General features: G+C 38.9%; 5 protein-coding genes and 2 long non-coding RNA genes across 18 annotated transcripts in view; 4 read left to right on the forward strand and 3 right to left on the reverse strand.

Annotated features, from left to right (window-relative positions):
* Positions 1-7,561: 7,561 nt before the first annotated feature.
* CPEB3 (cytoplasmic polyadenylation element binding protein 3) lies at positions 7,562-99,911 on the reverse strand. 5 transcript variants are annotated; one of them, XM_056351178.1, is made up of 11 exons: positions 99,841-99,911; positions 91,163-92,076; positions 66,884-67,043; positions 55,016-55,072; positions 44,247-44,270; positions 39,316-39,483; positions 37,423-37,512; positions 20,160-20,278; positions 18,744-18,858; positions 16,269-16,450; positions 7,562-13,323 (listed from the first exon to the last, which is right to left on the reverse strand). In XM_056351178.1, exons 2-11 carry the CDS (start codon positions 92,063-92,065, stop codon positions 13,096-13,098), a joined length of 2,046 nt encoding a protein of 681 aa, XP_056207153.1. In that variant the 5' UTR covers positions 92,066-92,076; positions 99,841-99,911; the 3' UTR covers positions 7,562-13,095. The 5 variants fall into 5 exon arrangements, with proteins under 5 accessions (XP_056207153.1, XP_056207155.1, XP_056207152.1 ...); XM_056351180.1 differs by lacking the exon at positions 99,841-99,911 and adding an exon at positions 92,304-92,446 and having other exon boundaries at positions 66,953-67,043; XM_056351177.1 differs by lacking the exon at positions 99,841-99,911 and adding an exon at positions 92,304-92,446.
* A 59-nt stretch (positions 99,912-99,970) lies between these two features.
* Positions 99,971-130,101, forward strand: MARCHF5 (membrane associated ring-CH-type finger 5). The gene is made up of 6 exons (XM_056351182.1): positions 99,971-100,295; positions 119,099-119,301; positions 124,198-124,328; positions 125,815-125,998; positions 126,431-126,597; positions 127,802-130,101. Exons 1-6 carry the CDS (start codon positions 100,252-100,254, stop codon positions 127,916-127,918), a joined length of 846 nt encoding a protein of 281 aa, XP_056207157.1. The 5' UTR covers positions 99,971-100,251; the 3' UTR covers positions 127,919-130,101.
* Positions 129,289-137,216, reverse strand: LOC130154760 (uncharacterized). The gene is made up of 2 exons (XR_008823854.1): positions 132,542-137,216; positions 129,289-130,943 (listed from the first exon to the last, which is right to left on the reverse strand). It is a non-coding gene; the product is annotated as an uncharacterized LOC130154760 (long non-coding RNA).
* An 8,342-nt stretch (positions 137,217-145,558) lies between these two features.
* Positions 145,559-216,008, reverse strand: IDE (insulin degrading enzyme). 5 transcript variants are annotated; one of them, XM_056351174.1, is made up of 25 exons: positions 215,878-216,008; positions 206,542-206,726; positions 204,917-205,124; positions 204,006-204,175; positions 200,653-200,775; positions 199,343-199,455; positions 198,760-198,922; positions 198,044-198,136; positions 197,406-197,497; positions 195,734-195,814; positions 192,666-192,769; positions 181,233-181,335; positions 180,122-180,244; positions 177,632-177,714; positions 173,014-173,158; positions 170,194-170,304; positions 168,003-168,123; positions 165,643-165,734; positions 163,147-163,258; positions 161,924-162,091; positions 158,813-159,085; positions 156,515-156,576; positions 155,071-155,143; positions 153,050-153,117; positions 145,559-151,847 (listed from the first exon to the last, which is right to left on the reverse strand). In XM_056351174.1, exons 2-25 carry the CDS (start codon positions 206,699-206,701, stop codon positions 151,752-151,754), a joined length of 2,937 nt encoding a protein of 978 aa, XP_056207149.1. In that variant the 5' UTR covers positions 206,702-206,726; positions 215,878-216,008; the 3' UTR covers positions 145,559-151,751. The 5 variants fall into 5 exon arrangements, with proteins under 5 accessions (XP_056207149.1, XP_056207151.1, XP_056207146.1 ...); XM_056351176.1 differs by lacking the exons at positions 173,014-173,158; positions 215,878-216,008 and adding exons at positions 172,332-172,476; positions 215,549-215,764; XM_056351171.1 differs by lacking the exon at positions 215,878-216,008 and adding an exon at positions 215,549-215,763.
* A 5,908-nt stretch (positions 216,009-221,916) lies between these two features.
* KIF11 (kinesin family member 11) lies at positions 221,917-240,841 on the forward strand. Of its 2 annotated transcripts, none has more exons than XM_056351169.1 (22): positions 221,917-221,948; positions 226,298-226,430; positions 226,563-226,660; positions 226,743-226,821; positions 227,149-227,334; positions 227,422-227,546; positions 229,406-229,496; positions 229,803-230,045; positions 230,158-230,253; positions 230,915-231,003; positions 231,607-231,694; positions 232,434-232,622; positions 233,790-233,997; positions 234,270-234,442; positions 234,734-234,856; positions 235,792-235,950; positions 236,347-236,486; positions 237,140-237,419; positions 238,487-238,709; positions 238,956-239,110; positions 239,425-239,541; positions 240,243-240,841. In XM_056351169.1, the coding sequence occupies exons 1-22, from the start codon at positions 221,932-221,934 to the stop codon at positions 240,366-240,368; spliced, it is 3,138 nt and encodes a 1,045-aa protein (XP_056207144.1). In that variant the 5' UTR covers positions 221,917-221,931; the 3' UTR covers positions 240,369-240,841. The 2 variants fall into 2 exon arrangements, with proteins under 2 accessions (XP_056207144.1, XP_056207145.1); XM_056351170.1 differs by lacking the exon at positions 221,917-221,948 and adding an exon at positions 223,024-223,253.
* A 20,948-nt stretch (positions 240,842-261,789) lies between these two features.
* Positions 261,790-267,155, forward strand: HHEX (hematopoietically expressed homeobox). The gene is made up of 4 exons (XM_056352476.1): positions 261,790-262,275; positions 263,843-264,021; positions 264,231-264,281; positions 265,917-267,155. Exons 1-4 carry the CDS (start codon positions 261,897-261,899, stop codon positions 266,148-266,150), a joined length of 843 nt encoding a protein of 280 aa, XP_056208451.1. The 5' UTR covers positions 261,790-261,896; the 3' UTR covers positions 266,151-267,155.
* A 19,929-nt stretch (positions 267,156-287,084) lies between these two features.
* Positions 287,085-288,358, forward strand: part of LOC130155620 (uncharacterized) — a 4,973-nt gene continuing 3,699 nt past the window's right edge. Inside the window, exons 1-2 of one of the 3 annotated variants that reach the window (XR_008824127.1) lie at positions 287,085-287,332; positions 287,806-288,358. The exon at positions 287,806-288,358 is cut by the window's right edge and continues 3,699 nt beyond it. This is a non-coding gene — a long non-coding RNA (uncharacterized LOC130155620). The remainder of the gene's footprint in view (positions 287,333-287,805) is intronic. The other 2 variants (XR_008824128.1, XR_008824126.1) reach the window with 2 other exon arrangements.

Here is a 288,358-nt window from a genome sequence, read left to right on the forward strand (position 1 = left end):
GTGAGGCGGCACTTTTGCTGTTTATCAGTCAAGCCTATCAGGTAAACTTCCTTGCTATTCCATTAAATATGTGTTTAAGTCTTCCCTGTTTTCAAAACTGGTACTGCCTATACCGTTGAGGTTTTGGGACATAAACCTTTTTTACGAGAGCCTTGCTCAGTGCTAGGTTTTCCAGACCACAGATCATGCATTCCACTGCTGTACACATCCATCAAACCCTTTCTCATCTCCTGGGACTTCTGAGATATTTCAGCAAAATTCTCCTATGGAGCAAGTTGTCTCATAGTTGCCAAAATAAGATTTCTTTTGCCTACTGCTTAAGCATTTGGGACTGGCAACTCTCTGAGTTGGAATGTGGAATTCCAAGTGTTGTTGGCCGATCAGGACAGGTAGTTCCTAAGCTCCTGCAGTACTGCCTGGGCCTTTCAGTTACCTGCAACTATAGAAGGCAACTTCACATCAGAGGTGGTCTGGCTAGATGAGCACGTTGTAGCCTTGGGCACTAGCCTCCCCACTACATCCTAGTTGACTTGCACATTTTCAGCTCTTCCTTCAGGCAGTGGGAAATGCCACAAGTAGCTGGAGAGTTCTGTAGGCTGTAGCTAGTGTCTTCTCTGTCAGAAAATCTACAGCTGTCCCCAGGTGCAGCCCAAATATCTCCAAGCAAAGCAGCAAGAAATAGGGTGCAGTTAAGGATTTCATGGCTTCTATAGAATGAATGGTAGCTCTGTGGGTTGCATCAGACAGCACAGCCTGATATCGTTCTTTCCTCAGCTGTGCAGTCCTGCAGTTAAGGCTTCTGTTCATACTTCAGTGTGAAGATGATTTGAGGAGAGGTGTGTGTAATTATGGCTGGGACTGTGCTTGTGGGGAGAGATGGGACTGGCAGAGAGGTGATACCAGTCCCCTTCTGATGCTTCAGAAGGGATATCGTGTTCTTCGGATCCAGAGAGAAGCAGCGTCTTCACCAATTGCCTTGTCCCACTGCCAGGATGAGGCTTTAACAAGTCAGTGGCTTGGTAATAGGAGTGGCAGAAGGACCCCAGGAGTCCAAGCAGGTGGTGCAGCTGGTGATGACAGGCTCAGTCTGTTGGAACAGTATGTGTGCCGGAGATAGCCAGGGACAACTCATTTTAGCAGGAGCTGGGCAGATGCGCCGTCACATGGGCCCTGGCTCAGCTGTACAGCCCGAGCTTTAGGAAGCTGAGAGGGCAAAGTTTTCAGAACTTGCATATTGCAGCTGAGTGACTACAGCACAGTGACTCCCTTTCCTGGGGCTGGCAGGTTGTGCTCACAGTCCTGTTTCTGCAAGGATCACAAAATGGAGGACAACCCCCCCACCCCCAAATTTCTAATCTGACAGCGTATTTGGAATTGCCTCAGGAATTGGGCAAATATTCAGTGTGAGTATTTGATACGAAGTGTTCACTTCTGGCTAATGCTATTTGTTACATCCCTCCTTCAGAGCACGAATTAAGAGGACTGATGGAAAGGCGCTGCCATTTGCTGACTCTGCATTAGCTCCTGCAGCATTTTGAATGCAGCTTAATTCCCCCGTGAAAAGAACTGACACAACCGATCTCCATGAACTCTTCACACTTGACAGAAACACAAGTGAAGACGTTGACCCATAATAATTAGGAAATTGGGATCAAAAGCAGGCAGGATTAGCCCAAACTGTTTTATTCAGAGGCAATACTGCAGCTTATAATATACAACTTAATTATTAGAGAACAGAATTTCTGCAAGTGAAGGCAGTTTCCGTGGTGGAAAAGCTGCTATAAATATAGTTGTACATTCTGCTCGAATTAGGTTAGGAGAGCATGAGCTTGAATAGTGTTTAAAAGAGCAAAAGGAGAATCTCATGTAGTGTTGTCCTATTTCTGGTGTCACTCTTGAGTGGAAAGGCTATTACCACCCATCTGGCCTCATACACCATTCAGAAACAAGAAATCAAGAACAAGACAGAAATTATGTTCCTTAAAATCCTTTTTCAAAAGAAATTGTTGTCTACTTCAGAGCAGTGGCAGGCATCTGCAGTTCAGGGCCACTGTTGCTCTGCCAAAGGCATACTGAAATGTTTTCTATGAACAGTCCTTTTTTATGTCTCAGATACTGTGTGAACAAAAGGCTAAACTGCAGGAGAGATTCATCCTCCCTGCCACTTTGCTGCTTTTCCTCTTAATTTATACACTTACTCTACACACGTACACTCTGTACAGTGGAGCCCAGACTTGCAGGATGGATGTGAATTTAAGATTTAGAGGGTTCCATCTGTTAGTCTGATAAATGCAGAGGATTCCACATATCCTGGCATTTGTTTTCCTTTTTCTTTGTCTCATAACACCTAGCTTCACTGAGGATTAGCTATCAACAGCCGTTGCACAGCAGTGAGTTTGATACAAGAGTTACTGAGTTATATAATAGTGTAAAAGATTTGCAGACTCAGCAAGTCATACCACCTCATGACTAGGGGGTTTTTTTTGGCCTTCTGGCTCTATAGTCTATATTAAACCTTTTTCAGGGCAGTGATTGAAGTAGTATTACTGATGGAGTTTTAGCACTGAGATTTCCTGGTACCTTAGGGATTTCTCCAGAACAAAACATTACCAAATTGCTGGCTGATCATTGGGAAAATGTGTCCCAGCATCACAACTGTGGACTTCTACTTTGTTTTAATCAGAGAGAGAGAGAGAGACCATTACAGATTGTTATATTTATATCCTATGTGCTGTGGGGGTAGTGCTTTCATTATGTAGCTGTAAGGTAATGGTAATTCTCTGCCTCCCAACTCTCTTGACAGAAAAGTGCTAGAACATTCTAGCTCCAGATTTGGGTGGGTTTTTTTCCTTTTTAGGGCTCTGTGTGTGTTGCATTATCACTTGTTTTCTGTTTTACCTCGTAGGATGCAGGTTTTTCAGAACTTTGAGGCTTTACTCTCATTTTCCTCTGTGTGGCAAGTCTGTCTTTTTTCAGTGCTTGTTGGAGTATATATTTTCTGCTGTGGTCAAGCATCAATATTTAGCATCTTTGAATAGAACAACATAAGCACCTAGTGTAAACATTTCAGCAGATAAAAAAATTTCAACTCAGAAGAGGGGAAAAAAGGGTCAAGGTCACAAAGCCAAATCCACAAAGTCATGTAGATGGTGTGAATTTGAGTATCGCTGTGTCTATTTGTTTAACTCATGGTGGCCAGAGCATAATCCATGTCTTAAGTTAGGCACCTGTACAGTAAATGTGATCTAGAGACACCCAAGGTGCTTTTCATGCTCATGACAGTAGAGTTAGCTTGTGTTACACTGCCTGACGCTGGAGGAAGCCTTCTGCTTTCTGTTGTTCCACTTTACATTAAACAAATCAAGACTCCCTGGGTTAAGAGGGTGAGAGCAAAGGAATCACTAACTGAAAGGTTTGGGCACCCACTGGGAAGGGAGGAGCTTTTGGTTCTGGTTTCTGCCCTCCTTCTGAGTTTTATGTTTTAATGGGTATCAAATGCTTCTGCTGATTTCTGCCAAAACGACTGAAATTTTTCTAGATAAAACATTAATTAAAATGGAGATAAAATGGACTGCTTAACCTTTCCCCATTCCTCCTCGCCTCACCTCACCTTTGCTAGTGTGCACTTGCAGGTCATTAGGTTCAATTAAGTAAGTTCATCAGTGGTTAGAAAATAATGACTAGTCATTTCCTAAGCTAGAACATGTTTAGATAGACTGTAATGTAAAAAAGTAACCAGACTAACAATGTTTTGTCTAAAGCTGGAGCCAGTGAGAACTAGGTGAAAGTTGAAACATTTTCTGGTGAAGTAGTATCCCACTGAAGTCTGTAAGACAGAATTCTGTCTTCAAATTAGCGGGAACAATATTCTATCCCTTATCTTTTATGTGGCGTTCTTCTGGCCTGTGATATTGCATAGCATTTTGATTAGCAAGTGATTTCCCATCAATGTGTTCAGCATAAGGAGCTTGTTATATAGATGTAACTTTTTGGTTGTTTGTTGCCTAAAGGTATTTATGTTTTGTAACATATGTAGCAAGTTCTTAAGTGGGGATGAAATGTTTTTGTTTGTGTTCACTCATGGTTGATATTTTCCTTTTGTCATTGCAAGCAGCAGGTGAAGTGATGAAATGTACATGCTCAGTAGCAAAACTGCAGTTCTGAGCTCTGCCAAATTATACAACGGGTAGTGATCAGGGGGGGAAAGCAAACAAACAACCCACAACCTAGAATGTGTGTTGTGTTAACGTTGTCTTTTAAGTGAGAATCCAGTTAGTTGCCTTCTGGAGTAAATTGTAACTACTCTGAATTGTACCCCTCCCAAATGAGTGCTTTGGACAGAATCCTCCCCAATGTGCAGCATCGTCTCACTAACGTTCCCCTGTTACTTTGGTGCTCTGTGACAGGTTAAACCTTGTGGAAATGAAACAAAGAAATGTTACCGTTGCTTTTCATCCTTTCATAAACTGGTGACAATTTATGAAATTGGAGGAAAGCCTGAACAATAGCATGCAAGTCTAGTCAGGAGTAAGGAAAGCAGAGGCAGAATGCATAGCAGGAAACCTGTGGTGCGTGTGTATGCTGGGCTTCTGTGATGTGGGCTCTGACCACAGTATGCACAAGGCACAGCTGGAGGGATCAGTTACATGATGAACAAGATTTTGCTCATCTCTTAGAACTTTGTGAGTTTTTTATCTGACTCGGACCATGCTCTGTAGTCTGACAATGAGATTAGAGGCCTTTTTGTAACTTTGAAAGGCAACGATCTTGGAGGAAGGCTGAGATTTTTATCTCTGCCATGAGTTTTGGCAATGTTTTGCAGAATCATCTTGCATATGAATTTTACCAGCTCTCTCACTCTTTCAAACTTTTATTTCAATGGGTCTGTAGTACATGTTGAAGCTGGCAAGGAAGTCAAGAAGGCCTATTGGAGAGCACTGTGTTGTTACATGTAATTTTATGGACAACCATTTTAATTATTTACCTTAGTGATGACGCTCATGCTGTTGCAGAGACCATTTTTCTTCACTTGGTAGAGACCAAAGTATATATCACTAAATGAGTATTTGCAACAACCATGAGCAAAAAGGCTTAGTCCTTGCTCTACAGTGCAGGAATGTTGGAAGAAGAAAATAATCAAAATTTTTAAAAACCCCAGTGTTTTAACCACTCGGGCTGTTGGATAGAGAAATACACTTCTGTTCTCTTTTATGTAAAACTTGGTCTGATAAATATGTTTGCAAGTGTATTCTGTGTTTAGGCCTGCAGGTGAAAAAATCAAACAGGGAAGTACCCTGAGAATCTAAGTAGAGCTTGGGTTGCTGAACAATTCAGAAGTATTAAGACACAAGCAGTTTTACATATTCCTGTTCACAAAAGCACAGGCCCAACAATGCTAGGCAGACAGCTCAGAGGGCTTTTTAGGAAGTTGTTAGTAGCAAATAAATACCACTCAAGCACCTAGAAGTAGCAAATGGATGAATGCCTAGTTTTACTGGTTCGACCCCAAGGCCCCACCGTGCTAGCCAAGTGGTGGTTGACATGGCCACACCGGGAAGCTGCTGTGCTGAGTGAGGCAGCGTGAGCTCTGTCCTGCTGCCAAGGGGCTGCCATATGACTTTATACTTGCTGATATTTTATTTCTCCTTCCAAAACAGGAAAAGGGGGAGATTTCTGGGCTTTTATCATGTTTCCTTCTCAAATTGCTCCAGGTACAGTTTGTCATCCTAAGATAAACTTTGCAAAATGTTGCTTGCCGCCAGGGAGAGAGAAAATTCATTTGAACAGGCGTAGTTTGTGTGTGCATCTGGTGTACGCAGCTTGATCCTGTGTTCATAACAGATTTGTGTGGTGTAAGGGCTTTGCAAGTAGCTAGTACTGTTTTCTATGAAAACAGGTTAAACGTGTTGCTTGTTTTAAAACCTGTTCTTGGTTGATGGCTAGGAGAGAATGCAGCAGTTCTCCGCGTGTGCTCACGCTGTTTAGTTTTTGCTAGATGTGAGGAAAGTAGATCATGACTTTAAAGAGCTAAACTGTGGCTGTTCTGCAGGTCTGTGTGAGGGGGTGACGTGAGGTTCCTTGAGTACAAAAATGTTAAGCTTAGAAGTGTGCCTAAACAGGTTTAACACACAAGTTTCAATAGTCACTGAGGTAGCTATTTTAGTTGAATTTAAGCCTAGCAAAAATAACATATACAAACCAGAAGCAAAAGAGGCCATGAAGCCTTTTTTACTTAAGCGCATTGGTTTAAGTTAGCGCAACCTTTGTCAGTATCAGTACCTTACAAGTGGCACGGTTTACTTTATCAGTAATGCAATGGAAGGATTGAGGATTAGAAGTTCCAGAGAGGCTGTGCTTCCTCCCACAGTTGGTCCCTGTAATAGAGGATGGGGGTAAACCCAGACTGATTTTGTCCAGTGTACAGTGAGAAGCTACAACAAGTAGTTTAACATTCATTAATTGGAAGGTGTTTCCAAGAGCTCCCTTCTCAATTTAATTCTGAAGCAACCACAAGCCTACAAGTTCTCATACATTTATTTACTACTAGAGTTCCTATTACAGATCAGTCTTGTAAAACCATTTCTCCTGGAAGACCAGTCAGTAGACTGTTCTCCTGAGAGTTTATTCACTACCAGTTGGGAAACAAGTCCATGCCTGAGCATTCTCTTTCTTTTCTAGCATCCAGGGTTTCTTCTTCCATGTATTTGAGCTATTGCGCACGGTCATGTTGGGATAAACCAGCGTAACACAAACCACAGGGCACTGCACACTAAGGGAGCAGTACTTGGTCAGCACACATAACCTCATCGTAGTTCCCAAAGGGCGTTTAATTTCTAGCGCGATCCTAGGCAGTTCCTGTGTAAGTGGAACACATACATTGAAGTCAGCATGTAATTTCTAGTGCTGATAGTTCCAGCAGGGTTGTTGAGCTGCATTTATGTAGACACTGAAAGCAAGCAGTGACACAGAACATGCACTGTTCTTGTGGTCTTCACTTGCCCCGACACAGGAGTATTCACATTTTTTCAAGGAAGTATTCTGTAGTTCCAAACAGCTATATTGCTGATCTTTAATTGTCTCCTATTCTTGAAATAGAACCCATTAGAAACTAGCGTTGTAGTGCTTTTTTCTTTTTTAATTCATCAGTCAGATCTCTAGCCTGCAGTTAGTGTTAAACTGCTCATAAAAAAAGTGCAACGTAAGTTAGCCAGCAATTTTTTTCAATTCAGAGAAAATAATTCAAGTTCCTTTTTTCGAGATACTTGATACTGCATTTCTATAGTATATGTTTTTTGTATTTGCCTTCAGCTTATCATAGTAAACACCTTCTCAAGGGTGGCTTTTCCATTTTAAAGAGAAACCGTAAGTGGACTATATACTTGTATTTTAAAATAACTAGAAAAGATAGTTTGTGTGCATGTGAGTAAGGTATTTGCTTAGCTGTATCTAGTATAGAGAGTTTTCCAGTACAAGATTTGGGGATTTTGTACCTAGTTTACATTCCCATAATGCATGTCCCAAGATTTCCTTAGTATGTGCAAAGGATGACAAATATCAGTACTTCATACAACTATATTTAATAAGTTATTACAGAAAAAAATAAAGTCCAAACTACAAAGTTTAAGCAATTGTAAGCAATAGCAGCATTGAGCTCCATGTTTAGTCACAGTACTGCAGTTCCATACAAGCATTAGTCCAAGCCAAAAAGGAAGAAGCCTTGTTAGAATTACTAGCAAAAACAATCTAAGAGAACATGTAATAAAAGATACAGTACATTTAAAATTAGTTGAAAAACAAGTACAGAGATCTTAGCTGTGAATACTCTAAAAGTTATGTCCATTATTCTGACAGTAAAATTACAAATATCTAATACTTTATACCCCAACAGAACTACATCCAGGAAAAAGAAAAAAAAAGAAAAGAAAAAAGAAGAGAGCCAAAATTATCTCTTATTAGCACCCTGGTTTTCTACTTACTCCTAAACTTTTTCTTACGTAAATTTGAGTGTGTCAGAATTATGTGGCCAATGTGATTTCTGACCAGCTACCCATTTGGGGTATAGAGTAGTCACTAACATGAATATAAAATACTCTGTGGTATGATAGAACACTATAGCAGCAGAGATTAAGAAGTTTGTCTGGTTTTAAAAAAAAAAGGAAGAAAGGAAGGAAAAGAAGAAGGGTTTAGCTGACATCATACAAACTAGCATAAAAGCAACTACATACAAGCCAGATTAAACAAAAGAGACATTTCTACAAATCTGTGACTAATCTTTCACTCATACCTTGCAAGTAGAGATGTCACAATACTGAAATAGTAACATGGGAGCTTTTCCCAGTTAAGCGCCTTTTTTTTTTTCTTTTTTTTTTTTTCTTTTTTTTACTACTCTAACAGATAGTGAAATCAGCAAAGTTATTTGCTAACTGCATATTTGCAATACAATTTGTTTTAGCCCATGCCTTGCTAGCAGGCTATAAAATACAAGCATGTAGGCAGAAATATAAGCATAAACTTTGTACCACTTAGCAGGAATTTTTTTTTCCCTCTTCATTCCTTAATCTCCTTTGTTTGCAATTTGCATACATTCCAACCAGTAGTACCTAATTTGAGTCTAAATTTTACTTCACTATTTGATCTAGTCTATACATTACTTACAGAACTGAACACACAGAGGATACACAATCAACAGACTCTGGACACATTTCTTTCTGCAAGTTACAGATGAGCCACTCTAACACTCTAGCGTAAGTTAGTCTAAAAGGTCATCGGTAACTTGTTGAAGTAATTGCTTTGTCTAGAGAAAGTCATTGTATGCCCTGTTTACGCAACACCAGTTTTAGTCTGGATTGTTTCAGGTGCCAGAACAGAGTCACTGGCTTCAGGAAGGGGTTTCTTCTGGCTGCATAGGGAAACAAAGGTGATGTACATGGAGGCGAAGTGAAAGGTGGTTTGATACTGGCACTTGGTACTGCCAATACAAAAGAAAAAAAGGACAAAGACACAAGAGAGGCAGAGAAGAACGGAGAAAGACAAAGAAGCTGAACAGATGTTCAGACGTGGTGGCAATATGGGTTACTGCATTGCTACCAGGAAATGGACATACATTATTTTGCATTAACTAGGCAGCTACCAACGCCGTGTGGTAACTTCATTAGAAAATGATGTGGGTACCTACAAGTCTGCTCCATGCTGCCACTGATAAACATATGCAGGAAGGAAGTTGTGCAGGAAGGGGTCAATTTGATCAAATAAATAACACGGTGGCAAAATAGAATGAAGAATATATATTTTAGGAGGTTCAATCTAAGACTACTGAAAAGAGCTTATCGAGTTCATGATGAGAAAAGTAACGGAGCATTATGCTGAATGGGCAGGGTCAAAAACCCATTGTTTCGATAGATTTAGTTCCTTATAACGGCAATAGTATTTTATCAACACTGGTGGTGTATAAATCTAGACAGCGAACTGGTACTGTGACATCCCTATTATCTCCCTAAATCATTTTGATAAAGGAAAAGGCTTTTCAAAGTATCACATTTTTTCTGCTTCATTCTGTCATTTTATTGCCCAATTCTTTGTTACAATTTTCCAATCACTTTACATAACCAACCATTTTCATCATTGCCACACTATTGTAAACCACATCAGCAAGTTAATACATAAAGCTTTGCATTTCAAAAAACTAGACACTTTAGTAACAATATTACAAAGATTTTAGCTTCAAAAATAACTGAAAATGAAAAAAATAAACTTTTAAAGAATTAGCATCATAAAATTAATTTATTCCAAGTAAAAATACAAAATAATATTAATGACATTGACCAGATATGAAAGTCTCTCCCAGAAACAACTATATTAATGGTTGAGAAAGCACTCCTTAAAGAAAATACGAAATAAAAATGAAAAATATGTAAATATGTTTAATTTTTTTCTTAGCAAAAAATCTTTCTAAAAATAACAATGAAAATTTGTCTCAGTACAAAGGCTACATTACTATTGAAAAAATACCAGCATGAAGAAAAGGTACATATTTGACAGTAGAAAAATGATTTTAGTGAATCACAATGTCTAAAGTTTGCAATGAAAATAAATCTGCAATAAAGATTTATGCCTTTTTTCTTTTCATTTTTCTTTTTTTTTATACAAACAGTACAAACAGTATTGCACATAACAACAAATAGTCGAGGTTAGGTTAGCCTTCAAAAAAATCGACTAGTTCAAGTCTCACATCAGAAAAGGCCACAATAGGACCTGTTGTACCCAGGGGCTTCTTAGTCAAGTTGCAGTTCAGAACTCCATATTTTAAAAAATAACTTTTTTTTTTTTTGAAGGACCCTCTTTTAATATAACATATTAACAACTCAGGGGCACATTCATTTACAAAACAAAAGGGAGCATGTCATAATTTAATAAACTAAAAAAAGTTCTCTTTAAAAAAATACAAACAGAAGAACTCTCACAATTCTGGTCAGTCGTGCATAATCACACTTGATTATAAATATACAAATTAAGGGAAAATATTTTTTCACCTTCTATTCACAACTTTCAGCACCAAATGGAGTTTGTGTTTACACCTGTTCTTTATGATGATTTTGTTTTAGATTTAATCCATCATTATGCGATATTGTACATTTTCCAGCTTCTCTTTCTCTCTCTCTTTCTCTCTGGGGGTATTTTTCTACATGAAAGAGGGGTATTTCTTCAAAAAGGTTTACTTCTTTCACATAATTAGGTAGATTTCTGTAGGTTAGCTATGATCTTTAATATTACAGTTATAAAGCTCTAACTTCTTCATTTTCAAAAAAACTCAAATAAGCATGAAAAAAATAAAGTTACCCATCTGTTAAATCATTTTTCTTGCAGAATTAAATTAATATATATTTTTCTGAATAAACTTACTTAGAAAATATCATTTTCTTTCCTATATTTCAAAATTGAGGTATTGCAAAAGATCATGTCAGTCAGAAAGCATGCCTTTTTCTTTAAAAAAAATCATCAGCCGACTGTTGAAAACTGTCTAGATACAAAAAGTAGTGCATAACAAAATGTCTTGTACAGATGAAAAAAAAAACAGAAAAGACACCTGGGCTGGGAAAAGCAATATCACAAAAATGCCCAGAAGTAACTTCAAAAGGGATAATTATAATAAGCATTTTAAACCAGTAAAAAACTATTTTTTCTTTTTTTTTTTTTTTCCAAAAACAGAAAAAAAAAATCCTTTCAAAGCCAATACTCGCAACTAAACATTGGGAAAAACAACTTACTAAATTAGACACAAACAAGGACATCACGACAAACAAAACCCAGAACATTTAAATCTACTATGCGGTGTCATATCCAGTCAGATTGTCCCCAGAACTGCAAAACCAAAGGAGGAAAAAGAAAAAAAAAAAAAAATAGTGTACATATTCTCACAATCATTAGTATACCAAGTGTGTTTATATTTATATGCTATCTGCAGCCCCATAGCTCATGCTAAAAAAATGTCCACTGTGTTAGCAGGTCTTAATTGTATTCAAGCTTCACAGGATACTTCCAGGGATTAGAGAGATAACGCCACATCCACAGAGCAGACATCTCATGTTACTTTTATATGCAGACATTTCTTTAGCACCACTTTTTCTCCTAACTTTCTTAAATGTGCCTAGTTTATTAGTTTGACAGACTATCTAATCGGTAGTGTGTGTGTACGCTAGCATGAGCTCTTTGGTTTTCCGGACAAGGTCTGCAGCTACCTAAATGATGCAAGCATTAGGAGAGAGATTGTAACTAAGAGCTCATTTCTGTTTATGTACCTGTTATGAACTGCCAAAAATGTGTTAATGTTGGATACAGAGGCTTTAACAGTTAAGTTTGATCACAGTACTAGACATAATCACTTTACTATATAAAATAAATTGCACGATATATAACAGAGCACCGCAAAGTACTTCATCTACCATCCACAAATTTGTTTTAAGAATATCCTACAGCTAGTTTTTATATTTGTTGTAATATAGGTCATTCTGTAATGGGCTGATCCTAATTTCAGAAGCATTACATTTACTGAGGCATGCCTTCCTCCAGTCAGTAATCAATTTTTTTTGTTACTGAGTATTTTGTAGCCTACGTAGATTCATGATTTGTGCATTGTGGGCAGGTTTTATATTAGACATATAAAATTTATTGCATGCAGCAACCTGATTAAGTAAACATGCAGTCAAAAAATATTGACCTTCCTTGGAAGCTTTTCTGTATGCTATACTGATCTCCTTTCAGCAGCCATCACTATTTTAATCACATATTCATTTTTTAATTGATACCCTAGCCTGAATAGAGTATTATGGTATTAGTAATACCATTTTAATAGCAGCAAAAGCTATTGCAGCATACATTTACATAACACTAAAAGACCTAAAAAAAAAACAAAACTGAAAAAAACCCCAACAACCACAAAAAAAAACCAAAACAAACAAACAAACAAAACCCCTCAGCAAAACAAAAGAAAAAAGTCTGATCCAGCTTATGAGGTATCATCCTTACAAGTCAAAATGGAGAGCAACTAAAGGCTTATTTTCTTTAAGGGTTATTACTACTCTAAATGACCCAAACTAATGATTGCTGAATATCTGTTTAAGTTTTTGCTACATCTGCCACCTACTTGTGAATATTACCTTTGGTAAGTCATCTGCTAGGGGCAAGTCTAAATTTCTGAAAATAAGTGCATGCTCCAGTTTAAAAATAAAAATAATTATAATTATAATAAAAAAATCTTCATCACATACACATCAACCCAGTGAAGGCTGATGAGAATGGCAGTCTACATAATGTCACTAGTGACAAGTCTTGTGTAGGAAATTAAGGTACCAAGCAGATGTTTGTGTGAATCAAAGTGCAAAATCAGTACAGTTACACTCTGCCGGTTTGTATTATACTGGACACTGAGTTCAGTAATGTGACTGTAAATAATAATAATAATAGTAATAAAAAGACCCATATCTTCATTAAAGTCGAGGACGAATGCACAGATTTCCAGAACACTAAGCCCTGAGGCAGCACTCTCTTTTCACATGATTTAATCTACTCCAGGACTTGTTGCTGGGTGAGGCCTGGGGTTCAGCTCCAGCGGAACGGGACGTGGCGGGGCCGGTCACCTCCCTCCTTTACCAGTGGTTTGTGGAACTCCCGACCAGCACGAGAGTGTATGCTCGCCCAGCAGTATTCACAGTAATACTGCAAACAGGTAACATTGGCACAAAAGAATGGAGCAAATTTTCCACCACAGCGAGTGCCCTGGCATTCATCACACATCTGATCATCCAGCACATATGGCTTCACTTCCACCTGCACCAGGAACAAGAAAGAAGATTACATAGTTTTGTTAAGTATGAAGAGAAGGGACAATATTTTATTTTTTTTTTACTCTACTGAAGATCTTCAACTAATGCTGGATTAACCCAAGGACATTGGTAGCTAAATTTTCATACCAACCACTTTACTTGTCAGAAAATCTCAAGAAAGAAGAGTGTGCTTCGATAACTCTTCAACATTTCTTGGAAAAGTTAGGTATGTGAAAGTACTAAGATGGAAGTACAGTAAAAATAGCATCTCCAAGGATTTTGCTGCTGTCTAAGAAACCTCCAGGAATGTAAATACAGTTGTAACAGGGGTGCGAGAGAGCAGCATTTAGGAAGAGAAATGATAAAGAACAAAATTGTATTTCTAAACCTCAGAGGTCCAGTGAATTTCCAAGGTGGTTTTTTTCCAGAGAGTTTTTTTGTTTCTTGATTTGTTTTTTGTGAATTGCAAAACGCAGGACCAGACGAATAAATGAAGAGAGGATTCAACTTAAGATTAAATGCACTTGTATTCAATAGCCTGCCTTACGCTGGCAAAAAATCACTGTTTAGCAACGTAGTAAGATTTCCTAGTTGTTCCAGCTATGGCCATGCCATCAAACACAAACAGGCTGGAGAGCTGCTGACTTTTGTCCTGCACTCAGCTGTAAACATCTTGGGACTGGAATTATTTTCGTTTTTAAAGCACTTGTGCCAAACAGCGCTATTTTGATGCATGACTAGGCACTTGCGATAATACTATTACGAAAGTTGACACCCTGTGAGTTCTCTCCTGTGTGCCTGTTCCTACGAATCAGGCCCACACATTTAAATTGAGTGTTTATTCATTCTGGGGAAATCATTAGTTTATGCATGTGTAATTCTTACGGTTCTATGATGCCATTTATAAAGTGGCTTACATACAGTCAGCTACACTAAAAGAGAGAAAAAATTGAAATATACATACTTTTATTATAAATAATTTTGCTGTAACTGCACAAGTGCTCGTCTGGCAAGATTTGTATATTGCAAGGAAAATCTGACTCCAGTAACTATGCTTACATACATGCAGTATTAGAGAAACACAGAATGAGATATTAAGTTGAAAAGCAAGAAGTGTATTATACAAAAAAGCTTTATGCTGAGTTTTACTTCAGTTTATCCTGATCACATTTCAACAAATGTTATTCATATGAATTACAGCTTGCATATTGAATTATATTTCTTGCCTATGGAACAGCTAGAACTGCGAAGTTCTAAATTTTTTTTTTTTTAATTACACTGTACTGATAGCGTTGCATGGAGCAAGTCTGAATTAACTGCTGGTTTGCATATCAGGTGCCATACCACTAAAATTAAAAGCATCATGTAAAATAAAATAGCAGTGTCTCAAATGAAATTGGAAGAAAGTAGGTCCAATGGCCACCACATCTCTAGATCCCCACCTACTCATATTTCCAAAGCATGAATTGTGAAGGTCTGAAATAGATTCTTTCTCTCATTCCTTTTCCAGTTTTGGTTACTAGTGAAATAATTTTAAGATTGTATGCTGTACAGTTCAGGGATTTCAGTCTATTAGATTTAAAAACTTAACATTTAAGGACTGAATAAGAGACTTCATACTTCTTCAAACTCACAGATAGACCTATTTTAAAAACACATAAAAAATAATTAAGTAAGCTTAAATTACCAATCTACCAACTGGGAAAAGTGCTGATTAATAGAAAAAGCTACCAGCTAGCATAATTTGTGACTCTATCCTATAGCTCAGAAAAAAACCCCAAGTTTTTAAGCATGGCTTATATATAAATCTCAAAGGGTTCAACTCTGTGATTAAGACTCCAAAATTAATCTTCTTAGTCTCTCTGTAAAATTTTTCAGAATTCAGTGGACAAGAAATATTTAGTAACAGCCTTGTCTTAGTTGAAGTCATGAGGTATAGTATCACCAAAGAAAAGTAGTTGGAGGACTTATAACTCCATGACCTCATCTAATCTGACAGAAAGTTCAGTTCAGATTTTAAAGAGAAAGTAAAAATAGCTTGGACTTTGCAGCTGTGTGCTTTTTTATGTATAGTGCCCATAACAGACACACTCAATACCTGTCAGGCTGAAGACATGTATTCTTAAGAAACAATTTATATTAAAGTAGAAACCAAGCCATCCCTATTGTAAAAATATGTATCAGCAGTGCATGCTGTATGTTCTTTTGAAGAATTCCAAACGTCGACTCCTCAAAACCATAGGTGTTATCTGTACGTTATAACCAAGATATGAAGACAGAAGGTCTAAAGGAAAAAAAAAAAATCCTGGAAATTAAGTAATGCTTTCTTTTAATGTCTTCAACTCAGATTTCAGTAAATACCTTAACTTCACTCTACACTTGAAAAGCGCTCTAGAAACCAGGATTTCATATGGACTGAACAAAAGCATCTCATTTCCACCCCTTTTGCCTATCAAGCATCCATTGGCATTTGGTTTTGGATAAATAATTTTCAAGATTTTTGAGGTCAGCATTACCTATCACGATAAGCCTGTGTTTTAGAAACCTCAAGTCTAGACGTACATTGCTGAGAAAAAATGTTGCCTAATAATAGCAAAAGTGCCAGAAGCTACATAAATAGCCAGTAACTAAAAGCCTTCTTCTAAAGGAGAAGAACGAAGCTGGGAAATTCTACAGTGTTTGACCTTCAGAATTCAAAACAAAACCAAGAATAAACAAGCTTACAACCAAGTATTTTCTGGGTTTAGTGCTATACCGTTATTTAAGATGTTTAAGATACATTTTCCCACTCTGCTTTAGCTGCTTAAATAAGCTTTTAAATAATTAACAAATGTAATCTGAAGAACAAAGGTTAAAGTGTTCTACAACACAATATTAATATAAGGAGGTTCTTCATTTCTGTATAGTTTTGTGAGTAGCCACCATTCCTGTTCCTACTGTTTTACTTACCCGTTTATCAATGTCATTATGTTGGAGCTGGACAAAGCGAGCACTGATAGCAGCAATATAGCTCTGCTGGTTGGAGAAAGCAACTCTGCCGGCACCTTTTGGGTACTTCAACTCTGGGTCTGTATCAATGCCAGCATAGCAGACACCTCCATATAAACGGTCCATAATCATTGCCAGTTCAACTGCAAGAAGTCGATATTAAATAGTATAGACTTAATATAAATAATAGTGCTGCATTTGGTTTGTTGCATTAAAAAAAAAAAACCAAAATGTGATTTGCCTTACTGTACTTGTCTTCCAAAGTCTAAAATAGCAAACCCCAGTGCTGGTTTTAACAGACTGAATCAACTCTACATGAATTATAACAAAATATGAAAGAAAAACCCAGAATCTGTAAAAAGAAACTTGATGTGACTGAAGTGTGAAAAAAAAAATGCAGAGTTACATTGTTAAAGTAGGTATCAGGTCAACTGGTTTAGAATTTATCATCTTGTAAATTACAACTGTGGTATTTGGGGCAGTATTCAGGATCTCCCCAAGCTCCAGCCAGGCTCATTAATGCCAGTTTGCCATAAGATCCCTTAAAAGATATTCCTGTGTTTAGAATCTGGTATTTTGCCCTGAGTACTAAGGTTGAAAAGACATTAAGGGGTTTACATTTGAAACAAAATTTTGTGAAACAGAAGTTACTGCACTTAAAGCAAGCCTACATTTTGGACGCAACTTAATATTTTTGTAGAACAATAACTTGATGGTTCTTGCCTTTTCTGACACTAAGAATAACTCTGACGAAGTTATAAATATCATTCATAAAATATGACAGGCTGAGTGTATGGCTGAGGAAATACACAGGAGGAAAATCAAGAGAAAGAACTGAAGAAAGTGGAGAAGGGGCATGTGAACTGTGTAAAGATGTTATGGTCACCAAGCCAAGTTCTCTGTAAAAGTTGATAGGCAAAAAAATTTGTCAGATGGATGAGGGAAAGACCTGCGTAAAGCAAGATTACTAGGACCTGCACAGGCCCTGCCAAGCCAGCCATTTTTCTATGCTAATGTGTGAAAACACTATCAGTAGCAAGTTAAAATTCAGCTATCTAGGAGAAAATGAAAAAGATAAACTAAATATTTAAATCCTTTTTCTTCTCGCAAAATTCTTACTGGTTAATTACATACAGAATAGAGACAATTTTCAAATTGAGTATGTATGTGTGTTTGTATAAATTGTGTGTGACATTAACGGAAGACCATATGCTAATTTGTCCATTTGCAAAAAGCAAACCAATGTCTGACTCATTCTACCAAACCAGGTAATACTCTTGCTCCAAACAGTAAGGGAAAACTATCAGCATAACGTAGTGACTAGTAGATTCTTCTGCTTCCTAATGATTTGGAATCATCATTTGGGTAGTGACCCCAGAAAGTGACAGTACAGAATAAACATCAGGAACACTTAAACATTTACAACAGTATTTCCAGTAAGTTACTCTTGCCAATAAACAGAGAATATATAGGATTCCAGGGCAAGGAAACCATGCAGTGCTCAAACATCTTAGTAAAAACTTCTGTATCAGATCTTTAAAGCTGCAAACAAGAAAAACTGGAAATTATTTGTCTGCTTTGGAGTAGTTAACTATTTCAAGGCATCTGTTTTCAAATGCAAATGTAATCTAGGACATGCCAAATTACGCAGTTTTATAAAGGCTATAATTAGAAATGAGGTAATTTTTAATTGTTACTATTTACATAATTACTGTCTTACAATTATGCCTTATTTTAAGATGGTGAGGAAAGTGAAAGTTGCCAAGAAAACTGGACGGGGAGAAATATTAACTGTCAGCAATAGCTGGGGAACCTTGTGTACAGCTTCCCAAAAGAATTAGGATTACCAAAAGATAAAGCAAGGAGGTGAAGTTCTAGTGGACTGGAAAGTGGCTGCCAAAGGAAAGTGAGGGCTACCAGGAAACCTGACCCAGAAGTCCTTCTTCCAGACAATGATGGAGGGACCTTGTCTATAACTCCACGGGAAAATTAGGGTTAGGGTTGAGAAAAAGGGAAAGAGAAATCATAAAGCTACAGTTGGAATTGGTTTGGAAAGGGTCTGGCAGAAGTTTGTATTCTAGTCAAAGGAAAAGGGAACTTGTCTGCATCTCAGCCAAACAAATCAGGGTTAGGATTAAGGTGGTACAAAAACAAAAAGAAAAGAAAAGAAAAGAAAAGAAAATTCACCCAAAGTCTTGGATATTATGCAAACTTGGAGAAAATTGTTTCTACGTAAAATCCTAATTAGTACCCGATTTAAAAGATAAAAACGTTCAGTTTGTATTTTTAGATAGGAAGGCACTCACTGATTTAGAAAGTGAGCTATATCTTTGGAAAAGACAGGGTGTATTTTCTGTTCTTTTACATACGTTATATAATCTCTTCAGCTTATTCTGGAACCCCCTGCTACATACCCTACATTTTCCTTCTACTCACCAGCTCGGAGGGGCCGTGGAACTCCTCCAACAAAGATAGTTTTTCTTGGATCCAAAGGCTGAGACCCATCCATCACAAAGTCACTGTCACTTAGGTTCCAAGGTCGAATTTGTACCTGTTTTAAGAATTGTTTTTAGTAGAGGAAATTGACAACTCAAAAATAAGAAACAACTTCCAAATCCTTCTATAATTAAAAAATACAATTTTAACTTAACAAAAGCAGTAAATCAGTCATATAAGCACCAAAACAATTTGAGAACATAGCTTATCTGTTTGAAAGAGGGTGAACAGATCATTTATCACCTCTAGAGGCCAGGCTTGAGTCAAATTTCATCATAGCAAACTCCTACCTCATTCATTCCCTGCCCCCAATCGCCATTATAACAAGAAATCCGTGAAAGGACTTTCAGAACATTTTACCATTAATGTGCAATTACAGTTGCAGTTCGGGCTTCTGGCCTTCCTGAAGTCACGTACAGTGATCCACAAATTTCAAAGCAGTCATAGGAGCGGAGATAAAATTAATTTCTGTGCTTGGATACAAAAGGTGTTTTCATGTGCGAATGCTTGCTTCTGTTAAGCAGCAAGCAACACAGTCAATAAGAAATCTTCAGATTACACAGAAGAAAAGCCGCTCACAAGTTATGTGGATAAACCTGTTCATCCATCCATTTTTTTGATCCTAGAATTCACATAAGCACATTCTCTGTGCTGTAATATTGGGTTTTAATTCATCTGTGCAAGCTTTTTAATAGTGTTTTTAAAAGGCAGCACTTTTTTATCTGATCATGTTCTTCTGTAGTTTTCATCTAACCTGTATGTATCCACAGCTACAAAAAAGACTAGCATTAAAGAATATTAAAGATGTGAACAATAGAAACAGGTCACCGTATGTCTTCTATTCTGCTACAGCTTTCTGCATTACTTGTTTTTACTCTACAGTTTATAGTGGGTAAATAAGACCAAAATCGTAAATTGATTAGCAATAGCATGCAGAAAAAATACTAATTAAGAAACCTAATGAAGTACAGAGGATATTTGAAGCTATCTAGATTTTAAGGGGGGGAGTGTGTGTTAAAATAAAGCCTTATGCAATGAAATGAAACATTTCATAATATAAAGGGAAAGATTATAATCTGATTGTTTTACAGCTAATATTGTAAAAGGATGCATACTCCTGTGAGATACTAGAAGTACCAAATATAAAAGTTAATTGAACATAGCATTTATCAAAAAGAAGGAAATGTTTAAAACCATGTTGTGCTGATACAGAAAGACAATTCAATGTAACAGCAAGGCCAGCAACAGGAAATGGACAAGTCAATTAACTGTATTTATTTATTTATTTATTAACTGAAAAGAGTAACAGCAAGTGGGTCAGCAACCAGCACAAGTGTCATGGCATAAGCTACTTACTGGTTTATCCTTGATTGTGGGACTCGACACACACAGGTAAAGTTTCCCATCTTCTTCCAGACAGGCATCTATCAGAGCTTGTACAGAGCTTTCTTCCTGGAACAGCAGAAAGGCATAACCTTGGAAAGGACAAAGGCACAAGAAAGAAAAAAACAGGTTAATTTATAAAGCATTTTTTTGATAAAGAAAACAAACCCAAGTGAGTAAGATATACAAATTACAAATAACTGTTAAGGCTGGTAGGTTTTTTCATAAATTAAATTCACCAAATAGATCATACTCTCATACAGTATTGATTTCAGAATGGAAGCAAGTGTGTTTGCTGCATATGAGTATGTTTATTTGATTAATTAATGATTTTTAATGAGCAGTAAGAATATAGGCTGGTGAATAAGGGATTCTTATTATCAAATAGCTGTATCTAAGCTATTTATTAGTGGTATCTGCTGATATCTGTGTTCATCGTCTTACAAAGCAGGCACCAAGTTTCTGGTTACTATGTACAATGAATAAATATTAGTAGGGTCAAAAAATTGGACAGGTAAACAGATAAACAGACTTCTATGCTTACATACTGAACTCTGAAAAAACTGCTCACCTAAAGCCAGTAAGCATGAGCAAAAAAGAATGGCATGCATTGTCTTTTATTATGAGTCAAAGACCTGCTGTTGTTATTTCTATATAAATAAAGCAGTTCAAAAGAAAGAAAGAAGAAAGTCCAATAAAAATTGCTCCAAGTGATTCAGAATTGCAGGACTTTAAATTAGCCACTAAAACTAAGAGTGTGGCATTCAGTGCTCTTCTGAATGCAGCTGGCAAGAAAGCTTTCTTCAGTTTTTCTTAATGTTGTTAAATTTGAATGAAGACTGGACCCAAGCAGTCCATGCTTTTGCTACTTCAGAAATGAAACTAATACAGCACACTGTACACCAAGAAAGCCACCTAAAGGCTGGCTGCTAGGCTTGAAAACAGCTGCCCAGTGTAGAGGACTTTTTCAAGCATGCATTGCTCTTTTGCACCACAATCAGTACAACTCAGTTTTCTCACTGAACGCGAACATGTTTGCTTTGACCTTTACAATTTGGCACTTGTGAGTCTTACAGGCAACGTCTTTTCAGAAAATCTGCAGCAATTGGAGGCAGCTGGAGTTTAGGCAGGGACTACTAGACTCTCTCTGCCTAAGACCCTTGACACAAACTAAGCATCTGCATGACGAAACAACATATTTAAATTATGACAACCTTTGACATAGCTTCACACAGTCTATTTGCTATTAATATTGTACCGACTTACCCTAATTTTGCATTATTGAGTGAATACCATTTGGCACGTCCTTTTTAGATAAATTCTACACAACTCTGATTTACAAAAAAATTTAAAATAGACACTGAAAAAGTGTTTTCCTCTGTAGAGTTATTATCTACCAAATTACATCTTACCCTACTATCTCCAGTCCTGTGTGACTTCTCAAAGAACATTAAATTCTATGTAGCTGTTTGTTTTCAGATGTGACAAAAAGTTTGCTCTAACAACATAGTTATAGCCTAGAACACATCTAGAAAGACTCATTCACCCAAGAAAACAAAATAGTTTGATCGTCGCTCTTCCTAGCAAACAATGAACTTGCATACCTAGAGCTGGAGTAAAGATACCAGTCCCAATAAACAGTTGAATACTTAATGAGTAAAAACATTGGTTTCCTCTCTAGCAAATGTAATTCTCTTAAAACAGTCCCCTAAAGATATAAACACACTTTAACATTTTAGTTTTAGCCTTTACAAAACTAATTATATTGAGTTTGAAAATAATTAGCTTGCGGTCACCGTCACTTTTAGCTTCATTTTACTTTCCATCCATGCACTTCTTGTATCTTCCTCACTCCGTGCCATCCCTTCTGATTATATACAATAATCAGAGCAAAAACTTTTTACAATTCACTGGAAAAAGGCAACAGTGTATTTTGTTGTAAGAAAAGTCAGTACAACTTTTAAAGGGGTACTAGCAGAGGGAAGATGAGGAAAAAGATTAGTTTCCCTAAATTCTGAAGCACACAGCCTAGGAGCTCCTCAACCTTGAACTCAAGGATTCATTACTTTATGGAAAGCAGTACAAGAGCTAAGCTCCTTTGTACATGTCCCATTCTGACATCTAAACAGTGACACAATTTCCATATGAAAGGATAATTTAGTTCAGTTCGTCTAATTTCACTTAACCTCGCTGGGAACAAACTGGAAAATCTGGCATGTATGCTGTGTCCCACAAGCTTGAAACAAGGTTGTCACCTGAAATGCAAGATACACTTGAAACTACCATATAATGTTGCTATAGTCTGGAAAATGCATTTTTGCTAGCCTAGACAATCTGGAAAATCTCTATTTCAATTAAAATCAACGTAGACATACCTTCTCTAATGATGGGAACCTTTCTGTAGTACTGAAAACACATTTTGTAATAAGGCTTCAGTGATCCCTTCAAAACAATATGCTAGATGGAAAGGTTAAGGTGCTTATTCTGCCTTTCTTTTAATAGCAGAATCTTGATATTCATACTTCTATGTTAAACACTGGCATGTTGATACAAATTACAGGCCATCCTATTGGAGTTTTAGCTAGAGGTGTATCATGTATGTGTTCTGCCCATCCTTCCTCAATGCAGTTACCAAAAGTAATTCATAAGTTCTTTCAATTCTTGCATTTGAGAACAGCAGTGTATAAATTGCTGTTCAAATACATCAACCATAAGCTGCATCTTCTGGTACAAAGCCAGCATTTTGGCATTCAATTGTTACATAATCAACAGGGAAAGATTAACCTATTCCTGGCTCTTAGAATTGGGGCTACTTCTCAAATAAAGAAAAAAAAAATCATATATAAGATCGAAGAGTATTTGTATATCCATGTCAGAGGTCTGCATATCATTTATCGATTTACTATATAACTGACCTCAAATCTGTAAGTCCTAAAATTCAGCCCACTTACAAAATTAGGTGTAGAAATCATATTCTAAGGGTCATGTGTTTTCAGTTTTATAACACTGAGGTTCAGTGGCAGAACTAAGAGAATGAAGAGAAGAACTTTCTTCTCTTTACATAATGCATAGCAAGTGAGAATTGTCTCTGGGTAGTCACATATATCCATTTCATATGCAAAACAGAACTCCTTAACACTTGAAAAAAGTTAACTACCTTTGAAGCACACTTTATCTTTTTAAAGTTTAGACTGTGCCCTTTCTGATGTTTTTATAGGCTCCAAGATTACAATAGCATCTATCATCCACCTAAGATCTTATATGTCAACATATATCTACCTTATATTATTATGTAAAAAAATAAGATGGCATTAAACTGGTAAAGAAAATTTATGGTCTAGTCTCATGTCTTTGGGTTTATTTTTGGATGGTGGAGATGGCCAACTCAAAAAGCACATTTAAATAGACATTTTTTTCATTAAATATAAGTAGCACTTTTATTTTTTCTGGATTTTAAAAAATAGCTTTTAATTGAATAATGGTTGTATTTACTAGAACTTTTAGAATAAGTCTGTTTTAAAAGCCCACAGCAAAGGAACATTTAGAAACAGTGTGAACCAAATTTCTAAATCAGTTAGTGTGATGACAAAGGGTCATTGCTCAAAGTCAGCCTTAGTAATCTTATTAGAAGATGCTTTGAACATGAATAAAACACATTTCTAAATCCAAAGATGAAATGACTATTAAAAATGAAACTCATTTTTTAAAAATAAAAATCCGAGGTGTTAAAAAAAAAGCAGACTTTCTTTTAAACATTGCAGTGACACGACTGGATTTTCAAAAAACATCAAAGACTTTAAATACTTAAAAACCCTCAAAATAGAAAGGGCTGTAATCTCACTTAGCTACTGCAGAAGAGTGAAATTATGTATTAGTCAGAGCTGCAAAGATGAATTTCTTTTAGTCAGTCTAATTTTAAATGGCACTGTATGACCCTGTCAGCTGATTCCTTTCTCTGAAAAACAAAAGGTGCGCAAGAAATGTGAACAGTTCAGCATCTTACACTGAGATTCCTGTTCATTTTTATGCGTTTTTCAGGAGTACCAGACTAAGTCTGAAATGCAAGAAATCCTCCATACGCCACATTAAAGGCAGGTTTTGGGGTAGGTTTTGTTTGTTTTTAATTAAAGGTATTTGCTCCATATCCTGAGTTCCATTGAAAAATAATTGGGTCCTGAATCTAAATAGCAATTAAATGAAATTTGCATAGTTAAATGGAAGCCAGGATACATAAGGAAAAGTCAGCAAGCAAGCAGATCACATGGAAGAGCTGACTGGAACCAGAGGCTCAGTATCAGTAGCTTCTGTGAAATAAACTGCATGTCTTCATATTTTCAATTTTACCATTAAATAGGCTGCATCACTGAAATTACCAAAAGAATGGAAACTAGCATTTAAGCCTTACTACTAATGATCTTACCATATCAGAAGAAACAGAGAAATTAGAAACCTCCTATGTTGTCATAAATTTTAAGAACAGTTTTTCTCCACATCTTTCAATGTAAATGGCAAAGAAAAAAGAAAAAAACCACAAACTCAAAAACCCACCCAAAGAACATCAGCTTGCTCCATGAGGACATGAGGCATTGTTTTGAGGACACGAGAGAAGTGCCCCAACGTTTCCTCTGCACTTCACTGCTGAATAGAAAGGACAACATTTTGATAGTGCTGTAGCGAGTATATGCAGCTAAGGATTTATAAAGTTCTTTCAATTCCAAAACATGTCAAGCAGCAGAAAGGATTTGCTAGTCATCACTACTTCAAGACTTTCACCACTTATGGGGAAAAGTCCCAGTATATATATACACCATCTCAGTTTGTCCTGTAGTAAATACTGCTACCCCACCTGTAACTAACGAACTCCTACCCACCTGTAACTAAAAGGATATTCTACAAGCGTACTGTACTAAAACCTTTCTTTTTATCTGGCACTTTGCTTCAATGCTAGTGTAAAACATTGCAACAACAAATGTATAGGGTTGTCTCTGCTTTCAAAGGTCACAGCCATTTTAAAACTTCAGACTTTGGACTGCAACATGATCTACAGCAGTTATAAATCAGATTTAAAGTGTATGAAAACATAAAAGGCTGTAACATACAATTTGGCTTGTTGTAGTTGTAAGAGTAGTCACATGAACTAATCATATGACAAAGACTAAATTTTTGATGAGGCAAGAGTTATCTTTGTGAAGTTTACTGGGTCAGCAGCATGAAAAAGCATGCATTTACATTCCTAAATATCCAAAAAGCAACTAAATTCAGAATAGAACTTTCCAATTTTGGTTTTCAAGGGAAATATGAATGGGGGCCACTCTGGGGGCCACAGCTCATTGTCATTATCTGGAGGGGGTCAGGTCTGCTGCTGCTGCTTTTATTCTGAACAGATGGCTGAAAAGAGATCAGTTTCCAAATTTGAACAAAACTTGTTACTCTTCTTTGCAAATAAGTCAATTTCCAATTCTACTCCAAGCATCATTAATGTAGGAAAATTCTAGATAAATATCAATAATCTGCTTGATTTCAGCTTCTATTTCATGCATAGTGTTAGCATGAGGTAAAATTAACTTCACAAAAACTTTCCGGGGAAGAGAGCACAGGTCCCCAAATCCAGGTTATTTTTTAGCTGAAGTCAGTTATTTTTAAATAATAAAATGTGATATTTGGATTTACAACATAAATTAATTCTAAATGATATGTTTTTCTTAAAAATTATTTTTAAAGAAGAAAGGAAACAGCACTTACTAGAGCTATGATACACAAAATACTTGGGACTATTGTCAAGAGCTTCATTCAAAGTAAAGAACTTCTAAAAGAGAAGATGCCCAATGTCATTTACATAGACCAAGCCAGCAACATATTTCCTGATTTTGTATGATTCTAACTCTCCCATGAGCAGATAGATATAATCTGTGCCTCACAGTGAGCGAACTGTGCCTAGAGAGGAACATAAGTTGTAAGACATTTCTTAAGACAGCAGGCAGAGCTTCAGTAACTAGACTTTGACTTTCCTTCTTTCAATCAAGTAGTCAATTTGTCAGTTGCTGCTGTGGTGTGTTGCTGGTTAATAATGGGTTTGCATGTTCACTCACATGTGGATTGTTTTCAGGTTCTAGTTGCTCAAGCTTCTTGTCTTTGTTGACCATATGGAAAAGAGGCAGCTTGAAAGACCTTCCTTAATAACGGAAGGTTTTTCCAAAACTTGATTACTCATAGCTACAGAACAAATTTATCTCTCTCAAAAAAACCAACAAAGTTTCTGGTTAGTGAGAGTATGCATTCCCCTGGGAGATCAGAATGGTACATTTTACCAAAAAAAATTACTGGACTTACCAAATCGTCTAAAACATTATGTTTTTCACTTTACCTGTACAGCTTCCATTGGTATACAAGAGACTACTGATTATACCATCTTGGTACAATTAGTAGTTACATACTAGTCCTACATATCTAGTCCCAAAACTAGTTAGAATTTGCATGGTATAAAGTAGATTAAAACTGCCAAACACAGCACTGAGACATCTGAGAAAGACCAGTTCTCAGCTGCTCCTAGCTTTTGAAATTAGAGCGCCGCATATATATGGCTTGGGCAGAGGCATCCGTGGTGTCTTCCACTCCAGCACCTGATGCATTTCCATTGTCTGTCCTAACCTCTGATTTGAGAGAACAGAGGTATAATTTGGGATATTACCTTCAGCAAATCGCTGATATACATATATATATATTCAGATTATATTGCACTAATTTTATATTACTGCATCATTATCTTAGGAATAGAATCATGTGGATCACCGCAGTGATTCTAGGAATGGAATATGGAATATTATAAGTATAATGTTTATAGGAATTTATAAAGAGAGCACAAGCTTCTAATGCATGAAGTGATTACAACTGATCACAGGAGTGGGAGCAGGGAATGACTTATTTTTAAATGACCCTCTGAAACCACAAATATGCTGCAGTGCTAGAACAGAATCTCTCTTTCATCACCACCCCCAATCATCCCCTTGAACTTACTCCAATGATTTGAAAGAAGAATGGTGCTTCATAAATTAGTAAAACAAGACATAACACAAGCTATTAGCAAAACAAAATATTATCAGGTCCTTGATACCACTATTCATAAGATTGCTTTTATCCTGGAGCCCATAATACTAACAGATCAATTAATGTATTTCCATTTACAAGACAGAAGAAAAGGCAACATTTAATGAAAATATTATTTAGATTGGGGGGTGGGCGTGGGATGACACAAACCACAGTAAAATATACTTGGCTTTAGAAGTGGTTAATGAGAATCAGACAAACATTTAACTGCTTCCATTTGACAAAAGCGGTCTGGTTACTTCCTACAGGTAAGTGATGGAAAGCTTTTTCTGTACTTAGATATGTTCAAATTTCAGGTAATGCTTTTACTTCTCCACTCTCTTTTTGCTGCCTAAAACCTTTTTTTAGGGTCTTAGGCGTTAGTGGGTTTTGGAAGAAAATTTAGCTAGATATTGTGAACTGACAGTCATTCAAATCAGAACTAGCAGCATTTTCTTTCATATGTGTACTATGAAGTGACAAGACTGAAGGAGAAACATATTTTCTGTCTGCTTGGGAGTCTTTTAGCCATGAAGTATGCAAAATTTCAGTATAAACAGCTACATAGAATTATTTAATATACTTTAGCTTAAATATACGTTCGCTATTTAAATATATCATTGATAAGAGACTTCTCAATCAGAATTCATATTTTGTTCTCCATACAGACATTTCATAGTAGCTACAAATCCAGTGGGAATCTATGCCAGACTATTTTTACCTCCCGAGTAGGCCATGTGATGTGTACTCAATGATTCAGTTTGATATAAGCAGTATAATATACATGTATGCTCAATTAGTATACCATATATCACCGTCTAACATATTTATTTATCATCCACAAAAATGACAAAGAGATACACACCCCTAAAAATTCAGTGCTCTTATTTAGGAAATGTCATCAAGCTTTATATGCTTCTGTTTCACTAAATACAAGCCTTTCTTTAAAAGAGGATCAGCATCTCCTGAAATAAGAGCTAAAACAGTTAAAATTTTGAACTTAACCCTGTCCCAGATTTGGATAGCTGGTAACTTGTAAGATTTATTTTTGATTATTAGAAGATAAAATCATAGGATTCCTCCTTTCTCTTTGAGATCATCTTTAAGAACATTAAGATTTAAAACCTGTGATCACAACCAAGTCAAGCTTTAGTAAAATTAATTGCCCAATAAATTGAAAAAATATTTAATTTGCATATAAGTTGGTGTTAGTTACCTATATACTACAGAATACTGAATACCCAAGACATGCTCCTGAAAAATCTCATAGTACATATAATATTCAGAAAACTCATAAAAGACTGCATTCTTTAGTAAGGACTATCTTTAAGATTTCCTGTCTGTCCATCAGTAATCTTGTCTGCAATTTTATTTTTTGGCCACTGTCAGTTCTTTAGATTACTGCATCATTTAACCAAGCACATGTCTATTTTCCATTTAAGTCAGGGGTATAATTAGTCTAAGTCAGTCAGAATTTCAAGAAGTTTTACTGCAGATAAACAATGCACAACATGAAGAAAAAAATACAGGCACTAAGTCTTGTTGAAAAATCCCAGTCAATTATTTTAGCATCTGGCCAAATAAATTTACCACAACAGTTAGTCCAGAAAGTGGATGCTTGGAATTGCTATTTAAACAGAACTTACTGAATTGGGCATTTGATTGAAAGCTTGTGATCATGAGTAGTGATTAGTAGATGCATGAACCAGACTCCAATCAGCTGCTCTTTAGATTTTGGAAGCAGCAATCCCCTTGATACAAGCCTTAAATATCATCTGTGACTTAACTCAATGCACTCTAATAAAATAGATAGTTTGTGTAAAGCATAAGAAATCCCATTGCAATCTTAACCCCTCCAGGCAGTAAGTGAGAGAAAACAGCCTGCCTGTTTGGCATATGACTAACAAAAAAGTATATCGATGATTTCCGGGAAGACAATATTATGCAGCTCTCAACTTGACCTTTAGTTTTCCCTAAAGAGTCAAGAGGCTGATGGAGAAAACCTATCAGTAGGTGTGCAGAGCAATGCATATGAACTTCAAAACTGGCTTTGCTGGAAGCAATCGATACGGCCTAAGTATCTCTTCTCATGTAACATACTACCTAGCCCATCAGTCAAAGCAAAATTGAGAGGCAGTAGATACTAATTAATAGAAAAGTGATACATAGACTTCAGACCATGATACGAACTTTCCAAGTATGCCTCCTTTAATTGCTAGCAACAAATCAATTAGGTCTTTTAGAAACCTGAATTTTCTCTGCGGGAAATTCAAAGCCTTTTGATGAGACTGCTGACCGAGTTATGAGACATTCTGTCATGCGATAATCACACAGTCCAACAGAAGAAGTCTAGAATTTAATGCAGTTTTGCATACAGCAAAACAACCCTCTGTTTTGACTTGTGTTGTAAAGAAGGTATTTTGCTTCTACCAAAAATGTCTGAACAGCCTCTGAACAGTTACGACTACAAAACTCTCCTAGCAATCTATTACTAATGCTGTAAAATGAAGTTACATGGTAAATTGCCATCAGTCCCCCAGTCAGATATAAAACACTTTGCTATAGATTCAGATATGAAAGAGGCTGGTTGACAGATGCACATCCAGGCTGAGATTGAAAACATCACAGAGGATTGTCATTACAGTCTTTTTTTGGAAACTCTGGGGACTAGCACATTAGCGAGGAAAAGTGAAAAAACAAGTGGCTTCTCTAGCAAATGAGAAGTGTAGCCATGAGAAACTGTAGACTTGTATTCACCTTCAGATACCAAATACTAAAATACTTATTATCCATGTGAAAATGAAGAAGTCTGACAGTAAAATTTATCATATTAACAGCGTGCACTGGAAAAGCTGCTCTGGGACTATTGCAGCCCTTGAACTCTCACTTTTGAGGCAAAAGAACTTTTTCTGCTTAAATAATCTGCTTGAGCAATTAAGAGAAACCTAGGTGATGGAGACCTACTGAATTTATTTCCTGTATGACCTATCAGCCCCGAACGCATATTACTTCTTCAGAAACTGGAAAAGTTAGTCTTTTATTTGTCTGTTGTACACATACAGCATATTACTGTACACAGACATTGTATTATCCAATGTAGTTTGATGCTGATCCTAAAAATGTTATTCATCTGAACAAAAGAACTACCAAAAATGCCAGGACACTGGTAGGTAACAAAGAATCAGTTAAGGATGTGCTCCAGCCTTTCAGAGATATCTTAAGAACTTTGCAGTCTTTGGAGGAAGGGGGGTGGGAGGAGAAGGAAAAAAGTCTACACAGACAAGTGTCCTCTAGACTAAAAGTCAACCACAATTTCTTGAGGATAAAAGAACCTTAAAAAAAAAAAAAAAGCAACACAAAAAAATAATGAAAAAACAAACATAAATGAGGGATACATTTCTTGATAGGACAGATCTAAATTTGGACAACATCCATCTTTTGTGTTACAGGCAGTAAATAATTTTATTTGGTCCAATTACATAAAATCTCACAAGAGACTACTCCACTTAGGAGAATGTTTTACAGACTGTTGTCAAGCATGTGGTGTTGCAAGATCAATTCTAACAGAAAAATAATTGAGAGCCACGATCTGTAGTTGCAGCCCAACATCTGCCCCTCGCAATGCCACCCCCGCACCTTAAAAACAGTCCTAAAAGGAGCCAATCCAGTAATTGTGGGGCATTACATCAAATTTGTCATGGCTCGATTGGAAAAAGCTTAGACACCACATAAGGAAAACAAAGGAGAGAGGGATGTAGACAGTGACAGAAAATTGTTTCTCTCATAGGAACATTTAGTGAGGAAGACAGAAGCTACTGGGGTTGGATTTACTCTGCTTTACAACTTTGCACTAGAACCCCAAATTTTGTTCTTGAATTCTATGCCACCCATCCTTTCTAAACTCACATAGTCCTGGCTCTGAAAATAAGGTTTTCAGTACTAACCTAGATTACCTTAGGAATATTTGGCTACAATCATGATATTCTTCTCATAATAAATAGCCTTTATTTACTTATTTGGTTACTGTAGTCATAAGCAACTAATAAGAATGATAGAAACACCTTTACTACCAAATCCTGCAGAGACTATGGATGCTGACTCCCTTCTGAAGAGACCTGGTCATCCCTTAGCTGCTGACTGAAGAAGAGTCAACAAATGCTTGCTAAAAAATTGTGGTCTCTTCAGGGGTAAAAAAAAATTCTATAGCAATCTAGCAGTTCAAAAAGAAAATAGCATTTGTTGAAAGCAACATGAAAACTGGGACAGAAAAATCCTGCAGCGCTACTTCAGAATCAGATTTGTTCTGCCTAGGCTTGATTGCTCAGAAATATTTTCATATTTTGCCTCATCAGATTCTTGTTTGCTCATAGAAAAAAAATCACAAATGGCATAGTTTTAGGGACAGAGATTCTCTTATATGAGGCCAGCTCGCTGTATGCTCTTTGAGTCTGTCTTTAACTGGCACAGCAGACATTTTAAAATCATCACCATTGGTACATCACCAAGAATTCTCATTTAGGACAAGACAGGAAATAGTGTGAAGAGCTTTACAAAGGGAGGCTTGAACAAGTATCATGGAAAACCTAAAAGAAAATTCTATACAAGAACAACCCTGAGTTATAATCTGCTCTTCTGTACTGCATTTTGCTGCCACACATTTTGTGAACTGCATTGATTTGGGATGTTGCTGCCTTGCTGTGGGAAGACACGGGGATTACAGATAACACACACAGCTTCAGATGTCAGTGTCTGATATTGCGCACATGTCTGTGGGAACATACATAAATAAAATTTAAAAAAAGCTCTCGCCATACAATGTATTGCTGGATAAGGAACATCCGTTTCCATTCAAACAAATATTATGATCTCTGACTTCAATTTTAAAAATACAAACATTGGCTAGGGATTTCATTCTGGACTTTGGTGCTATGGTATTAGATCAGTTAAGCCAAAGGAATTAGTTTCAGTACAACGGACTGCTGTATTTGGACAAACCAGATACCTTCTTGTGAATACAACTGATGAAATTAGAATTACAATTCCATACTTCCTCCTTGCAACCATTCGGTCTTGCTCCTCTGGCAGAAGCTACCATTCTTCAAGCATACCATAGAATTAACTGTGCAAATAAATGGTCCTCATCCATGAAATCAAGATCAGTCAGAAGACTACCAACAACAGTGTTCCTACCTAACATTACCTTAGAGACCATCAGGAAGGCTCATACAATCTTTCCCACCAGTTGTTTTAAATTAAAGCATGAAATTCACTTCATAATGTTACTTTGTGCGACTTTGCATACACTATTTTCTTCTTCATGAGATCTTGTTCACCCTTAGTGTCCCCTGTGAATCATTGGGGACAAGTGTGCTTATTTTTATCAAACAACAAAATAACTGAAGAACGGGGAAAACGCAAGAGGATGAGACTGCTGCACCACACATCTAAATCAACTGTAAAGCCAAAGCATTCCTGCTGTTCCAAACCCATCCTGTCTCCAAGCTCTGCCATGCTTTGCCGTCTCACTCTAAATCTCATCTTTATCCAAACATCAGTCCTGAATGGAAAGAAACAGAGGAAGACTTATGCATAATTTTGTCATTTTAAAACATTGAGCAGTTTTTAGTGACTGCTAGAAAAGTCATCATTATCACAAAGAAAAAACAGTAAAGACTTTTTAAAAAGTTGTTCTAAAGCTAGCAATCTGTTAAAAAAAACAAAACAAAACACCCCAACCTAGAATGTTTTTGAAACAGTTGGTACCATCTGCTTAATAAAAAAACCAGGGGGGAAAAAAAGGCTGTAGTTAGCATAAGCATTGCTTAACTCAGCAGACCAGCAAATAAGTAAAAAACCCATCAATTTTTATTTCAATAAAATATTAATTATCTGGATTTGGCAAGAGCATAATACTGTGTCATTGTGATATGTAACTGCATTTGATAACATTCTTCAGTGTGTATTTCATTATTTCTTAACATCTCACAGGTACTCAAAAACCACTTAGCTACAAATCACATTTAATTCCCAAAACTCTGTCGTGAAAGCCAAGTAAACACATTATGAACTGGGCATCTGCTTCCCCAAAACCAACACATGGCATTTATAATTTTGCCAGTTCCGTTACTAACATACCTAAACAGGTGCCAAAGGAAGTAATCCAAAGACTTTTCAGGCAATAGGAATGAATTGGCCTTATTCAGAAACAAAGCATTTAAATCACCTCAGGGTGACACCAACATAAAAACATGGTGCTAAGCTTTACAATGCATAGGAGGGGTAAAAAGAAACCTTAAGGCAATAATACAGATGCTCAGAACTAGAAATAGGAACTTCTTATACACATTGTCAGCTGTTATCAGCTTCTCCTGCCCAAGTGCATAATATACACTGTCAGTGACAAAACAGCTGGGTGCCACCAGTCCCTCTTCTCTCAGCAGCCTAAATATTGAATTCACTGGCAAGCAACGCATCCTGCAAGGGCTGTTTGATCTATCAGATGATTTTGGGTTTGTTATTATAATAACCAAAACTCAACCATTGACCAAGCCAGGCTGCTTTCCCAAACACATGCTCACAGTGTATTCTGTGATGTCAGGCGAGATTCAGAGTAAGGGTAACAAAAATGCAGAATATCTGGGAAAACAGGAAAACCTCAATAATATATAGGTAGTATAGATGTGCTTGAGGAATATGGTACAGGCATGTCCATGTTGATCTGTGGTCCCCCAAGGTCCAAAATCATAATGTTGGCACTGCACTATAATGAGCCTTGTGTAACTCACCATGCTGGAGATTGTAGTTCAGCATTTTTCACACACAACCGTCCACGTCCACCAGGTCCAGCACTAAATCTGAGGTAACGTGCCTAAGTGGACCTGTGGTGACACCATCCTGCCCAGGATGCCAAATCCAGGAAAACCTTCTTTGTTCAAGCTCAATGCTGCAGGAACGTTTCTAGACTCCAGCTAAGGCCACTGCACCTACGCTAATCAACCGTACCAACCAATAAATTATCTAGTAAGGCTTGGTAGAACTGACTACACATCTATGGCCTGACTTGCTCATTAAACTAACCAGATAAAGCTCTTGGTGGGGGTGGGGGTGGAGGTCACTAGAGCATAAGGAACATTTTATTTTAATCTTTCATATTTCATGCTTGATCAGATTAGCCACAGCTAATAGTTCCCGCAGCCTTTTGTTCCTAGCCCTAAGAGTATCAACAAAGCATTCTGAATACAGTGTAGGGAATTCGCATATTGCACCAACATTGTAAACATTCCACAAACTCAATAAATTATACTAGAGAGTACATACTGGAAGTCTGTATTAATACACTCAGAACTGTGAGGGATGTCATCCATCACCCGGATGTAAATATGAAGACAGAAAACCACAATATAAAACAGCACCAGTGTAAAACTTAGCTGACTATGCTGACCCTTGGCATCAACTAGTGATGTCGGCTCCAAACCTCTTCATTCAACGTTTATCAAAGCAAACCAAAAATATTGAACTTTGTTGTAAGTCCAGACACTGCCCACTGCTCTGACCCGACATGAAGGAGTAATGAGAAAGGTTATCCATCAAAAGAACACTAAGGTCTGTCTGGAGGTGATGGCATATTTTCAGAAAGAGCAGGGGTTGATTTTCCTGCCAGTGCGGCACATTTGAGTAGGTGGGAGAAGCCTTGGAGGTCAGGCTTTATTAACATGTGAACAAAAGATTAACCTCCACATCATCCTCACTGCATTCCAGCAATCCATTTTTCTTGTTTTCCTTTGAGTTTGTTAGCACACAAAAACCAACTCATTCTCTCCTCCAGAATTTAATATTATATTTTTGGACATGTTTTCCATTTGAAAGAACCATATTCAAAACGACAGAAAATTTACAGACTAGCAATGCAACATGGAAAAGAAGATATCTAGAAAAAGGGAAAAGACATTTGAATTCATGAGTATTTGACAGCTGAATAAGTCATGTCGCTGAATTTTGCGTCAAGCATAATTTCAAATATCTTTCATTTAACTGTATTTTTTAAAAGAAATGTCTGCTAATGCATCAAGGCAGTTTAAAATAAAAAGTAAAAAATAAAAATAAAAGATTTAATTTTAGTTCTAAAGGAACTTCTAATGAAAAACAGCAGTGGAAACATTTTATTTTGGTACGTCTGCAATGATTCCTTAGTAACTTTGGAAAAGACATACTCTATAAATACAAAATAGACAAAAAAGGCTGTAAAAAAAAAAATACACATTCACACTTCACCCTTTGACTCCTGGTAATAACATTCTGTCTTCTATGCAGATGCTGCCTATATAGGATCACAGTAAATGAAGTACATTTGACCTACCAAGCTTAACATGCCTGTAAGTGAACCTCAAAGACAGGAATGCAGGACGTATGATGCTGCAGCCCTGATTGATAACTAAGAAGTCAGTTATAAATAAATCTGGAACAGTTGGGATTGACTGTTGTTTAGCACTTTCAGACAGACGTTCAGGGCAACTGGCAGGGACTTTGGAAGCTGTTTCCTATATTAGAATCATGACAAAAATAGAAGTGAGGCTGCATTCCCTTGTCTTCTGCTAAAATAGATCTCACTCAAAACCATTTTTACAAGTTTGGCAAGGCATAACTAGTCTGCTGTCAGATACAGAACTAAATCATAAATGGAAGTCCCATGCTGATCTACCATGAATAGTTACTTATTGAATTAATAAGAAAGCGGGGGGAAGGGGGGGCAAGAAAAAACAGTGGAGAGTAGTAGGAGATATTAGGGTCAAGGAGAAGGTGATTTTACTGCAATTTTTTTTTTTAACTTTAAGTGAAGGTACAATCAGAATTCACTAGCCAGAAAGACCCTAAAGACCTTTAAAAATAAAATAAAAAGGGAAAATCATACATTTTGCCAACTGTCCTTCAGAATATATGGGGGGTTTTGAGGTTTGGGGTGTTTTGTTGTTGGTTTGGGGTTTTTATTTATTTTGGTTTTAAATTCAAGAACAGATATTGCAAAATAACTACTGACAGCAAGGCTGAGTTGTGAGAATGGAACAGGAAAGAGGGAGCACGTATGGGTTTTGTTCTGGTTTTAAGTTCCCCCAATACTGTTTGCACGGCAAGCATTTGTCAGAGTTCTCTCACCTCCAACACTTAAGCTTCCAGACACATTAAGTTCACTTCTATTTATGTGGTTTTTACAGTAAAAAATATATCTCTCAAAATATTGTAGGGCTAGCTAGTCCACTGACTGAACAGGCCATTGTTCTGCCAAAATCATCAGTGGCCTTAATGCACACTCAAGAGCTTACAGGGTCAGGAAGAACAGAAAATCTTAAATATAAACTCAAAATAATGTGTGTAACTTCATGCTACTGTTGCAGATCATGAGTGAACTCCCAAACCATATGCAAGAGGCATGCATGACTGAGAACAGAATGTATATAAAATAATACAAAATCACAGAAGAGACTAGGATACAGTAAGAGCCAAGTAACTGCCAAACAGGTTTCCCCTAAACTGTTCTTTCTCAACCAAAACAGGTCTGGTGTTTTGCTGACAGATATGAACTTGTCCCACCTGCACGCACCCAAAACCACCCTGAACCAAATCAGCTCCAACCTAGAAACAATGTGAGGGTGGTGCACCATGCCCACCTGCCCTCTCTTAGCTGAGCTCATTGCTGCGGTTCAGCACCTGGTGAGCCTGGATGCAGACCTTGTGGGTCTAAGCAGGATCACAGCTTCTTGGGTCAGAACACACAAAAAGTGGGCTCGTGCTTCTCTGTAGAATACTGTGTACCAAATCCACTGGTGACTTCCAGCTATTATTCCTCTAGTTTCTACAACATGCAAACTGCAACAGAATCAGCACCAGGGAATTTCTGCAACTTGCTTTCTAAAGGAAGCCTCATATAAACTAAGGCATGATTCAAAGACTCCAGGCTTGCTGAAGAAGCACACACAGGACCATATTTCAGTCACTGAATTGTGTTTTTTCCATCATGACAACTGCTGAAAATATGCTTGTTGAAAGAGACTAAATTCATCAGAGAGTCAAACCTTTTCTTTGTAATGGATTGCCACATTGCAGATGTAGTTTCCTTTTACCAGAACAGCCTGCATAAATGTATTTTAAACTAAATTACCTTTAGGTGGAAAATATGACTTGCTTTCAGCTTTGTGAGGCCAGTCCACCACAAGAGGTCCAAACCTACGAAAGCTGGCAGTGATTTCATCTACAAAAAACAAAGGAGGCACTTTAGAGAGAATCTGAAGACTGACAGTGACAAGGTAAAAAAACCACAAGAGTATTTTCTACACCTATTAAGAACAATGAAAACTGCAATAATGTACAATGAGGATGCCTAAATACTCTTTCACCTCTATGCTACACATGGCTGCTTAAAAATAAGTAATTTTACATTCCACTAATGCAAGTTTACAGCAAGATTAAATGCAAACATGATCTATCAGAAGTGAATATGCTTCAGCTGTGGTCTATTTCTAATTATAGCCACAAAGCAGGGTCAGACACAGCCACATGGGACTGACGGAGGAGCTACATGTCAGCATGGCCACTCCTTGTAGCATGCCCTAGAAAGCAGGCTGCATTAGGTCATGCAACTGTGGGGATTTCACCTTCCTCAGTCCCCTCTGGAAATCTGCCTTGAATTACCAAGTTACTACTTTGCTTTTTTCAAGCATCAATTTAGAAACAGTGTGGAACACACATCTCAAACTATACTAAAGGACAATTCTGTTTTACATGCAAATGCTTCAGAAAAAAGTATTTTAAGTTACTCTTTTAAAATGTTTTTTGTTAATGCATTTATATATGTATTTTGAAGAAAGAATTAGTTTAAAAATTATCTAATGCAATGATAGATAGATCAGAGCAACAATCCATCAGGAGAAAAGCCTGAAGACAAAGGCAGTGCTTTTCCAATTTTTTGATTGCTGTTTGAGATGTGTCCAGTTTGTCTGACTCCATGAGTTGCACATCAGATTCTTCAAGCAACTAGAGTCACAAAACACTTACCGTACAACTTGAGAGCTGAAGGACAAATGTGTTACTTGAGTAGACCTCTTATGGAAGAGGATAACAGCTCCTAAGTGGCTATGTTACTTCCTTACAGGATAGGCTGGGCATATATTTTTATTCTGAGTGACCCAGCAATGTTCACATCAGTTATACCTGTTGGCCTGCTGCTTCTTGAAGTCGGGGATTCAGATTACTCAGCAGTCCCTGTTGACACAGTCCTACAACTCTTGATGTGACATGGGAACTGCATTTAAGCTGTTTGTAAACCATAGATTGGCAACATACTATTTTCTTTAATGCACGTAGTTTAGGCTTCAATTTAGTAGATCAGATTCTGAGATCCCTATGTATGTTGATTGAAGATACACAGTGGAGGATTCCAGCTATAGTATGAAAAATACACCAAAAACTGTCATGATTTTGGTGTAGGAGTTGGGGTGTGTGGGGGCACACACAAGTAGAGAAGATACTGAGACTGAGAAAAAACCTGACCATCTCTACTAAGCTGGTTATTATTTTGTAACCACATTGGTTGCCCTACATTTGTTAACTCAACAGTACATATATGCTGGATATAAGAGCTGATTAATTAAAGCCCAATTTATTTTGGTAAGGACTGTATTAACAACGTCCTTAAAGTCAACCACATCTCTTAAAAAAAAACAGGGAAAGACTACAGAGGAGTGGCAGTGGAAACCCACGAAGTTCACTTTTCAGTTTTCCCACTTTACATATGTGGGAACATACGCTGCTATTGCAGATTAGACCTGCTACACAGGCATTTCTGTCTCCATCTCTTCTGATCTACAGCACAAAAGAATGCCAGGTGAGTTCTCAGGTGTTGCAAGGGGTGCTAGGGTTTGTTTTAAATAATGCCACAAGCACAAGAGACATACCTGGAAAAATACATTTGTTTTTATAAATATCTGACCTTTTTAAAGTAATTATATGAAAGCACCAATTCCCACATCTCACCAATGTAACTTATTCACAGTACCTTCATCAATGTCAGGAGGAAGACCTCCAACAAACACCTTTCTAGAATAGCGTTCCACTCTTTCACCATTCTGACAGCGTGTTGGAGAGCTGAGACCCGATGATAAAGACTGATCACCATGGCTGTCATCTAGGAAGCCATCTTCAAAAGGAAAAAGCGAAGACCGACCTGTAACAGATTTTGTAATATCTACAGTTAACGCTATAACCTGGAGAATTAAATATTTCAGTAAAAAACATTATATTTTCCTTTTACTGTTTTGCTTTAACAGAATTTGCATTAAAGAGCCCAGCTAAGTGGTCCAGTTATCCAAATTATGTTCATTAGTATAGCTTCTATTTTTCCAAGACCATATTATCCTTACAAGACAAAAACCCTAAACTAGCTTTAAAACAAACCCTTGCAACTGGCTAGCAATGAAAACGAACAAGAAATCTGATGAAATTGTGTGTCATAGCTATAGAAAGAACCTTTGTAAGATTTACATTTCAAACCGATTCTTAGGGATTTTAACCTTCCATAATAGATCTTGAAGGAACGATCTTAAAGAGGAGATCCTTCAAGCCACTGCACTGCTGAACAGGACAGACTCCTTCAGAATGCTTTACAGGGTCCTAACCCCAAGGCTGCATCACTTCCTCCTTGAATGAGCAGAGGCCCAGTCTGAGTAGGGGGGCAAACAGCAAATTAAACATAGAAAAGCTTTGTATTGTAGATATTAAACACGCAGGTGAAGCAAGAAGCTTAGCTAACAAGAAAAAAAATTCTTTAAAATCTTACTAAATAAACACAAAAAACCTCCACTTGAAGAAAAAAGTTGGTAGCTAGGACAGCCTGTCAAGCTCAGTGTTAAAACACCCTTTCAGTAACAAATTAGCAAAAAGCAGTACAAATGGCTGCTACTCAGTTTGTTAATGAAAAGTAAGGAACTTATCTGTGATCACCTGATGCTATTACTACCAAAGTACACACACATTATCTTAAGAATAGATTTATTAACCCATAAAGTAAAAAAATATTCAAAGTCTGTATGTAAGTAACACTGTAGAACACAACTTTAGAATTTAATAATTCCCTACACCCGAGTTGAAAAATAAATCCTGCGATGTCGAGAGATGTATAAATGAGAACCCTGTCTTAACTCTGAAGAGACTAACTATCCCCTCATACCATGGAGGATTGCTCCCAGGGATAGAATTATAATTGATTGATACAAACAATTGATAGGGGGTTAATTACAAATATAAATAGCAGGGCACAATTAAATTCAAAAGTAATGCATCACATGAAACTAACTAAGGAAGAATTAATACCATACTAGTATTAAACTGCACAGGGAAGTACAGGAAATAAAAACATGGAGAAAGAGAAAAATCAAAGACATGCAAAGGGACACTAGTCAGAAAAATGTATAAAATTAAAACATCACTAATAGAGTCTCCAGTAATAAAGGACAGATTACAAAAAAAGAAGCAACAATCCTATTTATGGAAAACAAGCTAACACACAAAAACCAGGAAAGATGTTCTGACTGACACAGAACACCAGCCTGATTTTTTTACTGAACACCAGGCACTAGAAACATCTTGATTAGAAAGAATATATTGATTGCACAACATTGACAGAGATCACAGATACAAAAATCCACTGAAGCAAAAATCCCACTGTGCTTTTAAGTACCAACATAAGAAACAGGTTAAACGCCACAATCAGAGAAGGATTTAGAGATGCTAGTCCTCAAAGTCTAGTATAACTGGTTGTCAGAAATGGTGGGTTTAGAGCAGGGGTCCTCAAACTTTTTAACCAGGGGGCCGGCGCGCGGATGAAGTGGCAGGCTGTCATCTGCAGCTGCTTGGTTTCCCCCCCAACCCCGGGCAGGGGGGTTCTGTAAATACGGGGGGACGGATTGAGGACCCTGGGGGACCCTGGGGGGCCATAGTTTGAGGACCGCTGTTTTAGAGCATAAAACAGGAAAGACTATTGATGAATATTTTGTTAATGGACAAATAGGTCATGCACATATATAAACATATGCATTTCAGTAAAAAAGAGAACACATGCATGAGAGAAATCATAACTAGGAAGGCTAAATTTGTGTAAAAATATCAAATCAGAAAACTCCTTGAACAGTAGGACATTTGAAAATATCCATAAGAGATTGACATTACTAAGAAGCTCAATAATCTTTTAATTCCCCCACCTCCAACCTACCTTCTTGTAAAAAATAAAACAAGCAGACATGAGCCATTAGTGGAAGTTGACATATCAAATTAATAGACACTACAACAAGGTATCCAACTGAAATACAGATCTACAGAGGAGGCTGAATAAGTGCTGAATTCTGAAGGAAATAAAAATGCACAGCAGCTTAAAAAGCAAGGTATCACCTCTTGACAGTCTGCAAGCATTCTACTCATCTAAAGTAAATGAAAAGACGATCTAAAACTTATAGTTAAGTCAAATATGGAGTTAAATGTATGAACTATACATTTAAAATAATGCAAAGCATACAGACAAGGGAATAGGGAATGTTTGTTCACATTCTCTTCCAATAATGGGGAAACTAATTTGCATTGAACACAATCAGTACACAGTGAGGCTGAAAGCAAGTCAAAACTGTGGAACCCCTTGCCACAGGCTTTTCAGAATGCTGACAAGTTTAGGTAGGTTCAGAAAAGAGAATAAGCAAGAAGAGGAGAAAAAACCATTCTGAAGCAATAAATATTGAGACATCACCTAAAGAGACTCCCAGAGGGAAATCCTATTTTTATACACCTGCGCCCCTCCCCTGGCATCTCTGAGTTCTCAGTGTAGCAGAATAGATTTTAGGCTGATTTCCCATAGCTATGCTTACATCTGTACCTGAAAAACTGGTTGTAAAAGTTAAAAACAAGGTACCTAGAAAGAACATGACTCAGCAGATCTAAGCACGATAACCTACAAAGAAACGCTTGCTTCTTTACTCACAGAAAACAGAGGATCAAGTAGAGAACTGATAGGTTATGGTAAGCCCCAAGAACTTTCTGACAAAATCTCTTCTCACTGAAGATGCTTAGTCACAGTGACAGAATCAAACACTAATTAAACTACTTCAGTTTAACAAACATCAAACGAGTCCTTCCACAGATTCACCTCTGAGTGCTCTGCATATTACCACAATGCAAATGGTAAAAATAATGAGGGGGATATATGAGAACATTTGATAAACACCACACCACTTTTAAACAGGCTATTGTAGAATGTCATGTTTCTTAAGATTAAGAAAGCTCAAAACACCATTATAAAATTCAAGATAACAAAAAGCATGATTATCACAGACTTTAATATTGTATAAATAAGACAAGTTACAAAATCCCTAACAATGATCACACACACACACACACAAATCTACTTGTAACTATGGAAAAGCCTGAAATTCACATAGGAAACAGTTATTATGGAGTGAAACATGCTTTTTGCTAGAGTAAAAAAAGCACCTGAAGGTCCAGCACATTCGGATTTGCCCTGTTTTGTCACCACTGCATTTGTATAAAACAGCCTACACTGTATCCATCACAATTACTGCCACATTACTATATTTTGCTTCCACAAGTAAACATGAGTTGCACAAAATTAATAGTGTCCAACCGAATCCCACCACCTTCCCTGTTTTGGTGCCATTTGATCAACCTGGAAACACTTGCCACAACAAACAGTTTTCACATGCAAAGAGAGTATACAATATTCTATACTCTGCACACTTTCCAATTCATTTCAGTACCATGACAGCACTGAAAAAGTGTAAGTATTAGGATGCTTTCAACATCTGTTAACAATAGCCTGTTCTCTGGTCGCAGGGAAGAATAGGAAGGTAAGTTCACGGGGAATATTTAAATCTTTCTTTTTGTTTTAGCTATGACAAACACTAAAACCAGTCAGCTTTGAACAAAATCAGCTGAAATTCTACATTATAAACTTAGTACAGCTTGTACAGCCTATTACCTCAATCCATACATATGTACAAACTACAAGTTACTTATATATTTGTCGGTTTGCTTATATGGCTAGATTTGTTTCCAAGTTTCTTCACAAACATGATGAAATTCTACATTTTGTAAAGTGATGTCACATGCACAACTGTCACACAATAGATGAAAAAGAAGATAGAATGAAGTTTAATGCTGGAGTACACCAAGCAGATGGCACTACCCAACTTTTAACAGCTGCAATCTTCACTGTTATTTTCTCAATAAAAAAAGTCTGTGTAAGCTACAGCACATAAACCTAAGCTACATTAGTAGCTTTCTTGATTGTCAGCAAGCTTGCTATTATCCATTAATCTCTCAGAATAAACTTATATGCAGCACTGTACATTTGTAAAATGTTTTCAGTCTGCTTTTATTTTTTAACGGTTGCCTATGGTTAAATAAAGTTAAAATGTGCTCAAATGTGGTTTCTTTTTTTATTATCAATATTCACTGTTGAGGGCAGTTATTAGTATTGGTATTCACAACGTTCTACCTAAGGCAATCCAATGTAATACTCAAGTGTAATATTCAATGAAAGGTGTTTCAACTAAGCAAAAACTATTTTTGAAACGTTCAATGCACTAGTTATACACTGCACTTTTATCAAACCCCTCCAAACCTGAAAATCATTTTTTTTAACACTGTGCATTTAAAGTCATAAATATGCGTCATGAAAGTCTTTACATTTAGTCATCCTCCAGTTCACTAGTAATAGCAACACATTTGAAGTTACCATCTCAAGATCATCATTGCTTTAAGCTGCTATTAAGAAAGCGTTGTTCTGCAAATGAAGATGACTGATTTATATGAAGCAATTGATCAACCAAATAATGTTAAAATTGGTAACATCATCTTATCATAAGAAAACTAAATATTTATTTCTCCCACTATTCAGCAAACAAAACATTTAGTAAATACTTTTACCTCTTCTCCGCCCATAGCTCCTGGCTGCATGTAAACACAGAAGAAAATTGTCGGTATAGCTGTCATTAGATTTAGCTCCAAAAGCAAAAGAAAATGTAGCTTCCACCTCTTCTCTTTTTCCCCTCCCCCCATAAAGAAGGAAAAGACATTACAAAAGTGCAAGATGAAATTCAGAAAACCCAAGACAAGAGAAAAAGTTTGAAGACGACACAACTGGGGAGGGAGGGGAAAAAGAAGAAGAAAAAAAAAAAAAAAAAAAGGAACATACCTGCTGTGCAAGTTTTCTACATAGCAAAGGTATTAAAAAAAAAAATCAGGCACATCAGAATTACAGTACTATAAAATAATAATTTAGGATTATGGTTTTAAGAGGCAATAAACAATCAACAGTAATCCTAATTAAAATAATTCATTTTGCATTTTATTTAGTTGTGAACATATTTTCCAGTTATGTTTCAATTTAAATAATTAACCATTTGTAAATACTAACATCCTACCAAAACAGTATAAACTCAATAGCCAGTATGTTCAGACAAATAAAAACAGATTGACAAAACGTATTTATAACTACCAAAATTTATACAGCATTTCAATGAGACATACATCTATGGCAAAATCCACAATGCACAAGTGCAGAAGCATATTTCTTCATATAATGGGAAATGCAAAAAGCAGCATTTTTTGATCTGAAATTTTAGAATACCAGAAAACAATCTGGAAAACAGTGTCTGCTGCACAAAGACTTCAATCTGTCACAAAAGGTATCTGCGGTCTTCCAAGGTAATCAAATGTGGAAGGCTAGGGGTCAGGTTGTTTTTCAACAGAAAGTGAGCTTAGGCAATAGGTAATAGAGCCTTGTTTTGTTCCTTTCTCTCTTCACTGCAATACTGTTTATGTTCCTCCTCCTTCCCAAACCCATCTCTTACTTCCAAAACACAATGCCTTCCAGCCCTGCCCCACACAGCCAGGTTTTAGGCATGATTCCTTCAGCTCTCCCTACAATCCCCTTTAGCCCACTTAATCTAGTTTCCACTCCCTTCTCCTATATCCCCAGTGTCCTCTACCATAAAACCTTCCATTCTTCCCATTTTTCTATTTCCATCTTCAAACGCACATCCCGAGGTGTCCCACCATACCCCTCAGTTTTCCCTACCTACTTTCCTTTGGCCAGAAATTCCAGGACAGGTCAGTTGCAGCTAGCTGTGAACTACTCATCCACTGATGGGTCCCCTGGCTGTCACCTCTGAGTGACTCCAGGGACTAACCAGAGCAAGGCTGAAGCTCCTTCAGCACAGGCACTAGTAACCTCTCTTCTACCCAAGTAGCTGCTTCTTCAAGCCCTGAAGAAACACTGTCGTGGACACCATACACCTATGTCTTTTTTCTCCCACCATCAATGAGGTCACAAAAGAGCAACTATAAGAGTTCTTCATTAGGGAAATTAAAAAATTTCAAGGGCTATGATGAAGAACTGCTTCACAACTTATGTTTAGCATAAAGACAACAGAAGCTGTTTGTGTGAACAACTATTAAGCTACAGTAAGGTAGCTGGTAAGCCCTGAAACAGACTCTGCTCTTTGCACAGCGTGCGATAGAGAGAGTTAATACAAGAGGCTGGCTTTGCAGCAAGAATAAAATCAATCCTCCTTTCAAGTCACTGCTAAAACCATACTTCATTACTTATTATAATGGCAAAGAATCATTGTCAGACCTCATGTAGCAAGTCCTTGTCTTGATGACTGCCCACACACCAAAAAAAAAACCCAAAAAAAACCCCAACTTATCAACGTTTTGAGAGTAATTTAGCTGAAAGAGGTTTCTCAAACAGAAGTCTACCAATCTAAAAATTAAATTTAAAAAAGTGTTACTTCAGTATGACATGAAAAAGACTTCTGTGCTTCTTTTTAAGAAAAGAAAGCTTTATATGCTTAAGGTAAACATTTAGGCTCTGAACAAGGTAACAGTACATGATGGTAGAAATCTACCACAGGCTTCTGTAAATTTTAGAATAACCTATTGCATTCATGTATTATAACACATCTATGTTATACTGCACTGCATAATATTACTTTTATCTTAGATAAGCCCTCACAAACATAGCCTTTATGTCCATAAATGAGTTTTACTGAAGGTATATTTACAACTGCCTGTAAATTCTAGCGGGAAAATAGTACAATACACTTGAACAGAAAGACAGTCTAGACAGCTTTCGCTGATTTAAAAACCTTACATCACATTTAAAAACTCAAAGAAGGTGAAGTTTCACCATTGTTGATTATATTATATATATACAAAGAATTTGAAAATGAACTCTGTTTTATGCAGTGTTTACATTAAAATGTTACTTTTTCCAACAAGCTGGCAATTATTCAGCAGGGCAACTTAAGAATGTCAACACACACTTTATTATGTTGTTTACGCAGAAAGAATGTGTCATTTGACACAAGTCAATAAAAAAATACCCGTCTTGTTAATAAGTCAAAGTTCAGAGCACAACAGAATTACTAGAAGGAATGGTTCATCACATAAATTTCGTAAGACCTCCGGTTTAAGTATTTTGGAAAATAAAACATTTAGAAGTTCTTCTTGAATGGAGACATTTAGGAACCAACAATAAAATTATTGCGCTATTAGAAACTATGAAGTTACCAGTGTTTTTCTGAAGTTACTTTCTCTCCTAGGCAATTCCAACAGAGGACAAAAGAAAGGAGACTGGGAGCTCCCAAAATTGTACCCACCATCAGTGAAGCTACTCCTATATACTGGTTTTGTTGCCAAATACGAATGTCATTTCATATAGAAAACCATCTCCTGAATTTCAAAATTCAGCACAAAAGTGATTCTACCCTAGGTACCTCATAGAACATGACAGTATTAATGAAAACCTAGCTGTTTTGAGAAGTGATGAGTGTGTTTTCCCATATAAAATATGAAATTGTTGCAAACAAGCACCGATTTGTTGTGTAACTCCCAAATCCATCACTACTGTGTCAGTGTTACTGCACCCCTTTGCAACTTTCTTTAACTGACAGGTAGAAAGTTACATAACCACTATGTCCCAGATTGCAGGTACTCAAATACAAGGGAACAACACATTCTTTTTTACCCAATAACTCCCCTGAAACTATTAACTCACCTCATCCCAGAAGCTAAGTGTACTTTTACAAACATTACACTGTACGTTGAAGAACAGAACTCAAGCTTTTAACAAACAAGCAAACCAAACTCCCCAAACCCTAAATCTTGCAGTGAAATTAAGTAAATTTAGTGCTAATGCAATTGGAATTCTCAAAAGCCTGCAGTTAAGGATTACCCATTGTTGCAATAAATCAAAACACACTCAACAGAAATGCTCAAATTTTAGATGCATCTCAAAAAAAAGTTATATGAAACTGATGAAAAAGAACTTATTTTCTGATTTTTTTCCCCCACTGCTTTATTATAACATGGGACTGGTTCTGCATCCTGGATACAGATCAAATAGCATTTCAAGGAAATAATAAATTTGTGAATCCAAAACTAAATCAAACAAACTAGATCTACATTCTTTCCGTATCATAGCTAAAAGTGAATCTAAGCAGTTAATTTCAAATACAGAAATAACACCATTTATTTGTATTATCACATTTTATAGAGACTTAATATGAAGTATTTTGAGATTTTTAAAAACATTCTTTCTTCACTGTTGGTACTTATCTTATTACTGCAATAAAGTGTCCACAATATCAAAGATAGATATTTCAAGGTAATCTTAAATGCATTTCTTCAATTGACTTAAAATAGCATTATCTCTAGGGAAAAAAAAGTCAACATGTCCAGATCTGAAATTTTGGAGCTAGAAGGGCTAAAGGAAGATTTATTTGACAAGACTGGGAACCTCCCTGATTTATAAAGGTACTAGGAATCTTATTCCTAACTTGAAAAACTCATCTGTAATCTTGAAGCAGCCACCAGTTCAAAACAATACTTGCTGTAAGACACTGAGTTCTCCAGTAAGTGCCTTTGGGAGACATTCTTGTCTTTGTTAATTTTAGCCAACTCATTTGCTATAATACAAATAAATTTTATTTATGTACATCTTTATGATTTTAAAAGTATCTACCATTCACCAACCTGTCTCAAATTACCCACGTGTAAAAATCATAGTTGCAATTCCGGCAAGACAAATCAAAAGTTTTGTCTTTGATCACTCTGTCAGTCCATGCTACTCTGTCTGAATGGTCAAGGTTATATAAAAACTGTCAAAATGGAGGGGGGGTATGATTTAAAAGAAGAAAAAAATTAAAAATAATCACTAAAAAAGAGCTAGGTAAGGAACATTTTATTCTAAAAGTGGATTTTCATACAGTTGGAAGTATATGAAAAACAGCTACAGCAGAAGCAGTTTTAGTAACTTAATTTGTAGCAATCAATGTAAAAAATATATGCACATAAACATAGTTTACAATAAATACAACAATTTTACTAACTAAAAGAGGGGTCAAGGTTAACAAGAATAGTTTGCATACAAAGATGAGGCTAGTGCTTGAACCAGCTTGAGTTTACTGCATATAAAAAACTATTTCTTCAATAACAATTTCTGGATTTTATCTAGTAAGAAGAAAGCTGATAAATGAAGATGACAAGATAAAACTCCACTAAGCCATATGCCTAAAAGTTTGGGGGAAAATAAGAATTACATTTAGGAGAACAAAGAATTAAACTTGATCATTATCATTTTTGTGTTCCTTGCCATAGTATGGTTATACTGACTTTTATATGCACATAAATCTATTTGCTTCCAAACAAAGCTTTCTATATATTAATCTGTTATTTGCTGAACACTCATCCCACTTTTTCAGGGATAGCATTTGCAATTATTTATACTTCATCATGTTTCACCATTTGAGATTTGAGGGATAATTTTTCATGATGAGCAATGCAACAGAACAGCTTGTTTATGAAAATAATACTCTTTCTTCCCCTTTTCCTATAGCTACAGTCTTTTTAGAGAGGTCTTCGAAAGACAACATATAATCCAAATAATTCGCTTTTTGGGATTGAGTTAAATTATTGCTCATCTAAGAGTGCTTCAAAAGGTGGTTCTCAATTTCCACTGATAGATGGACTGGATGTTCAGATGGGCACTGCACTAATTTGGTGATATTAGCCTCAACAGTCCCTTCTGGCTCACTTTTTTTCCAATAATAGCAATGCAAGTGTTACAACAATCTCCCTGATAACATATGCTGACATACAACTGAATCCCATCATCGGGAAAATACAATCTACATGCAAGTTGTATGCAGTTAAGGCCCACATATGAGATCTCAAAACACTTGGTCAAACACACAAATTGCATTTGATATTCAAGACTATTGTTTAAACATCTTAGATCTTCCTTCCTCAGGCATACTGAGCAGCCAAGCATCTGTGCAGGAGGGAAGGCTTATGTATTTTACTTTCTTATAGTTTGGGGTTTTTTTAAAAAAAAGATTAATAAACCTCACATTTCTAACAGCCAGGCTGATAGGAACTTCCTTCATATTGCTTCCAATCTACCAAACCTAATTCTGGATTGCTGTCTTATCTCTTCTAGCATCATATATAATGCTTGTGGAACAGCCTGGCAAACCTTGTTCTTAAAATTCTGCAGAAACAGATGGCACTCACCCACAATAGAGAGGATCACACAGATGAAAGAAAAGCACATTGGTGAGGTTATGAGGCAGGAAAAGTGGTAGGAAAAAAAAACCAAACAAGATAGTAAAGAGCTATAATGTTGGATTAAAAGGAAGACGATTTAGAGAAATCTTCCTCTGCTAAAAAAAGACTTTAGCAGCCACTGACAAGAGGTACTACCTTCAGTAACAGCCAAATCAGATCTCAGAAAAAACAGATGCTAATATAGAAAATTGAAAGGAAGAAAGAAGAAAAAGCATGTTTTATTGCTCCCCTGCTTCCCCCCCCCCCCCCCCCCCTTTTTTTTAAAAAAAAATTGTACAGGTATAGAAGGGACTTTGAGGTATCAGCTTAGCCTGCCTCACAGCCCCCAAGGCAGCATCAATACGAACCGTTTGTACAGCTGGGTCTGAAAAACTTAACAAGGTTATGTGTAAAGTGACAGTTTGCACACTCTGAGACTCTCATGAACCCTGCTGCCTTTGCTATGTCACACTTCACAAGATCCCTTTTTTTCCCTCCAGTTAAATAAACGGATCTCTTCATGATCAAATTAGGTTTAGTTTGCAAAGCTTATTAGCTCTCTCAGTGTCTTTTATTCCTTTCTATTATTCTTTGTATGCTAATATGCTAGTAACCCATTAGAACCTGACCGGGCAATTGGGTTAAGGAGCTCAGCAAATTCCTATAGGCAGGTATAATATTATTATTGGAAGAGACTGATGGCCCTTGAAATTTTGCCACACGTTTTACCAGACTATTATCACTAACCCCCCCAAGATTTTATTAGCTATTAAACTGCCAACACAAGATTTTGCAAGACAAAAATTATTCAATAAATCTATTTGTAACGGTTCATTTCAAGGTATACCAACAGCACTGGCAAAAGATTTAAATATAAAATGCTATTTCAGCAACTCTGATATATCGAAACACTGTATGTGTTTGAAGACAATACATCAGAATGTAGGAAGAGCCAAGTACAATGGCTTTTAAGGAGACAAGGCAATTTGAAAAGCAATAGAAACATGAATATAAAAAACGAAATTGTTTTCCTGCCATTACATTTTCTGTCATTGCACGATGACTTGCCCTCATAATTATTATCTGTTAATAAAACATAGCCAAAAGCTCTACACAAACATCTAAAAAGGTGCCCCGAACTCTTGTCTTAATGTATTTTTCTGATTATTTTACTCAGAACAAACAGAATTAAATGACACTAATGAAAAGAAGAAAAGACAGTCAGATGGAGAGCAAATAGTACCAGACCTCACAGATGACACATTTTTGTATGCGACAAGAATGAACATTGGAAGCAGATGGAACATTTGAAGCCGAACAGCAGCGCAAAGTCACTGTACAGAGGAGCTTTAGGAAAAATAAAATTCCAGTATTTCACAAAGGGTTTATTCTCATTTGTTGGTTTAACTACCTTTAGACTAAACTAATTTTACTGAAGTAAGTTTGTTTGGGATCCCAGCAATACAGTTCAGTCCTTCATTAGAAAGATCACACACCCTCGTTTACTCCCCATCTCCCTTCTCCACCTGCTATACTTCTTTCTCACTGAAGTTTGTTCTTGGCTTTCTGGAGTTCACAAGCAGCATAAAAGATAGCTCACTACCTAGCACACAGGTGACTGTATTCATGCTGACCATTTAGTCCTATTTCTATAGCTGATTAAAAAGGAAAACTTAACTCAAGGGAACTCCCAGTGTCCCCCCAAACAGAAGCAATGGCTACAGAAATGAATGACTGCAAAGGGGAGTGATCCCTAGCATGAGAAGGGGAGGGAGGATACCTTTCAGTTAATTTTGGCAAAGCACATTGTTTTCAGACTTTGCTTAGTACTTAAACATAACTTCTAATAGGTACTGCAAACATCTACTAAAAATATCATCAACAGATGGTTTCCCTTTAAGTTCATACATGAATTTATGTAAATAAAATCAATAGTTCAATTTATGCCACATTTCCCCTAGAAATTACAGTATCAATTTAATAAGGTGCTGTAGATGAAAGTTTGTAAGAATTCTTCTACTAGAGAAATTTCAATTATAGATAGTATAGACAAAAGCTATGACTTTTTCCCTTTGCACAATATTTCAGATATAAATATTTGCATTTTCCTTTTGTTTAAGTGCTCTTTTGGATTATGCTCAGATCTCACCGAATATAAGAACATTGCATTCCTCAATAGAAGCCTAATTCTGATAGAAAACTTCAACTGCTTCTATAAGTGTTTATACACATGTGCAACAGTTTGTGTATATATGCAAGCATAACACCATTAACAACAAGAAGAGATTAATAATAATTATGCTTTTGAAAGTAATCTCTTCTGTCTCACTAGTTTTATTATTTCATAACTCAGTGCTTTGAGATGATTATTTACACTTTTCCCTGAGCAAGTAGCACCTTCCCTCAAACCAAACAATCCCCTTGAACAACTGTCTGTAAATGTTGAAGACTGTTGGGAAAACCCCTAGTTTCAAAAGGCTGTAATCAGTAAATAAGAATACCAGCTGAAGTACAGTTGACAGTGTTGCCATAAAGAATAAGAAGGAGCTAAAGAGACAAACACCCTCCAGAAAACTTTACTTCACATGTTGTAGGCAGAAGGGAAGTTTTACATTGCTGTTGGCCTGAGCCTATGTTGTCTTCCAGCTTCAAAAGACTGCGTATACTGCTAGTAAGAAATTGAGCTTTGAGTAATAAATCTTAAAGATTATTACTGTGTCTTCACAGGAAAGGAGAGAAATGCTTATGTAGCAATGAGTATAAATAGAACATGATGTTGGGATTTGCAGATTCAGCAGACAGTGTTTGGTTTTAACAAAAATTATATATAGGTATTATAAGTATCATGATTTCTAAAAGTTACGTTAAGTTCTCCAAATAGTTCAAAAAATTCCTGGGATGAAATATCCTTTGGGGATTTTTGATTTTATTTTACTTATTTTATTTTTTTAAACCCAAGCCACAATTATGGCAGCACAGGAAAGCATATTTCTTCTTGGACTAACTTTCCTTAGTCTATTTCCCTGTGACAAGGGGAATGAACCACGTGGGAATTACATAGTCCTAAATTTCTCAATTTTAGCTGCATACAGAAGAGCATTTAAATCACAGAATGTAATTTTTAATGTACTTGAATACTTGCTTTTATTCTCAATCCTTCAAAGATTTAACAGCAAAACCCAACAGGTTTCACAGTACAATAATTCTAGCTTCTGGGCTCTTAGTAATAGCCAAAAATGGTGCGGCCTTGAAGAGAAGAGATGCAGGAGACTGGAAATATATGGGAACTTACCCAGACTTTTGATTTGCACTGAATTCCATTCAAAAGAACAATCACTACTATTTTGCATAAATTGTGTATTTATGATTCCAGGCTTATGCAAGTCTGTAAATAGTTAATACTTCAATAAACCCATAATATTTTAAATACTGGAAATACATAAATATATTTTCTTTAGGTCTCTCAGTCAGCTACATTAATATTTTAGCCATACAGCAGGACTATAGCTGCAAAGGATTTTTTTTTTTTAATAAACAATTAGATTAAATAGCTGCTGTAAAAATTGCAAAGTAATTAGGAAGAAATATTTTCTGAAATATTACTTCCATTAAAAAGGCAAGGGCTTTTTTAAGTTTATCTGGCAATGACAGGATAAAAGCGAGTTGTCCCAAAATGAAACAACCCTGATTTGCTATAGTACAGAATATAGTGTAGTTTTTTGTATTTCATTCCTGTCTTTCAAAAAATCTCTGTAAGACTTTGTAAGAAATACTGCTATATATTCCATAGTAACTGTCAATTTTTAAAAGTAACTCAAATTCAACCATAATCTCCCTTCCGCATGATTATATTACTATTACAATCAGCTTATTGAAATGCCCACATTAGAACAACAAATACATTCTGAGATCAGAATTCATGTCAAATAGCAGCAGGCTGTATTGTGTAGAACTTATTCACACACACGCACACCCACATGAACAGCTTCCTCTTTTAACAAAGTCTTTAATTAAATGGAGCACTTCCAGTTAATTACTTTATTTCCTGTAATTTCACATGTCCATAGGAAAATGAGGTATATATGCTAACTATGACAACAGAAACTCTGCAAAATATCACCCCATTATTAACAGTGTAAAACTTAGAAAAAGAGCGCAAGCAAAGTCTTACAAGATCCAAAAGCTGGCATTTAAAGCCAAATGTCAAACTCTTGCATCTTTTTACAGATTTTCAGTTCTTCACATTTATAAATTATTTTTTAATTCTGTTTGGTACTACACAAAAACCTGCGGTTTTCAACTACACACAGTATAACAAACTGTGCAAAGGCAAAACAATTTGAGAGGGGAGTCAGTAAATTAATCCTAACACCTCTAATAATACATTGTAAGCAAAACAAGGCATTTCAAAATAGTTCTTCAGATTAGATGGACAAAAACTATACTTTGATTTGCATAGTTCAGTTTTACATTATTCTGGTGGTGCCTAACACCCCATTCTCCACCACCACACACCCCCAACACAAGGCTCTCTCTAGAGCATCCAGATCCATTTTCTGAATAGAAATGTTCATGACTGGATCTTTTTTTAATTTTTATTTTTCAACACAAACAAAAGCAATAATCTTTCAGTGAAGTGCAGCCCCACACTTTTTCTTCATTATTTAGATGTCCAAACATTCTCTCCAGTCCTGTCTACGTTATGTTTTCGGGAAACCAACAAACTCTATCAGTCAATGTAATTGTATGCAAAACTTCTAACAACTTATCCCAACAAGAAGAAATATGTCTGGAAAGATATTAGAAATTACAGATTTAACACACATACACACCTACAAAAGAGGGAACAACAAGGCATCATGAAGCTTTCAGTGGAACACACAAAGCTATTCTAAAGCTAATATAAAGAATCACCAATTCTACCAATAAAATTAGAGATGAACGATTTATGAAAAGAGGGTGCAACAACTTCTATGCAAATATTATTATTATCACACATTTATGTCTAACTGTACAGTTATGTACACAACAAATGTAAGAAATAATAACATGACAATATTAGTCACTAGATATTAACTACTTACTGTTAAGAGCCATAATATTGTCTGTTCCTGGATGATGGAAGTTTATTCCCATACGCCCTGCAATGTAAATAAAAGCTATTTTCAATGTTTTTATTTCAAAACTGAATTAAATTCATTAATATGAAAAATTGCTAAAGTGAATGAACATTTAGGGTAGCCAAATCTTCAACCTACTGAAGACAACTTCCCAAGAATACATATTTACAATATTTAACTCCATAGTACCTCAGTGTTATGTATTTAAAATACTGAAAATCACAAACCAAACAATTAAATAATTATCTTTGAATACATCCCTTCCCTTCGTAGTAGGAAAATAATTACGTTTACCCTTTCAAAATAAGGCCTCAAAGTTCAACCTTGCAGTTATGCCACTTATAGTTAGCTTCAAGTAACAGGTACAGCATTATAAAAACTCCACTGAACTGGTAAAAATAAATCACTGTTTTCCATACCACCTGTGACACCAGAAGCTCTCGAGTTAATTGCTGGAGAGAAGAGTGCTTAGCCCAGTTTTGTATTCTTCCCTAAAAAACCTGCTATGGCTTACTACTTGAGACAGGACACTAGGTTGGAGGGAGAGTTATTCTCATGGAGTACTTTCATATATACTTTGGGAAATATTTATTCTTGACCCATAATACAGAGCCATCATATACAGAAGGTTCACCATGAAATTCAAATGAACTCTGCTAGTGCCAGTTTCCAGGAAGCTAGAGAAATACAAAATAGTACCAGTTTTCTCAGGTGAGATTTAACACTTGAAAGCTTGGCTTAAGATCTTTGATGACTACAGGAACTGGAAGTGGGAGCCAATTTAGATGGTTACTTTGTTTCAAAGGAGACTCAGTCCACTTTTACCATCCAAACAAGAAATGAGCCAACTCTGCTACTGTTAAGATTCGTTTTAGATAGTATTTAACCAAGCTGAAGTATTAAAAACTTACTCTGAAGAAACTGTGTAACAGGACTTTCTTAATTAAAACCCTGAAACAGTTTAAAAGCTGTAATTGGTATTAGTCCTCATTTAGAAAAATATATAAAAGGATCATTATAGCCACATAAAACTTTTATTTAATTTAAGTAACAACTTAAGTTACTTATAAGTGTTGTAATCCACTTCATATGCTCTCCGTTTCTCCAGATTTGTGGTTAAATTCAGGAGCAAAGGAAGCAAGCAGTTTACATTTCTTCACTACATAGGCACTCAAATATGGGAGCTCAAGACCTACTTACTATACTGAAGAGCCAATATAACCATTAAGTTGCTGTACTTCTGCAAAACCAAGTTTTAACAACTATGCTTTGACAAAGCAGAACTAAAGCCAATCTTTTCCAACATTTTTAGCTCCTAGCGATAAGTTAAAGCCTTCTATTTCTAGTCACAGAAACTGCAGTGCTGTAATTAATATTCTTTCTGAACAGATGCAACATGAACCTTCAGTACCCTTCTGAAACGAAGTCACAAGCAGTTTAAGAAAAGCAAATATTTATTTTCTTCACATCATAATTTTCTGATTCTTTCAGAAAGAAGTGCCACCACAATAAGACTATGAAGCAAACAGCACCTCCAGAAAGAAGTGAGGGCAGAAAGAAGGTAAATAAACTTTCCATTTTCACTTTCCAACTCCTTGCACAAAGCTTCTTAAAGAGATCTTCATTAATTACTGTCATAATTCTCTTATACATATTTTCATATTGATCTGGCACTACAGAGACATTAAAGCTGCTATTATTTGTTAGCATAAGCTTGTGCTAAAATATTTCAGAAATCTTGCGAGACTGACATTAATTCCGTTTTCTTTAACAGCATATTAATGAGTGTGCGGTTACAGGTATTACTTGTAAAGAGAAAAGGTGTATATAATAATCTATACTTGTAAACTAATACTTGTAATAGACAAAAGGGAACAGCTATGAAAAAACAAGAGTAAAATTTGAATGCATAATGCTTGGATGGGCCCTTCTCTTTTCCTTTGCTGGAGCTGAAATTCTGCTGTTTGACCAGCTTCAGAAATAGAATCGTATCTGTGACATCTGGGTTTGGTTTTTTCCTCCCTCCAGGCTGTCACTGGACCAGGTGCTGCTTGTATGACATTTTGTCACCTGCCCTTGGCCTGCTATTTTTAAACAGTTCTTGTCAGCTATCTTTTAAGAGGAGCAGAAAATACAGAGCAGCACAAGCAGAAGAACATGTTCTCACACTGAGCTAAGCAACAGTGCAGAATAATTCTGTACATCTTCAGAAGTCCCCTAGTGCAATTCTATAGAAACAAATTAAAGGAATACTTTCAAAACACACCTGTATTAAAAGCATTCAAAACAGATTGGTAATGGTACAATTATAAGACAATTAGTTAATAATTATATAGCCTTTCATGTTAGCTACAACATTTGAGTATCATCTTGTTTTGAGCAAATTATTCAATTGAAAACAAAGGCCACATGCAGATTACAAAACTGTGTAATTATCTAAGGAAAAAGAAGAGAGCACAAGAAGGAAATTATAAATATATTCATTTAAAGGTGCAACGTAAGACTAAAATGTAATTAAGAATATGCACTTTCAAGGACCTATTTGGGTTAAACGCAGGAATTACTATCAGTAAACAATTTTAAGAAAAGCACATGTATGCTACCTGGACCTTTATGAAGTCTATATAAGCACATATTTCTAATTATAGTTTTAAGACAAAATCTCTGGATAAAATTTCTACTTTCAAGAATCTTAAGCACAATAATCAAAAACACAGAGAAGTTAGAGCACAGACGTTATGGACTCCAGCAGTTCACTGAAGTCATAAATAGGAACCCTTCCAGTAACAACATCCCTAGTACTTGTATTAGGTGTACATCTGCCATTTTCAGTTTGCCTGTCTTGGTTTCATAATTGAAAATATACTCAGTAGATAGTTATGTGCTTTTATAACACACACATATTACTGCAGTTAAGGCTGCAACAATAATCACTCTTTTACATAAGTCTTTTCAATTCCTAATTTAAAAAAAAATAATCCAGTTTTATACCTCTTGGTCTTTAAGCATTTCAGAGTATAAGGGTTGAATGATTCTTGTATAGCCCAGGCTCCTCTCTTGCACATTTTAACATTGTTAAATTCCTTAAATTCTCTCTCCTAACAGCATTTGGAGACGCTTTTCTGGTTGGACTGCCTAATTGTTCTGCTGCATGTCCAATATCATGCTTGTCATGGCACAGTGCCAAATTCCTTCTTAGAGCACATCTCAAGTATGCACATCTTCTCTTCTGTATTATATTGGAAATATGACATTAAATGGAAATTAACTTCACCTCATTCTTAGTAGAAAAGAGTCATGATTTTGAAACAATTCTGAAATCTTTCCAATAACTTAAGTATACCCTTCCCACATAGAATCCCTTTATTAAATCTTTCACAAATATTTAATCTGATCTTTTTTTTTTTCAATTGTCTAGATAATTTCAAGTTACACAAACAGTTTTGAGAAAGACTGGTGTTCCAGAAATAACAAATCTGGATATCAGGCACAGCTTTACCACTGTTGCAGTTTTTTGACAGTGTTTACTGCCAGGCTTTCCTGTGGTTGTCCCCTTAATCTTAACTTTAAAATCCACTATTTTTAGGAGATATTCAAGCTTATAAGCACAATCTGTTTACAAGTGTAAAACCAATCTATAACCTCATCTTTGTATAGATATGCTGATATTACCATTATTTTTCTGCATCTGAAACAAACACCAGTGATTAATCAGTTCCAGATCTGTAACTATTGTTTTTACCTTAAGGGATTTCTGAATTTATTTTCTCTTTTTATTCATTTTCTTTTCCCGAGTGTCTATGGTTTTTTTGGACTGAAAGCCTGATCAGATCCTGCCACGAACACTCACTCAGTGAAGGAGTTTTAAGATTACAGTTACCTGTTCTCATCATTTTCACGTTACAAGAACCAATGTTCATTGGTTATGTCTTGAGTAAAACTCACACTAATTCAGCAATTGGTATTTTGCATAAGGTTTACTAGAAAATAGCAAAGTTGACCTGCTTTTTACCTTTCCTGAACTTACAGGGAATGAGAGCTTCCTGTCATGCAGTTCTTAAAATCATTATTGATATCATTATTGATATCAGTTCAAAGTTATGAGTAGTGACTCCAATGGCAAGGTCAAATGAAACTGGCAACAGGATTAGGTCTGCTATACTTCCTTAGTAATAATACCTCCTTTATCATTCTTATCTTTTCTATCAAATTATTTCAGAGTTGGTGCCAACAACAGGCATTACAAAACAGCAATGGTTATTGGGATGGATAGATAGCAAATGGGGTAGAGCAAAGGTTAGACACAGACACATGCAAAAATCAAAGCCAGACCAGTATTCCCTCAAACATCTGAAATAAGATTATTTTGACCCATATGTATTTGGGGGTCTACTTTAAGCACAGCCTAACAACACACATACACCCCCCCATACCCCAGCTCAACCACGAGTCTTCGCTCCATGATTCACAAATGGCCAACAAGCATGAAGTACATGTGTGTATATACAAGAATTTTAAGCATTTTTACCTGAGTAGACCTCAAACCGCTCTCTCCCCTCTTCCCCCAAAACTACAGGCACCTGAAACTGGTGCTACACTAACTCAGCGTACATGCACAAAACAGTTTCAAAAGCAAGAACTGCGTAAGCAAGGGTCTGCACAGAGAATCATAAAAATAAAAGGTAACTCCCTGAAGAAGTTTGATGGCTTTTTTTTTTCTTCCCTTCTTCCCCCCTCCCCTCTTTTTTTTTTTTTTTTTTTTGAGGTCTATCTGCCATTTGTTCACACATAATTTAAACACCTACTTGCAACTTGCATATCTTTTATACATCAACATACTCAGCAGAACAAAAATACTAGTATTTGCCAGAAGGGAAATACTAAGAACGATTACTGGTGTTACACATCTGTATTTTTACTGTGCAAATACATTGTGGCAATGTGAACAGAACTGTATAATTATCATCTGTATCAGTAACAAAGCTTGCTGATACTAACTTCTTCCTACCACTGACTAAACAAATATATGCCATCAGTAGAGAAAGCAACCTATAAAATATAACAGCATCTACATTACAAGAGAATGCACTTTTCCTAAGTAAATAGCTCCAATTAAACACAAAGTCTTGCATATATTTTAGTACAAAGATTTTTAGCTTGAAAACAGTTAAATTTTCAAAACAGTAGTACTTTAAAAGCAAGACCTGATGAGCATAAAAAGAAGTTTAGCTTTACTTCTAAAATACACCAATATGAAAGCAGATTTTTCCATTAGCAGTCTATGCCAATATATACAAAACGCTCATAACAGTAGAGAAGTAAGAAAGACAAAAAGGGCTTTAGGTCTCTGGGGCCAGTCTTCAATAGTACAATGAAAAGATGGAAATAATGGGTATCTGCATCAGCACTCCTTAAACTAAACAAAACAAACAAAAAAGCACCATCAGTCCTGCCCAAAACAGATTCAGCAGGTCAAAGACAAGGACATGCTGGATGCCAGCAGCAAATTAGACAGTATGATCACACTACAGGATCATTGATGAAAACACTTAATTTAAGAAATATGAACCATTTAATGGTCATATTCTGTACTGAAGAGAAAAATATTACAGAGAATTTTCTTAAATACACAGAGTTTCAAATGGAAAGGAAATAAGAGTATGTTTCCTTTAAAAGGATTAACTTGAGTGGCCTAGTTTTACACACAAATAGATGTGCAAACACACCTGTCTGCTCACTCTGGTTTTTACATGCATTTACAGAAAGGTGTCTGACGAGCATCAGGATTTCGAGAAACACTGTTACAGTGCACTTTTTTCTAATGAAGTGTTGCAAAAAGCTGTAAATGGGTGGCACCATTTCCAGGACTGAGATGACAACATTTGTTCTGTTTGCACAACCTTTGTGTTCAGTTGCTGACTGCAAACACAAATACGATCTATTCACCTTCACTCTTCTCAGGTCATGTGGCAAACTTACTGCTTTGCTTACAAAAAGCCTATGAAGAATTAGAGCTGAACAAAATCTGATGGCATGCACTGAATTAACTAAAGATCAAGGTGGAAACGTAAAGGTCCATTCTATATGTATTAAAATATCATCCAAGCTTTATACAATCTTTAAACACTCCTGTCAAACCTCAAACAACAGTTAAATGTAAACAGGAAATCTTGAAATCTTACTTAGTTTTCATGTGACCTGATACAGTCTTCACAATAGTTAAAAAGTAGTAACGCCAGTAACTCCAGTTTTCTGTTGTCCAAATATATGGTGTCATTCATTTTAAATACTGAAAATCAAGATAAAAAGTTTCCCCACAGACACTGTTTCTACCTCTGAATGAATACATTTGTATTCAAAGTCTCAAACAATCTCAGAACAGCAAATGCTAAGAGATAGTCAGGGAGCATGTACATTCTACTGAAATATTATGACATAATCAACACATTTGATGTAACCTTCTGCAGTATGATATTCATTACAATTAGTTTTAATAAAGCCTACTCTTTAAATTCTCCTTGTACATATGTTATCTTCAAGTATGAGTACTTGGAGACGTCACATTCATACTTTTTTAAAACCTCAGAATTTTTGTTAGTTAGGGGTTTGCACATTACAAAGTGTGTTTCCATTCTGATTTAAAATAAAACCCAAATATTAGTTAGCTACTGTAAGAGTAAATTTAAAAAATTTCAAAAGGGACATGATTTCTCTCCTCAGTTTTATTTTTTATTCAGTTTCATGACCTATCAGTAGCACATGTGCATAGCATACGATCTAACACAGCTGAAATGTTTTATTTAATTATTTAAAAATAGAACAAAGGCAGCTGCTAGTTACTACTGATCAAAATATTTTTTATAGATCAGAATGCCTCTGTTTGTGTTGTAATGCAATAGTTTGACACGGATAAACTTATTGCAACAGTGACATATTACACCATAGACAGAAGACACTTTGATGTAGAAAAAAATGTTTTTGTAGTAAGTAGCATCTACCCACAGCTATTCTGACAATTCAGTTTTGCCCCACAGCATTAGGTAGAAGCAGTATGTAAATACCAACAGGTTACAAAATGCTGCAAATATACCCTTTCCTTGTTAAAGCAAAACTCTCTCCCATAAAATACATTATAAGCAACTAAGAAAACAGACAGTTCAGGAAAAAACATCTTAGAAGATATTGCACACTTCCATCACATAGGCCTGGTTATGACTGACACAGGAAACAACTAGGCACCCTTGGCCATATACAGTAACTAGTCTTTAACTAGAAGAAGCTTAACAATTCCTTTACTGTACTTTGTTTCTCCTTTTTGAAAGGAGAACAGGATTTATGACTATTGACTGAAAGAGAAGTGTTGAACCTGGTCTTGATTGCACAGAAAGCAGGTAAGGAAGCCTGCCTAACTGCCTCAAGAGAAAACAAGACTTGCTTTTTAATGAGTTTGCATTCTTTAGCTCTCAAAAGCATGAAAATGGCAAACAATTTGTAAAGTTACACAGTTCCCAGACTACAAGGACAGAAAGACAGGAACATACAGCAGGGTACCCCTATCTGGCAGAAAATGCTGAGAAAAAAAAAATCAGTTTTAGAAAGAAACAGAGTAAGAGCTGCCACCAAACACCTCCTCCCAAGACCTGGCTCAAGATAAAATGTGATGTAGATGGGTAAGCTGGTAATTTACCCTAGTCCAGAAACCTCAAAGCTAGGTATCAAATCTCTGTTACAGCAAGAAACACCCAAAAAGAACTAAGTGACTCTAGCTCTCCTAGCTGGAGAGCACCAAGCCAGCCTGTCACACTGTCTTAGCACTCACTAAACACAAGTAATTCAGTATTGCAGGACTGAGCATCAGTTAGCTTCTGCTGCACTAACAATACTTCAGCCTTTCCCTTGTTCCACACTTGAAAGCAAACACCACCACCCCGGAAAAGCCACTTAATCACATGTACTCTCAAGGCCCAGTGGATCACGCCTAAAAGAAGTGGCCTGCTGTGTTGACCTTGAAATAAACTCAATTTCCATTGCCTGCAGGACAAAGTCTGATCATACCTCAGATTCAGAGAAACTATAAAGCTTCAGCTATTACAAACAAGTGGACAGGCTTTTCCTTTCCCATCCCTGAGCTTCTCCACCACCTCCACTGAACAACGTAGAGCATGAGGAACTTACACCCAAGAATGAGAAGAAAATATTCCAGAACCATTTCAATTTGGTCTTCACATCAGAATCTTTTATGGTTTCCCATCCACATTCTAACCTACAGCCTTTGTTCTATATCTGAGATAATTATGTTTTGTTTCAAGTATCTGCTGGGATGCAAGGGGGCACATATGCCAAGAGGGGCTATGTTCCAAGCAATGTTTCAAACTTCCAATAAACCACCTGCAATATTTTACTAATGAATACATATGCAGACAATACTTCTAAAAATACGCATTTCCTCAAGACTTTGTTGCTAGCAGCAGGCTGAAATGATCCTGAAATAGCTGCACTGGCTTTGTAACATGCATTGGAGGCTCCAAGATATGCATATTTTTTCTAGAATTAAATCCTTCTGTGTTTTCAAAATCAGAGGCTTTTGGTACTTCGCCTTTTTACCTCTTCTGTTTAAAAATTTGGGTAGTAAATATAAGGGCAACTGACATGCAAGCACTGTTAGCTAAAATTTTTTGAGAAAACAAGGCTTGTTTACCAAAAGGCAAACCAAAAGTCATTTGAAAGCCATATCACTGTTTTTCTTTGTTTTTTAAACAAGGATTTGTGGCTGGTTTACTTTCTTATCTATACAAGAAAAAGCTACACAGAACCTAAGAGCAGACAGTCACAGATGCCAGAGGAAGGGAAGATTTAAAAGGGAAACACACACCTAGTTTACTCCTGAAAGACAGAGGAAATAAAATGAAGAGGAAGTAGCTATGAGATTTGATTAAATTAATAAGATTGAAGAAAAAGCAGTTGAAATTTTGCACAAGAGGCATTCACACAGTAATGTCTATGAGAAACTGAAAAATCAAACCGAATGACATAACCAGTACATTCAAAAAGCTTCAAGGTAAAAATAAATAAAAACTTGAACATTACTTAAGAAACAAGCAAAAGCAAGCAGAGTCAGTAGCGTACTTTCTCAAGGTGATTACAGACTAAAACATGCTGCTACTTTAAGGGGGAGAGCCAGAGGAGAGCAGGATAAATAAGAAGAAAAGCAAATTAGTTTAGAAGACAAGATTAAGTGAAATTTGAGGAAGGTGCAGAGAAGGACAGCAGTTGAAAACCTTCTGCATCTTTGGTGGAGGAAAAGCAGAAATGTGAAGGTACAGGGGAAGAGTCAAGACAAAACAGGAAAGCGATTTGAGGAGTAGATCAATGTTTGCAGAAAACTAGTTAGGCTTTCATGAAAAGGTTTCAGTTAAAATAGTAACACAGATCTGTTTAACAAAGAGGAAGACACTTCTTGGAAGGGAGAACAAACATGTCCTGAAACAGCCACTCCATGAATATTGCCAGTCATGTTGCATAGGGTGAAAACAGAAGTAGAGGAAAGTGCATGCTAGGTCAAGCCAAGGCTGGAGGTTAGCAAAGTAAGCCCTGTAGTTAGAGGGAAAAGAAAGCAAGGCAGGGAATTAACCATATTCATGGGGGAAAAAACAGCTGGGCAGAGACAGAGATAACTAATACTAAACAAGACTTCTCCCAGCAATTACTGGACTGGAAGCTGCTAGACAGCTAAGTAACAAGGCAGAAAGGCCAAAACAGGTGAGCAGCACTAAATGAGGAAATGAGACAGACAGAAAGAGCCTGTCCAGTAAGTGACAGAAATGTTTGTTTAAGTAAAGCCAATGGTCGCACTAGTGAATAGAAAAGATCAACTCAAACTTTACAATTAATATTCAACTCTTCAGTTTTACATTTTGAGCAGAGGAAAACAGCTCCTACTGCTTTCAGATGTCCATTTAAATTAGTCAGTCTTCTACATAAATTGAGAACCTAGGGGAGATGAAAATATTAAGTTTGATTTGGAAAGAATACTTTTCTTTAAAAGCATAAAGATGCTTAATGAAACCAAGAACTTCATTTCTACCTCACGCAAAATACCAACATTACATAGCATTATGACACTCTGTTACAGCTGTGGAAACCACTTGCAACACTTATAGAGACTACATCAGCTGAGTATTGGAAGCTATTCTTGATAGAATGACCCAACAACACAAAGGAATTAAAGATTTGTACACATTATTATTTTATGTGCTAATATTCTGACTAAAATACATTTCAAAATGGTTATAAAGAGACAATAATGCAAGTATAAGTAAAATTGCACTTACATGATGTTAAAGTCTTTTTCTAGAGTAATACAATTTCTAATCCAATCTTTCATTTTTTCCATGCTCAGGTTCAAACAGAAATTCAGTCTTTAAAAAATTAGTCTCAAGTTGTATACTTAAATAAATACCAATTTTAAAAACCATGACGTTTTAGCTAGATTATAATACATTTAATAAGATACAATAAATACTTAAAATCTACCTACCAGCAATTTGTTGGTTTTTTGTTTTGTTTTTTTTTAATAACAGCCATATGAAACGTATATCCAGCAGAAATCTCAATTTTCGTGAGCTTGTTTGTTATAAGTTTCAGGTTTACACTTATTTTGGAGGACTATGATCAGAATAGACATGAGACAGTATTTCTTTCCATTTTAGGTAGCTGAATAATGGCTAAAGACACATGAAGGCTATATAGCACAGAGAATTTCAAGATAATAGTGGAAAGAACGGGTTACATGAGCAGAGAGCACAGAACTCAGTCTGTTATGGTTATAAAAAAAAAACAAACAACTTTGTACCCAGAAAGATGGTGAAAAAGGCACAAGACCTTAGACCAAGAAAAAAATATTTTTCCACATGTAACATATAAATGGGGAGAGGAGCAAACGAGGCAATCGTGTATATAAGCATTAGCATAGGAAATGCTATACACAGCTACATTTCTTCTCTATCAGTTCCAGTGTCCTGACTTCTTGAGAGTTTGGGAATCATTTCTAGTTCAATACTTTCTTTGTATATGACTTATTACTGGCTTCAGTCTTCAAAGTCAGCCAGAATGCATGTGAGCAAGAACGTGTACCTATCTTTAAACTTAACCAATGGAAGATTAAGACAGAGGAGTGTGCAGCTGCATCAGGAATATTTATTCATTGAAATGCTGCCACAACCTTTCACTATTCAGTATCAGCTAAGTATTAGAAATGCTTTTATCTCCAATGCTACACCTGGTAGAACAAACATTGTTTAGTAGCATAAATAATCAAAACTTTCCCAGCACTTAACATCTAATAGCTTTTCACTCTCCCTGACAATTTCAAATCCAGATTAAGATTATTTTTTTTTTTTAAAGAAACCTGAAAGAACTGTAACGAGTAACTTGACAGAGTGGTTGTTTCAGAACCCTGTACACTAGCTGATGATCCAAAACTAAGAGTAGTATTAACTTTGAATAAGATGTTGAACATAGAAACTGGACTCCAGTTGTACTACACATTTTCTGAACTGAGTGACTGCAGCAGGAAACCCAACTGTGCGATTTGCTGAGACACAAGCCTAAGTTTCAGAAATGCCAGTTAGATAATATTAAGATTGTGCACTTACGATAAATGTATACACATTTCACCTTATCCTCCTATAGTAGAGATGATTATCTTAAGATGGGAAAACAGATGCTTTACGTAACTGACAACTCATTCATTAGCAAAAAGTTTATAGCAATACTGAAAAGCTGATTTTTGTTTAAGCACCAAGCAAGCATGGACATATGAATATTCCTAACCTGTAAAATGATTCCTCCACATTATATCAGCGAAACTCATTGGTGGGCCACTGGGAGGGTAGTGTTTACCTTTCAGAGGCTCATGATCAGTCCTTATCATATCCATTAAGGAATTTTCCAAAGAGTGCAAGTTAAAAGTGTCATAGGGCCTATTCCGGTCCTAAAAGACAAAAACAAAAAAACAAACAACAAAACAAAAACAAACAAACAAAAAAACAAAAACAAATGAACAACAAACAAAAAAAGGAAAGAAAGATTATTACAGAAAAAATAATTTTCTAACATAGGCTCATTTCTTATTTTAGAAAACTCCAGCATCCAATTTTACATTTCTTCTTAATAGAACTTTTTATATTACAAAAAAATAGATAAATAGAAGCCTACAGTTATTAAAATGACACCCTTCATTTTGCAACTGCTGCTTTCACCAGTACAGCTATGGAGACAGGCTTTTTAATACTTCCAAAATTATACATCTAAACAACAGTTAATTCTAAACATTATAATTTAAATAAGAGCTTAGAAATAAAGCAATATTAATGTTTACACTGGAGAAGTGGTTCCAGAGTTCAGAGATTTTTGTTTTACAGCTTCATCATCTGCCTTCTGTCACACAGCAAAAGCAAGCAATGCTCAAGACACCAGCAGACACATTTGTTGCAGAAAGTATCAAGTAATTCTTCAAATGTCTAACATGAATCTCACAGGTTTAAGGAAAGTACACTAGATGCAAGACAAAACAAAAAGCAAATAGGGTATGCAACACTTTCACACTGGGGCACTCAAAAATCTGAGCAAGGGTTGCTTTGTATTGCTTGAATCTCTCATTTTTAATTTGCTGTAGTTCAGCCTCTGTTTTTTAAGTAGAAGAGAATAAGGAAAAAAAAAAAACCCAAACCCAAACCAAACCACAAACAACCTTTAGCAGGCCTGTTAAAATAACCAGTTTCAAAGTTCAGGAACAATCTTATGGAGGGAACAATCTACCCATATCCATTAACAGAACGGCCCCTTGTAGTCAGACAATTTCTAAAAAAACATTAATTTTCTTATTATCATCACTATCATTAAAAAGAAGTAAAGCACAAGATCGCGGTTTTCCTTTGCACACTATATTATGCTACAATTAATAAAAAATGCTATAACACTCTACTATGCAAACTGAAACCTTTGTTGTAATATGCCCCCAAAACTCATGGAACAATGTTTTCCACATGCTGGTCACTACATGATAATCTTCTTACTTGAAATAATAAAATTTAAAATCCTTAGACAAGAAGCAGCAGTATCCATAGAAAATGAAAAAAAAAAAATTTGTCTTAAGTATTATTTTTCTTGAACCCTCTTTTTCTTAGGCTGTCTTTAAATAAAAGTAAAGGGAAGAATGAGTTCACCAGTGTAACTAAGATATGTTTTAATATTCTTGTTCTAGAATTCAAATAAATATATGTTATTAAAAGTTTGCTGTTACAGAAAGCTCTGAAATGCAGTTCTTACTGTCAAAACATTGTGTTCCTGCAATCCACCTACCCTAAACTGTAGATCCAACACCGCTTCTCCAACATGATAATGTATTTTCTGTAAGTGGACTACCATTCTTTTCTTCACACATTTATTTCACCTATTGAGCATTTTTGGCAGTCAAACGTGGTGTCCAAAGAATACTACTTTATTCCTGTTAGAAGCTATACTAAGCACTAAAGTTCAAATGAGCTCACTGATTTTCAGTTTTCGTTGTTGATTATTTTTGTCTTCTACAGCTGCTTAAAAAGCAAACATTTGTATACCATATTTAAGAAAGTACTTGCTCACCTATTCAAGTGGTTCAATACATATGGAATATAAAATAAAATTTATGCCAAGGAAATCTAAAATAGATCTTGGGGCAGGTAGGAACACCACCCCCACACCCCGCACAAAACCCTGAGGTAATTTTTTTCCCCAACAGAAAACTTCATTTTGGTTAAAACAACCCACTGCTTGGTATTATGTAGTAGGAGAGAAGAGCTTGTTTTATTTCATATTCATTTCCTTAAAAGAAATGCTAGGCTAGATGGAAAAGAAATGCTAGGCTAGATGGAAAAGAAAACGTTTAACTTGGATGTAAAAAAAAAATCCATTCTTGTGATATATGAGAAAACTTGATTAAACAGGGTCTACATTATTCCCTTCAAGCAAGAATTTTAATTGTCTTTTTCTATTTGCTTCTTTTAAATACCTATACTGTGGATACTTAAGGAGGTCAGATGTCACAGTACTGAACTATGGCATATTTTTTTAAGAGAAAATATGAAAACAAACATACAGCTTATATCCTAAATAGGGGTGGGGAAGTATTTTTTCAGTCAGATCAGTCCCCTGATCTGGTTTACTATATAGCTGTAGCAGAGCTGAGCTGGCAAAACCAACACTGGCAGGAAAGCAAAAGGGCAGGACTGCTGCTTTTGGCACAATGATATTCCAGCTTTAAGCATTCCTTAGATTACAGTCTTAGAGGTCAGGAGGAGCGAGTTCAGAAGAGGACACAGCCTACAGATTAAATTTAATTGTCCTTCATTAACATATGTATATTTTAAGTATGCTACTATAGCAGTAAATCCCTGGGAGGTCCTACTTTGTTCTAAAACTTCCCAAGGAGCTGGGCACATGGACGCATGTGAAAAAAAGGGTGGGGAAAAAAAATATCGTAGCATCAAAGGCAGGGCTATACAGGACAGGTTTGCTAGAATGTAGGATCTTTCTAATCTTTTAAGGAGCACACAAACCTGCAATATATTTTCAAGATTAAATTAGACCTACATTAGACACAGGAAGATCAATTTAACCAAAATCCTTAACCTAGACAATTATCTTCCCACTATAGTACTTGAGCAAGCTAAATCAAGTAAAGGAAATGTGGACACAACAGATTTTTACAAGTATATTGCAGTACATGCATAAGTATAACGCAAGCTGACTATAGATTTTGTAGTGCGGATGATAAAACCAGTAAGTCAGAGCTAACATCCTCACTCATAAGTAAAACTGCTACTACCATTTTTCTTAGTAGCTTTCATTTCAGTAGTAACTAATTTGTACTCAGCAGATTTGAAGATTTTTTCCTAAATTCAGCAATTTCTTCCAAGAAGCCTGCTGCTTCCACACACACATGCACAGGATGATGTTTCCTTATTTCTCAGCATGAACAGGTTCTCCTGGTTTTGTGAACTGATGCTGTTCCATCTCCTGGATTTACCTTTTGCATTGTTTCCGTAGGCTACCGATCTACTACCAACCAATCCCAACAATGGAAACAATTCATAAAGGTCCTTAGTAGAATGTGAGAACTTTGACAGGAAGTTCTGGGTCTAGGACCATGAATAGAGATCAAAATACAAAATAAATAATTATAAAGCAGAACAAAAAACTTGGAAAAGAAGCTTGAAAATCCAGCAAATCTTGGAAAGTCTGCTGGGATCTTGTAGAGAAGACAAAGATCCTGAGACCTACTTAGATAAACTACATTATGGATAAAAGAGAAATCTCCAGCTACAAGGCACTGCCTTTGGCTGCACTGCAATCACTAAGTTAGCAAAAGATTAAGTCCAGTCTGCCCACGTTGGATTGTACTTCTGCTGTGTACAGATAGCAACTCCCTCCTTGTCAGCTGCTACTATATGTGGCAGCATATTTCAGGTCTTACAATACTCTACTCTTGAAAGAAAGAAAAACAGCTTAGTAATAACTCTTAGAGAAAATACAGGTCCCATAAATTTAAATCCCAGCCCTTAGTTTATCCACAACACAGACTGCCTCGAAGTGTATATGTAAAGCATACTGGAAAATTACAAACCCACATGCACAATCGGATTTTTGAAGTATCACAAAGTTAAATGGACTTTCAGTTGAAGCTGGGTCTCATTTTTCTACCTTTAAATATCTTACTTGTAGGGCTGATTAAAAATGTTACAAAATACAGTATCTATAATCTGTCTGTTAATTAAAAGAACCAAACAAACAACTAAAAACCCAAAAAGAGTAACAGACAAAAAATAACTTCAGAGTAAAGACACTAAAATAAAATGAGAAGATACAGTAATTTGCATTTTATACTTCTGTGCATATATATTATGCTAGTCTTTAATTACAGAACCATAATAATTTCTCAGAGGTCTCCAGTCTCCATCCAATACACATAACGAACCAGCTCCAGGAATGAATCAAAACAGTGCTTTGAAGAGGTCTGCTTATCTGTAGGACAGATGCCTGTGTTGCTTATTCCAGGAGACGGCTGAGGTGTAATCAGTGTGTCAGCAAATCCCAGGAGGGGAAAAGACATTCTTAAGTTATCTTAATTATGAAACAAAGATTACTTAGCAGTACCTTAAGTATATAACTGACATGTATGTGTAACATTTAAATCAAAAGAACTTTTCCTCTTGGTCATGCCCTGTAATGTGGTGCGCTTTGTCCTGCCCCCTTCAGACAGCGCGGGCACATAAGGGCAAGGCATACCTAGCACTGCTTTAGTTCCCTCCCAATAGACAAACCATGTCTTTAGTAGAAAGGGAAGCTAAAGAATGAGAAAAGACTGCGACTTATATTATGGATGACAAAGCCAAGACCAGATCTATAGCTAGGGCCATAACAGGTGTTAAGTGGACCTTAACACAGCCTGGCTTCCTCAATACCTCTTTCAGCTCGAACAAGTAACCCAAAGTAATTGTAACTAATGAACTAAAAAGGACGTGGCCAACATATCCCATGGGAGAGACACAGAGCACCTTGCTCCAAAAACTGAAGCTGTATTATTTTCTTCTGCCTCTGCAGAGGATTATGGCAGCAGAGGCATTTGACCACTAATTGATTAAACTACAGTCACAAATGAACTTTACTTTGAGGGTGACAGAGCCCTGGGACGGGCTGCGCAGCGAGGCTGTGCAGTCTCCTTCCCTGGAGATATTCATAACCCACCTGGCCACGATTCTGTACAACCTGCTCTAGGAGAACCTGCTTTAGCAGAGGGTTGGACTAGATGATCTCCAGAGGTCCCTTCCAACCCTGACCACTCTGTGATTCTATGGAAAGTTTTACCCTGTCAGGAATCCAACACGCATTGCCCAAGCCTAGCTATCATCCATACTCAAAGTCCTTAATCATGTATTTTTCCATGTGGTGAATCCTTGTTGGCATGGTCATCTGCATCTGCAGCATAAAATACACATTGAACTGTGAGGCACACCAGATCTGCCTATTTTTTAGTGTGCAAGAAGCAAAACCTCTGATACCTTGACCCTTCCAAAGATACATTTCCTTGTGTCTACATATTTCAGTCCATCTGCTAACTGACTTCCTATTAAGTTTCCAAGCTTCACATATTCTGAACAATATCACAGTTTCAGTAGTTTATTTCAGTGTTCTACATTTTCATGCTGCCCTCTATTTTCAAGCTTTTTCCGCACCAGTATGTGGCACAACACAGCCCAACTCTGCCAAGAAACAAGATGGCCTCCAGTCACTGAACTATTAACTGTTTCCAGGAGAATACCAAACCTCCAGTTAGGCTCACTGAAATCTCAGCTTTTTTTACTTACTATATTCTGGGACATTACATGTAGTATTTCGATCAGAAGGAAGAGATGACATCCTGGGAATAGCTAAAATTCTTATGGCTTAAACAACTTTCCTATCAATGCAAACTTCACTGTGGTCACTGCTGTGTTCCATTCTTCTGTGCCTGACATCAGCCTGGATTTGGCTGCATTAGCAGAATTGCTAAGCATTCCCAACTAAAGCTGAAGTCAATGGAAGCACAGCTTTGAAAAAACACAGGCTATAATGCCAGCGCGGTTTTAAACTCGGCTTGCTCATTCTGTTCTAGCACCTGCAGCAGCAGTTATTACTAAGCACATAAGGAAAACAAGTTTGTCTTGCTTCAGTATCCCAATCCAAAGCAGCAAAAAAAAGCAACTGCAAAAAAAGTATTATAGAAGTCCAGCTCGGACATGCTCAACCTGCCATGATGGTGCACATGAATGATCATCTACAGCAAACTAAATACCCACTGAGCAAGCAGTCTTTAGCTCCCAGCAGCTTCAGCTGCGATGCAATCCTACTCACACAACCTTAATAAAGTTAAAAAAAAACCTAAACATTTCAAAAGATAGGAAATCTGAGGAATATGGTCACATGATAAAATAAAATTGTCACTTTGCAAAAGAATAAAAAAACTAAGTAGCAAGTATTATTTCCTTTGCAGCCCGGTGCTGGAATGCTGCCAATAACAACATGACTGACAAGACAGATGCAAGCAGAACTAGAATAACTACAAATTTCAGTATTTTTTTCCCTATATTGGATTTCATAAAAATATAAAATAAAACAGAAAAAATATGAAGGCATAAAATGTAGGTAAGAGGGAAAAATAGGGTAATTTGTCTATACCTATGGCAAAGACCATTACAGCAGAGCTACTAGTACTAAGTCTTAATGGAATTTTGTTTTAATATCACTTTCTTTTTTGATCTTTCCAGTTAATTTCAGATAGTATTAAACTAAGCCAGATTTATTATGTTCTTATTACTGGAACAAAAAGGGGAGTGTTTTCTTCTGTTATTATTGCTCTTGGAATGCCCACAGAAGAAACACACGGACTTTTCATACATTTGTCTTTTCTCACTACTGACTGTAGCACATTTTACTTTCATAGGTGTTCAGAAGTTCACTGGGCAAAAGGTGAATTTTTTTAAACTTGTTCAAAAAGCTTCTAAGAAAACTAATGAAGTTTAATACAGATATAAACCAATATCTAATTCTATACAGATTATGGAAACATTTCCATATAATTTCAAAAAATAACATATCAGAACTCTAGTTAATGATATTTAATCATCTTGTCTGTTACATAAACTTTTATAGCTAGAACATGCAAGAACTAAGATTGAATCCAAAAGCCTTGAAAACCTGACCTACTCAAGCAATTTTTCCACAATGGTAAAGATTGTATGCAAACTTTACCATCTTAAAAAATCTGAATTCTAAAATATTACAAAAACCTAAAATCTTTCAGTGAAATGTTTGCAGTCTTCATTTCCAACTGAGCTAAAAAAGCACAGAAATAGGAATAGATAAAACAGACATTATACAGAATTACAAAAACTAATGTAAATTATGTTGTTCAGTATAAAGGTAATTTTACTTTGCAGTAAAGATGAGATTCCCTTTTTATACACACTTAATACACGCTCAATATATATATAAAAATGTTCAGGTGTCATAGCCATAAGACTTGGCATCATAACCACTTAAACAGAATAACCCAGCCAGTTACTAAATATTAAGTATTTGCTTGCAAACTGCAGGGAAGAAAGCATTAGAATTTACCCTGCCTTTTCCTACATAGAGGTGGCAGCTACAGGGCAGAAGGAATACATTTAACCATTTCCCTGATTTAGGCAAATCCGTGTTTTGGAGTTGCAGGGAACAAACCACAATATAGCCCTACTGGATACTATATATATATATATATATATAAAAATCTTGTTCTGTGTTATATTGTTCGTTTCTTTCATCAGAGCCTTACTAAAGCAATAGCCTACTTACTGTCTTCTTGAAAGCACCCTTAGCTATTCTTCCAATACAGACTTTTATAATATGTCAAGTGTATTACTTAAATGATCACTAGTGTTATTTCTCCACTTCAGATTCAGAGACAGTACAGCACCTAGTCAAATGCTTAAATCACCTAACCCAATGCTTCAATAGGGAACACTGTTTACTACCAGCAAACAGCATAATACACTTAATACTTCAAACATCTTCCTTTTGCCATCAAAAGAATTAAGAGAATGTGTTAAAAAAACCCGAACAAACAAAACACCCATAACAACAACAAAAAAAAAAAAAAAAAAGAATCTACAAAACAGCTATTATTTTTATACCCATTACACTACTGTAGGGAATGATCTGCAGACATTACAACTGACTGAGCACTCACTGACAGGATTTATGTTTAGTCATATTTTGTTCAACATGATGCTTTAGATAAAAATCTGCTCATCAGTCCTGCTGCTGAATGAATCTCAAAAAGCTGATGTATCCATTTTCTATTATAGTTACCGATTCCAGTAACAAACAGTTCTAACACTTCTAAAATATAGGATTAAAGTAGTTACACCCAAGGTGATCATCAATTCACAAAAACAAGCAAGTGGAAAAAAAAAGTTGTCAGCAATAGAATTTACAAGGCCATTCATTATAGCCTTGAGCTATTAAAATGACAGAATTTAACTGGTTCATTGGCCTGCTGTGCAAGAGTTCAACACTGATAAGTTACTTTTGGGCTTCTACCACTCTGTTCAGCAGAATGATGCCTGTGTCCCATAGCAAGGAGAAAAATAACATTGACCTAAGAACACCTTGCCAGCTAAATCAGCACAAGTGCAAACCTCAAATCACAAGACGGAAGCATGACAAAGATGCAAAGACTGCAAACAGAGAAGGGAGTATTGGGGATACTACAGCATGAAAGATCTGAATGATCACACTTTGCAGTCTGGACCACACAATGTAAAAGACAGTAGAGACATATTGTGCAAGGAAGCTATTGTCACAGAAAGATTTACAATAGGAGCAGTCTGTCTCATGACATTATAGGATAATGAGACAAAATGGGAGAAAGAAAAGAATGCAAGTAATAACTGTCAAACAGATCTCTGAGCACCACTGCCCAGTAGCTTCATGTACTATGGCCACCATAGTAAAGGAATCTCAAAGATTTCTCCGAAACAGGAACAGTGGTTTTGTGTATGGTTACTGATCATTAGTGACATGGGATATATGGGTAAAGTTAAAAAAAAAAAAGTGTCACTGAAATATTTATGCCTTATGACAAACAAAATACTGTGTCCCATCCAAACTCATTGTGCTTTTAAGAACAACGTGACCAAAATAATATCTACCTAGTATATTTCAAGTCAGGCTCCTGTTCCACTTCTTTTGTGCTCAGGAAATAGTGCCTCCTGAGCAAAAAAAAAAAAAAGACTTGTAGGTGCCAGAATTCCAGATAGATATTAAAAAAAAACCCCAAAAAACAGTAAGATATTTCATCTGTTCACACAGCACAAGATCTTCACCTACTGGTTTGGAGAACCACCCTTAAGAGACAACAGTAATTTTGCCATTTCAATGCCAATATAGATTGCCCTTTACTTCTAAAGGGAAACCAAGAAAATGCTAAGTATAGTGGGAATAGTTGTTCAGTAAGGGGAGTGTGGGTGTGGGTCATTTACCAATATTTATGCACAGGCCTAAACCAGGCCACAAACACTCTCAATGAAAAACAGCTCCCAGAGAAGACATGGAGGTGACCTTTTCAGTGTGATGTCACTTTGAATCACATTTGCAAGAATTTAAAACTTTCTTTGAAGAGGTACACACAAAAATCCACTCTGCTACGCTCTTCCTAATGGAGATTGAGAATAGTTAGGCAGCAAATGTTCTCCATTGTGGGACCTGATTGAGGACATAATCCATGACAGAATCTCGGGCTGTCACAGCAATCTACTCTCTCCTATCTATCAACTGTCTAGCAACAGGCTCTCAAGCTGCGCACTGCACCCACTTCTACACAAGAGTTGAGGACTCCTGTTCAGCCACTGGGATACAAGGGAATACTTTTCCTAAAGTGTCAATATGTTAGAAATTTTAATTTAAGAATATTTACTGTTAACTATTTGATCAGCTTCAAAGTTAGCAAAGGCTGCATATATGCAACTGAACAGGTGGGAAACAGCAGAAAGCAGCAATCCAAAGACCACTCATAGCATCAAGCTCCACTTAGAGGAAGAAAGGGCAGGAGTGGAGGAAAACAATCCCAGCCCAAAATAACGTTTTCCTTAGAAGCTACTGTTCAAATCAATTTTATGCAAGCAATTCCATTTCAGATCAAATTCTGTAACTAAAGAAGGAATTTTTCCAGTTGCAAGTACTGAAACATCCCGTGTATGAAAAATTTCAGTTTAACAACAAATCCAAAATTAAAATATTAAATATTTCACATAATAAATATATTAAAATAGCAACTGAATTACACTATGCATGTGTACATCTTTTATTACCTATGTGGCTTAAAGGCATACAGGACATGAGGAAAAGAATAACTGTCTCACATACAAGGTGCCTGAATACTTACATTAAAAAGCCTTAAAAAGAACCAAAACAGATATTTCTTCCTCTTAGAAAAGAAGAAGCCATAAGCATTTTTGTGTTGTCAGTTAGGTGTTATGCATTCAAATTACTGCTGCATATTTGAATTTAATGAATTAAAATAATTCCAAAATCACATACAAGACACACAAGTACATGTATGAACAGGCAATTAACTAAAAGGAATGTTAACTCCTCATGGAAATTGGAAAGTACACTCATAGAAGGAAGAAAACAGCTCTCCTTTTACATTATAAGAGCTAAAGTGATTAGCACAGAGCTTATTTAGTAAAGACTGCTCCAGATAGGGAAAATATCTTGAGATAATAGCCTACCTGATTTGCAAGAGCGTTTTCCTTTTTTGTACAAGGTAATGAAGACTCACAGGCACATTAAGAAATGTCACTAGATGGAAAGAACCAGGATGTTCAGCCACTTAACGGTTTCCCTGAATGTGGTTCCCACTTAAGTTCAGCATTAGTACCTTGAACAACAAAAGTCTAGGGAAAAGTCTACCAAGACTGATAAAAGTATTAAGCAAAAACATACCAGAAGTCAAGAGAAAATAATGTAGCCTCCATAATCAGACATCACTTACAGAGGGGAAAATCAGGTAAACAAGGGTAAACAGTAAAGACAAGTAAACAGTAAGAGACAAAGCAGTATCATCCACCCAATTCAATAACAGGCATCAGGTGCATGTGAACACTGTAATGAAAAGGAGTGAGCCACTAAGGCACAGTTAGTGGAATGACTAAAGCTAGTCCAAGTAAGAATGTCAGTACTGTTATATCCGACCAACAAAATAAAACTGAAAGAACTTCAATAACTGAAGCAGGATATGAAAATATAGATGACAAAACACTGTTTCTAGTTTTTATGACTGAAATTCAAGGATTTCTTCGCTTTAAGAAATACATCAAGCAGAGGTAATGTATCATCATATGTTAATGATGCAATCCCCTGGAACGTATGATTTCTGGTTCTTGAAAGAATATGGCTGATCTAACAAAGACTTCAATATAGCATTTCATATGGTGCTACAAGCAAAATAACTACATAAATGAGGAAAAAATTACTAGTGCAATTGAGGTAAGAAAGAAAAACGAAAAGGGAAGGAATTGATAGTGCTAAACAGAGAAACCTATTGAGGTTACTAATGGAGTTTCTTAAAGGCAAATCTTGAGACCAATTTTATCAGTAGTATTGGTTATTAAAGTAAGAACACAATAATAATATTTACAAGATACCATCAGTTCAGAGGAGATCAGCTCACCATATAGAAAGAACTGAATTAATTTTAATAACTGCAGGAAAGCAGGATGATATTTAATAGCACTAACTAGAAGGTCATGACCTCAAGGACTCAATATTCACTATAAACTGGCACCTCATCAACCAGAAAGAAGCACACTGAAAAGAGAAATACAAGAATTCATCAGTTAATTTCTGGACAATTATAAACCATGAGTATAAATGTTATACGTGAAAAGGTAAATCACAGGTTGTATGAAAAATCATACTTTTAGTAGGGTTGCCTTTCATAACTATCCACATCTGTATTCATTTTTAAAAAGCTATATCCACTGTATTTGTTCTTTTAAATTATTCCCCTTCCTCTGCACACCCAACTGAGCCAAGGACTCAGGCTATTTTGAAACACTGACCAGTTCAAGTTTATACTCAAGCAACGCTGCTATCTAAGCAAAATAGCCAGAACACTTTCTAGAGAAACAGGATAGTTAAGCCTTCCAACCAACCTATAAAATTTCCTACAAATCATTTTCAAGGAGTTTTAAATGGCACATACAACATCAGTTACTTCTCCTTCACCTAACAAGAAAACACTGTTATATAAGTAACCTACTGTTTCTACTTTGAGAAACCTCATCAGAAGACTGTGTTCCTGTTTATACAAGAGAGCTAAGAATGTCTGCAGAAGCTTCCATCAAAACATTACCTGTAAACTCTGTTGAAAACTATGGTTGATTTCATTACTCAGAAGTCACAGGTACAGCTGCATTTACCAGCAGCCAAAAGTAGCAGGAAGCCACCAAGCTGAGGACCCTTACCACTAAAATGTTGAACCCAGCCTAAAGCGTGCAAGGCTTTATTTGCAGAAATTCTCATCTGCAGAAAGTGAACAGGGATATCGTTATCTTGGATTACCATATCTGAAAACGTTCCAACTTCACTTTCATTTTATATTATAAAAATCCTACTTTTTCTTGTCACTGACTTTTATTTCCTCCACCCTCTTGTTCTGCCTTAGCCTTCCTACTTGCACAGGTTACTTAGGGCTTTATGTGTTTTAAGAAAAGCCCTTTCAGTTACTGTGACATGTTTCACTGTGTTCAAGTTGGTTTTTTTCAATGTCACAGAAAGAATCCTAGATCCTAGAAAGAACACATGAGTAAGAGAATTATTCAATAAGATGAAATATTAGGTCAGACTGTTATTGGATTCATAATTTAAAGCTAAAAGATAGCTTTATAAGCGAAGAAAAATTCAAAACCATAAAGGATATTATAAACATTTGACAGACTTGGCTATTATACATCGTAATGGTTACTAAACCCATCAATGGATGGTATTAATTTGGTTATAAGCCACCTGTTAATGTGCTGTACTCTAACAATCAGTTAATACATTCATCATTTATTAACTCTTTAGAAATGTACAGTTACTGTAAAGGTCATGTAGTAAATGGTAGTAACACTAGCTACCTACATGTTAATTCATTAATGCTTTTAACAAACCTCCTTTACAAAGGAAAATACTGCATTAAGGGATCTGCCTAAAAAAAGCTCTTAGTAGTACTCTGGAAAATACTTCCTTGTGAGACCACAGGAGACAGGGGAGTTGAATGTATTAAATTTAAGGTTTCTGAAGTATGATCTTTTGACTGCTGTAAGGTCATGTAACACTTCATGATTATCACATGCTGCTAATTCTCTACCATATTTCCAGCTGCTTAACACATATAAACCTTACAAAGAAGTTTAGATTTCTGTCTTTCACATTTCAGGTGTCTGCCTGATAAACTAAGCAGATAAAAGCTCTCTTGGACCTCAATCAATGTACTACCAGTAGCATACAAACAAGAATTCCTCAAAGCAATTCAAGAAGAGCTTGTCATACCTGCATACAAGATTTAAAAAAAAAATACTACTGAACATGAGAAAAATGTAGTACTTGAACTAAAGCACAAATACATTCTAACAAATAAGGGTTAAATCTTCCAGTCAGTTTTTTTCAACAGCATTGCCTGTTTAATGCTTAATTGGATGATCTAGAAAGACTAATTTTTTAATCTTTTTTAGGTCAATAGGAAAGAAAAAAATTTGGAAGTTAGAAGAGAAAAAGAATGATTGGATGACCATGGTCATGTCAGTGGGAGGCTTGAAAAACTGAGATGATCTAGTATTTAACAGAGCATCTCACAATACATCGTCCTTAGATATTCTAATTTAATAAAGCAATTTTGGTAGCCAAACTAGACAAGTATTTTTAAAAAATACTATTTTAAATATCATCAGAAAAAGCCATTGTACAAATAGGGCATAAAAAAGAAAATCTAAAATTCCATAAAGGAATGCCATCCCGGATGAAAGTAAAAATATGTGTGTAAAGAGTAACACTCAACATAGCTGAGAAGATGGTCCAATGATACTTGGCACAAGCTCCAAAACAATTCACCCATTCCATGCCTTTTTTTGTTTAACAGTCTAAATGCTTTCAGGGTAAGAATTGCTCGTTACATACATTGTATGACATGTAACTAAAATTAAATGGCATTTCACAGATGCCAGTGAGAAAGTTTTAGTAAATCATTATGATTACTGATTTTACCAGCAAAGTAAAAACTGGAAACAAAAAACTCAACTTGGATTTAATTTTTTATTTATTGGGTTTTTTAATAAGGATAGAGGCAGAAGAAATCTGAGGTTAGTGGAAGAAATAAGCATAGTAAGACTAAGACTAAAGAAACATCCAGGAGACCTTTTAGGATGTTAAGACAGACTGTAAAAAGTGAAAACCCTGCAGTGCACACCTCAACACACAAGCACCATTGTAGCAAGTATTTAGAACATACATATAAATACATAAGAACTGCTTTTTTTCATTATGACCATACAAAAGACTAAGCATAACCACTAAAAACTTTGAAAATTACAGAAATAACTAGAAAACTAACTACTTGGAAAAAAACAACAAAAAAAAAAAGAAAAATTGAACAAAAATATAATCAGTTTGGTGTTTCTAGTTCCTGTTCCTAAATTCAGTTTATCTAAACATACAGTGTAAACAAAATAGAGAGTAGTGATAAGGCAGTAGTACCAATGGTCTAGTGATGATTTAAACTTTATGCTTCAAGTCAAAATTGCTGCACTGGTCTTTTTAATTCTTATCATATAGGAATTACATAATCACTCAAGACAGTATGGCAACTCCGTCCTTTTAATTTTTTTCCCTTGCTGAAATCTAAAACAGCAGTAACAGCCTAAAACATTTCCACTGTTTCAAGCAGAATGAAGCAGCAACTTCCAAGGAGGAATTATGAATTTTCATTTAATCCAAAGGAATATTTTACCATTCAAGTGTTTTAAAATAAAATGTTTGTTATGTTTTATTTTTAGCAACTTTCATAACAAGCCATAATTCCAAAGACTTCCTTTAGGATATAAATCTTACTTAAAAAAAAAAAACCTTTACCACTCTGAGAACAAAACCAAGAAAGCTTCAATGAGTGATCTTTTTTGAAGAGCCACTCCTGTGTATACACATATATAAATTTATAAAAGATTAATTCAGAAGTATAATGTATTATAGATAGCATCACTTTCTGAAGTTGTTTGACATGTCTCATTAAAAGGTCACCTTTACTTGCTTATTATGTTGCCAAAAATAACTTTTTAGGGTGAATCTTTTCAAGATGAGCATCTACGTAATAATTCTTCCATGTAGGAAAGATTAATTGCACTGGAACAGCCACTTATGATTATGACATAAAAGAAAATTATATATATATATATGAAAAATGTGCATGTTACACACATAATCCTTTTCTCATTTTATGTCAGAAGTGGTTTTTGGTCAATCTGTGTGAAAATCCATCCCAAGTCATACATTCAGAAAGCTGGGTGTGGGGATGGGGAAAGAAAATCAGTTCAGTTTGTTCAGAGTTATCATTTGGTTAAAATTTCTAAATTTCTACAGTTTATAACTTCTAGATAATATTTCTGAAAAATCCATTCTCCCTGAATTTATTTAAACCTACTTAAAACCCTTTATGCTATTAAGTTTGTACATGAGTAATTCCCACATAATGTAAGTGAACACGATTCACTTACAACTACAGGGGTTTATTGGGCATTCCCCTGTAACCTGAAGCTTTGACATAGAAAGTGGAATACAGAATGCAAGGTAAATGAGAAGCCTCAGGAAGAAAGGGGATCAAAAAACAGGAACACAAAGCAGTAGAAGGGAAGTTTGAAAGGAGTGGAGTTGAGCAGTTCAAGGCTGGATGAAACAGAAAAAGGGGTCATGCCCACAAATCATGCTTCACCCAAAACTGAAACCCATTGAGAGTACACGCTCTGTACACATTACTTTCATTAACTCTGTTAAACCAAGAACAATCTGTAGAGTTGATCAAAAGAGTCCAACATGACTGATGAATCATGTGAAGGTCATCATCCTAACATGTAACAGAATCTGTGGTTTTGCTTAAGCTCTGGGAATTTACATGAAAACTGCAATTCTTGCAAATTTTGCAAAGGCATACAGAAAAAAAAGTTAGGAAGTACAGGAGAAAGACTCCCTGTGCAATTTAAATTCTACCATTTTGCATGAATAAACTATAGCTGTCTTAGTTTCAAAACCTTTTTCTGACTAAACCCCATCTCACCTAGTGACCATCGGTGACGTTTTTGAATAATTAAGAGGCTGTCTGTTTACAGAAGTTCTACATTGTTTCTTGCAGAATTTGGAAAATATACAGAGAATGACAGACAGCTGAAGGAAAAGTGGGTCTCAATTACAGGAAATCAAATATTTTGCTTCTTTTGTCTTCTCTGATGAAAATGTCTTAATTCCTATATAATTGGCGTGTAACAAACTAAAACTTTCACAAGTCACAACTTGTTTTCTTCACTCTTTGGTACCTAATTTTGAGATTCACCCAAACAGCAAACTTACGAGACAGTCAATGGATGTTCTGTTTTCTGAGAGCTATATATGCTAAATATTTCAGAAAAAAACCCAACTTTTTAGTCTTCTCAGATTGAGCATTGAGAAGAAAATTAATTCCCCAAACTGTGCCTCTTATTTACATATGTAGAGTGGAGGTCATATCACCCCTTCTCCTAACACTGTTGTGACAAAGCAGATCAACATCTATCCTGATCAGCACAGTGCTTCTGTTCTGTGAGATACTAGAAAAATTGACAATTTTATCTTCAGGATGAGTTTGAAGAGCATGCAATGAAGAGACAAAGTCACATTAATCAATGAGGAAAAGGAAGCCAACAATTAGCTGTGTTTCACAAATGCTACTGGGAACTTGTAGGAAAAGACAGAATTATAACTGAAACTTATAAAAATTAAAATGTTGACCAAGTCTGAAGATACACAGGCAAAGTTTCCATGACATTTCATAACTTGCATTTTAAAAATTCTAAAATTTACAATTAATAATAAAAAGATTACACAAATGAAGATCTGTTTCTATATACAAAAACGGTACATTCAGCTACTGAGCCATCTGCTTATTATCAGTATGTACAGTATTCTAATATTGCTTAAAAGCAATGCTCTTGCAGTTCTCTTAACATTCTACTAACTGAAACAAGGAAAAATTAAATTAAGAAATAATGAAAAACATGGCAACGATACCCTAAATTTAGTTACAGAATGCGTAAAAATGTCACAATAGCCTAAAAACTGGAAAATCTAAACATGCTCTAACATATTGGTTTGAAAATGAGAATGGAAAACTATTACATTTCAACTCATGTAGTCACTGAAAACATAGGTTTAGCTTTAGTATTAAAAACATGCAAATCCTCTCAATAACAGTAAAACCTACTTCATCAATATAGTTCTAAAGCAGGTGTTACTGAAATTTCATTACAATTGCTTTTTGGAGTAAGTGAACTGCTTATACACAGGTATGGATTATAGATGTACATACAGATACCTTCTGTGTATATTTATACGCTAATATTACTAGGAATGTAAAATTTGCCTAAAGCTTTGAAATATACATAATTTATTTCTCTTATGCTACATGTTCCTCTTACCCTTGCTGCTGGCTAGAGGGGTAAAAAGAAATCTCTGAACACATGTGGGCATTTAGGAAGTTTCCCTGTTGAAGGGAAATTATTAACCCACATAGCACCAGAATGAGTCCAAACAGGAATTTAGCTGACCTTATGATGAGTAAACAGGGATTAGCAAACTCTGTTTCCTACCCTTTCTGAAATTTTACTTCAACCCCACCATGCTGAACAAGTAGGTTGAAATGAGAAATGGTAAGAACTACTTCAGGCAATATCTTGCGAAACCAAGCACTTAATTGGGCTTGCAATAGGCTAGAAAGGCACAACAGTCTGATTATCCCTGACAGAAGGCAGTAACTTCCACCTACTTCTATTGTTCTTCCCATCTGAAGATCATACAGAATTTCTTTACCTAGCTTTTGGTATCTTCTGACAACAAAAACGTTATTTTGCTGAAGACATGGAACACAAGTAAACAATCCACTATTATGCCTAAAGACTATGATGCTCCATTTTTAGCAGTTAATTGCAACCAACAATTATACAAGAAAAGCTTTCAATATTGATTTCTGGGAGTTGAGAAGGCAAAGTGAGGGGAAATAGGGAAAAGAAGGAGAAGAGATACATTTTTTGTATCTGAAGTCTGCTAACTGCCATTATGCTAAAGGTCTTGAACAGATCCTTTTCCTTAAATAAAATACCACGTTACTATGATAAAAATCAAAAGCAATAATATCAAAGCAGCATGCTTAATTTAGGGGAAAACAGTGATGCTAGTAACAACTTTAATTTCCTGTGGGAGTTTATGCCACAATTTAGAATAACATTTTGATTAAATTTCTAGGGCAAGTATCTTCCATTTATGAATAGTATTTTCAAACTTGTAATATTATCTCAAGTGATCAGTAGGAAAAAGAAAAAATAAATAAAAGCCAGAAAGCCTTTGAGCTTCTCTTGAAGGACATCACTGGATAGTTTTGGTGTGATGTTTTCCTCTTCAGCCTGATTTAAGTTTTTGAAAGCACAGTAGTCTACCCAGTCAAGCAAAACTCAGACATATAGTTTAAGATCACTCTATGCTCCAACCACAAATCATTCATGAGTGACCTTAATGAAGGGAGAGCTACTTTACCAACTGCTAAGAAATGGAAATGTTCATCACCCACTCAGCAAACTCATTTTTTCTTCTTGAAAATCACCTGGAATAGGAAAAATTACATTTCCAGGTGTTTCTTCCTCTTGCATCCAATTCACAAGAGCAGCCTTCAAGAAAAAAAAGAAAAAAAAGAAAAAAAAAAAAAGAAAAAAGAAAATTGGGGAAGATTATCCAAGAAGGGAAATAGCAAAATAAACTGCCATGCCCTTCACCTTCCCTTCTACTTCCCAAATTTATTTAATTCTTTTAACAAATCTTTAAGACAAAATTACTGTTTCATTGTTCTATATCAATACCTTTAATTTTTTTAAGGAAGTCCTGACTATATATGGAGTTGCTTAGAATATCAAATGCATACTGAACTCACATTTTTGCTCTGCCTTTACTAATTTTGAGGGCTTATCTATGATTCAATTGGTTACTTAAAATTGAGACAATAATCAATAAGTAATTAGTGCTCAAATCATCACATTTTAAATATTAATGTGCTTTTTCTTCTGTACTGTTACTGTATTTTAATTGATTTGAAAATGCAGACATTTAGAACTCAATCAAATTTAAAATTAAAAAATCTGTTAAATACAAGCAATATGTATATTAGTAGCTGTGAAGTATCTGTTAGACTGGTGGACTACTGATATGCATTCTCACATTTTAATATTCAGAGTCAGGCTACTTATTGTACTATTTAATAGTAACAACACAAGTATGTAAGAAAGTAGGAGGGAAAAAAAGGAAAGAGTAGACTAAGTTATTTTAAGTTATTTCAACAACAACTAGTTCCTTTTTTTTTTTCTTTTTTGTTCATAAAGTTGCAGGCTGGAAGTATTTGTGTATCACCATGTAAGAAAAATTAAGATTAGACTACACATTAAGAAATAGTTTTCAAGATAACAGTAACGCTACTAAGCGTGGTTACCTACTGAACTGTCAGAAAGTCAGAGCCCAGAATACCAAATTTAGACTAAAGAAACAGCGTTTAAAAAATTAATCTTCAAACAGTCTTATTGCATCCAAATATTTCTGGTTGGAAAAAAAAAAAAAGTATCTCTATTTAAACAAAGGCTTTAAAATGACAGTCACCAGAGTGTATTAGCCAGCAAACCTCCTTTACTCATAAATATAAAACTGTATTTGTTACACTTGTGAATGTTCCAATACTTGAACATTCACTAACTCAGTCATCACTTTTAATACACACAGAAAGACACACACACACACACATATATATATAACCGAGATATCCCAATATGCATTTCAGGTTACTCTAGTGTTAAGGAACAGAACTATGACAAATAAGCTACAGCCAATTTATTGCCTCTGAAGAGGTTAGCACTAACATTATAAATTTGCAGTTAACGATGTATTTATTATTTCCCCTAGGACTTGAAGACAAAAGTTACTCTGCATTAGTTTACTGCATAAGCATGTATATTTGTGTGTGTGTGTGTGTGTGTACACATATAATTTGAGTATCAATCTGTATTGTCACAGAGAAAGCTAAGTATGGGCTAATATTACAGGCCTGAAGAACTTACTAAGATATGTTTAAGAAATGTTTAAAGAAAGCAGCTTCTTAAGGAGCTGTCTATTAATCATCAACCAAAAATCACACTGGAATTATAAACATTATACAGTGGCCATTCCCTTGCCCTTCATTCCACTGAACAAACAACTAGAGTGCGTTTAGTGGAACACAAAGTGCTTGTGACTGCTAGTGTATTACTAATTAGTGTATCTATACCCAATTCCTATTAAAATCAATGAGAAAAACCCAAACACCAAAACACCTCCCCCCACAAAACCTTTCTCAGTCTCCCTGCAAAAGACAGCAAGCTACAACTCTTTATCGACAATAAGTATCACCTTATTTATTTCTGCTAGAAGTGTTTATCAGTAAAGCTTTAAAGTATGACTTGACGTATGCCAGATTCTTCAGAGCACCAAATTGCTATGCATTATTTAAATCTAAAACTTGCAATTATGCATTTTTTATTGTTTCTACAGAACATTATTTCAGAAAGTAGCAAAACTTGGAATTTCTGGGAAATTGATAAGGTGGTGTTATTAAAAATTCACAGGGTAGACTTCCTTAATTAGCATACTGGTCTCCAAACATTTAATTCCTTTTCTGTCTTCTCCACCATAAAGAGAATTTCTTATCCATGCTTCCAAGGGCCTATTTCAGGCACTATCAGTCTTCCTAACCACACAAGCTGTGTCCCAATATCTTCACATGGCCAAAAGCCATACACTATTTACCTGAGAGAACTGAAGGAAAAGAGAATTCTGGGAGCAACTCAGAAGCACAGGATGACAATAACTCCCTTCAAGGCCCACCACTCTGCTGTAAAAAGGAACTGAACTGTTGCCTAGATCCCTGGGCAGTCAGTTAACATCTGCCTCAAACGCCAGAAATGAGGATCACCTAGCATAATTGCTTGTTCACGTAACAATCACAACCGACAACCTTCACCCAAACCACTCTGAAGCGGAAGAATATTCAGAAGAACAAAGCGGACACATTTCTGTATTTTATATCTGGCCTTGTTTCACATCTATTCCTGTGATCTCATATCCAACTCTTATGTGCCACATTAAATTTCATTTGAGACTGATCACTTCTTTTCTCCTCCCTTTCAACTTTGCATCTTCAAATTTTTTTTATACAGCACAATCAATTTTTCTTAGTAAGTATATGACAACAGTCCCCTTCAAAGCATTTTACTTGCCTTTCAACACCAATCACAAGGCAGATGCCAACAGAATTCCTGCCAATTGACATTTTAAATGTTCTGATATGTTCTGCAGAGTTTCTTAGGTCAAACACCAATTGGTTTTGATGTACAAGGTGCACTAATGTATTACTCAAATTCAGGGATGAAGACATCTGGCATATTGCTTTATATACATGATCTTAAAAGAAACATTTTAAAACTCAGCATTTTTTTCCTAGAACTACATATATCAGTAGCTGAGTGTCAGCTGTCTTCATTAGAGACTTGGAGCACAAAACTTGGTTTTCTGCTTAAAATTTGTGATAACTGCAAAGACCTGAATTAAAAAATAGGTATCACTGATGTTAATTCCACCAGTGAACATATTAATATTTTTCTTTTTACTTAGAACATCTTGAGCTTCACCACAAATTTTAAAGTATTATAATCTCAACATAAGAGAAAAGAATAGGTTAGCGCACAGAACTCGCTAATGCACATTAATGTGTTGCTAGCAAGCTTACTGAAAGGTATTTCTGAAGCAGATCAAAAACACTCAGTTATGAAGGGTGGCAGATGTACATCAATAGACCTGCCAGAATTACTTGATAGTGCTGACAAGAGAACTTACTGTGTCAACTGATTCAACATATTGCCCAATTTCTGAGGGGGGTGGGGAGAAGGAAAAAAGGCAACCAGAATCCAGGCACAAAATACTAAAACTCTTACATAAATTTGAATTTCATATTTATCAATTTAACTGAACAGTTGCTTCCTATTGATAGTATGGTTTCAGGACTTCTTTGGCAACTTGTTAAGTATAGGAGCAATCAACATTAACCTAGATTACAAACTAGTACACAAAAAACGACAGCTTGTATTAAGAAGAGCCTAATAGGAAAAAAAAATACAAGTTTTCTGAGTCTCTGAAATCAGGTTGTTTTTCCTGCTGGTGTAGAGAGCAGTCTAAGTGTTTGCTTTCAGCTGAACAGGAAAACACCAGGTTAAGTTCACAGAGAAGAAAACAAGTTTCCAAATTTACATATTGGCTAATACCTTCGCTTTTCAAAACCCTGATCTTAAAATCAAAGGAACTTTTCTTTAAAATAATTTATCTTTTTTTTCCCTAGTGAAGACCAAATATCTGCTAGTTTAATTTGTGACAATTTACAGTCACAATAATAAAGTTGTGTAGTCATTAAAGAAGTGTCTCACCAACAAAACCACAGAAATAAGACCATTTACTGTTGGTTTTGCTACTAATTCAAATTTATCTGAATTTGTGATGTCTTACATGTAGACAATTTAAATAAAAGAATACTTGTAAATTGAAACACATTTCCCACTGCTAAAACACGACTGGGAGCTATATTCATTAGCTTTTGTGCTGCTGTGCTCTGTGCAACACAGTAGTTTCACCAGGCATATTGCGTCTGAAGTATAATCTTTCTCCAGATTTAGGTGCTTCAGAGACATTGCCTAGCAGTTCACCAGAAGCCACCCCGCCTTCATTTAGGGTAGCCAATAAAAAATTAGCAACTCTCCCTTTAAACAGAATGAAGCAGCAAAATGAAATTTCAGGCTGACTATAAGGTGCCCTCTTTGAATGGGACTGGAAAGAGCACAGGAATGCATATATTTTACTTCAGCAGTCTCTTAAAGTAATAGGCAGTGTGTATGTTGTTTGATTAATTTTTTTAACTTTGTTTCTAATACAAAGTGTCAATCTAGATGCTACTCTTACTATACTGATAAGTTAAAAATGCTTGAAAGCTCATACTTTGTTGAGAAATAGAACTTATTCTTACAAAGATCTTACAAGTTAGGACCTTTGAAAAGGCATACATGAACAATTTCACTGTATTTCAAAACAGAAAATTTTGATTTGTCTGAGACTAAAATAGCTAACCTAGAAGAAATCTGAGATTCACTTCACCTTGTAGAGATATAACTGCAAGTGCATGCTCTGCTTTTTTCAACTTAAAACGGATTTCACACCATGACAGGTTTCATTCTGCATTAAAATTGCAAATCTTCTATGTGGCCCAGTTTCAGCTGCAATTGATCTGCTTTGTCGTCATAGATTAAAAAAACAGTGAAGGGCACTGCAGCTTTAAATATTTCAGAGCTATGTAGCTAGTAAATAGACTCCATTGCAATATGGCTGTGAAGGTCGTGTCCTATTGTCTCTTTTCTCTGCAAATATTTTGAACAGCATAAAATGGTTTATTTTATACAATACCTCCCTGCCGTTTCTAAATCACGTCAATTGTATTAGGCATTTCCTTACTGGAAAGGACAGATACGCCACTCTTTCCATACACACCCACGCTGCTTCTAGATGTATTCAAAACGTCCACTGTGAATATAACAGCAGGGTGTACATATCAGATGTATACAGTTTTTCATATGTATACCTCATGCGAACAGACTCCCCACTAAATCCCACCACAACATAAGGACAATTAGTTATTTCAATGGTGATAAAATAATTAACTGTATTTCAGGTCAAGAAGCATCTTTGGTTAAAATTAACAGGCCAATTAGAAAACTGAAGTCAGCAATTTTAATGCCTCCTGTTTCTCACATATGGAAGAATATGAAAAAAATTGTAACATGCAGCACCAAGGAAACATAGTCTGCCAAACCTGTTTTTCCTGAAGGCAAGCTACTACCTTTTGGATGCTAAAAAACAAACAAAAAAACCACCAACCCAAAAAGCCCTGTCACATTTAAGAAAAAGTTACAAGAAAAATAAGACTATAAACCTTAAGCCAGAATTTGGAATCTTTGTGTATGCATTCCCCAGGATCAATCCCACTTCTTTCATATACGGTGACTATTCAATGCAGTTATGAGTTATGGAGAAATACATCCCTGCAAAAAATACACCTTTGTGATAGCTGTCACCATGTAGAAGGTGTACATAGTAATTTACCTGAAAAGGCAACAGATTGTTGCCATTGTCCGTCCTGAACACGTTGTCTTCCATCCAGGATTTGGGGGTTAAGGGTGCAGCCCGTGGGAACTTCGGAGGGGCAATGACATTGCTGGAGAACGGCTTTTTAAGGGGTGAAATGGGATTGAGGGGGGAGGGTACGCCGACCCCCACTCCCACGCCAACCCCCACTCCAACTGCCCTTCGAGGGTCCCTACCAGCCTGCAGCCCACCCCAAGGGTTGGAAGGTGTACTCCAAGCTGCATTTTGATGGTTATTCCAGCTGGAGGAGGAAGAAGAGGAGGCAGAGGAGGAAGACGGTTTGCTGGTCATGATGGGCTGATGGCTGTAAGCAGCATTTCTCTGAGCGAAAGGTGCCTGATTAGGGCTTACAGGTGACCTCCGCTGCTGCTGCTGCTGCGCTTGCTGCTGCTGCTGCTGATGTTGGTGATGTTGAGTCTGAGCTAGGCCAATTTGAGGTGAGAAAGTGCCACCAAATACAGGGTTGACATGGTGCGGAAAATTCTGGAAAAGCATTGTCCCATTGACTGGAGTAATCCCTTGGAAAAAGCTATCATCCACCGTGTTTGTGGTCCCTGTAGACCAGGTGCTGCCGAAGGAGGGAGACAAGGAGGTGCCGGCTGCAGGTTCTTGTTGAGGCTGGTGAAAGCTCAAGCCAGGCAAAATGGGAGACTCCATCTGCATCTTCTCCTTGCTATTTTGGGAAGGAGCTGATGTGCCGATACTAGTCACTGAACTGTTGTCTTCTGGTTTGGATGTCTCCGACGAGATGGGTGTAGAGGGGGCTTCTGCTGAGTTTGGATCTTGCTGCTGCTGCTGCTGCTGCTGCCGCTGCTGCTGGGGCTGGGCTTTGCTTTTGTCCATCAGTAAATCATCCTGCATGGTTTGCGCAGCTGAAACAGTAGGGGAAAAAACCACAAAGACAGATTATTAACATTGTCATTCATACCACAAACCAAGCTGTTTTAATCATTTGCCAGCCAAAAATCTCATCCTATTGCTAGTGCTATGCTACAGCAAATTGCAAGGCAGACCCGTAATCTTCCCCCTCCCCCATTTAGTAATATGTAACCTTTGATCGTGCTAGATTGCCTTTAAAATATTTTTCAAGATGCTTCACCCTTTTTGATGCCTTGTTTCCCTTCAGTCTAAATGAGAGATGTGCTTATAGGGCAGAGATATACAGCTATTTCGCCACGTCTCTTTTCTCTTACACCGGAACTCAGAGCTCTCACCCTGCAATGAGAAACTGATTCTGGTTCCTGTTTTTCCAAGCACCCTCCTCCTCCTCCTCCTCCTCCGCCACCTCCTCCCCTTGGTTATTTGCATACGTCAATAAATACTGCTGCGTCCTTCAGCAAGGTTAAAAAGACACCAGTCTTCGCTCTTCTCCACCCCCTTTTCTATTAGGGGACCTTTAAAGGAGCCGGGTACGATTTTCCTTAATCACCGAACAAGCTTTTCCATTATTTAAATTTATCAGAGAGAAAGCACACACGAAATCTCGTACTGACACGGGAGCGGTTCTCAGCTGCACGATCGTTTACTGGCCTGTTCCTGCCGCACAGCTCGCTGCTTGCTTAGGGCACCAGAAGCGATCGCAGTGACGGGTGGAGGGGGGGTGGTGGTGGCAGGGGGGAGTGGAGACACATGTACAAAGCCACCGATGAGTGTTATATTTGCCTTCAGTGACCTTATGCTCTTTCCGTGTAAAACGTTATTTTACATCAAAGCAGTCGTTTGCTTAAAGGTATTTCTATGCACTGTATTTCTAGATATATGAAACCATCAGCAATATTTTAATTGTGAAAAAAAAAAGGTCAAAACGAGCAGATCTGGGAGTTATTATTAGCCAATGTTTCTGATGCTTTCACAATGAAAAATAAAACCAGGGCAAATTGAAAATTAAAATATAGACATGCCACATTTTAAAAGCCATCTTTATATGCACAAGACAAAGACTAGTGATGAAAATTATTTGCTAAATCAATACATAAGTTTAAATTTTAAAAAGTAAATGTATGTAGAATGGTTGAGACTTATATCTGCTAAAAAAGGTGTTTCATATAAAACAGGCCAGATGACATAATTCGATTATTATTTTGAAACAAGAGAGCTAATGCATATACAGACATCAATGAACAGCGATTGTATGAAACTAGAACAGGAACCTCCACATTCTGCAGAATTTTAGTCAAATGAAGAGACTATTCTAAATCTCAAAAGTATTTTAAATGAGCCAGAAATCACTTACCTTAATTGAATAATTATGTTCAAAGATGGTCATCACTGAATACCTAATGGCATTTCTACTGAGCCAGTTGTATGACATGTACATTCCTAAGATTCCAAATTTTTTTAGGATTGTTGTTTTAATGTAACAAAGTAAAGCCGAATCAATAAACTGTTTAAGAAAAGTGGCAGAGTGAAATAGACAACCCTCTGGTTTCTGACAGTAACAGTTTAAAAATGGTCCATGTGTATCTTTAACATTTTTTGTTTCTTTTTTTTTCTTTCTTTTAAATCTCTTCTGAGCCACACACACTTTTTAGTCAAAATGCATGTCAGAACAAGTTTCTGCTATCAGTTAAGTTGCTGGTCATGCTCCCTCTTATTTACCTGTTCAATATGTAAGCCAACAGCAAGGGTTCACGAACATTAAGGCAAGTTCCTAAGAAGAATGATTCGACTAAATTATTGCAACTGTAACAAACAGCTCTGCTGCTGCTACTGGGGGTGCAGAAAACCTTGCTACGCAGTTTAAACCCATACTGCAGTAAGACGTAATACACCAAGCCCTGTGTAACTTTCAATTAGCTTCATTTCTACCAAAATCACTACTACTCCTAAGGCTACATAAAATTACTGATGATTCCACATCACATAGAGAAAAAGATTATATGTATCCCTTCCCTGGTTCTGACCTATATGTATAAAAACACATTTAGAGAGACAAAGATAACAGCTGAAATGTTAACATTCTGTCATCAATAAAGTATACTTAAATCAGTTAGTCACCAGGTTATCCATAGTGGCTAGCACAACAGTTGCTTCAAATATGTACCTTGACTTAGCTGTTTTTGAACTTTATCCTAGGACTGTAATCCACATTCATTTCCATATTGCTTCTTAAAGGTAAAAATCACTGCACAATTCAACCCTCTCGTCAAGGTCAAGACCTACCTTTCCAGTCTGAATGGAAAAACACTAGATAAAAAACGACTTTGAAAGACAGGCCAGCCAATGCCTAATGTTGGACCAATATGCAGTACCTCTTGATTATTTGCTGGTGTAAGTATCTGTACAATTTACAATCCAGTACAGGAAATCTATATCCCCATAGCAATACCAGGTCTGTTTGCATGCAGTAACCCACGCAGTCAACACAGAAATTTTTAAGGAACAGTTACCTTTGGATTTTCTGTATTTAAAGATCAACAAAAAGACAATATATTTATTTTCTTCTTTCAGGTTTGGTATATGACAAATAGTCGACCACTCTGGCAAGAGCACTTTGACAACTGGAAGCTTTCAGCGCATGCTCTCCCAAGGAATCATGGGGTTTGAAGTCTTTATCTATAGATGGCATTTCACTGCTACCTACCCTGGAAGGAAGAGGACTCAAAAGGAAAATACGTGCACACTCCCTCTTTCCAGGGAAAATTGCTGCAGTCTGAACCACCAGCTCTGAGAAGATAAATATCTGTGAGACTGAGCTGAAAATTACTAACTAGATAAGAACTTTTGACAGTTTATAAACTCTGATCAAATAGCTGCCCATTCATAATAACAATCACTAGACAAAGAAATAGTTCTACTATTTCCAAATTTCTTTCCAAACTTCTAGTTTAACAAATTAATTATAAGCTCATACCACCTATAAAATATACAGCTATTATGGAGGAGATTGTGTCATGTTGCTTAGCTGAAGAAAATATTAAATAATCACCTCTCATAATATCCTTTCTAAAAATGTTCTAAAACTCCAAAACAAATAGGTCAAGTATGAAAATTTAAATCAAATCAAAATCAACATATAGACAAAAAGTTGTACCATTTGAATAGTTTCCCTTTTCTAAGTTACCACTTTTTCATTACTGAATTATCGTTAATACACTGAAAATTCTACAAAAAAAATATGCTACTGGGAAAAAAAGGAAGGTACAAATTTAACGTTCTATCTACTCTGTACGCTGTGGTTCTGCATTTCAGCTGTCTCCCCTCCACTACCCACTATCCACATATCTCCAACCTCCATTATCAACACACAGCCTGACAGGAGCTCCTCTCATAAGATTGTAATATTTTGATGATTAATTTAGGTTGGGTAAAGTTTTCAGAATTTCAATTACCAGCACTTGTGTTCTGTCTTGTAGTAGTCCATGAATTATTCTGGATATTTATTCTGGATAATTATTCACAGTAGTAATTGCTCAGGACCAAACACTAATGTTTGTATGGAAATTACTTTGTTGAAATCAGAAGTGTGAAAATATCAGTGTTTAATAAAAATGCAGGCTGATTTTTCAAAGGATGTAATACACACAGCTTTATGGTGAAAGAGAGATGACTAAAACCGAGAAAGACAAATTAGGGCAGTTGAAAATGGGTTGTTAAAACACTTATGTCTTTGCTTTCTACAGTCTGTTTATGTTGAACTGTATGGTCTGCCACCTTAAATCAATGCTGTAATTAAGAATTTCTCAACACTTGCTCTAACCTGTTTGTGCTACTCTGAATCATTAAGGGCAGGAAAACTGCTTTCTTAAAGCAGATGAAAATACCTCAGTTGTTGAAATACCCCAGCTGCCACAGGGCTGGCTCTAGGCATTCCATACCCCTCCTTCATGTTCCTATTTACTTCTGGGTTACTGCTTTTCAGATGATTTGAGGATTCATGTGGAAGGGACCGCACCCTTACCGTCAGTGCTTCCTAGGAGACAGCTTCACTTTTTAGATCAATTATTAAGATAAGGAGAGTGCTCATTACAATAATCACAAATGGATAAGCACTCCAGAACTAAAGGAAATCAGGATCTAAAGACAGTTTTTGATCAACTAGCCACTAGAAGAACACCATTTTTTTGTTTCTACCAGCCAACTCTTTCGTAACTGGAAGTTAGAAGATAATAAAAACTGTATCAGAACAGAAGAACTTAATTCAATCTGGTATCTGAATTACTGGTCCTGGCCAGTTACAAAGAAACAAATGTAAGAAAGGCCCAAATAAGTCAAATTATCTCAATTAACATTGTATTGAGTGAATTTTTGTTTTATGGAATTCATTGTGAAGCAATTTAAGCCTACTGTTATTAACAAACCATGCTAGTCTTTTGGCAGAAAGTGAGTATTCCAACTAGCTTGAAGTTAGTTGGAATAGTTAAAATGAACTATTATGCTACTGAAAAACTGAGTTTTATTGTAGAAACATTTTTCTCAGTTTAGATTTGTTTCATTTTAGCTTAATTGAGGGCTCCTTATCTTTTTAAAGATGGAATAAAGTAGATTAAAAATGCCTAATTGATCTGGTAATTTAATTTTACATACATAGCAGTTAAAATGCAGTTTTGCCAAAATAGAATACTTCCGTATTGTCAGATTACTTAGCTTTGTTGAAAACAGTGAATAATTCCAACAGTCTTAATGTTGTCAGATCAAAAGAACTGTATTAAGGTACTGCTCCTTCATTATTTGGCCTCTTTTTCAGCCCTTGCTTAAATAGATATTTAATATACCACCATATTATTCTTACAGTAATTGCTTGTCAACTTCTTCATTAAGCTTAAACCTGTATAAATTTGTTATCAAACCATTTAGTAGTTAGTTGATCTTTAGACATAAATCTGATAGCCAAATTTTGGGCTCAATTTTATGCCCTAAATAGCTTATGTTGGGTTTGGTGAGTTTCACTAAGTTCTGTACTTGCCTTCAAATGTGCAGGTTTGTTTAATTCAAAACGGCTGCCATCTCCAGTTAGTATAAGCGAGGATGAGCTCAGTCAAATCTCAATTAATAGCAACCATTTCCTCTCATTTTGCATTGGCAAAAGGGAGTCTGTTCCCAGGAGAGTTCTCTGGGCTCAAATACAGCTACTGCTAGGTGAATTTTTCCAGGGATGGGGCATCTACCACCTCTCTGAGCAAACTGTTCCAGTTTTACCACCCTTGTCATAAGTTCTTTCTTTCTTATGTCAAATCTAAATCTACCCTCTTTCAGTTTAAAAACATCACTCCTTAACCTATCACATTTTCATGTATCCTATTACAGTTTTGTATTTCATGTTTGGAAAAAAAGTAAAGATGTCCAAACCTACTAAGTGTTCACGATTTGATCTGATATTCAAGTTTTGTCCAGTCTCATCACATCTTCCCATGCCAGCATGAGAGAAAAGCAGCCACCTGTCACAGACTGTTCTTCAGCCTCAAATGGTAGCCAAGTGATGCTGGGTTCTGGTTACATTTCTTAAGGTAAGTATTGTTCACAGCCATTATTATTCATCATGACCTCATAGCTGTATACTACATGGCAGGCAACTAGCATATCCTTCCCACTCCAAAGCCAAAATACAGAAATTGCACAAATCACATAATCCTAGGAATAAAACCAGCTTCACAATTTCCATTTCTAGTATTTGAGAATAAATATATAAAACCTAAGCATTTGGCTAGTCTAGCTGATCAGTGCTCTGGCCAACATACAATGCGCTTATTCCAAACCAAGATTAGGAACCAGAAACTCTGATATCTATGTTTCATGCTCTTATGTTTCATGAACAGCTGTAATTGGGACAATGTGTATTAGGTTCTCTTCCAGGAAGTCATGCCCATATGGTTTACTCAGGCCACTGTACATCCAAGACTTCTCAGCAGTGCAAGCAAAACTGAATGTTACGGTCCCAAGAATAAGTACAAAATAAAGTTTCTGGGACAGGATGTCAGCATGATGCCTTCTTCCTACCTGCTTCTATACATACTTCCTGGAAGGAACATTTACATCACTGTAATTGCTTTAGCATTCCCATTTATATTTGTAGCAATTAGAAAATAAACAACACCCTCCCTACTCCATACATAAAATACAGCTTACAAATTCAAGTCCAAATATTTAACACACATTTTTACAACTTTCTCTCAGCAAACTCTCAAAACCAGACAGATTTTTCCCTGGCTAAGGACAGCACAAAGAATCCAGTATATTCACTAGACTCCTTCCTATTCTACCTGATCTCTATAGTCATGTATATGCACCATGCAAATGCTACTTGTCTTAACCAAGAACAGATGTAGGTTGATGCAATCGTAGAGTTGTGGGGTTGGCCTCATGAATTACTACCTTCTACAGCAACTGCAGTATAACAAAGTTATAATCTACAGAAGGGATCGGGGGCTAGTTATGTGTAACAAAACTTATTACACAAGAGCTTTTATTATATATATATATATATATATATATATATATATATATATAACAAATAAAGTCTGAAAAGGAGTATTCAGAGTTGATCTTCACTAACCAACCTTCCCAAGAATCTGGAATGTCACAATTGCCTCTGAAAAGTAGGGTATTGCCCTTTGCTTGGGGAACATGACATTATGCAGAACCTTCACATGCATACAAATACACATCACTTGTACTGAGAAGTAAAGAGTGGGAGATGCCCGTGGTGGAGATAAAAGGGCAGGGCAACTTCTCTCCAAATGCTATCCACCTCTTCGCTCTGTAACAGCTTTTCAGCTTCTAAATTTCCAGTTTCACAGACTGTGACGCTCTATATTAACTTCAGAGAATACAACAAAATTTAAAAGCACTTCTGAAAGATTTTTTTTCCCATTAGGAAGCACACCTACAAACTGAAACGCGAGAGGCGTCATTAGCACCAGCCACCCCATGCCTCAGCCGCTCACACAGAAGCTAGTGGCCACCAGGCCTCCGCCGAGCGCCAAGGACCACTTACAAGGGCGCCGGGCGCTTGCCCTTGTCATTGCCAACGAGCCCTCGGAAAGGGATTAATTTCCCTCCCGCCGTGGCAGCCGCCGCCCTTCTCTGTCTAGCCGAGCCCAGCCGGAGCAGGCGGCTGGCCAGGCCCCCTCTTCCGAAGGGCAGGTCCCGGGGAGGCCGGCCGGCCGAGGCGGGGGTGGCAGCCGCCTGCACCTGTTCGGCAGGCGAGAGAACGGCAGGGGAAAGGGTGCTCCGTCTCCGAGGGGGTCCCCGCGTCCTGCGTAACCAGTGTGGGGGCAGAGGGGGCGGCCCGGCCTCTCCCCCCGTCCCTCCCTCCGCCTGCGAGGGGGGCGGCCGCCGGCGAGAGCCGTTTCCCTCAGCCGCCGCGGACAGCGACCGTCGCCGCGCGAGCAGGCGGGCGGGGGCGCGCGGGGGCGCGCGGGCCCTCCCGCACCCCCTGCCGGCCCTGGGGGGAAGCTGGGCGGCGGCGGCGGGATGGGCCCAGCCGCCACAGAGGGCGCGGGGCCAGGCCAAGTGCTGACCTTCCCCCCGCCTATCCCCGCACGCCAGCGCGGCCATCCCGCCGCTGCCGCGTTCTCCTACCTGCCCCGCGCGCGGTACCGGGCAGCGATTACGCGACGGGGGCGAGGAGAGGCATAGGGAGGGGAGAAGGAGCGGGGCGCCGCGGGGAAGAGGGGAGGGGGTGCGCCCCGCCGGACCTTTAAACTCCTGGCGGCAGCAGGACTACACTTCCCGGCGGGCTGCGAGGCTGCCGCTCGCTCGGTGGCGCAGGCGCACTGTGGTGAACGGGAGGCGGTGACGGGCGTCGCGGCTGCGCTCGGCGCTTACCTCACAGAGACGTCGCCACCGCCGCCCCTCGCCCCGGCAGCGCGGCGGCCCGGGCCGCGCACTTCTGCGTGCGGCTGTGTTGTGTCTCAGCGACCGGCCCTCCGCCTCGTCCCCGCCCGTGGAAGGAGGGGCCGCCCCGGCCGCCTGGCGGGAGAGCTGTAGCGGTGCCTTTCCTCTCCTCGGCCTTTCTCCGCCGCCACACGCGTGACGCGCGGCCTCGCTGGGGCCGCCTTTGTCAGGCTCCGGGCCCTCGGCTAGGCCCGCTCCTTCTCCTGGGAGCCATGTCGGAGCAGACGGGCTTGGCCCTGCCGCAGACCATGGACAGGTACGGGCAGGGGCTGGCGCTGGGGCGCAGCGGGAGGGAGCTCTCGGCGTGGGCGTGTGTCTCCCGGGCCTCCCGCGGCGGCGGATCCCCGCTGTCTGGGGCGTGTTCCGGGCCGCGGGGGGGGGGGGGGTCGGGGTGGGCGGCTGCGGCGCGGGGCTCTTGCTGCTGCTGCTGGCGGGGGAGCGAGGCGCGGCAGGACAAGGCCTGGGTGGGGGGCGGGGGTCCGGTTTCGCTTTTCGGCTTCTGGAAACTTTGGTGGTCCGGGCGATGTCGTGCGAATTGTGTCGTAAATCAGTGCGAGGTGGTGCCTGCGGGGGTGTGCGGGGTGTGGAGGGGTCGCCTGGGCAGCCTCTGGGCAGCGGGAGGTGTGTCTGGGCTGGAGGGGGGCGGAGGGCTGCGGGGGCTGGCCCGTTTCGGTGGGCCTGGGAGGTGCTGTAGGTGTGCAAAGCATTGGCACGCACGGAAAACAAGACACCAAAAGATGACCAACCCTTAACTGGCTTTGTGCGTTTTGTTGCTGATTTTATGATCTTTGAAGAAAGCCTGCAGTTGCTTTATGGAGTGCTGTTAAAAAGTGCAACCTGGAAGATACTTTGACTTAAATGTAGGGGAGGAAAGACACTAACTCTTCAATTATTTATATTGCACTTGTTTTCTCTTTATGCTTTTATTTGAGTATGTGGCATTGACGGCTTAAGATTTCTGGTGTGTTATTTTGAGTCATCCAGGAAGCCCTTGAGACCTATCCCTATAAACAATAAAAACACATTGATAGCCTGTTATTGCAGGAGTTGTGAGAGTCTTGATAATCCCAGAAGGTGGAGACCCAAAAGGAATTTGACTTCTGTTGATGAACTTCTCAGGCTTAAATCATAAGGAAGCATAAAAAAACCCTGGTGTTTTTCTCCTCTTCAGGTCACCTCTAAGGAAATAGGATTTAGTGAAATACAAGCTGTCATCAGGCAAGCGATGGAGATACAAACTATGTGAGGCAGGGGCAGAATTTGTGCTTCTGGCAGGTAGGGATGAGAAGTTTCAGTTAGAAAGATAGAAGTGAGTTGGGGGGAGGCGAAGTTGCATTTTAGAAAAACTGGAGAAGTGAGAGATGACAATGGGATGATTTAGGTTATAATTTAGAACAGGGCCTGTCAAGGAGGCTAGCAGCCAGAAGCCCTAAGTGCATTTCCAAGAAGTAACAGGAAGGAGGCAAATTTTATCCATAAAGTATTAGCTTGATACATTTCCTGTGAATGTGGAGAATAAAAGGGTCAAGAGTTAAGGAAGGCAAAAACAGTTAGGAGGAGGAAGGTAGGACTGGGGGCGGGGGGGTGGGGTGGGTGAGGAAGGGGAAGGAAAAGATCAGGAAGAGTGCTGCAGAATAAACTCCTTGAAACTAAAAAACCTGAAGTTGGTAGTCCAATAAATAATACATAATATTTTATGTTTTGGAGTTCTAGGAAACTATGATAATCTGTGGATTCTCTACTGTATGTGTCTGTTACATCACACCATTAAGTCCTAGTTCACTTTTTTGGGAAATGGCTGTAAGGTGGTGTTTATAATCTGTGTTGTGAACAACTATTAGATTAAATCGTTAATTTAAAAAAGGGGAATTAGTTAACTAGTGGCCAAACCAGTTCTTGTATCCTTTCAGCTTTGTGAAATAGTAATTTTTATCTCTGGCCCTTTTGAAAGACTTTTTCCAGTAAACTTGGAGTAGCAGAGTTGCTAACGTTTAAAACAATTGGAAAGTGTCCCTGACTTTCTTAGTAATAAGGACAATGGGGAACAAGTTTTAAGTACCTAGGTAGCAAAAAAGGAGGTATGACGAGAGAGTGTGGCTTTTGTATAAGAATTCATTGGGCTCACTATAGGAAACGTTAGAAATAGTAGTGGGAGGAGTGGTGACTGGAGTGGTAAGAGGGAGCCAAGTATTTAGGATATGAATGTAATTCAGAGTGTAGTACAATACCAACAGAAGGATTTTGGAGTAACCAAGACCTCAAAATGCAGTCACTGTAAATAATTTTTCTGTTATGTATTGGGTTTATGGAGTAGGGTTATGTTAGAATAAACCGATTTTCATTCATCTGGTATTTCTGAAGGTCATATGTGACTGTTTTCATGTTGTATGTGACAATAATAAAGATGATAAACCTTCAATGTTTCACCTTAGGGGGCATAACCCATGGATGAATCACCTGTAGGGATTCTGAGGGGTTGAAATGCCTCTCCCATCCTGTTACCTTTATTGTTAATGACAGTTGTTTTCCTGGGTAAGATTTAAAAATGCATATGCAAAAGCTTGAGAGTAACTGTTAATGCATTATAACTTAACACAAAGCACATATTTTTAAATCAAATTTGGATCTCTTACTGAAGCATTCAGAAAACAGCTTTTCAGTGAATAAGGCTCGAATTTGATTCTAATAGTTAAGGAAGAGTTTTCTTTTGTTTCCAAAACCTAAATGGAGTTTTCTTTTGTTTCCAATACCTAGATGATTATGCTGAGAGTGGTGATACACTGTTACATCAGGAGTAAGGTGTTGCTGCAGGTCTGAATGTATGTGCTGCTTTGTATACAATGGTCAGAGCTCCTATAGCAAGTTCTTTAAGTATGTATTTGTGAGAGAACAGTTGGCTGCTTCTCTTGACTCTTAGGTCATACATCTGTATGACTTGAAGTAGGTTTTTCCTTTAATAAAGCAATTTGAATTTCTTCAGTATAAGGAGTGTGTTGGTAGAATCTCAACGTTGTTGCCTGGGATTCATCTTTCTTTTGTGTGTTTTGTGTTCTGTCCTCCTCTATTTTTCCCTGCATTATTTCAGTCTGGAGGCAAACCATGTGTTTGTAATAGAGGGTAAATAGCTGTTGAGTTGTAAGGGGATAAGGTGAAATTTCTAGTTAAGGATTTTATACTTGCCTGAAGGATTGACTAGGGCATAAATGCAAGACATATGAGAAGTAGACATGACCATGAACTACATTCTGGAGTTCTCATCTGCAGCATTTGAGAAACTAATCCAGATTATTATCATGATCCTTTCTGGCCTCAAAATTGGAATTTCCATCCTTCTTGTCATTTTTCTTTTTCTATTTCATGTTTAAATAACAGGCTTAGATAATAGTCTTAAAATATCATCATCTTCTGCATGCAGAATTCTTTGCAGTCTATGGTGAAGGGCCATATTCCCAGACTAATGCGTGCACTTGAAGGCAGTGGTTAGTGGTCTGTCTAAATGGTGAGGGTTTATTATTTTTAATACATTTATTCATGTAATTCTCATGCATAAATTACAGAATGATAGGAATTTCCATTAAAAAATTGAAATTATGTTAGTGGTTTTTTATATGCTATTAATCAATGTAAAAACTTTTTTCAAGATTTCTTTAAATAAAATTGCCATATTACATGAAAATGTCTTACAAATTAGAGGTATTACTCTTATTGAGTGCACAAGGCTAAATTTACTTGAAAGTCAGTCCTAATGCACTTGTCACATTTTAACAGGCAGAGGCCATTTGATATGCTATACATATTTCAAATGTAAAAGCATTTTTTTTAAAGGAAATACCCAGAAATACTGTATTCTGAATGGTATTAGGACGTTAAAACTTTACAGTGCAATTCTTGTGCCTAGTATGCCAAGATCATGACCTGAGTCAATCCTTGTGTTTTCAACTATAATTTTGCAAATGCGCAAAAAACCCCTTAAGTCTTTTGTGGTCTTTTTTTCATGTTTCCTATTCAATTAGGTTCTATACATTTTCTGTCTCTCAGCACTGTTTGACAACAGTTCTTCCAATTGAACACTTCTAATTGTTTCTTCTAGCTACCCTGTGTAGTACCTGTCACAACAGGTATTCTGGCTTCTTAATGTGTTTTTCAAACACTTTCATTCTTGTGGGTAATTACAAAGGTAAGATGTTGAACTTCCTGTCAGATTTTGGTGCTCTATTTGATTAAAAACTTAATCTTTTAAATACGTAGTATTTTTCCTGTGTCATTTGCTTGTCAAATACAAGTTGCCTTGACTTTTCCTATTTATAGTTATGTTTTTAAGCAGAACTAATGTGTAAATTCAGTTTGTCTGTAAGTTATGTACATAGCTACATTTTTCAGTTTGCTATTTCACAGCTTTCTGTAATAGTTTGCATGTTATTGCCAGGACATCAGTTGACTGTGATCCTGTCCTGCTTAGCCTTATTACAGAACATTTGACTGGGTCTCACCAGAGTTGCTGTTAGAATACATAGGAGAAAACAAAACTACTAACTATTTGTCATACTATGTAGTCTTCTTAACTGTGTTCGTTGAGCAGTTGCTGAAGTGACAAGATTTGAAAAATAGCTACAAAACATGTTCTTGTAATTAAGTCAGTAGCAGGGCCCACGTTGATAGAAAATGTAGACTGCAAGTATTTGAGTGATTTAAAAATTCTTTAATGTGGTCAAATTAAAAAAAAAATAATTGCTACTTTTATGATAAATGCACCATCACATGACTTCTGATTTTTTGTTTGTGAAAATAATCTCATCAATCTGCTGTCTTCAAAAAAACCCAACAAATGCTTAGCCACACACCAGCTTTTTCCTGGCTATGTCATTGCCTATATTTACCTTAATGTGAGCTGTAATGCTAAAATGTGCTCATATTTTTTAAGCTTTATTCTCTTGACTTAAGTTGGATTATGTGTGGATTGCTCTTGCAGTTGTTTATACCAAGGCTTCTGAATGCTGGGGTTTTGTTTTGTAGGTTTTTTTAAGGCATGTTCTGTGGTAGTGATTTGTGGTACTCCTTATGCTATCTGACATAAAGACAACTCCTACTTTCTCGTGTATTTGCCAGCTGGTCAGACTGTGGTCACTTCTGCCTTACAATTTTTCAGTGTTAGAAGATGTTAGTCAAAATGTGATAAGCAACTGTTGAAGGCTTGTGCAGGTACATGCTGAAGAATCACTGTAGTGGTAATTTTAAGCATGGTTTAACTTTCGAATTAGTATGCTTTATTTTCTGAATGGGTAGCAGTTGGTTCAACTGTGGTTGATACGCAGCCCTCCTTGATAGGAACTAGACCAACATCATATGACTTTGGTCATCTCTTCTTGCCATTCCATATTTAACAGAGACAATGGAGTTGAAATTGCAGGTAGGCTTCAAAAGCAGTTAAAATGCAGAATTATAGTTGGCTTAAGATCTTAAGAGTACCAGGAGAGGAATACCATTGCAATTACATTTTCTCTTTGTCAAAGCACTGATTTATCAGAAAAATGCTAGCAATTTAGGTTCAACAGTTTCAAAGTAGTGAAATCATGGGTTTTCTATTTCAGTTTTCTGAACTGTCACCTGATTTCATGGTAGCTTGTTGGTTTTTTTTAAAGAAAAAAGCATATGCAGTGGTTTTGTATGTAATTTTAGGTTGCTCCTTTCATTCTGCTTAGCGTGGGGGGTGGTGTTTGTGTGGGTATGAATCTTTTCCTTCCCTCTGGAAGTCCCGGCACTGATTTAGGTTTATGTACATAATTAACTGTTGATACTTTAGTAACTGAAGACATGGGTTCAGATTAAGACCTTAATGCTACAGCCTAGGCAATTTAATTAGTGCAGTGTGTTCTTTGATTAAAGACCTTTATTCTGAACTCCTTAAACTTGTACTGGATGTTCCGCACTGTGAATAATCTCACTGAACTAAAGTTGACACATGAGTAAATCGTTGGAGGACTGGAGTTCAACCAGGTACGATACGCAGTGTAATAATACACTTTGGAGGATTTATATAGTATTTTTACTTTTTGCAAACTATTTACTGTCTCTGCAGTTATTCAGTCTGTTCCACTTGCACTGATTAAGCACACCTCTCTTCATTGCCCTACCTGAAGGAATTGTTTTCTTTCTACACAACAGTTAAACTCTTTTAAAGAAGACTTAGACTTCAGGCAGAAGCCGGGGAAAGTCCTCTATCAGCAACTATACAAGTACCTGGCTTTCTGTAGGATGCTTAGAAAGAAGAGAATGTAAGGGTCAAGAATGGGCTGTGCTGGGTTAATCTCTACCAGAAAGGAAACAAGGTGTTCTTCCCTGTCTTTACCCAGCTGATTGGAGGCTGATATTTATACAGGAAGGAAAAAGTAAAATTATGTGTATCTTAAAGTGGGTTTAGAGAATGAAAGTTTGAAACAGTAATAACTTTCTAATTGCTTGACTTTTCCGTTATTGCTTCATCCCAGGTAAATCCCTTGCTATTCCAGTTCTCTTCATGGTGAAGTTTCTGTGTAGATTAAGTTCTTCCTGTGTCTTATCAGTAAAAATGATTAGTGAAGATTTATTGCAGACCTGTAGAATAACTTTTGCCCATCTGCACTGTGTCAGCATGCTATTTATAAACTATCTTAACCTTTTGACTGTCATCTTACGCATTATATTTCCATCTTTGACGTCTACTTTGATATGCTTAGGAGCAAACATATTTCAACTGCTGCGTAACTGTTAACTTCTACCTGCAGAGAGTAGACAATTATTACTCCTTTTTAAGTGTGGGGAAACTTCTGAGAGACTATTTATCATTTTCATACTAAAATGTTGGTATTCCATGTATTATCAAGGCATTCAAATAATATTTTCAGATGCTTAATCTAAAAAAGCTATACAAAAACCTGTTTAATGACATCTTCCTCATGAAAGTGCTCAGACCTTTAAATAGTGTTTAACTGTGATTGTTTCCTTTGGCATGTCTTACAGTGCTCACTGAAGTTAAAACTTTTGACAATTAATGCAAATGTATTGAATAAATATATGTATGAGTTACAGAGGAAGATCTATCAAAAGGTTCAGGTATTAATTGTGGAACATCTTTTCAAGTAATTATTAAAATGGTAATGAATATGCCGGCTGTTTAGGACTTGTTTGCTTGGTGCTTCTGACAACTTAACCTGCTTACGGTCTTACTGTACTGCAGAGCAGGTGGGAAGTTCCTGATATGCAAGTTGTAAGAGCTTTTTGGTGCATCTTGTTTTCCTCCTCTCAGCAGCGGAATGAGTTGGGTGCCAGCTTGTTACAGGATGCAATACCTATTTATCAAAAGAGTGCATGACTTGCTCAGTTTTTACTGACACTTGTGGTTTGCTACAAGGAGCAAGTCCATCTTCAGTGCAGAAGAATGAGAAGACCCAATCTGAAGGGGTTAAAATCTTTAAAGCAAACTGTTTCTGGCTAATTTTTCTAGATGAAACTGTTAATAAGGTTATATAAGATGGTCAAGGGGCTGGAGCATGTGACTTGCTAGGAGCAGCTAGAGGGAACTGGGCCTGAAGAAGAGATGGCTTGGGGAGACTTAGTAACTTTCTAATACCTACCAAGGAGGTTGTTCAAAATACAGTCTGGTTGTTTTTAGACGTTTCTGGCAGAATTATGAGAAACAAGGATTAGAAATCTGAGCAGAGAAGGCTTCAGCATGTGGGAATGGGGAGCGATGCAGTTGAGCTTTGGAACAAGTTGCCTGGGGCAGCTGTGGATCTCTGTCCCTGGGGCTTTTCAAGACCCAGCTGGAGAAAGCTCCAAGAGTCTGGTCTGAATTAAGGGTTGCTTCTGCCTTGGGCAGAACATCTGACGAGACCTCCTGTGATCCCTTCCAATCCAAATAATTCTGATACCAGGTCTAGACACAACCCCAATTTAAATAGGGAGACAACACAGTATTAGGGCTCAATTTGCACTGCATGACACGAGCATGCTGTGCTGGAGGTCTCAGTATGGGAGGTACAGTCCACTAATGCCTTCTGGCAAATCTGTACTTAACCTTTTTGCAGCGTCTGCTCCGAAATCTGTTCCTAAAAATTAAGATGACTTACCATCTAGTTGGACTGGGATCGTTTTTTTCTTCCTTTTCTCTAAGATTTTTTGTTCTCATGTTACTTTAATGCTAATATGAGTGAATTTCATTGGCAACTTTTTACTGTTCAGTGAAAGTGCTTAGGCTCAGGATTTTTGTTAGTGATTCTGGGGGAACAGTTATACACTTTCTGCCTAACACTAATATAGAATAAGAAAAATTCCAATCAAAATCTCCGCTTTGAAATGCTGGTTTAAAAAAAAAGTTTGTACTGAAGTTGTGTTAAGTCTGTGGCTAGCTGTTCATTTGTCTATAATTTAAAATCTTACTTATTATAGGGAAACTTATAATTAAGATAATTAACTACCAACTGATTTAAGGGCCAACCATGGAATCTTGGTATATGCTTATGTTTAAAAACAAACTTTTTGGATAAGTGTCATTAGCATTTCTAGGCCTTTAGTTGATTGATTGCTGATAAGCATTATGAACTACTTGGTGTTTTCATTTTATGTATCTGTGCCTGTTTCTCCCTTTGGTCATGCATCTCTTCTTCAAGGTGTATGTGTTAAAAGAAAGTGTTAACACAGTGTGAAGGTAGGGAATAACAGTTGTTATGTATGAGAACGGCTGGCATTCAGTGACTTTTTTTTTTTTTTTCCTTTAAAGCCATTTTAATACAGTAGCTATTTCTTCACAATCTTTTTAGAAAAAAAAAATCCTCTATTAAACCTGTAACATGTTTACATACCTTCCTGATCTCTCCTCCTTTGTTTCTCCTATTATAAATGCCTCTTCTTGGGGTCTGAATACTTCTGTTTAGAAGTGGTTATTTTATATTGGACTAAAATGTGCCAACATAAGTTAGTCTTCTGTGAAGGATATAATTATAGATGGCCATGTGCTCAATGCTTGTGACTGTTCTACTGGTGAGTCACACAGTCAATTCTACAGAGTGACGAGGAGAGTTACTTAATGGTATGATTGGACACCCTGGAGTTTTGTTCACATTTACTCAGAGAAAAGACATTTCCAAGTTTTCAATGTCTGCCACTTTTAAGTGTGGGGGTTTTTTTTGTTGTTCTTGAGGTATTAATATCCCAAGAATGTATCATCTTGGCATTTAAAATTTCTTGTAATTTTTAGGTCTCAAATTGGTCATTTTTTATTATGTATATTAAGAGAATAAGACTTCAGTAGAGCTTTTTGGGTTGCTCTCTTAGACTGTAAATTATCTAATAAAAATAGAAGTTATAAACTGAGAATAACTTGAGTAATAGTGTCTGTTGTATAAACTCTTTGAGTTCAAAGCCATTTGCTTGCTTTGGAGTCTTCCTGCCAATTTTTGCAGCTTTAGGACTATGTTTCCTCTTCTGTTTTCTTTGGAAGAACATAACAGAAAAATTGCTTACCTTGTATGGTGAGTTTAACCATTAAGTTCTCTAGGCACACCGTACAAAAATTGAAGTTTTATTTCACAATTACCTTGGCTAAGAATGGGATCTAAAGTAAGTAGCCATAAGTTTGGTTTCTAACAGATTAAATCTATGCTAATGTGTTTACTTTTGCAACTAAAGATATTGTGCCTAATGATTATTTTGTATTTTTATATTACCTGTATGATAACAGGAAAACTTCTGCAGGAGACTGAACTCACATGACCTAGACTTTGTGAATGGAATGTACCTTTGCATTTTCTGTCTTTTATCTTTTGCTTGTCACAGCAACAGTTTAATGTCAAGACTGTTACAGTCTTAGAAAAGTCAAAGTTGATCTATTTTGTATCTATGTCACTCCTGGTATTTCTAACATCTGTCATCTACTCTGTACATGTACCACAAATACTAGTGTTGGTATTTTTCTGGTGCAACTATTTTCCCCTTTCCCTCAGTGCAAAGTAATGTTGTTTAATGTTAGTTTAATAGAAACTACATATTTTTATCATCTTTTTGAGACTGGGAACTGTATTTAACATTCCAGTTGAAAACAACAGATTAAAAAAAGATCTTTGTATCAATCTCTGAAAACACAGGTATGGTTAGTGCTTGATTAAGCATAATACGTACATGTTAACCTTCTGTTATGGAAAAGTAAATTCTGTGGGAGATATGAAGGTCTAATCCTTGTTATTCCTAGTCATGGAACTTAAAGGAATTTAAATTTAACCTTTATTCCTTCAAGTTGACCAAACACTTACATCTTGACTAATATAGGAAAAATTTGTGAGTTTTGTTCATTGAATGGCACAGCTAATTGCAGAATTCTGACACAGCAGTGAAGCAGTTTTGCAGCGATTTCTAACCTTGGTCCATAGACAGCATTTTCAAGCAAGTAATATGCTGTGAGCAGAATTGTTTTGATGTCAAGGTTAGCCTCAGTGCTAGTATTTTTAAATTCTTCAACAAAACTAGGAAGTTTTCAGGGAACATTGGTTGGGGAATCTTTAGCATATTAATTAAGCTATAGGGTATCTTAGAGCATTGTAGCATACTTTGAGTCTCTTTTACTAAGAAACAACCTCCTGTGTTCTAGAGCTTCAGATCAATTTTCTTCTGCCTGCATTGATATTTTTCACACAAATCCTCCCTCTATCCTCTGTCTAACTCAGTAAGTTCAGAGCCAAATGAATCCTTTTCTGTGCACTGTTCTTGATTAAATGTTTGTGTGTGTTTTTTTCATAAACATTTGGTATGTCTTTGTTTAATTTGTCACTGTCTAACTGGAGACAATATTGACTGAGCTACCGAAAACAATGATGCAAGTGCCATCTTCTCAAAGAGTAGAATTTAGGTCCTGATGACTGTTACCAACAGTGTAGTTGAAGGTAGTTTTTCCAAGAGGCCCCAAATGACTGAAGTTAGACAGATACAGTTACTTGTTTGTTATACTTTTATTGCTTGGCAAGTAAATCTGATGTATTGGAAACCATGGAGACAGTCAAACCCCAGGGTTTAGCACATGATGAAATGTGTAATATCCCTAGAGGGTGAGGAATGCTATAAGAATTTAATACAGTAGATTGCAGATGCATTACGGCAAGAATGGCTTTTAAAACTACTTTGAGGTCTGAAGCTGTCTTCCTTTTCTAAATCTGGCAGTGTTGATAGAACTTAAGACAGTTGTGTTAACCTCAAATAATAATCCATCCTCCTTTAAATCTTTCTTGTACATAAATCGGATAGTTTAACTTGTCAGCATTTGGGTGTCCGACCTTCCTAGAAGGTCATGTTACCTGTTAGAAGAGGCTGTGTGTGATCTTGCCATCTAGAGTTCTTGCAGTATCTTGAACATGCTGGCAGCTTTTCTTTTTTCAGCCAGTGTAAATATTAGTATATGAATTCTAGCTGATTGAGCCTCTCACTACTTAAGTTATACCTTGACATTATGCTGCTTTGATTAGACATTGAGAGAAGTTAAGACTTAAAGGAATTTCTTTTCGTTCTCATTTTCCTCATCAGGAGGAGCTTACAGATACACTGCTACACCATTTTGTTAGTACTACAGGCAATTAAAGCATAATTAAAGTGTTTAAAGGAACATTAATGGAAGTAACTTGAGTCTTTAAACCATAATTTCTTAGTTGCATCATCTCTGTTACTTTCTGTGTTTCTGATTGACAGCTTTGTCAAACAATGCTAAAGAAAATGTTTTCCCTATATAGTATGCTATCTGCATTGTACAAAAATCCATGAAATGTTTAAGGCATTAACTTAATGCTGATAGAATTCTTCGGTGTTTGCTTTGTATGTTTGTACTTGACCAGTTGTTCAGCTCTTCAATCATGTTGTTCAAGGCATGTTTCAGTTTTGGAAGGAAATTGTTTTGTGTGTGTATGGAGTTCTTAGTTTGGATTTTGTTGGTTTAGTTTAGTCACTTTTGTTTTTCTTCCTAAAAGTGATAGTAAGAATCAGTGCTGCTGCCCCCCAGCAGGCACTCAGTAGCTTAAGTTGTTAGTTGTATGCCAAGCTGTTAATAGATGATAATAATAATGTTTAATTAGCAAAATGTGTAATGTTTTAGTAATAAGGTGCTTATTATATAAGTAACTGTTTTACCTTGATTTGCACTTTTTAAGAGGGCCTTGTTTGCCCTCTCTCCCTAAAGAAATAAAACAAATGTTTGTAACAAGGTTGTTTGTATAATTAGGGGCTCACAGCAAAGCCACTGAGCCTTGGTGACTTCTCACATTTTCCTTTTGAAAAAGTGAGGTTATTGTAATATTGAACAAAGCCTTTAAGAGAACTGAATTTTGACGTCTTTGCAAAAGGGATATGCCTAAACAACTGGTTGCAAAAGATTAATTTGTCCTGAAAGATATTTTTTTTTTAATTATAGTCTAGAAGTCTTTGACTAACTATAGACTGAAACCCAATGAGATAGAATAAGACATCCCCCACAGATTTAGCAAAGTTGGGTAGAAGCAAAGGCCCTAACAGCCTCATAAGGCAAGATTCAAGCACAATAGGTGGTGGCTGGCAGTGAAACATTTAACTTCATCCACGAGACAGAAGGTTGCCAGCAGGATTCTGTGAACTGTCCTTTACTCTTATCTCTGCCTTTATGTAGTGCAGTTAACTAAAGTGTAAAACACTTCTCCTTGAGATGTAATTGAGAATATATAAATATGTTGAACTTCTGGTAATCACTAGATCTTTCTGGTACACTTTCTAGTTAATTATTGTATGTTTCGCTTTAACATGTTTGACTACTTACTGGGTTCTAGTCATCCATGGGCTTCTTAATAAAGCTTGTTAAAATCTGGCTTAAACTGCCATCCTGTGGTTAGAGGAAGTCAGAACCTATATATGGTGAATACCACTTGTGTAACCATATGCTCACACCAATATTAGCTTGATACTCCCAAATATTTAACGTTTCCTTGCTGTTTTTAAAGAAAGCACTACTTTTGTAGTAAAGTTTAGTTATTATTGTTTCTAGATTCTCATCAACTTTACTCAGCATTAGACCCTATCCTTGATGACTAGGCATAGCAGGATTTGGTATTAGGTCAGATGACTTTCAGGACTTCTTTTGAAGATTTTAGACTTTGTTTTGAGGTGACAGCATGTTTTCTAGTTGAACAATCCAAGCTGGCAAGTAGCTGCTATGCCTTGGTGCCTTAAAGATCTGCAGAAGTCACGATAGAGCATCTGACTACTATTTTTGCACTGGTGTCTCTATTCCTTACTCTGTGAGTGTGTTTGGGTTTTTCCCCCCTTAGGATAGTGTAAGGATTTTTTGAGTTTGACAGGGCTTGGGTTGAAGATGAGAGTATTTTCTGCTGTGTAATGGGCAGGAAAATATTGGGGAAAGAGTGGTAGTCCATCTATAATCCCATTGCAGTCTTCCTCCATTAACAAGCTTCACTGTTCTGGTAGATAGGTCTGTATGCATTCTGCTGTTGAAGTCTTCAGGATGCTTTAAGCTTGGCAGCTGAGTTCGTCTCTTCCAGCATTTATTCTCCTCTATGAAGCATGACATAAGCTAGCATTTCTTGGGTTAAATGGTATTCCTCTCTTGGTAGCCTTTACCAGGGATAATGTGGGCTGGGCTTGCTTTCTGTTGTGAGCAGGTAGTGGCTCTCTAGGACAAGAATCTTAGGCCTGCTAGTTCCTTCAGCCTCAGGAAAAGGAAGTGCTTAGCAGTAGCATTTGGAATGCATTGTTGTTCTTGCTTTTTTGAGAAGTTAGCTGTGTTCCCCTACTAAAATTCTAGCCAGCTCCAAAGCGGCTGTTGTATGCTACTAGATCACTCTCTATTTTTTCCACCATCCTAGTCTTCCTACTTAAACATGATCTTATAGTATTCAGAGTGTGGATGGCAGCTTTAGTGGCAGCTTATCACTATTCTTCATCAAAGGTATTTAATCTGTCAGTATAGACTATGCATAAAAACTTGTTACAGAAGCTTATGAAAAATTGCCTCTTCCAAACAGCAGATTTCTGGGGCATCCTTTGGAACAGTGCCTTTTTATGGCCAGTTATTGGACTGCTTTCAGTCATTTCTTCCAAGATACATTTTCACCCCTCACTGTGTTGGCTCTCTGTGCTGTCATTGCTGTCAGTTATGTTTCAGCCTTTTCACTTCTTTTTTTTTGGATGTGAAATTCAATTGCAGTAAGTCACTCAATCACTTACTGCTTAGCAGAACAAGGATGCTTTACTCTTGTAGCAAGATACTAGCAAATTGCTGCTGCTTTAAGGGAAAGCAGTGTGCTTAATGATGTGGGAGAAATGCAGAAAAGTTGTCCTAAAAAGCATTTCTTATGTTTTATGAAGGATCTGTAATGAGAGGAAAATATTTTTATCTCATGGCTGTAGAGCATGTCATACATGCTCAAATTGGCACTTCCCATGGTAAGGGTTAGGTTCTGCTGAAAGTCTTGCAAGAATTTTCTCAGAATTTTTCTGGTTTTGCTTGCTGTTCATACATACGTGCCACTGAACATCAGGGAAAAAATTCTAAGACTCTGCATTCTCTCTTGCGGTACTGAATATTTGAAACCAGCCTATAAAGCAGCTATGCTGTCCCAGTCTCACAAGTCATCTTCTGTTAAGTGTCTTATATATCAGGATAACTGCTGGGCTTATAGGGCATTAAAGATTTCTGTAAACTTTTTACTAGTATTACTATATAATTAACATACTGCCTTTAATTTATTTTTTTTTTAATGCTTTACACAGCCATGCCTGCTTGAAAACAAAGGTTTATCATGGTGAATTCAGCTCCCACAGGTTGAGGCAGAATAGATTTAAATAACTTGAATTGAATCCTGCCCTCCTTCCCATCTAAGAATGATTTGGGAAAAAAGGAACCTTTAGAAGGAGTATAGCTCAGTAAAAAGGAAAGCAGTCAGCCTTCAGGTATGTCTGTTGGTACTGGAGAATCTTACTGGTGTGTTGGAGCTGTAATTTTAGTCAGGTACAGGAGAGAGTGACTTCTTTGCTGATCAGAAGCTCGTGGTTTGGAGAAACCTGTTTTTAGGCAGGCCGTGGCTTTCTAGATTAGTCATATAACATTTGGAATATAGGATCTCTAGTCTTCAATACAACTTTCTCTCCATCTGCTTTCCTGTTAACATATGCAGTGTCCTGTAAAGAGTTTGTCTTTGGTAGAGGAAAAAACCCAGATAGAGTAAACGAGTTATGTGCTTTGAGTCAGAATAGAATTGAGATGGGAGAGCTTTAGCTGCTGGGGAGCTCAATCTCAAAGGCATTTGTAACCCTATATTCAAAGCTGAAATAATTATATTGGCCTGGTTTTGTTTATGTTTTGTTTTTGATATTTTTTTTTTCTAAGCCAAGGCAGTGTGGAAAAATGCATTAGTGTTATTGATTTGGCTCTGTAGAAAGTCATCAAGGAAGAAGGCTTGAGTTTCTATCAGAAACAATGCTTTGTTCCACTTTTACAGCCTTTTCTGTTTCAGGTTATCTGAGTAGCAACCTGATTCAGTGGTAAGAATTAAGGTCATATTTTATTCAGTACAAGAAAATGGAAAATTTGGCAAGAGCCAAGATACTTGTTTTGAAATGGTTTTATTTAGCCCTTTCTGTTACAGCTGCTGTCAATGGAAAGATAAAGCTGATGACAGAATACAAGTAATTTACTGTTCATTATTAATGACTTGCTAAAGGTTTATGTCTGTAAAGGATTTTGTTATTCTTTTCATGGGTCAGGTTTTCAGATATGATTGCCTGGCAAGAAATTGGATAAAGCAATTAAAGAAAAGATGCATATTTTTCTTGACTTACTAACCTTAACAGAAAACTTGAATGGAGTTTAATCTACGGAGTGTTCGTGGACAAATTGACTAGTTAAAGCTGCAGTGTAGCAAAATTCTGTTCATGCTTAAATAGGTCATCATTTGAAGAAATTTTAGGATTCTGTGGTATGGTAGCATCTGACCTTACTGGCACCCACAGCCCTTTGTGGTGTGAATTGTGAATAAATTTTAGGCTTCTGTGGTATGGTAGCATCTGACCTTACTGGCACCCACAGCCCTTTGTGGTGTGAATTGTGAATTGCCTTTAGTTTAAAAATAAAAATCTTAAGTTACAAGAGCAGTTGTAGACCTAAATAGGGTGTTAAATGAACGAATGTTTACCTTTAATGCAGAAAAAGAGGTTATCAGTAGTGTTGTTTTGTATTGTGTTGTTCCTTCTTACGGGAAATCTGGGATTTCTTAGTGTACATAGAAGATGAGTAAACATTGCAAGACCTTGCATTCCTTACGAACTCCTTAATATCAAGTGCAATGAATGCAAATGTCTGCCATGCTTTGTAATACTTACAAATCTTTGTGGTGGTCTCTGCATTTTCGTCTAGGTTTCTTACTAACTTGTGGCTTGCCTGTCTTTTCTCCTGCTTAAGAAGGTTAATGTGTCCTTTCATTGCTGTCCGTGCATATCAGGATCATGAAGGTGAAAAGGGAGATGGTATTACAGGAGTGCATAATGTGATGATTCTGATTTAAACAGATTTTGTGGGGAAGGACAAGAAGAAACAGTCAGACTTTGCTTTTACCTTCCCATTAAGACAAATGGAAGAAATTGCAGTTCTCGTTCAAGATGTCAGTCTTCCAACTGAACAGTTGTCTTGAATGCAAATTGATTTGGTTCTAGTTTTAGAGCACCAGTGTTAAAAAAACTTAGATCTGTACCTACTAAATATATTCTGTTCTTAAAACTGGATGTGTGGACATGAGTATTGTTTGTTTTACCTATTATTCAATACTGAATTGCTTTTCCTGCAGTGTTCTTTGGAATCTGCTTTCAAATTGTGTTCCCTTTCACAAGTATGCCAGTAATAACTTGCTACAGGCTATGTTCTGTTCTTACACACTCACAACTTAATTTCAGTATACTTCCACCACTATAAATGAGGAAAAGATTCAGTGCTCTAAAAGAATCTCCTGCAAATATCCTGCACAGTGATTCCTATGAACAAAACATGGTTATTCTTCTGTAGAGAAACATTCTTAGTTTCCAAATAGAATGCTACCAACATAGTGAGGTCTTAAAATGAAGCTGTTAGACAATATTTTTCATTACTTCAGGTTTGAGCCTGACAGAGTTGAAGTTTCCCATTGTAGATTTCCCACCACTTTTTCCTCATCGATGAGTTAAAAACAAAACAAAACTAAAACCCTCAACCAGTTTACAAGTGATATGCTAGGGAGAAAACAGTTGATCGTTTAAAGAAACTAACTACTGTTGTTTTGAAAGCTTTAGTAAGATTGGCCCTTGGTCTGCATATAATTCCCTTCTACATTTTGTCTAACAAGCTTTAGTTAGTTATAAGCATTGTTTCTTTTTGGTTTGTTTTTTTTTGAACGGCTGCAGGGAAAGACCTTCAGTATGTGTATGTTCAAGTATAAATTTCTCAAGTTTTCTGACAATGATTTAGCACTGATTTCCAAAAGAGAGCATATGGCAGTGTGGCAAAATGACTGGAGTTGGAGGAGACTTCTAAACTGTAATTTTTTCCTCTCAGATGCTAACAAAGGTTAGAGATTGAATGCAGAAAGAGCAGACTGAAATAAAACATGAGGGGGAGAGGGAGTAAAGGTGAGGAGTAGTTGAGAAACTGAAAAAATTTGATTGCAGAGTTTAAGAGGCTAGGAAAAAGGTTTATTACTGATAACAAATGCTAGGGGAGTGAAGGGAAAAGCATCATGAACCACTGTAACATCCCCACATAGAAACTACAGTCATGATTCTTGAATCTTAACAATATTTTGTTTAGTTGTGCCAGAGAATTTCTCAGCTTCTTACCCTCTCAATTACTGTCTGTTTGTGGTTACACATAAGAAACCTTTTACTGTTTCATCTTAATGATGTTACTCAAATTATTAAGAGAACAAAACTTCAGCATCAAACTACTGCTGCAAAACTTCAGTTAGTGCATAATGTCTAATTAGATTGTGTCTTGGTAGTTAAATTATAGGAGTGCTGTTGCCATACACATAGCTATGATTGCAATGGCTTTACGTAAATTATTTATTTTTAAAAAAAATCGAACTAGACTGTATTTGCAGTAAGATCCTTATTTTTTTTAGGTTCTGGCTTATTCTCTAGAAGTCAGTATATTCAGTATCGGAATTAGCAAATGATTTCACAGAAAAATAAATTATTGGGTCAACATATGGATCTAAATTTAAAAATTATCAGGTATTTTACTTTCCTTTACAAATTGTAAGGTGTCCAAGAGTCTGGACTACTCATGAGATCAGATATCTGGGAATTACTAGGATGTGTGCTCTCTTCAGGTCAGATCACATAGCCTGTCAATCTTGTGTTTTCTCCTTACAGAAGATGTTTGAATTTTATATATTCAGATAATTCTTCAGTGCAGAGATTTCCTCCTCTAGTGGTATAGCAGTATTCTTGAAGTACTTTGTAACTTAACTCACATTTTACAAAATTGATTTATCTGAACGATTATGTTCCCTTTTCAGAGAGGGAATGAATTGAAATGAAAATGAAATTTACAGTTTGTTTTGCAATACGTTATATCGTTTGTGTTGGTTTATCATTTACGTGGATTGGAGTTAGTTTCCCAAGTAACAAACTACTGTATTGATCTTACAGTTTTAATTTTAAAAACTTACCAAAATGTCTGTTGTAGAAGGAAAAGATACTTCTAAAGATATATTGGGGGTTTCATATGTTGAATTATTCCAAGGTTGAACTACAGTCTCAATGCTTTTTAATGTATAAACTATCTAAAAGTTAAATCAGTAATTCAAAATGTATTAAAAGAAGTTGTTTGGCTGTCTGTAATACTGTGTTAATACCAGAACAAGACCTTGATAAAAAATACTTATGGTTTTGGTGACTAAGAATGAAGCAACAAGCATCATCTCCTCCAGGTGTACATTTTCTAAAGCTAGATGCTATTACATGTGGAAGTTTATTTTAAGATTGTAAAAGTAGCAAAAAAAAAATCTTCTTTTTTCCTTCCTGTAATTACAGAAGCTGCTGGGTTTGCTTTGCTACCGATGAGGATGATCGGACAGCAGAGTGGGTGAGACCTTGCAGGTGCAGGGGCTCTACGAAATGGGTTCATCAGACTTGTCTGCAGCGCTGGGTGGATGAAAAGCAAAGAGGAAACAGTACTGCTAGAGTTGCTTGTCCTCAGTGCAATGCAGAATATTTAATAGTCTTTCCAAAGCTAGGTAAGATATATATCACTTTAAATTTTAAACATAATGGGTTGTTTCTTTGTATTGTTCTTAGGGGGTTTTTCCCCTGTTTTGGGGCTTAGAGCATCAGTTCTGTGGAAAACTTGTCTTGTTCCCTTTTCCAGACAGAAATAACTTCATATTCTGCTTGTGTCCTATTTGGGGGCTTAGTTAACTACCTTCTGAAATTTTTGCATGTGTTCCGCTTGGGTGTATTGATAAGTCTTATAGGTGATTGACCTATAATTAATTCATGCTTAATGTGATTTTTTTTTTTTGCTCTTGTTGAGCAGAGGGTGACTTCTTTCAGCAGTTGCCACATACTAGCACATGAACACATCCTATTTTTTTTTTTTCCCTCAGCTTGCAGAGAAACTGTTATCAAAAGAAATTCAGAAGAAAGAATCTTACTGAGCAACCTGTTGCATTACCTGAAAAACATATTTTTACTTTGGGAGATATTCCCAAGTTAATATTGCCCTATATTCAAGAGTCAAAGTTGTTGTCTGTGGTTGCTGAGCACTGCCCTAGCTATGTTTGTAAAGGCAAAAGAAAAAAATTGGAAATGCTCTTCCAGAGTCTACTTACTTGAGTAGCAGAGTAGGACACTGCACAGTATGTTGCATATATTTAAATTAGCAGTGATTGCTGTTACTGAAGCCTCGCTTGCCCATATATACTATGAGTTATGTTAAGTAGGGCAAGAAAATGAAATGTTGGCATGGAAACTTTAAAAATCTTTAAATTCTCTAAACGCTTGTATTCACATGCTATATCAGCATTTCTTTAACAAGCAGTTTTACTTTAAAACAAGATTTCTGTAATGAAACAGCTGAAATAACTTGAACCGTTAGTTCTTTGGGACAGGACCTCTTTTTCTGTTAGTATAAGGGCTAACAAAATCAAGGTGTGAAGGGAATTTTATATAGGTGATGACATTTCATTCCATGATAGAACAGTAAGTAACGGAGGGAAAAAAATATGGACTATATATTGTTGATTTTCAAGGAAACATAAACCAGCATGAAACTTCCTACTAAGCTATTTCCATTTATCAACCACAATTCAGCTTTGCTATAAGGGTAAGGTAGAGAGGAATCTTAATCTCCATCACAAAGAAGGCATGAAATATAACATTTAGCATTGGCTTTGAGAGGGAAAAACGTTGATATCGGGATACTTAGATACCACAAAACTTCAAGCTGTTTAAAATTTACTTGTATCTTAAATGATGAAATTGTAACGGAAGCTGCAATTGCATTTTGTCTTGGCAGTGGGAGAAAGGGGAAGCAGCTATAGTTTGGTGAGGATACATGCACACAAAACCCAGACATTTTCACTTGTTCTTGCAATTTGTGGCCTACTTAATTTGAAAGCTAATTTTCCTAAATGCTAACATTCCTCACTTCTGAAACATCATAGTTCAGAAACTTATTTACATTAAGAATTCTCTAATGTACTGCTGGAAAGTTTTTTCTAAAAACAAATTTCTGTGAAAGAGCACTCCCTAACCCAACTTCTTTTATTTACAATTATAGTTTTCAAGTAATATCAATTTTAGGAGACATCAATGCATACCTCTATAAGTAACAGTGGGTGTCTTTTTATGTATTCATCAATTGAAAAAAAAACCCTAGTGATGTATCTTCTTAAAATCATAATTCCATTTCAAATTGAAGTGTGTATCAGTTTTAGAGATTGGTAGCAAGTATGTTCTTACTAGCTGTTCTCCTCAGAGAACTTTTTTTATTAAATAGGAAAATAGTATTGCAATTTTGAAAGTAAGCAAAGTATTTGATAATTATTTCAGTTTAATAAATAGAAAACAGTTTGACAGAAAAAGCTCTGTTAAAGCATGATCGTTCCTACAAAATGAAAAATATTTTTGTACTTTATTTCCTTAATTTGTGTGTCAGCGATATTTAATTTCCTGTCACTTCCTTAATACCAGGTTTAAAGAAAAGTTAATTTGTCATCCTTTTTCACTGCTTCCTTCCTAAAGGGCTAATTAAAAGAAATAATTTTTGGAACAATATTTTTCTATTTTTTTCTCAAGGTTCTGTACCGAACTTCGTAGCTTGCTTCTTAAATGATTCGTATCACAGCTGCAGTTTGTTAGTACTTTGTGTTAGACTTCTGCTGTTGCCGTATCACCTTACTGAGCTGTATAAGCAGGTTTCAGTGCTTTGTGTTGCCCTTTAGGACTTACCAAATATGATGGATTTTTTGAGTCTGGTGTTCACCTTCTTCAAACATATGTAAGTTTTCAGAATGGTACAACTAAACAACTTGTTCAGTGACTGTGGGAAACAGTCAGGATATGTAAATTACTGTGCACTTACTAGTTGCGGTTGTGACCTTGTTGCTACTTTGAGCACATTGATAGACGTCCAAGTGCTTTAAGTGTAGCCTGGAAAGTTCAACTGTATTAATAGTTACGTCTAACTTCTTGTTCCAATTGTTTGTATTTTGAGTAGACTGTTCTTTCTTCAGAAACCCTTTAATTTTGGTACCTACTTGATAATAGGATGCTCAACTTGAGAATGAATAAACTGTATACTACACTGTCAGCTACTACAGACTTAATTTACATCAGTTGGTGTATTTTAGGCAGGGTGCTGGTGAGGTGTTTATTGTCTTACAAGCCACATAGGAAGATGCTTCCTGCCCTTAAAACTAGAGCTTATTACTAAAACAAAGCATGCATGCTGTACTAGAAGATGCACGCAAAGGTAACCAATTTGAAGTACATGCATACTAGGTTAGGAACTTGAGGTTCCAGCAAAGCTAGAAAGTACAGTAAACAATATTCTGTCCAAGTTGCGTAGGACTGCCCACTGGTCTGATACATAACTTGGCAATATTTACAGTGATTTCTGTCAAGACTGCATAAAAGCTAAATGTGTTTAAATTGCAACTCCTCAGTATGATATTCATACACATATCTATGTATGGCAGAAAAAACACACAGCTGCAGTCCTTCTACAAGGTCTCTGGATTCTGCTGTTATGCAAATAGTATGTAAAATCCTACCCTGGTTTGTTTAGTTTTGTTTGTTTTAAAGGAGGTTAGGAAACACACCACAAAATAGATGTATTTGGGAGTGTTTTACAAGAATAACAATGCTGATAAAACATGACAATGAATGAGTTCAGTTAGATGTGCCTGTTGCTTGTTTTCACTGGCTGACTTGAGCTGAGTAAACAGGTTGTTTAGAAAGCATTCACACTAAAGCTCTTCTTGAAAGAGAAGAACCAAGTCAGTCATGAAACAGGAGTCACAATTTTGTTGGCATGGTTGGTGGACATAAGTTTAATGCAAACTTTCTGATCTGAATTTCAAATCTCGATTGTACATTTAAATGCACAACTTTTCATTGAGTGTAAATATGATGGTTCAGAGACTATCTTTTTGAGAACAAGATGTTAAGTTACTGCCACCCTAAAAAACTAAGAATATAAACTTGTTACATACTAGGAGTATTAAAGCTAAGAATTGAACTGAAAGGGATTTTTGTATATTTGGAGAATGCCAAATACAGTACCTTTACCTTTGGAAAAGTAAAAAAGCAAAAATTCCTTGGCACCTGATCTTCTCAATTCTGTGTAAGGTCAGAACAAGTATTGATTAATTGGAGGTCAGGAGGAAAATGGCCTACAACTTGGGATCAGTGTAGAAAACCAACCATGCTAACTAACTAGCTTGCCAATTCATCTAGTCGAAGCCCTGTGCATCTAGTGTATCAGGACTTCAGTAAGTCATTTAACACCATTGCTCAAGGGATCGTTCCTTCCCTGTCACTGCCCCCACCCCTCCACCCCACGTCCCACCCCCACCCAAACAAAAAAGAAAAAAAATTACGATGTAGTAAAAGAATTATAAGCTGGAGTGGGTAAACTGTGATGTGAGACATAAGAGGACTAGTTACTTGAAGAGTGCCTATAGGCTGGTTTTGAGAGTAACTTCCATAATTTCACTGATTTTTGGTAGGAAGAAGTAGGAGGGTGCTAAAAAGAACTATTCATGCATATGGGCTGGAGGGGGACAGGTCTGTGTGTAGAATTTGTTGACAAAGTAAAGTGGAATCAGACCATGGTGATGACATTTTTTTACTTCAGACTTCAACTTCTGGCTTTTACTTTGCTGGTGCTCTTGCTGTCTCTCCAAGACAAGGCAGAAGTATGCCCTTGTTTACCTCCCCAAAGTTGGTCAGTGTAATGTCTTGCTCTGTCCAAGTCTGGAAAGTGCAGTTGTCCGTAGACAGAACAATGAAACTCGATACATGCATTGTTGTCAAAGGTACAGAGTATCCTGAATAGGTGGGTTTTTTCCTCTGATGTTTGAAAGATTATCCTCTAAAAATACTGAACGCAGCCTCTTCCAGCAGAGGGAATCTTTCATATTGACTGTGCTGCCTTTTATTATCTAGCAGGATAGTTTAGTGACAGAGTTCTGAGGTGCAGCTGTTAAAAGATAAGCACATGAAGTACATTACAGCTAATCAGTATTTTTTCTTTTTGAAAACAGGTGTATCTAATACATAAAAAAGCCACTAAGGCTAAAATGGTTTCTACAACAGAACAATTATGACTCAACACAAAGGATAGTAGTCATCTACAGTGGGTAAATTATTCAGTGCTCTAACCAGTACAGTAATATCTCAGAAAGATGTTGCAGTGTATGAAACGGTAGGTAGAAATAAGTTACAAGTTTAGCTTAGTAGCTTTTTAATTTTATGTTCTTATTTATACAACATGTGTGGGATGTCAGACTTGTGTTTTCCAAGTTCATTCTTTCTGATCAGTGATAGATGCTTAGAGCTTTCTTCAGTATGCTTGTGTATGTGTATATGTATGTATATCTTGAAATCTTACTTTTCCTTTATCATAGGTCCAGTTGTTTACGTTTTGGATCTTGCAGATCGACTGATCTCAAAGGCATGTCCATTTGCTGCAGCTGGAATAATGGTGGGCTCTATATACTGGACAGCTGTTACATACGGAGCTGTGACAGTGATGCAGGTACACATAGATGTATTCCCTCTTCTTACCAGCTTTGAAAGCCAGTCTTCTAAGGAAAAATCCATTAAGACTCCTTTTTCCTTGGCTTAAAACATGCTTTAGCTGTTTTCAGCACTTTCAGTGCTGTTAACAAGTGAATTAAAGATGGGTGGATAGAAAGCTGTTCACTTTTAACTGATCATACTGTATAAAGCTAAGTATGCCTGTTCAGTCTGCAACAAGATTTACTACTACTCTTAACTGGCTGCCCTTTGTATGGCGGGCTGGTGAACCCACTTCTATTCTTACAAAAAAGGTGCCATTACTACTTTACTATTAATAATGGGTAGTCTTAATTCTTCAGAAAAGACATGAGACCTTTCACCTGTGGAAAAATTTTGCTGGTAACACTCAAAGAGTTGAAATGTTAATTTTTCAGTCCTACCACTTTTTTATTGTAATGCATGCGTGGTACAATTAATTCATCAACAACGAATGCAAACCTCTGCAAATTAATATATGTTCTTTTAATTACTTCAGACTGTATGGTTAGTTGTAAGGGAAAAGAATACTTATTTTTTCCTACTTCAGTTTTTGCGAACGTGCCTTTTAAATATAAAACCAACACTGACAGGTGGTAGGCTATTAACTATGGAAAGACTTGTTCACAGCTATCCTGGTTCAACTACAAGGCGAGTTTCCGTAGATTCTACAATTAGAAGGACCTTTGTTACAGTTGTAGTTGTTCATTCCTATATCAAGCCCATAACCTGTGTTTTGCCTGAAAACAAAGGTATTTCTGATGCTAATTCAGTTGTGGATAGAATGAATGTGTTATGTGCCAGTAGAAAAGTTCAGACATGTCAGTAAATACTGTCTTTTCAAAATCATGGCACTAACCACATTTAAAAATAAGGTACAAATGAAGATACACTTCAGGTTTTTTCCATTCAATTTTCCATTCAATCGAAAATAATGTACCTCTTCCTGCATTGTCTAGAGAAGCAATAGTTTTTCATTCTGTGATCTTTGTTGCATAAGATATTTCTAAATAACAGAATGTTTTTATTAAAACATCCTGAGATACTTGTTATTAATGTATCCTTTAAAGAGTATCGAATCAATTTCTGGGTGTAGAATTAATCATTCTAAAACTGTAAGTTCTTGTATGCCTTTCGGAAAGCGTGCTGCTCCATTTCAGATGTTTAGGCTTCTACTTATACCGAAGCACATGAAACTTCTCTCGAGATAGTAAGGAATTGTGTTACAGCTCTCTGCAAGATTATTGACTTGCAAACTAGGGCTGGTAGCTCACCTGCATTACGCTTGATAAGTGAGCAAGGATGCAAAGGCAAAACTTGAGTGTGTTTGGTAAAACGGTGTTCTTTTTTATTTAACTTAAAATGTGTGGGCAGCCCCAGACAAACTAGACTTCTTAGTAAGAAGTTACATTCTTCGTTGAGTTGCAGCCTTTGTAATGTTTGTCAACTATATACGTATTTACCAGGTTGTGGGTCACAAAGAAGGTCTTGACGTCATGGAGAGAGCTGATCCTTTATTTCTTTTGATTGGACTTCCAACTATCCCAGTCATGCTAATATTGGGCAAGATGATTCGTTGGGAGGACTATGTGCTCAGACTGTGGCGCAAATACTCTAATAAGCTACAAATTTTGAACAGCATATTTCCAGGTAACATGATTAAATTTGAAAGGAAACACCAAGCTTGAATTTGTGCTTTTAGGAGATGGGGATAGGCAAGTAGCTTTTGCCTTTAAGTAAATGTGATTAACGCCTTCCCTCTATTTTATGTTTACTTGATTTAGGTTATGCTTCTATAATACCTAGTGGAAAGATGGGGCAAGAGGAGCAGGAGCATGGTTTCAGTTAAGGCCTCTAGTAACAAAACCAAGCTACTGAAAATCATGGGTCTTACTTGAAAGTAAGAATGAATACAGCCATTCAATGGAAACAGAATATTCACTGAGAAGAGGAAATAGTTCCCCAAAAGTAATTGGGCTATAGATTTGTAATGGAGTAGGGGGTAGGCACTAGTGTGGTTTCTGTGTTCTCTTTGAGGTAGTGGCTATTTGATCTTTTCTTCTCCCACTTTTATCCCTTTAGGCATTGGATGTCCTGTTCCTCGTATTCCAGCAGAGGCCAACCCCTTGGCAGATCATGTCTCTGCTACACGTATTCTATGCGGAGCTCTAGTTTTCCCTACTATTGCCACAATAGTTGGCAAGCTGATGTTCAGCAGTGTTAACTCAAATTTACAAAGGACAATCTTGGTAAGATTCAGTATTCTTTGTTTCATACATTACTATAATATGGGAATATGAAGGGGTGTGTTGTGGGGGGAAGGAGGCAAAGTAAAAAGGAACATAAATTGATCTAGACCTTGAGTGGCATTTGATTAAGGGAAGAGGGTTTTTGTCTTGGTGGTGGACAGGCATCAAGTGTGAGAAACTTTGTCCTTATGACTGAAATTAGTCTCAATTTAAGACAAGGCTGAAACTCGTATCTGGTACTGTACTCGGCAGACCTTGGCAGTAATTAAGGGTCATAATGGCAATGAGGAACCAGCATCTTGTAAGAACAGTCTCTGCAAGGGAAGAATGGGGTTTATATTACAGCTTCTTCATACTAGCTTCTGTTTGCTAATTCTTTGAGAGAATCCTCTTGTTACTTATTTTATTAAGGAGAGAAAAATAAACTCCAGAGAAGCTGAATGGAGAGAGGGAAGGGCAAAGAGGAGACAGTCTTCTCCTTTGTGAATAACCTCTCTGGCTTGCAGCCTTTCAAGGGGAAGCACACAGAGTTTGGTCAGAGGGTATCCCTGGTCATCTGGCCGTCACTTCAGACCCTGTTTTCAATTTCAACTTGTCTATGCACCCCTGTCTTCCATATGGAAGAAACAATGATATTACAGCCATTCATGCAGACTTAAGGCTTCTTAGTGTCTCTTCTTATTTTGAAGACTTAAGATAAACATATTCTAAAACTTTATGAAATTGTTTCACAAAAAGCAGATTTTATTTCACTCCACACTTGCTTCTGGCAAGTGGTCTTTTTGACAGTCTGATTATAGAACAGTAGTTCGTGTTATTTCTTGTGCCATGTATATATATAGGCAGAGAAGGGAGGAAAGTGGATAGATAGATACCTGCATTTTACTTTGTTCTTTAAATAGGATGTATTTTGATCTGTTTTTTTTTTTTAGAATATTTGTCAGACTTCCAAGCAAATAAAAGCTTTCAAAAGGTTTTATAGATCCGGTATGTAATCCCTTTAAGAAACATTAACCTCTGTAATAGTGCATTGTGACAGAAAGCTTTGAAATACTCATTTGGAATTGTCCTAATTAGCTAAACTTCAAAAGAAAATGCTGTATGATTAGAAAACAAATCTTCTTTGACCAGAAATTCCTAAAAGAACACTTGCAATGATATGACACTGAACTGTGCAGGTTTTCAAAATATCTTTTTATTTCAGGGTGGAATTGCCTTTGTTGCCATAAAAGGAGCTTTTAAGGTTTACTTCAAACAGCAGCAATATTTGCGCCAAGCTCACCGCAAAATTTTAAATTATCCTGAGCAAGAAGGAGCATAAGGCTGTGATCTCCAGATGCCATACAGTCTCACCTAACAGGTTTCCATGTTGTATTGGTTCCATCATTACTGCACAGTAGTGGAGAATTGTGATAAGTCGCTGCTCCTGTTTCTTTTTCTTAAAATACAATAAAGCGCTGTCTTGTGGCAGGGTAAATCCTTTCAGCAATCACTGAACCTAAGAATGTGACTTGGCTTTCATTATTTTTGGGTATTTCTGTTGAGCAACAGGGTTCTGAATTATTTTCTTTGAGCCAGTATGCTGAATGAGGAAAAAAAAGGCATCAACTACAGAACAAGAACATTTTAAAATTGTGTAGTTAATGTAGGCTATATCTAAATGCCTTTTCTGTACATGTTTTCATACCCACTGCTATCATCCAGTTCAGCATTTCACCCAGTGAAGGGAATTTTTTTTAGAAAGGAGATGTGAGTCATTACCAATGAGAAGAAACTGGGACATCAGTCAACAATTTCCTTGGGTTTTGCTGGTATTAAACAGGGAGTGTAAAATACTCAAATGACTGCTCAGAGAAAGCAGAAGATAGATCACTCTCTACAGGACTTGTGTCAGCTTTAGCCACCTGAGTACTAGGTGTTGGAATCAGCATGGCTTCCAGGTGACTATTTTGTTACTGGTAATATTTTTTTGTCCTGTTCTATCTTCTGCAGTGCCTGTTGTTATTTTCCCATGGCTCTCTTACTGTTTTGTAACTGGTGCTCAACAGCATTTTTTTCCTCCACAGTAAAATAATTACATGGGGGAAGTAAGTTTCTGTTGCTGATTTTGTAGCTAAGTATTGGAGCACTTGTTTAGTTTTCATGTTCCTTTTATGTAAATACCTGTACAAGTACAAAGAGCAGTAGAAGTGTGAGGAAACAACACTGGTCACTAAAGCTACACTTAAACTGAGAGATGAGGGCATCCTTCTGAACTTCCAGACCTGGGTGCGTAATGAGCTCCGTACCAGGACTGGGCTCCCTTCTGCCCATACCAGCTCTAGTGGAAGGACTGGCAGGACGGGCCACGTTACACCTTGGGTGTCTAATCTGAGCGTGGGATGTAACCAGCAGGCTAAACGCTCTTAAGACAACTTGGCTCCATTCTGTAAAGGACTGAAGGATAAATCTTAAATGCGTAATAAACTACGTTTATTTATACAGTAAGCTTTACTGTTGTATGTTCAAAGGAGCCAGCTGAGGGAGACATTAGCACTTCAGTTGTCTGATGTATTCATAAACTTAATTTCAACAGAAATTAACTGTGGTGTTAAGTTAAATTTTGACAAACATAATATGGCCGTTTAATACTCATACCAGACCTAAACTAGATTGAGTACTTGAAGTTTTTTCTTAACAACAGTTTGTTTGTTTTTCTCAGAGTTGTGGGGTTTTTGTTTTTTTCTTGTTCATATTAGTATGTCAAATGCATGGAGAAAGGTTTAAAACATCTTTTAGTGGAATTACTCATAAGTAAATATTTCTTTTCACCAGAAAAGTAAATGCAGAATGGACTTCATATTTGACTGCAATAATGTATGTTTGAGAAATTCAAAATATGGTACCTTTTCTATAGTATGTTTATCTTAATTACCGAGATGTAATATTTTAGAACTGTACAAAAGTGTATATAATGGCCAACTAGTATTCAAAAACTATACAGATACGGAAAATTATACATTCAATCAATATCAAATACTTTTGAGGTTCTTGCTGTAACTGAAGAATTACTATAATCTTGTAAGTCTGCTGATTATATTTGTCTTGGTGGGCTCACTTTTATACAAAACTCTAAATAGAGTAGCAACCTCTGAATGTTGCTGCTTTCTGTAAGATAGTCTTGAAACAATACAATATGTATTTCTTACAGAATTCCTCATTTCAAGAAAACAGCTTTTCAGTGGTCTTCACTGTATATATTTCCAAGCAATTTATTACTTGTTTTTAAAGTCTTATGAAGAATTGAATGATGAAACTAGTGGGTTTGAAACTGGTTCCATTGGAAAGCTAATTGTCTCCTCTGGAAGTTAAAGCTATTGTAAAAATAAAATTATAAAAATAACTGTATGGATGATAAAATGATTTCACCTGATTGGCAGAAGGTCATTACTCTGTAAATCTTGTTTTTAAGTATTGCAAATTATAGTTACATTGAATTAGGTTGAATAAATATTTTTTACGCTCCCTAGTGTATTTTGTCAGTTGAACAAAAGCCTGTAGCAAAAACTTCTGAATGAAAAATGTGTTCGGTTTTAATGTATATCTAAGAATTTATATAATCAATTCTAGGTTGATAGCTAAAGAAATATCTTGGGGATGAAGAAATAATTACTCTAAGACTCTAAACTTACATTTATGTTTCTTATCTTTTTTTTCTTTTCCTCTCTAGTGATCAATAAATGATGTAGGGGAATACATTTCTCAAACATGCAAAGCAAAAGAAATCGTTGCAACACAAACAACTGCTGGTAATACAGAACCAGGGTTGGGAGTTATTACGTATCTCTGGGTTGGCTGACGTGCAGCATTTATTTGGGGAATACACTGATCCCTCTTCATTGAGAAAGATAACATTGGCTGTAGGAAGTTGTTTGTTTTGGTTTTTTCTCCTAATGGCTAATTTATGTCCCATTACTTTCAGAACAAGGAATAGGAAATGTTATCTAGCATTTTTAAGTGTACTTTCTTACCTGTAACTAAGTTTCTCTTAGCTTTCTATTACATCAACATAAAGGCACAAATTACCTGAGAGCTGTGATTATGTAAATATACAGGAGGTGCTTCTCCCCTTCTCTCTCTCCTCTCCGGAGCCCTATTGTCCTTCTCGTGACTTCTTGTTTGAATGGGGGTTCTTTCCTGCATCCTCTTTCCTTGTAACAATGTCCATGAGTTGTCTGGTTTGAAGTATTTAATTCCTTCCTCATCTGGATTTGTTTCTCAGAGGTTAGCTGTCTGCCTTGGTTTGATTGTCAGAGGAGGATCCAATTGTGTAGCTGTTTAAGGCCTCTCCAGTATTTAGAGTAGTTCTGTACTTGTAAAAAAAGACATGCTTAGGTATTCTGACTTGAGTCAGAATTATCTATTTTGAGGAGACAGTTCTTAGGTTTTCAGCTGTGTAATGTTTATCATGGCAGCTGTGAGGATTCCCCCTTTTAAAATGGATACTGTGGAACTTGGACAAGTTTATGGAGTGGATGTTTGAGGGTTGTTTGGAGCAGCATTTTACTAGCTGCTTTTTGGGAAGGTTTTTAACCGCAGACAAATATGTCATTTCGTATAGTGGTTTTTACTGATTGAGAGAACTGGGAGAAGAACTACAGACGTCATAGATCCATTTACTGTTGCACCAGTCTTGCTTTTGGAACCCTGTATTTAATGTTCTGTGTCCTTAGCACTTTCTATTTGCATTTTTATTTTTTGAAGAGCTTAGCCAAGTCATTTAATGCATCATTGACTACAGCCATGTTATCTGTTCTCCTAAGAAATGCTGTGCTAACACATTGCAATTTTGAAGTATGACTACCAGTTTTACTAATGAGTCTGGTTTTGGAATTCTTTTCTGGTTGGCAACTGCTACCAAACTTTGTGTTGATGTGATTTTTGGTTGCTGGTTTTGTTTGGTTTTTCAAAAAAACATGCTGGGGTGGGGTTGATAGGATCATAGGTAAAAGCTAGGTAATTTTGAAAAAGTCTTAGCAGTTGTCCTCTCACTGACAGGCCCCTTCCTCTGCACCCTTGCAAAGTCACAGAACTTACTGTCCAAACCCAAAAAGCAGTTGATTATTGATTAGTTCTTGTGCAGTTTGAGAAAATGTTCTAGTTTTGAAGGGTGATTAAAATGGAAGTGATTCTGCTTTGGCACACAGGTGTTACTCACCTGAATTTTCCTCTTATTTTTTCTCAAAAGAGAGGGATGTGTGGCTATGTGGTTGGGATGGCACTTGTTAGATTGTAAGAAACTTTGAGAAAGTTGACAGTTAACTAGTGCATTAGCCTGGGAGAGGAACTGCTTATGGGAACCATTTGTCTGGAATTTTCCGAAGTTTTTCTTAATTTGAGTATATTTGTGTATATATATATGTAAATAAAAAATTGTACTGAAAGTTTTCTTGGCTGTAGATAAGTACATACATGTGAACAGCAATATACTGGAAAATGGTTCTTGCTAGGACTGAGGCAAGTTTAATCTGTCATGCTACTCCACACTGTCAGGATCAATCTACAGTTTTGTCAACTACATAAATTTGGTGCAGGCAGTATTTAAGATGACCTAAAAATATTAAGGCTGTGCAGTGTTAGTTATGTGCTTTCTTCTTCAGTAACCTAAGTGCCTTAAATTTTTTTCACTTTGATATTTGAGGAATTCAGCTGTTGCTGTCTTGCTGACTTAGCTCCATTTCCTTAACCTGTGACCTTGACCCTGCGTTTACCATGACTTATTGACAACTTATTCTTACTGTTTCTACCTGGGTTTTCTGGGGAGGAAGGGCGAAATTTCAACTGTTTCAAGAAACCACATATACTCTTTGATATTTAATTCAATGAGGTAAATACATACTTGGAATATACCACTGAATCTGGCTGTACGTCCTCATCCTCACAGCCCCTCAGTACCCAAACTTACCATCATCTAACCCTGTTGACTGAAGAGGCACATTGTCTCCCAGTAGTGTTGTCTCACTTGCTGTGGTTTGGGGTAAGATGCCCACTTTAGTCTGTTTCAATAAATTCCAGCATAACCTGGGGAAATCAGAAGGCGATGTTCCTTAATGAGTTGGTTCAATTCTTGTGGGCACTGAGGCCAAGACTTCCTTCTTCATTGCTGCTTAGCAGGTTGCTCTGCTGGAATGAGCTGTAAAACTAGAAGTATTTGTGCCAGAGTTTGCCCAGCATTTCAACCATTCAGATTCTTTCTGCTTTACTAATTTATAGAAGTCCAGGGTCGGCTTTATTAATTTATTGCAATGCCTTATTCAAGAGCTTGAGTAATAGAGCTCACTTTCCAGAAAGGCAACAGTCACAAGACAAGTGTCCAAAGAGAATATTACTGCAAGTGAAAAAAAACAGTGATGAACTCTCTCCATTAGATCATGGCCCCTGTGCTTCAAGAAGTTTTGAAGATCTGTGGCCTTTGTCCATTCTTGCCAGTTAGTTATTCATGTGTTCTGCATGTTTAATTGCTTTTGCACCTCTGAATACTGTGAGCTTAAAGCAGTTATTTCTGGTTGTACTAAACTAAGTAGTTCAGTAGAAAAAAAAAAAAATCCATTCCAGAATTACTAAAAGCAAATAGCAGACATGACTTGAAACTGCTTCAACTGAACAGCTCAGCAGCACCTGTCAAAACATATCTTGCCAGCACCTCATTTAATGCTGGATGACTAAGCCATGGAAAAGCAATTGCCTAAGCAGTTGTTCCATAGGAAGTAGTATGCTTATTGAAGGGGGCGGGGGAGAAAAGAAAAAAAAAAAAAAAAAAAGGCAGCAACTTCTGCCTTCAGACCAGTCTGTGATATGGCATGCACAGCGTGATGTTTTGGGTGTTTTTGAATTGCTCCTCCACTCTTACTTCAGCTCGGTAACTCTTAGCTGTAGCTAATGGGAGCTGGTAAAGGAACACCAATTACTTATGCCTAAGGACTATTTTGTGAGTAACTGTCATTTCTCTGCCATGAATCATCACAAGAAGCTAATGCCCCCACCCACTATCTCTGGAAGAGCCTCCCCCTACCAGTTTTCCAGGTGCTTCTCACAAACAGAAGGTAGAATATATAAGGTAGCACAGATCAAAAACTTTCTTGATGAAAATCAAGAGGTTTTGTGTTTTCTGCAGCAAAATGATAGCTGGTTCACAAGCGTATGAGTAACTTGACAGAAGAAGATCTCTACCACCTTACCTCCCTTGCATATTTATAGATTAAGATCCCACAGGCAATTCTGAGTTTGTTACTAGTCATGGTTTGCAGCATTACTCTTCCAACCAAGGCCCCGGTGCTGGAGGGAAGTCCTGTTTCCCCGCTATATTCACACTTGAGTTTCAAGGATTGTTACTTTGTTTTTTTCTAATCCAAGACAGATGTTAGTTAAATGTACATAACAATAATCACTCCCGCTGGATGAGAAGCATTGCAGAAGCTTTATGGAATGTGGGTTACATGATGAAAGCCTTTTGGAGGGGGGGGGATTGAAGGAATAAAAACTGGAAGTAATTTCAGAGGTAGAAAAATGTCATTTTGACATACTGAGCCTGTGATTTGGACCAAATTCCCTCAGTACCAGGCTGTGAATGGCTGGAGGGATTTCTCATAACCGACACCACAGCAATTCTTTGACTTCTGAGGGGGGCACAGAAAATGGTTGCTAACCTATAAGGATAATTCAGTCTGTACTTCATTAAACAAAGGTTTCGGCTTTTTCTTAAATTCTTTGGTACCTTTTAAAATGCAAAGCAGTGTTTTGTTGTTCTGCGGGTAGTTTCTTTTTCAAAAGTAGTGGTATGTTTTAACCGCAGGGTTCTCTACCCCAGAGCATTGTTAAATTGTGACTACAAAAATGAAAGTGCTTTCCACTTGGCATGAATTAAATACCACGCAATGCAACTGACCTTCCCACATTACAACCCCCCGTCTCCTACCGCAGACACAGAACTGTGCTATGTATTTATGTCACATACCACCTTACTGGTAACTAGGCTGCTTTTCCCATGCGCGCTGACGTAAGGAGTAAATTCACCGCTGCTTGCAGAAGCATGGGCACTGGCATTTCTTTGTTCAGCTGTAGATTCTTTATGAACAGAATTGTTCTATTTGCCTTTCTAAAGAAGCCTACAAGCGAAAGCTCTGGTTAATAGGTGGTGTTCTTCATTACACTCATTTTCTGTTTTTAAATACATTTAGAACAGTTACATATAGCTACTTAAACGCCCAATGACAGAAAATGTATGTGTATTTCTGAGCCTTCAGGTCCGAAGCTACTTTGGATAGAGTTGGAGTAGGTGATCAGACAGTCCATAACATTCCTCTTGGCAACTCCTGCTCAAAGCATTTCAGTTCTTGCTGAGCTAAGTGACATACACTGTGTGATTGAATCCCCTCATATAGCACTTGAGTGCAGTCAGTAGCAGCCCGCAGAAATATTTTGACCTAATCTACAGATTAGGACCAAGAAAAACATAAACCAGCTTTACGAGTGGCATCTGTGGAGACTTTTTAGAGGTGATTCCAGTGACGCACCATGGAAACTGTTCTAGATGCCAGGGATCATCTTGTCTCCTCAAAAATCTAAGCATCATGGGGTCTTTCTTGACCAAGCATGAATCTTGAGTACGTCCTCAGCAAAGATCAATGCCACGGGGGTTGTAGCAGTGAGCTCTCCGTGCCTCAGTCTTTTTAGCGAAGTACCAAGATCGGGAAAAATCCCTGTGTGGAAAACTGCAATTGCAGATTGTGTAGTTATAGGAGATCGTTAGAATGGGAAACAATCTTGTTGACACCTTCCAAAACTGTGTGAGATGCATGTATTAACTAACTTTGCAAGCTTCTTACTGTCAAAACCATAGCCAAAGTCCTCATCGAGTGCAGCTGGCGTTCAGATGTTATGTAAGTAACTCTTTGCAAACCTGCCGTTGACGAGCAGAATGTCTTCCATAGTCATCCTGTTTGTCCTTGTTACCACCCTTAGGATGCATCATTGCTGAGGAACACGACCATTTATGGCATCCATGTATGAGGAGTTCAAGGAAAGTCAAGCCAAATCATTCCGTGTAATAAGCTGGACATCTTCCAAAGCCTGTTAGAGGGTCAGCTTTAGGAGCCTCATTACAGGGTAATTAGTTACATCTGGATATTACTGAGGAGCAAATTAACACAAGTGTTTTAGAAAGCAGTGTATAGACTGGAATTCATCCCTTCCAGCAGCTGCATAATCATAATCTGGGAAGCGAAGTCATCCTTTTCTTGCACCTAAAATATGTTCTTATGAATGGCAGCCACTGAGCTAATGTTAAAACACATTTGCATACATATGAATACGACCAGGTGAAACTGAGTATTTATACACCAGCCATGATGTGCAGCTTGGATCATGTATTTTAGTTTTGTTCTGGTTCTGTTTCTAAAAGCACAAGGTTTGTGATACTGTGCACCACAGGAAAGGCGCAAAAGCCATAAGCAAGCTGAATTCAGTATGTAGCAGTTCTGCTCCAGTCAGAAAGCAAATAAATATACTGACATGTAATTAGGATAAATCAATATACACCACAATTATGTGGCATGTGGTAAGCAGACTCCAAAAGTGAGTGGTGTATTTTTGCATCCTAACATTTCCTGTATTCCAAAAGCAGATTCTTACTGCGTTTTTGAGATGTAAATAGATGGCCTGAAAATATCTTTTTTTTTCTCTAACAACCCTTTTTTGAAAGTCAGGTCTCTTTCTTTACAAACTAACTTGTGGAGCAGCCGAACAGTATTGCTATCCAAATGCAGTAACAAGACTTGATACTCGCTGTCCAGTAGGTAGGGAAGCAGAAGGATGGGAAGAACGTACAATGAAATTAAATTCTACTAACAAGTGAACTTGGTGCTATGTCTTGAGTAGTGCATGTAGTTAATTTTGTCTTTTAAAGTATATTAGCATTAAAAAAGGAAACATCTATAATCATTTTGTACTTAGACACACACACCCCAAAATCTGCTTTTTGGCTCAATACTGATACCAAAACAAGCAAAATACCAGAGTGTACTGTATTGGCCATCCTGCCTTTCAAACGCTTCTCTTAGTCTTGTGCAGGGGTCTCACCTGGTTGAAGATAGCTGAAAAGCTAGAGGATGTGAAGAATCACTTGAGGAAACAAAATCAGCGAGTGACTGAAGCGTGGGAGATGCTACAGGCAATGACGGCAGGGTCACTTCTTTTCAGTCCCAAAGTCCTACAGACAAATTCCCTTATCTATCTATAGAAACAAAGCAACCACTTGACAACATAAACTCGCCAATCCCAATGGAGGAGTGGGATTTCTCAAGCGTATTGGACAAATTTGTCACAGCTGAAATGTTCTTGCAGATGAAATTTCAGCTGGTTTAAGGTGCAGTTACACAGCTCAAGTATGGTCTTTGCTGGGTGAGCAGATGCACACAGCAACTTTGTGATGGAAGGAACCACAGATAATGCCACCTGGTATTTCAGATTTGTACTGCACTTTGCCCGTTCCTGCTCTGTGTGATTGCTGGATGCTAGAGGATTCTTCTGGGTGAGACCCGGATGCTTCAGGCTCCGTTGCCTCCACAGGAAACACTTGCAGTCCACAGCAGGTGCCCCTGTCCTGGGGCCTGAGCACCCCTTGCTGCTAACAGCTCATCCAGGCAGTAGGCATAACCTGCTCCCAGCGCAAGCAGCAGGATAGGTGTAAGGACTGCTGGAAGAAAGCTCGGAGCTGGGCTGAGAGCCTCTTTCCCATATTTAACGACGCTTAACAAAAAAGAGATCTGCAGACCTGAGGTGGTGCCACCTTCTTGCATACCTGCACCAGGGGTCCTTTCTTGGGGCACTGGGCAACTACAGAGCTTTGGGTTGACCTGAAAGTCGTGACTTTGCAGTGGAGCCAGGCTGGCAGAATGGTGCCCGTCCTCCTCCGGGAGGGAAGCCAAGCCCAGTTCTCCTTGGACAGGGGAAAGGCCCGTGAGTCAAAGGCAGAAAGGGCACAGGGTGCCCTCTGCTATCGCTGTACGGTGGAAGCACAGCCGAAGTGCAGACAGCCGAGTTAGCTGTTACCTGCTTCAAGTAAGGGTGGGGTTGGGACTCGTCTCTCTTGAACGAGCTTCGTGAGCTTTTTTTTCTTTTTCCCCAGCAGGTACAATATTTTTATTTTAAAATCTATCTTTAGGGGTGCCTTATAAGCCTGTAACACCAAAATGAAGACAGACTACAGCACAACAGCTTTCCAGAGGCCAGGTTAGCATCAGAGTCTGCAAAATAACAAAAGATGTAAATGAGAGCAGCATTCTGGAACCGTACCAACTGCTTGGCAGAAAAGACACACAGATTTCATACCATGTCTAAAACAAGATCATCTCTCCTTATCACAGCTGTGGTTGCAATGTAAGCCTAGAGCAGATGCTGGAATTCTAAAATTCTGCATATCTTAAAGCAGATCTAGGCCCCCAGCAGGTAAAACACTAGGACTTGCCAGCACTTTTGTTTTCTTCTTCCGGCCCCTGCTGCTCCTGCCCATGGCTATGGTTGTGCTGGAAAGTTACTTTTAAAGGTCAGAGATAAGGATAGTCAGGTATGGATTTTCAATCCCAAACACATGCAGTATTTCAGATGATGTGATCTTACATTCTGGTTAAGTCCTTTTATAGTTAATCTCCCAATTTTCCAGCTGTGTAGGAATTGTAGATTTTGGCTAATCCTCATGTCTCTGGTGGTTGGAGCTTTTTCCATTCACCAGCAGTTCATCAGTACAGCTAAACAAAATCACTGTAAGCTGTCAAACAGAAGACAAATGAGAGCTTCCAAAACAGAATACTCACTGAACTGAGACAAAACTTCCAGCACCGACAATGATGATGGTGGGGGAGCAGAGGCTATCTAGTTATAATTGCCAATTTAGCAACAGCTGAGCCTGTACTTATCTGAATTGGTACTTCTGCTAAATTCATGATGTTTTTGTCCTGTGCTAAGCCTTGATGTTAGCAGACACAATGCAAGTGCAGTGTTCCAGGCATAACTCCTCTCTCAAAAAACAGCAGGTGGTGCTTAATCTGAGGACTGAATCCTAGGGTAAGATTGCTTTTTCCCTCATGTGGGCACCTGCTATTGAGCTGAGATTTTTTTTGAATCTGCCTGCAAGTATCAAGGTGATGAGCATGTGCTGTTTTTTTCAGTAGATACAATCACCAAACACTGCTGAATAAATTGTAAATATGCCTTATTCTATCAAGGATAGGTGATTTGTGGGACGTAGTTGCTGTTTAGCCTGTTGAGTTTCTCTCTCATTGCAAGATGTTTCAAGTTAATCAACAGTGTATAAAAGGATACATAAAGATAGGTAAGAACCATTTGTCTGAAATAAATTTTGCTCCAGTGCAGTGAAGTGCAGATGAGTGCAGTAACAAAACAAACGTGCTTACCCTTTTACATGAAAACCAGTGTCTTGGGGGATTTATATGACAGCAATAACTCATAATCTAAAAATAATCATCAACATTAGGCATAGGAAGTCCATGTAAAAAAGGAACATGTTGAGTGTATTGATGGTGTTTAGTATACAACATGGCATAAACAAAACAGAAAGAAGACAGAATCCTGAAATTAAACTTAAGACTACTCATTACAAGCATAGGGGATGGCAAGAAACTCAAGTAAGAAACAGATCTTTTCACCTTTCATCTGTAGGTATACTGCTACCTGTTTTGGGACAGGAACCTTTTAACAGCCTTCTAACCCGCATTGTATACAGGAGGAACTGTGTTCCTTCTCCAAGACGACAGTTATTCTAGTCCCATAAATAGCTTGCTATAAATTATGCCAGAGAAAAATAAAATTGGAGGGATGACACAAAAATAAGCCAGATGATCCAGAGAAGGGATAAAGTTGTCTTCAGCTGAAATTTGAAATGTTAGAGACCAACATGCTGCACCGTAAGAGGCTTTGGCAGGTGTAATTTCCTTTCCTATCACGTATTCTCCAATGCATGGCTGCAGGCCTTTCTTCTTTTAATATGAGTAGTGTGTTTGGTTTGCAGTTTGGAGATGAGGCAGATCGTAGGTGTTTACACTGCCTGTGGTCTGAGGCATCAATATTTGAACCAGCTTTTACCAAAAATACTGCACTGGAGCTCATGTGGTGCTGCTGGAAGGGGTAGGAGCTGGCAGCACCCGTTCTGTTCGGAGCATGGGTGCATCAGGGAGTAGGAGCGCAAGTCTCTGTCAAAGGCCTGACTCGGCTTTTTGTGTACAGATTTCGCTTGCCTATTTGGAAGTCACACGTGGAGTGTACGTTCATGGGGAACGCTGTTATTCAAATATTGGTCTTACTTAAGTAACTACTATTACTAAAATTTAAGGAGACTTTAGATTTACAAGGCTGAATTCTAAAGTGAATGAAGAAAGATGCCGGAACAACAGATTCATGTATCCTTTTTATACTGTGTGTAGCATCGTATTAGACTTCCTATAAACCCGTGTAGTCCAAGGGCATGGCTTTAACCGAGCCAGCATAAAGGCTTGCGCTGTCCTTCCTGGCAGGAGCTGTTTCAGTTCCCCACTCCTAGCTCCTGACAGTGGCCCAGCCAGGTGGGTGGCTGTGAAGGAAGATGGAGACACACACCTGCTTCTCTCAAGACAACCATGAGATTGCTGCAGTCATCTATAAAACTCGCCTTCAGACTCACCCCCATTTGAGTACCTGAATTCACCTTTTTCTTTGCTGCTAGGTTTAGGTAATTTATTACAGCTCTGTGTATATGAATCTGACCTGTTCTCCATGAAAGGCTGTAGCAGAGAGGGTCAGAAGAAGCAAGCTTTAGCTTTCTCCGTCTTGCTCTTTAATATGCAAGTAACATCACACTTCAGACTTGCATCACAGTGGTTAGCCCGCATAAGTAGGTCTAAGGCCATTCAAGCTGACAAATCTCTGACTCATGTCTCCTCTCTGTTGGGATGATACGCTTTCTGCATTAGCTGAGGTCTTTGAAATAAAAAACTGACAAAGGAAAGACAAAAGAGAATTTTAACAAAATGTGATAATTAATTCAACAACGTTTTAAATCACCAACTGCAATGTTACTCAGTTTCAGTGAATGGGAAATTAAATAATTCAAAATATTTCAAATCCCACAGAGCAATTATTCAATTGAAAGCTCAAAAGTTCAGATCAATCTTCATAGGGGTATATTTCTAATGGATGGGACTTCTGTCAAGCCAAGCACATGCATTATCTCTGCAATGTTCTTTTCAAGCTTACAGCTCTGAGAGTACAATTTATTCATCTGTCAGATTTTATGCACTTCTTGCCAGGGTTTCATTTATATCTTATCTCTCCAAACCAGAAAAAAAAAATATTTTTAGAAAGAGAGAGCAAGCAGAATAAAGCCTTTAAATACAAATCAGCTGATTCAGAGTCCCTTCTCCATTTTCTGTCTCCTTCAAACACATTGCCTTGTACTTACCCTTAAGTTAAACCAGTCATGTGAACTTCTGCTCTCTGTGACAGAATTACAGAAAACAGGAGCAGCAGTTCATCCTTTCAGTGTGCAAACCAGGCATCTCTTCGAAGCAGATGTATTAGCAAGCCACCACAACCAGGTGAGCCCTGCGATGCTCACACCCAACAGTAAGCCTGACTCAGGGAAAAAAGAAGCTCCTGCTGCATGGCAAAGAACAGAGAAAGGGGCAGAAAATTCCCATATTGCTGTGTAATTCTGTTCTTCATTCACTGTGCTAAGTATGCTGTTAATGACAGTTACCTACTGCAATATGAGGACTCGTATTGCTGCTCTTTCCCCAGCACTCACTGCACATACCGATGTGTTCACAGACTTCCTCCAGCCGAGAAAGTCTAGCGACAGGGGGAGAACTATTAGTACAAACTTTTGGAAGGCTTACATCCAGGATCCTTTCTGTTCAAGGATATGTCAGCCTTAAGTTACAGAGCTCTGCAAGGAAATACTTCATCTTCCTCCACTCGCACCTGACGCAGGAAGCCTGCTCCCGCCACCAGGTCGCCTGGTGTTTCCTTTAATAAGACCACGTTTCCAATTGCTGAGAACCTTGTCAAACTTTAAACACCATCCTCTGGGGCCACAGTGAGTAACTATCGAAGATTTCTTCTGTGATAGTTTGGTCACTTAATGGGAAAATGCTGCAGGTCTGCAACAGTCTCAAAGTTTGAAGCAGGGAACTAAAAATAAGGTGGTAAGGAGAACTTCAGCTTGGTGGTTGAGGTGGTGGCTTTTGTGACTTGTATGAATAATCTTCCCAGGCCCCTTGCAAATTTGAACGTTGGAGCTGCTCAGTTGGGATTTGGTGAAATTGAACTGGAATTTCCCAAGGGTTTCTTGTGTAAAAGGGCCACGTTAAGAGAATAAATGGGTCTTAGTGCCTTATCACTGCCCACAGTGCTGTACAGCTGGGCCTGAAAGCAGAAAGCCTGTCCTCCGGAGCGCTAAATGTCTTCCTCGCTTAGGCTGTCCTACTCAAAGGCAAAAGGTACAATGTGGATTCAACAACAGGCGCAGTGAATGAGGGACAAGGAGGCTGGGGACTGAGCAGTCATTGAGAAAAATGGGTAAAAGATAGTGGGTGTTATCTGTGACACACAGCCCGGGAGCTGTGGAAGGGCTCAGGGTGCCGGGAGATCACAGATCGCACCAAGGAGGGTGGTGACAGATGGGCGAGATGAGGACTGAGACTGGCCAGGGGAGAAGGACGTGGACCCAGAGACAGGCGAGGGGATGGTTGGGTGGAAGACGTGGAGGTCTGTTACCATGAGAGTCTGGAGCAGAGTGTGTCTGTCAGCAACTTCGCTGCTCTCCAGCACCTGGAAGTGCCAGTGACGGGGGCTTATCACACAGCCACACGTCCAGCGCCAGCGACGGGGTCATCGCACAGGGGTTATCGCGCAGGGGTTATCGCACGGCGGTTATCGCGCAGCCGCACACGTCCTCGCTGGCGCGTCCCGCACGTGACAGGCCCCGTGGCCCTCCGCCCTGGCGGTATCGTGTGTCCTTGTCACTACACGCACTTCACTGTCAAGCCCCCCATGATGTCAAATGCTGGAAATACCAGAACCACGGCAGCCCACGCAACCTTCCTTCTTCCCCCGTTAGTGAGGGGTCTGTCACTGCCCCCCCCGCCCCCTGCATGCCGCTCTCCCTGAAACCGGCGCCGAGGCGGAACGGCCGCCGCTCCTGAGGGGCCGGGGGTGCCGGTGGCTCCTGAGGGGCCGCGCACCCCGCAGCACCACCTCCCCGAGCCGGGGGGGGCGGGCAGCGCCGGGGGTCGGCAGCGCCGGTGAGCGCAGACAATCCCACTGGCGATGCCCATGGCCCGGTGCGTGCGGCCTTTCCCCTCAGCGTAACGGGCATCAGCACGTTCAACGCACGGCAGAGCCGCGGCTGCCTTTGCTGCACTCAGCGCTGCCACAGATCAACCCCCCGTTAATTCATGGACACCCCCAAGAAGAAAGAGGGCGCCGGGAGATAACGGCGCCCGTGACGCCCCGCTGCTCGCAGAGGCCCACCCACAGCCCGCCGCGCCCCAGCGCCGCCATGCTGCCCCGCGCACCCCGGCCCCCGGCCCGGCTGCAGCTCCCCCCCGCACGGGCCCAAGCCGGCGGCACGCGGGCTCCCGGCCCCGCCCACCCGCTTCCCCTCGCCTCGCCCCGCCCTTCCCGGCCCCGCCCATCCGCTTCCCCTCGCCCCGCCCTCCCCGGCCCCGCCCGCCGCCGCTCACCGCCCCCGCCCCGCGGCCGCCCGCGCCCCCCGCCGCAGCCACCGGCGCAGACGGGCGGGGAGCACCGGCCGCCGAGCGCGGTGCTGAACGTGGCCAGGCGAGCGGCCCCGCAGCCCCGCGCCTCCTAAAGCACACGCCTGCTCCACCGCCGCGATTTACAGTGATTTATTTTCCTCCGATTAAGCATTTAAACTTCTCTTCAAATCTGTCTCTGTACAATCGTACAAACACGCTTTTCCTCAGCGGAACGAAGAAAATTATTTTCATGCAGAAGGACGAGACGCACAGCCCCGCACATTGCTGCGGGGAGCACCGGCCACCGCCGCGTGGTAGCACCGAGGAGGACTTTAACTACAGGCGCCACCAAAGCTGCGGCGCTCCTGGCCCGGCACTTCAGCTGGCAGTTTTGTTCTCAAGTATATGCGGTTTTCCAAGCGGTGAAAATTAAACTCTCCATTTAAAAAATTGCCACTTTCTACAAATTAAGTTACGAAATTGATTTCTTCTTTTGCATAGCATTTATTAAAAAAAAAAAAAAATTCAAAACAGGTAAGAAAACAAAACAAAACTAATGAATTCTTCCTTTCCTGGTCTTCCCTTACCCCCACCTTGTCAAACAGCAGGAATTAATTACGCAATATGCATGACATGATGAACCTGAACATTCCTCTGCAAATTAAGCACGCAGTCCTACTCTTAAATTTATTAATGTAAAAATGGCACTGAAGAGTTTGGTATTTACCGTCAATTAAGTCACTTCTTGACTTTCCAAGTCAAAAAATATTTTGGGAAGCATGAGCTCTAAAGACTCAACAAGGGGCCAAAAAATTTCAGCTTTAGGTCTTTCAGTCTCCTTCACCATGACCAGAACAGCCCGTCCTGGTGCTCGCTCCGCAGACCGGGACTAGATGGGGCAGGTGATTCCCCACACGCACCCCCAGCTGGTGCCTGGCCGCACAGGTAACTGGCTGGAAACGGCACTAATTAGCGCACTATAAGTACTGGAAAAGAGGAGATATATTTAAACGTCCTTTCTGTCGTGGAAAAAGTAGTAACAATAATATCTTGAACAAAAGGAAAGATCGGGTGAGTAGGAGACTGGAACTGCTGTGGAACAGAACCTCACCGTTTGCCCAAGGCACCGAGACTGGGAGAGGCCAGCAACGACGGGATCGCCCTCCCTCCGGCCGCCCTCAGCCATTCACACCGTCAGGACCAGGAAGAAACATTCTAAATTCAGCTTCCGCGGTCGACAGGCTGCTGTCGGTCCCCGGATGCTGTAGCACCATCCATCCCCTTCACACCTTCCCAAACCGTGCAGTCTCTCCCCTGCACTACCCGGCTACCAGGACTGCGCACGCTGTGGCCAGTACGGCTGCGGTATCACTTACGAGGGCACCTCAGAATGTTCAATAAACCAGAAATTACCAACAGAATAAGTAAAACGGTTTAAGCTGATTGTACTATCCCTTATAGTCTTATTTAATGAAAAAGTTTAAAGTCTACATTCTGTTTTGATTTTGTGTTGCAGTCTATTTTGTGAACAATTACCTCTTCCTAAGCTGCTGCACAACCAGAAATATTAAATCTTTCCACACAGTTTTAAGAAGGTCTATTATTTACTTTAGCTTAAGAGAAAGTGATCAATTTATTACATAGCAAATGCATTCTTTACAAATGTAGAGACACGTTATCTTGGGGTTTATTTATTTGCTTGCACGGTGGATGGTGACTCCTGGGGAATAGCGAGGCAGCTCCACCAGCACCTTTGTAACAGATTTCTGTCACAGAAGATCTAACATTGCCAAATTAAAGCTCACCCCAACAAGCTATTAAACTACAGGACTCTGTTTCTTTCTATGCAAGACAGAGACCCTGCATCCGGATCTCAAATTAAAGAAAATCCATGAATGTTACAAGACTTCCAGGACTATTAAGCTATTCCAACAGTATTTAAGATTATTTGAAATTACTAATCAGTCTATGCCAAACCATTGTTAAGATACGCATTTTATAATCTAGGCCCATCAACACACCACAAGGCAACACATTTACTCCAGTTGTTAGGCCAGCTTAAGGATTTAGTTATTATCTCCATTAATTTGAAATTAATAATTATCTCAACTGCCTGTGTGTGTGTGTCTGTCTGTCTGTCTGTTTGGTAGAGAATGTAGAGCTAAAAAAATTAATGAGATTCTCCTACTTTTATTCTGTTGCTTTCAGAGCTAAAAGAAACTTACGATTGTTCAGACACTACGAACTGTCCTGAAAACAAGGTCTTGTATTCACTCTTAATTACTCAATTCAACATTTTAAAAAGCTGAATACAATTATTAGCTATACAGCACCACAGTTGTGCATTGGTAGTTTACAGACATAACACATGACCCCTTTTCACAGGAATTTGTAACTTATACACAGTGACATAACGGATAGACATGATTATCAGACAAGTGCAAAATGGCATGCAGCTAGTTGCTTTCAATTTATAAGCATTATCTTCCATTTCAACATTATTTTTATTAAGTCGTTCATTGTGTGGGCAAGCACCCCAGCTCACACTTACATTTTGTATACATTGAGCTTAATACAATCTTTTGTATTTTCACATTCATCACATCTTTAAACTAATGATTACTGACACTTAAATTCAATTGGAAAATCCAAACTACAAGCATTCTTTGTATATACATTCTTCAAATTACATCAAGCCTACAACCTATTCCACTCTTAAATATTCCCACTTCCAGGAAAAGGCTGCATAAGGTACATTTTTATTAATTATTCACAGCAATAAAAACAAATTGTGCATACAACAGCAGATCAGTCTCCTGCTGCGGTTGAGTAGCACCTGTTTTCAAATTAATTCTGAAGCAGTCCTACTTGCTTCCCTCTCCCACTTGGCTGAGCTTCAGCAGCAGTCCAGTGTGGCTCTCCAGGCTCAGACATACTGTAAATGCCATCTTTGTATAATTTTATGGATAAAGCTTGCCACGATTAGAAGGTAAGTTCTAATCACAGAAAAAAATATCCTAGAAAACCCATGCAGCCCACACCCGGTGCATCCCAGTGCTAAAGGGACATCAATGACACCTTTGGCTGATGTAACAGTGGGTAACCTCACCTTGCTCAGAGAAACGTGACACAATGCGAGATTAACACCGGAGCTTTCTGCCTCGGAAGGTGACACACAGAGCATCAGAACTGAACAATCAGCTTGTGGAGATGCCACATGAAGTTATACATACAGATTCCTGTGTTCCTAAAACACACTTAATGCTGCAGAATTGTCACAATTATGTTGTTTTCCTACATTTTTGTCTGGAAATTAACGCTAATCAAATCTGTGAACAACAGATTTGTCTGCGTGGATTTTTTTTCAGATTCCTGAAGATTCACCCCTAACAGGTATGTGCCAGTGAATGATACTGGTATCTCAACACACTGAACTTCCCTTGCAGTAAATTGGTCGTTAGAAACACCTTTTTTTCCCCTACTACTGCAGAAGGCTTGGAACACACAAGTGTTAGGCAAGCTAAAAGTTACTGTAATGACAAAAAGATAAAGTGGGGAGATGTTGACCTGCTGACAGCTTACTGACTCCAGAGCACCGATGGGCACTAATCTGTTGTGAACTTCCCTGGCTTCTACACACATGCACAAATAACCAACTGGGCTGAAACCTGCCCTGCTAAACTAACTTCATTCCAAAGCAAATTAGAATGTCTGAAAAATACCAAATGAACCATTTTTGAGCACTACTGCTGTGAAATGATTACGTATTTCTGGTAGTTTAAACCAGTTCCAGCACTGCCTTATCAAGCACACCTCTTCAACACTCTTCAGCAAATTTTTAAGACCACTAAAAGGCATCACGTCCAAAATTGTGATCTTCAAAACCCAGTCTCAGCTTTCACTAACATTTGTACACACCCACATTTTCTACATTGATATCCCTGATACCATTTTTGCGCATGCTCTGAAATGACTCAGTCTTAACTATGTAAAATGCATTAGTATCAATCTCCTACATCTCCCTGGAAGTCACAAGCAGTTGTCTTTATCTCTGCCCTCACAGGAGTTCATCCTTTACAACAGACTTCACATAAAAAGCATGTTCTTCTGCACCACAACTCAGTGGTTAGTGCGAGTTACCAACAAAAACAAAAACCAAACAAACAAAAAAATCAACTTAATTTCCACCTTCTATTAGAATTTTCTCTAGCCTATTTTTCCCCACTTCCCAGAGGTTAGTAACACAGCTTGGGGACCTCCTCATTCCCTTCTCTTGAAGGGAATCTCTTCTAATCAGAGTAAGACTATGTGCATGTATGAGCCCACACATACCACTGGATCCCCAGTTCTGCGTACGGGTGGAGGGGAGGGCTGGAAGGGGGGTCCTGAGTTCTAGCTGCTGCTGCTCCAGTGAAAAGTTTACATTATCTTTGGCAGTCACTACAGAAGTACCACGATTCCTTACTCCCCCTTCTTGAAAGGAAAGCCGAGCAGGTAGTGAAAAGCTGTAATGGAAGTCTGAAGCAGAAGGAAGGACAGCTAACACACAGTGAGGTGGTGATGGATCCTCAGAAAGATGTGGGATTTAAACCTGGACGCCTCTCACTAGAGTTTCCCATTGGCCAAGCCCAGTCAATTCCTTGCTCAGTGCAACAGGAACCTGAAGCCCACTTGGAGCTGTGTATCCTCCCCCAGCCACTGCACAAACAGCCAAGAACTGTAAGAACTTGCATTGCATCACTGCAGAGGGAGTCCTCTAAGTTAACAGCAGCAAATGCTCGGCAGTGTGGTGCCTACCTATATCCCTTAATGCTGCACTTTCCATTAACAGCCTTGGGGTGGCTTACAGATCTTAATTTAAGAAACCATAAATATTTTCAACCTTAAATTCTGTTTAGATGCTTGAGTTCAAGTTGGTTTAATTGTGACATTTCCCATTCTGCTGAGCCTTTGGCCTTACACACTTTCTTCCTTTGAAGTGGACTTCAGATTTCACATACTACTAACGTTACAATCAATCTGGATAGCTTGATTTTTGCAAAAGACAAAGCCAATGAGTCAAGATTTACACCAATCCCTAACAACTAGGAGTGGAGAAAGAGAGCCCTGATGTCAGGGTCAAATGCTTTTCCAGGTGGGTTGCAGGCATTTTATTTCTTCACCGAGAGTACCAACCACTCTTCCCAATGCCAAGGACAAAACCTGTCTCTTAATGTTGCTAACTGTCAAATATTGCTTCAAGTAGCCCCATTAGGAACAGCAGAAGTACCTGCTGACCTGTATCTTTGCACTGTCAGAATTTGGAATTGACACTATTTACTGTTCTAACAGTCACACTTACTCCTAACCTTTCGAAAAATAATCTTTTGGCACGCGTAAAAAAGAGATCAGGGAAAGTAATTTCTCAAAAGCGACACTGTAAAGCTGCGCTAGGCACAATTCAGTGTGGCTGCAGCACTGCTCTGAAATTACACTTTCAGATTTGATAATTAAAATCCTGTCTTGTGCAAATATTTCTACCTTTATATTATTAAGATTTCATACACTCAGAGAGCAACACAGATGGATCTACCTTAAAAGGTGTGGGATGCCACACAGGGAAGTCCTCTGAAACTTCCCTGAAAGTGACTGGGAATACTTTTCCAGCAATGCTGTATCAGCCTAGTAACTAGTCCAAGCAACTGGATAGCAAAACACTGTATAATAAAAAACATGCACAGACTGATAGATGTAACATTACCAGTATGCAAAAAACTGAAATGAAACAAATTAAGAACTCCAAACATTAAATTCAGATTGTTTATTGTAAACAGAATAACTCTAGCACTCTGTCATACTGGCTGTGTCACATGCACCCAATTCCACATCAACTGCTTAAAATAGCACTTGCAAAAATTACAGTTATGTAATAATAATTTATGGTTTCTTACATAAACTAATTAACAAGCACTAAAATTGAATTACAGTGTATTCTAGGTAGTTTTTTATTGCTTGTAGACACTGCAGCTTTGGATCCATTAAAATGAACCCATTAGTATGCCTGAGTTTATCAAAATTTACTGCTATATCAAACTCAGAAACTGTAAAATGCTGGAGAACACTTAAAATCAATTAAGAGTTGCTGGAAAACTACATGGGTTTCCACATCCAGTCACAGAACTCTGAAATTCTGCATTTTTTTTCCTCTGGAAAACGTGATTTGTGAGCTTTTATTAAATACACTGCTATTCCAATTTATTTATATAATTTGTTAAAATTAGAGTTGATAGTACTTCCATGAATATATATATATATATCTATTTTTACACACGATAGAAGCCATTTCATTTTATTCACCATAAGAGTGGTATGTTTAAATACTAAATCCCAAAATATATATTTTTATAATATGTTGTCAAAAATTTTAATATCTATAATACAAATACTTTTACTAAAGGAAAACTATAAACAAAAGTGAAATGCAAGAGGGTAAAAAGCCCATTTTATGTGAAGGATCCATGAAAAATGTGGTGAGCAGAGACACCTTTACTGCTTTTGTTATAATATGTTTAAATTTTTTTCCTCTTGGGCTACAAAAAAATGCTAGTGCCCTTCTTTGGCAACAGGTTACATCACAAATTATCAAAAAATGTATTAAAAATAGGTTGAAACATGTACTGTTAGGCTTTAAACAACTTTTAAATACACTGCATTTATTCAATTAGAAGAGACTCTCAGATAAAACACAACTTAAGGCCCTTACCCTGGCAACCATTCATTTATTTTGGCTTCAAAGCCCGTGTAAGAACACTGACTCAAGGAGAAGAACAGCCCTATCAAATATATCGGGATTCTGACATATGACAACATGCGTGTCACATCAGGGCCTTGGTTTCTGGTTCTTTCAGTAAGAAGCAAACTCACAGTAACACCATCAATGAACAGATTTTATATCTTCGGTGCTTTGCATACTCTATTCCTGTCTGAATTATTACTATTGATTTTATGCATTAAGCAGGTAGGAGAACATCATTAGTAAGATGCTCCCTTACCTTTTTGTATTTGGGGACTGTCTCAAGTACAAGACAACTCTGCAGAAGCCAGTAAACTTGGTGAAGATTAGTTACCACGAATGTTTTCCCAGTTTACTAAATTATGGAGATACATACATACAGTATTTCAGCATAATTCTTGATCCTGTTGGGTTTTGCGCAGCCTTTTTAGAAGAAGTAGGAACAAACATTTTGTGATGCAACCTAAACCACAGCCTGTGCTACAGCAGTACCGCTAACCCAGTACTGCACTGTCCCAACGCCTTCCTGAAGGACAAGGACCCACGCAGATGTATCAGAATGATGTATCTGATTCACTACAGGGCCCATATTTGACATTCACCTGTTCTTGAGTCAAGAACTAAGGTGTGCTTCAAGTTATTTGCACTATTAAGTACTTTGCTGGACTTAGACCTAACATAACAAATGAGGCAAAATAGCTCGAGTTCTCCACCAGTAAACGCACAACTGAAAACAAAAAATGACACCAAATAAAGTATTTTATATACCAAATGGAAACAATTCACAATAACACTGAAAAACTGAACAGAATGTTGACAGTATTAAGAGACTGGGACAATACTTTTGGTAACAAAAGTAAGATACACTATTAAAGTGTTTCCAGCATTTTACTAGTTTTAATATAAAATGTCCCCAAATCTGTATAGAAAGATTAAAATCATGCCCGTGTCTTCAATTATGCTCATTAAGACAATTCTCTCACTTACTACTGCGTTGTCAAATTTCCTTTCCCCTCCCCACCCTGGTCTTCATAAAACTTAAATAGAAAACATGTTGGTTGCATTAAGGATCAATTAAAAAAGTATCATTCAACACGTCACTTCAAAAAAATGTGAAAGTCCCTATTTTTAAGAAAAATTGTTGACCCCATCTCAAAAAGGACCTACTTTTCTCACCCTTTCCAGCCCCCAATAAGATAATTATTGGGATACTAAACGCTGTTTTTCAAGAGTAACGAGGATATTTCAAGCCATTGTTTTTGCTCTGGAGGGTTATTTTATCAAAATGAAAATGTGAAGGGATATACTATTTTAAAAATATACTGCATCTACAAGTTTTTTATTATTATTGTTTCAGTTGATTTTGGTTTTCAACAGGTAGTCTGTTATATAAATGACACGTGACCACAACTGATTTTTATATGCTCTCTATTCCTAACACACAGCTAATGTCAAATGAACCGACTAGTAATTTGGGGCTTTCATAACGGACAGAACCATTTATGCTAATGATCTTTAATAATTTTGTTCATCATGGAGTCCCCTGAAACCATGTCAGTACTGATCATTTGCATTTCTTCATCCATTGGGGTTCTTCACAGTTTTGCAGCCATGAAATTGATATGTGGTTTCACCAGTGGAAACAGTGGCAGACTGCGCTTGAATTCTGTCATATTTTCAATCACACTTGGCTGCAAAGAAGCGTACGCAAGAGAAAGTCTGCTCAATATCTTTGATCAGAAAAGTGAGAAATTCCTTGCTTTTATTTTAACTTTTGCTACAGCTACATATGAACATCTTTCTTGCTCTTTTCTATGTTAGTGATTCATGCTTCATTATTACGAGATCCCCAAAATACAGTGTTATTTCTTATAAAATAAATGGTTTCATATTTACTCTAGATAATTTAAAACAACAGCTATAATGCCGTAATTGCATTACTAATAATGGCAGGAACTTTAGTAAATGCAGAGCTTGTCTTTACATTCACAAATTCTACTTCAAAACATCCCACCTACTCTTTGAATATCAGAGGTAAGATCATAAAAACAATAGCAATTCAATGAGCTATTATTTTTAGTTGCAGTAACAAAGCAACTTTTAAATATTTCAGTCATAATGGTTAACATAGCCACATATAATTCATAAAGAAATCTCCACCCATGGTGATTACCTCGCCTATTATTTCTGAATAAGAACACAAATCTACTTACTACTGCATTGTGAAAAGTTAATTATCTGCTGGGGCAAACACTACCATCCTTCTTCAAGAAAATTCATTTAAGGTCCAGTGCTATCATATTGAACCACAAAGTGAAATCTATAATACTTTTATGCATAGAATTTGTCAAATTTCTTCCTCCACAGGTTACACATTGACAGGAATATGCATTAATATTTTAAGCTTTAAGATAATGACCAGATAGTTGGTTTTGTTGTTGTTGGGTTTGGGTTGTTTTTCTGTTGTTGTTGTTTGTTTTTAACAAAGATGATAAAATTGTTGATGCATATGCATCTTTCTCTTGACACATCTGATCATATACAAATCAGTATTTCCAGACAATAATCTGTATTTACTCCACAGTGTAGATACTCTACTACTACTATTAGCTTTCATTTCAATGGACTAGAAGGAACAAAAGGTAACAAGACAGACTGTTAAAAAGGAAAAAAAAAAAAAAATCAGGAAAATTCCCTGTTATTAAGGATAACAATGCATGTGGAAAACAGCTGAAATGTCAGCCCCACAACAGCATGAAATTAAAGAAGTTCATTTCTCCCTATATTTTTATACATATTATACATAAATATATTTTATATATTATATTTAATAATACTAAACTTCCATATTAAGAATACAGGCTGGGATTTTTTGTGTGTTTTTTCTTTTTACCTGTGGTAGTGGTGGTGCTGGTGCCAGGTTCACATCATTTTGGCATGGAAATTCTCCAACAACAGGGCCTATTTAACATCAGCAAAATTAATTCAGGACCATAATTTAATCAGTACCTTTTACATAATAAACTGTTTTCTTTTATAAGAGGTATCACAGGTTATTAATTTTCAAGTATCTGTACATAAGATTTTCGGAAGATTTTGCTTTTATATCCATGGCTGTCTGTAGCAATACAAAGAGCTTAATCCATGATTTGACTTGAGAACATGTGCTGGGGCAGTGCCTTTTATTCATTTTACTTACACATTATAATGTAGAAATAAAAATTGCTAACCTACAGATCAATGAATACTTAACATTGTTTTTCAGCATGGATTCTGAGAACAGTAGTAAATGCCATTGGTGTATGCAACAAGAGCAATGCAACAACAGCACACCTTTTAGCGCGGACAGGCCTACGGACACGTGAGGGTTACTCTACGTACCAGAATTCTGGATAGCAACCCCAAGCCTTCCGTGCCCATCCCCACGCATGCCCTACTCCAGTTCCCCCAAAACTTTTTCCTGCATCCAATCTACTCGTCCATGAGAACTTCTAGTCTTAAATTCCTTAAACTGGCCTCCTACATCCATACTCAAATTTCAACCCTAACCTTCACCCTGGGAGTTCAAGTGCTTCGCCCTCCTTAAATCCAAGATTTCTACTCTACTGCTTCCGATTCTTTTCCACTCTCAGAAAACGGTGTGTCTGCCTCCAAGAGGAAGGGTTCTCTCTGGGAAGCTTTTTAGCCTTCCTCCTTTGTGTTACTCTCTAGAGGATGGGCACCTGCTCTTGGAAGAATGCTCATTTGGAGCCACAGAAAACACATTAAAGTTCCAATTTCTCTTTCACGGCAGAAGAGAGGCCACTTGCCAGATTAAATGGTTTACAACTGAGAAGTAGGAGAGAATACCTTGCTGTAATCTCTGTAAGAGTAACCACTTGTTAGGTTTTCTCCCATGCTCACCCTTGTCTTAGGAAGATAGTATTTCAAGCAAATGCTAAACCATTCTGGCAATATAATTATTAGACTTTAAAAAGTCTTCTCTAGATAGGAAAATTATTAGAAATATTTCTACTTAGCAATGACTAGTCATGAAAACTGGAAAGATGCTTTGAAGCAATTCTTCCTTACTCAGCTGCAGAGTTACAAATTCCACAGTACCATAAAAAAATCAATCATTCTGAGACTGGAAGTGTTTCATGATAGGCACACAGCTATCTGCTTCTTTCTGTTCTATGGACAAGCCTTTAATAGTCTTGATTTTGCAACCAGTTACTTGTTGGAATTTAAGTCCAGTAAAACTGGTACAAAATCCGCACAGAACAACATAGAGGTTTTTCCCTTCTGTTTATTTATATTAGTGAAAAACACTTCTAACCTTTTCCTTCTTGAATTCTAACATAGAACACCACAGTATACAATGCACAGCTAATCTAGATTATTTGAAAATAAAACCTGAATAAACTTCAACTTTCTCAAGTTGAAATATAATGTTTGCATTCCCAGAGGGTTGGTTGGTGGTTGTTTTGTGGTGGTTTTTTCCCTTTAGCAGTGCTTGAATAAAGTTGTGGATTCATTCATTGCTTGTCAGGAAAAAAACCCAAACCACACCACACCACATTGTATTGATAACTGCAAATCCGAATTTTGTTTTTCCCTGTAGGACTATTACAGAGTTTTAAGTTTGTTTTAAAATAGCCTGTTGAAGAACTAGGTGCTAGTTTAAGATACCAAGTTTTAGTATCGATACACTTCAGAATGGCTGAAGAACTTTGTCACAAACATCAATCAGAAAATTTGAAGCACCCATGTGAAGAAAACCTGTAAAAAGAAATACTTTTTCCTCTGAAACATATATAAACTCCAGGGCTGAGTTCTTCTTACAGTGCATTTGTATCACATAACATGGTTGTCTTTAACTAGGACTTGCTTGAACAGGAATTGATTAAATGCTATATTCAGCACAATACTTACAGGAATCCATTTCCCTTGCAAGGACGTGTACTGATACCTTGTGTCTTCTGGGAGCATCTATTGCCAACAGCACCTACAGTAAAAAACATCAAGTCCTTCAGGTGTGGGAAGTATCACTCAGACATTATAAAACAGTAGAAGAATGAAAGCATTTAATTTAAGCTTTAAAATGAGGGATGAATTTTGGGATGTCACTTCAAATATTATTAAGAGCCATCCATACAGTACTTTGAATTATTTTACAAACAAGTTAAGGAATTTATCTACTGTTTGGGACTCAGAAAAACTGGAAGTAACATAAATTCAGCCATTAACTATCACATTATCAGGAATGCAACCTAAAATCTCTGCAGAATTTTCAATCCCTAGCGGCCTTCTGGAAGCATATCACCCTGAACACAATTATTTAACTCAGCTGGACTACCTCACCAATCTAGCCAGCTATTTCTGCTCTGGAATACTGGATAATCATGTATTGAGCATTAGTGTAAGCAAAATAGTATATAATTCTACAAAACCAGAATGTGAATCAAGTTAGTATTTATTAAACGATGGCTGGCTACAAGAACTCCATTTACTAAGTTTGTATTTGTTGCAATCTTCACCCATGCTATCATACTATTAATAATAATAATTAAAAAAAAAGACTAAAATGTTAAGTGTTCACTGTGCCATGTAAATAAGAACCAGTTTTAAGCATTAAGACTGTCCCATAAAAATAGATGCTAATATAAAATGACCTTGGATAGTGAAAATAATAAAACTGAATACAAAAGAGAAATGACTTGGAATAACACTAGCCCCCTTCTAAGAAAGAAAAACAAGAACACACAGATACACACATACACATGCTGCTTCACGGGCAGAATTTTTTCCATCCAATAATGAATTCCAAGGATATATATCTACATTATTTTTCAAAGTACTCCCTGAGCTATTAGCTGCTCTGTAAGTAATAAAATACTACGTACATTTCACAATCTAGTGAATTATCACTGTCCATGAAAACTGTTACAAAATGAAAAGAATGAGGCCCAATTTATTCGGGGGGGGGGGGGGGGCACCCCTAGTATTTCAATTGCTTATATTAGATATCTGTCTAGCAACTTCATGCTGAGCTGCAACATACAATTATTGCATCATTATGCTGCTCCTTTGTTCTGCCTAACTTATTCATGAAGGAAGGATAAATGAGACAAGAGAAGACTAAGAGCTGGTAAGAAGAAAAAAAACCCGTAACAAAAACCAATCCTTCTCCACAAATTTTACAGTAAGCTAGATGCCATTAAACTAAGTCAGATTCAGGAAACAAGATTATTATTATTAAGGTATCTGCATCAATCATATCATCTACCTAAAACAGGCATAACTATATGCTTTCATAGTTCACACAAATAACATCCAGTTATATCTACAGCCCTTTCCAACTACATCACTAAATTACCTTGTAGAACTGTATAATATCATCCTTGGTCAAGGTCTTTAGATAAGCCACTTCAATGTTATCTGCACAACAATAGCAAAAATTAGAACAAGTCTGCAAATCGTAGTTGGTTATTAGCACACTACTTATTCAAAGTATATTTCTTTCAAATACAGATGCTGTAATTGACTGCAAATGATAAGCCTTTCACTGTTAACTTTCAAGCTAATACTTGCATCACTAGAAGTATCATTGGAAGCTTGGCAGAATATTTTACTTCAGCAAGTCCACTTGATTTACCAAAAAAAGTGCACGTTTGAAGAATACCGACTGCACTGTACGTTATTCAGTAGCTAAAAAAGACACTCCTACTTCTACATATTATCTTCAAATCAATGTTACACACTTCTAACGCAGCCTGACTATAGATGCCTTTTATTCACAGTTAGGGAACAGGATGGTAGGATGCACCTTGGCAGGATGTACTTTTAAATAAATGTAAGGAATAGTGCCTACGTCATACCTGTTAAGTAACAATAACCTTTGAGGTATCTGGAAACAATGTGTCTCAGTAGCTACATCGCTTCATATAAATTAAATTTTAATGAACTAATCATGAAATATCATTCCTGCATAAGCCAGAATGTTTTTTTTGTTGCAGACATGCTTGCTTTTCTTAGCAGGAAGATCAAGAAAGAAATGTGTGCATGCAAGAGAACAAATAATGCAGCTAACAAGTCTGTGAGGCAGGCTGTAAGTCATTAATATGAATTTCTACATGGAGAAAATAAATCTTTGAAAAATCAACAAAAATTAATTACATTTGAGATAAAATTTTTAAGCAAAACCATAAAAGCAGTCATAATAAAAATGTAAAAACCTGAAGAAAAAAACCCTTTACTTCTTCAGGCTGGAATACGAATTTCTGATTTTGACAAGAGAATTATTAATGAAATAAAATTACTAGTGGGTAGAGGGGAATTAAAGATATAAAAATCAAGGGAAGTAATAACTTGAGTGGGATTTAGATATTAAAGATATGGCTACAGCTAGCAGTCAGATATTCCAGAGAGGAAATATAGATCCAAGTATAGTAAAAACAGAAACACTTAAGGCAGAGAAAAATGAAACTGTTTCATTGGACACACAGAAAGTACTCGATGGGGTAAGTTCCTGAGCCTCTCCTTAAGCATGAAACCTTGTCAGCAGTTCTCATTCTCTCGAGACCAAGCTAGATAACAATTCAAAACTCTTTATGATTAAACCAGTTCAGTTAATCATTGTCAACCAAAATGACTGTATTTGCTATTGTGGAAATCTGTGATATTTACATGCTCAATACTGTGCATGTAAAGCTGAAGAGAAGCACAGGATACAAAGTGAGTTTTATGTAGGAAGTATATTATGGAGGAAGATGGAAAATTGTAGCCTGAATAAAGAGTCGAGACCTGAAAACGTGAGGAAATGCTGATCTCTACCTAAAGCTGTTTGGGGTTTTTTTACGTTAGAAACTATATTACTAATATATCTCAGCATTTTAGATTAAAAATCTTCAAACAATGATGAAAAATGGAAAAACACAACTTAAATACTATGTAGGATCACAATGCAAATAACTGTCAGTCCGTTTTCAGTAACAGTACTACAAGTTGGATCTCGTGGTTTTCTGTAAGTTTAAAATCTTCAAAGTATCACGGATGGAAAAAAAAATTATGTTTCTTCAAGCCTACTCTAAGCTGAGGCAGGCCACATGTCAGTCAAGATACCTGCTGCCTCTGCCACCACTCCCTCGAAAGAACTGCACAGTGGGAAGAGGAACAGGGTTCATGTGAATGTGTGCACTGTCAGGACTGTCAAAGTGTATCTGAATCTCAGTCAAGGGTTAGGCGTGTAGGTAATACAGACAGCTGAACATCACAGAAAGAAACTTGAGTTTATGCGACATCAACATTTGCATTCAAACCACTTCCAATCCTCGACCTACTCTATGTCTCAATGAACTTTAAGGGGAAGAACGGAAAGTCAATGAAGGTCACATTCACCAGTTCCCATCACGTGGCTGAGCATTAGGGAGCACGCTAATCTCTATTACTAATGGCTCCCACAGCAGTGAGAGGGAGCACAGGCTCCACAAATGAGGTATTTTCTCAGGGAAGAAGGAAGAAATACAACCTAGAGGACACAAATCCAAAACCTATATGAAATTATGCAAAGGCTATGTAAAAATTTAAGTTGTTCCCAAACGAATATGACACTCAAGAGGCACAAGTGTAGCCAAACTACAGCATTCAGTTTTAAAGGAATTATAATTTGTCTTACCTCTGTCAAAGTTATACTGCTGGGAAATGATTTCTCCCCAGTATTTAGCACATTCTGCAGACAGCTTCTTTGGTTTGTCTAGACGACGAATTGCTAAAGCTTGGATGTGTTTTTGGAAGGCCTCTTCTGTCATATCTTCTATGCATTTCTCCATAGTTTTTAAGAACGCTTCAACTCTGCTTTCTAAATAGTGTGGTGGCTTTTCCGACTGGATAATAAATCGCAGTCCTTGTATGCCGTTTGCCCGACGTGGACCACTGAACACAATGTAACCTTGGCAAAACAAGAACAGTCAGAGACTAAAAGTCGTCCCTTGTTCCAGTGTTGTTTGCCAAACGTGGCACATTTGGCAGGAATGTAATTTTATGCAAAGTTTAATTATGTATTATAAAGGAAATAATGCAGGTTTTCAAAATATGCCATGGTATTTTTTTAAAAAACATCTTTATTTCAACAAGGTAAATATCAGTTCAGGGGAGGGGCAAGGAGGAGATGAGGCAGACCAAGACAGAACAAAAGGAATTCTGTCATCAGGCTTAGGTAGCTCAAAATTAAGCTGCATTCTAGTGCTTCATTAGACTCAACATTAGGAACTTATTATTTTTTTTTCATCATATCTAACCTGAATTCTCTTTGCTGCAATGTAAACCCACTATTTCAATTAGATACAAAGAAAGCATTACTCCCTTCATTTTTGTTGCAGCTTTTGCTTATCTGAACCACTAAGCCTTTCTTTGGTCTTTCCCTCCTCTTATAATAACAAAACTGTCACATTTCAGTCTTTTCAATGTTGTTTTATAGCTCTCTAATAATTGCTTGATGCTTATATGTCAAAACCAGATAAGTATTTCAAAGTCCTTACATGAACGATATAGGACTATTACTGTGTGTGCATCTTGGAAGCTCCCATTTATAAATCCCAGTGTTTTTCACAGCAGTACGACACCGCTTATTTATGTTCTACTTCTGATCCACTGCAACCTGTGGATTGTATTCTGTACAACTGCTACCTAGCCAGCTGCTTCCGAGCTTGTATCTGTGCCATTGATTATACCTGCCAAACTGTTCCTACCAAACCGCATCTTATCTTCATTCAAGTCCTGTTTCCAAAATGTCAAACTAATTTTGAATTCTAATTCTATCTTTCCACACACTTGCAGCCTCTCCCAGCTTGGTATTATCTGAAGTTTTAGTAACTACATTCACTCTTCTATCATCCAGAGTTTTGATTAAAATACTAGAAAGCATTGGATGACAATAGAGCTCTGTAGAACACCATTTTTCAAAAGAACTATTATCTATTCTCCAGTCACGACCTTCCAAACAGTCTTGCATCCAAATGTGTAGCACTTCCACCTAGACGCTCTCTCTAGCTTGTTTGAGAATATTATGTGCCTTTCATACTATCAAAGAGAGACCTACGACATCACCACTTCCATCCATACAGCCAAAGTCTGTACAAAAAAGTTAGGTTCGTTTGACCTGAGTTTGTTCAGTAGTAGTCTCTCATTTAACTTTTATCAATTCAGAACTGGTTTGATAATTTTGATTCCTGGAAAACATGGAATAAGTTAAGCTCACTGCTCTGCTCTTCTCTTTCCTTTTTTAAGGAAACATAAAACATTCACCCATATTTATTTTTCCAGTTTTTCATCTATCATCCGCAAATTCTCAGTTATAAGACTTCCAATTCCAAGATTCCATGATTTTGATTGGTTTGGGTTTTGCTATGGTTTGGTTTCTTTTGTTTGGTTGGTTGGGTTTTTTTGATGTAACGTAGAATTCATCATGCCTGAACTCTTTAAAAGCTTCTAATTTACCTGAACAAGCTTTAATCTGTTATTTTCCTGTTCAGAGGTAAGCCGGACTTTGATCACCAGTATTTATTTTGGAAATCATCTGGTCACAGTTGACATGTTAAGTGAAAACTAACAAAGCCATCCTAAAACATTTTGACACTTTGTTCCACCACTGTTAAATTTTCCTTTTTCTCATACTGCTAAAGCATTTATTGAATGAGTTCTTGTTACTGCTTCTACTGTTTAGTGAATTGGTAACTCCTGAATTTCTCTTTCCCTTAGCTTTCTGAGATTTTATTAACAATTCCATAAAGTTTACTGAATTTTGCTGGTACTTCAACTGTCTTCCCTCCTAAGTCTTGTGAACTCTATCATTTGGCAGTTACACAGTGCTGGAAAAATAAAGTTCTTCCTTATTGTTTCCCCCTCTTCTCTTTAGCTGTTACCTCCAACTTCTACACAAAACCTGCCACCAGCACATTTCAAAAACTTGGTAAATAACCTAGGTCCAGCCCTATTTTCTCAGGTATCTAGACAGTTTAAATCCCTATGATGAATATGGTATGGCTGGTTCTGCTAGCTGCTCACAAAAGGGTTCATCTTGCCTGACATTCCTGGTAGTTCATAGTCATCACACTGAGACATTCTCCTGCCTCTCACCTTTGGAAAAACTGTACTCCTCCTCGTCAGTATTTCAGTCATGCAAGCCATCATTCAAAGTCTCTGTCTCTCCTTGTTACCCTGTTTGGAACAACCTTACCAGTTCTCAAGTCTTACTGGTTCAGGTAACAATTATTTGTACTTATAGGTGAACAGCTGTATTCTTAAAAAGCCTGAAACGTATTTAGGTTTTTAGCAACAAGGCAGCTTACCATTACCCATACAGCAGTATCCCTAAGATAGGGCTTATGAATCATCAAGTGTACCTGTAAGTAGGATCACAAGCAGAAAAGACTGAACTACTACTGATTCTTTAAGAAGATCTAAAATTTAGGAAACTGATCTAATCTCCTTCTGACAAAAATTCTAAATAAGAAATTGTCTGTACAGTGATCAAGTTTTTTTTTAAGCCAGAGTTGGTTTCAGATATTTCAGACTTATCTTTAAAATTATGCTTGCTTCCTCTCACTTTAGAGTCTGTGCACAGTAACATCCCTTTGAGTCATCAGCAGTTAAAATTGTTTACATTTACCAAGTGCCCTTTAAATGGCATTCACTAAGCAGGGAAAGAACACCTCATCATGCCTCATGTAAGTCGTGAGTATGCACACATGTGTGTATACAGACACTTAATCACTGTGGGGAAACTTACCCAACTGTTCCTTGGTGCGCAGAGTATTGAAGCATGGTTCTGAGATGATTTGACAAAAGAGCTCCAAAAACATATTCTCAGAAGTGCTCTGCATGTCTGTCTGGTAATATATTTCAATGCCGCAATTGTTATGAACTTCATTTCTCTGTTGATATACAAACCAACCTCCTAAAGACAAAGTTAAAATATTTAAGTTCATAAAAATGTATATTGTTATTGTCCACAAGTAAAAGGATAATGGTCTATCACTTGTGAAATGGAGCTATAATAAATGGTCTAGGACTATTAAAGCAGAATTTCCACTAACAGCATACTTTTCTTGAAACAAATACAGAAAAGATTATTTAACATATTGAAATGTCATAGCCCAAGCAAATTGGCAAGTAAATTGAAACTGTCTACTTCTCCTCAAACAAATGTTTTCGGAACAAGAGTGGAATTCTGCATTGCTTCTACTGTGTAAATAGCTTCTAAAGACAATTTGTCAATACCAATAGCTTCTTTGGTATATAGTAAGTTTCCACAGGCTGATTATCAGCTATGGATAAATGGCTTTGGCTGTGTAGCTATGTATGTCATCACTCCTGTGTAACTCCCAGCAATGCCTTAAGCCTCCTTTCTTATATATATTTTTTTTCACAATAGAAAAAAAATCATACATAAGCACTATGAGATCAGATTTATATTAGAAAAAAACCAGAATTACTTGAGTGAAAGCTTATAGTTTTCTTAAAAAGCAAGAGTCATTTTAGGACAATCCTTCACTGAATGGTCAATAAATACTCGAAAGTGCTCAAAGGATGGCTCTTATTCAAATATGTATACTATGTGTAGCAAAAAGTGGGACAAGGCTCTTATTTCCATAAATCATACCGAATGAACTCAGACTGAATCACAAAATCATAGAATGGTTTGGGCTGGAAGGGACCTTACCAATCATCTAGTTCCAGCTCCCAAGCAGTACAATTTAGATACACAGATTAAAATGGAAATCAAATTAATTTTCAAGTATACCAGAAAGATGATATATTAGTGTATAATATTATTAACAAAACTCACACCTTGATTATATTTTTAAATTTGAAGTTTAAAGTAATTTGGAGTAAGTCTGATTTCAAAACAAACTCCTAGCAACAGAGCAATATTCGTTTTAAAATGCCATTAGCAAACAGAATTTCAATTTAATATGCATTTAAAAAATTTAAATAAATCATTTAACTTACTGTCTGGAAGTTGCACTTCTCTGTACCTCACTAGCTGACTTGGAAGGAGTGGCTTTGTATGAGCATGCTCAATGAGAGTGTCCTCAACCATCTGCATAATTCCTAATGCAGCCTGGAAGAGAAAACAAAAAAGGATTTTTAATGTTCATTAGTTATTCTGTACCTAACAGCAGGGTTAAGACTTTCCAGTTATTGATGGTGACATAAGAGGGGGAAAGGAAAGCCAAAAAAAAAAAAAAAAAAAAAGAGAGAGAGAGAGAAGAAAGTAGGGATATTGTAATTTAAGAGAGAAGAAAGTAGGGATATTGTAATTTAATAATAATACAGTAGAAGTTAAGGAGATGAGAGGAAGCAGGGGTTGGGGAACAAGGGTTTTGCGGTGGGTTTTTTTACTTTTTTTTTTTTTTTTTTTTTTTACATTTACCTTGTCTACTTGTTTAAGTACCTCTACTCCTCCCTAACACTTCTGAAATTAAAAGTTCAATGGCCTTTTTTTTTTTCCTTTCCTTTCACCACTTTGATGTACTCATCTTTCAAAGTTTGAAAACGAGGTATCTACAGTGTATATTTGCAAAGCAAATGACATCTCAGCAGATGGAATTTTAAGAAAACGAATTAACGATTAAGTTCAAACATGCATGCCATTGATATGCTGGTAGTATTAGTACTCATTTCCCAGACACTTCCTTGTATTTGATGTCTTAAAATAATAATAATTAAACAACGATAAACAGTGAACAAATTTTAAAAATCATTGCTTTCATTGAAGGATTTAACTTCAAAAGCTTTACCTGTTAAGGGTTGTATGTTCTTGTAGCCTGCATAATGGAATTACAGTAACTTGCTACAAAATCGTTTTAGCTGAAAGCCAAAATCTTTCAGTCTGCACTGCCACAAACTCGTAACACAAGTGATCTTACCAAAAACATACAAAAGGTCTGAAAACTTAATAAACAGATGCCCCACCCAACATCAAAGACAAAAAGACTGAAGGTCTAACAAAACACAGTTTGAAAGGTTAGAGGAAAGTACTATATATTCTTCCAATCAGGTCACCATATTAAAACAAAATATTTACCACAAGACTGTTCAGACAGATGTTTTGCACTGTATTAGTTTACTATTCATCCACTTGCAGCAAATAAATAAAAGGAACATTCAAAGAAAAAATACCAGAATTAAATTAATTCAAGAAGAAATGGAATTTTAAGCTGCTGGATCGGTCTAATTTTTCCTAAAGTCACTAAAAATTTTTTCAGTATTGAAAGGTGTCACAAAAGTCCGTAAATTTTGATTTCACTTTAGTTGGAAAAAATTCTTAGACCCAGGTTAAAATCTCTGAGCTTTGTCAATGATGATCACATCACAGGCACTGAAGGACAGAGAAGTTTTCCTACCTGCATCTGTTCAGGGAGGTTTGCAGATCATTTCTAAACATTACACAGCTATGGGCATAACAGTACAACCCTCCCAGTTCTCCAGCTGCAGGACTCTTCAATAGCCACCCATTATGCCAACTAAAAAATGTATTTCTCTGCTATGACTGCATCGTCATGGAAATCTAAAAAATCTGGTCATTCAGTTATATTTCATAAGGAACTGATTTTCATATACAGATGTGTAAGAAATAAGGAAGGAAAAAAGCGTCACTATTTTTTACATTCCTCTACATGAAAAATAATCTATAAGATAATTTTAAAAATATTTTAGAGACATCCTTGAGAAAGAAAACTTTGTGTATCCAGTGCTATTGGCTCCTTCATCCTTTTATTTTTCCCCTCCTTGCTAGTTATCTTTCTTCTCCATACATTCAACAGTCACTAGCAGTGTTTATAACATCTAGAGAAGTATCAAAAGCTGGTTAAACACAGAAATACTGCTATACCAGTTCTACAAAAAAAGAATGCAGAAATGTTTAAGAAAGGTACTAGATTTTGTTTTGGTACATATATTCAAATATTTGCTTAAATTTCTTATGCAAATATAAACCATTACTGTTTTAATGTAAGATAGAACAAAAGTTTGGGGATTTTTACTTCCAAAAAGACACAAGTGAGAGCTGACATTTTTTATGGCCCACCATTCCTGTTTAGCTTTGTGCATCATACTTCATTTGGAACAATCCTGGATTCTTAAGTCTTTGCTAGTTAGTGTGAAACTTTTAAACGGAAAAGCAGGATCTGCAGCACATCATTCCTTATGCAGCTTGATCACATCACAGTAATGATATGCAATACACACTTTAAAATATTTAGATCATAAGTTGCTTTTCATTAAAGTTCCAAGAGCAATACAAGGGCAGCACTTAGCCTAATAAATCTGAGGTGGGAAAACATAACACTATGATACTCCCAGAAAGATAAAAAAGTACAAAGTCAAATTATGAAACCACATTTGGCAAAACTGCTTTAAGAGAAGATTAATCTGAGAAGATTACAACTAATCTTCCATTTTTTATGCTGCTTTTAAATAAAAATAAGGAAGTATCACACCAACCTGTTTTGTTATATTGCCATGGAGAAGAGCTTCAATGTGTAACCGTGACAACAGCTGAGCTATAAAGGCCTTGAGGCGGGGAAGAGTGACATCTAGAATAGATATTTAGACAGTTAGATCAATTACGTGTGTTTTTACATTAAGTAACACCTAACTCATCATCAGATACAGCGCATTTCTTAGAGGAGAAGAAACTCATTATCATAAAAAAGTGAATCTCTCCTTAAAAATGAAACACTGGAAAATTTCCAGGTCTAAATAGCAGCAGTCATCATTTGGTTGTTTTGCTTAGAATTCACATACTGTCTTGACCCAGATTCAAAAAAAAAAAAAGAGCCTTCTCGCCAATTGTGCTGAGCAAACACACAATCTCCAGAGAAAACAGTTGCAATCGTAATCGTTCAGGTGGTGTTCCAAGATAAAGCTTTAGTGATGAACTAAACAGGCAGCATGTAGTTTACAACGCTTGAGAAGCAGACTGTGCAGTTACCATTTAGAGTAAAAAAGGAACCTTAACTCCAATATGCTGTTTTGATAGTACCTTTGTAACTAACAATACACAATTTTTGCAATATATCTCAGGGTACACATACACACACATTCTATGCTAGCCTGTCTTTGCAAAGCAGTTTTCATATATAATGCAAAGGACAGTTTAATGTATAGAATCAATGGAATAAGAGAGGAAGGATGGTTGAATTGATAGGGTGTTCATCCCAAATTCAACATCTCCATTCTTAGTTCCCTTGTTGCTACAAGAATATCCATACTGTATCACTAAACCATTTTCTCATTTTGTCTTTTTCTCAACTAAAATAAAAACTAACAATACTCCTTTATCTCACAGAAGTTTTGAAAAGAAAAATTCAATCAAGATTATGAGATCACTCAGTTATATTCAGTGGGGCATGCATACATACCTAACAGATTTTTATGAGAAAAACCTATACCATGCTTACCAGTCTTTCCCTCTCTTAAGAGGGGTAACTGACCACCAGTAAAAAATTCATTTCCACATTTTTCCCTGACTCCAAATCAACTTTTTATTTTTCTATAATCCTAATATTGACTTTTGCTTCTAGAATTGCTTATTAATAGTGCAAAAGATTACAGTCACATTGAATTTAAGAGAGGAAAAGAGGAAAAAAAAATTACACATAAGCTCCCTGTATTTCAAGCAGATTTCCAGCAGTGCTAAGTAGACAACATTCCTTTCCAGCACTCCATTTTTAGCCATCCTTATGCTGAATACAATAGCATTAATCTTATAATGACAACTTTATGGAACAGAAAATCTCTTATTCTTTCAAAAATCAGTAGTCATTAAAAAAGGAATGACCTACATATAGCTGAACCCACTGCCATGAAAAACAGCATTAGTTTTATCATTGACTTCACAGGCAGCACTGGCACAACTGCTGATCTCAGACATACCTGCAATCATTCAAGATACTATACAACTAAACATTTCTACTTCTATCCTGGAGCAATCCTATAGAAAAACCACACACCCCTGTGCAGCTGGCTCAGGGCACCTATAGAGTCTATCTTTTTTTCAGCACTGCAACTTCAAACAGTATGGCACGTGTCTGTCTGCAACAACTATGGATGTATATTCCAAATCCACCCCCCTAAATAAATACAAAGCTAGACCTTCCTCTTGAAAAGAATAGCTTGGTGTATTCCAAGAAGGTATTACAAGATATTTTGCAAACTGTCCCAGTAACAGCCCTTTGTTGTAAAACAGTAACATAAGGGTAGGGAGGAGTTCTTCAGCTATCACCAAAATCAATTCAATCTCTTTGTTTGAAATTTCCTCTTCCTCCAAATATAGTGCGGTGCCTGCTATTTGTTAAGAATCACAGTATTCTTTATTATTGTTATTATCTACAGAAATTGTATCTCTTTCCTTTATTAACTACAGTTCTTTATCATCTACAGAAACAGGCATTAGGATTCCCCGATAACAGAAAAACCAAAATAGCATGCATATCAGGAAGTACAATACAGGTACACTCCAACGTGCCTGCAAGATGTCAAATAGAGGCAAACGGCATCAGCTGTGTTGGTTAAAGCACTGGCTTCACCATATCCAGGCTCAAGCCCACAAAACTGTTCAAGTTTTGCCTGAACTTTTGCCTGCAAGTTTTGCCATTTGAGGCTTTTGCCTGAACTACTACACTCTTCCAGAAACTGGAGGACAAGTGTGGAGGCATTGACAGCCACCAGCATCAGCTCAAGTCTGGCACTGCAGGGGCTTCACTGGAATAATGGGCAGAGTTCAAAATAGGTACCTTCATTAGTTCAGTAACAAGACATTTTCTGTAAGGAAAAAAAAAAAATAGCTCAGAGAACATTACCATCTAGAGCTTCTTTTAATTCATCTTTGGTCCAAGCAACTTCTGTCATCAGGAGTCGGAGATAATACATTGCATGCTGGTGAGGCTGTTCAGCCCTGAAGTTGTTAAGTGATCTCATGTACTAAAAAAAAATAATACATAATTAAGTTCAAATTATAGAACTCTATTTTTAAGCATAAAACATTAACCTTGTACTCTCAACTTTGTGTACCATTAAAAAGATACATTTTAAATGTCAAAAAAATTGTCTTCCTTGTTAGACCTGTTAAAAAATTGTGTTAAACTACCTTAGTAGTAATGTGGGTTGCTAAACCTATGGATTAAGCAAACCATTAATATACTGGAAATGAGCATGAAATCAAACTTCCCCATAAAAGTAATGACTGGAAATTAAATTACTGCAGTTAGACTATTTAGATCAAGTTGCTCTACCCAGGAAATACACATTCTACGGTCACTGTCCAGGGGTGGGGGAATATCACTAATAGAAAATGTATTTTTCTCCCAGTTGCTTCCCTGGGCAGACTTGGTTATAAAAATACAGCAACGTCTGGGAAATTCTTTGCATTCTTTGCCTGAATATAGGAAGTATGACAGAATAATCAGTGAGCTTCTCCAAATAAGCTTTTTCTAGTCCAGCTGCACCTTTACAAAATAAGCAAAACCTTTTTTCTCTACCAGAGGAACTGGAAAGTGCAAACTATTAGTTTTGGCAAGGTGGGATCATTTCCGGTACAGGAGAAAACTAACTCATTTCAGGGCACATGAGCGAGAAACAGCGGGCATGAAGTTGCTGAGGATGCATCCTTCTCCAAACAGAAGCCAGAAGCTGGTATCTCCCTTATCTGTTAGGTTCACACATAAGGAGAAAAACCTGCAATGTCCCCATCTAATTTGACTTTTTCATATTTTGTCCTTACTTTTACATACACAAAAGGCCTATGTAACAGAAGTCTATAAAATGATAAAACATGCATGATACCGAGACAGAGTTCAAGCAAACTGTAAAGATGATCAGGGAAACATCTGAAATTAAAAGAAAATAATCCAAAACAGATCATTCACAGACCTGTGGGTTGGGTTTTTTACCTTAGCATTTGTCACATCCAGTTAAAACTTTTCAGATGATTAATATATCTTAGGTACAGAAAGGCCTAAGTGCTATTATAACAGATCTATCTCATGTTTGATGCCCACCTGCCTAGAATTTCCTACTAAATAATAATGAGCTAAAGATAGCCCCGCTGTCTGCCTTGGCCAGTCACCTGTTCAAAAATAGCCAGCAGCAGAGGATTAAACTAAGAGTGTAGCAAGCAATGGAGTGACTTTCCCTGCAGCCCTAGCTCTCTTATCTACTGCAGACTATCTGCAAGCTTTCTGGGCCAGAAGTCAGCCTGTCCCCCAACACCAGTCTAATCCCTGTGCCCTCCTATACACCTCCACTACAACTCATTGCTATGAGTGCCACTATCCAATTTGCTCATTTCCTTTGGTCGACGGTTTACCTCTGTCTTGCTCTAAAGAAAGCACCAGAAGAACAATTATATGTCTTGTCTGCCTTAACAAATGTAATCACTGTTCATAAATTTACTTCAGGAGCTAGGGGGAAAAAAAAAAAAAAGTAATCTAACTTACATTCCATATATATAGATCAGTCATTAAATTTAGGAACTGAGACTTCCAGAAGTCAGCATGTGCTTAACCAGCTCATTACTTTTGAACCAAAGGATCTTAACCAAGGAGCAGAGCTCCTCTTCATGTCTGGGAAGAAGAACTGTTGCAAATCTTCTTAACACTTCCTTTCCTCCTTCATCCATTTTCCCTTTCTTTTATGGCTAAATCCCATTGGGCTTTTCCAAATTGTAAAACAGGATATAAAGTTAACATTTCCCCTACCGCCCCCCTTAATTTTCTACTCTTACCAAAGCATGTTGTAATGCCTTAATCCTTCATAAGAAAAACCAACTGAAAGAAGATTCCAGGGCTAGTTACTTTTAGCCAAAGGATGTAATACAAATGCTCTGGGGAACTCATGACCCCAAAAAGGACAAAAGAAAAAAAGCTTCTGCAGCCCCAATGAGGCAGAATTTCAGTCTGCATTTCCGTGGATAATCATGGCCCTCAGATCTCATTTAGAGCAATGCATTCAATTTTAAATTAGTCCAAAATGTAAATTTCTCTTGTAGCTTACCGCTTCCTTGATAATTTCAAATCGTTTTTCATCAATCTCAAAAGTAGCCATTTTCTCAATGATCTTCTTGAGCAAGATATGTTGCTTGTCATTATAACCTTTTACAGAAAGCTATGGAAAAAGTGCATTAATTTGCTTTAAATATGGAAGATAAAAGAATAAAAGCAATTACCAAGCCTTGTATAATTCAACAAACAATACAGTTTTCAACACTTACTCTAAGTTCAACCCTATTCAACACTAGATCATTTTGAAATAAAATCCCTTTACCCATCGAATATAATATTGCATATTTTCCCAAGAGGTATGAATGCAGAGAATTAATGTAATTTCATGTTGATGTAAGCAAACTGTACTCAGAAAACATATTTTTATTATTACAAGTATCGAGTTCAGTCAGTAAACTGTACATTTGCAGTACTGAAATTATTTCACTCTAGGCTTCTCATTTTACTAATGCAATCTAGATTCACAGCCTTGTTAAATATTCACTCCGGTTTACTTTTAAGCCTGTCTCATGCTTATCTTGCTGCTCAAAAAAAAAAAAAAAAAAAATTTACTAAGTAAGCAGTACTACAAGAAAAGGGGTACTGTTAACAGCAGCACAATTTATAACCAGGATGGTGCCGGGCTGAAACACCAAGGTAGTTAATCTACAATTGTAATGAGATATTGATCTGATTATACACATTTTTTTGAAAGTATACACTAAATAAACTTAGTAATTAAAAAAAACCAACACAGAAACTAAAAAACGATTATATGATTCCACCAAGCTACAGAAAGTTTGTCTAGTGAAAAAAGGCCTTAGAAGGCCTATTTGGGAGGAAAAAACTTCAAAATGTGGTATCTCAAAACAGGAATTCAATTGAGTTTGTGCATTTTAATGATTAAAGGTAAAACTGAATATTTTAAAAACCAACATCCAGGTGAACTCCTGCTTTCCAGTAGAAGAATTTTTTCTTCTATAATTGCTGAAACAAACCTAAACCACGAATATGAAGAAGCTACCCTAAATGAGCATAAGAACTCAAACCATTCAGTATAGCATCTGTCCTTGCTTGAAGTATCACTATTGTACAATTACACCTGCTAACTATAAAACTTCTTACAATTTGGAAAATAATATTAAAAGTTCCCAGGTATCAGAATGGAGTAAACTGATTTTAATATGCAAAAATAATCTTTACAGTAGAAGAACACGAAGACCTTACAAAAACCAGCTAACATTTAAAATAACTCTAAACTGTGACTAAAGAAGAAAATTACACATACCCTTCCCCCCCTACCCCAAAGAAATTAACTTTGACCATGGAAGCATCAGAAAGATTGGAAACTGAAAACAGATAACCATGTTTGCAGTAAGTTAAGCGAATACTACCAGAAAACGAGATGTGCACTGGATAAAAAAAGAAATTGCAACACTTTTTTCCATACAAAAAATGTAAAGACAATGTACAGTATATTCTCTTACTAAGATGCTTTGGAAAATAATACTTCTAGAGGAAATTTCAAAGCACATTTTGGTATAAAATGATGGTTAATAACAGCTCTTAACAGAAATTCAAGAGAGACTATTAAAATCGCCTATCGTAAATCTCGTAAGAAAAGCTGAATAAGAAATAACCATTTGTTACAATACCAGTATTTATCAAGTTAAGTATTGTCAGCACTTTAAAACAGATTATAAAACATATAATAAAAACAAACACTAAGGAAAAGCCATAAATATCCAGCATTGCATTCTGAGAACACATGCACAACCCATTTCCGTAGGTCACTACAGCACAATTAGGGAATTACAATAAAATCTGTAAAGTTTAGATTCATTCAACAGACAAGTTAATCTTTTTATATAGAAACCAGCAATACTACTTTCAAGGTTACCATGCAAGCAAGTAAAACTGTGAACTAAAATGCAACAATTGCACTGCACACATGTTCATAAGGCACTGCAACCTTAAAGAGGTCACTCAGTATTGATTAAAATACAGTTTTGCTTTGCCTTTAATTCATGAGATATATGCAAGGAAAAAAACATTAACCGTCTCATTTAGAAACGCAGAAGTCAAATGTTTTCTCCAAGCTCAACAACTCCCAAGCTGTTCCATTTCCTCCTGCGTTTTTTTCTTACTTACAAGTATTGCATTCATTCCTGATGCAATGCCATAGATCAAACCTGAGAGGCGTGCTGCATATGTATACTCTTTTAAATCATCCTTCAATAACCTGATAAACAGGTATGTCATGTTGCAATGGAGAGGATCAGCATAAATGTAGCGACTAACAAAAAGAAAAACAAAAGAAATGCTTTGATACCTCAAGCAGTGACAAAGTAATGGATGAAGAAACATGACTGAAGAGTATGTATATGCAGCCTCATGATCAGTAGTTCCTGAACAGGAAAGCTGAAGCGTACCATTTATTTAATAGCATGAAAAAGGGGGTCTCCTACCCCATCAGTCAGAAGGCTTTTAGTAGATATCTGACAAACTGAAATAAATATATGTAAGCTTGGATTAGGGTTGCTTTTTTTCTTTTTTTAAAATGGAGGAACAAATCTTATAATTAATTTCATGAATGATATAAAAATAAAGAAGAAAATTTGTCTAATATGAATGGAAAGATTGTTGAAGACTTTGAACAAAATTCAACTTAAAATTCAAATTAAAGAAAGGATGGTTAATAACCAAGATCAAAAGGAGTAACAGCCTTAGACCCATTTTTTAAATAAAAGTCCTTCCATCAAATCAATATAATAATGTTGATGAGTGGAAGTAGTTTTAAGGCTCTAAGCTTTTCCTTGATTTGGGTACTTACATACATCCCATAGATGGTATTTTGGAGATCATAGTTCAAGCCAGCTAGTTCTGCTGCATATGCATACTCGTTGAGGGAGTCTTTGAGTAGTTCAAGGTACAAATAGGCCATGTTACAATGCAAGGGATCCACGTAAGCAAATGGGCTGGAAGAAAATGTTGAAAGTAAAATAATGCAGTTTAAAAATTATTTCTCAGTTTCTTCTGGCCTTTTAAGTTTGATCTGAAGGAAATAATATTTAGTGCAAGTATGCTGATGGATCCCGTTATGAAGGATTCCTATTTTGAAGCCAAATATGAACATACCTGTAAAAAATTACTTAGCTTGCTTATGGTTTGAGCGATGCCTGAATATATTGGAGATTCCAGAGATATTCTCTTATTTGTGCTCATAAATCAAGACACATTATATTTACTTTGCTGCACAGTCAGAATTCACCAGGAGTTAAATAAACTCAATACACCTGAATAACCAACATGATTTAATAGACTGAAATTAAAACTCACATACTGAACATAAATTTAATTAATACTTCTACACTACGAGAAAACTTTTCTATCATGAAAGTTAAGATATTAGCAATTTGTGGTATGAAAAATATGCAGTACATGCTATGTTCAGCTCAGGAAAGAAGTCTGGTATATCCATTTTCATATTAATATAATTATTTCATGTTACCTTTGTAATTACAACAACTATATAAGCTCTACTGTTGTATTAGAAGCATATGATCACCCAAAATACTGTCACAAGTTTCTGAAATAGAGAAATTCAACTCAAAGGCTCAAGCCATGTTTCAGCTGTGCTAACTGTTAAATATCTGTGTGTTTTAAAGATTTGCAAGGTCAAGACAAGTTATTTGTACTATGACTGAATGTTTATTTCTAAAGCTTCTGAAGTGCATGTAAATTCATTCTCAATTTCACAGAAATAATGAGCAGTATCTAAAACAATCTGCTGTCAGGATATGGCTTAAAATTTATAACCACACCATTTGCATTTATTTTCCCTAAACAGTCACTTATGGTCATATTCAGAGACACGCTATTATACATGTTTATGCCTGCACAGCATGGTATTTCATAGTGTATACCAACATTCATGTCGTAAAACAAAGATCACATTGCCAAAACACATATGCTGGTAAGTTTAAAATACATTGCAAAGGTATTTTTAAGAAGGTTTCTATTAGTTTTCAATAAGACCTTACCCTCTTTTTCCTTTGATGAAGGAAAGCAAGCATGGGAATAAATTTAAACAAACAAAAAAAAGTATCTATTAAAGAAGCAGAGCCTGCTTCTTAGCCTAGGATATGCTTTTTTTACTAACTGGGTTAGTTATTCTGGGCTTGGGCTTGTTCAACTTAAGCAAACAGGTCAGGGGTTAAAGAAAAAAAAACAAGAAAAAGGAAAAAAAGGGGGGAAAAACACAGGGAAAAACAAGGAAAAAATGAAGGAAAAAAAAGAAAAAAGACTTTGCTGCTTGCCTTTCTCCCTACAATGAGAACTTCCCAAAACTGAGAAATTTCAATATGCCCAATGATGCAAATCAAATTAAGACTGAATTCAAAGTATATAGGTCAATCCTATATTATCATGAACCTTCCTCCAAAATCATTATATTCTTTTCCATTTTGATGCTAGAATAGAAACTTAATCAAGTTTGAGCGATTACTATGTCTGTATAAATTATAACTTCTATATACTCATATAGCTGGCAATGGCCAACAAAGAGTTTTGAAAATAATGAAGACTACTAAATCATTAATCCTCAAGTGAAAAATATCAGAAAACAATTATTGTAACACTGTTCTGGGAGTTGCCTTCTACTACTGACAACTTTGTAAATAAATGCTTATTTCTAGTTCACCTTTTTTTGACAAGACTTGAAGAAGCAGAACAACTCAATCACTGATAGTTTATTTGAAAAATCTTGAAATCCAGTCTTTTCCCCTTTCACTAAGTGACACAGCTGGAATCAACACTGAAGTGTTGATCCTGGGTTACCTTATGAGCAGCTGGAGTTGCTTGAAATATTTCTTAAACTGGAAGGTAGCAAGTATCCAGTTAAAAATAACTAGCACTGCATTTTTAACATCCATCTCTCCAAACCCTGGGAAACTTGAAGTGCAGAGTTTGTAACTACCTTTTGAAAGTATTCAAAGCAACAGAACATTACATTGTTATTTCGCTTCTTTTTAAAACAGGATACTTGTTAGGTTCTTGAATCATAATTCATACAAAAGCAAAAGCTTAGCATCATCCTTTAGGCGGGATGGTAAGTCCTGCGTCAGAGGTTTTTACCGTGGTGTTTCTTTAATGCAAGATGTGTGCCATGTAAGGATGCACAGTTTTGGAACAAGGCTACTTTAAACGGTTCATATACTCAGATTGTTCCTACTAGATTTGTATGTTTGAAGGTGACACAGCCTTCATCAACTTCCTTTTATTTCATTTACACAGCAGTTGCTGCTGTAACATCTGGGTCAGGAATCCTTCCAATGATTTGTGATAATCAGGGCTGCAGGCACAGATTTTTTTCTGTCTTACTGAAGCAGTATGTAGTGTGAACAAGTTCTTGTAATCTGCTACAAGGCAGTATAGTATAGCCATCACATTCTGATTTTTAATTGAGGCTAAAACTTTTTATGAAAATCCGAGAATTAAGATGGCTTTATTCACCAATTCACTTGGCCACAAGAGCTATCTGTAATTTCATCAAGTCTCACGAATAAATATTATACATTTCACCATTTCCTCCAATGACAATCAGTATGACCAGTGTCAAAAGGAAAGAGATTCAATACAAATCTGTCTTAAGTATCAAACCTAGACAAAGCTGCTTACAGCTTCTTTTGGAGATATGTACCCAATATTGTCAAAATCTCCTCACATCCATTCATATATAATTAGCATCTCATTTTTAAAGAAAAGGAAAGAACCCGCAATCCCAACCCTAAGAAAACAGCCAGCTTTCCATCTGTAACCATTCATAGAAGAAAGAAGCAAATCATTCCATTGCATCCGTCAGTAAAGCTCAAGTACTCCGGGCTTTTTAAAATGGCTCACTGAGATTAAAGTACAAATCTAACTGGGAAAGATTGTCACCACATATCTAGTTGAACATGTCCCTGCTCACTGCAGGAGGGTTGGACTTGATGATGTTAACGGTCCCTTCCAATTCCCAAACCATTCCATGATTCTACGTTATCGTGCATATGTATGCAGACTTATACTTTTGTGTGCTCTACATAAAACCAATTATTATGTTTTAATTGTTCACAAACTGGTATGAAGATTGGAACACTCATAGTCCATTTGGAATTGATTTAAAAAAAAACAAAACAAAACAAAACCCAACCCACAACTGTATAACAAACGTGGTGCCTATGAATAAAATCCTATTTTGGATTTTGGCTAAATGTAGTACCAGGGAAAGCCACCATGTATTAACAAACAAGGCAAACTATTGCAGTTGTTGATCTCCGAGAAAGAGATGGGCAGTTATCATTTTGATCTTCCACATCCTGACAAATCAAAGCTGAAACAGTTGTAACGTTTGCCCTGTGGTTTAAAAAAGCAAGAAGAAAGAGGAAGTGCCCAGGCAACCTATTTTCCCCAATTAGTACCCACACCAGTGCCAAGATCTGACACACATTGAAAAAAAACCCTATCTAAAATTCTGCCAAGAAAAATGTCAAGTGGTCACACAAAACAAGGACTCTACAGTGCATCTATGAGTGTCTATCAAAGCCCACACAGTAGCCTTTCCAGCAACATCACTGAATCATTTAATTAGGCCAAAGGAGGAGAGTTGCTGAAATTACTTCAGCCTTCAGTAGTCCAGGACAAATCGCTGCACTCTTTAAGACAGCAGTAATTATTTTTTTTAATCCAAAAGTTAGAAATTATTACTAGAAAGAAACACTCAGAAGGTACATCACTGTCATGCTCACATAAGAAAAAAAAAAAAAAAAATCTTCCTGTGACAAAAATAATGCAAGACCAGAATTAACGTTCCAGCACTTTATCAGTGAGAATTTTGAAGTGAGAATCACGCATTCATTGTTAATACAGATGGTGTCCTTCTAAAGAAAAAATAATCAGTTCATGGAGTCAGTTAAATAAAATCCCAGAATTTTAAGTACTTAGGATTTTATACTGGCTTGCAGTATGCAAATTAAAACAGATTTTGAACCTAAACCCATTATCAGAATAGCATTTTATAAAGAACATACTATCTTAAAATAGTTGTGATTAGTTATTAATTAAAAATAACACACACCCATTTTCAAGGAGGTATGCTGCAATATGTAGTTGGTCCTATTGGTAGGCATATTTCAGATATAGCAAATACAACATAGAAGAAAAGTTCTTTTAGAAGTATTTTTAGATAAACTTTTTCTGTTAATATACATGGAGCACCTCAAACTGCTACTCAGCTGCTGTAATAACTTACATGAGCCTTCCTGCCATCTGTACCTTACTGCATACTCCCAAGTAAAGACAAACATTTTAAAGCCTCAATACACGCAAAAAAGTTTTTGCCACAAAAATGCAGATTCCCAACAAACAAGAAACTTCTGGAGAGCAATTCATGTGATATACTTAATGCATACCTGAAAAATTCAAAGTTGAGACAAGCTTTTGGCAAAAAAAATTTGTCATCTTGCTTGAACCATAGTTTGCTCATAGCAGTGTCCTGTGTCAAGAAAAGAGCTTTTGTTAAGTCACTTAACTTTTAACTGCAATGTATTACCCTATTAAAAAAAAAGTCTCTTCACTACTTTAAATCTCAGTTTAGTATTGTCCCCTCAAATTCATGTTTTTGCTATACACATTTCTGTATACATTCATCTACCCTTATTGAGACTTCTTACCATATGTCACCTTAACAAGTAGTTACATGGCTGCAGCATTGTGAATGAGTTTATGATTAAAATGGGAACTACTTTTCTACAGCAGGAGAGATCAAAGACAAACATGAAGTTAGCTTCACAAAATTCCCTGCTAATGCTAGCATTAAAACATGTGCTGTTATGCAGCACTACAACAGCACAGTTACATGTTTTAGACTAAGAATACAATTGTGTATTTAATGCTTTTAGTGAAAAAATACTAATGCATTGTATGTTGTGGTAATGAAAAAAACCACATGCACTTTTAGAAAAAGTAGTAAAACTAGTTTGAAATTAGTTAAAAAGAACTGTCACCAAAATTGTTTAGAATAATCTCCTAGTAAAGAATCTAAACAGCCTCCTCAATTGCTTTTTCTCCCACAAAAGCTGTGAAATAGATTCTCTCTGTTCAGCTCCAAGCTAACTTTACCCCCCTCAACACCTTTTCTTTTAATTGCTTTGAACTGAGTATGTAAGAAGAGAGAACTTTTAAACATAAAATTATTTCCCTTTCTCATATTTTTGAGCAGATGTTCTTCGCTTCTCAGGGATTTGGCACGTTACTTTCATCCTCCTTTTTGCATAAATGTCTCTCACAGCACACCTTCCTCTATACAATATTCAACTCATACTGAAATTACAGCTTCTCTCTGAGACAACAAAATTTTTAATCTGTTGAATTGCTACTACACAGCTATAGAATACATCTTGCATCATGGACAGAATGATAAACAGTAGAGCCTGTCTGTAGTACTGGAGACCTGATCCAATAGCTAGAGATCACTAGCTACAGTCCATAGTTCAATTTGGCCCTCCAGCCAAAGCCCATATCCTAACTTCCCTCTTTCCTGGGGGTTCTTTTCAGGGCAAGATGTACCATTACAACAGAGGCAACCTAGTGACATGCTGCCAGTGAAAATGGCCATCCTGTTCCTGCACTTAAGATCCCATCCCTCCCCTGCTCCACAACACTGGTCCAATCCATAGTAAGCTCACTTAGACATATAAAACAGCAGAAAAATCGCTTTTTTTGTACAGCTTATCTCTGTTGATTTAGTTCTTGCAGTGCTCTGCTGTGGGGTCAGATAAATGCCAGGGCCCACAAAAGAAAAATGGCACAGGCATACAGCTGGGGAAAAAATGAAAGAGATGCAGGCAAAACAGATAGTATCTATTTCACCAAGTACAAAAGATTAGAAACATTTTCCCTCAGAAAACAAAGAAAAAGGAAAAACTAAAGCAATGCATTTCTAAAGCAATGATGCCTTAAAACAAAGCTTTTGTGTGGATCAATTGCCTAGCTGCTACAGAGACAATGAAGGACCATCAAGTTTCTGTAGCAAACCAATTAGTGTTACTTAATAGAGCCACAGTATGTGTCCCTGCCAAGGTTTAGGGTTTCAGTTCAGGATGAACATCAACATAGGCTCGAAGTCTTTCTCTTCAGAATACTGCTTCAAGAATATACCTGGAATGCCCTGTGCGGAACAAATAAATATGTTTTCCTGAAGGATTACTTTGACCTAAAGTAGACTTATATTAGTGTGCAAAAAGTACTCCTGATTTGAGTATTCAAGCTGAAACATAACATGTAATTGTAGAAGACTTTTCCTATTTAAAGTCCGACTAAGCCTAGAACAGAGACGAGCATTAGCAAAGACAACTCCACTTTAGTAGTGAGAAGTATTTTTAAAGTAAATTTTAGGTACTCAAAATAACCTGAGATTTGCTAAATGTATTGAGATCATTACATGATGCTTCCAGGAGACTGGAGAGTGATGTTTATTTACGTGTTTACATCTCCCTCTCCCTTTTTCTATGCAATCACAAGCTTCTTCCATACACAGCTACACAAGAATAGCCTTGTCTACACCCTCAACTTACTGAACACTGCTCAAAAAAATTAATAAGAGTGGGAGTCACCCTTCTGCTGAATAAACAGCTTTAATATGAGTTCTATCAATTTTTAACACATTTTCAAAAGGGCAAAGAGAGTTCAAGCTGTTTGTAGATACATTTTTGTAGGAAACCAGTCATAATCCAAAGTTCAGCAAGAATTAATTTTCTACTGTCTTTCTAGCAGTATCTTTTTGTACTTTTTTGTTTATTTGACTTTAGAATATTACATGATCTGTATTTTTAAAACACACAGGAATTAACTGCTAACTTCCCAGAAGGTTAGCTAGCAAACAGAACAAATACAGAGCTTACCTTGACAAGGGCAGGGTACTGTGTTGCATCTTTTTCCAATGGCAAAATCTCGAAGTTTGTAGGAATGAACTCATTCTTCATTGGAAGCTTGAATTTCCCATTGAGGTCAGCATTTTGCCATTTCTAGATAAACAGAAGAAACAATGAGGCAAAGCAGAATTTCTGCTTAATTAATGGATATATACTTATTTATTTTATGCTGTAACAAAAGATTTAAAAATGTGTTCCACTAGCTTATGTGTAAATACTATTAACATAACAGGGAAAGAGAGAAATATCTGGGAAACCAAAAAAAAAAAAAAAAAAAGTTGGAGTAGACTATCAGCAGGATGAAGTGCTCTGAGGAAGAAGGCAAAAAGATAAAAAATAATTCTGAAAAGTTTACAGTAGAGTGGAAGGTGGTTCTATGTCTCATTATTTCTGCTATTCTGAACTCTAAATGAAGGTATTAAACTAAATACATAAGCAAGAATTGTAATCAAGAACATAAGTATGGACAAGCAAAAGGGAGCGAAGTGTTCCTATGCAGACTGTATTCAACATGTGCTCAGCAGGTCCGATTTAGCTCTAGGATGTATTTTATAGCCATCTCTTCTTAAAAGAATAGATCAGTCCTTTACTGGAGTTTTGATTTTTAGAAGCTCATATAATTGGCAAAACATACTGATTTTTTGCAAAAATCAGTCTCAGAAACATGTTACATAGAGCAATTATAAAAAGATCCCTTGATCCCTTTCTTAAGAACAGATTAGTTCATTAACATTTAATAGAGAGTTTTAAGAAGTTAATGCCTACATTTTTAAGTAGCCACTGCATATTATGGACCTTTTATATATTAAAATGGTATAATATTCCCTGTACTTAACACAGTTTAAAACCATTAAAAAGTAAACATCCTGTCATACATATTTGAAATCTAAAGACTAGCATATGATCCTTACTTCTCATCAATACTTACTTCTCATCAATACTAAACAGACTCATCATACAATTTTCAAGCTATGCAGAGCAGCAAATTTAAGTTCTCCCTCCAACTAAATGGAAAATTACACAAAGAATTTACAACTCCTTCACTTGCAGATATTAGAATATATCAGAAGTTTTAACATGCCTTAATAACTTCATCAGAAATTGCTTCTTGCTTGTACTGTGTTCCATACCAGTCTTCAGTTCGATCAGTTTTTCCTTCAAAAGACTTGGAAACTATTGCAACTCTGAAAACAAAGAGAAGCAAAGCACTTGGGCATGAATGTGTCTGAGAAAAGACTGCGAGATATTATTCAGGGCAGTATTTCTGTTCCATCACCAGAATGCATTTATTTCTGGAAATGGTCCCTGGACAACTACAAAATACATTTGGATAGCAAGTACACGTATACTGAACTACACACTGAGTTTAACCATGAAATCAAGTTATCAGCGTAATTAAATTTTACTGGGTTTCTGAAGAGTTTCAGCCTAGAGTTACACACAATTATTGTTGCATGCAATTTCTATTTTTTAGATTTTGTCCTTGTTCTAGAAAACACAAAAAGCAGTCCTTGAGATATTCTATGAAATTAATGAAGTGACTACAATATTTTTCATACTACCTGTATCAACACTCAGATATATGGAAATACTGATTACAGAAATATTATTTCTGACGTAGCATTTTAGATTATGTTATTGCAGTTTCACCCTCCCATTCATAATCTGATAGTTAAGAGTTTCTTCATTTTGTATCATTCTCATATTTTCATTTCAGATTGGTATCTGCTTTCATATCAGATTGCTATGCCGCCCCCCCCCCCCCTTTCTTTTTTGTTTTGTTTTGGGGTTTTTTTGAGGTGAAGGGAAGAAAATCAGCAAAATCAGGAAGATTGATACTTTATACATTCAATACAGCATAATTATAATCAATTAGAAACCTGAATCACAGAATTTCTTTCTCAAGTTGGAAGAGGCCTATACAGAGTTCAACTTGCTGCTTCTCACAGCACTACCTAAAACTAAACCCTATGACAAAGAATATCATCCAGATGCTCCCTGAACTGAAGAATACACTTAAATAAAAGGAAATCCAGAATAAAGGAAACTACAAATTTATCAGTATTTTTTCAATAGTTTTCATAATAGGTATCAAGAAAACTCCTTTAATCCTTTTTAACAACCTACAACACAAGAGACTATTCAATGGAAGTAGCTACCCTTAAATATAAATTGATTATAAGAATTCTGAAATGGTCAAAAAAAGGTAGCACAATTACTTCCTACATACATTTAACAATCCCTAGATGCTGAACAGGACAATAACCAACTGTCAAATCTTCTGCAGATGGCTAAAATGCACATTAAAACATCAAAATATACACAATGTTGAGTGTTCTCTTTTTTTAATCACAGTTATCTTCAAGGCCAGGAGCATTCTGTTGTATATTTCTTATGTGCACGGTAAAGTGGGCTGTAAATCAAAACAGGCATAAGGATGTGCCTCAAACTATAATACTTCACAAACATGTTACTGGAGAATCCCCTTGGGACTAATTTTGCAATACACTGAAAAGTTTAAATACATGGATTATTAATATGCCTATGTCCTCACCCCTCCTTTTTCACCTAGTTTTTACACATAAATGACTAAATTATCCAAGAAGGTTGAAGAAAACAGGATTCTGCTGTATTTAGTTCTAGATTCTCCTATCACGAAGATTCTCAAATTATTATTTAATCTATGTGTTGCAGTTTGAGTAGCAGAACAGTGGGGTAAGTAGCTAGCATTAGATGCACTTAAATGACAAGTACATCTCAGATCCACATGGGATTGTAAAGACACATTCTCTAGCAGTAGATTAAAAAATTAAAGCAGGACTCTAATTCTGAGACATAAATCATACACACTACAGAGGGGCAATCAAATCTCACGTTTCAGGGATGTAGATTTCCTCTGGGTTGAGGAAGGGAGAATTTTTTACTCCCTACCTTTGAAAGAACATTAACACGCACAGATGCACACACATACACATGCACAAAACAACTCCTGCTCCTCTGCAAAAGTTGTACAGTATCCAAACCAGAATAAGAATATTCATCTTCAAGAGATACATTATTTCATCTCTCATTGCAAATGGCAATAGGAATGGTTAACATTTTTATTGTGACTTCATATAAAATTGTTTCATGTTTGCATGTTACAAGTATTTAATTTTTTATATAAAAGGAACAATACTATATAAATACTCAGCAAAGAACTAAGCACTTTAACCTTGGACAATATCTGCAACACAGCAGATACTAGCTCAGTCAACAAGGTGAAATCTATTAGAGATATTGTTGTTTACATTAAAATGAGCCATAGAAATACTCTACTGTTTTGCATTTTAACTTGGACAGCTGGTGAGCAAAGGCTCTACGATGTACAGATGAAGTTGCTAAGAGACTATAAAAACCATAAAGTCTATCAGAATTTCAGAGCAACCTATCAGGCTTTTCCATCCATTAAATAATAAATAAATAAATAAATAAATAGAATCTTAAACTAAAAGATTACCCTGATAAAAGTCCAATAATCATGCAGCCTGAGCAGACAAAGGTGTTTTACGCTAGAATACGCAGATGTCTGTTATTCAACATTATCTCCTTCTACCCTTCTCCAGGGTACCAATGCTCAAGCAGTAGTGACAATCCAAGCATCCAAAGATTTGCTGTAGGAACATACTAAAATTTAAGAGCTAGAAATAATGGTCTGCTCTATGTATAGAAAATGAAATTGCAGAAATCAGTACTGCAATTCTTGAAGCAGTTCTGCTTCAAGGGATCCTCCTGCTCTCCCCATATCCCAAATCATTACTGGAATGTTTACTTATATTTTGAGCTCTCAGAAACATACCCACAACCACATGAAACAAACCAAAAGGCATTTTATCTGCCTGAGACTTACACTCTAAACCAAGACAGGAGCATCATCAGCAATGAACACAAGGACAGGAAAAGAAGAGGGGAAAAGCACCACCACAGTTAAGTTGTCAGCTATGTAACATTGCTTTTGCTTTTCATTTCTGTGTTGTGCTGTATAGCACTAGGAACATCCGCATGGTTTAAGACAGCACTGGAAAATCAAGACAGGCAATTAGGTAATCTTTAATAGGACCCGCTTATAACATATTTAAACTCAACAAGTGCAATTAGGCTTCTAAGCATTTCATGAACATGCAACACCGTTGAAAGTGTAAATGCAGTTTACATCTATATGTACATTCTTGTACGTACAGTCCTCAGTTATATTCAATTTTAAAAAACAAATGCAATTTCTATAATGTGATACATATTTTACTAGACACCATCTTGTTTTTCACTCTCCTGAAATAAGTACAAGTGACGGATCCACAGAAGAGTGTTACTTGGGAAGAGAATGTGTGCCTTAAAATGAATGTACTTCTAGGAAAGATTACGTACTATTACATTCCAGATGTACATCACAAAACTCAAGCTTCTAAGGGTGGAAAAAGTAATAGACCTTGAGACCACGGTATTTGTTATATTAGTAACAGATATGTCAAAGCAGATTTGTTGCAAAATGAATTTATACTTAAAATGGAACAATTGCTTTTTTTAGGAACTAATTTAAACTTTGTCTTCCGAATGATTATATTGTCAAACAGCAGAAAAAACTACAGGTATCTTATCCAAACGCATAAAATAACATGACTGAGACAAAAAGAGCAAAAGCCTAGAATTTTTATAACCTCCCCCAAAACCATCAGTAAAACTCATGCGAGGCAATACAGGCTGTTCAAAGCCACTTCCACACAAATCTAATTGGGTAAGAGGGGAAACTACAGAGATGCTGCTGGGGTGCAGCATTCTAATCATTCTGCAGAAGCATAAGTAATTTGCAAGGGTTCAGTAAAACTAAGTCTCTACAAACACCATGGTTTGTATGGGGAAATAAGCAAATTGTGATTTTCAAATTCTTTACTCAGATACAATGCAATTAAAAGATGAACACATACATTCCGTATTTGTAACATGTTTATCATCACAGATGAGCATCACCCACTGCACTGAAATAACTGTTTGCTCAGTATATGTGAAATACTAGCCCTCAGAAATTTCATTTTGGCATTCATTTTATTTTTCTTCCCTCTAGGAGAGTACTAGTACTGCACTTCAGATATCAAAAGAGGAAAAATTCCATCTACTATCAAGGGGAAAATGTTCTTTAGATGCTTAATCTGATGAGTCACTAGCTTCTTAAATTTTAATAAGAGCATTTATTCTGCAGATGATGAGGGGAAAAAAATTGTATTGGAAATGACGGGGAAATTACATTTGTCAGCTAAGATTGTGACACATGCCAAGTCTTATCTTCACAGATGGCTGGCAAAACTCAGTGCAGTTTGAACAAATAAAAAATTATACTTACATCTTAAAAAGGTTTCTCTCTTAGGGAAATTAAGCCACTAAATGCAACAAGTAGTGTGCGGGGGCAGGAGGGGGGAGGAGAATATGAAAACTTCCTGTTATGGTTCAGTCAAATAGAAGCACATATGGATACTTGGCACCATCTGTGAGTATGGATATTTTTCCATACTTTTTAAAAACACAGTTTGTTAAGAAAATAACAGTTGAAAAGCTGAACTTTTTAGAGAAGACATTGAACAGCAGTTTCTAACCGTGAATGCAGCTACCTCAATATAGATACGCCAAGAAAAGTTCTTAGTGTAGGTGAATACCACTAGGGTTATGAAAAGGAAATTACGAATAAAATCATAATACAAAGGAAAAATTCATATCAATGGGAAGTAAACCATTGCAAGACACAATTTATGCAAGGCATAAAAAGAAAAAACCAAACCAAACAAAAAAAAATCCAAAAGAAAAAAGAAAGCAGCAGGTAGAGTTGGGATGAAAAGGGAGAACAGAAAGGTAAACATGAGTGTAAGTATCAGTAAAGAGCAGATAACCAGAACACTATATAGATACTTAAAAGCACATGTCCAGTTTTTTGTAAGTATATACAATTTGCTCAAGCAATGACAAAAGAAGAAAACTAGCTACTGGATTGATAGTTTACTACATGCACATAGATACAGCCATAATTAGAAAAAAAGTAAACCACAAGGGGACCCTTTTATTAGTATCTATAATCTCAACTCATTCTTTCAAGAGAGCCCACTGAAAATGCAAATCGACAGTGGCTTTCTTAAACTGTTGGTAACAGACCATGAAATCACTTTTAGTAATATTTAACTAAGTTCCCTCCCCCCACCCCCAAGTTATCCTACCTTGCCAGCAATTTAAAATAAAAAAAATACTATAAAATTGCATTCCTTGTTATATTTTACCATACTTTTTAAGTATCTTAGTCAAGTAAAAGATAAAAAAATCCCTAATTCATTTCATTCTACTTTTAATTTCAAAAGGTAAGTGCCTAAAATGTGTCTACAAGGAATATAGTTTTGTTTCCATCACATAAAAATAGGTAGGTCTAATTAGCTCAGATGTGTAAACACCTGATACCTCGAATAAAAACATTTAATACCCACTAAAATTGAAAGGACTTATACTTCTACATCTGAGAAAAATCAGCTTTCAGTATTATCATAGAAGCACAACTAACTTCTGAGTCTACACTGAAAAACCATGTAATATAGAGAAGCACATAAAAGCAACAACACTATCTTAAATTTGGTTTGATGTTTTGGGTTTCTTTTTATAACTTACAGTTTTGGAGAAGACAAATAGTCTGAACATAAAGAGAACTAAGGTGTGAATGTATAGCTGTTACGGCAATAGCAAACACTAGCATGGTTTTAGTCCACACATAAAAAGCAATACATTTATTATTACTCGGATCACATACAATTCTAACTCAAAGTGTGCATGCTGCTACATCATTATAGTCCTCCCGCAGGCCTCATTCAATCCATTTTAGAATACCAGTGCTTTGCTGAATTCTGCTGTTAGAACTCCACATAATCAGTCTCTGTTAACTCTAGTTCGTACATATTTAGATTTAAGCTTTAACAGGACAGCTGCAGGCACAGCTGTGGGCATCACATCTGAAGCCTCAGAGAACTAACCTACCTGTATTTACTATCTTTAAGCCCTACTAAAATCTCTGTAACAAAAAGAACATAAAATTTCTTCAACAGTGAACTGAGGAGGCCATAAACCCAAGTACATTCTGATTTTGAAAGTCCCTTTATCTCCCAAAATTTACCTTTTTTATTCAAAAGCTTAAAATTACCATAGCATTATAATGTATTTCTTAAGCCATGTAAAGTGAAGAGACAATGGTATTTAGTCCTGAGGGAAGACTAAACACAACGTATTTCTAGCATCCAAAAAGAAAGCACATTGACAACAAGCTAGAAGCAAGCAGGGTGAGACCCAAGACATTTAAAGCCCGAGATTACATGGAAACCCACATACATGGAAGTTACTAAATGACCATCCCTATCTGATCACAAACTTTCTTGATTCAGTCACCATGCCGCCATCCCCCTTCCATTATGGAAACTTTTGAGGCCTTCCTGTACAGAAGAGGATACCTATTCTATCAAATTTAGTTTCCAAAACAGCCCCACCACTGTGCCTCTCCACTCTAAATGTACTACAGTTTGCTACTTGAAAAGTCACATACAGAGCATTCAGAACAGGCTGAATTGATTTAAAAAGCTGAGATGAAACTGTCGCCATTATCCGAAGGATCAGTGCTTCCCAGTTGTTTCAAATACTAAAGCAGATCACCTTCAGTTAGTGTTTGCTCTAGATGTTTTCCATCTTGAAAAAAATCCTTTTTATTTGAAATTAATCCACAATTACCAAGTGCAGAGAATATACTCATCTCCAGCAAGTCACTTTGTCCAATGTGAGAAGACTGATGTAACTCTACAAAATTACTATAAATAAAAGATACATATAATAGTAAGCAATTGTTTTCTTTGGTTACTAACATGTCAGTTAAGTTACAGCTAAATTCCATCCTTTTAGATTTACTTTTTCTTCTCTCTCTCGTAAGATTCTTGCTCATTTCTTGCCTGCCCCCCCTATTTTTTTTTAACCCAAGGACAAAGAGGAATGCAGATTTGAAACTGCAAGTGCAAATATGCGCTTATATTAATTAAAAGAGCATTGTGAAATGGCTCTTTATTACCTATTTGAAAAAAAGCACATCACATAACATTCTAAATTCTTCTAAAAATTGTTGCCGCTATTCTTGTACCTCTGACCACATTCTATAGACTTGAATTTTCTCCCTCTACCTGTATTCTCTACAATTTCCTTTCTCACCAAATAACTTTTGAACAAGGTTAATTATGGCTATTTTATGCTCAAGTACCGTCAACTGGAAGGAACTGTCAAAAGGCTGGCATAGCCAGCAACAGGAGTGACACAGAAAAATGATGAGAGGTCTGTGGCATCCAGCAGCTTCTGATCGGTTTAAACAGTCTATGAATGTATTTACATATATTAAGCTCCTCTAGCAATTTTTGAAAATTTAAGCAAGCAGATGCTTTGGAAGTTCTCTGGCTAATAACAAAGACCCAGTTTACATTACAGAAAGGTATCCTTCCCTAAGATAATATTGACTGTTTTCTTGCAGTGTCAAGACCCATATAGTAAGGCTATGTGAAGCGATAATAAATGCCAGATGTGATTAAGCACCTGTATCTTGCTTACTAGATCAGTGTAAAAAAATGGTTTACCTATTGCTTGTAAGCAATTCTAAAAACAGTTACAAAAGTTAAAATTCATGTGGAATTTGGTTAAGCTTTCTTCAGAGAAAAAACAATTATATATTCTGTCTTTTAATTACTAAAAATACTCTTCAGGTTAAAGGTAAGCTCTTGTATCAAATTTCCAAGAAAGTCGGTAGTAGATCAACATGCAAATACATCCAAAATATAAGTATTTAATACAACAGGAGACAGAACCTGGAAATTTTCTCTACTGTTTGTTCAAAATATGATCTCTCAAAATATTCAAGCTTCAGTTGCAGTATCCCACACACATTACACACAGACGCACACCCACACACAAAGATATAGGCCCTTCTTTAAAGGGCATTAATTACTATGGCAACTACTGTCACTGACATAGGCAGCTCCATTCTATCATTACTGGTATAACCCTAGAAACACCAGAACCACATGAATCTACAAGACAGATTTTTGTCACACAAATGAGCATAGTGAAGGCATGTGCCCAAACTTTTAAATAATTCACAGTAATTTCAGAAGACTGAAATATATAAACACTAGAAATATATGAATGCATGCCTTGCTGTCCCTCTATATCCAACACTGTCTGAAATTTCAGCGTGGAACACATTCAGAAACAGACCCCCTCAAAAATCACCATTATTTATTTTATAGTATACCTGGCTTCCAAAACACTGATAAACAAGTGTTCAAATACAGTAGGACTGATATACAGAATCACAAGCAAGAGCTTGTTTCTGTTTTTCATACATTTTCAATAGTATCCTTACACCACTGATTTTACAATTTATTACAATATACACAAAACATATATTAAGAGAACCAAATTGCAAACATTAGCAAAAAAAAAGAAAATTCAGGCTCCAATATGATAGTGTAACTGTTGCCCATGCACCCTTCTAGTAATTAAGATTGTACCATATTATACATATCGATATATGCACACACAAATTCATATTGTTCTACTGAACCTCTGCCCTGTTCAGTGCACAGAACAATTAAGATACAGCTATTCAGTATTTTATGTTTTGCTCCACGCATGACCTGACTTCTCTTTCCAATATTCGCATCTTTCTCTAAATAAACAGAATTACTACAATGTCTCTTCTACAGCACTCAGTGTTACAGGAACAAATTTCATATTTTAAATACCCCAAGAGACGTTATTTTCATAGACAAGAAGCAGAAGCACATAGAGATACACGGAGTTATACAGTACCCACTCATTTGAGATGCTCACTTTAAGACTTCCCCCCGCCAATTCTTCACATTGTATGGTACCTCAAAAGGTTAAAAGCAAAACTTCTGTTGTTTGTAGATTCAGATGCTCAGCAATCCCTCTAGTTAGGCCTTAAAATCTCAGGCATACTCAAGAACATGAAAAGGAGTAAGTAATTACTGGCCTGCTGTGAAAAGTTTGTTTTAGGAGCTTGTCTCATGCCATTTAAGAAGCTTGTGACAAAGCAAAGAAGGAATTCAGCATTAAACAGTCTAAACCTTGAATCTCTACTTTTCCCTTTCTGAAGATTCCTGTTACTTTCATTACACACATTCCAACTACAGTGGTAGGTCAGGCAGAGCAATAATAGCACTGGCATTTTATCATGTAATTCCAGAACATTCCTATTCTCTGAGAACAGAAACAGAAGTTGTATGGGGGAAGGAAAAAAAAATAGCAATGCTTGGTAAACTTTGGTTTCTTTGCCCTTTTGTAGACTATACAGCACTTAGTCCGCACAAGCTTTTCTGCTTTTATGCTCAGTTCCTGCAAGTTTGGTCCCATTAATCCTGCTGCTGTCCTACTGTGGTGGTCTGACCCTGGCTGAATGCCAGGTGACCACCAGAACCACTCTATCACTCCCGTCCTCAACCAGACAGCAGGGAGAAAATATGTAACAAAAGGGTCGTGGGTCAAGATAAGGACAGGGAGATCACTCATCAATTACCACAGGCAAAACAGACTCAGCTTGGGGAATTTAGCTTCATTTCTTACCATTCAAATCAGAAAAGCCACCCTCCCCCCAGCCCTCCCTTCTCCCCAGGCTTAACTAAATTCCCAGTTTCTTTATGTCCTCCCCCAAGCAGCACAGGGGAATGGGGAATGAGAGTTACGGTCTGTTCATCACACATTGTTTCTGCCACTCCTTCCTCCTCAAGCTCTTCCCCTGCTCCGGCATGGGGTCCCTCCCACAGGAGACAGTTAACCTCCACGGGCTGCAGGGAGACAGCCTGCTTCACCATGGTCTTCAACACAGGCTGCAGGGGAATCTCTGCTCCAGTGCCTGGAGCACCTCCTGCCCCTCCTTCTTCACTGGCCTGGGTGTCTGCAGAGTTGTTGCTCTCACCTAGTCTTAATCCTCTCTTCCACTGGCATAGACATTTTGTAAATTTTTTTTTCCCTTCACAGCACGCTACCACAGAGGCACTACCACCACTGCTGATTAGCTGGGCCTTGGCCAGTGGTGGGTCCGTCTTGGAGCCGGCTGGCACTGGCTCCATTGGACATGGGGAAAGCTTCTGACATCTCACAGAAGCCACCCCTACAGCCCCCCTCTATGAAAATCTTACCATGCAAACAGACTGTACCTACCTCAGGCTCCTTGCCTCAGACCTCTTCTCTTTGCCTCATTTGCCCTGTTTCCACAATTCAGGACTCTCAGTTGAATATCCTTGCTAAGCCTGACAATCTTTTCTTTTAGACTTGCTCTCTTCGCTCTGCTCTGCCTACTAGTCCAAATTCCTATCCCCTTCTCATTTTTTTTGTCCAATCTGCACTTAACCACACCCCCAGCAGTTCCACTAGCCAGCCTCTCTATCCATCCCTGAGATACCAGCTACCCACAGCTACCAGCATCTCCCCTTAAATTATGCCCATGATGTCCTTTGCCAGCTGTCCTGTTCCAGGCTCTTCCTCCCTTTGCTAACCATTTACCCAGCCCTTCCTCCTTCACAATTAATAATGCCTTTTTTTTTCACCTGCCCTCATTTTCTTCTGTACATCTTCCAGATTCCTTCACTTGTAAATCATCATCTCAGAAAAATATTCTTTCCCTCATTCTGGTCACACTACTGTTCTTTAGGTATTCAGACACTAGGTACATTTGTTCTTTCAGCCTCCTTTTTCTACTCTGCTTAGGTGTCAACAGAAGATCCTCAAAAGCACAACAGAGAGGCATTCCCTTTTCCTTTCAACATCCAGCCTGACCAGTTACTGAGCCATGAAATTTGTACTGCAGCACACTCTGCAAGGAAAACTCATCTACACTATGGTCACATTCACATCAAAGAGATGCTCTGGAAGTCTGAGAGATTTTAGCAGCTAAAGACAGCTATTTCTACCCACATAAATAGATATTTTTCAGAGGTTCTGCTAAGCTGCATGAAGCTTTCCATAGGAAAAGTAAAACATATACAGCAGATAAAAGCCATCCTCTTAACAGATTTCCAGACTTAGCTCCAAATCATGAATATTAGAGCATTCCGTATAAAGTGTCCCAAGAATTTAGACAGGCAGGATAATTTTACTAGGCTTTTTCTCAGTAACAGTTGAGCTATTCCGAATAAGTAACTTCCAAAAACTATTTCTGCCTGAGGAAGACATCCTGTATAGAGAGGACCAAAAGGATGTTTCTGTCTGAACAGGAAGAGTTGCATGCACTTAAGAGTGCTTATTTTCAATGGTGAGCAGAGACATTTAACACAGAGAACAACTAGCTCTTTTTCAGTAACATTTACTTTGGAGCTGTAAGAGTCACCTAAGAATTTGTGTTTCCATTAGTTCATCTGCTTTCTTATAATGTGTGGGTTAAAATGCAAGTCACTGCAGTTTAACTTACCGAACATTTTCTGGTCTCAGTTTATCCAGTACCATCTCTATCAAATCAGGCCTGAATTCTTCAAGCAAATATTCAGCAGCCAATACTTCTTCTATAGGATAATACTAAAAAACAAAGCCCAGAAACACGTAAATGAATTAATAAACAAGTAAGCATGAGAAAACTACTGTTTTGAAAAGGAAATAGAAGTGTATACTTTTGGCCACTAAATCTGTATTGCCTTGGCAATTTCAAATTTGAAGTGCATAGAAGTTTTAGAACCTCTCTCTCTTAAAACTAACCAGGATGGAGTAGTACTCTATGTAATTACATTTCTCCTATATTTGGTAATTTTATATACTCTGTATTACCATTCTTTTCTCTTGAAATATTTTGTCTCAATATAAAAAGTCACCCATCTTTAAATAGTTTTGAAGTAACTACAGTAAAAATAACATGGTAAATGCTGACCCCTGGAGGATATGTTTAAAGATAAAAGAACTCTTAAGTACTCACTAGAGTGCATTTGGGAAAAACAAAACATAAACAAAACTATCCCAAAACAGTAACAACAAAACCCCAACCACCAACCAAAAAAAACCCCACCACTAAGTTTTTTAGGATCCTAAGATTCCTATTTTTTTAAGAATCCTATTTTTATTTACAGTAATTTAAAGGAAAGTATATGTCAATTTTCTAAAAGTGTAATACAAATTTACAGAGTTTTAATGCTAACGTTTTTTAATTAGGATCAAACTGAAAATCTCTTAAGGTACGTCACAATTTAAGAAGGAAAAAACAGTGAAAATTCCTTTGAAAATTATTAGTGTGGTTGACAGGAAAACTTTATTGATAAACATCTGTTTACCAAGGGGAAACTACCAGGTGACCTAAGCCCTGAGCACTTGCAGTTTGCCATATTGGTATACATTTTTTGACCAGAACTATTATAAAATGGCTTTCTGAATTACATACATTATACAAAAGACTACAGTGGAGTAGTTACAGAGTAACTCACACAAAGATTTCGGAAAAGAGAAAGGTCCTGGGGGGTGGAGACCAAGGGCAATAAACCAAACCTGTGTTAGAAAAAATTCAAATGTGAATGCTAAAAATCCAGAATTTGAAAGAACTTGTCAAAAGATTCCTTGTACACTGCAGAATACTCATTTAACTACATTCTTCATAAATGGCTAAGCAGACTAAGCAACCTAAAGGGGAAATATTAAGTAATCTATGCACTTCTATCTGAAATCACCAATGCAATATAGATTTTGTGACCAAAAGTCTACACGCTATTTCCTTTACAAACACAGGACACAGTCTGCCCACCAGCTGGAACTGAACATTAAATTTACTTGGTTACTTTGTTATTTTTGTATTGCTTGAGAGGTGGGTTGGACAAGATGACCTTCAGAGGTCCAGTCCAACCCCAAACACACTTCTGTGATTCTGTGACTACTTTCCAGCAAAGTCAGAGCATAACGTAACTAAAATAAAGCAGACTAAAACAACGTAGATACAACAATCAGATTAAAATGAAGTTTTACAAATAGGAAAATTAAGAGACAAAACACAACAAAAGAGAAGGGGCACTGTAAACCAGAGAACAACTACCTGGAAAACATCAAGACTAAACATGACAAATATGAAATATAATTTCACAGCAAGACCTTAGAGGTGACTCCTTAGACCAGCACAAATGTGCTTTAAAGATGAACTTCTTGTTTTGTTGAGTAAATAGGTTTCTTAAACCCTTTTGGTAAATACGTAACAACTCATGACATTACATTTACTCACGCTAACTTATACACAGGTTCTTCTCCAAGTTATGAAAAAGTTAGTATTCGTAAGCACATGAAATCACCGAACAAAATTCTAGCTTGGTTAATTCAAAGCACAAGCTTAGTATGACTCAGAGGCAATAAAAAGAACTAGAAAAAGTATTTTTCTAGTATTTTGTAATCAACTAGCAGCAGAATCAGAATTACCATGCATACTGCAAAGCACGGCAAAAGAAATGCAGTGGGGAAAAAAAAAAGGGTTGTGAATCAATACCCTGCTCTTTGGAACACTACTTGCAACTTCCTCATCTAATTTTTGGAGACAGCAATTGTAATTGGGAATGATCCAACAAATACAGATCACTGAAAGACTGTTTCAGAAGTCAGAAGTCCATTTGGTAAATAGATTTTATGCATTTGACACAACAGAAGCAATAGATAGCATCCCTAATAGGGGTTTCAGTTTTTTATGGTTTATTTATATGAATTTAAATGGTTTCAGTTAAGTCTAATGCTTTTTAGTAATCAGTAAGACAATTCTAAAACTAAAGATTCATTATTTTGAACTTTACAAATTTAAGGTGTAGGAGCATTCACAGGAACTCCTGCAAAGAAATGAACGATGCCTCTGAGTAGATGTAGACATTAGCTGTGCAATGGAGAATGGCTGCAATGTATAAAAGTTACGTGAATTTCACTAGACAAAAAAAACCTGCCTGACTTCCTTTAATGCAAAATGAGGGAACTGAATTTTGCAAGAAGTATATAGACTAAGTATAAGCTTCATGATGATGCTTTCCATGCCAATACGTAATCACATTAGTAGAGTCAAACATTTCTAATTTGCCATCTTAATGCAGACATTTTTGCTTATTGCAGTATTTCCACATTGTTAACTATAGAAACACTTAGAAACATAGTGCTTGTGTTTACGATAAAATATTATTTTTCTCGTATCCCCCTAGAGAACATTTAGGCTATCAGGTAGACACAGAATGACAAGGTACATATGTCTTAGGAAACACTGAAGCAGATCAAATAGCAACTCCAGTTAGTGTAAAACCAGTTCTACCAAGTATAGAAGTGTAAAACGGTAGAGAGTGAAGTAAGTGTGACATTGACCGCCAAAACTAAGATCTGCACAGCATGGTATTAGCCTCTTAAGCTCAAGAAGTGCAAAAGACCCTTGCAAATACCTGTATTTATTAAGAGAATAATCAAACATGCTGTTAAATGATTACTATAATGTAAAACAAACAAGAAAAAAAAAACCACACACACAACCAACTAAACAAAAACACTTACATGCAACATTCCTCCAAGCTTTGATGTATAACCTCGTGGTCGTTCTTTGTCTTTAAATCTGAATGCCACAGCATTTAGATCCTAGGAAACAACGTAGGAAGAGTTGAAAAGCATGTAATAGAGACTATTTTAAGAATAATTATTGGCTACTCAATTCCTTTTTATAAGATAAAGAAGGAGTTTTGTTGTATCCATTTTATATTAGTTAGACAGGTACCTAACAGAAGTTTTCAGTAATCATCAAGTTATACAAACTCACAAGCAATTTCAGATAGTCTTACAATGTGAAGTGTTACACAAGTCTTCTAAGCCCTGCTTGTAGTAAACCTGTCCCATAGCTCATATATTTTGATTTCCTGATAATGTGAAAACACACCAACTTTGATACAAGCAATGTATAGTGTTCCAGTGCAGTGTTAGTTGTACATCACTGAACCAAAGCCTTTCCTTCTTCCTTTTTTGTTCCTTTTGTTCAGCCAGCTAAAAGGTAACTTTAGAGACAGAAAAAGTGTGTGTGTTTATGCTGTCCTAGCCACAGAAATAGAACACACCATTCTTGGAATACAACAGCAAGGGTGAATTCAAGAGGTCTAAGACTACAAAGCCAATGAAAATAACAGCTCATCCTTTTGTTAAGCCATGCAGTCTAGTTAATTCAACAATTCAGCTTAAAATAAACTCAAAAGAAGATTCTTTTGAAACTAGTTCACCAGCTCTTCCGACTCACCTCACAGCCTCAGGAGTGCTGGGGCTGATACAAGAGAAGCAAGGAAAAGACACAGGGACAAGATGGGAGGATGGAACTACCTCTTTTGAATCTTGAATTTGCTTACAAGGACAACGAAACAATCATGATTCCATCATGACTTTTAGCAGAGGGTAAAGAGAGATTTCCTTTGCAGTTGTCAAAATGCATCTGCGGAATTTCTGCTCTTAGAGAATCAACAGTTTTCACCAAACAAAGCTAAGATGGAACATGAAATCTTTACCCAAGTATTTGTAGCGAACCAATGAGCCTACATAGATATATATCTAATAAAACTGGGTTTATTTCACACTGTCATTGAGAATTATTTAATTCTAACAGGATACTTTACATTTTTGCTTTATGCACACAGAATCATACACACTTGATAAGAAGTGTGAATGGTTCAGCAAAGACTGAAGTGTACAGCAAAAGTACTCCATGGAATTGTGGTTCACCTCTCAGAAAGGTGAAAGAACAATCAGCAGATTAAATGTCCTACTGCCTTTATAATCTCAACTATATAATTTGACACATGAAAGAAGAGGGGTAGAGTAACAGCCATTTCAATTTCCAATTCTATGTTGCCCCTCACAGTAAATGCTTCCCCACCTCCACCTTCAGTGAAGACTAAGGAAGGTTATGCAAAACCTTTGCAGACAGAGTAAGGTACTTCTTCCTCCACCTCCATTATACCATCATAAAATGTCAACTCACAGCTCTGTAAGAGCACTTCACATCTACATCAAGACAATATATCCTGAATATACTTGTTATTTGTGTCATGTTGTACTTTAAAATTAATAAACTTCACTACTGTGTGATTATTAAAGGCTATTTCCACAGCCAAAGAATCTGTTTCTACTTATAATCCAAAAATTTGCGAAAAATACTACCACTACATATTTCAAGCACCAACTGTTGTACCTTGCACTCTTGGAAAACCCATTCCTGAGGTCCTTCTGTACGTAGTTTTTGAATGTATTGAAACATGTGCAAAATAATATCTTCAACATGCACTGGAAAGAAAAAATACTTGCTTAATAACTCACTCAGTTCTGCACAAAGAAAAAATTCTGATGAACACAAATATTAAGGTTTTATTTTTAATTGCAGCCTGATACACCAAGATGTTTAAGTACATATGCAATCCCACTGGCAAAGTTAAACATATTTTTCTCAGTCATGAATTTAAGAGAAGTGTTCAAGTCCCCAGCTAATTCTGAGAACAGCACTGAACACACCTTGTGTTAAGATATTGATTTATAATATAATTTAACTCAGGTCTAAATAGTATGACTAAATAGCACATAAAGGTATTAACAGCTTTCTTTTGAAGAACTTTAAAACATTCAATGAAATACTTTCGTATAACCTCAAATAAGTTGGTTTCTTATGTTAGATGAAATGTGTTGGCATACTGAGAGGATCTAAACACAGAAGAATAACCAGTTAATTAAAATACATTGGCTTTCAAGCTAAAAACATAACTAGTCTCTGTGGATACAAACACAAACCCATCATATCAGGAATAACATGGAACGCAGACATCACGCTTCACTTACAAAGTCCTTCCTCTGTCAAGTCCACATTAATGATGAAAAACATGAAGCCTCTAGCACCTTCCTTCTGTCCTCCAACAAGAGTATTTACCCACCCTATGAAATCAAAAAGCAAATATATTACATAAACAAATCTGTAACAATTTATAATACTTTTTGTATGCTTCAGCAACATTAAATTTTTATTTTATTTTTTTTTAACATTTTGAGTACTTAACATGTTCCCCTCCTCAATGCCTATAGCAACAGCACAAATTAAACATAACACAAGTCAGACTTAACTGGTTTTGTGCTCAAAGTGATATGACAAACTCAAGACTATTTGATTACTGGGCAATTTATTTCTGCTTGGAAGACAGTAGTGTAAAGCAAAATAGTGAAAGATACACTCTTGCAGTCTTCCAGACATTAAGGCACCTGACAGCAGTCTCTGAGCCCATGGCAGAATAGAAATAAGTTCATTATGGCAAAGTTCGTGTACTTCTCTAAACACGAGTAGATAAAGGGGAGCGCAGGAAATAACAGCTTCAGCAGTCAGCATGACTGTTGTTTATTACTTTTACCCACCACAGACACAATTTTATGTGCAAAATGACTTACAACTCGAGTTACTCAAACAGTTAGGGGCAGAAAGAGGTCAATTTTAAGTGAAATGTAGCTAAGCTTTAAAAAGTTGTGTAATAAACGACTTTTTAATTCTTTACCTTCAAAGGACTTACCTTTGGCTTTAAGCTCTGATAAAAGACTCCCTGGGCCTTCATGCCCAATCAGATGACCAAGATAATGGCCAGGGTTTGACTTATAGTACTTCTGAAGGTCTGGTATAGGAAATGTGACATAAAGATTTCTAATGTCCTTAATGGGTACCACTTTGTAAAGTTGCTGAGGAGGAAAATAAACAAGGAGATCCATAAACAAAAGGTAACTCATTATTTTATTCATCTCAGGAGCACATACTATGTTCCCTTCAGACACACACGTTTGATTACAAACATATCAACAAAATCTTGAAAGTAAAAGGTAGGTACTTAGGGCATTGTATGTACTTTAGCCATTCATGATGCAAACAAAAAGAGGATTAATTATCTCTCAGTTGCTTACAGCTGCAACCAAAGGTACAGCCTTTACTATGAACTATATAAAACTATACTAAGCACGGAAAGGTGAGTAGAAAATTAAGAAAGAAATATGGAACTTAACAGGGACACCGATACAAAAGTAGTGAAGTGCACAATGTATTACTGAAACATAAAAAATACCATTTAAGAGAGACACTCTGATGGAAGATGTATCTCTACATACCCGAAGGTGTTCTTCCTGGAAGGGATGCTCAGGAAACTCTGGTATAGGGACATTTTTATTCTCTACTTCTGAAAATAACTTTACCACTAAGCAAGTCAGTTCATCCAAGGATTCTAGAATACAAAAACATTAGAAGAAGCATGATCATTTTCTGAAGATTCTGGTGAATTTGGATTTGGTGTATTCTGTGTAATTTGAATTACACAGAAAAGTAGTGTTAATGGTATGATGATTATTAATTTCAGAAAGGAAAACTTTATTATTACTTAAGTTTTGAACTATAATGTGCTATAAGCACTATGCTTATTAAAGGAACGCTTCAACCATGATTAAAATAAATCTTGTAACCGGGAAAAACATCTTTAAATTTTACTCGTTAATCTAAGCTGGACCTAAAGAAAAGAAACATTAGATATTGAACATTTACAAAAATAAACATTCCATAAAAAGCTTAAGGGATATGGAATTACACCTGCAAATTTTCCAGAGTGAAAGCAACTTTGCCAAAACCTGGATTTTCTTCAGCCTCAGCTCACCTCCAGTACTTCATGTACAGTGTGAGCCAGGGTGATTTATCCTCAGTGCCCCAAAATTTCACACACATCTGTAACCTGTTTAAGTACTTCCACTTTTACAATCATTCCAGTTCATGACTCCAGTACTCTCCAAAAACGAGCGGAAGACCATTTGTGAAAAGAATTTAATGTTGTGCATGAATTCACCTAAACTGACCTAATGCCATTTCTGTTGAAATACAGCCTTCAAATTAGCTACCTGCTTAAAGAAAGGCATTCTGAAACACTTCTGAAAGAGAGAATAAGTTAAGAAAGGTTCATCACGTTTTTTAGCACCTTTTAAGGGTGGGCATTGAAGAAAAAACTGGGCATTTCTTGGATGTCTCAAAGTACAATCTTAATCCTGGAAAGATTTCAAAGAGTGGTCACCTTGTTAGTCAGAACAATCCCAGTTAAATGTAAAAAGCAGAATCTTTCCTGGCCAACATATGCATGCTCCTACACTACACAGAGAACTGTGCAGGAAAAACAACCAATGCAAACCAAGATGGGGCACTGTATAATAACATTTTGTGAACTACATGTATTTCTATTAAAGAGCCATATTTTTCATCCACATCAGCAAAATACACATTTATCTGCTTTGGAGACTTCACTAAACATGAAATTGTTTGGTCACTCTGTACAAGTTTTACTCTTCTCCCTTCCGTAGACTTTCAGACACTTGCATACACTTCATTTTCTTCAAACATAAATACATGTAAAGTCTTACTCAACCAACAGAACAAAACTCACCTCTTCCTAAGACACAAATAGCCATTAAATTTGATGAATAGTAAGTAGAATGGAACTTCAATAGCTCTTGTCTTACATCTATTCCTTCTTTGGTTGGCCTAGTTTCCAGGGTGAATTTGTTCCCTGTAACATAAGTTAAAAATACTTGTTTATGAATTTACAAATTAAAAAGAAAAATATTAATAAATCTGCTTTTCTCCAGATGGATAGTAATTTTTAAAATAATTACTATGCACAGTAAGTAAACTGAATCAATACTGTCTCAACTTATCAGAGACAACAAATACTTCCACCCTCAATCTGCACATTCCTGAAGAACCAAGGATGTTTTACTTTTCCAAATTATTTTTTTAAATTTGAATGGGTTATTTCAAAGCAATGCAAGTAAGCCCAGGCTCTAATTCAGAAGAAGAAGAGTTTTTTTCTTTGGCACATTTGGAGTAGGTTTTACTCCCATATAAACTCCTATGACTCTTGTCACAGGAATCACCATGTGCAATTATTTGTGGCCACAAATTATAGCCTAGTATATGAAATGAAATAAACAATTACTAATTTACAAACACAATTTGTAAACTGCAACTGTTCAGCTTCTGCTTCACAAACAGCCAAGCAGCAGACAAGTTCCTATAGAGGAAGACAAGTACAACTCTCCCTGAATAAGCGCATAAGCAGAAAATACCAAACTTTATCTGTTAAGTTATCCTCCTATTAATTAGTGCAATCTTTGCATCAAGCTGTCAATCATTTACTCTACAGACATACTCCACATTTATAGTCAAAGCAGAACTCATGTTTAGTGAACGTAAGAACATGAAACAACAGAAAAATTAGTCTACAAAGAGCACACTGGATTTCAATCAGCTCCACTTCCCATTACTACACAGACACACAAAATAGTCAACAGAATCTACCAACCAGAATGGCACACTAATACTCCATCTGTTAACTCTAAGATCAGTAACTCCCTTAAGTGACAACTAGACCAGGTACAGACGAAAGCAAGGCGTGAGGAGGAAGAATAAGGCAAGGAAAACATAACAGAAATATTAACTTGTGTGCTTACAGGAAAAACAGCAAGAAAGAGAGAAGAGACTGGGAGAGCATGCCTGCTATGCATATATGTCCAGTGCACAAACCCTACAATCACAGATATAAGTTAATACAAATCAATGAAGCAAAATTAGCTACATAAATAATATAACACAAGTATATTGTCTAGATGTTCAGTGGTTAGACACAAATCCAATTACAACTGCAACAATTAACAAATCATCATAGAGAGGCCACCTGAAGAAATATACTGCTTTAACTTTCAAAATGTGCATGTTAGTAAAAGCAAGGATTCTTAATGACACCTAAAAAGAATAATTAGGGTATTATGTTTAAAATATTTTGTGTATATTCCTCACCATCCATAGACCAATGAAATGCAGAAGTTTTAGATACCCTACAGTGTTTACTCCCACAGAATCAACACATAGGTTAACATAAAATAAAGACAATGCTTTAGCTCAGTAACTATGCTGTTACAGTACTGGCATTCATTAAGGGGCAAGAGTCAGGAGACACCTTGCAGATGTAGGAAAATGGACACTAGAGAGTGCAAAAATGTCTGGGAAAGGACTTGACACTGTTGAGGGCACTGATGGAGAAGAATTGCAATCATTGCAATCATAGGCATTAGTTCAGGTAGATGGGTGAAAGATACCTGCGACAAAATACACATCCTAACAAGAAAACTGCAAGATTAAGGTGCATTTGTCTCTGGACAGACAAGTAACGGAAGGTTTGCTGGCAAAACAGGCTGCACGGCAATGAGTGCACCTGAAGCATCAAATGGATTCCTGTATTCTGCTAGACTAAAATCATCTCAGCTGGTCAAAAGGAAACAATAAGAAGGATGCCAAGTGCAACTGTCATGAAAACCACATCACAGTTGTCATCTCTTTGGGTAAATTTAAACCATCAAAGTTGGGCTCTAATTCTGCAAAGTCAGATCTACAGGAAGGCTATGTGCTATAATTTAATTTCAGAATCAGAGCCTACTCTAAGAGGTGAGTATGACTACTGCTACTGAATTTGAGCACATTTCAGGTATTCTCTCCACGAAACCACTTCACTTGTGTCAGGTATAAAACCTTCTTAAATTGTAGAAAACTATTTCTGAAACTTCCACTTAAGTTTTCTGAGTGCTATGTAAAAAGTAAGCTCTTCAGTAGCAGAGATTACAGAATGTACTTTGGATGCTTGCCTGCCTGTAAATATGCACAATTTATTTTCATATTTATCTGTCTGAGGAATGCAGTTACTGCTTCTCTGTTTCAGGCAGCCTCTCTTTATTGATGAACAGAGCAACACATACTCTTGTAGCAGTTGGCTACCAGCCCCTCAACAACACCCTCCATCAACAGGTGCAAAAATATTCTCTTTTTTGAGACACAGGAAGAAACACATCCCCAAAGCCCATTATCTGCCCTCCCATCATCCTACTGTACCCAGTATTTGCATCAACTATTCATCCAGCAAACTTACCCAGCCACAAAACACCTTCATGCTCAAGGATTAAACAGTGCAGTTCATGAATTAATAGCCCTTTTACTTTGATAGTTTCAAAATAAATTCATGTATAAAGTAACTTCTATGAAAAAAAGCACATTTAAACTTCTGCCAAAGCATCAAACATGTGGTTTTGACCATAACTGTGGTTTTGACCATAACTATGGTATCTTTAATGCTTTTTAAATTGAGGTTTTGGGGTGTTTGTTTTAAATTGTTACCAAGCATCGCGTGAGTAATAAAGCCTGTAAAAATACCTACAGACATAAGATTGGGATTTGTCCAAGACCACTTTATCTGTCCATCTACTACCGTTGTAGTCTATGCTTAAGACTTTGGTTTTATATTCTTAGTCAGTAGTTTTCACATTACTTTGCTGTTCTTTCTGATTCAACCTAGTCCCTGTCATCTAGCTCTAATGCAATACTAGTTAGCAGAAGGAGCATGTGGCTAACAATTTAAACACAGTTCATTCACTCTGCTATGCACAAAGACTTAACAGTACCAAATTATAACAAATCCAGTAATTAGAAAACAGTATTCACTGCAGTAATTATCAGAATCATAAAGGATGCTTCATCACTGTACTGCAGGTCTTGGATCACTCTGTTTCCTATGTTTTTGTCTCGCTCTGTTTGTTCTTACCATGTGGAGAATGTGATAAAACACCATAATAGACATATATGGAGATGAAAAAAAGGGAGTTTTTTCAGTCCGTCTTTAACAATTTTATATAAACAATAATACTATGTATGTTACACAGAACTCCAATGGATAATTATATTCTAACAAACCTGTTCCAAATTTACTGAAGGGATGGTTGGGGTTTCCAGTAGCCTTCTCCAATTGAAACAACCTCCAGGCATCATTCATCAGATTCTTCTCATGCTCAGAATCAACAGCATTCACTTCCCTGTCTTTGCAGCTTTCATCAAACAACGGGCACAGGAAAAACTGGGCAAATCTAAACAGAAAAAAATTAAATCAAGTCAAGAATACGGTATATAAATGGTAACAGAGAAGTAAGAAGCTTGGTACCTCCTGAAAACAGCTGAATATATAATATTTTTTACACAGAACTTATAAATTCTCTAACAGTTTTGACACTGATTCACTATCTTTTACTTCTCAATTTCTTTATCCATAAATGCAGACAACAACATATTCATCATATGAGGTACTACAAGGATCAAGGACCTTGGATCATAATTCATAACACTGATAATTTCTACTGTTCTCAAGTTTAGCTGCAAGAGGTTCTTAATCTTGGAAATCAGTCTTGTCAGACATTCAGGGAAAATACAAAGGGCAAATACACCCACTGACTACACACCTTTTAATTGCTGGCCCCTCCCACAAAAGTCAGAGATTTCCATGAGTTCCTTTTACTAATATATTACTAATATCTTTCTAGACTTATCCCTTTTTTGCTATCAATGAAACAAGGATCCTATGGGAAGCATCGTATTTGATTATACAGAGTATTTGCACAACACAAGTTCATGATCATATTCTGTGCCCTGTGCCCCACATTTCCAAAAATACTCAGTGTAAACACAACCTTTGAACTTCAAAAATTCTGCCTCAGTGGAGGACTCTGCTAGCTGAAAAAAACTGATAAAACCACCAAAAAACTTTTACACAATTTCAAACAGCACCTATATAAAAAAAAATTAAATATAAGCCACCACCACCCCATGCTCACCTGTCCAGTGCACCTTCTAGATGTTCATGTGACACATCGAAGTAATAGTTGGTATGTTCTCCACTTGTGAAGGCATTTGAGCTCCCAGCATGCTCACTAAGAAATTGACTATACTCATTCTCTTTTGGGTATTTCTTGGTGCCCAAGAACAGCATATGCTCACAAAAATGACTAAGCCCAGCAATGTTGGGGGGATCAGACAAAGATCCTGCAGGAGGAAAAATTTCATGTAACCATTCATAAAAAGTAATACTAAAATGTTAAGTCTTTTAAAGTGCTTTATGTTACAGTATGTTGCCTCAGGCAATTACATCAATTCTGTCGATGTAAAATGACACTTGTGCAGTTACAGTCAACTAAACCTAATCTTAAAAAAAATAAAAGAATTAGAATTAGTAACTGAACCAATTAGTGTCTCAAATTGCCTCTCCAGATCAGCCTGCATTGCCTTAGATAGATATTTTTTCAATTGAAGCCTGTGACTCATAATCTGTAAAGACCTGGCAGATCACAACGTTCTGACTTGTATACCTTGACTTTATTAACTGCACTGTGTTAAAAGGCAGCAATTGCCAACCACAATTAAGGATGTATTTATCCTGTGGTTTACAGGACAAGTGATAACCTCTAATTACCTGAACACAGGCAGCTATTGGTGACCAGTTAGTAGGTGTGAAGGCAGACAGATTAAAAGACAGCAATGATGTGCAAAAAGGGAAGCCATAAATGCTGAAGTCTGAGTCTTGAGAGTCCTGCTTTGGAGTGTGCAACCATGTGCAATGGGAGAGTAGAGATTAAGTCAATGGATACATCTCCTCCCGTACATGTACAGGAACTGGATACTGCAGTTGGCTATTACTGTCAAAGTACCTAATACAACCACATTTGAGATCCTCTGAACTAGATGATTTGTGACAGCCATCTCCATAATCAAAAAGGCCAGAAATTTAAGTTACTCTACTACTTCTGCCCTAACATCAACAGCAGCAAGAGCTGGATGCTTAGGTAATGAGTAAGGATGCTTAGGTAATGTGTGTGTGCATCATACTTTTGAAGCAACCAAGAAACTACACAAGCTTGAGAAATACCTCAGATACAAGAAAAGACTTCTATTATTCCAAAGAGTCAAAGTAACTGCCTGCCTGCCCCTTCCATTTCCAGTATTTCTGTTTGCACATTTAAGCATTATTAGAGTTAAGAGTGCCTCTCCAACTCCTCCAGCACTACAGCATTTTCTCACCTCTACACATCAACAACTTAACATGGGGATCACAAAAAAAAAAAAAAAAAAGTTTGACATGACAGATGGAGCTGTCTGAAATAATTGCACTCACACCCGCCCCTTTCATGCTTACAAAAGATCTTTCATAACATGAAACTTAATGGTTAAAAGAAGACTTTCTACTGACTGAGCTACACTTGAGTAAACACAGAGTACAATAAGAGCATTTAATTAGCTCTATTAATTTTCAGTTTGATGTGTCAAAGAATTTAATAAACTCTAAATTACAACAAAAGGCCAGGCTGACAACTGGATACCACTCCTGTCAGTTTAGCTGCAATTAAGATACCAAAACTTAAAGCATTTTATTAATGACATAATGAACACAACACGCATTAAATACCTATGTGCACATCTAGTGCTGCTGAAGACTTATCTGTGGTGGGGTCACTAATGAGAAGAGCTTTAATGCCATTTGCCAATTCCAGTCCACGATACTCTCGTTTATCCTCAGGCGATTTGATAATTTCATTTGTTATTCTCTTAATAGCTGGATTATTCATTTTGTTGTTTGTCTCTTTCTGAAACCTTGATGAAAACAGAAGAAATGTCACTTACTATTTTTACTTAAACCCTGCTAATATTTTAATATTATGTTAGAAAATACTGAGCAAAACTGATAGCAAGAAATTCAGTTCTGCGCAAAACTCACAGAAATGGCCTAAAAGCATAGTTCAGATCCTGAAAGAAATTGCTGTTAAAACAAGCACAACAACAAAAAACAAAGACTAAGCAACATTATGGAATTATAGATCACGTAACTGGATGTTTTAAGTTTCATACTGACGGTAATTAAAAAGTAACTCTACTAATGAAACACCATCCCCTTATACAATTATGAGAAAAATTAAATGAAATGATGCACATACTGCTACCTCAAGTATACTTTCAGGCATCATGGAAGTACTGCATGTGTCTGAACTGGTGGTTATATTATGAACGTTGTAACTCTGTGACTGTCATAAACAAAATTTTACTAATAAACCACTAGATTTGTATACTCAAGCAAGAAAGGGTGACACCATTTACAGTATTACCCTAAAAACACACTGCATGTGTTTTTTTGCCATGACAAACAGGAACAGACTGTCTCACATATTTAAACTTCTACTAGTTTAACAGACATGCTGTGATACATGTTTCTTTAATGGCACGATTTTGATATGCTAAGAAACTAAGTATGATTCTGAAATTACAAACTCTGGTTACTCAGGTTTTTTAAATCCAAAGTGAAAAGGTGAGACATTCAGACTTGGATATTTGGGAAGGCAGAGTGGAACCACTCGGCTGCATGTTAAAAAACAAACAAAAAACACCAACACAAAAAACCCAACCAACCAACCAACCACCACCACACACACAAAAAAAAAAAGCAAATCCCAGAAACAGGAGGTCAGAGCGCTATGTTCTGAGCCAAACACGTGGTGTATTCCTGCATGGAACAGCCACTGAATTCCAACCCTGTTTCACAGGAAGGGTTCTAGAATGGGGCCTGTTAGAAATACACAGTACCAACGAAACTCAGCCTTCCTGTGGTGAAACGTTGCTTGACATACTGCCAAGTAACTTACTGCACGAGCCTCGTTAGTCGTTACTGAACTTAAGATACTGTATAAAATTTATGAAGTGAGAATAGGTACTACTTTTCACAGATGAAAATCATTAACTAAACTGTTCTTAACTGAATTTCACTTGCATACAATTCTATTGGATTGACAAATATAAGTATGTAGGAAAGCAAAGAGGTCTCTGACGCTCCTGATTTCACCGCTGCTAAGGAATATCTGTCACTTTCAGCTAAAATATTCTATCTCATTAAGATACTAGTTGCTTATCATAAGATGCATATATCCTATAAACTTCTCAAGTTGTTTTTTTTAAATGTTATACAATTTCCTTGTCATCTGATATCTCCTTGTTATTCCTACACCACATCATTAAGTCACAGAACTTTACTGTTGTTAGATGACTCATCTTTCCAATGTGATTCATCAAATTACGCAGCTTCTGTGAAATCTTATGAGATTTCAATTGATGTCTTGTGAAGTCGTACACCTCCACCTCATTTTATTATCATTCCCTACTTCTGCCTCCTCCATAGGCTACCTCCAGCTTGGTAGTCAAATTTCAGTACAGGAGAAACCTACAATTTTCAAAAGGTCAAAATCAGTCATTAAGCCTTCAAACCAAGGACTTAAACTTGTATCTCCATCTTCACTGTTACTTCAATGGGCACTGCAAATACAACATTCCCGTCAACTTCAAATGGGCTTGCATGATTAACCCACAATTATTTCCCTACAAACTAAATTGTAGTACCAGACAACTCCTATAAAATCAAGAGTAGATCAACTATTCAATACTTCTGGGAGGCAGTATGTCAAGGAACAAGACCAATACCTTCCTGCTTAAGTGGTGCTATATTACTACAATAGCTAGAAAAGAAAATTTCACTTAAGCTAGACTATTGATAGAATGACTTTTTCTTAAGAAGTAAACTGCAAGACATAATATTAAACATTCCCTTGTGTGACTGCTTTTCTGCGCAACTTTTAAGTTCTCAAAGTACAAGTGCTTTATAATAATACCATGTTCCATTCTTTCATCCAAGATTCCTAAAACACTACAAACCACTTTTTACCAATGAATTGCTTTTGACCATAGGAAAAAAATAGAAACATAAAGAAATCTATACTTCCTGTAGTTTTTTTGAGAAGCAGCTTAATTCCTAAAGTCATGTTCAGATGCTGCCCTGAAGTACATGTGCTGTATCTACTTGCTATGCTGTCATTACAGTGAGCACAGGATACCGATGGCGAGTAGCAAAGAAATTCATCCACAAACTAGATGTTGTGTTTATTGCAGAGCTAATAGCCTAACAAAAATATCATTAAAAGAAAATTGTCATACTACTTTCACAAAACAGAAGCAACAGAGAAAGACCCAATAAAGCAAAGACAGCAGGAACAAATACAATATATTACTGTGGCACCTGGAATTCTTCCACTGGCTCAAAAATTACAGGTGGCAAGAATACAGAGCTGAACTGAGAGCAGCGTCCCTATTCAATGACTAGGAAATATTAAACATTCTTCCTCCTCACCGAAATTACTTCACTTGTACAAGAAAAGTATCAGCTAAACCAGATGCTGAATTTTAAAACTATAGCACTTTGAACTAGAATTATATTATATTCTTTGAGGCCCCGTTTTTGTAATGATTTCCAGGCAGGCAGCCCCTTGGAACCAGTGCGGCTCTCTGGGGATGCCAGGCTCCACCTGCAAACAGAGTACTACAGAGTGGGATTAAGTTACATATGATTCTGCCTATTTTAATCTTTTGAAGTTATTTTAGTAAACTTATTTAATTAAAAATTAGCCACTGTAGTCAAATCTAAGTTCAATGTTTGAACAATTAAAGGAGCATATTTGAAAACCAATTAACAGAAACTCCTGAGGGTTGCTTTAATGCGAGAATGTAACTAGCTAATAAAAATATGACCCCCAAAGCACAAACTCCAAAGTGCTTGTCAAGATTTTTTTGCCATTACAGGCTGCATGTATTTAAGTCAAATGCTGGTACACAGGTCTGAGCCAGATGAATGGCTATAAACACTAATCAGCTTAAAGTAACCAGATGAATGGCAACAAACAGTTACCAGCTCAGCAGATTTTGATGCTTGCTTTCAATTTGTATCAGTTGCCTTAAAATTTGGGGTTTGCTTGAAGCTTTTATGCAACTGAACCCAAATTACTTCTGTGGACACACCTGTGGGTGTTGCAACATACTCACTTTAAGTTTACACCTGTATATACTAGGATCTGAATTGCTCCTCATTTTCAACTCACATTTCATCTGTCTTTTGAATACACTTGATGTTATGCTGACCACAGTACAACTGTTACTCAAGTTTTAACTGTGTCTTTGAAACTATACAAAGACCACAGTCATGTTCAATCTCAAATTTTGCACCTGTTCCAAGTTCTGAATTTTATTTATATCCATTTCTTTTTAGTTGTTTTTTGATTCGATTTGGGTTTTTTAACTCCAAACTTAATTGCCCACCATTTACCAGAGTGAAGTGAAACCTCTGTTAAGCCAAAACCTCTCCCTGCTCTGTCCTGTGCAAGGGAGCTATAATTGATAATGTGTTCTCTGTATTATTTACTAATCCATTTTGTTTTACAGTTCCTCGTAACTTTTATGAAGATTTCTTCAGCTGCCAATGCCTGGCATGAAAAAAGTGCTGTGTGCTTCGGCAGGCGGCCCGGTGCCGCAGAACTACCAGCCAGAGTTTTCTCACCTCTCTCACAGGGATGACAACACTGAATTGAGTACTCGGGAGGAGTCCATGAACTTCTTCAGCTCCAAGCTCATGGCTTTGCAACAATAAAATCAATCTCCATTCTTCCACTGGTCTTCACCCCTCCTCTTCATATCTTGCACCTACCTCTCCTCACGCTAGCACTAGAACTCAATGGTATCGTGACATCCTCTACGTGTAACAGTGACATTACCAGTAAGTCAACCAACAAGCTACTTCCTTAACTTCTTGATTCAGCTGCATGCTATAATCAAAAACTATTTTTTAGACTAAACTGTACAGGTTTTTTCCTAAAAGCGGACAAATGTTTTTATTAAGTTCTGTTACCAAGAACGTAATTTTAAAAATGGAGCAGAGAAAGATTACTCAAAAGTAATAATAAAAAAATCCAAACAACCCAACAACCCAAAACCAACATCAAATTAAATCAACTCAGGAGACCATTATCATTAAAGGATACTTCAGGAGACTATCCACAACTCTTTCAGGCTACAGGTTCATCAGTAGACAAACCTAGCAATTCTTCTTTTACACATTTAGAGATCAAAACAGTTCATGTTCTTCAACATCGTCTGTGAATTTACTTGTCACGAAGCTAGAGAATGTCTAAGATTCCAACACATTCCTGATGCTGATCTAAATAAATCTGATTGCATACACAGGCAGATAGACTGCATAAGTAGATAAACTGCTCAAAATGCTAACAAGTTCTATCACTTTTAAACTCATCAGGAATTTAGCATATTGCTTCATACACTAAAGCTCCAACTACAAAGACCCACAATGATTTAATCAATGCTACCAAGTTATTAAGAATAACTAATCATACCATATCACGCAAATTTGAAGACAGTATTTATACGGTTTTGTTATGTAGTTCATCTTGAAGAAATTCTGAAGTCTCGCTACAATTAAAGCATTTTCAGAGCCTCAGTCTGCAGCTTTTTGCCAAGTCTGTAACTGACTCAGAAAATTCCCTCCTAATGATGGCCAGGGCAGATATCTGCTTTGCTCTCATTCCCAGATGGGTCCAGCTTCTAGATCACAGCAGTAAAACTTGGTCTGCCACAGGTTTCACTGCCAACATGACAGGAATTACCAGTAGCATTAATGAGATAATACCACATGTGAACTTGGCAAAAACAAGAGCCCTGGCAGCTTCACATGTAAGATCAGGCCCGAGCTGAGTAACTGGCCTTAGCAGTAAAATCGTGTGTTTTCAACAGTCTTGTGTTGATCAAACAGGATGGATATACAATAAAGACACCACAAAGTTAATTTCCTGCCCTAAAACTACATTCCTTAACTTGACCATTCCACAGTTTCCAAAACACTAGGTAAAAATGTTGAACAAATAGGCAAGATTTTATACTGTCTGATTTCAGACTCAGAAATAAAGGATAACAAGTTTTTAAAATTTTCTAAATCTCTTCAGCTTACTTTTCCTATCTCATCAAAAATTGCCCCAAACAATCCATGAAAACACACCCTCCAAGCTAAACAAGTTTTATCCAGGTTCACCAGAAATATAAAACAATTTAAATTAATCTTTCTCTAGCAGTTCTTTGCTTCAATTTTTTTACCAGATTGTTGAAAATTAGGCAAATTCCAAAAGGTTTTTGAAGCCTTTCATTATCTGAAAGATTGGTTCTTTCTTAAATTTAAGTAAAATTACCTGGTTTTAATCTTTAGATGACATGATGCCACAGGATCTTCAGAACGGTTTCACAAACCTGACATAGTATTTTGGCTTGTATCGTTATTTTCATCAGTCTCTCAAATGCATGCTAAGAGTAAGACTGATAAAACTAGTTTCTGTGTCACATGACCAGCTGCTTAAAATGTGTTTTACTCATTTTCTTCAGAAATGTAGTCATTAATTCAATTAACTGCTTTATGCAATGAATATTTGCAAGTCAGTGGTTCTCATTCTCTCTTCCTCCCTCCCTGACACTCTTCCTCCACCACCCTACAGGTACAGGGCTTGGTCCACAACCACAATGCAGCAGGGGTGTCTACTGCACGGCCCTGCATGTGCGAGGAAACATAAAACTGGATGCTACAGGAGAGACTTCTGTGCTTTATTCTAACTGTATTTTAATGTGTGTTTCCTACATTTTATCTGCAAGCAGCACATCAGATTGCCCGAGACTCTTTCTAAAGCCAACTCACTTAACACTTTATGCTACCATCTGTCTCATACCCTCAAAAAGAAAAACTCGTGAGGTCTGAATTAAAAAAACAAGATGAGACTAAAACTTTACTTATACTGCATAACAACAAGGAATACACGGGAAGATGAGAGAATTGGCAAGAAAATCTGATCTAGCAACAAAAACAGAAAGAACTTTAGGATTCTGAATCATGAAAAGCGCTGTAATCCCACATTAAAAGCAGTTGCTCATCTAACACAAGAGCTTCGACATAACCAACAGACTTAGAATAACAAGCAGTTTACAAGAGTCAGTGGTGTGTTTCAACAAAGGAATTCCTGGCTGTTTACCTATTTTGTGCTTTAGTTTCTATGATTTTGGACTATTCGATTCTAGTTCTACTGTTAATGTTGTGAGCAAACTCTCGACTCTACAGCATTTTTTTCAATCGTTCAGGCAGGCTATAGCTCTGATTCATTCCAAAAACAAGCTGCAGAAGGTCAGATCTAAATAGAAAGCTATAGTAAAGCAACTTTCAAACAAGCTCCATCACAAGTAATCTTATTATATATATGCAGTGCTATCTCATAAGTGTATTTTGTCAACTTAAGGACATCACAAAAGCTGAGAACATAAAGATGCTCACTGACAGACCATGCATATACAAATACATCATCAGCGTCAAAACTGATTAAATTGATTCCCCTACAGATATTTTTATTCCAAACTTCTTGATTCCGAACTTGTTAAAAGATCAATATAACAAAATTATTATGAAAGCATCAAATACAATAGAATTAATATATCAGAAATATCAACACATGTGATCTTTAAAATGGTCTGACAGTATTTTTAGTAAATGACTTCTACAATAACCTGTAATGACCCCTAGCTAGAAGCCCAACACCACCTAGTTCAGTAAAACACTGGAGGTAATGAACTTTTTGTTCCTTCCCTCTTTCTTCTTCTGGACCTAACAGGGTAGGGAACTACTTTTGTATTCATGTGCAAAGTAAGTTATACCCTTGACACTTTGATCAAATTCCCAAAGATACCATTTTTCTTGTGATCTTTCAAATGGTCTGACAGTATTTTTAGTAAATGACTTCTACAATAACCTGTAATGACCCCTAGCTAGAAGCCCAACACCTTCCAGTTCAGTGAAACACTAGAGGTAATGAACATTTTGTTCCTTCCCTCTTTCTTCTTCTGGACCTAACAGGGTAGGGAACTACTTTTTTATTCACGTGCAAAGTAAGTTATACCCTCGACACTTTGATCAAATTCCCAAAGACACCATTTCATCTAAGGGATTAAGCCACAGTCTTACAAGCAACTGAAGACAGAAAGGAAAAAGGGAGAAAAAAAAGCATGCAAACATGTAAATATGAATCCTTCTAGGGAATCCCCAGCTAGAATAAATAATTTCAATGCTGTACATGGCATAAAAAGGAAGAGATAAGAAGTTCCAACTGAGAAATGAACTTGCTACTTGACGTGCAGATGAAGATTAAAAACAATATGACAGGAAAAAGTTACAGCTGAAAAGAAGGTGAAAGTATCAACAGATTCAGAAATGTGGAACATGTAATTCAAACAAAGATTCTTAATTTTCACGTTCACCATCTTAAAAAAAAGTCCTCACACGAAAGCACTACGCTCTCATTTCATTAGTATTTCTGTAAATCCTAATCCACAATTAAAATTAAAACAGATTATTAAATAATGGTTGTAGGCAGTATGAAAACGTAACAGGGCTACTCACATATATAAAGTGAAGCCCAAATACTGTACATATTCACATGCTTAAAGACGAGTAATCCAGCAGGAGGAACTACAGCCTGAGAAAAGCATTGGCTCCGAATATACACTGTGGATTACCTTTACAATACTGAAGCTATGAACAATAATGCTGCATCCGAATTTTGACTCAAGAGCACTGACAGCATGAGTCATCATAGCTCACTTCTTCCCCCAAAAGATGCTACTTTTGACATCCCTTACTCTTGCAGTGTTAAATATAGGGTTTGCTATGAAGGTAACAGATACGGTGTTAAAGAAAGAAAGGAAACGACTTGGTCTCTTTCCCTTACCCAGCTCCCTTCCTGGAAAAACTTCGCTGCCGAGTTGTTGTCGCAGCTCGGTCTGCCCCTGGCGCGCGCGCTGCCCAGCCCGCCCCCGGCGAGGTGACGGCCCGGGCCGGCCGCACGGACAAACCCGACCCGCGGTGCCCGCGCCAGGCAGCTCCTCACAGCGGAACAGGCCGCTCCCAGCAACCCGGGGTAACTCTGCCAGCAGTTTCTTTTTAAACAATTTAAACTTTTTTTAAAAGAATATTTATGGCTTAGGAAGACACGGCAAGTTAAACAACATGGAAATTCCGCGGTTTTTTGAAGGGGACACACACACACCCCCAAAGCAAGCCCGCCGGGTAGCTAAAGCCGTGCCACAGCCGCACGGCTGATGCCCAAACCCGATATGTCAGCCGAGGTGCAGCTGGAGGCAGACGAACCCGTCGGCCCCGCCGGGCGCCCCGGGGCGGGCCCTGCCGGCAGCGGGCTGGGCTGGGCAGGGCTCAGGCCTCCCCAGCACGGCGGGCCCGCCGCCCCCCGCTCCCCCACAAAGGGCTTCGCCGCCAGCCCCGCGGCCCGCTGGCTCCCCGCTGGCCCAGGAGTGGCGAAGTCGCACTCGGGGCAGAGCGGGCGCCCCCCTGGCGGCACAAGGTGCCCCCCGCCCCGGCCGCGCCGCCGCCACCACACAACACAGCGGGGAACAGGGGCAGGTCTCCGACCTCACGGCCCGTCACGCGGTGCCGGGACCCGGGGGCCTGCCCCGGCCCACCCGCCCCGGCTCCCACCGCACACGCACCGTACCCGAGAAAGCTGCGCCGCCGGCACTGAGGGAAAAACCGGGCGGCCGGGGCGGCCCAGGGGCGCGCTAAGCCCAGCAGAGCCCGCCTCAGCGCAGGAAGCAGCCGCTGCCGCATACCCCGGCCCCGCCGCCAGCACCCGGCCTCTCCCCGCCGCTGCCGCTCGCCTCAGCACGCGCCGCTCCCCCGCGCCGCAGCCGGCGGCGGCGCCATCTTCTCCGCCCGCCTCCCCTCGCCTCCTGGCCAATCCCTCCCCGGCGCCCTCGGGGTCCCGTCCGCCCTCCTCGCCCGGTGGGGCCGCCGCCGCCGCGCCGGGCCTAGCGCGGCCCGTACCTGGGGGTGCGGAAGGCTGCCTCTGCTGCCGGGAGGGCCGGGGCTGCGGCTGGGGAGGGGGGCAGGGGGCCTCTGGGAGGAGGCGGAGGCGGCGGAGGGGGTGGGTGGGTGGCTGGGCGGGGAGCCGGGGCGACACTGGTCGCGGCGGGGGGGGCCGGGGAGCCGCGCCTGGCTGTAGGCGGACGGGGCCGCGGCGGGAAGGGCACCGGGGCAGCCCCGCCACCGCCGCCCCGGGGCTGGGAAGGGACCGTGCTGCGGCCCGCCCGCTTCCTGGTGGCCGGGCTGCGCGTCCCTGCCGGCGAAAGCCAAGACAAAAGGTAACGAGACGCCTCGGATGAAAGCGCAGCGGGTGCGATGCCGTCCTGAATGGGGGGATTTCGGATCTCCCGGTGCCGCGGGTGTCAGACCCCCAGCACCCCGCTCCCGCCGCACGGAGCTCGGCTGCCCCGGGGGTCTGCGGCCCCGCCGCTTCGGGCACGAGCCTCTCCCTGCAGAGTGGGTTTGTCGCCACGTCGCTTGGTTTAGCTTTAACACTTGGTTTAGTGTGTTTCAGCGTAATCGCTGTGGAGAGACCGATAATACACAACCCTGCTCGTGTAATTTTATGCCGAGAGGGAAAAAATCGTCTAAAACTTAGGATCGCTGAGGAGACAACGGTAGCTGAGGAGGCCGTGTATAGGTAACTCATGAGACAAACTTGGACTCTCCATATAAGAGAAGTAAGTTGAGGTTCAGTGTTCGGTCAGCTGTAACTATAGCGCCGGCTATTTGAGACCCCCTCAGAAGACTGTAATACCTGTAAGGAGCATGCGCGACATGTAATTAACAGAATACCGCCTATTTCTCCGAGAAATGTAATGGATAAACATATGTGTGGGCTGTGTCATTTTGCTTGAATGAAACATACGGTATGCACGTTAGGTGGAGCGATCCCCCGTGCGTCCAGCGCTGCAATGAAGGAATGCCTGCTTCTTAAACTCCTTAACACCAATGTAGCATTTCTTATTCCAGATTTCTGTGACAGGTTTACGAGATGTAAATAATGCATAAGGTTGAATTTCTATTAGAACTCCATGTATTTGGTTTTCTGGGAAGATATTTTTTTCTTGGTAGATTACACTGTGGGAAAGTCACAGTTGTGGCTGGCTGTTTTAATTCCTTTCTAGGCCAAAAAAAAAAAAACCACCCCAAAGAACCCCACTTTTTTCAATTCTAGTTATGTGCTTTCTGCAGATACATCTATTTTCCTATGTCTTATTTTTCAAAGCTAAAATAAACAAAAAACAAACCAAAAAAACCCACAACTTTGTGTGCTACACTTACTTCCTGATTTTAGCTTCCCCGCTGCTTGCCTTTTCTTAGGGGTGGTATCTCACAGCTGGAAGTTCACAGAACCCTTCTCCTGTCATAAAAAGTTACAAAGATGTGACCTGATGAGTTAGCCAAGGTTATTTCTACACCCAAAGATGGGACTGAAGATGTATCAGAAATAGCTTTAGACTAATCAGCTTTGGTCAAATTAGTTGTTAGAAGTAGCAGCATGCTACTTCACATGGTCAACAAAATCTGCCAGGAAATTTGGGTAGACATTCTGCTCCTGGTTTTCACTGAGGTCTGTGCTGCTATAGAGACACTCTTACCAGTACCTAAGCTACCCAGTCGAAAACAACTACACCCACACTTCTGGCCTCAGTTTAGACAACAGAACTGTCTCTCAAGTTAACTAATCCTGGTTGGAGCAAGGCAGTTGGTAGCTTTCACCTAGATTAACCGGTTGCATTTAGAACTGTGTGGGAGCCTAATTTTAACACAATATGTTAACTCCTGTGAAAATGAAGGGTATCTTTGTCCTCGTGGGATTCTAGTTTGAGGCAATCTGTTTTTTCTCCGTTTCCTAGTGTGTATAAAAGTGAAGACCAGGCCAGCCAGAAAAAGGACAGGATAAACTGTGAGATTTTACTTCTGCCCTGTTGCCATTTAGCTGGTGTGTCAGAGGGGCAATACTGTTGTGTCTGGCAGAAAGCACAGATAAGTACCTCTTCATGATCTGTCTCCTCGCTTTCTGAAGCAATTGAGGGATTAAGAGGTTGTGAATTACTCTCTTGAATTGGATGTGTAGCAGAAATGCTTCTGCCTTTATTAACACAAACTGTAGGCTGTTGCATCTGTTGCCATGTAGGGGTGGAATCTATAAAAGTATACAGTGTTTCAGGCAGTTTATTCTTTTTTCAGGTCCTGAGAGTTTGCTAGCCTAATGTAGCTGAATGTATATATTTAGCTAATGCTGGCCTGATGTATATTTAGCTGCTCTGATAAATCCTGCCTTTCCATATAGATCTTGTCTAGGATATATACAAGGGCAATCCTGAGAAAGCAAACAGTGGTGGTCTGCTCATGATTGTGTCTAAAGCAAGTGCTTCTGATTCTGTAGCTGTGGTGATGAAAGATCATTCCTCATGCATCTAACAACTATTGCAGCAGAGGTCACACCTACTGTACTTTACACCTGTTTTATCCACTGTAAGCTTATTTAGCACTATTCAATGGCACTGATGTTTATTCAGAGCAGATTGTGTTCTTATAATCTAACCCCTCTCTATTTCAGTTTATATTAGCCAAAATTACACTCATTCAATATTTTGGATATTTTTTTCATGTTTTAAAGATATTTTAAATATGACACCATCAGCAAAAGTAAAGAGGACTTCCAATAAAATTCCTTTCTCAGTGTAGTCCAGCAGCTAAGATTTCTTCCCTGTGGAACTTTAATTGCTCAGAGACGATTGGTGCTTTCAGTCCTGCCTCCTTCATCTACCATAGTGGAAAAGCAGGTGTTGTCCAAAATATCAAAAAGATTTTTAAAAAATTAACAAGTATAATTTAGAGTAAGTGTGGAAATTAATCAAAAATTCCTAGCAGTATGGAGATCCCTCTTCAGGATATATGACGTAACTCTGCAGTGCAGGGCAAATTATCTTCAAAGTACAAGTTACAAAGGCAAGTTACAAATAATGTTGAATAAAACCAGTATTTTATATTCCTCTTGAAACTAAGAGGCATCAAGTGTAAAACTCTTCTAAGTATGGTCTTGATGTGCTTCTAGTGGAAGCATACTTTTCCACCTAGCTAAAATTCTGGTTTAAAATCAAATTGTAACTGTATATAAAAGGGTTTTGTAGCAAACTGGACTCAGGCTGAAAGAAGCATAGCTTATGGTTGTCATTTCTACTCCAAAATAAATAATGGTGATTTCATAACAAGGTATGTATGAAAAAAGATTGTGTGTTGACTGCTCTCCATGTAAAAATACTGAATGAATGAAATTTTGAAGTATTAAAGTCAAAAGGTAATGAGAAACCAAGGAGATATTTCCTTTTGACTTCAGTGGGCCTTGTCAAGTTTCCAATGTTTCCAATTTTCCCATTCATTGTTTCTTTCCTATTTATGTAAATGATGTCATCCAGCTGCATGCCTTAACTGAAAATAGGTAAGCATATGGAAAATTACTAGCTTTCCTCTGAGCTAATTACATAAATGCATATACCACCCTACGTGTGGCGTTAATTTATTATGATGGTGACTATAACTATAAAAATATGTAAAAGCGCTACCATCTGTGTCTGTGTTGGACAGCGTTCTGGTACACGTGCAGAAAAAAAAAAAAGAGATCTTTTATTCTCCTTATTTTCCCTGGTTAGTTGAAACCAATTCTGGTTTTAGTCATGTTATATGTGCATTGAGTCCTTAATTTTTAACAATAAGGTAGTTTTATTTTGTTGCATTATATTTTTCATTTTTAACAGTGAAATAATTATCCTGTTACTTTGACTGAAAAAGAACCCTGTGCTCAGCTGAGAATATACCAGTACAATGTGTGTAAATCCTTATTGTTTAACTTTCTGTATGTGGACAACACAGAGCTTAGAACAGTACAGGCCAACTGGACTAGCTGTTCAAAGGCTAGAAATTGCTTCATGTTATCTGATGTGCAGGTCATGTCCCCTTTAATGTGAATATGCAATTAATCAGTAATTTTTTCCTATGTCACATAAACAGTGTTAAACTCTCCATGTGTTCAATACAGCTCATACAATGTGTACCATGTTGCTAATCAAAACAAGTGTTACTAAGCCTTGAAGAAGTCTCACCTAAACTTATAATTAGTATTAATTATATCTCTCCATTATTATAACCTTTCTTAATTCTTAGCTAATCATGTATAGTGTCAACAATCTTACTATATTTCAGGCCTCCATTCTGATAGTTATCCAGGTCATCTGATATAAATCCTAGGAAAACACTGTTGGTTTTTTTGAGACATGCATTGTCTGTGAATATCACTATAATACAATGAGTTCGTTGGCAAGCTTTAGTGAAAAATTACCCTTTTTGATCAATGAGAGTGAGGATTAGTAATCTCTACTGAAGTTGTTACATTAGCAGTTGTGTGTATTATTATGTAATTTATTTTTCTGTTATGTTTTTGTCTGAAGAAAAAAAACCAAACCACCTTATCTGTCACAGATGATGCACATACTTTCTTAAAGGTCATTCTCCCAACCACTGCTGGGACTAGCCTAAGTATTCTTGTTTCTTTTTTCTCATATTTATTTTTATTCCTTGTAAAATGCTAGCTCCCTGTTAACTCAGTTTGTGTTTACAGTATATTAGTATCTTTAGGCTCTAATCTAGTCTAAGAAAATGTACAACCTATGCTATAAATTGACCTTGTAAAACAAGAGCTGTGGCTATTAAACTGTATGTATTTTTTGAGCTAACTTCATTACCAGAAAGACATGTTTTCCACTGACCACAGCTATGGCAAAGATATATATGGCAAACCTATCGGCCAGATTCAGGTCCCAATAATTAAATAGATTCCTGTTGTTTAAATGAAGGTTTGAATGATCTCTTCTTCTCTTCTGTGTTTGTGAGAGACATGTTTATATTTTGAGCAAAATTCTGACTAATGCAAGTTACATTTTCATACTAGCAAAGAACAAACAGGCAGAAATGGGAAGAAAAGACTACTTGTGTTCCAGTGCTGCCTTCTTTTGTATGATCCACACGAAGGAGTATCAAACAAAAGGTGAAGATTCAATATATTCAGTATACCTGCATTTGACTTCTCAGTCTAGCAGTAGCTCCTACACAGTTGTCTGCATGAATTATTTTTGCTTTTAGCACATATAGAATACAGAAAGCAAGTCAGAATCAGGGTGGTCTCAATATGTTTGCAATGGATATGGCTTTTGTCTTGTATCAGTTTTCTCACTTGGTTAAATCTTCACTTACCTGAAACAAAATAGATTACTGTGATTTTTAGTGTTTCATTAGAGGGGAAAAAATAGCATGTCTTAGTAATACCAACCCACCAAACTAATTTTGATTGGAAAGGTAAAAAATAAGACTGTAAAAAATACAGATTCCTCAGTTGTCTATGCACATAAATTTTAACTGTTTTAAGCTTCTTCTACAGAATCACTGCCTTATTTCTAGGTTTGAGGACAAAAGGTGTATTTCTCAGATCCTGTTCTTCATGCCTAGTATAAGATTGGTTGGATTGGCTCTGACATTGTTCTAATTTTTGAAATAAATTGTAGAGGAGCATAATGTGATGCCGCTTCACATCACTGTTGGAAAAAATACCACAAGCCTTACGGGTTAGGATTCATTTGTTATTAAGAACTCATGGAGGGGAAGTCTAAGTTGCAAAGTAGTTTCAACTTAGAAAAAAAAGGCAGGGGAGAACCTGCAAAATTATAGATGGGTAACCTGAATTTCAGCAGTTGGGAAGGCCCTAGAACAACAGCAAAACACTGTAGGCCGTAGCAGGTAGATGACAGTATGACAGTCTGTAGGAGCCAGCACAGATTTGTTGACAACAAAGCATGCCAGACCAGGTAAATCTTCTCAAGCATCTGCTTCTTCCCCTCTACCCACAAGACCTGTTATCCTGTCATAGATCTCCACCTAGCAAAGCTTTTAATACTGTCTCAAAGGAAGCTCTCGCAGGGAAGCTACGGTGACATAAATTAAACTGCTAGTGAGAGGATGCAAATTTGCACTGGGTGAGTGGTTCACATGATCTAGTTTCAAAATAAAAGGATGGATGTAGTGCGCCCGCAGTGCTTTGTCCTGAGCCTTTAAGTATTTATTTTTGTTCTGACATTGGATTTTCCCACTAATTGAGCAGGCAATAGCAGCGTGTAAACATGTTGAAAGTTAGGTTTAGAATTCAGAGCGATGTTGATGAATTGTGCTGCAGCAGAAGGCACAGAGGGACCTGAGCAGAGCTCTGCAGGCAGGGCCAGCACAGCGCACAGCTGCGCTGGGCGAGAGAAATAGCCTGGCCCGGCAGTTCCGCTGCAAGGTGGCAAGCTGCAGTGGGAGACCAGCCGGGGGGACAGCAGGGTGCCCTGCTGGGAATTAGGTAAATTAGGTAAATTAGGGATGCGATACGGGCAAAGCGATGCTTGCACTGCAGCGGGCACTGGCTAGGGGCGCTTCTCTCGTTTTGAATGCAACACGTAAAGAAAACGAACGAAGTGGAGAGCCCGGTGGGGATGGCGGAGCGGCTGGGCCAGGCGGCTTGGCCTGTGCGGGAGTGCACCCCGCGGATGGTGTGTATCCCGGAGGCAGGTGAGATACCTGGGTGCCCCCCGCCCTGGGACGTGCCGCGACAGCGGCGGCAGCAGAACCGCCGCGCGACAGGGTGGCGCTCGGCAGCAGGTACAACGTCACAGCAGTGCGAGCTGCGCGCGCTCGGAGCGCCGGGCCTGAGGAGAGCGGGGCGGGCGCCGTAACGCGAACGCGCCCCCTCGTCCTGGGCCGCGGGATCCGCCTTCCTCTGTCATAGCCGCGACCCGCCCGGCCTAATTCGCTTTGTCGTGCTGCCTGCTGTGCCGTGAGACCCGCGCCGCGGCTGCCGGCGGGCGCTACCCTGCCCCGGGCGGCTGGGAAGCCCGCCACCGCCCGCCGCCCCCTCACTCGGTCACGCGGCAGAGGCGGACCGCGCACTACAGCCCCCAGCATGCAACGCGCTGACGGCGGGACGGCCAGGCCCGCGCGTCACCACGAGAATTTGAAAACCAGCCCCGTGGTGCCCCGCGGGCCCACGCTGATTGGCCGCGCGGGGGGGAGGTGCGTGGTTCAAACGCGGTGGCGGAGCGCGCGCCGCCGGCCGGAGCGTGGCAGTGTCTGAGGCGGGCGGGCTGTCCGAGCCGTCGGCGCGTCGCGGCCAGCGCTTCGCCCCTCTTCCCGCTCCAGCCGGCAGCTTTCGCGGCGAGGACCGCCATGGCCGCCCTTACCTCCCAGGGCGGCGGCGCTAAGAAGGAGGAGAAGGGCAAGAACATCCAGGTGGTGGTGCGGTGCAGGTAGGTGCCCCCACCCCGCCACGGGCGAGCGTTAGCGGCTGGCCCGCAGCAGCGGCCTGCGGGGATCCGGTGAGGTCCGTTCTCGTAAACCGCTCTGGGACTTAGTGTGAAGCGTTTGCTGCGCTGTTCTTCGGAGAGCCCGGTGTGCCCGGCGGGCCGCGGCCGCCGTGGTGCGGCAGGGGGCTGGCGGGGCGCCCCGCGGCTGTGGCGAGCGGGCGGCCGCCGCGCTGCTGCGAGCGGTGTCCGCGGCAGGGCCCGCTGTGCTGGGGGCGGCCAGCGGCGGGGCTCGGCGCTTCCGCAGAATCGGCGCTGCTACGAATGATCTCTTTCAGCTTAAAAAGGTGCAACTTCTTAACGTGATTTAGTGCACGCTTCGGTATGAAGCCATGTAGGACGGTTAAGAAGAGCTCGATGGCAGTTAGTGTGACTGATATTCAAGACACAAAAGAAGCCAAACTGAATTTTTATCTTCTACAAGCTTCTGTGGGAAGCTGCTACGATTTAAACGGCTAATAACAATTTTGCTACGCCCACTTCTTTATATCTTTCATATAACTTCAGTGATGCAGACTCCCCGAATTCAGGTGAAAAGCTCTGGGGTTGGTCGATGAGATGAATTTCTTTTTTAGTATGAGATGACAAATCTAATGTACCATAAAATTAGGTTATCTTTGTAATTTTGAAGTGACTTTAAAGACCTGCTCACTGATACTGGATCTTAACCGTTCTTAAAGTGTTGTTGAAACCGTAGTGCTGCTAATAGGTTAAGAATAATGTTCAAAATACCTTTGGAAGTTGGGTGTGTTTTTGCACTGGAACTGCAAATGTTGGCTTACATATTATTGTTAGTAATGATTTGCAATCATTATATCCTCACCCTTGGAAGTTTTACTTATACAGATGCACAATGAAAATAGAAGTTAAAAGCTATTTTCTCTGATTTTTACAACACGATTAAAAAGCTGCTGAAACAAATGTGGGATTGGTGAAAGTGTTGATTTAAATAAATGCTTTTGCAAAAGAAGAATAACAATTGAAGCAATTGAGTCTGAAACACTGTTAAGAGCAATTATTTTCCTTTGCATCTGATGAGTCTCAATTGTTCTGGAATAGTTTCAGTACCTATCAGTGTATATATATACTCAATATGACAGTAGCGTCAAGACTGTCTGTGGTGTAGCGTTTTGCTTTTGTTGCAACTCATAAACTAAGTCCTATGTCAAGATTTAGTCTATAACTCCTAAAAACTTTATGGCTGACCCTTGCTCTTGCCTCTTGTACAGTTGTTCTTTTTCAATAGAGTTTTGGTGTGTTTGAACTTGTAAATGTGCTTTCCACCTCTCCTTTTTCTTCTGCATCAGTCAGGTTGTCCTTATCTTACAGGTAGGTAGGTAGGTGTAATCGTATTAATTTGTTTCCAGATTTGCTTCCAAAACCTGATGTGTCTGAGCATACCAAAAATCTTAAGCAACACATTTACTATGCTTTGATAAAACATTAATTTGCAAACTCAAAATGCATGCATTGGCATTGTTAATATGCTTCATACCTAAGGGAATGAACCTGTAATCACATGTCACCATGGCATACCAGTTTGCTGCTTGTCTCGTGGCACACGGCAATGATCTGCATGTGTGCTGCAGCCTAGCCGAATTGTTCCCTTTAATCGTGGTTATGGGTGGGCTATCGTACCGTAAGGCTCCTGCATTTGACGGGTTCACTGTTACATAATTACAGAGGAGAATATATTCATCGTTCAGCCTCCTACTATTTTAAGTCACAAAACTGAAGCTGTGACTTGCCTCTGTGAATAAAATTTTACTGATCGTCTGTTGTCACCAGTCAGTCTTGCGCCAAAGTGGTGCACTTGCACCTAGTGGTCTGTTTAGAATCTAAGACTTCAGCCTCAGTGCTAAGTTGAGGAAGAAATGTTAGCCACAAGAGTCGGGGCACTCAACGTGCCATGCGCTTGTGGTATAGTTTTTGTTAATATTTTTACATTCTAATTTAAAGAGACAGCATCTGAAATGTCTCTACTGTCAAAATATTTTAAAGATTACTAAGCTTGTAGAAAGTTGTGTTTTCAAGTTGATGCTTCAGGTCTACTATACAGGTAGCATAGACATTCAGTGCAGTAGCACTACTAAATGAGTAATAAAGTAGCTTTTCATACTTTTAGTTTTCAGCCCATGGTCTTCTCCATGATTTTTTTTTTTGAGAAATTGTCACAAAGGCCCCTTCAAGGAAAACGGTGTGCACCAGGTTTAAATTAATTTAGTGATGAAACAAAATGCTCACCACCAAGTTTCTAACCTTTTATTACATGTCTATTAAACTTTACTTAAAACTCGGAGTAAAAAGGTACGTGGACTTTTTTACCCAAAAAACCTGATGTTTTATCTGTCTTATTAAATTCTACTCATAATTCACAAATTCTAATCAAATGCATCAGCATTATAAAAGTTCTGGTATTGCAGTCTACTGTGCTGCTATTAGTAGGGTCTGTTAGTATTTCTGGTGCCTTAGAGTCTTTTGTCATAAGTGTGAGGCAGGCATTGCTTCTGTAAATGAAAAATAAAAAAGGAAATTTTTAAAGTTAGTTTGTTTCATTCACTATTGCCTTAACTTTCATGTATAAGTGTTTCCTTTTTTGAAAGCTCTTATTTATGCAACTGTTTGGTATGTTTAATCTTCTACTGCCCTGCAACTGAAAATTTTCTAATGCAAGTTAGCTATGCACTCGTCTAAATGATCCTAAAAGTGTTTATGGATTTGTTAAAAAATACATACGTAAACAAACTAAAAGCTATAGATATTTGAGTTGTTCCACAGTGGGTGGAAGGAGAAAAAAGGTCTGGGAACTGCCAAATTGCAGCAGTTTTTCCTTAAACAACTATTAAACAAATTAAGTTAAAACCTTTGTATTCCTTTCACCCAGTTACACTATTCTGGGTCTTTAAACTTGAGTGGAGTTATTGCTGTGTCAGTTTATTTTCTTCTTAGCAATGATATCAATCTGATATTCTTAACTCCTGTCTTTTTAGGCCTTTTAATGTCTTGGAACGTAAAACAGGCTCCTATGCTGTTGTAGACTGTGATCAAGCAAGAAAGGAAGTTAGTGTCCGCACTGGAGGAGTAACAGATAAGACATCAAGAAAGACTTACACATTTGATATGGTAACTGCTTGTCAAGTTGGGGACTTCTAGAAACAAGCTAGTATATTTCTCTAGTATGGTCTGATTACTGTACTGTGTGATGCTATACATTACTGTGTGTATAAACAGAATGTGTTGGTTTTGCCTCAACAGGTTTTTGGAGCTCAGGCAAAGCAGATCGATGTATATCGGAGTGTTGTGTGTCCCATTTTGGATGAAGTGATTATGGGCTACAACTGTACAGTGTTTGCGTAAGTAAGCCAATAATTATTATTAGGAAACTTCATTTAAAACTTAGCTTCTTATTTATGTTTTAATTTTTTGTTCTCACAGTTACGGCCAAACGGGTACTGGTAAGACCTTCACAATGGAAGGGGAGCGGTCACCCAATGAGGAATATACTTGGGAAGAGGTATATTTTCACTCCTGAAATTTCTGTTGTCTGTGCTGTAGTTTGAAGTTAGAATTTGCAGAATGCTAAAGAAAACCTAAAGTTGATGCCTTTCAAATCCTGAAGCTGTCTTTCCTTAAATGTTTGTAAATTAACAGATGGTCTCATTCATTTATATGAAAATCAAAACTTTTGATCTTTAACGGAAGTCTTGGCAATCCTTAATAAGGAATATGATCTTTGTGCGAAGTATTCTTGCTTATATCAGACTATTTAGCTGAAATGCCAGCCCACATCTGCACATCTTTCAGTACATTTGTGTATTAAATACTTCACTTTAATTTATAGGATCCACTAGCAGGTATAATACCCCGTACATTGCATCAAATATTTGAAAAGCTCACAGAAAATGGTACCGAATTTTCAGTCAAAGTCTCTCTTTTGGAAATCTATAATGAGGAGCTTTTTGATCTCCTGAATCCTAGTCCTGATATTGGAGAAAGACTGCAGATGTTTGATGACCCTCGAAACAAGGTTAGTGCTGTCTTCCAAAACTTGTTATCTTAAAGGTTTTCAGGATTTTTGAGAGATGTATAATAAGAATGCATTATTTTCCGACAGAGGGGTGTAATTATTAAAGGCTTGGAAGAAATAACTGTACACAACAAGAACGAAGTCTACAAAATCCTGGAAAGGGGTGCAGCAAAAAGAACAACTGCAGCTACTTACATGAATGCATATTCCAGGTACAGATCTTCCCCGTTTCAGAAACTGTTCCTGTTTTATTAAACAGGATCTTACTGAATAAGTAAAAGACATTGAAGCTAGTACAAACCTGGCATGATCTTGAGATTGTCTATCACAGTTCAGATTGCCAAATTTGGGTTAAAAAGCCATAGATAGAACTTCTTTTATATCAGATACCATGAGGAGGTTCTAATAGGTGTATGAAGGGGCATTATAAAATCTGAATGTTTGTCATCTTAAAAATGGGCACGCTGTTTCTCTCTGCGTGATTTTTTACATAAGCCTATAAGCTTCCTCTCTTGTTTGGAGTTGACATGCTTCGTTATGAATATATCCTGTTAAGATGCAGCGGAACAGTAGTTGGAACAGTAGGTCTGGCATTCCACCTAACTCTAGCTGAGATATAAGTAGCAGAATGTTCTAAATCTGGCATCTAGAATATTGAAATTTATTTATAACTTTAAGTGAAGAAGTTGACTTTTTCAAAGCTTTCTGTGCCTGTGGACACAAAAGACGGAATTGTGACAGATACACGACTGAAATACATTTTATGTACGAGCACGGAATAAATATTCTCTGCAGTACATACTGTACATCTTCAAAAAGAAAGCTGTAGTTCTTTCAAGTGGGAAGAAGCTTAGGTGCTATACCTGTATTGGAGAGGCGGGTTATCTTTGCTTTAGCTTTTACGGGTGGTTGGGTATTTTTGTCAATCCTGTTTTTTAAATGAGACTCTTTTACACCAAGTTTTTAAGTATCTTTTCCTCACCAGCAGTGGAAAATGATGTGTTGAAATTTCAAAATACTGCTAAGATCTGTATTTACAGGTCAACACAAGGCCCTCTTTTCAAAGCCCAGATTCTGAAAACTTGCAAGCTAGATTATGGAAAGTGGAGATAAGGTTGAGCGAGTTTTTTGTGTGGCAATGCAGGCTACTTCATATGACTGCAGCTGGTATGCAGAATCTAACAGACACACCGTGGTCACAAACCTTGTTGTTTATTACTGATTTCTCATTATTGAACTGCAGGTGTGCTGTCTATGTCACCGTGAACAAGTAATGATCCAGTGGTACAATAAGCAAGGAACACCCTGCCCAGTCATATTTTAAATTAAAGATAATACTGAGCACATCTGTCTACCAATGCAAGGGAATGGCTATTTGGCTACCACAGATTAGAACACAGAACAAATTTCATCTCGAATTGCAGGGAATTTAGAGAATTCATTCTACCCAAACTGTTGTTTTACACATGGTCAAACTGGTATAATTTGACATCTCTGGTTTTCTATATATGTCAGCTTCCTGTTGTAAAAGCTTATTAAAAGGAAGAAGCTCAAGCTAAAATCTTAAACTGTACTACTGTTTTGAATGAAAACTGAATTGAACTTTTACATTTTTAATATTGGATTTTGCTACTTGCTGATTTTCTTAGCCTGAACAAAGAAAACTATATTTCTTAATCTCACATTCTGTAAAACTGTTCTTAGTGTGTCGGCTAAAAACAAACAAAACAAAAAATCTACAAGACAGTTTTCTTGCCATGTCTGTGAGTTGAGAACACACAACTGTAAACAGAACCAGAATGTTTCTCTTGGTTTTGCTGGAAATAAGATAAAATTTACCAGGCTCGAAGGAGGTAAACATCCAGTTGCTGCATCACTGCTTTTAAGTACCATATTCACAAAAATATACTTGGTAGAGTAACTTTGTGTATTGAAAATATGTAAGTCCCAATTAATGAGCCAAATATATTCCCTAAAAAGAGCATGGATACTGAACTTGCAGCAGTGTCATGTAGCAAGCAGATCATTTGAGTTTAATGGGATATCTGTCTGAAAATGAATTCTTTTCTAGCCGTTCCCACTCTGTGTTTTCGATTACCATCCATATGAAAGAAACAACAGTAGATGGAGAAGAACTTGTTAAAATTGGGAAGCTGAACTTGGTAAGTATTTGAACTAAACATTATTGATTACATTCTTAAAGTAATGAACTAGAATAATCTGACATCATTCTTTTGAGAATCTAAGGTGGGGGTTTTTTTCCCCAATAAGGGAAAAAAATTACTGGTTTTCATAAAGTGGTGTGAACTGTATTTGTCACTGTGAAAAGTATCAGTCCTATTTGTCACGCCAGTGTCTCCTGAACAGCTCATAAGCTAGTTCATGTGTGTTGCGTTCTGGAACGCTATGGGGCAAGCATTCTTCAGGGTGATTTGAGACAGAAGCATGTCCTTCCTCTTGTCTTTCAGGTTGATCTTGCAGGAAGTGAAAACATTGGTCGATCTGGGGCAGTTGATAAAAGAGCTCGTGAAGCTGGAAATATCAACCAGTCTCTCCTGACACTAGGAAGAGTTATTACTGCTCTAGTAGAAAGAGCCCCACATATTCCATACAGGGAATCTAAACTCACAAGAATCCTTCAAGACTCTCTTGGAGGACGAACAAAAACATCAATAATTGCCACAGTTTCTCCTGCATCTATAAATCTTGAGGTAAATTTAAGTCTGAAAGTCTATTCCTAAAATAGATACTATATTTTGCTACTGATACGAAAATATGAGTTAACTCCTCATCTTGACCTAGTATTACAACTATTTATCACAGGAAACACTGAGTACACTGGAATATGCCCACAGAGCAAAGAACATAATGAACAAGCCTGAAGTTAATCAGAAGCTAACAAAAAAAGCTCTTATTAAGGTAAGCTATTTTAATTTATGTTACGAGTTAAGTTTGATTCTGTTAACGTAGTTTGTGTATACAGAAATTAGAAAGTTGTGGAGAAGCTATAACTAGTAGCAGGGCTGTTCCGAGGTGATTTTAATCACTGAACTGATGCTTTCATGTACTCTACTGGTTCAGCATTAGTCATTTTGCAAATACTGAAACTGTTGTTAAGACTAAAGGTGGGTAGAGAGGGCTATTACTGCTTGCTATGACTGTGTATGGATTACCCGTTTACAATTTCATGGAGAGCCACTAAATTACACTGGTTATTTTTTCTGGACTTGCTGTGTCAGCAGGTTTGTTCCCTAGAAAGTGCCTGAATTAAAGTGAACTTGTCAGTAAGTATGAAGAGCCACCATAAAGTAGCTGACTGCTACTAAAGAAGCTGTGATTCCCCTTATAAGTGGTTACCAAATACAATTCAAATGGGAGGTTTCAATGCTCTACATATATCCAATGGTATGATTTTTAAATGGTGATACACTGAACTTGTTTGGAACAGAAATGAAGCGCTTTGCTTCTGTGCCTATGCAAAACTTCCATAGAGCCCTACCTTTATGAAGTATCTGTTAAGCTAAATCTTGAAAGCAAAGTAGAAGTTTTCAGGTTTACATGCGATTGTTTCTTTATGCAGGAATATACTGAAGAGATTGAGCGCCTGAAGCGAGACCTTGCTGCTGCACGAGAAAAAAATGGAGTCTATATTTCCCTTGAAAATTATGAGTATGTCTTCAAAATTTCTATAACATGTGTTGCGTTAAAGGGAGATGGAGTAATTTAGCAGGAAATAACACCATCGCCCTCCGCCTTCCAGCTCTCCTCACCAAGGAGACTAGCAGCAAATCTCAGATACTGGTACCTATACTTATGCAGAAATGTTTTCAGATCTGTTTTCACACCAGAAAATTGAAAATGGCCAGGAGAATTTAACTAACTGGTTGACTTGTTCTTTAGAAATTAATTATTACACAAATAGAAACCTCAAGAGTAGGTTTGTACTGAGGATTTTATTTATTTGTGGATCTTAGTATAAGCATAGCTGGGAGGCAAATTTACACCATGCAGCCTTTCTTTCAGTGGAAGCGCATGTAGGAGAGCAAACTTGATACAGTTTACCTCACTTTGTAAGAGGGCTAGTTGACACAGAAAGTTTACAATGTAAAATTGTCTCATATCCTTTCTGCATTAAGTGAAAACTACATGCATTTCATACAGAAGTTAGCAATGCTTATTTTTCAAAATTACTAAATACATAGCATAAAAAAACAGCTAATCTTGAAATCAGCTCTTACTTGACTAATTCATTTTTTTTAATCCTTGCTTGAGAGCCCTTAATGGAAAACTGACAGTTCAGGAAGAACAAATTGCAGAGTATATAGACAAAATCAGCATCATGGAGGAAGAAGTGAAAAGAGTAAGTGACATTTCTCAACTGTGGCTTAAATCTTCCAAAAAAAAAAAAAAAAGTTTGAGCAAAGAACACTGAAGATTTTTGGTTCTTTAAGTTACCCAATTAATCAGGAGTGGAAGCTTCCTAATCCTTGAAATGAGGAAGTTGAAATATCACATATAAAGTTGCAGGATGCAATACTTACTTTTTAAAACTGTTTTAATGTCTACCACTTTAATTTGCTTTGCCGGGTTTTCTGCAAAAATCTGCTTGTAAAGTAGTATTATCTCAGTTGACAGATTTCTGTTTAGGAGCAGAGAATGAGGGGAGAGAGGAGAAGGTGATGAACTCCCATTAACAAACTATACAGAAAATGGGAGCTTCCTCTTTAAGAGAAATGCAGATATTAATCTGCTGGAATATGTAACTACTCTGTAATCAGCTTTACTGACTCTTCATTTTATCTGCTTAGGTTTGTTTAGTGGGATTTTTCTTGTGCTATAGCAATTGTTTGGTCTTGTGGTTTGAGTGGGGAAGCAAGGAATTATGACAGTGAAAGTGGTGTTAGTTGTATTTTCAGTGAATATAAAGACTACACAAATCTATAGTCTAGTTCTAAGACCTCTGAGCCTAATACCTGAAACTACATTGCTAGATAACAGTTTGTCTTCTGGTATTGTGGCATAATTTGAGAGATGTGAAGTGGGAATGTTGAACTTATAAGAAGTAATGTTGCCCTATTAATGTTTGTCTTCCCTTTAAGATCACTGAACTTTTTGCAGTTAATAAAAATGAACTTGAACAGTGTAAAAAAGATCTGCAAATCAAGGAGAAAGAACTGGAAGAAACACAAAAAGATCTGCAAGAAACCAAGGTTCATCTGGCTGAGGAAGAATATGTGGTTTCAGTCTTGGAGAAAACTGAACAAAAACTCCGTGGCACAGCCAGCAAGGTTGTCACAGTTCTTGCACCTAACTGTAACAGTAGCTTTCCATGTTTAGGAGTTTCATAGGCTGTTCCAGGACATCGTTGCTGATAAAGCATGATGCGAGTGTGACAAAACCTGAATTTAAGATGGACCACTAAAATTAATGTGCTTTTATAAGTTATATTATGATGAAAAACTACTTACGGTTGCAGGACTTTGTGGTAATATTGACTGACAGTTGACTGCTAAATGTGCTTATTGGTCTGGAGCTACCTTTCCTTCAGGCCAGCTTGTCCTGAGAGTTCCAGTGCTTTGCACTATCTATTGTCATGAGTTGTTTTGCAAAATAAGTAGTTTTCTTTACTAGAAAATGATGGCTGGCCCTACAAAAGATTAAGTTATATATTATATAAGTGGGGTGGAAAAATAGCAAAAAGCTTTGCAGAGATATGTGCAGCAGTTTACACTCACTGAGTGAATAATGGCAACTGTTGCCCTGTTACCTCTATATTTTAAGGTATGTTTTTGATGTGTTCATAAATTGGTCATAATTACGGAAACAGACTTTATATGGGGGAAAGTGTCCTGCTGTATAAACTGCAAAGTGATGAAACTTGTATCTTTAGTCATCATGAATATTTCTTTCTATTCAGGTTCCTGTAAGTTTAGGAGGGGATGCCTAGTTTTGTGCACGTGGGTTGTGGAGTGTTTGTGTGAGAGAGATGGGTACAGAAATTCTTTGCGCTGACTAGAGCACAAAGAATACACTATGTTTGAATTCTGAATTATTTGTCACAGAACTAGTACTGGAAACTTCTTACTTGAGTGCTAGTAAAGAATATATTTATTGTCAAATCTTTTAGAAAAAGTTGAAGTGGCCAGGAATTTTTCCAGTTAATATTCTGTGATAAATGCTATCTTCATTCCTTAAATACTGAGGGTGTCCTTTATCAGTACTTTAATTTCAAAGTCAGAACAAATGGTCTCTAGCAGGTAACTTTTTGCTATGTTCTAGGACTATAAATGACATAACACCAGGATTAAGAACAATTGTGATTTGATGATGTAAGGGGAGAAATACCCTTATATAAGATAACTTCTCCTTTAACTCAAAACTACAGTTGCTTTTCTTTAATATATATGTAATTTCTTGTTTAAAGACTGATTAAAATAATTTTTAAAAAATTGTAGTTACTTAGTACAGTTGAAGAAACTACAAAAGATGTATCTGGTCTCCATGCGAAACTGGACCGTAAGATGGCTGTTGATCAACACAATGCTGTTGTCCAAAATACATTTGCAGGCCAAATGAATGCTTTGTTCAACAAAATACAAGACGCGGTTAGTGAAAACAGTTTGAAGCAGCACCAGTTCTTGACATCTTACACAAATTTTATAGGTAAGTGCAATACCTGTATCAGTATGTCACCCTGAATTTTTGCAACAGTAGTACCAAAGACCATTTACTAAAACACATCTGGTTTAGTAAGTGGAAGAGGCTTTATTTTAAGCAATGCGATGATGATAGTTGTACCAGTAATAATGTATCTGAGATGATCAACAGCTTTCCTGTGCTGTTACAGGCAATAAGGTGATGAGCAATAAAACAAGTTCCTATTTTACAGTGGAAGTTTTAAAAAAATTTGTAACGCTTCTCTATTTCTTTCATAGGTGACCTCCTGTGTACCAGTTCTTCAGCAGCTAATATTCTTGCCTCAGTTGTATCAGAATCTTTTGCCTCTATTAAAGAACTGGCATCTACTGAAGTTTCTCACATGTCTGAAAAAATAACACAACATGAGAATCTGTCACTTGATTGTAAAGCCGAACTGCTGAGATTAATTGTTAGTAAATTTACATACTCTTATGTTACTTAAATATATGAAGCTGCTCTCGATCAAAAGGGGATCTGCATATATTGAATAGTTTTTTCTATGTACTCAACCTGTCTCTGCTTCAGTACTTGGCCATGATTATATCCCTCCCCACTTCCCCTCCCCCGTCACCACCACAAGCTGTAATGTACTATATAGCAAATACCGTCATAGGAGAGTGTATGGATAGCTTCTTACAAATGTAGATGAAGGAGCAGTCATAACCTGTTTTGCTTTTTTTTTTTTTATCACTGTTTCTAGGAGGAACATACATCTGGATTAAGAGGAGCATTAAGTAGCTTGACACCAATGGTAGAATTTGTCTTGGGACTAAACTGTCAGTTTCAGAGTAACATGAAGAAATACTCTGCTGTGGCTGATAAGGTAATGCGCACAACTTGTCTCTTACCTTTTGCTCTTCTACTTTATTTAATTTACTGATAACCCTTTGGTGTTTTTTCTGCAGTGTCAGTGTTTCCTCTTCTGGTCTGGCTTTTTCTCCTTTATTCTGTCCCATGAGTTCTACCTTTTAGCTCTCTTTCAGACTTCTTTTCTACTTCTGAGTGTGGTATATTTGGCTGTTTCCTATATGCATAACACCTCACCTGAATGCCACAGAAGAATGGCAAAATGTGAATGCTTAAAGCTATATGTAACAAATATTTCCTAATATCCTTAATATGGTGTCTCCTGTATTTTAAAAACCTAAAGTAACCAACTTAGATAAGTCTTATTATTCCCAATTTCTCCTTCTGTCATACCAAACTTTTTTCAGTCTCTAAGTCCTTTGCTTCAATTTTTAGTTCTAGTCTATCTCATGGTGTTTATGTAGAACTGCAGCCTCTTTCTTTCATTCTATTTTTTTTTTCTATTTTGTCAAAAGCAAATCTTTGTTCCTGGTTACCTGTTGCTCTGACTGAAAAATTTCCCCCTTCTGTCAGTTACAACTCAGGTGAAATCAACTCCCCTTGACTAGAGGCTTTTTATTGGATTTCAGACTTAGAAATCAAATAGTCCATGGCTTACCAGCTCTCGCTTCTTGCTTTTGTCTTAACCAAGTATCTTGTTTGTATCTTCCTATTTTTGTCTACCTCACATGCCAAATTTTGTGTTTGGAAAAGCCCGTGCCAAATTCCAGTCTGTAATTTCAGATTACTTGTAAGTGTTATTTTCCACCTTTTGTGCACAGTACTTTATTAGTGCCTTTTGAAAATTTCCTTGGGCTAGAGTTTGTTTCTATATAAATTATGTAAGGCAAAAGTATCTGTTTCTTACAGAGAGACAAATCTCTAACTTTTTAAATAAAACTTTTTTCGAAGATGGAGGGCCATAAAAAGGAAATGGATACCTTTTTTGGAGATCTTTCTCTCACTCTGAAAAAATTACGGGAAGAAACAGCAAATGTTTTTGCTCAGCTTCAGAATGATTGCGAGAATCTAAAAGAAGAAGTGGAAATGACGAGGTTGGCACATACAAAGGTATCCTTAGAGTAAGAAGAAATCCTAACACCAAGTGCGATTGCTTGCTTTGATATAATATCTTTGTAGCAGTGAACAGTTGTACTTGCTTCAGAAGAAACGTTAGGACAGTAACTTGATGCTAATTCTTCTCAGCCTTTGTTGGGCTGCTTTAAGAAGCTTATGTGAAGAAGGTAACAAAAAATTACCCTTGCTCTATGCATGTCCGGTGTATACACATTTACATATATCTCAAAAAGCAAAGTGTCTATAGCTTCTCTACATGAGTTGTACCTTCAGCATTAGAATGACAAAGCTTTTTTTATTTGCTGCATTTTTAATAAGGCATTCAAGTACCCTTTACGAACATTAATAAGTACAGAATAACAGTGGAATGTATGACACTTTTCTTAATAGAGCGTAGCTGAATTGATGTCCTCACTGCAAAGCCAGCTCAACCGGTTTGCTCAGGAGACTCAGGAGAACTTAACTAATGTATTAGCAAAAAATGGAACCTTGAAGACCACCATCACTGCTGTGCAAGAAAATGTTCACCTGTAAGGAGCAGATTACTTTTGGTGTATACTGATTGAAGATAAAACTATGTATGAAGAGGATTGCAAAATTAGATGCTCTTCATATTTATATGCTTATAAAGTCTTCTGGAAAAGAGCTGTATGTTAAAGCTGAGTTCCACCACAGAATGTAGATCATAGTTCATCTTTTCCCAGATAAAAGGTAGCTCTACAAGGCTTTTCCTCAAACTTGTCTCTTGAGCGTATTGCAGATAAGAGACCATAGTTTGGGGATCAATATGCTGACGAATGGCCCTCAGTGTGGCTGGGCTTCAGAACTTCATACTATAAAGCCTTAGCTTGAAGTATAATAGTGTATCTGTTGCAGCATGCTTCATTCAGTTGCAGACTAAGGTCTTGCCAAAGTCAGTTTTTAGTTTGTGGGGGCTGGGGCAGGGGGGGCGGTTCTGGGTGTTTGGGTTTTTGTTTGGTGTTGGGGTTTTTTAGGGCATTTAATAAACCTAATGCTCAGAGTGCTGCAACTTGTAAATTTACTAAATAGAGCAACAACATTATGATTAACTGATTGGATAAATTGCACTACTTCACTGGCTTTGGTCTAAATATTTCTAAATGTAAAACGTGTTAGAATTCACCTTTCAAAATCTCTGAACTGTTACAATATATTGTTGCAGGAAAACTACAGACCTAGTCAGCAGTACAACTTCCAATCACAGCAAATTCATTGCATCTCTGGATAATTTCTCTCAAGAGCTCAGGATCATAAATGCTGAAAACAAGATGATGCTGGGAGAATCCACTGACCACTGTCAACAACTTCTCGTCAATCTCAAAAATGTGTCTCAGGATAATGTTAAGCGGCATGAATTTGCAGCTGCTCAGATAGTTGACCTTACCAGTCAGCAGCTATTGTCCTTCAATGACCAGAAACAGCAATTGCAGTGTTTGCAGAAGGTACCTATAGTCATTGGTAGTCTAATACAACATTCTGACACCAACTTCTACAGTATAATTTGTAGGGGGAAAGAGTTCTTACTTATAGTCAGAACAAAATTGTGGTTTCTTTCAGTCACAGCAGACTCGTGTTACTCAGCTTAAATAGATGCAGAGTAATTCCAGAGCTTAATTTAAGAGGAAGACTTTGAACTTGGTGCAAGTAACTTCAAAAAATGGTGTCTTCATTAATCCCGTGTAACTAACTTCTATTTGTAGTTTGGGCTTTTTACATCTTTTTAGTAGTATATAACTCTAGCTAGTTACTATATATTTACCCTACCAGTAATGTCCCTGGGAGACTTGCACAGTGATCAAATACGGACTATATTCTGGAGGATGCAAATGACTTTATTGGTCAGATGGAGTAACGTTATGGGAGAAAGCTTTTTTTTTTTAGGTATCTACTAGTTCTGGCCTCTTACTTGAGAATTTCTTTGATTTTTTTTTTTTTTTAAATTTCCATCACAAAGTTCGCTTCCTGCCCTTGTTGTTTTATTCTAACAGGTAATGAAATGGGAAAATCCAACGTTTTGTTGACTCTCAGAAATAAAAACATAACTGTTAAAAGCATTTGCAGTCTCAAGACATCCCTGTATCTGTTATACCTACTGAACACTTAACGAGTTTCATTCCAGTGGGAATGGCTAAAAATACATGTTTCCCTTCTTTTCCCCTACAAATGCACAAAGCTTCTAGTGCTTGTAGAATTTTCACTTTCGCTTGAATATCCTAATTCTGTGCAGGGTTGTGCATTGAAGCATGAGGAGTCTGATCTGAACCAGATGGCATCATCTTTATGAGTAGCTTTCTAAAATGATCATACTTTCTAAGAAACTGACTCCCTTACGAAGATAGTTCTCGAAATGAGAGTGTAAAACTGGCACTGAAACTTCTCAATTTGAGGTCTCAGTTGTTTCGTTTCAGGTCATGTCACTAATCATGCACCACATCTTAGAAAAGAGGCCATAACTTTACCTTTCCTGTTAACTTGGTGGTTTTAGTTGGGTTTTTTGTTTTGTTTTCAGAAAAATGAAGAAAGCTGCGATAAAGCAATAGCTGAAGTTGCTCACCATATTGGTAGACAAAGGGCTGCTGAAGAGAAGGTACTAAATGGCCTTCTTGATCAGATAAAGGTTGATCAGGAGATACTTCTGGAGCAGAAGCTGGCACTTAATGAGGAAGCACAGCATGGACTGACTCAGGTTAATGGTTTCCTGCAAGAAGATCTTAAAGTGGATATTCCAACAGGTATTTAAAGTTAGGTCAGAGACAGAATGGTCTTAAGAATTCTGCAACTCAGATTGCTTTCTGTAAGTGAAGTTAATGGAGACATAACTAGCAGCCTTACACCTTTTTTAAGATGCATGCAAAGAATAATGACTACACAAAGCATGAGTTCTGTATTGAGTTAACATAAAATTGAGGATCTGTAACTAAAGTAAATACTGAAATTGTTTTATAGTGGCTTTCATTAGTGTACAATCTTTGTTAAAGGGACAACTCCACAGAGAAGAGACTACTTCTACCCAGTCACACTTGTGAGGACAGAACCCCGGGAACTTCTACTGGAGCAATTGAGGCAAAAGCAACCAAAGCTTGATGCTGTGCTAAACAGTGAGACAGGGAAGGTGGAGGATAATGCAGATCAGGTATGTGTATGATGGCAAATGAGGCTCTTCAACGAAGACCTCACATTTTTAGGAGTTTTTTCATGCCATTGTGGAGATTTGACTAGAACCTCAGAGCTGTTACAGCTGTTGTGTTTTACAGGGTACTTTGAGTCATGTGTGATGAGCAAAAACAGTATCTTGAAAAAGAAGGCAAGACATTAATAATTTAGAGGATTTAATTTCCATTTTTCAGAAATGGAAGTGCCATGTCTCTTACAGATCTGATCATGCTTAGTACATTCACCTAGGATTTTCAGACATTAAACAAATTTTTCTGAAAACTTCTGTTTTAGGACATGTTGGAAGAGGAGGAAGGATTGCAGAATTCCAGTGAAAGCCTTGCTAGTGACAAATCTTTAGTGGATACAGACATATGCTGCCACGTAAATGGTGGCATTCCCTTTTTTCAGGTAACTTCCCCAGATATTTCAAACAACTGTGTATTTAATAGTGAAGGAAAATTATTATTCCATAATAGTGCTGTAGTCTGAAGTCACTTACTATCATTTGGTGTAGCCTCACAACTTCTTTAAATCCTGCAGAATATGCTTTGTTAAACTTGAGCTAAAATAGCATCAGATTCTGATAAGTTAATAGCAGATAAAATAATACAAGTTTCTGACAAGCGGGACAGACAGTAGAAAACTCCTCAGCAAATAATCCTGCATGAAACAAATTGTCGTAACTTATTAGACATAAACACAATAGAAAAGTTGAATTTCCGTCTAGCATATCTTCCTAGAGGCCGGACAGAAATACTAGCATTCTTGATTCTTCACTGTTGTCGTTGGTTGGTTGGTTTTTTTGTTCCTTCCTTTTGACCCTCTTGCTCTACCGATGTATCAGTGCAAACCCCTAGTAATTAGGCTTGGGTTTGGCTTGGGGGGAGGTGATGTATTGGTGTATTTACTTACCATGGATCCTTTAAAAGTAGCTGTTGAACTTCTAGATGCCTGAAATAAATCTCTTCAGTGAATGCAATGTTAGGAACCTTTTTCAGAAGTGCTACCACCTTTTTTTCTCAAAACATTACATACTGCATTGTACATAAGCAAGTAGTATTTAATTTCTTTGCATTCTCTTAACACTGAGCATTTTCTTTAAATCCCAGCACAAAAGGAGTCACAAAAAGGATAAAGAGAACAAATCTGCAGCTACACTGGAGAAGAACAAAATAGAGGATACAATGGAACAGTTTCTTGCCAAATCTAAGCTTCCTTTGAGATCACTGAACTGAGATATATCCACTGCAGATCCCTGTTTTGAAATACTTATGTCTGCTTGTCTACTGAGCCATAATTCCTTTGTTATTCTCTGTCTCTGTATATAGTGATATATTGTTGCAAGGTTGGATCAAAAGATTGTTCTGCCAGTTGTCCTGCCTTTGTCCCATTTTTAGATGCTGTAACTTGCAAAGTATTAAGAGGCTTTAAAAAAAAAAAAACACAACAAATCTGCAGATTTTGGTGCTCTGTTAAATACTTTTATGTTGTCAAGTAAGAGATCCTTTTCTGTTTCTAGATTTAAAACGGCAGAAAGAGATGTGGGAAAATGCTTTGTCAGCATTACCAGCTACCTTTTTTTTTTATTAACTGTAAAAAGCGTTCTGATTTTGTACCTGCTTTTTAGCCTTATTCCTGTTTTAATGAATTGGATAGCTGCCTTTTGACTGGGATACTTCAAATAAATCATTGATACATGGAAAACAAATGTATAAGCACCTCCCTCAGAGTAAAACAAGTTTATGTGACTTTCACCTTACATTACTAGGTTTAATTTAGCTAAAACATTAGCGGCTATGTCCTAAGTCTTGTGCTGTAGAAAAGGATGGTTCCCTCCCTTGTTTAATAATAGACAATAGCTTTATTTTGGTGCCCCTTTAGTATAGGAAAGCTAATATCACTGCTGGGGTTTAGGTGGCTTTGTTTTTGTTTTTGAACCCCACTGTTCTTATCTTCCTCTTAACCCTGCTGTTGTGATGTGTTGGCTTGGATATGATGTCAACCACAGCTTATGTGTTGTAAACTGGCAGCATTTTTTCTAAGATGTAGATGCTTAACATGTAACCAAGTTTGCCTGTGTTAAAATGCAGCTCCTACGTTGTATAATAACAGTGAATTTCCAGCAATTGGACAGTAGCATTGACCAGCTGCACTTTTCATGCTGCTTACCTGACAACTTGAAAACTTCAAGTTATGACGTACTAAAAAGTAGATGAATAGTGCTGTGATGGGAGTGGGGAGAGATACTGGAAGGCACCTGTAATTTACCTTGAAGCCCTATCCTTAGCTAGTTGTCAAAACATGATTTAAGAGTTTGTTCATTTTTCTCTAGCTTGCAGGCTTAAGTTGGTATTTCTTCAAGTGGGTGGTCTGTGTGTCTTTGAGCAGGTACGCCAACTAGATATACTTCGGGCACCATGCAGACAGCACACTGCGGTCCTGCTGATAGAGACAGAGACGTAATGTGATGTACGCCCTTGCAATGACTGAATCTCTGAACTCTAGCATGAGGCACGTGTTTCAGACACTCGCAACTGATTAATGGTCTATCTTAGCTGTTATTTGTCTGCTCTCTTTTGCCTCTGGGCAAAGCTAATATGCTTTTTTTTTTTTTTTTTTAAACAGCCTGATAGGAGGAGGGAAAGCATCAATTCCCTTTCAAAACAATAAACACAAATAGGGAAAATTATTTACTTTTTTAGGGGGTTGTTATGGTATCTTGGTACCTAGCTTATATAACAGAACTGTCTATTGTCGTAAGGGACTTGAAACATTGGAAGCTGCAGAGCTGTGTCCCTCAGAGAGTGTTTGGTGTATTGTCAATTTCTGGTACTAGAAACTTCATGGACTTAAGAACTGTCCAGGGCCTAGGATCCATTTTCTTGCACCACATGTCTGTTTACACTGAGAAGATATTAGCGTAATCTTCCAAGACTGTTCAAGAAAATAATTTACTAAAATTCAACCAGAAGAGGTAGTGGAATGGCCTCAGCTAAATTGGAGAGGCTTGTACAAGCCTTTCACCCTACTACTTTATTTTCCCTATGGAGTTCACAGGATCAGTATGAACAAACTGACTAGAACAGCCAGTACGTGGGGAGGGTCATATTCATAAAATCATGCCAGAATATGTGCTTTTCTGTCTTTGTCTTCTTTGAAACAATCTCCTCTACCTTGGCTATTTGGTTTCCCTGGTACAGGTGCGGGCTGCTTTTCTGGTAACTGGGAGCCTTAACAGCTGTATGGCTTTCATGCCTGGCTTGTATGCTTTCTCTTTTCCTAAAGTATCCTTCAGTCATGTTTTACTTCATTTGCAATACTGACGTGGCAGATCATTGCTTCATTGGCCCTGGTCCAGAGGTTACACCAGGAAGCTGGATGGGATGAACAAACTGGATGCAGAACCTGTCTCTGCTTTCCTGTCCATGTCTCTTCTCCCACTAGATGGCTCTAATGCTAAAGTCTTAGTCTAAAGCTCAAGTTCTGGCCACTAACCAGGACTTGGAAACTAGCATTTTACCAAGCTTCTGGTGAAGCATCTGTTAAAAGAACAGGTTTCAAAAACTAATAGTAATTTATCTTTCCACGGGGATAATTCAGTATTCAAGCTTGGGTGAGGGTATTTTTTATTTTTTTTTTTATAAAGAGCCGCATTTGAGATGACCGAACCGATGTCTTGAGCTTTGCTGCAGGGCTGATAGATGCTCCATTAACTAAATTCTTGTCCTGACCTGCTCTCTGGCTTCACCACCGTGTGGCATTGCCCAAAGTAGGAAGCAACACCTATTTGTTCTGATATATTGTATAGTGTATGATGGAAGGAGAGAAGGAGGGTAAGAATAGTAAAGCAAGAGTTGTTTCTTGTACGCAGTCGCTGGATTTGCAGGTGTAACACAGAGGGAAGGTACGGTGTGCTCCAGGCTAGCTCACATTGGTAGCTTGAATTTGCCGTGTTGTTGTAAGGCAATCCTTTAGAAGAGGAGAAGGAAACCATTTCCACAGAATAAATAGCGAGGCTGTAGCCTGGCTGAATTAGTCCAGCTGAGGATGAGAGTTGGGGTGGCCGGGGCTGCGGTACACAGCCGTGTGCTAGTTAACCTGGTGAGGGTTTTTCGGATTCTGGATTAGTGGCCAAGTGGGACAAACTCTTGAGTTAATGAAAAACCCAGGTGGGATGAATGCGATATGGGGAAATGAAATGAGGAAAAATATGAGTTTAAATGCATGTAAAGGGGGGGAATGCAGAGAGCGTGACAAGAGGGCCGGGGAAGCACAGATAATCAAAGCCACCAGCTTGCTTTTCAAGTGAAAAATGAGCAGTTAAGAGGAAATGGAGGAAAGGAAACTTTCTGCTTCCTCCTGGAAATCGGGGAGCTGTGGCACTTGCTGCATCAGAGTTGTTGAGGGATGCAATGTTTATTTGAGGAGAGGAAAGGAGACTAAGCTGGCTGGCTGCTGTTGATGGCTGGTTTTATTTGGGGTATCAGAAGCAATTGTGTGGGGCTAGAAAAGAGCGAGGAGAAGGTGCATAGCTGCTAGACTCTGCCTTTCTTTTTTGTTAGGTGTTAGTCACCATTACAATCATCTGTTAAATGGGTAGAGGAAACAAGGAAGCCTGAAACTCTTTGGGGTGATAAAAGAAAAAGCTAGAAGGAACTGGAAAAAATAAAGTTTAACATATTTTTTCCGTCAAAACGAGATTGAAAGAAGAAATTCTAATGTTCCAGAGGTTAAAAATACGAAAAAGAATTTAGAATATATAGGTGGTAAATATATACTTTTTAAATAAGTGTTTACAACCATTGGACTACTATTTTTTTCTTTCCCTGTTAGAAACTGCTTTTTATGATAGAGGGCAATGCTGTATAAACTGCACGCCCACCCACACAGTTACTTTATGAAGTTAAATAACAATAACTCATGCTAGGCTTTGCATTAGTAGTAGGCTTCAAGTGATACAGCGTTACAGGTGAGGTGCAGACCACCTAGCAAAATAGGCTGTTCTGGTAGGTTGGACACAGCAGTGTTGCTATTCTAACATTGTAATTCAAAGAATGAAGCACAATGACTAAAACTTTGACCTCGACTAGCGCATTTACTTTATTAAAAATGACCAAAATGTAAGAAAGACGAAAACAGAAATATAATATGAAAGCACACGAGATTTTTACAGAGCTTACCAAATGTGATCATCTACAGTTGTTGATAACATATTTTTTTGACCATAACTTTATTTTGACAATGTTCAGAGCACTAAAGCTACTATGTGAAGATTTATTTTTCTCACGTGACTTGTATTTTCATTGGCAGAAGTTAATTTTAAAAAACTTTTTTTTGCTAACAGAAATTCTGCAAAGAGAAAAATAATGATTAGCAGGAAAGAAAATATGCTTTTTTAGCATTTATGACAAATATTAAACAAAACAGATGAAACACATGGTAAGGTACGTCTCCTCCTCCCCAGCCATTTGAGTAATCATGAATGTTGCTTCTCAGAGGACCAATTTCCCCACTGCACAAGTTCAGTCTTACGTGGCACTAACTCTGCTACAGTCACTTAATTCATACTAAAATAATAAGGAGAAGAATCAGATTTTCCATTTTCTAAAGTACATACTCAGTTGATAATGATGTTTAAAAAAAAATAATAATCTAAAGCCCTGTTTGGTCTCTATAGCCACAAGATTTCATGGCATTTAGAAGGGTTTGTCTGGACAAGCCTGGAAGTCATTTTCATCCCTAATTCTGTATGTTCTTTCACAGGTACTTCAAGCATACCTGCTTCCCCTACTTTATGAACTGACTTTGGGTTCTTTCAGGATAGGTATGATGGTATCGTTCTGCTATTAAAAGACTAGACCCAATGTCAGATGAAGCTAGTGCTGGTTGCAGTGGCCACTGTATCATGCCAGTATCCTTAGGCATAGTGTATATCTCAGGAAGGGAACCTTTTTAAACCTCCAAAGGATGGATAGATATCTCCTGTCTTCTGGAATAAAACTTCATGCTCAATCGGAATGCCACTTGGAAGTAAAAACTCATAAACATGTTTCTGAGCGAGTAAATTCCTTTTTTTTTATTTTCTTTTTTTTTTCCCCCTCCCTGTGACATAGAAGAGCTTAAGTAACTCCTGTCATGTATAAAGACTGTTTTGGGAAATTGGTTTTTCACATTTCAATTAGCTTTCCCTAACACTCAAACCAAAACATAAGCAGCATTATCATTATGTTCAGAAGCTAAAGGAAATAAAGAAGCGAATCACTTATCATTTTTTATAGCCACCATCTTCTGTGACTTAATTAAAATATGACATTAATTTCAAAGCCATTCAGCTATAGATACATATTCAAATGGTTATAATGTAATAATGATAGGCACCAAAATTTTGCTCATTCACTCTAACAGTTTATTTTAGGAAACTCAGTCCAGCAGGATGAACCTTGAATATACAGATTAATGCAAGGAAGGAAATTTTATGATGTCTGTTAGTTAATACAGAAGCCAATCTTATTAATCATGGATTTACAGAGGGCTGTTTTATTAGATGTTAACCATAGCTTATGTTGACAATTGATTTTCATTGTAGAACTAAATTTATTATTTGTAATAAGATAAAGATAATTAAATTGACTTTATAAAGGTTACCATCATAAATGTTAGTACCTGTGAATAGCAAACACAAAACTGCCTTAGCAGCAAAAATTCAGTTAAGTGATAGGTGTTTTTTTTCCATTACGTTTAATAGTCCCTGAACGTTTTTAGCCTGCATTTTGTTTTCCAGAGTTTATACCTACTGCTGTGAAAAACTGTTTGGGTTGAAGCCTTGCTGCCAGTTTATTTTCTTTCCAATAAAACAGGATCAAAACATTTTTAAAGTTATAGAAGTAAAACAAAACAAAGCACTAAGTACAAATGTATTAGGCAATGGAGTTTTTATCCTGTCATTTCTCAAACTTGTCATTATTTAGAATAGTACGTTGAAAAATATGTTGGATCTACAATAAAATATGATTTTCAGGGAGTTTCAAGTATTAAGATAAGTAATTATTAAGAAAGTTAATTTGGACTTTGCAAAAATGAGAGTATGTAGAACTTATTTGATCTCTCTTAATTGTATTGTTTTTTTATGATGTATCTCCATCCACCCATCTGGGTATGATCTTTTGAAAACATGGAGGAATACAGCAAATGTTAGAGACCTTGGAAAATCACGTACAGTAGTATCTTCCAACCTGGTGACAGTACATTCCTGAGCTTTGACAATGTGGGAACTATCCAGTACAAAAGTAATTCTGTCAGAACACTCACAATACATTTTTACTGCAATATTAGTCTTTGGTTTCTAGTTCTAATTTGCCGCATCATGACAGGCTTGTAATTTGTCATTGCTGCTTTGGTGTTTTGGACCAGTAATGAAAAGAAAGAGAGGGGGTACTTTAGGAAGACTGTTTTAAAACTGTGAAGACTGAATATTTGCTAAGTTGGGGTTTCTTAATGAAATACTTAGCTGCAGGTTCTTTGTATTATTAGAGCTAACTGTGCTAATTCTTTAATGGATTTGCAGCCTGTGGAAAGAAGGGTTAGCTAGATGGCAGAGTACAGAGGAAGTGAGCAGCACATCACAAGAGGTACCGTTTACCAGAGATGTCAGGCTGCTGGTTGCTGGGCTGCAACACAGATGCTAACCCAGTGTATCTGTTACGTTCAGTTTATAACATGGCAAATTAGCTCAGTGCCCCGAGCAAAAAGCACTGATATTCTTTGTAACTTAACCTGGTGGTCAGTTTCCCCAGGGCATTGTTACCGGTGCAGTTTTCTCTAACAGAAGAGCTATAAACCACTTTGTGCCCACTGTAGTTTTGATGCTTTGCTGTTCTTGTGTGGACGTCCCTGATGATCTGACCCCAGAGCCCTTTGCTCCAAGGGTAAGTACAGGGCTTGCGCTACTAGGATCCAAGCAGTACAGAGAAATTCCTCATCTCTGGCATTCCTGCTGTGTGAATAACCACAGAAACCTGGTCAGAAGTGGGTACCTGCTCTGACTGAAAGCAAGGAGGCTGCTCACACATGGGTGCTGGCAATTTATGCTGCTGTGCTTTGAGGGCTCACTGCCACTGCTGCCTACCTGCCCTACCAACAGAAGCTGCTGTCAAAGAACAGCCCACATTATCTCTTCCTATGCCACCATGGTTTGGATCTTGTCACATCCGTGGAGCTGCAATTATTTCTGCTTGCACTGTGTGCTGAGGGGCCAAATCTCAAACCCAGCAGGAGCTCAGTGCAGCAGAAGATAGGAGTTTCCACCCTCACCACCTCTTCAGCAGCCATGGTTGATTTTGATGGAGCTCAGAAGTCCAGGTGAAGCTTTGGTGGAGATTGTAATCTTGTGCTTAAGCCACCTCTTGGCCCCAGGTTTTCGTCTCAGAGTAAAGCACGGCCTGGATTCACCCTGCCTATGTATGTTCAGGCACCTAAATGGAGATACCCGGGTGAGAACCCTGTCATACCGTGCTCTCTCCAAAGTCGGGGAGAGAGAAGGGAACCTCAGCATAGGATTCATTGCTAGATGCCCTCCTTGTTTCTCTCCATTGACTACATGGGAGCCTAAGGAGGTAATGATTTTAACTTGGATGCTACAAGTGCATAGGTGAATCTGGGATAAGCTTCACTCACTGTACATTTTCCTATTGTGGGTTTTTTGGTGTTTTTTTTTGTTAAAGACATTTATTGAAACATAAAACACAGCTGCCTTGGCTGAATTTTGACTCTTCACAGCTACCTCATGCTGTCCTGTTAGCCACCTTCAGGTCCTTATAAATGGCACTTTCTAAGTCTCTGTGTGTGCATTTGTAGTGAAGGTGCTGAAGCCGCTGAAGAATCTGATATTGTCTGGTTTTAATACATTACTTAATCTGCTCAGGACTAAGCCAAGACAGACTCATTCGTCAGGCAGTTTCCATTTTGATGTAGTATTTACTTTAAATAAAAGGCCGTGATCCTGTTCAAAGACGTTATTTCCCCCTCTCTCCCCTGCTGTCATTAGTCAGATAACACGAAGAGACAGTAAGATAACTGCCACTTATTTGGATTTCACTGAAGCTTTCAGGCAGAAACAGGGACGCCAGCCACAGCCAAATCAATTCATTTGAATGATTTGCTGATTATCTGTGTTAGTTATTCCCTGATTATCTTACCTGGTGTCCAGGTCTAGCTTTTTGCCTTTGGGCTTAGATTGGCTGTTTATTTTAACCTTTTATTTAGCGACAGGAGAAGAAGCAAGAGGCACAAGCTGCGACAGGAGAAGTTCCATCTGACTATGAGGAAAAAATTCTTTGAGGGTGACAGAGCCCTGGGACGGGCTGCGCAGCGAGGCTGTGCAGTCTCCTTCCCTGGAGATATTCATAACCCACCTGGCCACGATTCTGTACAACATGCTCTAGGAGAACCTGCTTTAGCAGGGGGTTGGACTAGATGATCTCCAGAGGTCCCTTCCAACCCTGACCATTCTCTGTGATTTCTAGAAAAATATTCTGCATAGTGAGTAGTGCACCCCAGGCTGTGGTGACAAGAATAATTGGGGTTGGAAAAACTGAGGACTGGTATGTTAATAGCTGATTGACAGAAAAAAAGATTGATCATGGTTTTTCACTGGAGCATCCTGTTAATGAAACAGGGCTCATAAAGTGGCCTTTGATAGCTCCTTTCCGGGCTATGGCCTGAACATTTGTATCGCTGCTCTTGTGTCATAATTAATATTTAAATTATGGACATTCCAAGAGCTCTCTGCCAAGATACGCTGAACAGGGCACTATGTAGATCATGCCTGTAGAAGAATTTTGTCTAAAAGACTGGTCAAGGAGCAGGTGAACAGGCACAAACAGACATGGCTGTGGTGAGCTGACCTCCAGCAGCAGCATGTCCAGGTCCCCAGTTTCCAGCCCAGAGCCACCAGACCACAGTCTTCTCCCTCCGCTGTCTGGCAGCGCAGTGCTAGTGTAGTCAGTGCTGAATCCCTCGCTGGGGGATGAACTCCATCCCATTAGCACTCAGACAAGAAAACAGAACCAGTGCTGCTTCTAATGCTTGCCTTGAATGTAAGATTTCCTTCTGGAGAGTCCACCATTGTAACAGACCAGGAACTCTAGCAACATTTAGGACATTTGAGTTAATAACATTGAGATGCTAAAAAGTACTGCATGATGGAGCTAGAGTAACAGGTGGCTAATTTGGTCAGATTGTGCAGCCTGACCTTCTTCCTTCTGCAATGGAAAGATCTGAAAAAATCACCAAAATCCAAGGAATTGTCCTGCACTTTGCAGTTTCTGGCAACAAAGAGAAAATGAAGCCTCTGAATTTGATCCTCTCGCATTGCCGTTACCTTCCCAGTGAGGCAGACCTTTAGCCAGCAAACAGATTTTCTGGCTTTTAACCATGTGCATTTTAACAACATCATGAGAAAAACACATACAGCCATCTCCACAATAGAAATAAATCACTTGATTCTATTCATTACCCTGCCTGAGTGTATTTGTCTGCAGTAACTGAGGCAGTTAGCACACGACCTGAGCTAAAGCAGGAGAAGTGAGGAAACAGAGCTGTAACCAAAATGAGATTCTGTCATTCTGAATCATGCAGAAAGAAACCTCAATGACAAAGGAATACAGATGAAATCAGACTACGTTTCACAGCCGAACACACAAAACAAGAAATGAAAGCAGCTCATGATGCTATCAAAATTATGGGCCAGTTTTCCCTCCCTCCCTCCCTCCTGGACCGGAGCAACTGGTGCAGCCTGTGGGGTGAGGCTGAGGCTCCCTGCCCAGGCGAGAGCGCGGCAGGGGCTAGGGCTCGCTCCCCGCCTCGCCAGTTTGCCATCCTCTCCTTCCTTGTCACCCTGCCATCCTCTCCTTTCTGGCTTTGTGTGTGCATGCACAGCTCTGCTGGTTTTGCTCGTCAGTCAAGACAAATTGAGAAGTCTGAGGAGAGACTGATAAACCAGCAATTATGGAGCACAGTCAACAAGAAGAGATGGCACCATGCTGGCCGGCAGGAGCGTTTGTTCAGGGAGGGGAGAGAGCTCCAAGAGCAGATACAACTTTCACAGCCCAGATAACAGGTTTCCTCTTGACATCAGTCCCCAGTGAGGCTGATCCAACTTGTAATATCTGCAAAATCAAACTTTTGGCTAGGCCATCAAACATAGCAGTCATGAAGCCTTAAAACACCCCATTTCAGTCATACTCTTTTCTGTAAACATCGTGTATTAATGACAGCTGGATCAGATCTGATAAAAACATCCAAAGAGGAATTCAGAAGTGTCAAAGTCAGTTTTCAGCTTAAAGATTGATTTTTTTTAATTTACAGGCATCTATTGACATCTGTGTCTCTCGTTAGGAGAGGAACATTAAGAGCCACTAAGACAGACCATTAACTCCAATGTCGTTTTCCTGCCAGTGACCACAAGAGGCTACTGAGGGGAACCGTGTGAGAAACTGGCACAGAGAGAGAAATCCTTTCCTGCCTTCATCAGACAGCAGCGTAAGGGCTTCCTGAGCCAAACGCTGTGAGCAAAGCTACGATGCTTAATGCTCATCAATGTACCTATCCTCCATTAATTTGTCTTCTCTTTTTTTCTGAACCCACTTGTATTTTTGGCATCCAGTGCTTCCCATGGCAACAAGTTCCACTATTTAATTGCACAGTGTGTGAAAAAGTACTTCCTTTTGTTTGTTTTAAACCTGCTAAAACAGAATTACAGGATGCACAACAGAATTGCACGGGCAGACTTAAACGGGAAAATAATGTGGAACGACAATGGAAAATCAGTCTCAGCGTGGAGAAGTGGAAACGGGCTTTGTTTTTGCTTTGCTCTGACCACCAGTACGGGGTTAGTTAGTGCTTCCGATCGTTCTTCTCGCTGTCATAAATAAGCCAATTTACCTGATTAGCACAAAGAGTTAGAAAACAATCTGAGCTCCCTACAAAAGTGGCAATGTTTGTCAAAAAGGCCAAGTCCGCCATCTTCCTTTTCTCTTAGGGCAGCAAAGACGCGCTGGCTGCTGCGCTGGGCAAAGCAGGCCTCCGAGTTTGCATTTGAATTGGCCGGGTGATGTGACGGTTAAAAACATCGATATGACTTGGGGCTCTCGTGGAGACACACAACAGGGACGGAGCAAGCGAGCCTCTCTTCTTGGAACTGACAGGCGATAGCATCTGGAAAAGGTGTGCGCGGTTCTCGGCGCCCCGCTACCAGGAAGGCAGGCCGGGGGAAGTTCAGAGAAGCAGAGCCAACCATAGCTATGTGCTTGGAAGAGCTGGCTGGTGAGAAAAAGCACAAAGAGCTGACAGCATAGAGTTTGCTAACCAACACTTAAGGAGCAGATGACATCATAACTGTTAACTAACCTTTTAAGTGTAAACCTGCAGGAATGAGAGGAACTAGATTAGCGCGGGATCAGAGAGTAGCGTAAGTAACGATAGGCTTAGCAGAAAGAAAACATAATAACGCTTCATCCCCAGCCTTGCCCCGTGTCTGGGTTTGACCTGGGCACTCCAGGTCTCAGCGGATGTTTGCAGGAGCACACAGGTTATGTTGCTCTCGCCCAGCAGAGAGAAGTGTGGGCGCAAAGCCATCAGCGCCATTGCCCTCACTATAAAGGGGGTCTTGAGCCACCTACTCGTGGCCCAGCAGAAAGGCCGGGTGGGAACCATTGCAGTCGCTGCTCTGCGTGGCCAAAAGCAGACAGAAGCACCACACACGTCCCATTCGCGCCCCTGTCTGTGGCAGTGCTGGCAGGACCTTGACCTTGGTTCAGGCATTCTCTGGAGAAAGCAAGTCTCTGGGGCTGAGTTAGGGTGTAGGCACGTGTGGAAAGACTAATCCTGTCTGGGCTTTATCCATAGGTCTCTGTGTACTCCAAGGAAGCTATTCATGTTGTGAAACCCACAGACAGGAAGACAGAAGTGCCCAAAGCCCATACATGAACCAAGTATGAAGAAAACTGTAGAAAATGTAACTGCAACATATGGAATGAAAATGTAACAGGCAGAAAATGTTGCAGCAGGGTTTTGAGGGGTGGGTGCTGTGCGGCAGACCTAGCCAACACGAATTCCCTCTGCTACTTGCCATGGTTTTATGGTTATCTAGAGCATCCTGACTCTTTAGGAATTTACTCTTCCATGATACGACAGAGGCTTTGACAGGCTGTGGTGCTCTCTCCCAAACAAACCTGTTTATCTACAGAACACACTTATCCTGGCTAACTGACTTTAACATACATTCTTACAGTTTAATATTTTACAGGTGTCAGATGGGTGCTATGAAGGCTACATAAAGAGCAATGCCATGTCTCCCATCCTGAGGTGAAATGTAGTAAAATTTGAAAGAGACAAAACCACTAGAAAAGCAGCTTGTGAAGCCATGGAAATGGAGTGATGCAGCAAGGGCTTGGTTTAGGCACATCCTAAAACTGAATTTCTTATTTAGCTTTAGAGGTAGACAGTTCTGACTTGATTCTGTACTCATGGGCCAGCTAAACCTGCCTTTCCTTACAGATTTTCAGCGCATCTGAGACTGTAGAAGACCTCCTTTCTTCAAGAACAAATCTCCTAGAAGGTAGTGTAATGGCAAAAGTCAGGCAGAGTTCACCCAGTTCCTCCCAGGCTGTTAAGTGTTCCTCAAAGTATAAATGTGAGCTACCTCTACCTCCAGTTTACATCAGTTATATCACGTTAATTAACTCTGAAACTTTTTCTTTAACTTGCATTATCTTTTTAAGAAAATTACTGAAATTGTGTATATTTCCTAAAGTCAGATTACACAAAGTTAAAACACACAACTACACAGAGGGTAATATTATATGAGGAATTGTTTTGGTCTATTAGGATTCTGTAATTAGTAGGTCTCTCCCACAGCCTACAGTGTCTCTGAAGTCTCTGTCCTGGTGAGCAGTCTGCATTCTGCATCTCCTCCCCAGATGTTCTACCTATCTAATGAACAGATTTTAAAAATCCCATTTTTGTTCACATGCCGATTATATCTTTGTCTGTACCTTGGCATGTGAAGTACCACGTGGATTGGCATGTGACCCATTTGCACAACATTTCTCACTGCTGATGATAGGAATGACCCCCCCAAACTGCCGAAGGCCCTGGAAGCAGGCATGCTTTTGACCTGTGGGGATTTGCTGACTGTGCTGGGGAAGGGGACCCCCGGTGCGATGTTCCTTCTCCAGGCATTTCCTGCATGTGCCTGCTCCTGAAGATGTAGGTGCAGAAGCATAGACTGTAGGTCTGCCTCTGAATTACTCTGCTAGTTCAGCAGCTGAGCTGAACAGTGTACAAGCATCTACCAGGATGCAGCACTAAACTCAGAATTGAAGTCCACCTGCTGCTTCTCAACAGCTGTGTATCACCTGTCTGGCTGCTGAGGATACTAATCAGATACCTATTTACAACTTTTTCTAGAGTAATTTTGCTGTAATGTTTTAAACCAAGCATTTTAAAATAAACAAAGTATGGTTAGAGATCAAGATCTGAATAGGCATCTGCATCGGGTTTGGCTCTGATGTCATGGTTTGACTTCAAGGAAACACAGGCTATGGTTTAGATTCTGTGACACTAAAACTCCTGCGTCTGCACCTACAATTTCAGGCCTCAGTACTGGGATGAGGTAAGATGATGAGATGGTCAAACTAAGGAAGGAATGAGAAAGAGCAGCTGTTCTGAAAAGTTAGTCATATCTAATCCTTAAAGTGTTAGGAAAGAACTGTAATGTTTTGAATACAAATTTTACAGATATATACAGATCTTACTTCAGCATATTTATTTTCATATCGACCATGGTTTATTTTTTGTTTTGCTTTTACCAAAAGTAGCATAATGAGTACAATTTGTGATGTGGTTGTTGCCATCCCAGCATATATTGTTGTCCCAGTTTCTGTTCAGGAGTGATTTGGTATAAAGCACCTTGCTGTTGGCCTGACTTGATGCCCACCAGGAGAGCTGTACTCTCAGCTGCACGTGCATTTCAATAGGTTTCCACGACCAGTGCTGCTCATGCAGCGAAGCAGAGCATAGAAACACAACAGCTCAACCAAAACAAATTTCCCAACCAGACTCCAGGGAAGAAAAATTAAAAAAAAACCAAAAGGCTATGAAATAAACTCACGGACCATGGGAAAGCCTGCAGCTTTGCAAAAGCATTCCCCTTATTTCCAGACTCTGAAGGGACTTGAACAGTGACTTGCCTGACAGGTGATTATTGCTGGAGAGAGTGAACGAAACCAGACGTGGCAACGACCTGCTCAGGATGCTCAGCTACACCTTCCTCTGAGCCAGCTTAGCTCACATCATTTTAGACAGCCAACAGTGAATACAGAGCTGAAGCAAGGCTCTGTTTGTTAAATGATGCATGATCATTTAACAAAATGAAAATGAAAGCATCTTTCAGAACAGTAAAAATAAAATAACTTTCCAGCTTGGATGTCAACTGCTCCTATATCCCACACATTGAATGGAAGCCCTTACCCTTCACTTTGACTGGGGCAAGAATCCTGGTTTTGCTTTATCTCCCAAATCGTGTGGCTTTCCTCTCCACTCCATGACAGCATTATCAGGGGCCGAACTAGAGTTGGCAACAGAGCTCGACAATCCAGAAGTCGGTCCTTTCCAATTCTGCACCTGGAGTGGAGCAAGAGGACGTGGCATCCTCCGGAGTCCCCACCACAAAGCAGAAGTCCTCGTTGGCAGGTGCCAAATATGCTCTGTGTAGCTGAAAGTGCTGCTAGTACTCCAGGACACTAAGAATCTGCCACTATCGGGAAACTCTGTAGTGTTGTCAGACCTAGCGGTAACTCTCCTGTCACCTCTGGTGTGAACTAAGAATGTAAATGGTACAATAAGCTCCTCTGGCCTCAGAGACGAGGCTGGGTACCACCCGCCACTGATGCTGCCATGTTTCATCAGTCAGGTCTGGGCTACGTAGTTTCCATTAGAGGGAAACCTCAGCTCAGGGGCAGGAGCAAGATGGGGAGATATCTGCCTTAGGGAAAAATGATTCTTCCTTTCACTTCTGCCCTTTAATATTGTACTTTACAAGATATTTCCATGTGCAACCGTCAAGGCATATTCTGTCATTCTGTTAGGAAAAAATACATGATTTGCCTATGAAAATCATCAGCTTCAATGGACTCCAAACACATTACACAAGTTCTGAATTTGTCTCTAAGGCAATTCCACCTCTAGCCTTTCAGTGCCAAGTCTACCCAAGTATTTTGGCTCTTACCCATGGAAATGAAGCCTTTGAAGAGTTTCTGCACCTGAGAGCCTAGCAATCTATTTTTCAGATGAGGACAGATTTCAGATCCATCCTTCTAACTCCTCTGTTAAACAGCCATTAATAGTTAGCTAGATTGTTATTGTAAGCTTCTATATTTGACTATTAACAGTAACTGCATGTGCATATCAGCTCCAGATAAAACAAACCTACCTAGGGATTGATTTTGTGATGCCAAAATGATAAAGTTTGCTAAAAAATGTGGAGTGAATGTGTAAGCTCTGGAAAACATTAACAAAAATAACTAAGTAACACTCCCTATTCATACCTAATTCCTACCGACATCAAATTTAGCTGTGTGTACTTTGGACCCGTTAGAACTGTTACAGTGAAAAATCTTGCTGCACAAGTCCTCTTTGAAACATACAATATTTTATATTCTGATTACTCTGTAAAAAAAAAAAAAAAAAAGATGTTTTTTCATCACTGTAGTTTAGGCAGATTCTCCATTGTCTGGTATCTTGCTATAGTCATTTATATCAACACAGAGTGGGTGTACGGTAGCCAGCAGTCTGTGTTAGCAGCGCTTTATATTCAGTTTGCACTTACGTAAATGATTGTGCAAGATGTGAGAGACAATCTAGCCCCTGGGAATTATATGTGTTTTTGGGTGTAATCTTTATGCGTATAGCCAACACATAGGAATATAGAGAAGTTTTAACATGTTACAGTTGCCATCACCCCAAATAAATATAATTAACCAAGCAGCTGTCAGTTGCACTTATAGGCAAGATCCAAAATAGCTCATGGGTTTTGGTGGCAGATATATAGGAAATATGAGCCTGTAAGGAACAATATATTGCTTTGTTTTTCATAGCATTGCTCACCACATTCTCATAATGGTCGGATAAGAAACTCTTCAGGCCAAGGAAGGGTTAGGGAAGTGCATTCCAAAAAACATTAAAGCCTACATAGTTTCATGGGATGCCTCTTTGCAATTCAGAAGAAAACTCTGGTGAATTATGTCACACTCCAGCTGAATGAAACTCTGGTTTAGAAATGCTGGTATCACGGTAATCACTAGGACAGCCTAGCCCAGAAAGAAAGTGGTATTAACCTATGTTTGTAGTATGGGGCCATATGTTCCTTCCTTTTACCACAGAGCCATAAATATTGCATATGCCACTTTGTAAATCACGGTGTCCCAGAAGAGATATTAACAATATTGGGGGCTAGAGGAAATGGAGGCACCTTACCAATGTGCTCCCCCAAGGGTCTGGCATGTGTTGGCTTGGAAATCCTTGACAAGACTCAAAAGCACCACTAAACCTTTTCTGTAGCTTTTTTTTTTTTTTCTTTTTCCCTTAGAGCTGGTGACAGCTTATAGGAGAAGGGCACTTGGTGGCAGCACATCTCATACCCACAGATACTCAGTGCCAAGAAAGAAGAGCTCTTCAAATCATGAGAGAGCCAAGTCAGGCCCATGGGTGGCCTGAACGTTCTCAAGGTGTCTGCGTCTGTCTGCAGAGGTTTGGGATCTTTATTTTGCTCAACTGTAAACCACAGCCCCAGGTGGAAAGCAAAGGAAGAATTGAAGAAGCAATCCCTGGGCGACTTTTTGCTGGGCGCTTTCATCTCGTGAAGTTTCCCTCATGGTGGGGCATCGCGGGTTCCAGTACAAGGCAAGGATGTCTAAACACCAGCAAAAAAAGTCTGCTTTCCTCTAACCCGATGCTCAGAAACAGCTGAACCAGTTTTGCTGAAACCTTCAACATACTCAGCATGAGGCAGATTCCCTCAGAACAGAATTTTTTCCACCTGGATGATTTAAATTTGGCAAAATTGTGATCAGATGAATATAGGGATGTAGGATGGAAAATGATAAGCTCCTGCCAGCTCTGCCTAGAATAACAGTTCATATGTTGTCCACCCCTTTTAGACCAAGATTTGTCTTGTTCTGCTACATCTAATGAATACTTTTAAGACTCACCTGCCTTAATGTTTATTATGGTTGTAACTCATTTAGTAAATCAAATCATGATGGTGAAGAGGAGGAGGAAGAGGTGAGAAGCGAATATCTAACAGATGAGTTATCTGGAAGACGGCAGCACTGACTGACATCACCCCGCAATGCGCGGTGCCTCTGTCTGGAGCAGTCTGGCTTCCACAGCGCTAGGAAAATCAGAGAGGTGAACTCCCTCCTATTTCCTCCTTGGAAGGTGTTCAAGACTGTGGCCTCACCTCTCTTGGAAGAGTCTTGAAATATTTTCAATAATGGGAAGGGGTGGAATGGCTTCGGTCTGGATCCTCTTGGAAAGTGCCTTGCAGCATTAGGGTATGACGCTGCTGGTAGCCCACTCCAGCTGTTAAAAGACGGACTTTGCTGTATTGCTCTCTAATTCTGCACAGCCAAACACAGTTAGGGCAGCTAGGAATGATTCATCACTGGTGTAACTCTCCTGAAGTCTGTAGTGTCACTGAGGGTGTTATTTTGGGTGAAACTCCCATTTTTGAGAGCAGAAACCGGGCAGGTATCAAGCCAAAAAAATATATGTTAGTGGTAAAAGAACCTGCGAGGCAAGGGAAGAGTTCTGTGCTTCGAGACTCATTTCACTTATAAATCACGGACTGGTGCATGTATTGCCCGGAATAACCACCCCAGGAACCAGAAGTCTTCCGCGGGGCGTTTATCGCAGGGAATCAGGGGTGCGCGGTGGAAATACCACCTGGCGTGTGTCGCTGGGTTTGGAAGCACTCATTTCCTGATTTTCCGATATTTGGGAGGCGGGGGGGTTGGGGTTTTTTTAATTATATTTTAACGCATTTGCCTGACGACAGACGGGCGCAGCCGAGCGCCCCTGCGCCGCTCCCCGCCCTCCCCCCCCCCCACCGTGCGCGCCCGCGGTGCCGCCGTCCAGGTGTTTCACGTTAGCGCCGCCCCGTAAAACCCGCTCACGAACACGGTGACACATAAACGCTAAATTAAAGCGGTGCTGCCGCCCCGCCCCGGGGCTGTGGGGCGAGGGAGACCCCGGCCACCCGCAGCCGGGCCGCGGAGCGGGGCCCCGACGCCGCCTCTGCGGGGCTGTCGGCGGCAGCGGCGGGGGGCGGGGGCGGGCAGCGGCGGCCAGCGGGAGGCTGCGGAGTCCCCCGCAGTCCGGGGGGTGCCCGCCTCCTCCGGCACGGGCTGCCCCCTCGTCGCCCGAGGGGCGCCGTCCATAGGGACAGCTGCTCCCGGCTCCGCGCTGGACGGGGCGGGAAGGGAAATAGGCTCAAAGCAGCGTGGCTGGATCAGGGGCACCGTCCTGCCAGGCCGCCAAGGCAGCGTCACTCGGGGGGCATTTGGGGGGCGGCAGGTGGCAGCCAGGCCCCCGCTGCTTCCCCGGGGAGCCCGTCCGACCCCGTCCCAGCCAGCCGCCCGGTCTGGGGGACGCACGAAGCAGCGTATTTGCACCGGCCTTCCCCGGCCGGAGCTGCTTGTTCTGCGCGCCCCGAGGGAGCGCGCCCCGGGCAGCGGCGGGGCAGCCGGGCGTCCCCCCCAGGCACCGCCGTCGGGGCTGGCAGCAGGGCCGCTGGGAACAAGTGGGGTCTCTGATTTTTATTATTATTTTTGCCTTGAGCTCAGAACTCCTCAACGGCGGGGGATTTCACAGAAAGTGAAGGGGAGGACAGGGCCCCGAAGTTATTACACAAAATAATGAGTTCTCCAGCCGATCCCTCCGGGCTGAGCGTGTGCCAGTGCGGGGATGCACACAGCCCGCCCCGCCGCCCTCCAGAAATCCCCAGATTAGCCAGAAAACACGGGGGTGTTTCAAGTGCATTCCAAGAAAATTAACGTGAAAGTTTTTTGGGTTTGTTGTTTTTTTTTTACGGAAAGGGAGTATATTTCCCCACCACCACCACCCCCGAGGTTTTTTAGATAAATTGGAGTGCTTTCCAGAGGGAACCTCGAGAAGAAATATAAAAAATATTAAAGCATTTTCTTGGTTGCACCGATCTTGTGGTGCATACAGTACCTTACTCTAAATTCCCGTTAGACTGTAAAATCCAGTCAAAACTGTATTTATCGCAGCAATATGGGTAATAATGTATTTTATCCGAAGCTGCGTTATCTCCCTCACAACAGAAACTACAAACAAAATGTATGTTCCAAAAGAAAGGGAAAAGGTTTTATTTAATCCAGAAAATAATTAAAATCTCATGTATTTTTATTGGGTTTAGTATCCAGCAGAGTGAAAATATTGAAACTCCGAGACCCCTTGCATTAAAAAGTCACAACTGTTCTATTTTATTAGTTCTGACTGTGTGAAAAAAATTATAAGGACAACATTGAAAAAATCCGGGTTTTAGAGCCCCGAATGGCCATAAAAACAATAAAATCAACTATAAAACCTGCACTAGTGATATTAAAAAATTATGTAGTTCAATAAATGTGACATTTCATGAATGCGGATTTAATAGTCTCCAACCCGTGGAAGGAGGAAGGCTGAGGTCTAACAATTGAATTTGAAAGGGGCGGTGCTGTAGAACTGCAAAATTAAGTGCTTCATTTTTCTTGTTAGGGATTATGCAGTGGTAGTGGAATGTAATAACTGTGCCATTAAAACTTCCTTTTAACAAGGCCTATTGCTTATATAAAAGTCAGAAAAGAATAATCTCTTCCTCTATTTATTTGTTGTCCAATAACGCAGCAAAACATGTTTGTTTGGGTTTTGGTTTGGTTTTTTGGTTGGTTTTTTTTTCGCTTAAACTTGTTCTCAGGATTTTGCATCGACAGCTTGTAAAATATGGTGGGGGCCCTCCATACTGCTGCCTTGTATCATACACGTCGTTATTCCAGAGGGCAACGGGTCATCGGTTTACTGTACATTTATTAAGTAAATCAAGCTGCAAATCCAACACTTCCAGATGAAAACATTAGCTAAACCCCTTGGAAAGAGTAATGCCTGGGAGACTGAGCACAGAGAGAAAAAATAATCAAAACTGTCAGCTCACTTTACGTGTACCTGATATTTACAAGACACAAGACCACGCTTTAAAGGTGAGTTTTGGCGTTTGTTAACAATGTAAAGAAAAAAACCCCAACCTCCCTATATTATTAAAAAATTATATATTTCCATTTCACCAACACCCTTTGGTCTTGCTCTGAGCCTCATGGTTATTAAGATCTTCGTGAGTTTGAACTGGAGACTTTTTAAAAAAAAAAAAAAAAAGATTAAGTTAAACCAGCACCTGCTATTCCTTAACAGCTTTCCGTGCTCGCTGTCAGCTCGGGGGCGTGTGAAGGAGACGGGGAAAGGGGCGACCCGGCGGGGTCCGTGGACATGCGGGGGGCACCTGCCGCCTCTGCTCCCACGGCGGGGGAGGAGGCGGCACCACTCGCTGCCGTCGGGGCGAGTCCCCGCGTGGGTGCCGGGGCGGGGGGAGAGCGGGGGTCGCTGTCCCCTCCCGGCCCCCACCCCCGGCCGGCCGGCAGCGGCGCTCGGCGAGGGGCAAACCTGCCGCGGGCCGGGGCCGGGAGCGGGAGCCGGCGGGATTTCAAAAATTCAGTCGACCGGTGCCCAGGTGGCGCTGCTCGGGCCGCCGGGCCGCCTTCCCGGCCGGGCTGTCGGGGAGCAGATCCCCAGCGCCGCGCACCACCCCTCCGGGGGCGGCAGCCCCGCCGTTACCGGCCAGTGCCCGCCGTCGGTGCCCCGCGAGGCGCGGGGCGGGAAATCGTGCCGCAGCGGTCCGCGTCCCGCCGGGCGCTCGGCCCCGTCCGCGGGCACGGGGCAGGAGGCCATGCGCAGCCCCGCCGCCCACGCGCGGCCTCCGCTCCGCGGCCGCGCTCCCCGCCTGATCCCCGGCCCGCAGCCAGGCCGAGCGCCCGCGGGGCCACTCCGAAGCCCCGCAGAGCACAGCGCGCCCCCGGGGGGGTTGGGGGGCGGGGGGCGCGCACCCTCTGCTCCGCCTCCTCCTGTACTCCGGGGCCGGGCCACCCTGCGGGGGTCAGCGCTCTCCCCCGTGGGGATGCCCGCGGTCCGGGTGGCGCTGTGCCGTGCGCGGGCAGAGGCGCGGGAGCCGGCGGGGGCAGCGCCAGGCCCCCCGCCGTTGCCGTCGGACCCCCGCTGCGTGCCCTCTGACCCCCCGCGCGATGCCGTCGGGGCGCGGGCGGGTGCGGATCGCGCCCCGCTGCCCGGGCTCCCCCGGGCCGCGGCGGTGGTTGATTGGCGCCGCGGGGAGTTTGCTCGGGGAGGCGGGGGGAGCGTTTGCCGGCGGGGGGTGGTTTCCCCCTTCCCTGGCCGGGCTCATTGGCTAGACGGAGCCGTGGCAGGAAGGGGACAGAGACCACGCGGGCTCCGCCCCGCGCCAATAGAAACCTATCGAAGGGTAACCCGAGCCCAGAGAAACCCGCGGCGGCGGTGCCAGCACCCAGCCGCCGCGGTCGGGGCCCGCTCTCCGCAGGGGCGGCCGGGGGCGCGGGGGGTGCGCGGGAGGCGGCCGCGCCATGCAGTACCAGCCGCCGGGCGCGGCGCCGGCGGCCCTGAGCGTCGGCGTCCCGCTGTACGCGCCCACGCCGCTGCTCCAGCCCGCGCACCCCACGCCCTTCTACATCGAGGACATCCTGGGCCGCGGCCCCGCCGCCGCTCCGGCCCCCCACTCCCTGCCCGCCCCGCCGCCGCCGACGCTGCCGTCGCCCAACTCCTCCTTCACCAGCCTGGTGTCCCCGTACCGGACCCCCATCTACGAGCCGACCCCCATCCACCCGGCCTTCTCCCACCACCTCGCCGCCACCTACGGCACCGGCGCCTACGCCGGGCCCCTCTACTCCTTCCCCCGCGCCGTCGGCGACTACGCGCACGCCCTGATCCGGCAGGACCCCCTGGGTAAGCCATGCCTGCCCACCCCCGGCCTCCCTCCCCGGCTGCCGCCGCGCCGCTCCCGTCCCGTCCCGTCCCGTCCCGTCCGCGCCGCCGTCGGGGGCTGGGGGTGGAACGGGAGGAGGCTGAGGGTTGCCCCCGTCGCCGGCTGCCGCGCCGCGCTCCCCTCGTCTCCCCCCGGCCCTCGTCTGATTTACAGTAAATTGAAGACGCGCCGCGCTCCGACGCTGGCAGCGAGACCACAGTGCGCGGCCGCGGTGACTCAGATTTGTTTTCCTTCAAGCAAGTGACTCTGAGAGTGTCCTTAGTAATGTCGCATGTGGTTTTGGTGGGGAGTTTTAATTGTGCTGGGAGATCGCATGGCAGATCTCTCAGCCTTTTCCTGTGGATGACTTGAAAAACAGCCGGGAGGCCGGCTCCCCTCCCCGGGGACCGCGGGGCTCCCCGGCGGGACGGGGCGGGGCGGGACGGGACGGGACGCGGCCCCGGCGGCCCCTTCTCGGCCGGGCCGGGGCAGCGGCCCCGCGGCGGGGGCTGCAGCACTTGTCCTGAGTGATTGCAAAACTGGCCCTGACTCACCACATTCGCGCAGTGAAAGAGGCTGACCCTTTCCGTTCATACAGGAAACCTTGAGCTCTCGATAGGAGTAAATCTGGTTTCAGAAGCTGTTAAGTGTTTTCCTGGCCGCCTGAAGCAGGCTCTTCCCCGGGAGTCGTGCACATTGCTGATTACTTTATCGACATCCTCAATACAGACAAATTCAGGAAACACTCGACTTCTGATAGCCGGGATCCGTTTTTCTGATATTGTTCATTTCCTCTGTGTGGGATGTGACTTTATGACAGCTAAAATAACCAGTTGCTTCCTATTTTTTGAGCCTGTTTTGCACCAGAATTACTAAAGCCTGACGCAAGCAAAATCTTGAAAAACAATGCAGCGAATTTCAAAGCGTGCAGGCAGCAAGACAGAAAGACAAACAGAGTGACTCAGTGGCACTGGCCAGAGCCTCGGGCCCCGGGACGCGGCTGCCGCTCGGCAGCGGGGCTGGCTCCCCGACGTGCCGTGCACCACCGTGTCCCGCACCGAGCCCGGCGGGCACCCCACGGCCGGCGGTGGCGGCGTGGGGCGCTTCTGGCCGAAGAAAGTGGGGTCCCTGCGCCCCCGTGTCGCCGCATCGCCCCCCCCGTGCCCCCCCAGCTCCGTGGGGCCCCGGGCACTTGCTGCGGGGACCGGGGACGGTTTCTTTGGGGTATCGCAGCGCAAGAGCAGAAGGAAGCAAAGGGCTTTTCTTCTTTTTCTTTCTCTCTTTTTTTTCTGTGCGAGATAGACCAACAGGAAACACATTGACGGAAACGTTGCCAAAGCCCGCAGAGTGGCTTTAACTGGTCTCTCGGTTCGGCGGTGGTGAAAAATCAGAGGAGGCGCGGCGGCAGCCGGGGAGCTGGGGGAACGCGAGTGGGCGAAGGGAAGGAGCGGGCCCGGACGGGGCGCACCCCCGGGCTGGGGCCGGGGCTTCCTGGGCACGCGTGTCCGCGGCCGGCCCTGACCCTCGGCGCTGTGCTTCTCTTTGAAGGGAAGCCGTTGCTGTGGAGCCCCTTCATCCAGCGCCCGCTGCACAAGAGGAAAGGGGGGCAGGTCCGCTTCTCCAACGACCAGACCATCGAGCTGGAGAAGAAGTTCGAGACGCAGAAATACCTCTCCCCGCCGGAGAGGAAGCGCCTGGCCAAGATGCTGCAGCTCAGCGAGAGGCAGGTGAGGCCGTGCCCGCGCCCCGGGGACCCGCACCCCGTCGCCAGCAGCCCCCGCCCCGGCCCCGCGGGACGGTGCCGCACCCGGGGCCCCGGCCGGCCCGGCGAGGGCCCCCCCCCCCCCCCTTGATCGCCGTTTGTGGCTCGGGTGAGGCTCCTGGTGCTCGCCGGCCCCGAGACTACCCCGTGCCTTCTCTCGTTGTCGTTGCTCAGGTCAAAACGTGGTTTCAGAATCGCAGAGCCAAATGGAGGCGTCTAAAGCAGGTACGGGGATGGTTCCGTTTCTATAGAAATAAGTATTTTAATTGTCTTATCTTAACGCCGTGCTCGCCTATTCCAGGTTGTATGCAGAAGTCATCTGAAAGGCTGTTTAACCTCTTCACCTTGATTAAAAAGACAAATAGTCATGCTGGAATCCATGAGGGCTCGTTCAGGCAGCACTAACGTTAAAAGCTCCTAATGTAGTTCCTATATCAATTATGCCCAGCTTTCACACACTGCCTATTAAAACTCCACGCTGATTGTTTTGTAAACCCATATGTTGTTTAGCCAATTAACGCAGAGCAGATAAGTAATTGTCAGTAAATGACTTAGGCAGTTGTTTTGAAGAAGAATATTAATCGGTCTTTTAAATCGCCCTCTCTTAATAAACACAAGTTGATGTATTCTGCAAACTTTGGGAGAGGCAGGTACAAACGCTTTGTTTGTTTGGAGGAGCCACATGGAAAACTGAGTAGCTTTTACTTTTCGTTTACAAATAGTTACAGCATATGGGGCTGGGAGGTTGAAATGGTTTCTTTTCCCTTAAAAACCGGGCTCAAGCAGATAATTTCTTCTTTTTTAATGGCCCAGAGGGCCCGATCCTGTCTGGCTTGGCCAGATCGAGGCCCCCTGGTGCAAAGATTCGTGAAAAATCCCTGCGTTGTGGCCTGAGTCCAGCTTCAGTGTTACATGGACTGGGAAATCGGCCTTTAATATAAAAATAATAAGAAGACTAATCACAGTACCACACTCTAGATGTATTGTTCTGTGACCTTCCCCCGGGTTTAAACTGTACTTCAGTTGATTTTTTAAATAAAATCCCTTTACTCTGGCAAGAGGCAGGCTGGGTCCTCAGCAGTGCCTCCTCAGCAGGGCTTGACCTGCGCCGGAGTGTCCGGAGAGCTCATTTGGGATCTCGGCCATTTTTAAGTCATTTCCTCCTTCTCATTCAGTCACATACATTTCTCCGAGCCCTCAAGTTTATATCATGGGTACGTGTCTCTGCCTGCTTTCTCTTAAGAGTATCATTTCATGCCCCCTTAGGGGACTGGGCTCCCCAGCCGGCTGCTGCTGACGCAGGGCTATTCCTGCCTTCAGAAACGGGGTTTTGTTTTGTTTTTTTAATGGTGGGTGTTTTAGTGTTGAGTTTTAGCTTAATTAGTAATTTTTCCCCATTCGCTATTGGGCCACTGATGGATTTGGCCTCCCTCCTTTTGCTGTTGGGTGTAATTAAAGAAAGATCAGGGCAGAAGGAAGCTGTGTGTCGGTGTTTGTAGACTCATAATAAACATTTGCTTTGCTAAAGACAAAAGTTCAGAGGTTCCTGGGCTCCGGCGGCTCCTGACTCTTTTGAAGTGGCTGTGATAACCATCGCCAAGGAGCCTTATTCATGGCAGCGGCCCCTGTGGCTGCCGGGGAGTGGGATCAGAGCCGAGCCCCCTGCGTGCGGCTGAGCCCTTGCCCAGCCCCATCCCACTCGAGCAGGTTTATAGGCAGGAGGCCCAGGGAGGTAGCGGGACACCTGCCTTCTCCTGCGAGAAACCCAAGGTGGTTTTCCCACCCAGCACTGCTGGAATTCCCAGGCCTCCTGGCTCCGTGGCCCGTATTTCTGTATAAAGCAGACTTCTTTCATTGCAGGAGAACCCCCAGGCCACCAAAAAAGAAGAAGTGGAAGGTGCTGACAGTCACAGTGACCAAAGGCCGGAGAGCTGCCCAACCCCTGAACAGAAGGGTAAGGAGGTCTCCCTGGACGGCTCGCAATACACCCCCTCGCCAGCCTCACAGGAGGACCTGGAGTCGGATGTTTCCGATGACTCCAATCAAGAAGTGGACATTGAAGGTGATAAAGGCTATTACAATCCTACCCACTAATGGCCCCATGCAGAGAGCGGACCCTAACTCGGCTTGCACTTTACCAGGGGCTGGCTTGGAAGAGTATTATGCTACAGGAGAAAACACTGTTCCACTGAAAGAAAAAAAAAGCCAACACCAAATAGACTCGTTTTATAATAAACAGAGAAAGATATATTTTCCACAAACGGTCCATTTTTTGGCAGATCTCTAATTTGGTTAAAGGGACATGGTTTGTATTTAATTATTTGTAAGATACATTTGTACATTAATCGATGTTCTAACTGGAATATAGTACTGCACCCTGTCCTTACTCACGGGGGTCTGAATCAGCTGCTGTTGGTGATCAGGCAAAACTCCTCTCTAGCTAGTGTGGAAGTGAGTATGGATTGCAGGACTAAGCCCTTTGTCTATGTAAACAAATGTAGTTTAAATAGATTAATTTAAATGTCCTTTGCAAGCAGAGAAACATGTTCTGTGAAATAGGGATGGATTTGACCATCCCAATAAGTGCCTTATGCTCATGCCCTTTTACCTGCCATGGTGCTCTCTACTGAGATACCCCTCCGTTCATCAGCTAGAGTTGTTGGACAGATTAATTTGCCCTCTTGCATGAGGTGAAACGTGCCTTCTCCGATTTTTGAGGACTTTGCCTCACAATCTGGATGGTTCCATTTGCAGGAAACAAAACCCCAAACCATATTCTCCTTGAAAATCTCTAGCGCTGTTTTTTACAGATTTTTGTATTTGAGTAGGAAATGCGGGGAGCGATAGGGCCCTGCTGCAGCAGAGAAACTGGCATCAGCTGTGGGGGATAAGCGAGCCACACAGCCATGGGAAGATAATGCCTATTGTATCCATATCTGCTTCTGTACATACTAGTTTTCTTTAAAAAGTCTTGCGGTTTTATACCTCACGTTGTTCATATTTTGTACATATTTGTTCAATGTTAAAAAAAAAAAAGGCAAAACCTGGTATTTAATTTTTGATGGACTTACCTGTGAAATAAAACTCTGCACCACCTGCCATGCGGGCTGTCCAGTTACTGGCAGGAGAAATCCCAAACCTCCCCGCCCCCAGCAGTGCCCCAGGCATGTGGTAATCGGGCTTTTATGTCGGCGCGGTCCCTGTCCCCGCCACCCTGCAGCCCCCCGGGTGCCCTCGCCTTGCCAGGGGTCTTGCATGGCCTCATTGCTGATCTTTTTGCTGTTTTTCAGCCTGCCACCCCGCGTTTTGGGGGACGGGGCTCGGAGGTGGGAGGCGGGCAGCCAGGCCTGCGAGCCCCGGCTGGCGGCGTAGCTGTGCACCCCGGGACGCCCCGGCCCTGGGGGAGCCGGGGGGGCGCGGGCTGGAGGAGGAGCGGGGCCCGCTCCGGGCCGGGCATCGACCCCAGCCGGGGCAGCCGCTGACCCGCCTGTGTCAACAGTGGTTATTCATCGGCCTTTCTCCGAAATTATGCCGGCCCGGGGCGCGGGCAAGGAGGACGGAACCCGGGGGTGCAGAGCAGGGTGCATTCCCCCCTCAGGTGCCACAGCTTGCACCCCGGGGACCGGGACCTGCCCCCGGCGGGTGCCATGGCGGCTTTTAGTGCCCGGGGAGGATCTTAGAGAGCAGCAAGTGTCCGTTTCCACTGCCGGGGAGGGGGGCTTGGGGCAGCCGGGGCGTCGCGTCTAAGCGGGTTGATGCTTCGAGAAGAGCTGCGTTTTCTGAATAGTCGAGTGGCTTTAGATTTGGATTATTCTTTTTAAAACTGCGGGTACGAACGGGGCCCGAAAACATGAAGCAAACGGGGAGGTTCCGTTGCTCCCTGTTCGTGCACGCTGGGAGCCGGGAGAAGCCGCCGGCTGCTCCCACGGCCCCGCCGGCTGCTACCGCGGGGGACGCGGCCGGGCACCCCCGGTGACCCGGTCCCCATTTTAACGCCACCCTTGACAATGGGAGCCCCGGGACGCGCCAGGGTGGTCCCTGGGGCGTTTCTCCGCCTTTGCGCTGGGATCGAGCCCCAACGCGAGGAAATCACCGTCGGGAGCAGGCGGCGGGACGGCGCGGCTCCATCCTCCGCCCTTTCCCTCCCTCAGTGTTTCTGCCGCGGGTCTCGGCCTCGGGCCCCGACGGGGACGGGGACGGGGACGGGGACGGGGACGGGGATGGACGGGGACGGGGACAGCCCGCCGTGAGCCGCCGGGGCTGAGCGGTGGGGGGGTGCCCGGAGCAGGACGAAGGGCGCTGGGGAAGGGGCCTGTCCCCACCGAAATAAAGGGAGCACGAATCCGGCGTTACCTCTTCAGGGCGCCTCGTGTTTTCGCGCGGGGCCAGGAACACGCGTGGGACAGAGCCGCCGCGGGGGGGGGGGCGGCAGGCGGCGGGGGGGGGGGCGGGTGCAGGGCCTCGGCTGAGCCCAGGGAAAGCCCGTTTCCCCGCGGGGCGATGCCGGCATCTCCCGGCCGGGGCGAGCCGGGGGCCAGCGCGCCTACAGACCCGCACGGCCCGGTGCGACGGCGGGGGTGGCGGCTGTGGCAGCGGAGCCAGGCCTGCGTTCCGGCCGGGGGGGCCGCGCTCGTTACACCCAGGCGCTTTCCCGAGGCGGGCAGGGGGATCTGGCGGCTCCCTGCAGGTGGGGCGCGCGGAGGCATCGTCTGCAGCCGCCGGCCCGGGGATGTGGATTTCCAGGGTCGGGACAGGTGACAATAACGCTGTCACGCAGGCTGGGCTGTGCAGATGCTCCGCGCACCCACGCGGGGCGGAGGGGTGTCACTCGGTAAGCACACGGGCAGGGCCGGGCTGCGCTGCCCGTCGGAGGTAGCCCCCCGGCAGCCGCCCCTAGTGCCCAAAGCCCCTTTCAGCAGCGGAGGAGACCCGCGTGGGGATGCCCACGGTCGATGTGCGAGCGGCGCTCCCCGGCCAGTCTCTTCTCAGCAGGACAACAGCCAAAGCACTTTACACCGTTGGACAAAACCTTCGAGCCCCTTCCGTGCCACCCTGATTTTTCCTATTTGTTTGCCTGTTGGCTATTTCATGCCGAACTAGCACGTATGACCTTTCCAGCACAGCTCCCGTCTTGTTTTCGACTTTTTTTATCAGCCGATTCAACTTGAAAATGGTTATCATTTAGCAGAAAAACAAACAGAAAAGCACATTTTTGTAAGCAAAACGTTAATGATTGGAAGAATTGCACCAATTTCAGCTTGACAGTGTGTGATTAATCCTCCGGGTCAGGTACTTATATTTTTAGTCATTAGGTTCGTCGGCCTTTGATATGCACAACTGTTTCCAGCCTAATAGGATATCGACCCGGCCGCCAATGTACTTTGCCTCCTTGCACAGCGCGGGGTGGCCCGGAGCGGGATGCGCGGGCTGAGCCGGCGCTGCGGCTGGAGCCGGTCCCCCAGGGGCGGCCGGGGGCACCCGTGGAAGCGGGCGGGCGCCCCGTCGGTGCGCGGAGCCGCACACGCTCCCGCGGTCGGGACACGCGTGGGGCAGCCTGGTTGCACCCATCGGGGGAGCCACGAGTGCTTGTGCGGCGGGAGGGGGCGGGGGGAGGAGGAAAGCGATTGCATGGTGTTTGCAATCCCGGACACTTTAATCCTTCACAGTGACATGGCCAGAGCCTCTTTTATTGCACAATAATAGGAAATAATAACTTAGGTCTCCTGATAGTTTGCTTTCGCTTAAAAGGACCTTCCGCTGGTCATATCGGATAAGTGGAGGGTTTACCATTTGGCAACAATGGGCAACAATATATTATATTAGGCCCCGAAGAAATCTGCTATTAGATATCTTCTTCACAGAGGACAGAAAAATCAGACAGACAAAAAAAATCTGCGCATGGGTATTATTGTCTTTCAGCTATGCATATACGACAACAACAAAAAATATTTTTAAAGACATTATTTTAGCACATGAGAAAGTTTCAAGGAGGGCAGCACTGAAAACCCAAAATAAGCATCAGCAGCGGGTCAGAGCATGCTGCTCTGATTCAGATCAACTTCCCGTTCCCGTTTAATGGTGGTTTGGGCTTAGCAAGGGCAGAAAGATGTTGTCCAGGTCTGTAGGTGACAACAACCGCTTACCAAAGAGCCTTTGCCAACTATGGAGTCCCTGTCTTGTTCTGAATCATCAACTTTGTGGATGGCAGGCCTGGCGAGCACAAGGGATTTGTTTTCTTCCTACTTACTCAAAACAGGAAAGCCATGTGTATTTCTAAAATGCCTCAGGTGGTGCACACCAAGGCCAAAAAACTTGACACAATCTTGAAAAAGTCTCATCATGATAACTTAAGTTGCCTCATTTCATAACTCTGTTGTTTGAGAGCTTTTGACAAATGACTACTAAAACCGGGGAATCTCCAGTAAGTCCAGACTCTTTATCTCGGTCACTGGGAGTTATACCAGCAAATTATTATTTGGTGGACTTTTTCAGATGAGTTGGTGACTTGTGAATTTTCCCCTGGATGTCAGATACCCACCCATGTCATAAAGGCATAATCTCTAATGGGACTAATTGAGATGTAGATTTTTTTCCTACTAGACTGATACCCACCCATGTCATTAAGCCTTAATAATAAACAGAACGAATAGTCTTCCCCTCCCCATAAAAAAGGGCCTGACATTAAATGGTCAGAGAGTCTGGGTTCATGCTTGTTCTTCAGTTGTGGTAGTGACTTTTTTCCTTTTAAATTTTTTTTTTCTTTCCTGAAAGTATTGTTTAAGATGTCAAAGATGCTAGTACAATTCTGGGAAACAGTTACTCTAACTCGTTCGTTCTCCAGTCAGCATGGTCGAAGCAAAACAGTGTGAGGATATGTATTAATGACTCAGAATTTATCTGCTGACTTCGTAGAAGACAATTATTACGATGGGTATGTGTGCATACATGTGGGCTAGACATTTTCAAGTAGCTGTTTAAAGGAGTAGATTAGATTGAGGGTTTTGTCTGAGTACGTTTCAGTAAAAACGATGTTAAAGTCAAAACCAATTGCTGCCTGGTGGCCTGTAGGAAATGAGCCGGTGCTCACAGTCAGCTGGAAATACTAATGCTGGAGAGATTGAACTTTGCATTTGTTGATACAATTTTGGCAAATTATTTGGGTCAAAAGATAGAATGGGCATGGAAAATGAGCTGCCATCTCACGAGCCTTAGGAAAGGGACCATTTCCAGGAGACCTAATTCAATCAAGCTTGCTTAAGGACTAAAAATCCCGTCTGATAAACACATAGACATCAATACCTTTAACATGATTTTAGCAGTCAGCCAGGAGCCCAGACTATGACCTGCTAAAACTGAGCAGAAGATGATTTTAGTAGACTTATAGTAGGTTTTGCTTTTGAAAAAAAAAAGGCCTGACTGAACTAAATCTACTGAAAGGATCTTTCTTTTTCTTGTTGTCTAGACAAGGCCTTCAGGGTTTCCCCACGTGTCAATCTGTACCATCGCTTTGAAGACCTATGTAGAGAGACCTCTTATTGATAGTTTCCTATGCTATAATTCTCCCTGGCTGTCGCAGTGGGCCTTCCCATGAGCATGGTGTGTCATTTTAAAAGGTATTCTGTCGTTGTCTAGACAGGTATAAAAGTTGTATTTTTAGAATGACTTAGCAAACACTTTTTAACACCTTTTAGCATTTGACTTGTCCTATCTATGCAAGGTTTCAAAATGTGTTACTCAAGCTGCGTTAGCTAATATCTTTTAAAACACAACTTTTATCCTAGTCTAGACATACTGAAAGAGGGCATTTGCCCTGGGATACACCCATATGAGGATGCAGCTGTTTTAAAATGAGTCAAGACTGTCCACTACCATGCAATTGTATCTCAATGACTTACTGTAGCTGTCAGGATAAAGATCACAGGTTAAAAGGGGAAGAAGTAACTTGGCTTTACACACATCAGTTCTTCCACTTCCTTCTCTGTGTAAGAAGGAAGCCTCCTACCCAGCCAGAAACCTCATCTAGCACACAGAGTCAATCAGAGAGCAACTCAGACCTGTTGTAGACCTAAGGTATAGAAAGACCCAATTCTGCAAAAGGCTGGGCCAGCAGCCGAGGTTACTCTCCAGGAACCTGGCCCCCGCAGCCATCACCAGATTCCTTCAGTTCTGCCAGGGGAGCCCTTTCCAAACCTACCTTGAATAAAAATAGCCCAAGTTAGTGTAAGCAGTTAAAGGATGGTAACACTTTAAAGAAAAGGTCTGCACTGATTTGGTTCCTTTTGGCTGATGGGTGTTGGAACTCTGCTGGCACATCAGAGTTTTGCTAATTGAAGTTTAGCTGGTTGGTTCTGGGCTCCTTGGCTAGTAAGACACTGGATTTAGTTTGGCATGTCAGTGCCAGTTAGATGTGGGCAGGAACTGTGAACGAGTTGCTCTGTTTGGCTGAAAACAAACACAGGGCTGTGTAATTCAGGGTGGAAACAGCTGAGAAGGAGCTGTGCTGTGAGTAGAAGAGGCTTCAGGGGCTCAGAGGCAAAGAGAGCAGGACAGGATGGTGGCTCTGCAGCCCCAGTGGCATCCTGGTGCAGGCAGTGGAGATACCAGGAATTTCTTCTGGTTTGTCAGATGACAAATTGGCCAAATGATTGTTTTGGGTAAAGTGCAGAGACTGCCCTGGCAGTCTGGCAGGGACCAGAGTGTACTTTCCCACCCGGTAAGATTTTGGCATAACCTGGCAGTCAGCCCATCCCCTAGGAGATGGATGGGGTCTGCCCTGCTGGGCTAAGCGCATTTCTCTGGCTTTGGCTCTAGAGGCTGACACAGGCAGCGTTAGCTCAGCCATCGGTATTACTCCTGGTATAATATTATCTCCTTGGTGCAATAACGCTCCCCTCCCACCACTTTACGAGCATCTTACCCCCAGTGAAGCAGCCTAATTGTATTCAGACGGCTGGTCTTGGCAAGCTCTGCCACCTGGATCTCGTCTCTGTGAGCAGGCAGGAGACGTACAACAATTCCCCAAAACCATGCCCCTTTACAGTAACTCTTCTTGGAAAGCTGAGGATTGAACTCAATCAGATTACTAGCTGCTTCTGAAAATGCGGTCAGAACTGCGTGCAGGTAGTCTTCATGTTGTTCACAGTTTCCCATACTGTGGTATAAGAAGACAATGCTGATGCTGCAATAGCTGAATAAAAGACACCCATTTTCTGCCAGCACTACTCTCATAATGAATATTGTTCATGCTCAGCACTGATTTGCTCCACCAGCTGCGCCCCCCTGGCCCCAAACCTTTGGGAGTGTCTGGGCAGTCAGTGCCTACTCGCAGGAAGTGCAGGTGGTGAATATCAGCATATGTTAGAATACATTTATGCCTTAATTAAAAAAACTTTACACTGGATGGTCACTGATTTACCATCTCCACATTGCACTGCAGCTTTTTTCCCTTTTTAACCATTGCCTGATATTTTTGCTGTAAGAAAATATGTGCTACTTGCAGATGGAAACAAACATTTTTGCTAGGGAACAGAATTATGCTACAGATGCCTGTGGGTGATGCAACACCAGAACTCCTCTGAAGGTAATGTGCGGTGGGATAGGACTGCTCGATTTCAGAATCTTTTGCAAGACAGCAGAAGTTCCAGAAGTTCCGTATGCTTCAAGTAAGTAATAAACATCTTATACTCATAGTTGTGGCCGGGAGGGCAGTTTATATTGGTTCATTATCAACAACTCCAAAATGAGATTGCTGTGTTGTAATATAGCCCTTGGAAGGGGTTTCCTGAAAACATTATTTTATGTTCTTGTGCAGTTTTTTTCAAAGATATTTTTGCCTTGTGACTGTCGTCTGAACTATCAGTCGTGTGATTCATAACCACGATCTGTACAATCTTATTTCCTATATATATAATCAATACAGCTAGCACTGCCAACTGAAGCACATGTGGTGATACTTTAAAATGTAGAGTATTAAGTAATTTGTTGGTTGCACCAGAACAAATGTAGGATAAATAATGCCATTAAATAACAAATGAATTAAGGCCTTATTTTTCCTTAGTTGCTTACGGAATCTGCATTACTACATACTTTCCATTATTTGCAAATTACACCAGACTGATTGAATAAATGCTTTAAAATGGGTCCTGAACACTGGTTTAGAAGCACAGAGGAAGTGGTTTCTTAGACAACTGCTACCCGCGTATTGATTTGATAACAGAGAGCTGGAGGGGTGAAGATGATTATGTTGATGTACAGAGCTGTTGATTGTTTAATTGAAGGTAAAATTTTTAGCTTCACTAGTCAATTACCTGATCTCATTAAGTTCTTAAAAATCACTAAAATACCATTCTGGCTGAAGCAGCTGCACTTTGCTACTATATTGTCTAAAGCATTAGGAAAATCATTTGCTAATGGTGATTTACAAGTGTAAACAGATGATATTTTTAGCATTCGAACAAGCTTTCTCCATGTGAGAGATCTTGAATGACTACCCTGCACCACCTATGTAAAGACAAAGAGGGATAGGAAATGTGGTTTTGCATTTGCTTAAATGAACTGTAAACTTCTAAATATTTTAAGGCTTTGTCTAAATATTCAAACTTCATCAACGGAGTGGAAGACAGAAGGAGAAAATCACAATTTCTTGCCATTAAAGCTGTTTCAAATATTATGTGAGAAGTTTTTCAGTGCCTGGCACAAACGAGAGGTTGTTTTAAGGATAAATGTAAACCAAGACAGCGTTTGGCATCCCTGTGGAGGAAGGAGCCCTGTGCTGTGAAGATGCTATAGATGCTGGCATGGCAGCACACAAGGTGATGGTGCTCTGGAGACTCTGGAGCAGCAAGGACGACTCGTCCTGTGTCTGGCCTTATAGTAATGAATTGCTGGTAGTGGGCTTTGCGCAGCACCGCCCAGATTCTATAGGCCACGGTGCACATGGTACTGACATAAGCCCTGCTAGTCATGTGTGACGTTTTACATCTTTCCAAACATCCCATGAGCACAGTCTTGCAGGTTAACACATTTTCACTGTGCAGGATGACTGTCCCAGAAAAAGCAGGTGATCAGTCAATGGTTATACAGTAATGCGAGAAGCCCTTTCCAAAACCTGTGTGGCAGGAGTTCTGCTTCCTTGTGTACTTTTTTTTATTTGTTTTGGTTTTAGACCAATTAATAGAAAGACAGCTGGTTTCCCTGCAGGAGAAGGAGTCTGGGATTCATTTCTTCATTCTTGCAAGCAGTGTGGCTTCAGTCACAAGAATTTGATGAACTCTTAGAAGGACCTAGGCATGTTTTCCTCTCGGTGCAAAGATGTAACAAGAGATTATGAATCAAGTTCCAGAATGAGAGACAAAGGAAGAATTGCTGCCCCCCTGCCCCCCTCATCCCCACCCTTTCACAAAGGGGTAATGGTAGATAGTAGCAGTTGGGAAATAATTTAGAACAAATTCAGTAATACCAGGGCTTCCCAGATTTTGGGGCTATTCCCACTGAGGGTGTTTCTGGTTCTGTGCCAATCTGTGTACCGCTCACAGTCACTTTGGAGTCAAAGACAACTGTCAAAATATGAAGAAGGAACAAGAGCACATAGCACTGACAAAGAAAGGTACCAGCTCCCCAGCCTTAGAGCACACGCCTCCAGACCTCTCAGGAAATATCATTATTACCTTCCAATAGTTATGTTACAACTTTAAGTTGCCATGTGTCAGTAGCTCCCAAACTACCTGTATGTCTGTTACTTATGTTTTTAGGTACCTGAAGTGTAAGGTGCAAGGCAAATGAAACTGCTAGTGTTGCATTTTGAGGTTATATAAATTGACAACCAGATTCTGTACAAGGCATTGATATAAATTATGAGATCAACCGCAAATTCTAGGGCATTCACAGGGAATTCTTCCTGAATGTTACAGTAGGGTGCCAGAAGGTGTTTTATATTGTGACACACACAGTGGCATGAAAAAGACAAAAAATACTTTTCAATAAGATAATAATCAATAAGATTTAGGTCTTTCAGACTGCAAAACTACTCGGGGTCTGGTTTGTTTAGGGCTTCCCCCCCCCTGTTTTTTTAGACTGGCTATTACCTTTTTGGAGTGTGGTGAGGAGGATCTCAGCCCAGCACCACATTGTATTGACTGTGGAACTGGACAGAAAGAGTAAGAGCTGTGTGGAGCTACTCCATAACTCACTTGTCCTGTCAAACCAGGGAAGTCTGATGTGCCAGCATTATTGTGATCAACGTGTCTGTCCAAAAGGGTACTGAGGCCTTTCTCAGGTTTAAATAGCGCACACTGATTTTCAGAGCGGGGAGAGCCAGTACAACTTGGTTTTACCATTGCAGTTTCTGGAATGATGGCAAATTTGGCTGTGATTTGTTTACAGGAACGATTAAACCATTTAAAACACTGATTCAAAGGCATTTCTTGGTGATAGCTGCTATCAACAGTGGGTTGACTTCCTACTTGGTAAGGGGGCCGGGAGAGCCATCCTGGTGGAAGCGAGAGCCTGGGAGCGCTCCTCTGCGCGGAGCCCTGCGCTATGGGAAGTCCTGTGGGGAGAACCTCTGGGAAGAGGCAGCTCAGGAAAGTGGCCAGGGCCAAGTATTTGCAGAAGTGTTCTGAACTATCGTTCAGCTTAAGGTCTTTGTGGTTTTGAGATAAGAAACTGAGGAAACTGAATAAAAGCAGCTACCCACCAAGAGTGAATTGTATAAGAATATCACTTCTGCACGTGGTCTCCTCCCCTGCCAGACCATGCACCGGAGGCTGCCACGCTGCTGTTGGTAAACAGCTTGTGGGTTCTTTGACTGGCATTAAAATGCATGCAGCTTCTTAAATGCCAAAGATCTCCTCATCTGCCACCCTGAAGGTCACATGCTGGTCCACAGCTATACATTTACAAGCATCTTTTGCAGAACAGAATGGTAGAGGACAATGGGGGTGTAATTTTCTTGAATATAGTAAGTATTTAATTCTGAAGTCCATCTTTCTAAGATCCCTTTAGTTTTGTGTTTTATTTTTCTTTCTTATGCATATATTTTCAGTGATTTTTTTCAGTTTATTTTCAGAATATGAAGAACTGTTTCTCTGGTAGCATGAGCTGTACCATATTGTGCAGGTTGCACTTAATATTGATTTACATGACAGGCTTAGCCAGGAGTGTTAGCCGAGAGAGACCTTTTTCCTAATCAATAAATCAACACATTTCCTAAAATGAAGGCGGTAGGTGATTACTTATTTTGTGTCTTTCATTCCTTTTTCATTTGAGTTGCGATGATCATGCTGTCTTACCCAGCTGGGTTGCATGTAAGTTTCTAAAACATGTTCTCTAGAAAAGGAGAAATGACAGCGCAGTGCATTTTGAAACTACAAGAGTCTGAAGTCATAGTATTTGACCATAAAACACATTTCTCAAACTTCAGCCTTTCAAGACTCAGCTAAAGCATAATGCTGGGAATATAATGCATGATGACTGAAGATACTTCAGAGATTTGTGAGGATTTGTCTCATTCTGTTTCTAGATATGAGTAGGTAATTAACTAGCCTATAAATATGTATACATTTAAAAGCAGAGTTTCCTCATGCCCATTAAGATCAGTAATACATGATATAAAAACATTGAAGTGTTTTATTTTATCTCAGTAGTAATCTTTTCTCTAATGAGGTACACCTTATTGCCAAGAGAACAAACTTTCTGACAAATATTTTCACGTGATCACTCACAAATATTAAGGCTTTTAATAGTCATATCGTTCAATGCTTATATTGCCTAGCCAAGGTTTACTGTGAACCTATTAATGGCCTGCCTTTAATTTCTAATGATGCTAAAATTAAATTAGCTATGTGCTCTCTTACAACGTCTGCCTCCAAATCTAGAAGACTGTTTATATAAGCAATCAGGGAAGTTAGCTGCTCATTGGCAGGGCAAGTGTCTGCAAATAGTCTCTGCAATAACATATTAGCTACTGCAAATGGAAGAATATGAATTAAGCATATAGGTTTTGCACTTGTTTCCCTTGTGCCTCCCCCCTTTCCTCAGCATATTTACTAATACATTTGTAATGTCAGAAACAGCTCCAAATGTTGAACATTAATTAGATGTGGGAACTGGAGCATAAAATAACATCTACATTTTATCCTTTTTAACCTAGAGGAAATGCTCTAATGTTGGATTTAGATTTAAAGCAAAACTAAATATTTGACTCACTATATATTATGCCAGTAGATTAGCTGGTATTTATCACAGTTTTCAAAACTAGGGTGTTAATGCCTCATTTGACATGATTTTGTCAGTCCCTGACAGAAAGTTGATAAATGGTCCATTTATGCCATTACAGCTGCTTCTTGTAGTGCAGTGCTGCTATGGAGAGGGGTCAGTTGTCGTTTCCTTAAAACCTTTGGGTTTGGTCATTTTATAACAGGTTGATCTTTAAAGTTCATTTGGCTATATTGCAGTAGATAAGTTCCAAACTATAAATCAAGTTTTGAGGGTACAAAAATAACTAACATTGACCAAGTGGCCAAGAGGTATCTAAATACTGCACTCTTTCTGTCAAGGTAGCTGAAGCTGGAGTTAAAACTACCTCTGGACTTCCATTTCTTCCCTTATTTTCAGTTTCTTTTCCACAGGGATTTTTTTTCTTTGCTTGGGCATTTTTTTTTTTTTGTGAACAGGTATCAGGAAAAAGGGTTTTCCACACAAAATGGCAGAGCTGAAATGGACCAAATTATATGGCCTCTGCTGACCAGATAAGGTGATTCCAGAGGATCCTCTAGCTCTAAAACCCTCTCCATATGGGAATGGGCAACATGTTACCTTGCAGCCCAGCTCTTACAAACAACGTGGATATATGTCAGTGCCAAGCACCCTGGGCTCAGGAGATCTGCACTGGGAATGTTATTAGTCCTACTGACATCTGTTGTGTTACTTGCCATTTCCACTGGGAAGAGCTGATATACTCACAGGCCCAACTATAGATGTGTTTGAGATGGCAAAAGCCACTGACATTGTCTGAGATGGTGGAAGCCCAGGTACAAAATGCCTCCAGAACAGGGCAGATTCTCAAGTTATAAAAAAGTTGCACTACACTCCTTGTGAAGTCCAAATTACATCAAGTTTCGTTATAAATGCAACAAAACCATTTATCATTGATTTCTAATTCACATCCTTCTTTCTTCTTGGTTTTAGACATGGATACGATGTCACTGACCCACTGAGAGGGCTGCAGCACTTCTGGTATAGCTGTGACAGCCCAAGGAGTTAAAAAAGAGATGGGGATTTCTGTTTCTCCTGTGATACCTTTCACTTCATCAGGCTCTGCTTAGGGAATGAGAGCTTTACTAGTTTTACCAAAACTGGGAAAATAGTAATAAAAAGACAAATGCAATACTGTCATGGACAAAGAGCTGCAAGAAGGGCTGCTGTAACATGCGGCTACATGTCTGTAACCAGACCAGAGCTTGGTCCCTCACCTGCACTGGCAGGCGCATGGCTTCCTGCAGGAAGGCTGAGCTCTGCGGGGTGATCAGGGAGTTAGTTGCACAGTAGACTCCGCATTCAGTGTAGTAACTCCATAAGAAGTATGGAATGTGTGTCTATTTAGGAAGTCTGGCACATTTTTACAACCTGTTTTACAATAATTTTCACAATCACATTTTTATGTTCATAAATGAAATGAATTGCAGAATTTCAAGCCAAACCTAAATTTGCCCTGCCTCCAGAGGTGCAAGGACGATCAAGCCACTGACTTGGAAAGAGCACAACTCATCCTGCCTATTCTTCCCTTTTTTTTCAGTTGATGCCATTGAAGCCAACTTCAGCATCTGCATAAGTAAAATGAGCATTTACCTTTGATGACTGGATTTTGGCAGGGAAAGTGTGTGGCAAATCAGCTGCTCAGGAGATTGAAAACAATGCTTTTTATTTTACAGGCATGATTGAATTCCCCCCACCCCCCCCAGCAAAACAGAAGGAAAAACAGTTCCACCACTGACAGCTTATATTCTATGGACACATCCAAAACCTGAGGACATAATCTGTTTTAAGAACTTCACTTGCCACTTATCTCTATTACTGGCCAGTCCTGTCCTTGCTGATAGTGTTCAGGTATCACCAGCCTGAGGGTATGATAATCCTTCACTGTGACCAGTGGCTGTTTCAGCAACAGGGCTTAAACATCTCCCTCTGCTTTGGGGAGAGCAGAAGATGGGGAAATAAAACAATTTCCCTGGTAAGACCCACTAGAAGGTGGGAGGAGAATCAGACGTATTTGTGCTACTTGCAGTCCACCCACTCCTTCCTTCCCTGGGCCCACCCTTCCGTCCTCTGTGCTGTCCCCAGGGTGCAGAGGCTCTGCCCTAGCTGGATGTGGCAGTGGTGGTGGGGGGTGACAGAGAGCCCTTCCTCCCTGCAGGGCCTAGGAGGAGGGGAAAAGATGCTCGGGGGGTGGGGAGCAGTCGTGCAGTCCCCTTCTGGCTAGGAAAAGGAGCTATCTGTGCATCTAAAAGCAATAAAAAGAGCTTCCCTCTTACCTACGCCAACTTGCTTGGTATGCGTTTGACAAGTCAGGGTAGCTGCCTTGTTCCTGGGCACCAGCTCTACCAGCTAGAGCTACCGATTCTCTAATATAATTCATTACTTGGTCATCATCAAGGCAAAATTACCTGTGGTGGGTTGAGGTCAGCACCTGTGCTAGTGTAGAGGTTAACGTTCTCATGGGAACCTGCAGAGATGGCATCAGCCTCTGGGACCACTGGAACAGCCCCTGTTGTTTGCTGACCTGGCATGCAGGCAGCTCTTCCGTGCTCAGCGGTGCCAGGCAGCAGGGGCCTCCGAGCTTGTGGGATCAGCACTTTATTCACATGAAAGACCTGACGCCTTTGATTCAGTACTTCTGTCTTTCCAGGATGATGACACCAAAGCAAAGGTCTCTGTGATCTCACTGTCTCAGCAGCTTTCACATGTGAGGTTGGTACACAGAGTTGCCCCTCTGGCATCTATTTACTCAGTGCAAAGGGAGCAAAGAGGCACAGACTTGCCCAGGGTCGCACAACAGTGGTGTTGCCAACTCTTCATAGTGCACTGTCTATTGCACCAGGTTTTAGAGTTCATTTGCAGCCTTGGTTCTTGCTGTTGTGTGATAATCTGAGCTTTCTTTGAAAGTCCAAAGACCCTGTAACTGTCATATTATCAAAGAAAAATTGGAAAATGTGCAGCTAAAGAACTAAAAGAATCAGAATGCAAATAAAAACCTATGTGATGTGTAGAACAAATGTGCTTTTCTCAATTTTCTGACTTTTCCAGAGCAGTGGAACTCATAGTTTTCATCTTGTTAACAGAGATGCTGAAGCTTGTGCTTTGAAGTCCTCTAACTGGCTAAAGATGCTCCTGTTCACATGCATAGTCCTTAGGGCTGCCCTGGCCACAGCTTTAATGGGACAATGCTGTGGGCGGAGGCACCCAAAAAACCCATAAATCAAAGGCAGGAAGAACTCTCCTAACTCATCAAATATTTTGCTAGTAAGACCCACTAGAAGGTGGGAGGAGTGTCAGACATATTTGTGCGTACTCCTGTTCACACAGGCATCATGGTCTCCTTATTTAGATCACTGGAGGAGGTAAAAGGAACTGCACTAAAGTCACACAGCTTCTTTTTCCACTCCTTGTCCCCTTTCATTTTCCATACAACCCCAGCCGCTGGTGGCATACTTCTTATCTGATGGGCTAGCATGTTGGTTGGCCAGTGTATTGTTTGGGCTAAATGCCATTTAGATGGGGCAAGTGCAGTACCAAAATGCAAACTTCTACATACTCACTTAATAGAGCAAAACAGAAGATGAAATCCTGACTAGGATGAGAGTGTCAAAAGTATTTGGTATTGACCTAACCGCATCCACTGAATATCAGAATAAAATCCTTCCCTGCCTCAGTGGTGGACAAAGCCACCCTGGCCTGCTCCTGGAAACGTGACTGTCAGTGGTGTCTCATCCCTGTTATAACACAGCTCAGTCTTCCAGTCAGAAAATCAAAAGGAGAGGCAGTCTTAGATTAAGACTTAGATTAAGGGTATAAACCTAGATTAAGGTTATGGTCTCAGGCATACTCAGAAAGAGTAAAGAAGCAGTCATCAGGCTGTTGTACAGATTTTAATTTAAAAAACACTCAGATCTGTTCAGACTTTAAAGCCAATCCGTTTAATGCAGAGGAGTTATTTTTACTTTGCTTTTCTAATTAAGCACTGAGAGACACTGGTGCCCACATGCTTCAGCCTTGTGAATGCTTACTGTTTACCCAGGCAGCTGGGAGGACTGAGAGACAGATACGATTATGCCCTTGTCATCTTAGGCTGAAATAAATGAAATAAACCATGTTGGTTTTGTTACATGGTGAGGTCTAGTAGGGTCCTCTGATATGGCGTGAAGTACCTCAAAACTGTAGATTGAACTCTGCAGGTCTAATTTTTGCTGTATTTGATTTTTTAAATAACAGATGCTACTAGAGCTAGAATTAGGGTGAATGACTAGGCAAGGTGTGCAGAGTGATGGGAGTTACAGTCTTTGTACTTCAAATTTGTCATGCCTGACATAAAAAGGCCAAAGACTTTTCTTAACCTTGCCAGTCAGAGCAGAAATAACTGTTCTACTAAACTGAATAAAATAAGCTTAATTTTAAATACTGCATATACATACTAAAATTCTGGGAAAGCAATGAGCATGCTTTGTTTCCGGTCAATGTCAGACTCAGGTAATCCTGTTCAGATGTGTTGGATAACTACGTTAAACACTGGCTTGAAAGGAGAAAATGCTGTGGGTTTTAGCCCATTGTGTAACATCAGAACTGCCCATTTTGTACTGATTTAAAATTAGAGAGGTGTAATGAAAACACTTTAATATGAGCAAGATCACAACCAGGTACCCTAGAAAATAAATCACTAAATACACAGTACAGGTGAAGTATGAGCATCTAATACCCTCATGTTCCAGCACAGAGGAAGGAAAAGCTAAGCTTAATAAAGTTAAAACCCCCATGATTTCTTAGAAATCATGGTCTGAATTCTGTCTCAGGAAATGACAAGCCTACTACTCACCTACCATGAACAAAAATAAGAAACACCTGTCATGTCTTTGTTCTTAATTTACTTCCTCTGGCCCAGCTGGCTCCTTTGCCTTCCTGCTGGAGACCTGGGAGGAGCAGCAGATAGGTTCTTCTTGTCCTGTAGCATTTCTGGTGAAGTGAATAGGTAAGTGTGTACAGCTCGAAGAGGCTGTTTCATCTTGCTCTGTTTTTTATGCATTTTGTTCTTGCTTTGTTCCTTAATTACCCAGCAGAGTAGGTAAATGCTGAGGGATACTGATTTATGTGGACTTTTGGTCTGACCTGATATGGCTGGTTTTATGTTCCCATGTTATTACTGTCTTACAGAAGTATAAAGTCTAATCACTTGGGGGAACTCAACTGTTTTGTATTTTTTACCATTTTGCTGTGACAGATATATTCCTCAGGAGTTTCTCTTCTTTTTATGTTTAGGTCAAACAAAATCATGTAGATTTTCTATAATTTTGAGGGCAGGAAAATCAAAGCCCTGTGTCTTCAGTCCTATGACTGAATGTGTTTCAGCTGATGACGCGTTGGCTTCTTCTCCTGAAAAATCTATTCAAGGTTAAGAAATAAAAAGGAGAAAGTTCTGTCCACGGGTCATTGTAGTTTTTTGTGAAATAATTCAACATCAAATTTAGAATGAGTAATACTTCCTGTTATGATACAACCGGCTTAAGAAAAATGGAGCTACCATGTATCTGTTTGTCCTTTCTGTCTGGAAAAAAAACTACCTGATTTGGCTGCTCCTGCCCCCACCAAAAGAGAGTGTTCACACATCCTAGTGGCATTCTTTATGGTCATTTAAAAGTCACTATAATTGTGTAAAACTATTTATCCTCTAGGCCGCAAGAACAAAAGCTTCTATATGCGTTAAATATTGTTTCATTCAGGAAGTTATTCTTATGTGTCTGTTTCCACAACTATTATCAGTAAAATTGAAGGGCAGCAGCGATATCCACAAGTTGTCTGATTTCCTTCCCACACTATCAAAGATTGAAACAACAAAGATGAAAATGCTGGGGGAAATGCCTGTAACTATGACCTAAATTTTTTTTCCAGAAACGATTTAAGGAAGTTGCCTTTAATATATTGTTTGTGGTACAGAGGAGGCACTCCTGCCTGAAAGTTTGGTTGTGTTGTATCTTCTAAGCGTTGCCTAAGTCTGGCCTCAGAATGTTCTTCAGTGGATTATGTTCTGCTGTTGGTCATGGTAGTAGAAGCACAAAGCTCCTCCGTTGTTTCTAGGTTGTTTATTCTGAATCCGTGCTAACGCATCTGAAATCAAGCTGTAGCAAATATCTGTACAAATTCTAGTTCCCCCAGCTCTGGAAAGTTCAGAAGATAAAATCACATAGGAAATTATTACTCTTACAGTGTTTATATTTTATAAGGTTCTATGATTAATAGATTGTTATTGTTGTTGTTGTTATTGTTATTATTTTCTCTCATGATGTCTGTTAGTGCCTGGGCTATATGGAGTGGGAAGCTTAAAGAAAAAGAGCAGCTGCTAAACCCTGTGACAGTGATGAGATGTTGGAGCTGACATTTCCAGCTCCTGTTCCTGTCTGGGAAAAGCTGTCCTAACATATGTCACTTCCAATGGAAATCCATGCCCAGTGAATGGTTTTAACATGGCTCAGCTCCCTTTTATGGCCTTATTTTGTCTAAATGTCATGGGTCAGTTTCATGCACGTCCTGGTATAGGAACAGAGAGGAAGCACTTGGCATGGCAGCTAGTTGGGAAAGGCTGTCTAACATAAAATCGGACATCCAGATGCTTCCTTGATTAGGATCTCCAGACTGAAGTTCCCCTGGAGTCTGGGAAGTGATGAAGAACTGATATCTGCCCAGGCCAGAGGTTATTTTTCCTCCAAAAAACCTGTCCCATCCTTGCCACTGCTCCCACCTCAGGGTGTCTGCCAAGGCAGAACATGAACGACCACAGAGATGCGTGTCCACTGTGAACCCCTCTGAATAAGCTGAACACAAAGAGACTGCAAAGCGATGTTTCACCAGAGCCCGCAGGTCTGTCACGTAGTGGCATCCCTGTCCTCTGTGGCTGCTCTTGCTGCTGTTCTGCTGCATCATCCTTGCAGCCGAAATACCTGGTTCTGATGAGCATGTCGACTTCCTGGTTCAATGGAACAGCTCCTCTGTTAGGGGTTAGAAGTGCCTCTGAGGAGGGAAAGAAAAGAAGGGACACCCCTGCCCAGAGCCATCTAGGCAACTGGGGAGACCAGACGCCTAAACTATGCTGAGGCAGGCAAGAGCGGTCACGCTGGGGAAGGCCTGCCTGCTCACACACAGCCAGGGGTCAACAGGGTCAATGCCAGGGAAACTAAACCTGCCACCAGTGACAGGGAAAGGAGCTGGATTACATGGTTTTAGATGCCTTGGTTCTGCCCAAGTCTTTCTTGTACACGGTATTTTTTAAAAAAGAACAGTAGACGCTGGCCAGAGTCTGGAGGAATGAAACATGGCTTATTTGGAGCTTGCTGGAGGAAGAGTTTAGACCTTTTTTAAAACTAAGCATGTGTTATAAATAACTAATTATCAACTGGAAGTTTTTGACAGGTGAAAACAGGATTTAGTACACTCTATGTTAAGATGACTTCTTCAAAAATAAAAAAATACTTACAAACACCATTATTAATCCTTAAGGGAGGTGAAAATGAGTCAGTACACCCCAAACCTTACTTGGTGCACCCAGCTGCTTTGTGCTTATCAGCTCTTGCCACCTCAAAGGCACATGTTAACTCTGCAGTCTTTATGGTTTCAAGGGCAAAGGCATCTTGTAGTGATGCTTGTAGTGGAGGCTATAAAACCACAAGACAAAAATACTTAACAGCCAACTAGCAACTGCCTTTTGAACAGGTGAGATCTGAATATCCATTGTCCCACAGTGTGTGGCATCATTTGTGTCACTACAAAGTGGGTGTGAAAGAAAGTCAAGAAGTACAGGGTCAGAAATGATGCTAAATTGGGTGTTAATCTGATTTTTACTGCTCTGTATGCTGAAGTAAAGCATTGCTTTCTCCACAAGACTCAAAGGAATACTGGAGGCTGCAATACATTTTTTTTTTTTTCTGGCTTCATATGGGCTCTGTAGCAATGACAAAGATTTTTCTGCCCTTATGTAATTGTGTTTTTAAAAAGCAATGGCATAAAACACCTCCTCCTCCTTCAACAGCATTATAGTTGGGGGTTTTTCCCCAGCCGGGAGTGGTATAACTTAGTAACAGGTACCCAGGGCTATGCACACTCTTCTTGACTTGCTAGGGATGGCAAAATAGTGGCTTCCTCTTGTATCTCATGACCAGCAAGATCCTGTGCAGGGTGCAGAGCCCCACCACAGACAGACGGGGTCAAGACCGGCCATCACCCTGCACCCTCAAGAACCTGCTGTGAAAATCTGCTGGTTTCGTATCTGTGTCTGAATCTCATCTTGTGTCTTTCCTGGGCTGCCTGCCCTTGTTTGCTCTCACCAGGCTCACAGGTCAGCTCTTTGGGCAGAACGCACAGCCCCACCGGTGCTGGTCCTGCGTGCCCTGCTGTTCTCTGCCTGTGCAGCCGAGCGAGCACCGCAGTGGCTACGCAGCTGCTCATTTGCCTAACTCGCTAGCAAATGCTCAGGGGGCATTTCTTAATGTTCTGCGTGTTGGTCACAATTGATTTATTAATTAAGGTAGTGGTGGGAATCAAGGATCAGTGGTTTTGGTTTTCCATCTGTCTTCCACTTTTTGCTTTTTGCTTCGGGTAAACGATCCGAGCTCTGTCTGCATCCTCATTCCTGTAAAACGGGAGTGATAATACCTACCAAGGAGCTGTCTGTGAGCTTTGCTGAGCTCTTTAGCATCCTCAGCAGGAGGCAGCATAGAAGCATATGGCCAACATACTATTTCAAAACAACCCAGTTTCGAATCATTGCAAAAACCTCCTGCCAGCCTGTGGTAGCTCACAGACCCCGCCTGATGGTTCCACCACTGCTTTAAGACGCTCCTGCCAAAAGGGTTTTTCTGGCCCTTCTCTCCCTGGTCATTGTTCTCCTACACTTTGTGAAAACTCCTGCTAGTGAAAACTAACCACTTTATTTGTATTTTTTTCAGGTTAATTTTCAGCAGAAGTTCCCTTATCTAACTGGCCACATGGTTTCATGACTGCTCATGCTCAGACAAGACGCGGTAAGAACATGCATCCGAGCAGGGGCAGGGCTGCCTTGAAAGAGGCATTTCACAAATCGCAATGTGCATTTAGATTAACTTAAATTTATTGGGAAATCAGAGTTTCAGCAGAGCTTCTCCAGGTAATGGTAGGAAACTTCAGTGAGCCCTTTGAGATGCATAACCTCACCGTGTTTCAGTTAACCATGCATCTTGACCTCTAGCGCAGGTAAAACATTGATGCTATGGGTTAGCTGAAATTCAGTGAGCTGCCGTATTCAGGAAACAGTGATTTTCCGAAATCATATAGTTACCTTTCTCCTGGCTATCTGGCTAGAGGTAGTAGAAGGGAAGCACTTCTAGCTTGTGCTCCGACACAGTTGCCTTTGTATTCCTGCCTGGGGAGGAGCAAGCTTGATATCTCAGCCCCGTGCTCTGCTCTGCGTAAGCTCATTAAAAGCTACAGCTCAGCTGAGGTCTTCTGTAATCCCCAGGTGAACTGGAAGATAAATGGGATATATAAGTTTGTGAAGGAACTTTTCTGGGATAGTGACAGACTTCACTTAACACCTTGGAGACATAGTAAAGTAAGTTAAACAGAGTATCAAGAATGTCTCACATAGTTTTCTCTGCTGTTGAGGACCCCGCTCCCAGATAACAGGGTAATATAAGCTAAGTACTTGAGTCAGCATTCCTGGCTGCTAAGGTAAAAATCTAGTAATAGTGCCCATTACACAGTGTGGTATTTCTGTCATAAAAGATGGGAAAAGCACTAAACTGTCTTTTTTTATTTAAGAAGCATCTTGTGCTTTCAGATTATTTTTTTTTTGTTTGTTAAAGGTATATATCTTAACACCAATGGGCAAGCTGCAGCATAAAGTAATGCACCATTAAACATATGTAAATGCAGAGAAAAAATTTAAATGCGAAGAGGTTTCTGAAAATGAAATTGATATAATGGGCTTAATAAGTAAATATCCTAATGCAAATAAGACATTAATTGAACATTCCCTAGCGAAGTAAGAATGAGTGATTTTTTTGTTCTAA

Source organism: Falco biarmicus, chromosome 9, assembly GCF_023638135.1.
Source record: "Falco biarmicus isolate bFalBia1 chromosome 9, bFalBia1.pri, whole genome shotgun sequence".
Classification (NCBI taxonomy): domain Eukaryota; kingdom Metazoa; phylum Chordata; class Aves; order Falconiformes; family Falconidae; genus Falco; species Falco biarmicus.

Excerpts from the sequence above, each read along its gene's own strand:
- MARCHF5 (XM_056351182.1), top strand. The coding sequence starts at position 100,252 with ATGTCGGAGCAGACGGGCTTGGCCCTGCCGCAGACCATGGACAG. Across the intron at positions 100,296-119,098 it reads CTGCCGCAGACCATGGACAG|AAGCTGCTGGGTTTGCTTTG; the intron begins GTACGGGCAGGG and ends CTGTAATTACAG. Across the intron at positions 125,999-126,430 it reads TTTGAACAGCATATTTCCAG|GCATTGGATGTCCTGTTCCT; the intron begins GTAACATGATTA and ends TTATCCCTTTAG.
- KIF11 (XM_056351170.1), top strand. The coding sequence starts at position 223,174 with ATGGCCGCCCTTACCTCCCAGGGCGGCGGCGCTAAGAAGGAGGAGAAG. Across the intron at positions 232,623-233,789 it reads TCCGTGGCACAGCCAGCAAG|TTACTTAGTACAGTTGAAGA; the intron begins GTTGTCACAGTT and ends AAAAAATTGTAG. Across the intron at positions 239,542-240,242 it reads GTGGCATTCCCTTTTTTCAG|CACAAAAGGAGTCACAAAAA; the intron begins GTAACTTCCCCA and ends TTTAAATCCCAG.
- HHEX (XM_056352476.1), top strand. The coding sequence starts at position 261,897 with ATGCAGTACCAGCCGCCGGGCGCGGCGCCGGCGGCCCTGAGCGTCGGC. Across the intron at positions 262,276-263,842 it reads GATCCGGCAGGACCCCCTGG|GGAAGCCGTTGCTGTGGAGC; the intron begins GTAAGCCATGCC and ends TTCTCTTTGAAG. Across the intron at positions 264,282-265,916 it reads AATGGAGGCGTCTAAAGCAG|GAGAACCCCCAGGCCACCAA; the intron begins GTACGGGGATGG and ends CTTTCATTGCAG.
- IDE (XM_056351176.1), bottom strand. The coding sequence starts at position 215,661 with ATGCGGCAGCGGCTGCTTCCTGCGCTGAGGCGGGCTCTGCTGGGCTTA. Across the intron at positions 198,923-199,342 it reads TCCAGGAAGAACACCTTCGG|CAACTTTACAAAGTGGTACC; the intron begins GTATGTAGAGAT and ends TTTCCTCCTCAG. Across the intron at positions 162,092-163,146 it reads AGAAGTGCAACTTCCAGACA|GAGGTTGGTTTGTATATCAA; the intron begins GTAAGTTAAATG and ends CTTTGTCTTTAG.
- CPEB3 (XM_056351178.1), bottom strand. The coding sequence starts at position 92,065 with ATGCAGGATGATTTACTGATGGACAAAAGCAAAGCCCAGCCCCAGCAG. Across the intron at positions 67,044-91,162 it reads ACAATCTGTTGCCTTTTCAG|GACCGGAATAGGCCCTATGA; the intron begins GTAAATTACTAT and ends TTTGTCTTTTAG. Across the intron at positions 13,324-16,268 it reads ATAATGACATTGATAAACGG|GTGGAAGTGAAGCCATATGT; the intron begins GTAAGTAAAACA and ends TTCCTGGTGCAG.